The sequence below is a fragment of the Gambusia affinis genome, linkage group LG05, assembly GCF_019740435.1.
Source record: "Gambusia affinis linkage group LG05, SWU_Gaff_1.0, whole genome shotgun sequence".
NCBI classification, from domain to species: domain Eukaryota; kingdom Metazoa; phylum Chordata; class Actinopteri; order Cyprinodontiformes; family Poeciliidae; genus Gambusia; species Gambusia affinis.
In genome coordinates this window covers 28980883-29201959 of record NC_057872.1, presented here as the reverse complement: position 1 = coordinate 29201959, position 221077 = coordinate 28980883, and the positions used below count along the sequence as shown (strand labels likewise).

The following is a 221077-nucleotide window of genomic DNA, read 5'->3' as shown; positions in this document are numbered from 1 at the left end:
ATTAAAGTAATGCTTCAGTTCTTAATGACATATTTAATCATTTAAATTTAGGCTCTAACTGCAGCAACATTTTGAGAGCTAAGCAGCTTTTTTGCTATAGACATAAATCATTTTGTCATCTTTACCATATAGAGCTTGACCTGCATCTGATTTTTGTGTGTTGAATGAAAGATAGAGATGATCACATCTGATCAGAGCTAATAAAGCAGTTAACCCACATATAGAAAAAGGTCTTGTCTCCTTTCCTCTCCATCTGTAGACCCTTTCTTCCAGAGGGCGGGCCTCGCACTGTCACTCATGTCAGTCCGGCGTCCTGATTGGTCTCTCTCCTCCGAGGGGCCAGTGAGCGGTGCGATGGAGCCACATGGAGCCAGCCTGATGCATCTGTGTCCGTTAGTCTGTTCCATCCTCCGGAGGAGTCAACCCGGAGAGTGTGGAACACTTTGGCGCATCGTCAGCGTCTATATGCTGGAACTTTTTTTTTAAAACTGAGCAGAGAGAAATTGTACTCCAGAATCTATTTTTCGTCACTGTTCTTTCTATTCATGCGTCTTTCATGTCCCCAAGAAACGTTGGGAAATAGGACCAGTTTGATCCATGCGTAAAAGTCCTTGTTGGGTGATTTGTCCAGAGGACTGTCGGATTCCGTCTTGCGCTCTAGATGGAGGTTTCTTATCCTTCATGACAGTGGATCTAGGTTGTTGTTTTTTTAGCTTTTAAAAGAAATAATTTAATAAACTTAGCTGAAAAAGACTTGTGCTTTATCTAGAAAGATAATTCCCATTTTGCGCTGTTTTACAGTGGATCTATGTAAGAGAAAACGGGCACTTGTTTTCGTGGCTGCCGTGGACATTTTGCTGTCTTTTGTAAGTAAAACTGTTTTAATGGAAATATGAACAAAGGTGCAAGAGAAGCGGTTCTCCTGAACACCTTCCACCTGCTCCTGCTGCTGCTTTATGCTCCGCCGGTGAGTCTCTCCGCGCAGCGCAGACATCCAGCGCGCTACTTTGGCCACATCGCTGAGAACTCCCCGGCTGGATCGCCCGTTGATGGGGTCTCAATCCCGCTAGAAGCCGGAGTCTGCTCCGGTGCAAATCTTGACGGCAGCCTGTACGGGAATTATCCCTCTGATTTCCGGATCGTTTACGACTCTGAGCGTCGGGACAGTTTGATTCTGGTGTCCGCCAAACCGCTGGACCGAGAGTTTATAGCGATGTACGAGTTCACGGTGGAACTCCCGCCCATGTGCCAGACGAGACCGGCGGTCGTCCAGGTTGAAGTGTCCGACAGGAATGATAACATCCCCCAGTTCATCAGCGGGAATAAAACGGTGGAAGCGGATGAGCTGGCGCCGCTTGGAACCGTCTTGGCTCGCTTTGACGCAAAAGACGGCGACGCGGAGAGAAATGGACACACAACGTTTTACGCATCACCACAGTCCCGTTTGCTTCACGTGGTGCCACAAACCGGCCAGGTGAGGCTCGTGGGGTCGCTCTTGGGGGTCAAGCAGCTCAACCTGCGGCTTTACGTGAAGGACGGCGGGGACGTGGCGCTGATCGGTGACCCGGTGTTCCTTCGTGTCGACGTTCGCGGCTCCGGCAGAGCGCGGCGCAGACCCCGTTCTCTGTCCGAGGACCTGAGCTACACAGTGACCGTACCGGACCACATCAGAGTGGGTGATCTGGTGTTCACTGTGCCGGACCAGAGGTTCGACCAGCGGTGGTTCGAGGTGATATCCGAGGCCGACTCGCCCGTCCAGATCGAAAGGGACTCGGGGCGCTTGTACCTTGCGCGCAGTCTGCGGGAGCCAGCGGAGGTGGTGGTGAAGATCCAGAATCTGCGAGGTAAGACACAGACCCTTCATTCGTAGAGACGCAAAAGTAGCTTTACAGGATTCGATGTACTTAAGATCATGAACAGTACTTTTACTGTTGGGATCTAATTGTTTCAACACCCCACTTTTGTTTACAATGTAAAGTAAAAGCAATTCAATATTTTTTATTTTAAAAATTGTGTGTCCGGCTTCATTCCGCAAGGGAACATCTAGGCTGAATGAAAATAACCTTTAACCTAAATCTGCAAAACGTTTGAATAATTCTGGGCCTGCATAACAAGTAATCATTGGCCACTTTGTTAGGAACACCTGCTCAGTTCTTCTTTTTCACAAGTGAAACAACAGATTACATGTCAGCAACTCAGAGCATTTAGGTGTGGTGAAGACGACTTGCTGAAGTTCAAAGCCAGCATCAGAATGGAGGGAAAAGGAGATTTAAGCAAGTTTGCAGTTTTCAGAAACTGTTGATTTAATCATAACCATCTGTCAGGTTTACAAAAATGCTTTGTTGTTGTCAGAGATGAGAGGAAACGGACGGGCATGAGGAGTATGACCGCTCCGAAAAGCTCCACATGTCAAACAGTGAAGCAGATGGGCTAAAATTGAACAGTAACATTGGATGGCATCGAGTTAGTAGCTCTTGATTCAGACAGTGAGTAAAGGAGCATTGGAATTTAGCCAGAGGTTGTGAAGTTTCCATAAAGGAAGAGTGTAGAAACTCTTTACCAGAGTCATCCTTGTTCATATTTTAGGTTTCATGCAGCTTCAGAAAGTTTCCTTTCACAGTTCTGTGCAGATTTTTCCTATGTTGAGTAGTGAGAAGTGTTCATTCAGTCGGCGTGTGTGTGTGTGTGTAACGGCCCATGTGTTGGCTCTTCTCCAGCAGTTTGAATTGACCCCAACCGTCAACGGCTACTTTTCTGCTCTTTCATTCATTCTTCACAACACTCCACAGATCCCTGCCAAGTGTGTGTGTGAGAGAATAGAGGGAGTGTGTTAGGTTGTGTGTGCTGCCAGCAGACTGTTAAAGGACAAACAGTGTTTAGTTTGTAAGGTGTGAGTAAGCACACCTCAAAACACTTCACACACATATTTTAGTTTTCCAGTTAGGAGAGGAAAAGACACACACACACGCACACACACACACACACACACACGTCACTCCAGAAGCTTTCACTGAAGCTGAATATTCAGATGGTTAAAGGCTCCTGATAGAGGGAAGGATTTATTTTTGCTGCATATTTGACTTCTGCAATGCAGCAGGAATTAATTTGCATTGTTAACTCCACTCAATCTAAACAACAAATTAAGTTATGAAGCACTTATCTCATCTGCCAGTGTTGGAATTCAGATGGAGAGTGGGTTTGTTTGTTTGTTTTTTTTTCATTTTTCAGTAAAAACATCCTCATTATATCACATACAGTATGTATAATCTTTGACATTCAGCTCATATAACCAGGAATAAAATGTTTTTCTTATTTTCTTAAGCATATCTCCAGTTTTTTTATTTTATTTTTTTTATATTTTGTGAATATCAGATGTAATCATGAGCAGCTGATATGAGTGGCATGCTCCATAAAAATAACATATATTTCCAGTGTTCACTAGTAGTTTCCTACTAGTCTTTTTGTTTCCATTCAGTTGCATGGAATAAAATTAATTTTTTAAAATTAAAACGGTTGCATTCAGATAAATAAGGCTAGATGGGCTGATCAAAAGATCATATTAATCAGAATATTTCCAGAAAAAAACATGGTAACATTCCAACATGCAACATTTATGCTTTTTTCAGAGCATGAATAAGTACAGTTAATCATTTTAGACGTATAAAATGTAAAGTTACTGACGAGGCTCATGTTAGATTTAACCTCCTCAGTCTGAAGAGCATTTTCTCTTCAGTTTATACTGTATAATAAAAATATACCCAGCATGGAGCACAGCTTATAGTGAATATTATACTTTCTAGTGGCTCATTTTGCAACTTTAGATGTTCAGCTATAACAGGAAACCAACTAGTCTCATGTAAACTGGACAGGAACAGATTGAAAAAACTAACAACTCAATTTCAACAGAAGCACTGGAGTTTGATTTTCATATAATCAACATGAAGGAGTTGATTTAGCCAAATGTCCTCAGCTTTGATGGACTGGTATCATGAACAAACTGTTGGCTGCTGGTCTTCTAAATGACAGGGGATGTTAGTCTCACATTACTTCCTGTAATGAGAGCCCTTCATAAACTAGTGTTTGTTAATTATACTCGTAGGTTTTTGATAACAGTAATTTATTTTGCTAAAAATATACTTTCTGGATATTTGTCTTAGTTGTCTAGAAGTTTGTTTCTTGGAGATGTTAATTTATCAAAAGTTTTTTTCTACTTTGCATGTAGAGTCATTAATTTTGCACATTCTTGTTTTCATCGTCTTTACGGCCCCATTCCTCCAGTTTTGAACATTGTCTTCTGGGTCACAAAACTTATCGTTTGATCTTTTGTTTTTCACATGTAAAGGAGGAAGATTGGTGAAGTTAAGAATTTCATCCATTGTGATTCATCAACATATTTCATTTGACCATTTATGAATGAACGTTGTGGTCAGAAGTTGCATGATGAATCGATTATTTAAATAATTGTCAACTAATTTAGTCATCAGTTAATCATTAACTTAAATGACCATTTTCTGAAAGAAAATCATATTCAAAGCAGTCATTAAGCCAAAACTGTATAATAAATATATACATTTTGCATTTATGATTGCTTAATTGATAAACTAGTTAACAGATCAGCCTTATTGATGTATTGATAAGTCAAGAAGAAAGCGTCTTTTTAGCAAATGTGATTTTGTATTTTATTTGTATCTTTTAATGTATTTTTAATATTGCATAAAAAAGACTTAAGTGGTCAAATCATGAGAATAATTAATAGATTAATTGATTACTAAAATCATCTTTAGTTGCAGGTTTTGTCCTGAATCACTTAAGATTAAAGTTTACAATATAATATACATGCTTTCTAAGTCATTTGGATAAATGTGGTGATGTCTGAAGAAACATTTCAACTTTTAAATCAAACTTCTCTCCAACACCTTTAAGAAAATCTGATAGTCTGTCCATCACAATAAACAGTCAAAGTTTAGGATAATTAAAACAAATCAAGGGAAATATTTGGGAGCAGTGTTAGTCAGAGCTGCTGGCCAACATTTAGTCAGTGTGACGTGTGCTGATGGCCAGCAGCTCTGATCTGGTTGACGGGTTGAAATGCCATCCAGATGCTGCTGTGACCCCCTCACACTCAACCTAAAGTAAATGTTTAACCAAGAGCCTAAAGTCCTCACATCTGGACAGCCGTGGTGGCAGCTTGATGTTCTGATGAGGTCTGGCTAATCAGTCAATCCAAACAGCATCTTTGGTATTTATTTGTAAAAATTAGTTGTGTTTGCTCACCTGGAGCTCTCCCAGGTCTGAACACATGGACGGCAGCAGAACCAGAGCTCTGGACAGGAAGCTGTGTTTGTGTTAAAACAGAACGACAGGGCCCAGGTTGGCTGCGGTCTGTGGCCACAGAGGAAGAGAGTGGGATTTGGGCGCAGCGGGTTGTAAACTGTCCGGCTGATTGAGACGGCCTGTCTTTCGTCGGCTGTGGTGGAGATTTAGATGTGTGGGAATGAGCTCTGAGCAGCAAATGTCTGCTTTGAATTGGCTCCAGGCATTCAGTGAGAAACAGCAGGCCAAAGTTTGGACATCAGTGACTAAATTATTGTCATTTTGGTCAATAAAAACTTATTTTCATATCGGTATCTTTCTCCTTCACATTCATCTGCTCTCACACCAGTCACTTGCATTTATGCAGGCCTCTTAATTATTTAAAAATCACTGTGGACTCTGTATCTTGTGCATCGCTGCAGATGGAAGTGAGTGTACTGATGTTGAATTATTCTCGACTTTTTGGTAAATAAAAAATGATTTTTTTGTTTTTGGTGTTTAAATGAGCCTTAAATATTATTTATTACCTTAAAACATAAATATATTAATAGGGGCAAACTGTTTGTGGGTCAAATGAACAGCGTGTTTAATAACTACTTAAGGTTATTTTCAAAAGGTACTTTTATCCCAGCTAATGAGCGCATAATTTGATTTACTGAATAATTCAGTTTTGTTAGCTGTGCACTTAAAAATATGCTGTAGTTGTTAACAAATGGCTATGCAAAACTGCAACGCTGTCAAAGGAGTCTGGAGCTTTTAAAGATAGAAAAATAAAGTTTTGAATTCTGCTTTAAAAGTCAGGAACGAACGGAAACATTCTAATTCATTTAGCTGACCTCATATTGATCTCATATTGATGATTTTAAAGTGTTTGTTTTTTTTAATTATTTGGACAGAAAGCGTTTTGCCTTGTTTTGAGCTGCATTGATCACTTCTCACACAGTCTACCAGTGTATAAACCTTGATCTACTTCAGATAATAGACTGCTTACCGACAGTAATGAACTATTAGAAATGTTTGAAAAACTCCAATCTGCCACTTTCACGTCTAACTTCACTCAAATTTATTGTATTTAAGCAGACTACAGTTTTATTAAGGTCTGTCATGGAAAAATTACAATAAGGTCACATCTGCTAGTCATGTCATATGAAATGTTTATGAACTCTCACCAAAAGAACTATTTGGGTTTCATGTAGAAGGTTGGAAGTTGTTTTCTACAGCTGCATCAGAACCAGACTGTCTCGCCCCTTGTCGTTAATTCTTTATATTTGGTATAAAACTCATGTGTTGTATGAGCTGACAGAGCTTTGCGAATTTTTCATCCAGACCTGCTTCATTACTGATTGTCTTACAAGCTCTCTGTATTGTGCACAATATATGAATAAACCTGATTGAGTGATTTTACCTGAACAGTGGAAATAGTATTTTTTCCACGACATGTCAAAACTAAACTTCAAGACAAACTGAGTGAGTTTAGATGTAACTAAGTTAGTTTATTCCAAATACAAAACAATGCAGTTTTTCCTGTAATTAAGCAACTATACAAATGTAAATAATTATTCTTATGATGGCTTCTGTGACGTTTTGCGCTGTTATTTTAGATTTAATGGTTATATCGAATAATTTTCTCGTTTTGAACCCTTTATTTCTGTTTACCCGCTTCTCACTAATATATGAAACACAAAGTTAAGTTGTCTGAAGTCCGTGTTTTGTCTGCATGAATGAACAATCTTCTGGGGTGAAAATAAAAGATTCACTCATGTTAAATCACTCTCGGGAGGATGCAACCAAAGTTAAACTTTCATGAGTGTACGGTCAAGAAGTTTTCACTCTATAAACTGAAATGCTGCATGTGTCAGATACTGTTTGTTGCTGCACTCTGAGCATCTCATGGAGTGTCGTTGCTTTTTCAACAAGGCAAAATGTCTTTTAGATAAATATCTTTAAATAAAAAACTAGAAAACTAAAGGAAGAACTCTAAAAAAGGAGGATGAAGGTTTTTGCAGTGAATAAAGTATCACAATGAGTTTGTTTGTAGACAGTTAAAGAATAAGTTAGGCAGGAGCTCCTTGGGAGGTAATGATTAAAACCAAGAATGAAAGTGAGACAAATCTGATTCTTGAAAAGGACAATTCATTTTGAGCAAATTCTTGTTGTTTATATAATTTACAACTTGAAAGCAAAAATAATTTCCTTCTAAAAATTGAGCATAAAACTGACAGAAATCAAGGTTAATAAAAAATAACCTACATGAAAATCAATTCTCAAACAAATTTATTGGAAATAATTAATGATTTTAAGCTCTTAAAAGTCAATTCTTTGGTTATCTGTAAATATTTTTGAAATAGAAAAAAGCATCTTGCATGTTTTATTGGAAAGTAAAGATTAGTTTTGCAGTTTTATTTTGGAGAATAACTGATATCTTGTCTATTTGGACTGCTGACAGTCTTTGATCTTATTAATTCATTAATACATTATTCTTTCAGAGATCCATTAATGTCTTCTAACACTAATGATTTTGATGTGTTCCATCAATAAATGCTCGAATGATTGAATAAAAGTTTGATTTTAATATAATAATCTTTAGATTAAGAAGGCAATGACAGAGTCTAATAGTAACATGACACCATAATCTGCACATATCCATTATTTATAACTTTTAAAATGCACTGCAATTGTTTACCCGTCACTATTTTGTTGTTCCTTTATTGTGAATTACTATGTTGATTTTTTAAACTGTATTTTCTAAGGAAGCAAAGCTCCGCCTCATAAAGGAATTTAAATTAATTTAGATTTATTAAATAATTTAAATAACATGTTTAAAGGCAATGAAATAAAAAGACAAACAGGCCCAGACTGTTTTTTGTTGTACTAAAAGAGGACTAAAAATATTCACACAGGGAAAAACACTGTCTCATTAAAGGTAATAAATGTGTTTATTTGCATATTTAAATGAGAAACTCGTTACTGTTGACTGCAATTAATTCATCCGCCTGCACAAGGACGGGCCTTTTTTCCTCAGCTCCACTGTTTTTAACTGTTATTAATTGTTTAAGTCAAAAAGTGTTTGTGTTGAATACGCACAAACACACACATGGACACACAAGGCACATAATTACCCAGACATGGTCCTGTTCTGTCAGGTTTTCGTGCAGATCTTCGGTGCTTGGCAGCCCTGAGGTGACAAACACACTTACAGCTTTTTTTTCTGGTTTATTCTATTGTCTTTATTTCTGGATTCAGCCTGCGGCCCGAAGCAACCTGCCACAGCGCCACATGTTTGCATGCATGCGTGTGTGTGCGTGTTTGTGCTTGTGTGACACCAAACGCAGTAGTATCCTCCAGGCTGCTGTGCTTCACAGCGGTTGTGAGTCTGTCAGCCTCACACAGATTGATCATAATTGTCTGATATTTAGTTGCAGTTATTTTCATTCTGCACATCTGCGTACATACTTTTCATTTCTTTATGTGGTTAATTATAAGTTATACCGTTAAAGTGAGGACTGGCCACTCAACTTATAAAGATTAGTTCGGGTTAAATATTTTGTAAGTGTTGTGGTTTGACATGCTGTGGTTAAGGTGAGAGGGCTTGGAGCTAGGGAATGCATTAGATTAATGAATCCCCTGAAAAAAAGTGTTCATTCAAGCATATTTGTGTGCGTAGGCTGTGTTAGCGGCACAAACACTGTGTGTTTGTGTAAAGAGCTGCAGGACAAATTATTATGACCAAACAGTGAAGCTCTCAAGCGTGGCCTTTTCAAGGCAACAAAACAGCAACATGCACATAAATAATGAACATTGTTGAAGCTATTTCAGTATTTTTGAATTTCATAAATGCTACTTTGATAAGGTCAAGTGCACGCAAGTATGGACTGTATCTTGAAGCATTAAGTTGTATATGTCACATATATTTGAGCCATAATTAGATTATTTAAAACAGGGTCGAGAAATAAGCTGATCCAAAACTGTATTTAAAAGTCCTTGTAGAAACTGAAACTTAGCAAATTTGTTTTTGTTAGATCTAAGCCACCAAAAATCACTGAATTAATTTTCAGTAGAAAACAACTGGGCATTTAGTTTTCTATGTTAAATAATGAACAGGTCTTTATAAGAACCTTCCCAGAAACTTCTGAAAAACAGATAAAGAGCAAAGAAGAAGTTTTCAATATCTACACAGTTGAATAGAAGGAAGGTTATTTCACAGTAACACATCTGTTGCTGTCATCTCTGAAACCAACATTTCCCAAACTGCACCAATGTTTGAGTTGTTAAAAGTAACAAAATATCCCGAAGTAAGGCTGTAAATAAACCCACAGCCTCTTGGGGGAGCTAATCATACGATAAACGTTATTTTTTAATTTCCACTCTGCTCTCATTCTCACTCTGTAGCTTTCCATTACTCTCCCATCCAACTGTCTCTGTTTCTCCCTGTTGTCCTAATAGCTTATTGACAGCCAATCAGCTTTGTCCTCGGGCAACATTACCCACCGATCAACAACTAGGACAAGGTCACCTCATCCAAACTGCAGCAATAAACTCTCGACCAAGCAACCATAAGCAGAAGAATGCTGTAGCATTGAAATTATTTTAATGTTTGAACTGTTTTAAATCCTATTTTTACTAATTTACTAAATGTTTAGATTCTGTACTCATCAAAATGAGACAAAACCTTTAACAAATGCTCATTCAACTACAATGGCTTACATTGCAGAGTTATGCTTACTTGAGTTTGTGGTTGTACTTTGAATGAATAAATGGTCCATTTAAAGTTATTCAACTGCAGCTCTACTGGATTTAAGTCCAGATTTTACTAGACCACTCCAAAAACATTCGCAACTTCCGGGCGAGAGGCGGGGTTCACCCTGGACGGGTCGCCAGTCTGTCGCAGGACATCTAGTCCTCTCATATTTTATTCAGTGCCTCTACCACTTATGGTGCCCTTCATTTGAGTATTTTTCATATTTATTAATCATCTGACCATCTGATGGTGAGAGTTGATGAGTGCCCTCAAGTGATCACATAATTGTTTGCCAGATCATTCAGAAAATAGATCAGACCACCATCAGTTGGAGCTCCTCCAAGCATTCAGCATGCCGATCTGAGTGAATCCTCATTAGTGGAGACAGAGCACCTGCTTTGGTCATTTCTATGAGATCTGTGAAGTATTTCTGGTGAGGTTTATGGTGTCTCAATGTTCCAAGAAAATTTATGCCAGTCTGGCTTAGCTGGAGATAAAGTTGTATAGACTACCAGATGTAGTACCAGATGTGCATAAAGTCAATGTTGAAGTGTTATTATTTAAAGCTACTGAAACACAAGGCAACTGCACATAGACAAGAAATGAGTATAAATCAATTCAAAACCATCTCTTCTCTGACTATTTCTGTGTTTTCTTCTTGGGTTTTCTGATGTTTCTAATCCAGACCCTGATTGCACAAACTGAGCTACTTTTTTGTGAGACAGACTGGAAACAGACTTAGAAGGAGTCTAGCAGAAGAATTTAATAATGAATCACATGGTTATGTCTTTGTTCATTAACCCACGGAAAACCTACACCAATGCATAAAAAGAAAAGTGAATGATGAGCACAGTTTGACAACTAAAGTTCTCAAGAGAAGACACTGCCTGCCCTAACCCCATTGTTTTGATCTGTTTTGTTAGTTTAAAAAAGAGACATTTTATAGTTCACATTACATAAAAAATGTATGTCCATCTCCTCTCCTCTCGTTCATCTCTCCTGCCTCTCAGGTGAAGGATAAGATAAATAGAGGTGAAGTGAATGATCTGCAGTCAGACTTTATTTCTCCTTCAGTAACTGAATTAAACAACAAATCCATCACAAACGGCCTGTGCATGCAGTCAGCGTGCACACGTCAATGCAAGCAAAAACACACAAGCACAGGAATGAATAATGACCTCAGTTTGGTGTGTGTGTTGGTGTGTTTGCGAGAGATGCTGCGTGTCTGTTTCATGCATGTCGACCCACTCCCTTAATGCAAACTCACACACGCGCTCGGAGCCTCGGGGCTGCTACACGTCATTGTGTGTGTGTGTTTTGACGTGTCCTCGCTAATTGTCTCACATCACACTCTGTCGCTGCTCTTTTCTTCAAGCTCAGGACGGATGGGTGGTTGCACAGAAGGATGTAGCTGCTAATGAAATGTTCTTTGTTTGTCTTCAGTTTCAAAAAGATATTCAAAGATTCTTTTATAGTTTGTGTTAAAGTTTTACCTGATATGGTTCCACTCTTGGTTAAAACACAACTTTTTCTCCTTTCAGGCACCACATACTTGCTAACAGGCAGTCTTTATTAGTTCAGTCGGATATTTACACTGCACTTGATGCTATTGTTTATAGTTAAAAATATTTTGTAAGAGTTTTGAGAAATCTACAATACTTCTCTGATCACTGCCATGTAAACAGCTTGAAAAGAATGAAAACCCTGGTGAGCAGAAGTAATGACTGTTTGGACACTAATCATTGTGTCAGATCATGAAACAAGACAATGAGTGACACAGTGGATTACGGTTCAGTACTTTTAGATTTTTCTGTAGAACGTAACTCCAAACTATTGGTGAAAAATCTGCCTACTTGTGAATTTTTCATTAGAGCATAATTTGAATATCTGAAAGAAACCATAGTTTCTTTCCATAGTGCTGCTAATCCATCTGGCTGGTCATATAAAAAACTATGCAGTGAGACGTTGTTCAATATGTTCAAGTTGTTAAAATTACAATACAATTGTTGCCATTCAAATCAATTTGATGTATTTAGGTAGCACCAACAACAGCAAATGTAAAAAACACACCGGTCAAATTCATATCCAGTTATGTAGAATTAATCAGATCAGTCCAGGTCTTACTGACGCAATGTCAAAATCAGTTGGACATGAAATAGCAATTGGATAAAAGTTATCTGTCTGAAGAGGCAGAGCTGATTGCATTAAGTCATTGAGTTTGCATCAGGAACTCTAACAGAACAAGCTTGTGTTCTGCTTGTTGTTTTATTTCTATACAATAAATAGAAGGTCTAAGTTTTGTTTTACTGTTTTTTATTGTTCTGCAAGAATTACACAAACGGACCACATGGTGAAGCTTTTAGATAGGAAACACTGATAAAACCCAAGCAAATGTTCAGATATGCATTGACTATAAATTCACAATGTCCTTGTTTTGTGCAGTAAATATGAAGGTGAATTATTATTCTAATCTTGAATCACCCATTTGCCAAATTTCGAAGGGATGCTGCTGCTCTCTTCTTCTTTTTCTGAATTAATTGATGGGCATCGATATTTTTACCAAAGCACCTTTGAACAAAATTAGATTTGAGTTTGACAGACAAGAGCAAGACCAAAGAATGCTAATTTTAGAGAAAAGAAACCCGTTGTCTTCAAGGATAAAAGAGGTCGTTCCACATGTAAGTGATGAGGAAAACTTTTAAAGACCAAGATAAACTGTGGAACTCATAGGCTCTTAGAGCTGTGATTTGTCAGTTTCATCCATCAGCACTTTATGACCTTCACTGATCCCTGAAGCGTGGAGAATCACGTTAAAAACCTTGACGTCTCCTGAGCCCAGGCTTGTCCATCAATCCTCACCATGACACCACTTGTGCTCCCTTTGTCCTCCGCTTCCTGCTCTCCCCTGAGCTCTCTATCCCTCTCACCCTTGCGGTCTTCCCCAGGGGAGATCGGTTCTCCGTGGGCTCAAAAAACTTTCAGAGATGAAGGGATGCTCTTGGCTCACTCTTCATTTGCTTCCAGCCAAGGTCGCCTTGCTGATTTGAAAGTATGCTCTGCAGCTTATCAGCTCTTTGCTTGTCTCCTTAGGGGATGAGAGGAGGGGAAATGGTGATCCCCGTCCTCCCTATAAAATATAAAACTTTAGGGGTTACGTATTTTATTATTCATGGGCTGCAGCTTTCATTATGTCCTATATATGCTGTTCTATTTGCATGCACACCAAAACAGGCTGACAATTCATTACCTTACAAAAGTATTCATGCTCCTTCAACTTTTTCACCACAACTAAATGTTTTTATGTAGTTTAGTGGGTTTTAACCCAAAGGTGAAGCTCCTGCACATTTTCCTGCAATCGGAGCTATAAGTGGTTAAGGATGGGCCTAAATAGTATAAAAGTTCTTACAACTCTTTGTTAAATAGCTCAGTTTAAGTCATATTGGCTATATAATGTGATTTAAAATGAGTTTTCAAGTCTATCCTAAAATTCTCTGTTGGCTATCAGTCCAGGCTTTGACTAGGCCAATGTATTACATCAATATTCTTTGATTCAAACTGGTAGTGGACACCACTAACTAAAACATTTGTTGCGTAAACCCTAAAGCCCTGATCATAAACATTACTTCCACTAATGCTAAAGTGCTGCCTTCATTTAAAATTATATTTGCCCTTGAAACACTACAACCCTCGAGAACCAATTTAATTTTTACATCATAATTTATGTGTTTTATAATGCCTTAAATATTGTATTTATGTTTAGATCAATTTCTCTAGTGTCTGTTTTATTTTGTTCCTGATTGCTTCTTGTTTGAAACCAAATTAACTTCTACGTAAACGTTCTTTATCCACTTTAATAAAATAAGAGCATGAAGATAAATGTCTGACTACCTGAAGAATCCTTAAATGTCGATAAACAAACTTTATTGAACTGAAAGTTTATACAATATTCAAATAAATTTGTGCTTTAGAATTGACATTTTCAAATTAATAAAAGAGTAAATAAAAAATTTGCTCTTATGCTATTAGCGGATTACCAGATTAGCGGAAGAGTGTCCACCACAGATTTAGCTCTTCAATTAAATTTTATTTATATAGCACCAATTCACAACAACTGTTGTCTCGAGGCACTTTGCAGAAAAATCATTTCTATTCAATCCTACCTACAGTCATGTTGATTCAAATTATTGCATTTGTAGCTTTAGCTACGGGCTTAGGGGTCAAAGTTAAACCTTTACCCAAATCTGAAGTCTTTTGAAGCCTCTAACAGTTTTTTTTCACAATTATCTTGAATTTAGCTCTCACCTGCCAACCATGGGTGTCTTCATGTTGATGCACACTGTTAGTTTAAATCCTCACATATCATTTTGTATGCAGGCGAAGAAGTTCAAATTGACGCCTCGACTGAACACTATAATCCAAATGATTCATGCATTTCCTTCATGGCTTGTAGCAAAACTAGAAACTAGACTTTTATTGGCTTTCTTCTTGTCGTTCCATTATAAAGGTCAGGTCTGTGGAGAACATGGTAAGCGCTGTGCTGTTGACAGATTCAGACACTTTAGCTGTTATTTATGCTGCTATATAGCAATGTCTAAGCACTGATTGGTTTTGTAGGTATAGAGATCTGTTGTTTATACACTTTCTGGTGAACAAGGTGTATTTTCTTCAGATGTCTGTCCCTAATGACTGTTTTATTGAGACATTTCTCTAATACCCAGCTAAACACTTAGCTGGAGCACAGGGGACCTTTGCAAGCAGCAGTAAATCTGAGCGCCGTCACAAAGTAGAGCTAATCTGTTTGTGAGCACCCTGCAAGGAAAACATCTTAACGTCAGAAATCATATATCTGAACATAAAATCAAGAATTTGTAATTTAAAACTTAAATATTTCATTATTGATGAAAGATTAAAATAAAGCACCATAGAAGAAAATGTTTTTCTAAACAGCTCATGTGCAGAATGCAGCGGCAGCAGTTAGGGAAGTGTGCTTTAAGAAGAGGAAGGGCTTTCATTATGGCCTCATCTGTGCACACACTCACACACACATATCTTGCTTAGCTGCTACTTATCGCCTCTCGCTAAGCTTTGGGAGAGAAGATATTGGGGACATTCAACATTTTCAGGAGGCAGCTTGGTTTCCAGCACTAAAAGCATTTTTCTGCATGTCTAAGCAAGATTTGCAGTGAACTTCCTGTCACCTTCTTTTCCTGCTTCCTCCTCCCTCCACCTTCTGCGTGATACAACCTTTTTCTCATTAATGCACTGATAATGAGAAATGTTATAGAAATACACGCTTAGCCTAACAGTAAACTTTTTTCTAACATTTAAAGCACACATACAACCTTACTTCATGTTTAAGCAATTTTGAGTGAGAAGCGATATGTTTACATTTGCTTTGATTTACAGAATTACAAAGTGTTACTAAAGTTTTAATAACTCCAGGAAAATATTGATATACTACTTTTTCCAGTGCTTAACCATAGACTTGTATGAAATTAAATAATATATTGAACCTTTTCTCCTTTACATCTACATAAGACTAAAACTCTAATATTTTAGATGTTATCTTTCTGTGATGTTAACAGAAGTGAAGAACTTGAATAGTTTTTTATATTGATGTTTCAATATGTTCTCGTGCCGTGTTTGCTCTCATTCTTAAGAAATACAATTTTACCTGGTGATGCAAAACAAATTTATCAAGAACATCTGCTGTACACCTGAATATCTGTTATGATTAAAAGGTAAAAATGAATTTCTGTTTCTCGGTTTCAGCATGAATATACTTTGACAGTAAGGACGGAAATACTGTTTTATTGGCAGAAGATTCCCTTTTTGTCCAGAATATGAAAGAAAGTGAAAGAAAACCATGAAGTAAGAAAGCAAAATATGGTAATGAATATAGATGTGGTGTAATTCCTTTTATTTGAAGATCCCAAGTCAGTGGTGTAATAGAGTAATAGAATAATAAAGGGAAGGTACGTGCTATCTTTATAAACCAGAAGTTCCCAAAATCTACATTTAGTGCACAAAGCTTCATTTTGTGGTTTATTTTATTGTAATCCATGTGACTAACCACATTTCACCAGGTTTCACCAACACAACAGTTCACCACTGCTGACCTGTTGTACTTTGTATTATTGCAGTTATCATAGCTCTTTCAGCAGGTGGCCACTCTTTATGATGTACACACTTTATACTGTATATCCTCTGATCTTCCAGTCTGATCAGTCCATCTGCCGCACACGGCACAGACACCACCAGCTGTCACCCAGCAGTCCCAGGATACCTGACCCACATGCCTTCTGCAACACACATTCTGCAAATTATAATAAGACCAGAATCAGCACTTCACAGGGATATCCCACAGAAATCAGTCACCATTTACTTTGCATCACATTGGCTTTCCTTAATTAGGATTAAATAAATGCTGTGTAGAAAGAACCAGGATATTTTTTTTTATTCTGCAGAACATGATGATGGCAAAAGAAGTTGATTTTGATGACATTTTTCACTTTTTCCTCAAAATATATTGTATTGCAGGTTCCATAAAATCTAAATGTAATTTATTTAGAAAGCACTTTTAAAAACAGCAAGTGTGCCAAAGTGCTTTATGTACTAATAAATATTATATGAAATATCAGCAAAACAAAAACACAGACATTCAACAGAAATGTAAAAGAATCAAAACCAGATAAATGGTTTTGAATTCACAACTAATCAAAAGAAATGGAGAAAAGACGAGTTTTTAAAAGAGACTTAAAAACAAGAAGAAAAGACGCCGGTGTAATGAAGCAGTTAAGTACCGATTTGGTTAGAAATTAAGGCATTTTTTATTTTGAAGTTAAACAAAATTTATTGGAAAATCTGGTGCTTTTTGCACTTTTTTTGTATTTACTTTTTAGAACCTTTGTTAAAAACAAAAGGCATCTTGAATAATCATAAAATTGATAAAATTATGAACATTGAAAGTTATTAGATTTGAAGTGAATAGATTTGTTAAACTCCAGGAGTCAAATGTTTGGACAGAAGAAGATTATTAGAAACAGAAACCTTTACTATGGCAGCATTATTTTTGACATTTGTAGTAACTCCTGATATATTGAAAGGTTTTTCAGATTACACTGATGCACACAGAGGCAGAAGAACAAGTGAACCACAAGCAACTGTGACCCACTGACCTGACAAACGAGACTCTGTCAGGTGAAAACACTTTCACAGAGAAACGTAACATGACAGTCAGCCTCACCCCCTCACACACACACACACACACACACACCTAAAATCAGAGACACAACAGGAAGTCACATGGTGCAAAGTTTAAAAATCCACACAAGCGGAGCTCTTCAGAGCGCAGGTAGTAATGCATTGTGAGTCAGCTTTGTGTTTGGAGCGCTGCAGCCTCCAATGAGCTCTGACAGGATGGGCGTCACTCGCGCTCACACACCCTGAGGGTCCGCCACGTTGTCGTGTGAAAGAAGCCACCACGGCCCGCTGATTCCTGGCTGAGCTGTTTGTAGATTTTTCTACGTTTCATTTTGCGTCCATGTGCTCGTTTTGTTTCGGTTCTACTTGACTTTTCTCTTTAGTAATGTTTGATATTTACATGTATGGTAGTCCAAATAGGCACCAAAATGTGGTGTTATTGTTTAATATTTATGAACATTTTCATAGTAAAATTTTAAATCATATAATATACTATGCAGACACTTGCAGTATTACTTACTGAATCATAATTTTTTCTCCAATTTACTCTTGTTAGTCAATAGCTACACGTCTCGCAATAAATCAATTAATCACATAAAAAATTTGAAGTAGCTCAATAATTTACTCTTGATTTTTTTTTTTTTCTCTTTCTACCAAAAACTGGATGACAAAAAGTCTTCAGTCTAGTGCTTTGGTCCCAACTATTACTTTTTTTGAAGAACAATTTTGTTTACACAGACCCCATAATTCATTATTTTGTTGTTTCTGTTGTTTTGTTAATTTATTTTGGATATTTAAAATGTCTTCCAGTTCCAGTGTTGAGTGATCATCAGAATTTAAAGCTGATTGATCTTTGACAAAGTGATCATGTATTATTATGCCATTACCATTACATTAATAATATAATATTATTTATTGCAACAATTTATCAATTGCAACAATTGATAAATTGTTGCAATAACACAATTTGTTATTGTGACAGGTTTATCTTCACATACAGATCCTCTATGTCGGCAGTTTACTTTAAAACAGTTTTTTGTAAATTTTGGAACATGCTCAAAGCAATACAATATAAATCTGTGCCATCGGTTCGTATAAACATTTGAGTTTTGTAACATTTTTCTTTAGTTTAAAGTTCCTTGAGTCATTCTTGTCTGTCATGTTCTGTTAAATAATTTCTATCTCTCCTTGTGTTTCTTTTTCCCAGCTGTACACCATTTGTAAACATTCACCTGTTTTCCATCTACTAATCATCTTCCACAGTATATATCCTCCCTGAATCTTTCAGTCACTGTCAGATCGTTCTGCTGTTGACCTCTGATATGTTTACCAGTTTTCCTCCTTTTATATGTTTTTTTCTCTTTTGTTTAGTTTTATTACTAATTAAAGCACATGTTGCACTTGAACCCGCCTTCCTGCGTTTTGGTCCTCCTACACTCTGTATTTAACAGGACAGTCATGGTGTGGAAAGTAAATGAGTGCCACCAATCTCTCTAATTAAAGTAACACCTAGAGCAAGATGTTTGTTACGCAGCCAAATGCTGGTTTGTATCTGCTTGGAATAATAAACACCTTATTATTCCAAGATAATAACATTATGCAGGTGATAAATTTATCTGTAAATATTCTAAAACATTGGCCACATTTTTACCTCAAGGTTATCATGTTGGTCTCATTTCTACTTTCTCATTTCTCATCAAACTCTCCAACATTGCTGCAGTTTTCCATCCAGCCTGAAGAACTTTAAACCCGTAGCTAAATTCCTGCTGTTTAGTGTCTTTGTTGGCCAGATTTAAGCATGTTGTGTGTGAACAGCAGCTCTGGTTTCACTCTTGTATTAACTATTAATAAAATATATGAATGGAGACAGGGACAACATGCGTGAAACACAAAAGTGGAAAAGCTATGAACACACACGCTCCCCGGCGGGTCCCAATGTGCTGGAGGTGCAAGGACATTTCTATCTACACGTCTGCTGACTTATTGATGCCACTTGTCAAATATAAATGCATCGCTGTGATCCAGGGGAGACAGAGTAGAAGAAATGTTTTTAAAACCAGAAATGAAGAGGAAGTTTCTCTGTTAGCTCTCCCCTCTGGAGCATGTTGGTTTTTACGTCTGATATTTAGGGGGCTGCAGGATGAAGAGGAGGAAGAGGAGGAGGAGGTGGATTTCAAAGTGGCTTCCAGGCTAGAGAGTGTTTTACTGGAGATATGTGGCAGCCATTTTGTTGTTTTGTATGTTTTCCTTTTATTTTTGTGCTTTCAGGGCAGGAATTGTCATTTATTTGTCCAGACAAACATACACTTGTTTTATTTTAGGACAAAATGATTCATGAAAACCATTTACATTTGGAAGTTCTTTGACTGTTTTCTTATAGAAGCACAGACAGCACATTTTAAATCCTTTAGCACATTTTAAATCCTTTAGCACATTTTAAAACCTTTAGCACATTTTAAATCCTTTAGCACATTTTAAAACCTTTAGCACATTTTAAATCCTTTAGCACATTTTAAATCCTTTAGCACATTTTAAATCCTTTAGCACATTTTAAAACCTTTAGCACATTTTAAATCCTTTACATTTTAAAACCTTTAGCACATTTTAAATCCTTTAGCACATTTTAAATCCTTTAGCACATTTTGAAACCTTTAGCACATTTTAAATTCTTTAGCACATTTTAAAACCTTTAGCACATTTAAAAACCTTTAGCACATTTTAAATCCTTTAGCACATTTTAAATCCTTTAGCACATTTTAAATCCTTTAGCACATTTTGAAACCTTTAGCACATTTTAAATCCTTTAGCACATTTTAAAACCTTTAGCACATTTTAAATCCTTTAGCACATTTTAAAACCTTTAGCACATTTTAAATCCTTTACATTTTAAAACCTTTAGCACATTTTAAAAAGTTTAGAATTCATATGTTATGTATTGGACCTGCAAAATCTTGAATAATTGCTTCCTTCTATACCAAGTAGCAAACATCTCAAAAATAGATGACATACAATTCCACTTTTGTCATCAGAGTTCCTATTTATTAGACTGAATCAATGTAAGATAGCTCAACCTGAGAGGTTATAAATGGCATTGTAGCACCACTTATTCCAAATTTTATGAAATTAAATTAATGTTTTCATTTTCATTCGATATATAACCCACTATGACAAAATGGAGTACTTTTGGGAGGATTTTGTAAATTTATTACACATAGAAAAACAAAAAAAATCTAACTGCTCTGTGTGAGTTTGTCCTGCCCTTCTAAGTTTTAGACTCTAAAACAAACAGCCGGCGGTTCTGTCGTCGCTGCAGAGCTGAAAACTCAGAACCTGGTTCACTTTGCTTAATGAGACGTGAAGAAGCTGCAGACGTTCCAGTGTGTTCCTGTAGGTGTCGGGGGTCGGCTCTAACACAATCGATGCTGATGACAGACGTCAGGCTGGGGCCCTGCAGCTGCATCGCCGTCTTGTCTTCCTCTGTTTGCTGTTTTTATAGGAGGATTTTTTTTTCCCAAAGCTGAAATACCAAAGGAAAAAAAGTATCAATAAAACAATTTGAGAAACAAACTAAAGTGGAACACACAAAATGGATTATTTGTTTAAAAGTGCAATTTTCCTTTAAAGTGAGTAAAAAGCAGGTCAGTGAATTCCTGTGTGTCAGCAGCGCCGCATGTTTCACTCCAAAACGCAGCAGGGTGACGCAGCTCTGTCAACATGCCCAGCAGAGACTCCATTTCCCAGAAAACACTGCTCAGAAGTGACTTCTCGATTAAGGTGGTCGATGTCAAGAGTTGAGGATGTGATGAAAAGCAGAGGAATGTGATGAATTAGAGGGATTTTCTGGTTTGAGCATGTAGGGGCAGGTTTATGTGGAGACTTACCTGAAACTAAAAGGACACACAGACAACTTCTCAGTAAATATGCTTGAAGCTAAGAAATAAAAACAAATAAAAACTTGATGCAAAGGCAGAATGTGGTACCAAACTAGATATATAGATGTCACATATTCAGATTCTATGTTTTTGTTATAATTCTCTCTTAAAAATATCACCTACATTTTACATGTAGATGATAGATGCAGATATTGCATCTGTAGGACTTGATAGATTTATTAAGTCCCACTGCATACAAAATGTATCCTCATCCCAGTATGGTATATATTAAGAAATGCCAACCCATAGTGCTTTATATCTCGTTTTCTATAAACCAGACTTTTGCTAGTTTTTTCATCAGCTGTTCATTGGACATTCTGAAAGCTATTATCTATATTTTTCCAGTTGTAATCCTACCTGACCCTGAATGTTCAGTGTGATGTGTTGCTAAGAAGAAATATAATAGTAGAAAAGTGACAGATGTAAAAGCTTTTCACGGGCTAATCAACAGTAATGAGGAAGCAGAATTGCACACAAACCCAAAACGGAGAGTCTCTGAAAGTCTGAAAGCTAATTTATCTTAGAACAGAATGAAAGTTTAGATTTCTAAATGTTTTACACAATAAACAAACCCCAAGAAGCAGGATGTTTGGTTTGTCTGCAGTCACTGGAATAAAATTGTTTGATAATGTGAATTTGGATCAACTGCAAATTGAGCTGATGCAGATACAGAAAGTTCTCCTTTTAGTTTAATGAATACACATTTTGGGATTAAAGATTGAAGTTTAGATTTGAAAATTTTAACCGTTTGACCCCCAAAAAATAAAATGTCTGAGACATTTTTTCAGATCTATTAGAATATGTTCATAAAAAATTCCATGTATTTATTTATTTACTTATAGTGGCCAAAAAGAAACAAATTCAAAATTAAATTATTTGTATTTTTAGTTAGAGAAAGAATATGACCCTTCTGTACTTTCAACTTCAATTTTGCAAAAGGTTTGGACACCCCTGGTTTAACATTAGTCTCATTTCAGCTTTATTCCCACAGGTTTGTATTTTAATCCTTCTGAAGATGCAACACAGTGTCTGAGGAAAACATGTTCTGGTTTAAATCTTCACCCCCAAAACACACACCTGACTCAACAGAGCGCCTTGCTGAGCCCAGAACAGTCTTCATCAAGTAAAGCTGGACACACACCCTGAGGCCAGGCCTCCACAAAACCTCCTGCTGGGCACTTCCTCCTCTTCAATCCCTCCATTATCCCCCCTCTACTTCTTTCTTTCTCTGTTTATGCACCTATTCCTCCTCTTCTTTTTAACATTTAAATCACTTTTTCTTTTCTTTTATATCTCCTGCTCATTCTCATCTCCATTTTCTTGCTCCTATTAAGTCTCTGTTAATAAAACTTAATTAAATAAGTGAGAAAGTAAATTCCTTGTCTCCCCTTGGACCATTTCTCTTAATTATTAAGCCATTTTAATTTGTCTTCCTGCTCTGCTTTCTTCAGTGTTTTCTCCCATCTCGTTTTGAATTTCTCTATTCTTCCTCTCTCCCTCCCCGCTGACCCCTGTATCCTCCTGTTCCTCATCTCCTTCATCTCCTTCATCTCTGTTGTGCTGTTTCTTTTCTGCTCCCTACAACAAACACGCTCTGTTTTCAGATTCCACCACCTACTGACACCTGATTTATGTCGCAGGGTTCATGTTTTCTATCTTTTAAAGGAAGTCGGCTTGCTATGATTTGACTCTGCAAATCTCTTCAGCAAGGGTAATAAAAGGTCGTACACACACTGGTGATGTCAAGAGGTCACAGCAGTTGAGGTCAAGGGTCAATATTCAAAGAAGGGCAGGAAAGCTTTGATCAAAGGGGTTCTGAGGATGGAGATTTTTTTTCTTTTATTTACTTTTGAATATTTTATTATTTATCATCATCAAAAAAAGAGAAGCAAATAATTCAATATTACTAGATTTCTGTGCATTTCTTTGTTTTTGTATTTTAGGTGACTTTTTTTCCTTTCTTCTCTCTGTATCCTCAGTCTCCTCTTTTCTTTCTTCTCCTCTGCCCTAATTCTTCCTCTGTCTCTCTCTTTTCTGCTGTCGGACGCCTGGGGTGCATGTATCCTCAGATGTGCGAGGGCCAAAAGCTGGGTTTTGTGAGGCTACTGTGGATCTGCGTGTATGAGTGTGTGTGTGCCAGCTGGCGATGTGTTCAGAGCTGGTGGAATGTTCTGGAGGGCGTCGCAGCCTGCGACTGGGACAGATAAGGCACCAGACACACACACACACACACACACACACACACGTACACATACACATGTATATACCTCAATGAGAGGATTCTAACCCATAAGCTCACATCAGTTGTAAATGTAGAAATGCCTAAATTTCACATATAGATGAGCAATATGAGTGTTACTCTTTTAACTGGTGTATATTTGTTAACTTTTTAAAAACCAGAGCTGTAGTTTGTTCCCTAAACTAGCATTTCTTTTTAAATATTTCAAGTGTGAACCTTCTAAATTAACATGTTTTAGACTCTGAGGTCATACTTGGCTGCTTTGGTTCAAAGCCAACACAGGCTCGTCGTAAACACCAACCAGGGAACAAACTAGGATGTTTTCCTTCATTAGTGAAATTAGTGTTTAAATTTGTCTAAACATCTGAAATTGAATCTCATTTTGGAAACTCTAACACCTTCTTGCCTCTTTGAAGCAGCTTGTCGTCTCTACACCCCTCTGTATTTACATTTTACATCCTTATATAAAATATGCAGTCAGATTCTAGATCAGGACAAATAAATTACTTTTGACATGACACCACCATATTGTTCGTTTTGTTCCTTCCAAACGTAATGATTGATGAAAGTTTAATGCTCAAAAGCCAAGATTACCCCCAAAATCTAATAATCATTAACTGAATTGATCCAAACACAAGTGAGACTGCCAAGCACTTGGAATGCAGAGGTGAGTGAATTTTCCTCACTGTAAGGTAGCATGAGATTAGAAAACACTATATTTGGAACATTACTGTGAGATTTGACTGGCAGTTGGTAGAAAACTGAAAAAGGCCTGAAATAGAGCAAATTTGATAGCAGATATTTACAAATCCAACAACAAATGTTTTGAGAAGTTTTATTAAAATTAATAAATAAATTAACTCAGCTACACATTCATTTTGTAGTAATGGCAGAAATATGTTGTATTTTTGTATTTCTTAGTTATTACAAATTCCTTGTAATAACTAAGGAACTTACACAACTTAAGAGTTTGACGCAGCATTTCCAAATATTTAAATGTAGCAGCCCGGTTTTACTGGAGTTCAAATTACATACGTTAGCTTTTTTACTTAAAGAAATGTATCTCTGCATGCTGTTGAGACACAAAGGATTATGCAATAGTGTGATCCAAAATATTCTTAAAGTCTGAGTCCATGCAGATTTGTTTGCATTGTGGCACTATGAAGGTCTTCTCAAAAGTTTGTATTTTGCCTGAAGTAAACTTTTAAAACACTTCAGTTTGGAGAAATTAACTTCTCGCTTTGGACCCAGTTAGTTACCCAGGCTGGGCTTAAGATGTTTGATTTTTTTTATGGAAAAATTATTCTTAAGAGCCAATGAACAACAAGTTTTTTATTAGTACATATGGACATGGAAAGTTTAAAAATCTCATTTTGAATTTTAGGAGTCAAAATCTGCTTATGTCAGTTATCCTGTCAGAACATGTAGACTACCAGTAAGATAATGACTGCTTACAACCATGTAGAGCACCACTTGAAAAAGAGTCCAAAGTGTCTGTTTGACCTGCAGCAGCGCCCTGAGGCACGGTCAAAAAGTGAACACTCTCCAGAGCGTCTTCCCTCCCAGTATGAAGCTCTCAAACTGCTCCCCGCAAGCAGAAATGTACAAATAAGCAAATGAAAGCTGTCTACACAGACACTTCCAAATGTGTGTGTGCACACAGAGCTGATCTCCCAGTGACACACTCTCACATATCAGCTTGGATCAGTCAGCAGCCCAGTGAACAGGCTGGAAGAAGTTTGCCAAGATTGGTTCAGAGAGAAGAAAAACTGAAAGGAGCAATTAGAGAGAAAATAGTGATGCAACATTACAAACATGACAATAAACAAGTTCAGCTTTATGTTTTGCACCAAAAGGACCCAAAAGCTGAAGCTGCCACCTTATGCTGTTACAGCAAAGTCATTGCTGACGTGGCCTTCAAATTTCTGTCAACACAGTAAAACTCAATCCAATTGTTTTTATGCAATTATTCACCTGCCTCTGGAGACAAGACGTCCAAAATAACTTGTTTGCTACTGGAATTATTATTAATGGACATTTCAGTTGTGCCTGCATGCTGTACATACCTATTTTGATGGCATCTTACAGAAACAATCCAGAAAACAACATAATGTTGTACCTTTACCCATGTTAAAGTATCAGTCGTGTTGTAAAAACAGAAAATGTATGTTATGCTAACATAAAACATGGTTGATTTCTTCATGTTTTGTTTTCTTTTTACTCAGTTTCTTATGCCTTAAATACTCCAGTTTTTTGTTTGATCCAGAAGCACATATCTCTCAAAAAGTTTGGAATCCAATCTTGATTTGGTTCTCCAAATTGTCCTATTTGTAGCTGCTTCACATAAATGCATTTTGTTATTTAACAATAGGCATTGGCCAGTAATATACTATTCCAAATTACTTATAATTATTATATGCCTTTAAATCCAGTTTAATAAATACAAATTAAATGCCACACCACATAGGATTTTAGAAGTTGCAGTATCCACATTTCCTTGAAAACAACAGACACTTAAACATAACAGAATATTCTGTTGGATGGCTTTTTCTTTCTGAAGATACATCTGACTCAACATTTACAACTACAGTTTTCAACCCTTGCATCAACATTCAGGCTTTTGAAGTGTTAGGCTAATGTTAGCATGTCTTTTCTCTGTTTTGATATGACTTATTGATAGTTCATCAAATATTTTGTCATTTCCGTTAGTAATTTGCTGACAAAATTTACAAAAAAAGTTGTTTGACAACTTTGGGCAAGACGTCTTATTTGCATATCTCATTTTTAAGAAGACAGCTCACACTGCTTTACATAATCAGATGGAAAAGCAACAACATTACTTTGTAGACTACACTTTATGATGTTACAATTGTTATTGTTTGCATAGTACATTTTAGTGACAAAGCTGTTGAAAAACATATGCAAACCAATTATGAAACAGGCAATAAATATTACATTCTTTCAAATGCCATCATCAAAACAACATGTAAATATTAATCAAATATGTTGCTCAAAGTTTCAGTTTCTTGGAATCAAAGGCAACAAGGTGAACTATAAGTATTTCTGACCATTTTTCTCCTCTCTTTGTGCCTAAAGTATATCCAGAAAAATGAATATTCCTAAGCTATCTGGTGTGTGGTGGGTCATACTGCAGTTTTTCTTATTTTGGCCAGTCGGTGACCTTTCATCAGCTGCAGCCTCCAGACTAAATGTCAGGATATCTTATAATCTAATTGGCAGATCGCCATGAAATTCATTAAGTGCACATGTTTCCAAGTTTCCCTTTGATTTTAATGTCCCTATGACCTTTTTCGTCTCTTTGCCTTGAGGTCACAATTTCCACATGCGCACAAAAAATTTCTAGTCAGAGCAATTCAGCATTCAACCCAGAGTGTAGACACATCCACCAACTACACTTTAAGATTCATGGTGTTGCTTATTTTCATTTTTATACTTAAAGATCTCAAAATGCATTTTTTATTTCTACTAAGACAACCTTTTTTCTTAATTTATAGTTGCAGAATCTAATTTGTGTCACCTGCGTTTTTTGTGTTTGCAACAGAGGGAGACAGAAACAGAAAAAAAAACAGAGGAACTGACTGCCTACAAATGCAGCACCCTTTGACCTTCTGTAATTAACTAAAGTTCACAGAGCACACACTCTTTAATGTGCTTCTTTTCGCATATTCATCAGCGTGGTAAACGGAGTCAGCAGCAGTTCGCCATGGCGACACACCACCAACACCCAATTTGTCCACATAAAGCTCAAAGATCAGATGAAACAGAAAAGAAATGTAGAAAGGGAAAAAAGACGATGCAAATTTGTCACTAATAAGAAGAACAGGAAGTGTCACACTGGCTGCACTAATGACTTCCTGCTTTAGTAATTGGGGAAAACTGAGTAAAGGAAGCAGAAACCCTTAGTACAGCATGAAAGATAACATTACATTTGTTTTCATCGTCCTCATTTTTCCTCTTAATAATCCATGCCTGCATGGTCCACCTTCTGATCCTCCTCTTTGTGTTTTGCTCTCTTCTATCCTTCCCGTTACACAACTCAAAATGTTTCATATATCTTCTCATTCACATCTGTTTTGTTTATTATCTGAACCATTTTCATTCCTCTTCATCTTCAACCATCTGATCCCTCTTATTTATTTCTTCTCTATTCTTTTTTCTTTTATCTTTTCATCTCTGTCTTTACCTTTCAACACACCAGCTTCGTCTCATTCATTCATATTTCTGCATTTTTGCACATTTTTATTGTTCTTGCGTTTTCTCTTCCTTCTTTTTTTATTATTTGTTTGTTCATCATTTTTGACAGCTTTCTCTTCCATCTTGTGATCAGACATTATTGTTTTACATCCATGGTACTTGGGTTTTGTTTTTGTCCTGCTTCATCATCTGTTATTTTGTTGTATTCAGTTAGTCTGAAATAACGTCTCTATTTCTCTTTTTTCCCATTATCTCATTTTTCCCTTGCTTTCATCGTTCCTCCATCCTTTCTTCATATCTTTCAGTCTGATCCAAAAATAGCTACATATCAAATTATGACCACAAAACTTCAAAATATTGTCTTTTTATAGACCAACACAAAGCAATGTATAATCAGAAGGTAAATAATCCATGAGTTTTAAACTTTTTATGGATAAAAACACAGCTCACTGAGTATTTTGCAGAACCACTGTACCGCTGTAAATCTCTGCCAGCTTTGCTCATCTACAGAACATTTGCATTTAAACTGAGATTAAATAACAAACTGATTGATTAAATAATGATTAGTTGATTATTGGTTGCACTGCTTTGTATTTTGAGGTTTCATGCTCAAGGGGGTTGAATGTAATGTATCTATTATTTTCTTTCACGTTACAATTATGCACTACTTTGTGTTACTGTATCAGTTAAAATCACTGAAATACATTCAGCTTTGTTTAAATTCTATGAATTCTTTTGAATGGCAATATATATCATATTAATTTCTTTTTATTTCTTTTTGTCAGGTTTCATTGTCCATCTTTTATTCGAACCTTCATCACATTTTGTCCTCTGTTCTTCCTCATACTCTAACCTCTATTCTGTCATTTTCATCCCTTCATTTTTCTGTCATCTGCCATTATTCCTCTTTACTATCATCTTCCCTTCATCCCTCAACTGTCACCCTCCATGTTAACAGGATTAGCACTGTGACTTAACCATGCAGAGAAAAATAATTAGTCTTGTCAGCGATAACATTTCCACACCTCATTAGAGGGCCAAAAGTCCTGCTTCTGACTTCCTACTTTGTCTTCCTTCTTCTCCCGCCGTCCTCCTGCCACTCTCCCCATCTCGTCCGCCTCTCCTCCCCTAAATCTGGAAGGACAACTCATTATACACTCTCAGTTCCTCGGTTGGTTAGTGGTGGTGTTGTAGTTTTTAATCGGCTTCTTTTACACTTGGCACATCCCTCCAGATAAATGTAATTTTTCTGCTCAGCTGTCCAGAGTGAGACGCTAACCTCTGCTACATGTGGTGTTTGTGTTATTAATCTGTGTCTGGCTGGCTGCACCATAATTTAACTAGTGGTGGAGCTAATTGTAGGATCTGTAATGAATTAATCACATTTTAATCAAACTGTATATTATCAAAATAAGCAACACTTTCAAAAAACCTTTTTGTTGCTAGATTATTGAATTAATAGACATGTAAACTGAACAACAAAGATATTTAAGATTTTTGCTTTATTTTGGTTAATCAACCATCAGATTGGTGTGATATGCTATTATCCCTATTCAGCTTTCAAATGTTTTATGAACCCTGAACATTCATGGAGCTTCTTTAGAAAAGGATGAAAGGATGCAAAGAAAAACATTTAGCATAGTTAAATAAAAAAGGTGATCAGTCATACAAAGTGGTTATCTGTAATTTATGCACTTATTATTAAATTCAGTTTTCTCCTAAATCTTTGTAAGTGGCCACAGTATGTGTATTATAACTATCTTAGAGCAGTGAGAAGATTCCTGGTTGTTTTAGTTCACCTTTGCCCCTCTGGACTGACGGCTACACCCACATTCTCGCTTCTCAGCAGATCAAGATGCTCGTGTGAAAGCGGCGCCGCGAAACAAAACCGTGTCTTCGCCATCAGTGTGGGCAGGAGGTGCTGCATCATTTCATGTGCAAATGAAGCTCTCTAATTACAGAGTCTTCAATTAGATTCAGCACTGAAACAGATAGGAGAAAAAAAATGTATTTAATTTTCCTGGCAGGACTGGGATGAAGAGTGAGAAAAGCAGTTACAAAACACTTACTGCTCTTATTTTCTAACATTTATTTAAGTGTTTCACAAAAAATTGAGTATGTACATGCAGAAGCCCTAATTTGAACTCCGTAATAATTGCTGTCAATCAAACCCACAAACAAAAACAAAGCCTCTGCTCCTTCTGAACTCTGAGGACCTACAACGCCCCAAAAAACACCCAAAAACGCCCGCGGATCTGACGGAGGAGCGACACCTCGGCGCTTTGTGAAACAAAAGCAGCAGCAGTCTGAGTGGAAGGTTGCCTGTCAGAGCTGCTGAATGGACTCATTGTCTCGATCTTTTGCCCCGGTTGTCGGCTTAATTGGCCCCTTCAGAGACGAGGTCGGGAACTCCTTTTGCAGACGAGGGCCCCAGAGAACCGCCATGATGTTTCAAAGGGATGCGACGTTGTAAGACAGTAGAGGGACTGGGTCATGTTTACTGCACACTTATTAAATGGGTTTATGTCAAAATGAGACAGTTTTGCAAGCACACTGTCGCCATCCCAGCGTTTGTTCACTGTATGTGTTTCACTGTTATTATCTATTAAAAATCTATAAAAATTGTTTCACCAAAGTAGACAACAGATTGACTAGCTTGGTAAAACATGTAGAAGCAAACTCCAACTTTTTCAAATCGGTTCAGAAAGTGCAATGAGGATTTCTAAATGTATAATAAATCATAAATGACATCACTCAGAGCACAAAGAATAGAATTAGACTGAATAAATCTGCCCTCTTGGATTAGGCATATTGTCACTGATCTAGATTTTATTTTTTTACAATATCAGGACTGATATTGCATTAGTCTTTTTTGCTTCAAGTTGCAAAACCTTGAAAGAACAAGTATAAAGTTGCAAAATTGTTGTTCATTCTATTGTTCATATTGGACTGTTTGCTCCTGAAGAGCTTCACTGCTCTGTGTTTTGGTTATTTGTTGAGATAAAATTAATCATCCTCATTAGTTGTTTTTTTTTTTATCTAATCGTTTTATAACCAGATGAGTGCTGTAAATCCAACCAGATGCCTGGTTGGGTAATCTGGCGTTGAGGTCCTGCAAGAATCTGTGCAACGCTGCATGAAGCTGCAGACCCAGAGTGGGTTTGTTCACACGGTTTCAGGGCTCTGATGCCGGCATGCAGCAGATGGAGCCGAGCATTAGTCCACTGTCACTGAGTGTAACAGGCTGCTGGTGTTTAATCTGTTGTTAGTTCAGTCAAGCAGATAAACAAGACGGATGCTGTCTGTGTTCATGTGAGCAGGATTATACATATAGGATTACCACGAGTTCAACTGCTGCTAAAATGAGCAGCAGCTGCAAGCTGCCAGGAGGACATCATACACCTTACTAAACTATGCATATTTGTTCACAGACGTTTTATCTGAATTCCTCAGTGGCCAGAGGTTCAGTTTTCACCTGGTGTTGATTAATTCGTATTCTGTCATTTTTAAATAATTCCTATCAACTAATCCAGCTACCAAACTTTACGTAAACTGTGAAGCAGTCCCTCCAGGATGTTGCGACTGTTTTTGTGATCTATACAATGAAAATAACTGATTATGATTTTACATTACTGTAGAAATATTAAGCCACTTCCAAACTCTACATACATAAGAAAAAAGATGGGGAAAAAATATCAAGCACACAGATTGGACATACAAACATTTTATTCTTTAAAGAACGTACCTACTGTACCTCGAATTTTTGTCACCATATTAATATCAAGTGAGGCTGAGATAGAAGTGTAGTAGAAGTAAGAAATACTGCCACCTGTAGGCTGGAGTTAGCATCCCCTTCATACCAACGTTTTTGACCAATTTTGTGGAAAATTAAATAAAGTCACAATTATGCATTAGCTCAAGAAAATGCAGAGATCTGTTGATTTTGGCTGAATTTACTTGATCGTGGAATTGCAGACAATTGGAGGGACTGGTTAAGGTTAAAGCTGCATTGTTTCATAAAACTGGGTTTTAAATCTAAACCTGAAGAAATAAAATGCTGCGAAATTGAACGTTCATGGCAACAAAAGGTATAGTAGGTATTTCTTCTGTTATGGTGAAGAATGCGCTTTAATACTATATGCAAAGAAAATTGAGGCTGAAGTTTTATTTTGGTTAAAACTGTACATATTCATTCATAATTAAAATGCCAAGAAGGTGTGAGATGGTGTGACTGGGGCATTAGGACTTTAATAACAAGTCTGATATTTGTACTTTTTCTTGATTGGACATTTAATATATGACTCATTCTTTTCTATGTCCAACAATCTCCAATTTTCCAGGTGAATATATTCAAACTGACTTTGAATGTGTTGTGTTAGGATTACTCGGGATCTGAATGGGACAGTTATGTCTACACTGGATTGATTAAATTGAATGTGGACAGGATTGGATTCCCATACAATCTTCTGTCAATTGAACCTGTTTTCTGATGTGAAGTGCCACATTATAAGAAAACTGGAATGAGCCAAATATAACTTGATCCCTTCTAGTCTTGTGCTGTACTGTATTGTTGCAAAGGGTTGTCATCTTACCATTACTTCTTTCACTTTTAAACACAATCACAGCTTTAAATTCACTCGGTGTCTCAGGTTGTCAGCTCGTCTTGTTGCCCTTCTGTGCCCTTTCTCTGCTGCCATCATTGTTTCCTCCCAACCATCTTGTCCTTTAACCCGAACTGCCAGTCACCACCGAAGAGGGGGCGGAGTCTCAGAGGTGGAAATGACAGGATGACAAAAAGGGAGGTTCTCCGAGGGTTACATGGGTGATGACTCACAGCGGGCCGGACTTGTTCTGATGGAAATTGGTGTGAAAGTGCCTTTTTATTGACAGCACAGAAAGCATAATCACTACGGTTGTCATGGTCGCAGCTTGCTGAACGCTAACTTTCTTACTATTTTTACTGCATTCTAAAAAAAAAAAAAACCTAAATGTTATGTGGAAGTAAAATATATTGCATGATATAAATTCTTTTCTATTTTTATACAATGCAAGCAGAAAACAACAGGGAGTTGGAGATTTCTCGTTTATTGTAGTAATAATAATGCATTCAATGACTTTAATAGTCAACGTTAAAGTCATTAAATGCACACTAACATGAATTCAACATGTGAAAATTATCTGACTGAAATGCAAACATTTAGTGAACAAAAAGCTGTTCATTATGTTCAAGTTCTGCATTTTATACCAAGTAACGGTTTGTTTGTGAATGTGGTATTATTATTATTATTATTATTATTATTATTATTATTATTATTATTATTATTATTATTATTATTATTATTATTATTATTATTATTATTATTATCACTTTTTGATTTGATGTTGAGGGCAAAAAATTTTTTACGTCAAAAGCTTAATGCATTCACGCAAAAGGTTCTATTCTTTTCTGTATTATGTAAATATCATGCATAAGTAGATTTTAGTAGAAGTAAAACATGAAAATATGACTTTATACCTTTAAACAAAAGTCTCTTTCTTTGCAGATATTCTAATAATATTTATTATTTGTTAATTATTCAGTAATGGTTTTGTTGTTTTTCAACCTGTTTTGCTCTGAAAATTGAACCTTCAGTCTCTCTCATCCAAGTCAAACACCTTCACGTCTCTCTTGTTGATTCTCTGAACCTGTGTGCCCTCCACTGGTTGACTGACTCAGAGCAAAGGGACTTTTTGCTGACCTTTGACCTTTTTAAATCAGCTTCTTGCATGAAATACTGAATATGTGACAGCTGTCATGGAGGCACATTTGAGTATTTTTCTGTATTTCTACTATTGACTTTGGCTTCATCGTATTGAGCTACAAAAGTAAAACTGAACTTGTGCGTCTGTCAGTGTAGTTTATATTTCAGGAATATTCAAACTGCATTCAGATGGGAAAAAATTATTTAAATGTTTCAAACTCTGTTTAAACAAATAGCTGCTTAGTTTCTGTAAAACATAAACAAATTATAGCTTTATATTTCCAATTTTGGCCAGAGAAAAGGATATTGCTAGTCACATTTTTCTCCAGACTGATGGAAATTTTCACTTCGTTTGTGATTCAATGTTTCATAATTTTCCTGAAAGCCCATTTAAAGCTTTTGTGCCGACCCACTTCATTTTCTCTCCCTTAACAAAGCAGCACAGGTTTGCGTGTACATTAATTGAGTCTCCCTGACAACCCTGCATCCTGGCGCATTTCACTTTATTCTGATCATGCTTCGAGTGTTACCAGACACACGTGCACAGACACACACTTGTGAAGAAGTTTAATTAAATCCATTAAAAGCCTTGTAGGCGCAGAGTGGCCTGGATCAATCCTCACCTGAATGGCTGCTGACTAATTGTTCCGTTAACTGAGGGTTAACGGACAGATCAAAGGCTCCAGCGGTGTAATTAGCAGAGGGCAAAGAGAGAGGAGAGGGGCGAATTAATGAGAAACAAAGGATGCTGGGATCTTTCTTGCTGAAATGTTAAAATAAAAGACTGACACATGAGGGAGGATTTTTTTCCCCCTGACTATAAACCACGTTTTTCACTCCAAATTGTTTATTACATTTCCCATCATCCTTATTTTTCCATCATTTACATCTTCTAAAAAAGAGCATAATCTTGTGTGAGGTTCTTTAATTCTCTTCTGAAGTGAGGAAAGTCTGTGTGCATAAAGAATTATGGCCTCAACTATTTGTCAAAGATGCAAAACTGTTTATCTAACCACACATTTTGTTTTTCAAAAAACATCAAACCGGCTAGTGAAACATAAAATATTTTAACTTTCCTTGAGCATCATTTTACTTTATGAAGTGTAAAAGAATAAATTCCTCATCACAAAAGCAACCAGTGTTCAGGATTTAGGATGTTGGACCATTAAACTTTTTTCTTTTATTTCTTTTTTTTTAAATCTAAAGACCACAACTTCAAGTATTTAATTATGTTTCTATATATTTGTAAGGTGGAATTAAATGATGCTTGATTCTCACTATGGTAAGCAAATGAAATCTAAAAAGATGTGCATTTGTATTCAGCACATTTTACTCTAATACCCCTAAATAAAACCAATTGCAGCCAGCTGCCTTTAAAAGCAACACAATCAATAAATACTGTCTAGTTATTAAATGTTCTGAACATTGGACAACAAACAGCACCATGTAGTGTTAGTTAGGTTATGAACAATATGCCAGGCTTTCAATAATTTACAGAGCTCTATTTAATCCATCATCTGAAAATAGAAAGAGTATAATTACAAACCAAGAAATGGTCAACACTGGCTGGGCTGTGGAAATTTGCCCAAAGGCAAATGGAGGAATAAAAGTCAAGACATGAAACAATATTTAAAAACATATACAAAATATCTTATCAACTTACACTGTACAATCCATTGTAGTGGAGATGACAGTCTTATACTCAAAGGAAACAAATTTGAAAAATGAAGATGAACTTTGGGAGCCATTACAGAAGAAGCTCAGTCTCTTCTCAATTTCCATGTAGTTTTTGGGCCGATTAAAAGAAGCTGCAAAGAGGCTCATAATGTGTCTGGAGGAGCTGCAGAGATCCACAGATTTTAATTGTGCTTTCACAAATTTGGTCTTTTTGGAAGAGAGCCTAGCAGAAACATTCTCACCCACATTCAAAAGGGTGAGTGTATTCACCCTGAAATAACCCTCACCTTGGTGAAGCATGACAGCGGGAGCAGTATATTTTGTGGTGCTTTTCTTCAGCAGACACAGGGAAGCTACTCAGGGTTGGTGGAAAAATTGAAGAATTTAGCTAAATAAATGGCAATCATAGAAGAAATGATTGGAGACGTTGGACATGTATGTGGTTGTGCAAATCTGGTAGAAACCACAATTACCTGCGACTGTAATGGAAGCCAAGTTGAGCCGTAAAATGCAAAGCACAGTTTTTAGATTAGAAGACACTTCAACTGCTAAACCTGCACTTATTCTGTTGCAATAAAACCTTGACCATGAGATTAGCCGTCAGCTTAAGAGGAAACATAAAGGAAGGCCTTAGAGCAGAGAAATGAGTTGAGCCGTAAAAGGGAGAGCTGAAATGAGAAGCGACTAAAGCGGAATGGGAAGTTCTAACAATGTGAAGGAATGAAGCAAGATCCATGGAAAGGAGGCAACATCAAGATCAAGAATATAATGAAGCAGAACAAAGAAGAGAAGAAGCACAACTCTGTTTCTCCCCATGAGTCTCAATGTGTGTGTGTGTTTTATACATCACAGCCTCCAGGGCTGCAGCAACTTTTAGCCCCGATGTCCATCCGGCCTCGATTACAGCAGAGCCCAACAGGCTTGCATCACACACATAGACACACACGCGTGCACGCGCAGGATGAGGCTGCAGGCTGTGTGTGTGTTGTTTAGTGTGAGTCTGCCTGCTCTCCTCTCTGATCTGAGGAGATTTTCCAACATTGTGCATTCTACCTGACACTGTCCTCCTCCTCTCCTTCCTTATTCTACTCCTCCTCTTCTTGTTTTCCTGTCAGCTTCTCCTCCTCTCTTTTAATCTTTCATCTTTTCCTCCTTTCCACTCTCCACTTTCATCCTCTCCTCCACTTTAGATCTCTTTCTCTATAATCTTCCTTCTTTACCTCTCGTTCCTTTTTGTAGGATTTCATTTATTCTTCCTTGGTCTTGGCAATTTCCATCTCACTAGTTCTTCTTATTCTCTCTTTTTTTGCGTCATCCTGTCATCTTCCTTCAATTTCTCTCTCATTGACCTTTGGTCTTTTCATTTTCTTCTCTTTTTGTCTTTTATTATGATGTATTTTTCCAACCTTTGTTCCCTTATTTTTAAAATATCATATACCATCATTGTTATATATTTTTCTTTTCAGCTGCATTTTGGCTCGTAGCTCAGAATAGTTACATTTGTTTAAATGTCCTGAATTGACATATATCTATAAAAATGGAATAAAAAAGCCAAAGATGCAATGAAAGTTACTAAAAAGTGATGATGTTACTCCACTGTAGAAAGAAGAAAATGTTGATAAATGTAGTTGATTAAGTTTAGATTTACATGCTTATTCATCCATGTGGAGACCTTTCAAACTGGAATGCCATTTTCCTGTTTTAAAGTCTTTTTAATTGAGAAAAATTATGTTTTCAGGCAGTGCTGTTGAGGATGTGATTGGTTCAGAAAAGTGCATTTTAAAATTACTAATCTGCTTTAAAAAGCCATTAGAAAGGATATACCGTATATATTTTATTTTGTTTTGTTTTTCTGGCTCTAAACTATATTTGGACTCCAGAATGTCCAACTCCATTATCAAAATGCCATTTTGTTTCTGTCCATTTCTCATTTTATCTTCTTTCATCTTTTATATCATCTCTTCTTTCAGATCGTCTTAACTTCAGCTTCTTTTCTCCATCCTCTCTTTCAGTCCCAATCCTTGGCTTCACTCTCCTTTTCCTTTGTTGTGTACTTTTACTTTTTCTATACAATTCCTTTCTTTTTTTCTCTGCTTCCCTGTTCCTCTTAGTCCAACATGATTTTTTTCCTCATGTTATGAAAACACTTCAGTTTTTTTACTTAAGTTTAATCTGTTTGCTCCTTGCCTTTCTGTGGAGGAGAAATCTGTGATCCACATAATCTTTTAAACAGACGGAGCCATTCTTTGGAATTTCAGCTTTCCTTCTTGGAAGCAGCACCTTCAGGCTTCATTACGGACAACAGCAGCGTCTCTCTTGCGAGCTGAGCTCCATTAGACAATCCTTGGTGTGTCATCTGAGTCCTTCTGTCTCTTCCTTTGGGCTCTCTTTGTCACATCATAGCGTTATCTTTATCACTCTAACTGATCTCCCCTCTGCTTCCTTCACTTCGCATTTGTCTTCCTCTCCACCAGTTTTTTTTTCTTCTGTCTATCCCTCACTCAAACATGTTACTTTTAAGATTCTTGCCCAAATTCAGAATGTTATAATCATCTCTTTGACAACAAATTGTTTGATTAAACTGGACCAATTTCCTCCACCTGCTGTTGAAAAACAACTAATTTTGTGTATTCTGTGTGCAAATGATTTGTTCATAATTTTTTTTACATCAGAAATTAACAGAAAGTACTTCACATGAAATTGAAGAACTAACAGAAATTATTCCCATCAGCTTGAAGGAGCTGCTGTCCGCCTCTTATCCTGTTTGCTTCCTGTGTTGTTGTTTGAAATGTAACAGCCACTCCTGGTTGCACGTTGCCGTCTGACCTGCTATTCGGCTACAACTGACGAAATAAAAGATCCGCACAGACAGTTGTAGATTTTCCTCTACATCTGTCAGGAAGCGTACTCCAACATTTATGCTCAGACTCTTGAGGCTTGGTTGCTGCATGATGTTACACCACCTTGGATTCTTCTTCCTCCCATAATCTGCATGTGCACTGTTGCTACAGAATCAACTCAGATATTGCCGCTATAACAATGTTACTAAATCTCATGCAACACTGAACCTGAAGGATGCTTGAACTGATGTAACCAAAAATAATAAAATAATTCATAAATAAAGCCAAATAAAAGGACATAAGAAAGCAGGGCACTTTGATTTCCACACTAATGATACCAATATGGACAGTATTCATGTCAGGACATAATGTGAGGCAAAATTTCGACACATTTAGTAATACATTGATAATGACATAATATTGTAAGTTCACACTCTCAAACACTGAAAAATTTTAATTTTGGAAACAACACTTAACACTAGCTATCCAAAATAAAACACATAACAACCAAAAATAATCAGTGTAGCACAAATTAAAAACACACACAACCCAAACAATAAAGAAAATTTATCAAAATGTCTCTGTAAACAAATTGGCTTTCCAAAAATATTCATCATTAGTCTCTGTAAACAAATTTACAGAGACTAATGATGAATATTTCCAAAAATATTCATCATTAGAATAGAATTTGAGTAATTTTCAGTTTATCATGCAATTAACTGATTACTTGGGACAGGCTTATTTTTGGTTGATGGATGGATCTGTGAAAAAGCATTTGAGTCTATTGTAAAGTATGGTGAAGGACCTATATTGCTCTGGGCCTGTTTCTGTTGCAAAGGTTCTGGACCAATGGTTATGTGTGCAAGACTTAATTAACTCTTTGAAATGCCAGGACATACAAACTAAAATTCCCAGAGACTCTAACAGAAAGCTGAAAATAAATAACCTTTTAATGTCAGGTATCTGCAAGAAAGACTGACCACTTTACACATCTTTACCAGAGGTGCCAATATATGTGGCCAGCAGCACTGTAGAGATAAAATTAAGGCTTCTGCTGAGCTTTGTTTTCAGAGTTCAGTTGTTTTGTGTCTGTTTGAGCACCAGGGCCAGTAAGCCAGAGACAACCTACAGACACTCTCACAGACAAACTGATGTATGCCATCAGTTAAAATGAGTCAGGCGTTAACATTTCCTTGACCGTCTCTTTGATGTTAGTCATCTTCACTCTGCTGTTGAGTCCAACAGGGGGGGAGAGAGAAAGATCAAGTGAGACATAATGAGAGCACACGTTTGTCATGTGGAAATAAAACTCGTAACTCCAATTTTGGTCATTTTCAAGCCTTTCAGTTCAGTTTAAGAACAAAGACATTTCAGTGACGACTGCAGGAAACTCAGCATAAAACCCTCTGAACCAAGTCAAAGTCAGACATGTCACAATGAATTGAGCTGCCTTGAACTTCACCAACGACTGATGTTTGAGGCAAAGCCGTGCTTTATAAAAATGATAACATTTCTTCTCTAAAATGTTCAGATATTTGCATCAGCAGTAACAAATAGAGGCAGGTTGTTATTAAGACTGTGGCTGATGCATGGGTATCCATGATGTGTAGCTGCATGGGCAAACAGATTTAACAGGAAAACAGATGAGTTGTCTTCAATCTATCTGAGATTTTATCTCTTTGCTTCTCTTTTAAATTGAATCTTCTGTGTATGATGTTTAATGACTTATTCTGAATTCACTGTGTTTAAATTATACAGTTGTGGGCACACTTCTGCTACTCTGCAATGAGCCAATGGCGGAGAGAATTTTTCATTTAGCGCTTTAGCTTTTTTTGCTGACTTTAAAAACATTTACCACACTTCACTTTCTCTATGTTTTTGGGGTGAAACATTTCAATGTTAAAATTTTCTCGTCTGTTTTGTAAACTTTCAGCTGTTCAACATCAGTGTTAAAACTTTGGTTATTGAATAATAAGAATTCTTCAAGAAGCTAGTTGTGTATATTCATGCTCTTATTTTGAAGAAGATTGTTTATGCAACAGCTTCACTTCCTCTCGTCACATTCTCATTTTTTTCACATTAAACTTCAATAACCAAATGAGAGGTATACAAACAAATGAACAAATGAGCTATGCAGAAGAATACAATGGCCACATAAACAACCAGAAGTATTGATTAAACAATACATATAAAAATTCCGACATATGAATTGTTTTGAAAGCCTCCTAATGTTCTCCAACCATTCTTTTTCCTTCATAGGTTCAAACAAACAAAACAATATATATTTTGACTTACTCAACCATGAGCTTGTTCAGTATAACCTTACATAAAATATTATCTGTAATTTCTGTGGATGTTGTAAACTGTTAATCAATATTTCTGAATTTAAAGCCATTTTTAGCATGAAAAAAGCCCCATGCATACTTTTTGACCCTGACCATGTCCTCTTCTACTGATGATTTGTAAAGCAGTTGAAAATGAAAACAATTGAACATCTTTAAATGAATACTATTACTGACACAGGGTCAAAAATGTCCTCCTCTGATGGTTATGAGGGCTGTTAAATCCATTTTTTGGTTTGGCTGCTGTTGAGGTCAGCAAGCAACTGAATAGAAGATAAATAAATCAGTACATGTTTAAATGTTTGATCCAAATGTTGAGTAGCAGAATGTGTTTATGTAAACTTGAATGTCCTCCCTCGGGCTGTGCATTGACCTTTGACCCCTGCAGAAATGCAGCGGATGGAGAATCTCGGGATGAGGTGATGATGAAGATGTTGCGTGGGTTTCTGTATCAGTGGAAGTGGAGAGGGCATCGTCACAGAGATGAGATGGGAGACAGATTGAAGTTGACAGAGACTCTGATGAGAGAGAAGTGAAAGCAGAGTTCCCTTCCTCCTGGGACACACTGCGCTCCGTGTGTGTGTGTGTGTGTGTGTGTGCGTGCTGCAGGCTGCTGCACTTCGACAGATGCTCTCATTAGTCAAACAGGCGCTCTGTCCGCTCTGTGAGGCTCATTAACCAGCACACTTCGACACAATTAACCCGACCTGCACCGTTTCTCCTCATCCAACCTGGGAATAAAATTAATTAATTTAGTAACTTTTCCTACACTACAAAAACTCTTCACCAACATGTTGCAACAAATAGGTATATTTGTTTTATACTCACCTGAGTGAACTTGACCTATTGAGTCCTTTGACTGATTTCTGCTGAGGATTGTTATCAAACTGAGTCAGACTAAGCAGCATGAATCTGCTCCATGATGTTTCTCATCCCTAGTATAGAAGGCTGCCTCGTGTTTGAGGCTTTATTCTCTGAACAAACACAATGAACCTGACAACTTTCCTGTGATGATGAGACTCTGCAAAGCTGCAACCAGCCGCTGCACCGACTGTTGTTCTCTCTGTAATGAAACAAATCAAACACAACATGTTCAGTGAGCTCAAAGGCACAGCAGCGCGTTGCTTGTCTGTGTGTGACAAATGGATCTGGACCAAATTTTTTTGTTTTGTTTTGGATCTTTGACAGTAGAGAGATAAAATTATGCTGTGTGGGATGTGAAACCTGGTAACAGACTCCTTTCCACTTCCACTTGTTGGATATTTACATTTGACTAGAGTTCGTAAACATAGACCCTATGACAAAAAACAACTTATGATGCGTTTTATTCTTTAAGTCCAGTTTATTTACACACTTGGTTTAAACGACACAATAGTTTGGATATTGAATAAGAGGTAAAGAACTGATTTTGCTCTATATTTGTATAGCTGCTTTGCAATTCCTCAAGAAAACCTCACAGCTTGGGCAGGTTTTGTCGTTTTTCATTTGTCAGAAGTTTTAAACCTCATGCAATGAAACACACAGGCTTTTCTGGCTGTTTTTCTGCACCGTATTTCATGTGATTTCAACAGTCTTAAGCCTCACAACAGCTTTGCTGTGCTACAATAACATTAGCAGTGAACTCCGCTCTTGCCTGCAATGGATTTACATTGATCTGAAGACGGCATGGAGCTCAGGAGATCCACAACCTCGGTAACAAGTTTCAGCAACCCTCCTAGAAGTGAATTAGCCAAAGTAGCAGCTTTTGGGAGATTGGGCTAAAATTGTTCATTGTGTGTGTGCTTTGTGCTATGTTGCTGCGCTGCATGAGTGTGTTGCTGGATGCAGGAAAAGCTGGGTGTTTACCCACACAATAGGGCAAATCTAAGCCTTTGATCACCCGACTTCGTTGCCAAATCTGCTGGAAAATGTGTGAATGAGGATGTGTGATTCTCTTTCTTGCTTTGTGGGGACCGTTTACATATTTAGATCATAAGTAAAGGATAGTTAGGTTTGGAAATAGAGGCTTGCAATGGAATGTGTCAATTTGAGTGCTAGAATTATTGCTTAGTTATTGCTTAGCTGCAGATCAGATTGCAAAATTTGAGATCCTAAAAAGGAAACTACCTTAACTCTATTCACTTGGCCTAAATATGCTGTAATATTTCTACTAACCGGTGTTCCGGTACACAAACACTCATAATGTCTTTAAAAATTGTATATCTTTATTTTATTTTTTTACTGGATTAAGGCAAGTTTCTTCAAAGTTTTCACTAGTTAAACTCTTTGTGGTATTATCAGCAGAGGTGTAGCTTGAAGTCTTTACCATATTACCCACATGAGCATAGCATCAAACTATCCAGCTTTACGCCTTCATTGATTTTAAACAAATATGTTCAATAAAGTTGGGAGTTTGAGACATGCACACAGAGAAAGAGAGAGAGACAATATTACACACACTCACGGATCATCAAAAGTGAGGATTCGCCACACTGAGTGACAGACACTTACACACTGAATTTAAAAAGCTCACAGCGACGCACTAAAATACATGCCATTACCCAGATGCAGAGCCAGGAGCTTCACAGCTGCACTCCTTCAACTCCCTGGAGGTGGTTGGCCGTTATATTTAGGCCCCACCCACAAGCAGAGAGCCTCCACCAGCTGAGAGGAGACGGATCATTTAAAGAAGCATGAATTATAAAACTGATTCTCAAATGCTGTCACAATGCACCCATGTCCGTGCACACACCGAGGAAGAGGCCCACATGGTTATAAATTTGAGCAGACGCAACCATCACACCCCCGCATTTGTCATCCAAAGAGATCCTCCATCAATAATCAAGGAAGTGTTGCATTAAAGTTTCACTGCTTTATTTTTTAATGGTTGACAAAAGTCCTCAGATATTCATAATTTAGGTGACAGTCGCTGTTTTTCGGATTACACTGGACACTCTTAAGTGAGCATGATGATGCAGAGTGAGAGATGAGGAGCTACCACAGAAATAGTCTACAACCAGCTGGCTCCTGTCCCTAGATAGACTCTTCACTTCCCAACGCTTTTTAAATGCTCCATAATCCGAGTTACTTGATTTATTTGTTACAGTACAGGGATGGTGTAAGACCAGGCCGTTCATCAAATGGAGAAATTTAAGTACGGTAACTCACAGTAAACCCCCAAAATCTTTCTTTTTTTGCTAATGCAACTCAAATACACATTTTCCGTTTTTTGCCCAAATGTGACTTATATCCAGATTTTTCACTGTAGTGAAAAAGCCAGAGTCCAATTCTGAACTTTTCACCCTCCAAAAATCCAATCTGTGTCACTTCCATATATGGTACCAATACAGATACTTATCTGATTGTTTTCAAAGTGTCTGCAGTCTGTCTGGTCATGTTGCATTTCATCCAGCTTTTATGTCATTCATCTGAGAGATGCATCACAATTCTGCACCAAAAAAAGCCAGACAGGGTAAATCTGGATGTAAACAATGCCTGAAAATTATGTTTATGAAATTATGAAAGAAGTACGTGTCACTGAAGTGAATCACACCACAATCCCACCACTCATGTTTCTGATTATACATCAAACAGACTTTGGGGACATAAATTGTTCCCACAGAAGCCTCATTGTGATTGCATTTAATTAGTAGTATAAAAAGGGGCTGCACAGTGTCGCAGTTGGTAGAGCTGTTGCCTTGCAGCAAGAAGGTCCTGGGTTCGATTCCCGGCCGGGGTCTTTCTGCATGGAGTTTGCATGTTCTCCCTGTGCATGGTGGGTTCTCTCCAGGTTCTCCGGCTTCCTCCCACAGTCCAAAAACATGACTGTCAGGTTAATTGATTTCTCTAAATTCTCCCTAGGTGTGTGTGTGAGTGTGTGAATGGTTGTTTGTCTTGTATGTCTCTGTGTTGCCCTACGACAGGCTGGCGACCTGTCCAGGGTGTACCCTGCCTCTCGCCCGGGACGCAGCTGGAGATGGGCACCGGCAACCCTTCCGACCCCCTTAGGGACGAGGGTGAACAGAAAATGGATGGATGGATAGTAGTATAAAAAAACACATGCAAAAAAATTGGATTTCAACACAGGATCAGAATCAGGTCTCAAGATCTTCTGTGTGAACGCAGTCTACGTCCTTGAGCTGGTGTCCTGCATGTTTTATTGTGCCTCATTTAAAGTTGTTGGTCTCTGAATGTTTGAAAGGAAATGCCGTCACTTAAATGAGGCATCTTGGAGCAGGGACACCAACCTCAAGGACTTGACTTGGACGCCACTGGTCTGGAAAGATTTGACACAACTTTCAATGTCTGGTCTGGTCTAAATGTTCTGGTTTGTCTTTCTCTTGTTGAGTATTATTATGCATCCTGGATTGATCTTGTTGGGGGTCTTTTTTGTCTCACTTTCATCCCATTTAGACTGTTCTAGTTTGATCTTCAGGTGTAATCCTTATAACCTGTTGTGATTTGATTTTTTTTCCCAGTGTTTTTTTGTGTCTTTTTCTCTCTTTATGTTCTGTATTTTTTGCCATCTTTTCTCATTTTCTTGCCTGTTTTTTTTAACTCAATTTTCTCTTGCTTGATTTTATCAAGTTTGAGCTGGCAAATGTTTGATTTTCCTTTTCCTTTCAGCAGTTTTTACCCTCCCTTTCATGTTCTCTGCCTTTCTAGTCATCTTTTCATCTTCTGGTGTAACTCTTGCAGAACCAATCTCACTGTCTCTCACAAACACAGAGACACACACATCAAGTACGCCCCTCCGATTGTTGAAAGCCTTTGTTATTTTTTGACGACATGTAGCAGCACTCTACCTGTCGAAGCTACCAGATTAAAACAAACACTGATCTGGCAGTGTATCCTCTTCTACTCATCACGCTTTTTATAATATTTCTTTTTTCTAAAGAAGACATCAGGAAGACACATTTGTTGTCGTTGATTTTCCCTTCTTTTATCAGTGATTGTGTGTGTCCGTTGCCACTTTTATCTCTCCCTCGTTGTGTCTCTTCCAATGTTTTTCCTCCTCACCCACCCATCTGTTTTTCCTCCTGTATTATTGATCCTCCCAGCAACCGTGTCAATACAAATCAGGCCTGTGGATCCACTGTTTGCCTGTATTGATTGGACTCAGCGGCCATGGCGCTCCTGAGCAAAAAGCAGCTCTCCTCCACCACCACCCCTTGCCTCCTCCCAGGGCTATGCATTCTCCTCCGTGGGAAACAGAGATCCTGATTGCCAACTGGAGCAAAGCTGCGCTTAGTTTCAGCCTCGGCTCACTGGGAATTGAGTGATGGCGGCTGATGCAATGATGTCATCAGATGGTTCTGTGGACACAGCGGCCATATTTAATTTATGTCGCTTTAAAGTCTCATCTGATCCGCCTTTTGATCTCCAAACCTCTAGTTTGTGTCATTACAGCCCCTGGAATTTTTCTGCATACATATTCTAACCGCCCTGCATAATTCAGCACGTTGCAACATCATGTTTACATTAATTTTACTTGTTTTCAATTTGGCATTTGCCAGGTCAAATAGAATTTTAGGTGCAATCAAATGCAATCAAAGGAGTTTTGTCTTAGTTCTTGTTAATCTTATATTTTGTCACGTTCACACAAAGGTAGATAACTTAAGGCTATAATATTTAAAATAAATCACTTAATTCAACTCCTGTATTATTAAACGGGGCTGAAATAGCTTGAAGGTAAGTGGTTAAAATAGTTAATTATTAACTCAGCAGCAGGAATGAAATCTGGATCCAGAATATGTCTTAAGAAAATCTGAGGCAACTTTAGCTATTAGCTCTGTCATTTTAAAACTCAAAGACTTTTATTTATTCATTTATTATTTTCACATACAAAATACAAATTAAATCATGATTCTATTAAAGTCATAATTTAATTCAGCATATTCACATTCCACTCTGTGTTTAATAAACTTTGCAGGATTAAGTCAACACAGAGAAGTGCAGCCATGCATACTCAGACTGAAGGGCAACATGGAGGAGTTAATTAACTTAATAAACATGGTTTTAGACTCTGGAAGGAAGGTGGTGCAGAAACTACAATCAGAAAGAATTTGAACCCAGGACCTTCTTAACACAAGGTAATGGTACTATGAGCATCCACTTACTTTTCTTTCTTTTCTTTTTTTTTTGGTTTTTATAAAAATTTATCAAATGACTTCTTTGGGTACTGATTCAGAATGAAAACCAGTCACCAGTCACATGAAAACCAGAAAACATCTCTCAGAGTTATTTGTTTTCTTGTAATCATTTCTTAACCAATCAAAACTACTTCAACTTGCATCCATTCTGGTCTTTTTTTGTCTTTGTCGCTGTTGAAAAAATAATGATGTTGCATTCAATTCATCACAGATATCTTGCCTCTGGGCTTTTAATTTTTTCCTCCTTCGTTTCCCCTCTAACCACAGAATCCAACTCTAATTGAGTTTCTGTGTAGCTGTTCGCTCCTCCTACACGCTTTCCTGAGAGCCCAGACGTCATTTTTGTCTCAGTGAGGACTCGTTGTGGATTAGGTTAGTGGTCAGGAAGAGGACACTAACACACACTGTGAAGCAATGACATAGATTTTCTTCTGTTATGTTCTGTAATATAAATTTTACATCAGTTTTGTTTCCATATAATGCTATTTTGATTCAACTGAAATAAAAAAAAGGACCCGAGGGTATTCTTAATACTCTCACCACAGCTAGCTTAAAAATACAAATCAAGAAAAAATTAAAGTAGCTTTTTAAAACAAAGAAAATAAGCCATACAAAGAATGCAACAACCAAAAAGAAAAAATCAGCTACTGATAAATGTATATAAGAAATTATAAAATTACATTACCAATAAATTATTTTAAAAAAAAAACACTGAACACGTTAATTTTTTTAGTATATGACTAGATTAATTTAGAAAACGTGAGTGATGATGAGCTACCAGGTTAGCATCTCTGTTGCAGATTGGTTGTAGTTCACCTGTAGTCTCCACCTGCAAAGACATGCAAGGTCTTCCACTGTATTTTGTCTAAATGAGATAAAGAACAATTAAAAAACTGAGTGGGATTCTGTCTACCTTTTATCTTTGATGTCTTTAAATTAGCTTTTATGCAATTTTCGTTTGGTTTGGGCCGTAACATGCTCAAAATTAGCTTTTTGTGCCTGACATGAGGAAATGCTAAAGTCAGGATGTCGAGTTGGTTATACTCTTAACATATCAGTAGATTATAGCACAAAAATTCCTAATGGCAATAATGGAAAACTGAGAATTAAGAAAGGGAAATAGAGAAATTGTCTTTCATGAGAAAAAAAAAGTTTATGTGATTTGCTAACTTTAGTAATTATTGCACATTAGTTGGTGTTTTGTATTCTGTCCCCAACAGGGAAATTTATGGATTGATTTCTCAAATTCTTGTCATGTGTAATTCTCATCATTATCGCCCTTGTTATCTTAGCTCCAAACTATCTCTCTCTCTCTCTCCCTCTCTCTCTCTCTATCTCTGTCTCTTCTCCTTCCTTCACTGGTCTTCCTCTTTCATCCCCCTCTCTTCATCAGTAGTGAAAAATGGGGCTTAATTAACTGAGTGCCTGCAGGACTTTGGCTTTCTTCGCATGTGTGTGAGTGTGCTGAGGTAAAGTAGGCCATTCTATAAGGTGGTTAATTAGGATGCAGCAGGCCTCTGTCCGTTGGCTCCAAGGGACCAGATGGAGAGCTGGGTTCACCAACAGAGGAAGGTTTGTTCAATGGGTTTCCTTTGACTTGATTGCAGAATGACAATATGGGCTTGAGTTTCTTCTGCAGTACATATCTTCTCTTTTAGTTTGTTTTTACATATAACTGTAATTTTCATGCTTAGCATAGGTTAGACATGAGCATACTTCTTTCAACTCAATTGTTGCATATACCAACAGCTAAAAAAAAGCAGCCATTTGAACTCAATATTAGCTCATTTCAACTTTCAGAGCAATCAGAATGGAATATAACATACTCTGATGCTTTAAGCAGGCTGGAAACCTTAGAAACAATTTATACATATTTACTAAAATAAAAGCTAGAATGACTGGTTGTGTATGCAACAGGTACATAGACATAAATTACATACCACAGCACAGTGACAAAAAGTTTAAAGATAACACCAGAGATAATTCATAATAATAAAAGTAGAAACAGATAAAAGAGATTTGACTGCTGTATATTTTCTAATGATTTTTAAAACTTTTTAATTTTTAAATGTATGGACATTGATTTTTCATCTTCGTTTTGCATTGTTTTACTTGAAATATTTTTTTTCTATTTAAAAAAATTATTTGAAAAAGCAGAAATGTATTTGAAGGAAATAATAAATTGGTATAACATAAACAATCAAAGGCTGTCAGAAACTCTTCAATATGTCTGTTGAGCTCAGAATAGAAAATCTTGTTTGTTTCCAACCCTAGAAAAAAAAGACATTGTGTCACCTAAAGTAAAACATAGTTGGAGAAAGTTTTTAAGTCCACACAAAATATCACAGACACAACAACACAAAGCTGGGGTGCATTCACATTCTGAAAACATAGGTTTTGTTGTCCTGGCAACCAGTCCCACAAGGACACCAGCAGGCAGCAAGTCACTACAGAAACACATCCCAAACTGTCAATCGAACACGAAGAAGCACCAGCGGTCAAATACACATCAGTGTGAGCATTTGCACTTATTATGGGTAAAATGGATGGTGGCAGACATAGCTATAACTGGGCCTTCACTCAGACAGAAACATATTGCTTCCATGAGTGTCATGCAGCTCGCTCTGATCCTTCTCCAGAGTCAACACAGCTGTGTCTAAAGTCACCTGATGCACACACAAACAGCAGGCTCTTAAGGAGTACACTGATCTTCTGTCATTCTGTCAAGGAATGAAAACGCTAGTGGCATCAGATTTTAGCAGTTGCAGGATTTCACTTTTGTTGTTGGTGAAAGATCAAAAGCCAATTCAATAGCTAGCACTGAGAGAGTATTTCTGCTGTAGTCCACTTCCTGCTTTGGAGTGGCTTACAGTCCACTTAGCATTCACATATGCATTTGAACTGGACAGAGTTCACTATATAATTGATCTGAGACCTATGTTTGTAAGTGAACCAGGGTTTGATTGTGCATTTACACCTTTGCAAACAAGCTGAACTTTCTGGACAAATGAACCAGAGTTTGATTAAAGTGGTCTAAACAGGGCTGGTGTGAATGCACCCTTAACAATCAAGATGAAAAAAAGCATTGCAAAGCAGCTAACTAGGTCAACCTTGGTGAAATCAAACTCTCACTGGAAACAAGTCTGGCTTTGTGCCAGCAAAAGGGATCGCTCTCTGACAACGTTTGATCAGGGTACGACTGTATCAAGAGGCCTAGTCCACCCCAAAGGACTGGCTGAGCGACATGGTCGAACACCGTCACTAAGTCCACAAAACACATGTGGACTGGTTGGGCGAACTCCCATGCAGCCTCCATTATCCTGTGGATGTAGAGTCTTTTTGTTCTTTGAATCAAATATGCTGTAAAGAACTAAATCTGTTTCATTTCTGCTTTTATATTTTAGGTCCAAAAGCCACAGAGTTTTTAGGGGAATGCATTTAGTTTCTGTTCATGCGCTCTTAGGCAGCTGATTGCAGAACTCTGTATTTACTCCTGTTTTGGAAATATTTTTACAGCGAATACCCTTTTTATTTTTCTCTTTTGAAACCTTCAAAAAAACAACAACTTGAATCTCAGAGTTTTGAGGGGGTCGTCGTGCTGTTTCTGGTTTGTGCTTGCTTTTGCCTTTTATGTGTTTTAGATCTTCTTGCACTTTCCTTCTCATCTTTAATGTCTCTTGTGTGTGCTGATCACAGATGTTTTTCTCCCCCTGTTGCGCTGCATAGCAGGTTGCGACAAACAGGTTTGTTGAAAGCACTTTATATATAAACTTGTCTTTCAATTTAATAGTTCTCATCATCGGCTTTGTGACAAGCTATAGGCGTGACTGTATTTTAATTTCATCCCCTACATCTTGTTTTCCTTCCCTCCCCTAATTGAAGCGAAGCACTCACAGCAGAAGCAGTTTTCTATATTTGAAGCCGCGGTGGTTGGCTGCCACATCTCCTCTTCACGCTAAATCCATCAGCTGCCATTCAAATCAGATACTCAGAGGAGAAAGACAGAAAATAGCTCCTCTCATTGTGTCTCTGTCCCCTCGATTCTGTTGCCTCCCGCTCCAATTCTCCAACGATGGTTGTAACTGATCCTCTGTGAAAAAATGGAAATTGGAAGACAGCAGATTGGAGTTTGGCGTAAACAAAGCTCAATTCTCTCCCTTTTTTTAGCTTCGTTTTGCGGAACAAGGCGTGACACGCTTTGCATTGAGATTCAAATGAATAAGTGGTGGCTTAAGATGGACTTATCCGCACTTCACTGGGACTATTTATCCGCTTGTGTGAAGGATGTGTCATTCTCGACTCTTCCTGCGTAAAAGGCTAAAGACAAAACAGTGTTCACTGTTCAGCCCATCTGACTGTGAGGAATTATTTCTGTTCAGAGCTTTATGAAACTTTATTGATCTCTGCCAGGAAGTTAGGCCATCCCCTCAGCCGAACTGATCTGGCAGATAAGCGGAGGACAATCAGTTCACAATCAGAGCACAGAGGAAAAGCTCAAATCTGAGCCAACAGTTATACATATCAGAGTGTTTGTTTCTCCAAAAGTACTCTTTTGAGATTGAGGAGAAATTGTTCCAGATATGAAGGCTGCAGAAATATTATAACAGCAGAGGACTGACAATGAGAGACAGATCAGGGATAGCAATAAGAGGATCAAGAGGAAAAAGATGAAGGCCTAAGTACAAGTTGGACCCAAAACACAGACTACAACTCCAATAGGTTCAACAAGTTTTACTCACAGAAAAGCAAATGTGTAAGGTGAGCGGCTATTTCTTTTTGGGTTCAACTCTCAGGTCAGACTCAAACTGGAAGTCATCAGGAAATGGAAGTCCGACTCTCTTCTGTAGAGACTTTAACTTGGAGGAAAGCAGAAACTATTATTTTCTTAAAATATTTAATTGTCTCCCTGTTATCAGTCATGTTTGGTATTAGACATACATTCTGCACAACTCTGGAGGTTTTATTCCTACATTTCAGTTGTATTGAGGGTTTTATAGCACCGCGATGTGCCTCTTTTTGACTCTTTTGTTTCTTTTTATTAGGATAATAATGTTCATGTTGCTTGACCCATTTTGAGTCAAACATCCCCTGTTGGACATCTGACCTCAAAGGCAACTCTAGAATGATTAATGCTGCATAAAGAAAGGAAACGAGAGGCTGGTTCAATGACTGCAGGCTGATCAGGGGCAGTCATTTAACCTCACTGCTGTTCCTGACAATCTACTAGAACATTTGAAATTTTCCAAACATGGCAAAAAGTAAAAATGAAATTAAAACATATATCAAATAAAGGACAATAAACAAAAGTGTTGTTGTGCTTTATGGGAAAAGAACTGCCTTTGGTTTGACACGTTTGTGATTCCGTATTTTTCTCATATTTCTCATCTCTTATCTCTCTCAGGTACATTAATCACCTTTTTGCATTGCTTATTTGCAGATTTTCTTCATCAGTGGCATTACAGTAGCAGAATAACAGAGTGGTTCAAAGCCTCAAACTGTGTGGTACAGAGCTGCTTGATCAGTTAATTAACTACAGTTAATGAGTTGTGCCTTGCTGCCCTTGACTCTCTTAATTGCAAGGGAAAGGCTGCAAGTATTTCTTTTACGCTGCTTCTTCATTTCAGTTTGTTTGCTAAATAAATAGTGACACTGTGTAATATCATTTACTGTTTATCTCAGGTTGTATATATCTAATATTATTTTTAAACTCTTGAGATTAATTAGAAATTACTGCATATTAAGTTTGGTTTTATAGGGATTTACTTTGTTTTTCCACTAGTTTAATTTGTGCCAGAATCTGCAACAACTTGATTTTGGCAAAACGTTTACCTAACTTTAATTATGAAAACATTCAATGATGCTGGAATGTAAAAGCGCAAATAGATTTTATAAATGCACCACCTTCCCTATGATTAGCTGGTTTACAGAGTTTCTCCTCCTTCTGTTGTTGGGTTTTTCTGTTTATCTAAAACCAAATCTTTCTTTTCTTTACTCTTCATTGATGTACCTCCTCCTGGATTGTTTTTAAGAGACATGCTGCTGTATGAAGTGTTTCCCCCAACCCCTCTAACCTAAAAACTGTGCTGCAGTTCAGTGCCAGGGAAAATTTAATCTCACCAATGAAAGGAACTTACCCCAAAACTCAGGGGGATATGAGTTAAAGCAGAGGGATGAAAGAAATCATGGATAAAAAGCCGAGCAGAACAAATTGAATCCCATTTTGAGGCATTTCTTCATGTGTTAGACAGTCCAGAAAGTCTGAGAAAACATCTTACAGCTGGTGTGGAGAATCTGGCTAACGAGAAAGTGAAAAAACTCGCTTAAATAGCATCATTTCATATCTGAGATGAGGAAAAAGTTGGACACATTAAGCCATGCTTGAGACATCCATTCAGTGTGAAAAGTGATGCTACGCAACCCAGGTTCTGCTCCTCTGGAGCCTTGGCACGCCTGCGTGTGTTCATGAAGCTCTGGCTTCAGCTCAGCGCCTCACATCAGGGATCTCTGCAGCGTTCAAGCTGTGAAGTAAATTTTCTGTGCTGAGAGGGATAAGTGCAAGGATATGAAAGAGTGCTTCATTTAAGAGGAGCTAAACTCAGATGAGACGAATAGCTGTTAACACCTGAAGGCTAAACGGCGGTCTCCTTATTCAGCACAGATAAAAAAAAATCTATTTGACACAGCAAAATAGGTAAATGTAATTAAAGCACAAAACCAAGTGAACTTGTTTTTACGTAATTTTGTGACGCTTTCAGATTAAATTATTTATCTTCTTCAACTCTATCCTCCTGAAAAACATGTTTTATATTTGCCAGCTTGTTTTCATAACAAAATGTAATTAGATTGCGACCTTAATTTGGAGCAGAAATGCTTTCAAAAATTATTTATACACCAAGAAGATTTTCATATTTTGCTTTAGTTGTCCTGGATGATGGATGTGACAACTGGATTAAATGTTCTACTTCAACATGAATAAAGTATTCACTCTTTCATTCATTCATTTGTACGTTCTTGTATTTATTCTTGCTACTTTAATATAACATTTTGGGTTTTAAGTGATAGACTGATAGTAGTTTGACATGCTGAAATGGAAAATTGTTGTTTTTTGATTCACATTTGATTGCCACTGATCCTTGGTTGGTTATCGGACTGGCTTTAACTAGACCACACTAACACACTGACAATTGAAACCAGATATTTAAATATTCCAAATAAATAGACATATGCATATTACTGTGTGAAGTTAAATCAGACCAAGCTTCTCTTGTTTTAGGTTAGTTATAATTACCAAAATTATTCCTATCTGCTAAATGCTGTCAGAATTTTTTTTTTTTTTTGAGATTTTTTGTAACTTTCTTCAGATTTAGAAGTTTACAAACATTTGGTCAGAATCAGGGATAATTGTCTTCTAAATTATATAACTTGGGTCGAACCTTTTGGGTTTCCTTAAAAGTTTGCTTCAGAGAGTGAAAAGAAAAAAAAAATGGCCTTTTTTATTTGATGTATGTAAATATCTGGTTTGAACTGAGTTCATCAATAATGATTGGTAGTTGTCCTGACAACAGTTTGTAGATGAACTGTGGATCACTGCAGCTCCTCCAGAGTTACCATGGACTTGTAGACTTTTCTCACACTCTTTCTATTTTTAGGAAAGCTCTTAGAGATAATCTTTAAACGTCTCCATAACTTTCTCTCTGACCTGCCTGCTGTGTTTCTTGGTTTTCATGATGTTTGTTCTCTAACAAACCCAGAGGCCTTCAAACAACATCTGGATTTCACCACATGCACACATAAATTTTGCATCCTTAAACTCCAGGCAACAAGACAGATAATCAATCAGCTTCCTTCCTCTGAGTGAGAATGCTTCATTGTCGATATGAAAGGGCGTCATTCTGTAATGATGTTCAGTGGTTCCCCATCTACAGGGGATAAAATTCTTCACAAGTCATTATTCTGGTGTCAGTGACCTCTGACCTGCCCGGAGGCATGGAGGAGGCTCTGCCTGCTCCCAGATGTTTGCTTTTATTCGGTCAGATGGAGTTTTTAAAGTTTGCGCCTCGCCTGATGTCTGCTGTTGACCTGTGTTGCTGCATCTGAATGTGTTAATATTTATCATGATAATGGGACAGATTTTATTTCCCTTTCATACACGGGCCACAGCTCAGTGTGTGTGAAACAACCAACAGGAATGGAAGTGATTATTCTGGATTTTATGCTTTGACTGAAGAGCAATGATGCATACAGAAAACAAGAATGTGCGCCTCTTCCTTATTATCACCCTGTCCTCTTCTCCCAGTGCTTTTAAGTTGATTTGTCCCCTTTAATCTACAACTAGTATTTAAATCTGTGCTTTAATGCGACATTCTGTGAAATGTAGCGCTATTCTCAGATGAAGATGGCCTTCTTGTTGCCATGTGGGAGACTCTGTTATGTTTTTCATGGTTATCAGTGACTTTAAAGAACCAGAGGGACTTAAGATTTACTGTGAGCAGCATCTAGTTTTTATTTAATTAAGACTGTTTAAGTTTTTCTCCTTTATTTATTTTAGTTTTTTTACATCTATTTCTTTCTTTCTTTGATCCCCTATATATTGTTTCATATTCACTTTTTCAACGGTCGGTGTTGTTGTCTGAGGATCAGTATTGGCTGGCACCAATACGATACAGAAGAACCCTAACTCTAACTTAACTGAATTATAAATTTATTTGATAACTTGGCACTAGTAAAGCACACTTAAATACACCAATAGCTTCACCAGGTTAGTCAAACTTAAAAAACAAACAAACAAACAAACAAAAAAACACAACTTTAATTTGTTCAGTCATTGCAATTAGGAGTATAACAGCCAATGTAAAATAAATAATAAGGAAATTGAAACTGACAAAAATAATAGATTTATCTTGGTCAAACATGCAAAAATAAGCTGAAACAAACTTGATTCTAAATGTAGCTTAAAATAAATAATAAAGCAAAATGTTGCCATCCATCCATCCATTTCCTATACACCCTGAATCCCTAATGGGGTCAGGAGGGTTGCTGGTGCCCATCCCCAGCTGTTCCGGGCGAGAGGCGGGTTCACCCTGGACAGGTCGCCAGTCTGTCGCAGCAAAATTTTGCTCAAAGCAAAAATGATTGAATGACAGATACTAGATCAAAATGTTTTTTCAAAGTCAGGTTTGATACAGATATTAATGTCGGATTGATACATCTCTAGTATCTTACCCATTAATTTCTTCTTTAACTCTGATTCCCATCTCAGTGGATTGATGTGTCGAGGGGCCTCTTCCTCCTCACCTTCCTTTCGCCCCTCCCTCTCCTGCTCTCAGTGTGTTGACACACCTTCAGAGGTGATATAAAAAGACAGAAAAAGACACCGTTGTGTTGGGTTGTCATCTCCTCTCCTCCTCTCCTGTCACCTGCTCATCCTTCCTTTCTTCTCTGCTTCCTCTGAAGTGAAGTTTCTTCTCTTGTCAGGCTGTTGTCTCCCGCGCTGCTGCCGTGAAACGACACAGGAGTCAAAACAACAGCGAAGCACCGAGGCACCCCCCAAACTGAACAAATCCCCCTTCAGAACCGGGCGACGTGAAATAATAAGAATAAAGATGGAGAGCAGAACCGCAGACATGACAAGCATGTGTGTTTTTAGTGGGCAGGTGGGAGCACCTGCTGTGCTCCTTCCTGTGTTCCCACTCTCAAAAGTTTTGTTGTTTTATTTTGGAGGAGCTGCTTCTTTTTCTCCTTTTTCATCCCTTGCTCCTTGGTTCTTGTCTTCTGTGCAGCAGGGTGGAGATGAAACACAGGGAAACATGAGAAATGTTGAAGAGAAATGTCACCTTGTCCCCTTTGGCTGAGCGCTGCTCCCCTTTTAGACCACTGCCTGAGCGACTGGAGCGGGTTTAGCTAACGAGCTATGTTGTTGCAAAGCTGAGACAACAATAGCAGCACAGAAGCAGCAACCAAAATACACAAAATAGTTGTTTTTCTCAAGATATATATACATGTAACTTCTTCTATGGTATGGAAAATAATGAAGAAAAATCTGTTCAGTTGCTCAAGTTTACAGACACTAATGTTCCCATTCTATAAATAATTATCTTCTTCTTTATCCTTTCTTTCCACATTCAGGTGATGAGTGGTATTTGTGCAGGCTGACTCTGAGCATGCCCAGTCAGGCTGACCTGCAGTGGGGGATGTTTCCGTCGCCTTACCTGGGCGCCGTGGGTCCTGATGCCACATCTGGCTCCGTGGTCTACCGGCTGTCAGCCAGACAACGAGACGGCGCGCTGGGACAAGCTCAGTTCCTCCTACTAGACGGTACTGTCCCCTGATATTTTAACAGAGTTGTTTTAGCTAAGCATGTAAAATACAGTTTTGCATTGCTGTTTAAGCTAGGATCATCAAATGAACTCAAAACGTGTGAAATGTACAGAACAAAAGCAAAATATCCTATGAAGATGTTAGCTAAATCTGTTAATAGAGCGTCATCATCTACAGTGAACGTGGGCTGAAAAGCCACTTATAGAGGAAGAAGTCAAGGAAATTTGCAACTACACTCAAGGACAAAAATCTTAATTATGGATTATATATCTGTCTGTCCATCTGTCCATCCAGTGGTGGGTACCGCTAACTAAAATGTTAGCTACGCTAACTAACCCCAAAGTGCTAATCATAAACATTAGCTCCATTAACGCTATGCTAATATGGCATTTAGTGGAATCTAATGCTCAATTGAAAAATTCAACCGTTCAACTGTAGGTTTACAAAACAGCCAAGTAAATTAGTGCTTTAGAAATTACTTGGGAAAATTGTTTTCAAAGTTAGCAAAAATGCTAAAGTGGTAAGCAAAATATTATCTCTGTTTTTTACCTGTCACAGTCAAACCTTGTTTTCCCAGTCTATTTTTCTCTAAACCTGACGTGTCTTTGCTTTTATCTCCTGCCTGTATCTGTAATTAGGTCCGCTCCTGCTCTGCCAGGCACTCTGTGACAAACCTGTTTTGCTCAAAGGAGTGATTTATAAATAAAGATTGACTTGTTGGATTTCAATTACTGTCAAGAGGGAAATGGAGAAAAAAAGTGCATAAAAAGCACAGAGCTGCACTCTTAATCGCTCCCCGGGGCAAAGAAATGCGAATAATAGCAGAGACTCAGGAGAGGAAGGTAGCGAGTGGGAGAGTTAAAGGGTGGGCGTACGTGTGCCGGTGGTTGTGGATTTTTATTTTTAATTATTATTATTTTTAAATTTTATGAGAGAAGAAGAAGAGAAGAGGATGAAGAAGAAGGAGTGATATTTATAGAGCTAATTTTTAATGCTCCCATATTAAAAGCTTCCCTTTGGGATAATGTGAGCACGTGTGCACCGACGAATAATCCAATAATTTAAGTTAAAATCTGCGTTTGGCGTCATGTCAAAGAGAAAATGTGTTGTCAGTGTGTATGTGTGGCGAGGACCTAATCAGTGGCAATAATAGGATTTTACCCAATGTGAATATCAAAGATGTGTACGGTTTATTATCGAGCTTATCTTCCTACTGGCCACCAAAACAAAATAACTTTTATAACATGGTAGCTAGCTTTTATTACCAGTAGGATTTTTAAATTTACTTCACTTCTGCAGAAAGTCAAAACCGATTGCTGGCTTTAAAATAATCTATTTATGCTTTAAGTTTGCTTAGTGCTATGTTTATTAACTAATTTGCAGGTAGTAAAATTCAAGAAAGAGATTTTAGCATGTTTTACATTCAGTTAAGTTTACATGTGATCATGTAATTTTGCAGATTAGATGTGTTTGTTTTAGGTGTGTATGAGATCAAACTTTTTTCCTTAAATCACTTTCTCATCTGGTGTAATGCTAAGGAGATATGGAATAATGGAATAGCCTGAGTTTTAAAATTTGATCCACCTTCTACTTAAAAACACTAGAAAGAAACGTCAAACATGAATTTAAGCGATATGAACTTGCATCTTTATGGGTTTTTATGCAGGTTTGTCTTATCGAAAGAACAGAAAGGACACTCTCTACCTCCTGCTGTTCCTCTGTTGTTGCACTGCAGCACAAAACTCAGCAAACAACTTCAATGTTCCAGTTTTCTCAAACGATTTGAGCTTACAACACACCTTCATGTCAGGTTGGAGAGGGTTTTACGTTAGCCTAATCAAAATGGATAGCAGCTTTTGAAAATAATGAAAGAGCTGAGCCGTAGGAGGAGATCAAACAGCTTAAATATAGTTTTATCCCACTGGAGGTTGTTAATTTCGATACCTTTCATAATTAGTGACAGCCAATTGGAAGCACAGAAAGAGACAATTAAAAAATAAAACATTTTTATAACTGAGACAATTAAATCTTTGAAGAGTTTTAATGCTGATTTTCTTTCTCTTGCACACACATTGTTTTTATAGAGACTAAAATAAATCTGTCACAGAAAAAATATCCAAGAAGGAGGAGATGATTGACAGTCGAGCTGCAGCTGCTGCTGCAGAACCCTCTGGTCAACAGCTGGGGATTCTTCTCCTTTTCTTACCCTCGTCTTCGTTCTCATCTCCTTTTCCATTATTCCTCTCTTCCTCCACATCTCTCACTTCTACTGCCAGTTTTCCATCCTTCCTCTTCCTCCTTTTCTTCTTTCTTTATTCCTCATCTCTCCATCACTTATTTCCTCCTGCTTCCCGCTCTCTGTCTCATAACCCCAGAGGGACGTCAGTGAAAATGAGCCCACTCTTTCTTTTTTTTTTTCTGCGTCTTCAGAGAGCGTTAACTAGCTCATAGAACACACATAAATAAACACACAGCCAGCCTGCCTCCAGCATCAATTTGCCTCAATTGGCTTTTCATAATTGGACAGCTGGGACTCCGTCTCTTTATTTATACACAAGTGGACAAGTTGAAAGATGGTTGTTTACGTGAAAAAGAAAATCCACAAATGAATGTATTGTTTGAATAATGGCAACATTTATTACATAGTTAGAGAACTATAAAGGCAATTTATTCATTAAAATGCTTTAAACTGAAAGCATGATCAAAAAAGAATGACTCATAGTTCAAAGTACTGAAGTAAATATGAAATTTTGTAATAATAGCAAACACCAGTCCTGTGCAGATACACAATGACAATTCAAGCAAAACGGAAAATTTACTATATTTTTCAGCATATAATATTTATATGAAAAAAAATATATATATTTTTTTACTTTATTTTTTTTAGGTGGTGAGGAGTGCTTTGAAGTGGACCGTCGCTCTGGGCTGGTTAGGACCACTGGACGACCTCTGACCCCAAGCAGGGAGTACCATCTGCGGGTCCAGGCGGTGGACGGACGAGGCCATAAAGGCCCCCCCGCCACTGTTTCCATCCTTGCTGGATACCGACCGCCACAATTCACCAACTCCACCTACAGCCTGAACGTGCTGGAAAACACTCCTGTTGGCCAACCGTGAGTCCCATCAACACAAATATTATCAGTACCTCTGATATACAGCAGATGGTCAAACAAGCCTGAAAACACAAGATCTTGCATAAGTATTCAAACTATTTACATTTTCAGCATATTCTTACGCGACACCCACATCCCGTCAAATGCCTTTGATTTGACGGGATTTGTTGTAATAGATCAGCATAAAGTTGCATGTTATATACTTTTGTTAGTTTATAAATCACTGAATGACTTAGCGCCAAAGTACAATACCGACCCGAACCAGAACCAAACATGGAGAAGCAGCATTCAGCTTCTATGCGCCACAAATCTGGAACAACCTTCCAAAAAAACTGCAAAACAGCTGAAACACTGAGTTCCTTTAAATCACATCTGAAAACCCAATTACTTAAAGTTGCCTTGGATTCATAATAAATGGAACATTGGTCAAAAATATTTGAAATGTGCCTGCTTGATGATTTTGATGATGGCATTTGACAAAATGTAATATTTATTGCTTGTTTGTATTATGATGTTTGATGTAAGGCACTCTGAACTGCATTGTTGCTAAAAGGTGATATCCTAATAACTTAACTTGCTAAAGGGAAGAAAAATGAGACAAGTAAGTTTGGGGTTCATATATTTTCACACCCCTTTACTTCAACACCCCTAAATGAAATCCGGTTCAACCAACTGGCTTTGGAAGTCACCTGAGACACGGCCGTCCACAAGACAGGCAAGATCATTAACATGTCAACATGTCCATGGGAACTCTGGAGGAGCTGCAGAGATCCACAGCTCAGATGGGAGAATCTGAGCTGTGGCTGTTGACTGGACACTTAATAATCACATGCTCCACAAATTTGAGAATTATGAAAGAATGGAAAGAAGAACATTCAGTCAGAGCTACTATATTCATCTGTGGTCTAGTCAAAGTCCATGTGTAAATTCAAAGATATTCACAGGGGCTTCTCACTGATTTTGAGGTAATATGTCAAGAAATTACAAAAATTCTAGGGGCTTGTTGCACATTTTATATGTGGCAAAGAATAAATAATATAAATAAGCGAAAGTGTCTGCTATGTTATGGAGAATTATTGTTCAAAGTTTTTACTGTATTCACTACTTCAGTGGGTATATCCTGCATGCAAGCCACTGTGCACAGCGCTATACTGGCATGATATCAATAAATGCTAAATTATAGAGCCATGAAAAGGTTATTAACCCAAATTTATGTTTTACCTTCCACATCTGCAATCCCATCATTTACATTCCAATGCCATAAAAAATGAATGGATTTTGTGAGTCTGCCTGAGTGAGTTTTTTTTCTGTGCTCGTTGTTGTGCTTTGCATGTCATGTGATGCATGAAAAGATGAGCCCCGAAGAGCGAGACAAAAGAAAAGAGGAAGAGGAAGGAAGAGGTAGAAAGACAGAAGAGAGAAAATAGAAGAGAAGAACAGGATGGGAGATAGAGGGATGATGAGGAGGAGAAGGAAGGGGGAGGAATGGATGAAGAGGGCCCAGATGTATGAGTGTGGCCTGAGGCTGAGAATTTGAAAGTGTGGCAAATTCAAATATTTATTAAAAGTGAGGTCTGGATAAACATGAAGGGGAGTGTGTGAGTGTGTTGAATCCCCCAGGGCTGCTGGCGCAAAGCACATTGTATTAATATCCAAGTATCCATGCCACCCTCTGAGCGCTGTGTGGGTGTAGCTCAGTATGGGTTTTTTTGTGTCTCAGCCTTCCATTATCTATCTATTGCATGCCCTTGCGTGTGTCTGTGTGTACGTGTTTCTCTTTTAATCAAATTGATTAACCAGGTCTGAGCATGGCACCTTAGAGCTCAGAATAATCCATGAAGACTGCAGAGTTTAAGAGCAGCACCAGCGTGTCACCAAGTCTGTTTGGAGACGTACATGAAGAGCAGCTTTCCTCTTACCTGTGCTCATGTTTCCACTGTATACAAGACAAAAAAATATTAACAAACACAGCAACATTATCATTTACGAGCTCACATATGAGGTAAATCATATTCTTACAGAAGTAACATGTTTTAATGTTGGATGATCACATTGTCATTAAAATGACCTGAGTCAAAGTTTGCTAAATTAGGTTCTCAACAACATTTCTAAAGAAACTCAAAACAATATTTAATTCTCTACATTTTCTTGGGCTTTGCAGTGAGAGTACGGCAATGCAAGTTTATTTGTTTTGCACATTTCAGCAATGTGGAAGACGACAATTCAAAGTGCTGCATAAAGAAAACATTAAGCACAAAACATACAAAAAACATATAAACTTGATGCTGCTTCTCTGCGTTTGGTTCTGGTTCTGGGGTTGTAGAGTAGACTGGAATTAGAAGATCTTATTTTATTTTGTTTATCAAATTCAACATTATACATTTAACTATAAATTAGACAGGGAACATATGTTTTCATAAAGAGGGAAAAGACTGAGACTCATCTTGGTGTAATCCCAGGAACCTCCAGCAGAATCAGCCTACATATGGTTCACAGGAATAAACAAATTTTTTTCTGGTTCATCTCTAAACTTTCTGTGTGTGTTTGTGGTCAGTGTTGCTGTGGTCCAGGCCGTCTCCTTCCAGAAGAAGAGTCTGTCCTACATGTTACTGATTAACCCCGGAAACCTGTTCAGCATCAACCAGGAAAGCGGCGCTCTGAGCCTCACCAGAACGGTTGACTACGAGAGCGGTCACAACCTGCACACCCTGCAGGTCCGAGCCTCCGAAAGCGACACCGGCCTCAGCGGCGTTGCAGAGGTAAGCAACAGCGCCATCAGATTTACTGAGGTTTAGTAAGAACCATCCCAACAACTTCAACAGAGCTCATGCATTAATTATGCCATGAATACTTTGAGAAGCCAGGGACCTGTGATGAAAATATTTCCATCTGCTCATGAGAAAAAGGGCATTTTTATCTAAACTTTTATATTGTAGACAAGCTTTTTTGTCTAATAAATATCTGAGCTCAAGAGGACTTTGGATCAGAATTTTTTTAAATCTGAAGGAAAACGATTTTCATTGTCACCTCTCCCAAAACCTAATTATACGATTGTAATTTTCCTTGTGTTTTTTGAATTACACCCCTCAAATTGTTGATAGAAATAATGTATTCAACACTTTGTCATAATTGTGAAAATCTGTATCAAATGTGGCAATGAGTGGTTCCTGTAATGACTTTCAGGGAATCACGTTTTCTATTTCTGTCAGGTGGAAACGCACTGATCTGTACTTTAATCCAGGGAAAACAATTAACAAAACATTTGACTCTGGAGCTGCTTTTTTGTCTTTCTCATGATGAGCCTGTCAATATATATAACACAACACATGTAATGGTTCGTGACTATAAAAATCAAATCTTACTGGAAAGTAAATTGTCCCAGAAGTTATTCCAATAAACAATAATATCTTTGTTTTGAGACCAAAATATGCACCACCTTTGCATTTTTCTGCAAAAGCTTTTGGATGCTTTTTCAAAAGCAAACACATTCAAATGTCCGACGCATTTTTGTAAAACATCCATCACATTCCAGATAGAAACTACTTACATTCACTATCCAACATGGCAGTGACGTGCGGTGAGGTTCATAGCTGGTGAGGCACTGACGTCATCAGAATCAGATTTGCAAATAGATGCATAGATTGACAGCAGTTTACAGGTTATGTTTCACTTCTGCATCCTTACACATACAAACTGTAGCTCACAAAACACACATTTCCTTAAAAAACAAAATAAATGTTATTACTGTCTTACCTTACCTAAAAAATCACTATCTCTATTATAATCTATCGCTGCACTTGACTTGCTTCCCGAATCGTTTAGCCTAGCTCGCTGTCACTTACTCGGCAGTTGAGGAGTCTGGGATCTTGATCGCCCTGCCATGAGGCAAGAGAACTGCCTGCCTCACCTCGAACCTGTTCTCTGCCGCTTATAATCGCCATTACACTAAACACGCTACACAAACACAGTTGGTGACAAAAAGCACTGTACATTATATACATAAGCTAAATTATTGGAAATAAGTTCACATATTAAATTTGTTTAAACCATTTTATTGACGGTACAGCAACATGCTCTCCTTAGCAGCCAGCGCAGAGCCAGGGGTTGCGCAATCCAAGGTGAGGCAGAGCTCGCTGCTGCCTCACCGGCATCGCTTCCAAGCATTTGAATGGGAAAATAAGAAAATTCAGCGATTTTGAACAAATAAAAATCGAAATTGGTGAAGCTACATGAAAAATAAATATTTTTTAGTACAAACCACCGGATGAATATAACAATTTAAATTACTTTATGATTATATATTTTCTTTCTTTCCATGATGGCAGGTGAGGCACTGCCTCACCTGCCTCCCCTGACCGCACGTCACTGCACCATGGTGAGTCACTTTTCTTCAACAGATTTGTCCTTCCAGTGATTCCTCACTGTGACCTAAAGACCAATGGTGTTCACCTTGTTAAGCGATCTGGTCATTTTGAAGCTCAGGACAAAATATGAATGTTATCCAGGGACTCAGATCTCGCCATGACCTCTGTGTGTCGCGTATGCGTTCACACCTGAAGCTGAGGCTGAGCTTGTGATCAAATCACCCCAGAGGCTCGACAAAGTCAGGCGCGAACAAGGTCACAGTTTACTGGCCTGTGATAACAGTCACTGTGAAGTGTTATTCTGTGAACACAGTGTCCCGGCACACTTTGCCAAAGCGCATTCATTTCAGAAAGCAATGTTTGACAACTAAACAGTATTGCAATTAATTAGACACAAAAAAGCTATTGAGTCAATAAGTTACCAACCAATATTTTAAGTTAGGATTGAAGAATATTGTCTTGCTTTTTCTACTTTCTAATCTATATTGTAAACAGTGAATACCAAGCCAATAAACAGAGATAACACATAACAATAGCCAACTGGTTAAGGTTTGACAGAACTGTTTACATTTGACTGTCTGTGAGCTGATATGCATATTCCTCTATGAATAAAAATTCACCACCATCACAACTTATCAACGCTTAATTTAAAAAAGCATCTGAATGTGCTGACGCCCAACTGTGAAACAAGCTGCTCTCTGATGAAAACATGTTCATTTCTGAATCAGAAGCTATGATGCAACCATTAAAATTTACATCTTATTGTACATACGATACACATACTTGAATTAGAAACAGCAAATTAAGCTTTTTTTCATGAAAACTCTATTTCAACGCTGTATGCAAAAAACTAAACAACTACAAAAATTTACTTTTTAATCTTCTGGTAAGCTATGCAAATTATATGAAGCAAAGAGCTACACCTTCCCACTAATGCATATTAACATGCGGTGGACGCATGGCATTTTGTTCCATAAACTCATACTGAAATTAGTGCAAGGACGTTTGTTCAATTTGGAGTTTTTGTTCAATATTGCAGGCTGATTGAAGTTTTAAGTTTCATATTTGAAAATAGCAGCAAGGACTTTCCACTTATCACTCATTGGACTTTTGTTCACACCAAGCATCAATAAAGTTGCTCTTTATGATTTGCACTGCATAATCTTATAATTGTATGGTAAAGTCTGTCAGCTGCTCTCGTGTTTTATGATGATGGTACTTCTTTAACAATGTGTAGAGTACATTTTCCATTTAAGAGCTTTTCAAAATCCAGTTCTTACAGTTACAGGAATAAGGGTGAGATCTAATATCCTTCATTCAAGTTCCTACGGAAAACAAATATTTTGTTCCTGATGGAAAAATATTCCATTTTCCTTCTCTTTAGAAAGAAATCAAAAAACATCTCCTGCAGATAACACAAGGGCTTAATTATGCTTCAGGTAATTACTATTGACAGGTGATTACTGACTGCACCACATCACTCAGAGTGATTTGAGCTTCACATTTTAACTATGAAGTAAACAGAATAAAGCCGTTTGTTTTCTTGTCTCCTTCAATTTAGTCTTTTAAAGCAAAAATTTTCTTTTCTGGAAAAGTCTCAAATTAAATGGCTTTAAAATGAAAATAGCAAATTTTTTCCTTGTTTAGACGTATGTCTTCTATATGCTCTGTGCATATTTGCAGAGGCAGCTACACATCTAAATCCTCTCAGCCTCACCATTGCTGCCCTGCTCTCCAGACTAAACAGGTGGGGTGTTTGAGGTTCAGGACTGCAGAGGAAATCTGTGCTCAGGTGGTCATATCAGCGGCGTCACCAGATAATTCATTTTTTATGACGATAAAAAACTATTATGTTTCAGTTCCGGCATGTTGGATGGGGAAACGGGAACAAATGTGAGATAAAGACACAGAGAGGATTGAGACTCAAGGGTTTAAAGGAAGGACAGAGAGACTAATGGTCATAAATTAGTTTCTCTTTATGCATCACATATATAGCTTTACAGTGGCATCTGTATCTGCAGTCTTTCACACTAGAACATCAAACAAACACTGATATGACTATAGAAGGTAGTGAGAAAATCATATTTACCATTCAGTTACACATCCCAGATGGATTAACAGACACCTAAAGCAGAACTTTGAATTTGGGATGTTTTTGTGGTTCTGTTTGATTTAAAACAATTTTATTTCATGGCCTGATCACAACGCACACAAACCTTTCTCCATATGGATGATGGGAACCCACGATGAATGGTTCTAGCTTTACTTCTGACTGATCCTCTGGTCCACGGTGTTACTATGAAGTTCCATACATTTATAGAAAAATACTTCATAGACAGAAATAATAATATATCTGGATTATGACCAGAAACGGCTGATGTTAACCATTTTTTTAACACACTGGTGTCAAAAGGGTAGTGAAATAAATGTAATATTGGTTATTGGCCAAGGCAGTGAGATTAATATCAATATCGGCTCAAGTTTTCACCCCGGTGCAGACATTAGCTGGATTTTTCTGATTGATCTGTAGATCCATACAGAGATGAGCATCTATTTGCATAAGAAACACCAAAACTAAATGAGCTGTTTCCTCCAGGTTGTTGTCCACATAACGGATGAGAATGATTGCACACCAGAGTTTCTTCACTCCATCTACACCAGAGATAACATACCTGAGAGCGTCGCACCTGGAGCCTCACTACTGCAAGGTAACACAAACTGATGAGTCTGCTGAAGTTTTAACATCATGCATCACAATGAGACTAGTTATTTCCCTTAATCCTGTTGTTTTTTTTTCTTTTGTGTATCCACATTTATAGTTTTTTCCTCCTGATTCCTTACATCTTGTTATTCTCGGTCCTTTATTGTTTTCCTTTTGCTGTGTTCTCCTTGTTCCATATTTTTTCCTTTTTTTCTTGGGATCTTGTTTTCTTTCTTAACATTTCCTTCTGGTTATAACCTGAACTTTAGTTTTTTTTTTCCTTTTCATCCCCTCACACATCCAAATCTCTTGTTTACAGGTTCTGCTTCTCTTTTGAGTGGCTTTCTACTTCTTTCCCTCTATCTCCTTAATCCACCATCTTTTCTTTTTCCTCTCCTTTTGCTAATCTATATGCACATTCATTCCTTTTTAATTCCCTCATCTTTCTTTTTTCCACCTCATTTGTCTTCCTCCTTTTACTTCTTTCAGCTTTTTCCTTCTCCTCTCCTCAACCATTTCTTTTAGACGTTTTTCACCACATTTCCTCTTTTTATTCCCATCAGTTCTGGCTCGCGACTGTGATTCCGGGGTGAACTCCGAGATCTCCTACTTCATCCCGAGTGGCGATTTTGACATCACATCCGGGGGTGTGGTCAGCCCCGCCCGTCGCCTGGACTATGAGCGGCCCAATCACATCTACGAGTTTGTAGTTGTCGCAGTGGACGCAGGGACGCCTCCTCGAACTGGGACAGCCTCTGTTCGCGTCCGTGTGGCTAACACCAACGATGAGGTGCCAGTCTTCTCCCAAAGCATGTAAGAACCTCCGTCTGTTAGTATCTGATCAGCTTGGAGTGGATGTTACTTTACTTGATAGTAAAGAAGTCAAATGTCAGCATCTGTCTTGTTTTCACTCCTTCTGTCACCTACAGAGTCAATCTGCTAATTGAGCTTTTTTTAAAGTCAGAGTTTATTTTTATTTTTGTTTCCTCCATCTGTTGTCACTCTATCTTCACTTCTACAGTCAATCCAGGCTCTTTTCTTCTCAGTACCATGTGTTTGTGCATTTTTCCTTGCACTTCTTACTTTGTTACTTTGTGTAACATGTCATCTTAACTTTTCCAACGTCCTCCAATACAGTTAAAGCTTGTTTCCCCCTTTTTTGCAGCTATAAGACCTTCCTCAGTGAGGACGCTGGTCCCGACACGCTGGTCGCCATTGTTCACGCCAATGACCCTGATGGGGACGGCGTCTCTTACGCCATCACAGGTGGCAACGAGGACAGCAACTTCCAGTTAGACAACCAAAAAGGTGAGATACAAGCAACTTTTATCAAGTTGAACTTCTGTTGAAACAGAAGATCCAGATCAAGATTTTTGTCTGATATTGTTCTATGTCAATTAAATTTGGATTGCCAATGAAGAACGACCCAATTAGTAAAAACTGCTCCAGAAAGGATCCAGCCCTTCAGAACCAATTTAATTGTGATATTATAACTAAAGCACAGTGTATTGTGCTTTGCTGTCTGTGTTTTATTTTGTTTTCTTTTGTTTCTATGCTCCATTAGCAGTAGTGTGTGGAACTGCATAGCACATTTCAGCAGCGAGGTGGTTGGATTTTAAATGCTAAACAATGTCACACAATAACCAATTATATTCGAAACAGCAAACAAGCAACAACATTTTAGTCAAATAATTTAAATTTTGCTCCACCTCTATGGACTCTCTTACATTTTAAGCTGTTGTCCTACAGATTAACACTTTAGTTTTTATCCTTTGTTTTGATATGACCGTCGTGATTCAACTATGTCTTTCATTCCATTTTTATTTTAAGGCTATTTGAACCAAACATTTAAAAAAATTAACATTCTCACAAAAAACTCGGGCAGCATTTGAAGGACAACAAAATAGACAGATTATAAAACTCCCAGAGTGCATCACACCAAACTATCACTCCTTTCTGCTGCTGGACATGTTCCCTCTGGTAACAGACAGCAAGCAAAGCGTTGAAATAATATTCAAGTTGATTAAAAAAAGCTTACATTTGGTAAACTCAAATTTAAAATGAATGTGAGCAGTAGATTAAGAGTTTCTCTAGGCAGAAGATGTTTTTGTTCTGAAAACATTCCTCCTTTTCCAGCTCTGCCTCTAATGGGACAGTAATGAATGTCAACATGTTGTTTTTTTTAGCAAGCAGAGCGCTCTGACACACACAAACAAAGGGAACAATCACTTTTACACATGTACACGCACAACAGCAGTGTTCAGATCACTTACAATTACACACACACACACACACACACACACACACACACACCCATGCACACAGCAAAGTGGTTGTTTCCATAGTAACAAGTATTTGGGGATAAGGCGTGATAGTATTAACGAGGCCAGTGTACCCCCTGGAAGACACACTCACCACAAACGCATAAATAAGAAAACAAACACACATAAATAATCTCTGCAGCTCCCACACACACACACACACGCAAACACAGCTGTCCCTGATGTACTTCACTCATTTGAATATTTGTGCACCTATCTTTGTGAGGACCGTTTCATCCTTTTGTGACTGAAAAATAAAAATGTATGTGCCAAACTAGACACAAAGTATGTGGAATGCACACGTTGCTTTTCCATTTTGTTTTCTCCAGTGTTTCAAGAGTGACAGTGACAACGGTTGCTGAAGGCATTTTGTTTTTTGGGATGGGAATCTTTGCTGTTCATCTCAGCAATGCTTTAAGGGATGCTTTAAGAAAAATACAAACTTATCAAATGTTCTGTTGGACTCCAGTGGCAGGCAGAAGAATCCATGTTTTGGCATCTCTGCAGCATCATTCAGTGTCTTCATGGTGACATTTTAAATATTGTCAGTGTATTCTTTCCTGCAACATCTGTATCTTTCAACCATTTTTGAATTACGAGTTGTTCATATTGTTTTTCAGTGGCTCTCAACAAAGTGTAAAGAAGAAGTGTGCAATGTTTCATGCTCTACAATGAACACTAGACAATATGCTTAATATACCTAGAAAAACTGGTGATGATGGTTCACTACACCTGGTGGAGTGCAACTCAACAAATAGTCAAAAAATGGACAAAAATATCTATACACAATTATTTGAAAGGTTAAATTAAGACAATTAGAGTGATGTTAGGATTCTCTCTCTGAAGCAGTTCTTATTCTTTAGGGCATTGAGAAAGAACATCTGGAATTTGGGATCAATTTCCTTCTTCCCTGTTGATTGGAGGAAAGAGGTTTGCCCTGATTCCCACAGAGTAACCTGATCTCAATAGACTGGTTCCCAGTGTGAATCGATGGTGCACTTGACTTGTATTTGGAAGTCCTAAAACGTCTCTTTGATAAATCAGAAATAAAATAAAGTAAGATAAATAAAAAAAAAAATAAAGCGACCCCTGAAGCTGACTTCAATTGTAGTGTGATTTTCAGCTTGTTAAAACATTGAATAATAATGAGACATTAAACCCGTGTTGTGCACACACTGGTACACACTTGTACTCCATTGCAAACAACAGAGAGGAGACAGTTCTGGTTTTAATACATGTAAAGCAGAGAAATAAGATGTTTGCAAAGGACTGCTAAGAACAGTTAGCACCACAAATGTGAGTAAATCCCTTCTGTTTTGTGACATTCAACTAGAAATTGATCACTCCCTGATCTGAATTTGACGTCCAAGACAATTCATTGACATTGACACACCAGACTCTTTGTTGTTCATATAGCATAGCTGCAGAAAGGCTGTATGTGGGAGTCCACCTCTTGTTGCTCTAGCAGTGCCGATATGATGGCTGGGATCCTCCACACTTTTTATTTTTGCATTCTGGATTTCCTGCCACTTGTTTTGTTTGACAAAATGTGTTTTCCTTGAAAATTACCTCAGTTTGTTCCTCCTACTGTTTCTCTCTTTCAAGCCTGAAAAATGTTGGCATGACGTTCTTTCATTACGTCCCAGGGGCCGTTGCAAAGAGAGCCAGCCACAGCGTCATCTCTTTTTACAGTGCAGGTGTTCGAGCTGTGGGCTCTGCTTGGCCTGATGAGCAACACAGGAGGATGTTTTGGTGAATTTTCCTCTATATCGGAATGGGAAAAACATGGTCTCTTTTTCTTCAAGGTGGCAGAAATAAAACAGACGGAACAGACACACACAAAGTGGGTTTTCAAGAAAAATCTTGAACATAATCTTTCCCCGTAAATGATATACTAAGACTGTCTCCCAGATGTCCATGTCATGTCAGCAAGAGCAGCAAATCAGCAATCATTAAGGTGTCTTTTTTTGGCAAAGGTGAGACAGTCCCTTGTGTGGTTTTGGCCTTGAAATTCTCCCATGGATGATATTTTTGCCCAGGATCTCTTTCTTATTGTGGAATCATGAGAACAGACTTTAGGTAAGTGAAGTCTGCAGTTCTTAAGATGCCGTCTTGTTTTCTTCATTTGTAGATAATAGCTCATGTCGTTTACTTTGGTGTCAAATCTTTAGAAATGGTCTTGTATGGCTTTCAATGACTTCGTTTCTCATCAGATTCTTGAATATCTATAGATTTGGACACGATATGTTGGTTTTTGAGGTATTTTAGCCCACTTTGTGTTATCAGACAGGTTCTGTTTAAATGTCTTTTTTTATTCTCTTCTTAAACTCGACAGAAAATCTGTGCAGGGACCTAAACTTTAAGGTGAAGACAGTGAGGCAATTTTTTTTAACCAAAAATAAATTGTCAAAATATCAGTTAAACAAAAAAAAGCTGATTACTGTCAAACTAAAAAATAAATTTTCAATGGTTGTTGAAAAAGGTACAAATAACTTTTGCCCTTTTTCTAAGCAAATGTCTTTTGAATTGATAATCACGTTACATTATTTTAATATCTCTTGGGAGAAGATTTTAAATCAAAAACATTTGTCCCTGTTTAGCTTTTTTCTGACTCTTCTTCGTCGCTCGGTCTTGAAGAAAGTTTGCACACAAACACAAAGCTAACCCTAACCCTATTGCTAACCTACTTTTTGTTGGTCAGAGTAAATTAAATGCCAGTTAAATCTGAAGCCCTTGGTTCTGTTGTCCATTCTTTTCTGCCACTTTAAACTTTATTTCCCCTGAGGCTCTATTTGAACATAACTTTTTTTAAGGAGGGTCAAAGTTTTGGGGGTCAGTTCTTTGATGTAGCCACATGCACTGCTTCACTATTCTCATGCATCCATGCACAAAAAGAAATAAATGTGAACATTTGCACATAAATGTTGTATTAACGCTCTTTTTCACACACGCCGGCACACACCCCCCCCCACACACACACACACACACACACGCTGGCACACACTCATCTGCACTCATGCAGCAGATGGCCTTTGGCTTGCTCGGATGTTCTGCTTTGTCACTTCAAAGCGTTGTGAAGTATTTTCATGTAGATGTGATCGCGCCCTCTCTGCCTCCGTGTCTATATTCATGCTGCTACCAAAGCTGCTTGTTTGTTTGTTTGCGATGCCTCTGTTATGCTAATGCCGCAGCGATTGTTAGCGCAGAAAAATGCCGTTTGTTTTACACCTGAGTTGGAATAATGTGAGGGTTTTTCGCAGGCTGTTGCTTCAGTTGACAGTCGCTGCTGTTGTTGACCCACAGAGCAGGAAACATCACAGCGCCGCTTTTCATCTCCAGTGTTTTTTAAACTCAACACGTCCGCTGTTATTTATACTCACCAGCAGGATTTTCATTGTGGATGCTGTGGCTCAGAAACAACCGCAGTAAGTTGAGCAGTAGCTCCTGGGTGCTTTGTTATACTTTTGTTTGCAGAAACATTTTTAATTTTCTTTTTTCTACAGAGAAGTTTATGTATTGCCTTCTGGCACAAAAGGAAAAACAATCCTGTGATGCTGCTGAACAGGATTTCTAAAGTAAAAAATGTAGAAGTTGTTTTTTTTTTATGTTAAAGCATTCAATGTTCCCTATATAAGAAACCTTATTAGTATTAAAATATTTGGCTCTTTTAAAAAAAATAAAGATTCAGTTAGTATTTTTTTATTTTTGTGTCTAGGCATCATCAAGCTGCGACGGAGCCCACCCCCCCGGCTCAGGGGCCCGCAGTACGTCCTCAACATCACCGCCACAGATGACAATGCTTCCGGTGGCCCCTATCCACTCAGCAGCGCCGCACAGGTCATCGTTGGGATCAATGACATCAACAACAACAAGCCTGTGTTTGATGAGGTTCCACATTTTATCCCATATTATGGATATAAACGCATCAACAGCTTTTTCATCTTCCTGACTGCTACGTTTGTCTCTGTCAGTGTCAGAACTACAATGCAGCGGTTCTGGAGAACCAGCCGCCAGGGACGTTCGTGCTTCGCGTGGAGGCTCATGACGCAGACATGGGGGTCAACGGAGAGGTCAACTACGGCATCATGCACAGAGACGGAGTGTCGTCCGGGTTTGATATTGATCCTCACACTGGTAAGCTCTAAAGAGGGACCTAATGTTCCAAAATAAACCAAGAAGCAACCAGTTACATAAAATTGAAATATACACAATGATATAAACTGCCATTTATTTTAGTAAATGATTATTCTATCAATAATTTTGATAATTAATCAGGTAACAAATTATACATTCTGCTGATTTTCCATATAACCACAAACTTATTTTGTAAAATATTAGAAATAATTAAACTAATTTTCAAATAACAAAATAAACTTTTCTCAACTAAAATGCTATATCATCATTCTTTTAGTGAATGCTTAATCATTTGTAGCAAAGGATGCATCTGCTGCTAAAAAATGCTTTCAACATATGAAAAACTCAGCCCTTCTAGTGTATTGACATCAATACACTAGCTGTATTGGTGGTCAGCACAAGGTACTAAATAGTTTTTTTGTACTGAATTTGAACCGGATGAAACTAAAACTACCATCTGAAGGATTCTAGGTTGAACATATTTAAATTTTAAATGCAACATGTATATATTTTGTACAGTTTTGGTTTAAATACTACTCTAACTATGTTTTTAGCAAATTTCCTTTCTATTAGGTCTGTATAATCCAGTCAATATTTAATCAGTCACTACATTAGTTGACATCTTAATCCGATTAATTGTTTCAGCCCTAACAGAATGTCTTGTGTAAATTGTGTCTTATTAGGTGTGATCACCACAGCAGTGAGTTTTGACAGGGAGCGTCAGAGGGAATTCACTCTTTCTGTGACGGCCACTGATCAGGCTGAGGAGCCACTGATTGGCATCTGTCAGATCACGGTGCTGATCCTAGATCAGAACGACAACGACCCCAAGTTTGAAAACAGCCGCTACCAGTGTAAGTACTGCTGGAAGACATTCTCATTCCCAGCAGATGAACTGGAGGACACGTGTGGACTATTTGTCCATTTCCAGCTCAACACGAAGCATCACCTGGTCCAGAATATGTTTATAGGAAAAAGGGGAAGTGAAAGCCTCATGTTTGTTGTCACTGACGTCTGCTAATCTGCATCTTTGTAATCCTGGAAAGCTCTTCATACTGATGAAATATTCGCAGCGAGCCTCCGTGGATCAGTGTTTGTTTACTGTCTGTGCAAATATGTGTTTTGATAAGCGTCTCGTCAGAAGTTCTCCGCGTCCGATTACAGAGACGCGCAGAGTGGCTCATTAACTATTTAAGAGGCAGATTTAAATGTTTCTGGGACATGAATTTATTTACCGCTGGTTAGTGAGTGTTTGCATGCTCTCCTGCCAGAAAACACTTTTATTTAGTTGGCTTATTATTCATATTGTGGTCTTAATACACATGCAACACCGTGCAAAGGTTCCGGGCTTTCGGGGCGGCAATAAGCAGCTGGTGTGTATTTTCTCCTTACTTTCTAATAGCTCTAACATATTCGGCGCTTCCCTTTTCCTGCAGAGAAGTCTGTTTACTGGGAAGTGTCCTCCGGCTGCAGAAACAACTTTCAGTGATCTGTGAACATGAAAGTAATTCTAAACTTAGGATAGAAGTATATAAATCCAGCACTTACGTTAAAGTTTTGGATTTTGCAGCAAATATTAACAAATAGGAGTACCAAAAGCAGCCTCTGCCAAACTTATATTCAGTGTTTGTAGCAACTGTGACTCAGAGTGGATTTGACTAGGCTGTCCAGAACATGCACCTTCCTGTCTTTGGATCATTTTTGTGTAGTTTCAGCTGGATGCTTCAAGTTGTTATCTTGCTGAAAAATAAATGTTCTCCAAAGCAGTAGCTCTCTTACAAATGTCAACAATCTCTTTTCACTTGGACATCAAGGGAATTATTTTGTCAAAAAAGCTACATTTTGTTGATCACAATTGATTTGTGAAAGCAGTCAAAAGGGTAAAACATCCAAGAAGGTGAATACTTTCTGTAGTATTCACCTTCTTGGTGACATTTTTGGTGTTATGGGGATCTAGCGATTGCTTGGTTAGAGCACCTGCTTAGAAAACTACTATGTTTAATAACATTTCCTAAAAACAACTAAATTACAGTAGAGCCTCACAGTCCATGCTGTTTGCCACAGTGAAGGGTGAAAGACTCTGTTTTTTTAGTGGATTTCTCTTTATATGTAACAGAATATGAGAGGATTTTTCGGTTGTAATGTATTCACAGAGACTCCCAAATATGCAAAGGAAAATATTATCAACAAAATGGTTGAAAATGCAGCATTTCAGGGAGAAAATTCAGCAGTCGACCTCCTTTCCTCTCGTTGTTTTGGTTGTCTGATCAGCGCTGACATGCGCCGCAGTCAGCAGGATTTGAGGTTATATTCATAAATATAAAAATGCATGTTGACTTTGTGGAATGAGACCTAGAAATGACAAAATGAGGTGACACTCTGCTGACACATCACAATGCTGCGTTCCTATTATTATAATGTCTGCTTACAGCCACACAATGTGGTGGTAAACTTTGTTCCGTCAAATTTGATAAAATATATTCGTCATGGTTGAGTGAGAATGGGATTCTGGGTGGAGCATGATGGACTACATCTAGCATCTTTCTGGATATTAAACCAAATCTTTTTCTATTTTCAGACTTCCTAAGAGAGGACACTCCAGTTGGAACTAGTTTTTTACGGGCGGCGGCACACGACGACGATCAGGGGAGCAACGCGGCCATCACCTACTCACTGTCCAACCAGAAGCCATCTTACCTGCACATTAACCCCAACACAGGCTGGATTTATGTCAACCACCCAATCTCACAGGTCAGAAACACAGCAGGAGTCCGCAGGTTCAAACTTAGTCTAACTTCATGCTAACCTTCACTCCACTCCAACCTAGAGATTTTCCAAAAGTTCCAAATTATTAACTGCAAAGACTTCTGTTTTTGAGTTGCAAACCATTCAGCTGTAACTGAATGGTTTATGTTGCAGCTTATTTGTGTGTTAGAATGGTCCAGTCAAAGTCCAATCCGAAATACTATAATCGTAGATAGCGGGTAAAATGCTTCCAAAATCCAACCTGACTTGAGTTTCAGCTTTTTTGTGGGATGGGCAGAAATTTTAGTGCTCATGTGCAAAAATATAACGCAGATGGGCTAAATACGACTTCGTGTCACATTTTTCAGAGTGACAAACAAATCAATAACATTTTTACAGTAAGTGGTATTTATAATGATAATGAATAATATCCAGGCGTATGACTTCTTCTGGAAATAAATTCATTCTTTCCTTAAATTATGTTTTCCACCTAATGTTTAGTGAAACTTACATTTTGCCTTTGTACTTGATGACAAAATATATTGATAGTGATTTTGCACATCAACATCTTAAAATCTAAATCTTACACGTCAATATGAAAGACAATATTACTGACTTGTCAATATTTTAACAATGATCTCCGTATTTAAGCACACGTTTGGTTCTCCACAGACCAAATAAATAGTAAATTTACTTTTTTTTAATCTCTCTACCTTTTTGTTTGTCTCCTTAAAGACGTCCCGGATCAACCAGCAGATTTTGGCCTCAGACGGAGGAAACCGCAGCAGCTCTGTGGAGCTGACCGTCATCATCACCAACGTCCACAACCAGCCGCCCCACTGGGATCAGCCCGAATACTGGGTCACCGTGCCGGAAAACACTGTCCGAGATGCTAAGATAGTGGTGAGTCAGAGACCAACACACTTTCAGATTATACAGACTTAAACTGAATAAATGACTTTTCATAATCACTGGGCAAGACTTAGGGACGATTTTTTTCCAACCTGCACAGAAAAATGGCTGCATGATTATTTTTCTGCAGTTGTCAAGATTTATTTAGACATTTACTTTGTGTATTTTTCACAATTTTAATGCAAAACATTTTTACTAAATTTGAACATTTACTCCATTTGTTTTCTTTTTGAACACACTTTTGTCTCATCAGTTGAATGAAGCTTTTCATTCAAAGTTATTCTCAATGTCTTTGTTTCTGCAGGAATCCCTGAAACAGTTATCATGCAACAAGCCTTTTAGCTTTTGAAATAGAGAAATATTAGTTTGTGGAACGTAACCCGAATGTTTTTTCACCAAATTTGTGAAAACTAAACCACAACTAGGCAAAGGTTGACTTTATAATACATGTGACAACCCAACAGTTTGCATTGTTCTTGGTGATGAAAGGTTTTGTTGCAGCTGCTTAGCAATTGAAACCAATTCCATTAAACTCTCTATTAAATGCTATTGAGCTAATATGAAGGCAGAATCATTTCTAGAGGTCTGTAACTGTTGACTGCAGAAAGGTCATGAACTCTGTGCACTACTCACCATCTGCTGACCCCACTTTGTGATTTTATTTGACCCACCACTTCATGACCACAATGCTGTCATTTCTGATCACGTCCACTTTGTTATATCATCTCTAACAGTTGACTGTGGATTTCCTAGAAGGGAAGAAATTTCTCAACTGAACATCTTGTCATGGTACAATGCAGGAATTTACTGAACTGTTAGTAGAGGCGGTAAATTGTTCTTGATTTTGTACCCCTGGAGCCGTGAAACTGATTGGGTCAACTCTACTCAGTTATTTAGAGCTGTGACCCAATATTTTTGGCAATATAGTCAAGGTTTCTTTGTGAGCATTGTGATAACCAAATAAAAATTCAGATTCACATTTAGACTAGTTTCACACTTCACACGAATGCAACTCAAATAAAAAAAATTGCCCATATTTCACCCATATCCAATTTTTTCACGACTGTCTGAATGGCCCAGTTCTGATCTTTTCACCCCCAAAAAAGGAAAAATGTCTGATTTGTGCCATCTCCTTGTGGTACTTAATATGTTACATATCTGATTGATTTCAAAGCATCCGCAGCTATTTAATCCAACTTTTACTTTATTAGCATGACACATGCATCATAATTCTGCACCAGAAGAAACCACACACTGTAAACCAAGACACAAACAGTGGATGGAAAATATGAAATTATGTAAGTCTATTCCAATAAAGCAGATCACAGTCAAAGCACACCACTCCAAACATCCAAACTGACTTCTCTACAGACATTACAAAGTTCCTCAAAACACTGTTGCTACTTGTTGTGCTCTCTTTTTTTATTAGCTTTCTTTGTCTTGCTATCATGTTGTGGTAATACTGTCAGCTCCTGTTGCTGAATAAACTTTAAGATCAATCTATAAATGGCAGCATGCATTATTACTTTCATAAGCGATGCAGAGTTTGCATATTAGTTTTGATTTGCTGTGTGAATGTAGCCTTAGAGTCTTTCCAAACTGCTGTTTTCTAGTAAAAGCAGTTTGCAACCACCTGTCTCTAGTCCTGTTTTCTGTTTTTGCTTGAGTGACTTGGGCAGGACTAACAGTTATTTATTTGCTCTTTGAGATGGGTTGAAAAAGAAAATAATGGAAATTGAAAGTTTTTGCTTTTCATCCAAGACTTTTTGGCTCTTTTGGGAATATCTTTTACAACTTCTTCAAAAAGATCCCAACTATCCCGGTTGTCCCCAATTGTTGCTGATTAGGAAATTACCTCTTGTGCTGATCCGAGTTGTAAAGCGACACGTTTTGCGGGGAAACGTAAAAAAACAGGAATATTTAAGCCCAGTTGTTCTCCTGCAGCAGCGACACAGCTCTCTTTCATTTCCATCCCTTGTCATGCCTTTGCAGAGCGCCCTGAGGAGGCTGGAAACACTCTTTCTTCCTCTTCATCCTGCTCTCTCATCCGTCCCTTCCTTCTTCTCTCCGTCTCTGTGTCAGCACGTTTAGCCGAGCTCCACCAAGCACTTTTCTGCCGAGTAAACAACAAACCCGCCCCGAGTCTGTCTCACCTGACTCACAGCAACCAACACACACGCGTGCTGCTTGTAGACCTCAAGGGTTTCTCCTTTTTTTCCCTCTTTTGATCCCCCCATCCTAATTTGTTCTCTCTTCCTAAGCCTCTAGTTTTGGAGGTGGAGGAGTTTTCACCCTCCAGCTGCTCGATTTCATGGAGGGTAGTCAGTTTTCAAACAGTGTTTTTGGGCGTGTATCGGTGTGTGTTTCTCTGCTCCTTTTAGAACATTTTTCACTGAAAGTCCTGAAAAGTGCTGCTGGTGATTGGAGGTTGTTCCACCCACACACTCCATCTGTCAGAGATGATTGAGGGGAAGGAGAAAATTACACCTGCTGTCTGAGCATCACAATGGACTCCCATCACCTTCGAAAACAGACGTTTAATTATTGTGTTTAACCTGACAGAGACGGTGCGAGGGAGGCTGGAGGGAAGGAGGGAGAGAGGAGAGGGAGTCGAAGGAAACGGACTAACACATTGTTGATTTCAGTCTTTTTATAGGGTTTGTTGACAGCATGAAAAATATAAAAGAATATGAGTTTTTTCTTTCTCTTGGATGAACATAGCAGCCACAGGTTTTTATTGTGTTCTTTCTGAGGAGTGAATGTGTTTATATGGCTTTACGAATGATGGGAATGTAAGGGAGATCTGGGGATTTCTTTGCACATTTTCTGAGCATTTTATAATTAATCTTTAGGTGAATTTACTGGGACATCAACTGGAACTTTTGTTTCCTTCTTAAATGTTTTTTTGTGTTTTACAATGATGAAATTTAAATAGTTTTGATTGCTTCTCTATGGTCACTGCTGATATCTTTTCAACTTGGCATTGTGTCACAAACACCTGTATTCTCTAAACTATTAAATTACCAAATGTCCAGCTTTTATTGAGGGTTTCACAGTTCTTTTGTATTAGTTATGAGGAATTTTTATGTTAGGGTTAGTCTCAAACTGCTTTAACAAAATTGTTGTATTCATGAAAACCAGGTAACCTGGAGACGTTGTGAGAATATTAATGATTGTTTCTGTTTGAACAGTTGTTAAATTTCACCACTTATTACAATTAAAACCTCATTTTTAAGATTTCTCAACTTAGAGAAGAAACATTGGTTTATGTCCTCCAACCTTCAAAATCTTCAATGTAAAATAAAAAAGAAAGCAAAAGAAGCATCAAAAGAAGATAAATGTATAGAACTAATAAGCAACATTGATCAACTAGCTGTGTTTCCATTACAAATATGCCGAAAAAACACAATTTTGCAGTTGCTGTATGCATATTAAGTAATAAACAATATTAAAATCACACTTGAACAAGTTTGTTCATGTGATAAGTCATTAAAAAGCAGGCTCCCTATGATCTTCCAACCACTTCCTCTTGACTTCTTCGTCTTTTCCAACAGAAGACGCATCCAGTTATTGATCACATGACTTGTTGATGTGAAAAAACTGTTTGCAGTTTTGTGAAATGCACTAATAATCACTTCATCCTAGAAGTGATTTCTATCAAAATTCTTGTTTGTTTGTTTTTTCAAAATCGGTTTCCATTAAGCAGATTTATTTTCATTATTCCAATTTGTGCAATTAAATGATAAATGGAAAAGCAGCTACTATCTTCCATTTAAAAGAGAATCTAACAAGCAACCACAAAACCTGTACTCAGGTTAAGGTAGCAATATCCCTTGTGCAGGAAATCAATTTAGCTAATTAAAATGTATAATATCCCAGATCTGACAACTTACACAAATCACTCAAAGGACTGAAATATGTCCTCCTCCTCCTTCCTCCTTCATCTCCTGTGCGGTGGGTAATTGCACCAAGGAGAAACTGTTGTTTTAAATTTAGCAGCCTTAATAAGGTCTGTTAATCACATTGTTAACGAGGCAGAGGGAGAAACATGCTGCAGTGGTGGAAGGTGCTGTGTGTTAAATCTCCATATCAATAAGCTGTTGTCATCTCCCACTCGGGGTATAATAGTCTCCTCATCAGTTGACTTCCTCCTCTTGCTTTCTTCTCCATCCTGTTTGTGTATTCTCATGGAACAGAGAATACACTTTTAGCTATAGCTTAACCTTATAAATTTTCATTTTTGTAGCCCAGTGTTGCTTTCCAGTATATTTTTTTTTAAGAAGCTGACTGCTGAAAAAACTTTACTGCCCCTCAGTGGGAAAACTCAGGTGGGCCAGCGTCAAAGTGACAGGCAAGCAAAAGCATGCAGGTTTTCACCAACACAGTAAAATGATAAAAAAACAGAAAGTAAGAATTAGATTGTACAGTGACTAAAAAACAAAATTATCAAAGATAATCCCCACTCTACTTCCAGGTTTTATGATTAAAATGTAAAATGAAAAAAAAAATTAATCAAAAGTACAAATGCTGAAGTATTTTATATCTTCCATATTGTCTTGTTGCAGATCTGCTGTGTAAACTTTATTCTAAAATACAGTTGATTACCAAAACCTCAGTACAGATGTTAAACTTCATTCAAATGAAAGTTTATAAAACAGCCAAGTAAATTAGTGCTTTACAATTTATCTATAAAAATTGATGTAGGGGAAATTAGAAGTGCTACATATTTTGAAAGTTAGCAAAAAAGTTTAGTTGAAGCGCTAAGCTAAAAATTAGTTCCACTATTAGCGCATTAGCGGATTAGTGGAAGTGTGCCCACCATTGCAAAAATGTTGCTACATCATACAGACATAAAGAAATTCTTTCTGGGTTATGAAACACAACAATATGTAAAACAGAAACTACAAAAATACTTAAGCATTTCTGCTTTTAGTTCGGTGCTTTTCTTTTGTTTCTGGAAGTTAACTGGAAGTTCATAGATTATATAGTCACTTGCATATTGCATCTCCATCCAACCCATCATATAAAACTGAAGTACATGTCAAACCAGGACTTTAGGACCGAAATATTTATTTATTTTTGTGTTCTGATACACCCCTCAACAAGCAAAACACAATACTCATCTGCATGAGAGATGTAATTATAGGTGAAAATAAGAGGGCAATCTTTTGTTTGACCTTACTTACCTTGCTTCAGCATTTTGAAGTAACTAACCTTTATCAGTGAAGCTGAAACGATGAAGTGCGTTCCAGCTGCTGCCTCAGTCCCAGCACCAGCCGCACCAGCTGCCAGCGATCTCTAGCCATTTTTCCACAGGCATTAATCTGTGTGGGAGAAGATGGCAGACACTGATCAGTTTAGCTTCAGCACACTGCAGTGATGTCTAATGAGATGATTCCTCATTAACACTGATTCCATACGCTCCGCTGCCCTGGCCTGCTGCAGGGCTGAGCCACGCTGCACCAACATGTCAGGACATGACTTCTCACCTGGAAACTCAAACTTCTCACCTGGAAACTCAAACACACCTTGAACCTAAATGGTTTTTTTAAGAGTCAAACGAAAGAGGAAAACCTATTTCAGAATATGAAGAGATGCAAATAACATGTTGGGGAAAATAATCGAAGCAAATATGGCGTATAGGTCATGTTAGAAGCGCTAATTTATTATTCCACAATGAACTGACCTTTTAACCAAGAATCTTTGTGCTTTCTTACAGCATATGTTTCTCCAAATTACTAAGTCGATAACAAAGACACAGGAGTCACTGTCGCTTGGAAGGAGAGGGCTGAGAGGGTTTTGGTGTTTAAAGTTGTTGACAGCATTTCTCACTCAGGGAAGGCATGTTAACTCCAGGAAATGACAGAATTATTTGGAGTTGCTTGGAGGTCATGTTTTCTTTTTCAATTGAGCAATCCAGTTTCTTGACGCATCAATTCTTTGTGCTGAAATAGATTAAGCATGCCCTTTACCAAAGTGAAATGATTTTACATTGACTGCACGCTGGGGCACCTTCCACAAATGATCTACAGATAAACAAGGTGAAGTGTTTATAATTGGCTTTTTTTCTCTTTAATTATCCCATTAATCATATTTACATATTGTCTAACGTTGATATAAGTCATGTTACATGATGCTGAGACCTGAGTAAAAGATGTCAAATTTTAGTGCAGCAGCAGCATCCTTCATCAATTTTCTAAAGTTTTTAGGAAATTCTATTGTATAATTTGAGAAGATCTATTAAGAATGATAATAAATATTTTGAAGGCTGTTACATTAGATGGTTTCTGTGTTGATTTGCTACAAAAGACATAGATCTGGATCTCCTCTGGAGTCTCTTCCTGCCAGCCAAGAAACCCTAGAGAGGGAACCAGGAGTAGTCTCATTCAGATGCCCATGCAACCTTTATATTGTTTTAGTGGACATTTATTTATAAATTATGTTTCCAACACTCTCAGTATGTGTTTGTGCTGCTTAAGTCAAAACCCTGAACTGTAAGGTGAGTTGACGTCACTCAACTATGGAAACTGTTTACGCAGCATGGATGGGAATCTCTGAAGGACAAAATACAAACATGCACACAGACACAATAATCTGTGACTTCAGTGGCATTTCTCCCACAAAAAATAAATAAATAAAAAACAACAAAAAGTCATAATTTCTGGTTTCAAAGCCATTGTTACAAAATGGACAACCACTGTGTTTTTGAAAGATGCCTTACTCTTCTATGTCATGATTACAGCATTTAATCTGAAAACTAAACTGAATTTTAATTCTGATTTGAATTTTATAATTAGAACTGTTTCACAATTATACCAGTGAAAATCAAAATTGAGTTAGGATTTCATAATTACGACTTTATTGTGAAATTATGCTTGTGAATCTCAATTATGCCTTTGAAAGTCAAAATTATGACTTTGAATCTCCTAATTATGACTGGTATCACATAATTCTGCCTTTGAAAGTGAAAATTATGACTTTCTATCTCAAAATTAAGGCTAAAAGTCAAAATTATCACTTTGAATCTCAATTATTACTTTGAATCTCATAAGTATGATTTTATCTTAAACTTATGCCCAACAAGAAGTCATAATTATGAATTCATATCACATAATTATGACTTTGAACATCATAATTAAGACTTTCCATCTCAAAATCCGGACTGAATGTGAAAATTATTAAATTATAACTTCTTGTTGGGGTTTTATTTTTTTCTTACATGGTGGAAATGAGGGTCTACTTTCCTTTGAGACTTTTTCTCAGCCAGTAGTTGCATCAATATATCCTCAAAGCAAGATCAGTTTATCTTCAATTAAGCTCCTGTGCTTAATTGATGACCAATTTAAGACAATTTAAACTCATGGAAGTTCACACCTTTTGCTTATTACATAAAAAAATCAATAAAAAGTTAGCAATGATGCACTCAGGGTTTCTCTCACCAACCCTAACAATCCTCTTTGGCTTGATTTTCTTTATGAATTATGTTGAGGTTCACAGTAAAAAAATGGAACTTGTTTCTATTTCTGGACTTTAATATGAACTCAAAGTATATACAGAAGACCAGCTGGCTGTATAAAGACATTTCGTATTTTTCCTGAGCATTATTGAATACATTCAGTCTAACTTAAGGCCCCTCTCCTTCTCTATCCACCACTTACCAAATAATAAGCTTTAAATAGATTATTTAAACAAGAACAGTTTAAATAAATCATTAGAGAAGACCAGAGCTACCTGATCCAACCTGCACCATCAAATGTGGAACATAAAAGCAGAACCTGGTAACCTAAAAGTGAACTTTAATCCCTCTCTGTGATCACATTTTTTTTGCTCCTGGCACTTTAATAAATAAAACCTATTTTTCTATTCAGACCATCAAGGCAACGTCTCCACTTGGCGATCCCAGGGTGACCTACAATCTGGAGGAAGGCCTGGTGCCAGAGACCAACATGCCGGTGCGGTTTTACATCAAACCAAACCGGGTGGACAGCTCGGCGTCGATCCTGGTGGCCGAGAACCTCGACTACGAGATGACACGCTTCTTCACGCTGAGAGTGCGTGTGCAAAACGTCGCCGCCGTGCCTCTTGCATCCTTCTCCACTGTTTACGTCAATGTGACAGGTAAAAATGGATAGGGTGAGGCTGACATGGATGGTTTTGCAAACCAAGGATTTTCATTTGTTTTCACCTTTTATCTCAATTCAAACTCAGTTTTTGATTTAGAACTTTGTACATCTCTTTCATTTTGAGCTATTTCATTTTAAATTTAAATGAAAGTTAAAGAAGTGTGAGAGTCAACGTAGGAAACACAATTTTTTAAAAACCTAACAAATCTTTAGCCTATTATCATTTAGCCTTGCTCAGAATCTTACTTTTATAGTTCTGAAGTTGGTACTATTGACATTATTTCCCCCTGTTGGTGTAAAACAGGTATTACATCATTTTTAATAGACTCAAAACAGAGAAAACATTTTTTGGATTAGTGCTTAATTGTGTTGTTGCTGAACTGAAGACATTTTCAATCATGACAATTTATGAATGGCCCTGACACTGAGAAAATGAAAGGTGATGAGATGATTCAGTCCCAATCAACATATTTAAAAATAATTTATGCTAGAGTTTGTAAATAAATTCAACTCTTGATACTTGTAATTAATGTTATATTTTATGTCTGCGACATCCAAATTGTTAACCAAGAAGTCAGTATTTTTAACTTTTAAGACTGTTTTATAGTGCATGCATGTTATGTTATTGACCTAAGAAATTTGAGTTTTCCTCAAAACAAATATGCGTTTTTGCCCTTTACAATGACATTAACAGTAAAGGACAGACTGTTTTGGTTGGTGCAGCTCACTGTGTGGAGATGTTAGCAGGTCTATCATTAATTTCACATTGTTGCAGAAAGGTTTATGAAGCAGCAGGAAAACATTCCTCTTTAAGCTTCATCTGCACATGATTAACTAAAACTGAAATGAAATATGTTTCACACTTAATTACAAAATTGTGTCCAAACAGAGTAAGCATGTTAGCGTTAGCATACCATCTTAATAAACATCAAATAAAAACATAGTCCACAAGCACAAAAAAATTATTTATTAAAGACTTTGAAGCTGTATCTATAGAGTCAGATATATCTCAAAAACAAATAATAAAACAGTTCAATGTCTTCCAAACCACAAGCAGCTAGCATGAAAAGACGCGATGACAAAAACTAAATCTTTGATGAACTCACATAAGCATAACAGAAATGGGACAGTTAATAAAATCTATTTTGGCTGATCTTCTGTTTTTAAATCCAGAACCCCAGTTTTCTAATTTACTGCAGTTTGAACCATATAAAAGTAATTGCATATTCACTTGCATGTGAAAAGTCACAGTTTATCTGTGAAGAGCAGAAGCCATCAGTAGGAGCAGCTCAGACGTAATGAGCGACAGCCCTGGAAAACGGCGAGGACTGAGAGTAATGAGGTTCGGTGATCGTCTGTGGCAGAGAAAGAAAAGAGGAAAAACATCAACGGTGTGAGCTCCATGCTGCCTCATTTCAAAAGTGACTCATTTCTCAATCAGCATCTGTGGGCAGGTGGGTGGAGGGAAGAAAAGAGGAGAAAACACTTCCTGACTTTGACTGGCTTTGAACAAACCCACTCTGGAGGCTCTAATTGGTTTAGCGGAGCTTGAAAGTGAGCTGACAAGCTTCTTTGTGGACATTTCAGGGTGTTATGAGGATAATTCCTTGCTAATAACTCAATTTTCATTTCCAAGGAGAGACCCATTCCAACTTTCTTTTCTGATGGACTTCAGAGCAAAGACGTTTCTGTTTTCCTTGTTTCTCTGTTATTCATTTCTGGTGCTCTTTGATCGTCTTTGGTAGAGTAAAATGTTGCAAAAACCAAACAGTTGGTCTGGATTAAATCCAACTTAGCCAGTTTTATAGACACAACAGTTTTTGTTCTGCCAACAATAATATTCAGAAAAATTAGGGATAATAAATTTTTCTTTGTTTTCTATTACAGATGTCAACGACAACGTTCCTTTCTTCCTGTCATCCACCTACGAGGCCACGGTGCCTGAAGGAGCACAGATTGGCACATCGGTCGCTCAGGTCTCAGCGACAGACCTCGACTCGGGTCTGCATGGGATGGTAACAAGCCTTTACTCTGATCCCTTGGCAGAATTTTTGCATCCTCTTCTTCTTACTTCGTAACCTGTTCTCTGCGTCCTCTCTTCAGATCCACTACACGATCCTGAAGGATGAGAGCGGAGACTCTCAGTACTTCAGCATCGATTCCCGCAGCGGCGTCGTAGTAACTCGTGCTTCTTTTGACCGTGAGCAGAAAGCTTCTTACCTGATCGAGGTGCAGTCTCAGGATGGTTCAGAGTCAGCCCGACCGGGCCAGCAAGGCCAGCCAAACACAGGTACCCCCCAGAGTCATCATCTCATTCTCTTATTGCATACACCTAATTAAAAAATGCAGAGAATTTGGCATTTGAGGCATTAAAGTGATCAGTGTGACGCCATTAATGCCTTAAAAGTGCCAATCAGACATTGACATACATTTATTGACTTATTTGAACTATATTTTTAGGATACACTTTCTTTAAAAAAAAAAAATTAAGAATTGAATTGACAAGTTTAAATTTGTCGTGGATTTTCTTTAGTCAATGCTGGGCTAAAATGTTCTCATACATTCTTGCGAATATTCAGTTTTTGTCCAAATTTCAGAGACTACACATTTTTGTTTTCATCCACAAACATCTGGCTTAATTCTGTCTGGATTGTTGACCAAAAAAAAAGATCACAAAACTCTTTTTAAAGTCATCCTTTCAAAATTATATGGATGTTTGTTGTTTCTGTTTGGTTGTTTTTTGTATATAATAGTGATATAGATATATAAATATTATATATCTGTATATAAATTATATAGTATTTATATATATGTTATATAAACTACATAATTGAATTAATCTTGACTTTCTACTTACTTAACCAGTGCAGCATAAACCTTTTTTATTCTCAAGTTTAAAACATTGATTTTTGATTTCTGAAGCCCTTTTCATACATTAAGTTGCAGCTTCCAAATTCCAATTTTGTTTGTAGTTCTGGGTTTATGTGAGACATGTAGACATTTGATGCAGAAGCATCCTGAAGTTCCTAAATTCAGTGATGATTTAAGTGTACAAATACACTCTGTGTTGATCTTTCATGCAGACACCGCCTACGTCAGGATCTTTGTCACCGATGTCAACGACAACGCTCCGGCGTTTGCCCAACCGATGTACGAGGTCAGTGTGGAGGAAGACAAGGAGGTGGGCTACGTCCTCATCACTGTCACAGCCAACGACGAGGATGAAGGTCAGTCTGACTCTGGCTTTGTTTTTGGATCGCTCTCTGCTTGGTTGTGGCAAAGTGACACAAATTCTGGTTTTATTCCCATTGTTTGTTTTGTTCTATAATATAAATCTTTTTTTCTACTAATGGAGTTTTATTCCCTTCATGTTTCACCATAATCTCATCTGGTCTTCTTTTATCTGTTCATTTTGTCGTTCTCTTCCTACTTTTGTTTCTCATTTATTGCATTGTTTTGTTGTATTATCAGACTTTTAACAATACATTTCTGCCCTTTCAGGTTTATTTAAAGATGTTACTTTTTATTTTCATATCTTCTCAGAATGAAAGCTGTAGACATGTTTGCTTCCTCTTACCATCATGACCAATAGAAATGATTACTAGTCCCACTGATCCGGTCATCTTGTCCTGTAGGAGTAACACAGAACCACTTTGGTCCGGTTTTATAAAGCCTCTTTCTCTTCTTTCCCATTAAGGTCCTAAACTGATTCAGAGCAGAAAATAAACTCCTCTGTAGCTGGCGGACAGTCAGCGCTCTTGGCTGAGTTAAAAAAGACGTAAACACAGACACACAGCTGTAAAAGCAAACTGACATGTCCTTATACACCATAAGTTATGATTGTAATAAGACATTACTTGCACGTATGCTATGTTTTTGAATATATACAGTCTGAATAATGTGTTGCATTACAAGGCAGCATTAAAACACAAACATCTTAATGTAATAACTCTGTTATATTTCTACTGTACTCCAACGCAGCTTACGTAGTGAATTATTTAGCCAAATGTGTTGCCAAAAATGACACAAATGCAACTGATGAACTGGGAGGTGAAAGGGTGAAGTGTGTGTTTTAGTGTTGTGTCTGACTATAAATATTGTATGTTGATTCTGGGACTGTTGTTGTGTACAGCTGGCCTCCTTCTGGTCAGTAACAGGAAGATGCATGAGCTGTTTTTGGTGGAATTACAATTTTCTTTGCTATGTTTATGTGCATAAATCAGAACTAACTTTATCTTAATGCTTGAAATTATCTGGAAAAAAAACAGGTTCCTGTTTCTTGTGGTCTTTTCCTCCTCCTCTCCTTGCTTCCTTTCCTTGTTTTCTTCTCCATACCTCCTCTGCGCCTTTCCTCTCTCTTCTTCTCTCGCTGTCGCAGCTCGTTAGCGAGCGCTGCTGCTCCCTTGAGGTCGACAGTTTTGATGTTTGTCTCTTTGTTTGTTTGTCCCTCATTCCTCTTCCTCCTCCGCTCTAAACCAATAAGCAGCAGGAGGAAAAAGGACAAAAATATCAGAAAACAAAAGTATAGCCTCTCTTTCTCCATACCTTTGTTTCTTACTGCTGTTTGGTGTTGTTTTCAGCCTCTGAGAGTCTGAGATTTTCTTTACTAAGGCTGTCAGTGGAGTAAAGTTGGTGAGCGAGTCATAGCTTATTTTCTTTTTTAATATTCTATATTTATGTCTTTCTTATTGACTGCTAGCCACAGACACATAATCAATCCTGTCCTCAGAGTTTCATCTCATCAGTCGTCACAAATATTTGTAGTTTTTAACTAAGTTATTAGATTTAAGAGGTAAAATTGGGTTTGGCATGATTAACACTAGTCAATAGTTTGATTTTTGTTGATCTGGTTGATTTGTAAAAGAAACTAAATAGGGAAATACATCCAGGTGAGTGAATACTTTTAATTGGCATCAAGATCCTTTCAGGACTATCAGCAGACCATGGCTGTAGCTAAAATACCTTGTTTTTTATTATCACAATCCATTTAGTTATGTCTACTTCAGCTTTTATTGTAAAGTATACTTTAAAGATGTTTGAGTGATGAACAAAGCCGATACAAAATATAAAATAATTGTAATAAAATAAGTCAAATGACAGTAATTTAGAATCAAAATGCTCTAATGCTGTGAGATTTATTTGCAAAATTAGTAAAACAAATATATAAAACAAAAATGATTAGTAGGATTAAAGTACCAGGTAACAAACTAAGAAGTTTAAAAAAAAAATACAGGCAGGTCGATAAACATACATTAAAAATGAATAAATACCTGAGTTTATAAACAAACTACATCTAATGAGGCTTTAGCACAAACAATGGGAATGGAGTTGCAGTTATTTATCTTTTTTCTGTTTTTGCTCCTTATTACTCTGAATGAGACAGAAAACAGGCACAAGGGGAGGAGCGCAGCAGAGTACACATGCTGTGTTGATTAAATATGTATATACCACAGAATTTCATTTTAGTTTTACAGAGAGAAAGCATCAGTAGCATTTGGTTACACTTTTCTATGACAAAAAACAATAAACCTTAGTTAAATATTTAGTATAAAACACATCATTCAGCTACAAGTAAAAAAAAAAAGACAAAAAAAATTTACATCAACATCTAGTCCACTCAAGTAAAGTGAAATTATACATTTTTATCAATATTTTATAATTATTTCAGCTCAGGTATCCCAACAGTTGAATTAATGTTAATCTAGATCTGACATTGTCATTTCTTATTATCTCATTTCATGAATAAAGTGAGTTACATAAGTTAAAACTATATTTAAAAAATGAGCCAGTGGCATCCAGTCTAAAACTGTCAGGTGTGATTGTACCGTTATGATTTTTGGTTATATGTAAAAGAACAGCTTTAAAGACGTCCTTAAATTGCTGCACTGACACATTGTAATTATTTATTCAATTTATCATTTGGATCAGATCACTGACCTTTTGGTGATTGTAGGTTTAGTGATTGCCTGATTGTAGGTTTAACTTACAATCAGACCAGTGAATTTGTTTAATTTACCGCTGATGATGAAAAACACATTATTCCTTATAGAGAAGTGAGAGAGATTCGAAAACAAGTTAAATCCCAAACAGATACTTCTGTCTGACACTCCCATTGCTGACTCAGTGAGGATCAGATTTAAGGTTTGAGTTAATCCCAGTAGGCCCACCATTTAGCTACCAGTTAGGAAGGTTTAAGGGGACGTTCGAGCTAATTTGGCCGTTTCTGCTGATGTTGGTCTCTGTGCTCCCGTGTGGTCCAGAGCCGCAGGCCGTTTAATTCCTACATGCAGTCACTGGTGTGACAAAAACAACGACGATGCCGGATCAGGGATCGTGAGAGAATCAGATGGACTTTAATGTTTTTGCTTCATTTTAGTCCCATGTTCATGATGCAGCTGAGGTTTTCAGAAATAAATTGCAAATAGATAAGAAAAGCAAACAATGTTTAATAAAAGATTCGCTTAGCTTCAACTATTTGTCACTAAAATTAAAAGTTGGAGTCTCAACTTATTGGCTTTGTCAGAAATAATGTTACACAGTAATAGGAATTTCCACAGCGTTTTAGTCTTTTTTAGAATAATTCTTTATAAACTGAAAAATAAATACATCTAAGAGTTATTGTATAAATGTTTTTCTTGATGCATACTTTACATAAATATTTGCATGCATTTACTTACATGTGTATTAAGCAATCATTCTACATGTTGAATATTTTGATGGGAAAATATTATTTCTTTATCAGAGCTGGTCAACTCTCAAAACGATCCATTTATTGTTTATTGGTTCTTATAAAAAGGTTGTGTTGAAGTTTTCTACATGCTTCTTTTGTTTGTTTGGATGCTTGACATTTGTTCAATTATGTTTCTTGGAAAAAAAAGGAGTATGTGTGGAGAGGAAGCGGAACTACAAACAGTCTTCGCCCACTTCAAAATGGATGTTAGATAAACATTTAACCACTTGAACAATTCTTAACAGTTTATCATCAAAACCTGAACATAGATGTCAAACTTTATTCAAGTAGAGGTTTTCAAAACAGCTGGAAAAAGACATTTAGGTGGAGCTAAATGTTTTCAAAGTGCTAAAGAAAAACTAGCTCAGGTCCTCCCATCTCTCTGATCATTTTTTCCATTTTCACTCCTCTATTACAACATTAATGGGTTAGTGGAAGTGTTCCCACTACTGTGTGGGATGTAATACTTAGGCTTAAAATCCCACAAGGGCATTTGTGATTAAAATGTTATGATGTGAAAAATGTTCAATGAAGCAGATAGTTTCACAGAGCACAGCTGGTGTGTCTTAAACTACAGGAAGAAATTTGTTATCTTGTTCCTATTGTGATTAAATTCAAGGTTGCCTTACCAGTGAGCCGATTTGTTTCTTGGCTTGAGGCATTTCTCATACACACCTGCCGATTCTGATGTAAATGCCGGATGCATGTTTTCCTGAAGGTCACACAGGATGAAGAATCAAACTCCTGAAAGAGTTAAAGCTGCACACTGAGACTTGATGAGCTATAAAATGTACTGAAGGTTTTATCCTCCAGCTGTACTGTCACCTTGGCTTTTTCACTGTGTGTGTGTGTGTGTGTGTGTGTGTTGTACATTATGAGCACAGTTTGTTGTTAAAGCTGACAGGTGTTGAAGGACCAGTGACCTTTCAGCCCTGGTATAAACTGGGTACAACAAACACATTTACAGCGGAAATACACACACTGACACTTTAGATCAAACTCCTGCATTCATTTCAGCTTGATTCAGTGTTTGTTGGAATTAGCAGAGGTGAGGTGAAGGGGATGCGATGGGTGGGTGTAGATTACCCTTCTTCACCTCCCCACTCCCCATAAAGCTGATTAGATGCAGCAGCTTTCGTCGCCCGTCGTGTTTTCTGGCTTCATTTGGTCCTCCTAGTGGAAAATGTGCCGAACTAAGAGTGTCGGGTAATGAGATCAAGAGGCTTTTTATCAGTTCTGCTGAGTTCAGTCTTTCAGTTAAGTGTCGCCTCGGGGTTTAGTAAACACGAACAAGCATCTACCGCAACAGAGAGGTGGAGTGATAATAAGCAACGTGTGATTGGAAGTAACTGGTCGTGTCATGCTGACCAGAAGTCATGTCACTTTGCAAACATCTGCCTCACAAAAATCACTGTTTTTAGTTCTAATACAAAGCAATTAAAAAAAAACTAAAAACTTTAATAAATGAAAAGAAGGCCTGCTATCCAATATTACTTCATTACAGCGTCTACCTCTGCTCCAAATTAATGGTAACACATCTTTTCAGTCAGTTTAGAAATGTTACTTACACATTGCTCTCAAATGTTCATGTTTATATTATTCAGGGTCATGTGCAATGAGGGTTTTAGTCAAATAAGGTGCAAAATAAGTAATTAAAAGGAATTTTATTGTGTGTAATTCTTTGCTTGTAGGTTGGTAAAATTTTTACTGATTCCCCACCCGGATCATACTGGGTTCAGAATTTCTTTTCAGAAAAGAAAATTCAAAACTTAAAAAATGAGTAAGGTAATATTTCTGCAGTATATTTCTGTGCTCTTTTAAAAACTTCAACAATGTGTATGCACATCCTTAAAAAGTCTTAAATTAGTAAACCTTAAATTAAAGCCTTAAAATGTCTTAATTTAAAAACATCTAAGTTGGCCTTAAATACGTTAATCACGTCTTAAAATTTGCCGTTGCAGAACTATTCAATCATGTAGTCGCACGTGGGCATCTTCATAATGCTCTGCAATTTGAGGCAGACGGTTACAAGCTGCTAGTATGCCCTGGCTAGCTAGCTTCTATCATGGGTGAGTGCAATGTTAATTTTTATCACTGGTTGCCAAACCATGTGAGCCCCTAAATTTCTATTTTTTTCTGTCTTAAATTTTTTTTTTTTATCATGGCATTAAAAAGATCTTAAAACGCCTTAAATTTATGCACCTAAAATTAAGACCTTAAAATGCTGTGAACTAATTTTTTAAAAAAAAGGAAGTTGGCCTTAAATATGTTAATCACAGGTCTTAAAATTTGTCATTACAGGACTATTGAAATCTTATATGTAGTTTTTCTTTTTCTTCTGGAACTTTTCTGTCAGGCAATAGTTAGAATCACACACAGGCATCTGTATTGCATTCTGTGATTTGAGGCGAATGGTAACTAGCTGCTAATATACTCTTGTTAGCTAAGTAGCCTTTTTTGCATCTTATTATTGGTAAGTACAAATGAATCACCCGTTGGCTGGACGACGTTTGTTTTAGCACTGGTTGCCAGCCCATACAAGCCCCTATATTAATAGTTTTTTCTGTCTTAAATTTCATTCAAGCTGGCATTAAAAAGTCTTAATTTTGGCTGGAACCTGCAGACAGCCTGTTAAAGAATTTCCACCATTTGAGGTAACATTCAGTTCAGAATTTTCTTACACAGTTTTAAAGTGAAGAGTTTAGTTTGTCAGAGTGTTGACCTGCAGTCGGTGCTCAGGGACGAATTTCCCCTCCGGTCCACCTCATGAGAAGCAGAGATCTGACCTTAATCTCAATTTTGGGTCCTCTGCTAGGCTGTGAATTAAATCAACCCTGTCCCCTAGTGTGCATGCGTGTGTGCACATGTGCTGTTGTGTACGTGTGGGGAGGGCAACACCATATGGCCAGGCTGATCATTAGGGAGGCTGCCGGAGGCGAAAAACCGCTGTAGCTACTCCCCTTACACACATTTACATGCACTCCCATTTACACACGCACACCGAGCCGCTCGCTCAAATGTCACCACAGATCGCGCTTCGAGGCTGAGACGGACCGGTGCACTTAAACTTTTCCTCACAGACACAGAAAGACACGATGTCGTAATGAAGCTCTTCCATGTCTCCACAGATGGTGTTTGTCTCCTAAAGTCTCCTTGGTGCCGGTAAACAGAGAGCAAGCTGGACCCAGACAGACCTGCCTCTGGGCTATGAACATGCTTCTGTGTGGGGGCGTGGGCGTGTGTGTGTGTTTACCTCATCCGTGTGTGTGTTGGCATTTTTTTCACTTCATCAAGAGAGAAGACGAAAGGCCAATAGAGGGAATGAAAGAAGGGATGGGGAGGAGTATAAATGGGAAAAGAGGGGAAAATATGAGAAAGCTGAAAATGGAAAAGAGATAAAAGGAAAAACAAGATGTCAGGGGAGACACAGAGAATGAAAGGATGGGGAAAAAACAGGAGGAAAAGCTGAAGAAGACAAAAGATGAGCTAAGGAGGATAGAAGAAATGGTAATAATGTAAATGTTGAGTGGACAGAAAATAGTTAAGGAAAAGAAGGAAATATGCATGAATAAAAAGAGTAACAGACCCAGAGGGAAGGCTTGGAAGTTAACAAGGAAGTCAAGGTAACAAGACAAGAAACCAAGGACAAAAGGGAAGGAAGGGAGGGAGTAATACCAGAAAACGGAGGAAGAGGGAGATTTATTCATCACTCCATAATACATTCATCTTTAAAAATAGCATTATTAAAGAAAAGAATCACATTGATTTAATTTTTTTCAGATGAAAGGGTCATAGTGGGTGAAGGAGTTTTGCATCCATATTAACCTTTTTTATTTGTAACCAGCATCAATGTGGTCCACTCAGTCCAGATATTTGACGTTTTTATTTTTAAGGGTAAAATTATTGCTGACATAAAGTCTTTTAAATTTTCTATAAATTTTCAAAAGCAGGTTTTGGTGCACCCAAATCAGCTTTAATTAATTGATAAAAGTTGGCTAAATACAGCAATTATTTTTAAAGAAAGGAAGCCTATTATTGCTGAGTCTATACAATTTTTGCTTCTTTTTTTTTTTTCAAGCAATCCCAAAAATTATTTCAAGCTATTTTACAAGCGAATTTTCTTCTAATATCGGTAAAATTATCCTTAATAATGCTGGTTGGTGTAGACCTAGCATCATGTCAACAAAAGTCAGAGAAAGCGCCAGAGTCCAATGTGGGATGACTTTGAATATATCTTTGTTTTAGACAACAGGAAGTGCCTTGTAGTGGAACACGGTAAAATATATGGGACATTATGAAGAGAGGAAAAGGCCACGAACCTTAAAGTTTACTTGAAAAGCTCTATGTTATTGTGTTTACCGAAGTTTTTTAAAATTTTCCCCCATCCTTTATACTTTCCTGGAATGTATGGTCATTCATTTGCCCTAAATTAACATTTTCTAAAACCAGTTTTGTTCCTACTATGAAACTTGTATCCCAAAAGCACTGAAACTACAATTTCAATTGAGGTCCTTAGAAAACTAAGCATTTTCTAAGAATATAAACTAAGAAAAAAAAAAACTAAAGCACCAAACAAATTAAAACTGAGTAGTGGAATGGAAAATATGAAGTCAAAGCTACATAAAAATTAAATATCTAAACCTTTGTCTCAGTTTAGGAAAGATACTCCTTAAATGGTCACATAATAGGTAGTCAAAGGTAAAAATGCAATTTTTGTGATTAGGTTAAGGTTTAAATATCAAATTCATGTTAAATCTCCAGGAAAATAATTTCAGCCAAGGTAACATTCTCTGAAGTACTGCATCACAACTCGATGAGCGGATCTGATGCTGACAAGATCTGAAAGCGTGAGCATCTAATGAGCCCCACTGTGAGGAAGATGCTTGTTTTCTTCTGAGATGTGATATCTGCTGCTGCTGTCCACATGGGTCATCAGTGTGTGTGTGTGTGTGTCTGTTTCCTCTGCCAATCAAAGATAATATTCTTTTGCCAGCAATTCCTGCAATACTATTCAAAAAGTAAAGTTTCAGAAGAAGAGCTACATGCAACTCAGGTTGTGTTAAAGCAGTGATGTCCAAAGTGGGGCTGGAGGGCCATTTGCGGTCCTCTGGATGATTTTGATTTGTCCCTCCGTCCACAATCCAAGAATGTAGCGAAATTGTGATTTGTTTTTATATGACTAATTAAAACTCTTTTTATATGACTAATTAAAACTCTTCCTGAAACATATTTTTCTTCAATTAATCCCAAAAAAGGTTTTAAATATTTACTCGTCATTTAAAACAGCAATTGTGCAAGTTTATAGTGTGTTTATATTTTGGATTGACAATGACTTACAGATTCCTTTACTACTAAAATTTGACTAGTGTGCTTTATTAAAATATTATATGTTTAGTATATTATTGAATACATAAAAATAACAAAAGTCTGTCACCCATGACTGTCATCAATTTGACATTTTTGGCCATAATGGCAAAAAGTTAAAGATCGTGTTAAAGGTTATTCGTCTTTTTGTGATCATGTCAAAAATAAAATAATATTATTAACTGCCTCTTTTTCATCAACTGACATTTAAATACACAGACAATAATAAAATGCCCGGATAGAAAGTTTTTGAGAGCAGAAAGTGAAACAGCTCAAACTGACCCAGACTCTTATTTCTTCCATCCAGGCGCCAACGCTAAGCTGCGCTACCAGATCACTTCAGGAAACGCCATGGGGACCTTCGACGTGGAGCCAGAGGTGGGCACCATCTTTGTAGCTCAGCCGCTCGACTACGAGATGGAGCAGCGCTACGAGCTGCGGCTGGTCGCTTCTGATGGGAAATGGGAGAACGAGACCCTGGTGGTGGTTCAGGTGGTCAACCGCAACGACGAGGCGCCGGTGTTCAGTCAGACAGAGTATCACGCCTCTGTGATGGAGGAGCTTACGCAGCTTCCTGTGTTCATCCTGGAGGTCAGTGAATGTGAATGTTTCTTGTTTTGGGCGTGTCACATGGTCAATACTGAGTTTTATTCCAATCTACCGATTTTATGCAAAGTAGGAGTTTCATGCTGCATTTGCATTTCCCCTTCAGAAGCAGTTATGGTTAAAATGGAAAAAAATAACATCATAACACTTGCAATAAATAAGACACATTAAATAAAAGCTACATAATGTTTGAGAGAGAAATTAGAAATTGAGTTTACCAGACTATTGGGTGTGAAAACAACCTAAGACCCTAATTTACTAGATCAGAAAACAACGTATGTTACATATAATACAGTTTTGCGAGCAATCTACTCTGACCTTGTTAAGTGTACAAGTGAGGAAATGAAGGAATATTTTGATATGTTTTTATTGTCATGCTAAATCATTTAGACATAACTAGGGATCCGATGTTCAAAGTATCACCTTTTACCAGACATACATAATGTACATTATTGTTCAAATGTTAATGTTTATATGGACAATATGTGAAAATGTATCAAGTTTTATGGAGGAAAATCTAATAGCATTGGTTACGCTAAAAATTAGCCTGGAGCAAAACCTCAGCAGAGATTTGGTGTCATTCCACTAACCCATTGCACATGTATGACAGCATTTAACACAAAAACTGGTAAAAGAGACTCCAGGGTGAAATATTAGGCCAACAAAATCTTAACAGGAAGTAACCATCGTCTTCAAAGTTGCCTCTAAAATGTTCGTGTTGACCTTCCTCTCCTGTTGATCTCAGCCACCTTTCGTCACACCTATCTCCGGTAATTCACAATAATTTGCATGTGCTGCCAAGCTAAATAAGATTAAAAAGGTTGGAAGCTGGGAGGGGAGGGAAATAATCTCCGTCAGAGGCGCATGTGTCACCCAGTCCTCAACCTGGGCCTGCTTTCCCTCGCCTGCTGGAATTGATTTGATGTGCTTTTGGTTCCTCTCTGACGCTTTCAATAGTCTTTCTGCCGCACGACGGACGGGTCCTCCCTCATCGCGCCGCACTCTCAGCCCTGTGCACTAATGCAATTCAGTAGATAGCGAACAGAAAAGAAAATCCAATTTGAAATGAATATTTTTTGACTTCACCTGCCTCCTCTGTGGCGCCTGCGCTGCTCATCTTCAATATTGTGTACCTGCGTCACGTTGTCAGAGGATGCAGAGAGGCGACATGGGGGAGGAGGCTGCAGGGAGGAGGACTTCAAAGGGTTCAGTAAACAAACTCTGGTGACAAAAGAGGAGAAGAAAGGGTAAAACTGTACTTTTTTTCTTGCCTTTGTCTGTGTCTATTAACTTTTAATTGCATTGTGTGTCTCGGTGACAGATGTGAAGGCTTGACTCATTTCTGCTCCTCTCGTCGCCTCGCTCAGAGAGATAGCAGGAAGGCAGGTTAATTAAGCAAACAGGACAAAGCAGCAGAGAAATGTTTATTCCTGTGTTGTGAAGTCCCGGCGCGCGGGGCCAGCTGCTGCAATCACTTCCCCACTGCATGTCCTAGTTGCTGGGCTTGACATTTCTACATGATGGAAAAGCAATTTACCTGTTTTGATAAGAAGTACGTGATGAGGAAAGAATGGAACAAGATGAAATATTTGCTTATTAAGGAAGGTGTTATTGAATTGTGATGAATGTACTGCTGTTGTACAAATTGTAAGCATAAATAAAAGGTGTGCCTTTTTGCTACAGTTTTGATATGGAAAGCAATTAATTTTCAAGAGAAACAAACGTTGGTGTTTTGCAATTATTCAATACCCATTTGAAAGGCTATATGTCATAAAAGCAATCACTCAAAGAGCAAAATGCTTATTAGAGGTTTATTTTTAGACATAGCTGAGGTCATCCAATTATGGTGGACGTCTCATTTCTTAAAGCCAACTGTGATCAAGTAAGGAACGTTCCCACCAGCCCAGTTTAGTGCGCTTTAATCAAACTCTGCTTTGGTCATTTAGGGAGGAGTGAATGAGCATCAAACTCTGATGCGATTCAAAAAAGCAAACTCCGGTCTGCCTAAAAATCTAGCTATTGGTTCAGTTGAAGTAAACTGTGGTGCAGTTTTAATGCATATGTGAACACCAAGCGAACTGGAGACCGCTCCAAAAGCAGAAAGCGGATACAACACAGGGCATTCTGGGTAAATACAACCAAAAGAAATGTGAGAGTATAGCTCTAGCAGGAGAAACGGTTTGTGATCTTTTACCACAGACAAAATAGCAATTATCCAACTGCTAAAATCTCACACCTCGACATTTTTGTTTACATTTTGCAATGAAGGAAGTTGTGCGCATGTTTTCTTCAGTGGTTTTATTTAGTGGTTCTTGCTGCAGCGCCACCACAGGCAAAGGGGTGAACAAGTATTTCAAAGGAATTGGTTTGTTTGAAACAGTGGCGCGTTAAAGTGAGCTGCAGCAGCTAAATGTTACGGTTTTGGTCTCCAGTTAAACCGAGTCTACTGGACTATCGGCTGTGAAAACGCTCTAAGGAAACCCTCTGACCAGGTTCCATGTAATATTAAAACATTTACAGCTCCACTAGATCAAAAACTCAGAAAAATGAGATGTCTGTGGCAAACCCCCTAACAGTTTGATTTAAGTCATGTTAAATATCAAACACTGAAGAGAAGCCTCTAACAGTTTGCCTTTGCATAATGAATAAGTTGGCACTTTTCACATGAAGGGAGTGGGAAAAATTCTTTGCTCCTTTTTCACCTTTTCCCTCTTGTTTTTTTGTAGGTGTCAGCAACAGATCCCGATCAGGAAGCGGACCAGACTGCCCTCCGCTACTCCCTCCATGGCCAGGGTGCCGGTGGCGAGTTCACTATCGACGAACACACTGGAAGGATCTATGCCCAGCGCAGCTTGGACCGGGAGGAGCGCCCCGCCTGGAGATTTCTTGTCCTCGCCACAGACGAGGGTGGAATGGGGCTTACAGGATTCGCTGATGTGCTGTTAGAAGTCCGAGACATTAACGATAACTCCCCCTTCTTTCCATGCCCCGCCCTGGAGGTAGATGGATGTTTCATTGGCCAAGTGCCTGAAAACTCACCCGCCGACACCTCCATCATGGAGATGCGTGCCATGGACCTTGACGACCCAAACGAAGGCAGGAACGCCATGCTAACCTACAGCATCATCAAAAACATTCGCAATGAGATCAACCTCAACTTGTTCTCCATAAATGCCACTACTGGGACTATCTACACAGTTCTCCGCTCACTGGACCGGGAGACAGAAGACAAATATCTGGTTGTGGTGGAGGCCCGGGATGGCGGTGGTTTGTCTGGGACGGGAACAGCCACTATTATGGTTTCAGACATAAATGATCACCCACCTATTTTTACTCAGAGGGCTTACTCCACTCAGGTGAGTCAAACTCTCCAAAGACATCTGTCATTCTCTTCTAATAATTTACATTACAAGGTTTGTGCAGGTCCTTAAAAACATCTAAATGAATTTCAAGCATTTTCAAGCTTTGGAAAGGTCCTGATTTCTGTATAAAGTTGGTTGATATTTAAACAGTTTTGAATAAAAGGTAATCTAACGTTTGATTAAAATCCTTAATTTGGAGAGCATTATTTACAGTTGAAACAAGACATTTTAATACTCAGACAATTTTTTTCTCACTGTCTGAAGTCAAATTAGACTAAACTTAAGTCAGAACAATTACATAAAATATTTATATTTGCTAATCTGTTTGGATTGGTTCAGTGTAAAGATTATTCCTAATGACTCAATGACAATTGGTCTGTGTAATTTAAATAAAGGTTGGCTTATATGTTATATATTTAACAACATTATTGAAATTGGGGGATTTTTTTGTGTTTTGTTCTCATACCAGTCAGGTGCTTAAGGTGGCTGAATGAGAGAAATTTACAAACTTAAAATTTTGTTTACCTTGTCCCTGATGTAGAATGTAGAATATATTACAGGACATTAGTAACAACATCTGATAAAGGATATCACCTTATATTGAATTGAAATTGTTTTTTAGTTCATTTGTATTGTTGTATCCAATGTGTGATGCTGGAAAGGTTTGAAAATGCTTGGAAAATTACTTGAATTTCACTGTGGAAAAAGTTTGCAAACCCTGACATTAGTTGTCATAAAAAATGTCTTTTTGTGTCTTCCAGATGAATGAGGATCTGGAGGTGAACAGTGAGGTCCTCGTGGTTTCTGCCACTGATGGAGACGAGGGTGAGAATGCTGTTGTCACCTTCAGCATCGTTGGCGGAGACGAGGAAAGGAAGTTCTTTGTTGAGACGGACAAAGTAAACCGACGTGGCGTGATAAAGCTGAAGAAGAAGGTTGACTTTGAGAAACTCCATGAGCGGACCTTTAATCTCACGCTGAAGGCTGAAGATGCTGACTTTTTCAGCCTGGCCTACTGTCTCGTCCAAGTGGAAGACTCCAACGACCACGCTCCAGTTTTTTTCCCACAGTTCTACGAGTCGGCTGCCATGTCTGAAGACGTCCCAGTGGGAACGATTGTCGCTCAGGTTACAGCATCTGATTTGGACTCTGGCCTAAACGGACGCTTCTCCTACAGTATTTCGAAGGAGTCCGACCCTTACGGTCAGTTCCTGGTGGATCAGTCTGGTTGGGTGGTAGTCGCTCATTCTCTGGACAGAGAAAAAATCTCCCAGCACAGGATCATGGTTCTTGCAACAGATGCTGGTATCCCACCGCTCACTGGGACCGCTATCGTTATGGTAACTGTTCTCGACATTAACGACAATGGGCCAGAGTTTGAGGCTGCCTATAAGCCTGTTGTTTGGGAGAACACTGCTGCTCCGCAGGCGGTGCGAATGAATGAAACGTCCATGCTTCTTCACGCCGTCGACCGAGACACGTCCACCAACGGTGGTCCATTCTCCATCCGACTCCTGCTTCTAACCTCTGATGCCACAAACTTTAACCTGACAGACTTTCGGAATGGCAGCGCAGCCATCACTGCTCTTCGCAGCTTTGATCGCGAGCGTCAAAAGGAGTACCGCCTTCCCATTCTCATGATTGACAGCGGTTCTCCTCCAGTGAGCTCAACCAACACCTTGACCGTTGTCATCGGTGATAGAAATGACCATCCACACTTACCTGGACACACCCATATTGTTGTCTACAGTTTTGAAGGTAAGTCCTGTTTTTTTTGGTATCTGATTTGTTGTAAATTTCCCATTTGCAGGTTCTTATACGTCCATTTGGCTTTACACTACTTCTAAAAACAGCTCAAGTTCTTAAAACAACACGCAGTCATATTCTGAAGTAGGTTAATGTTTTTCAGAGCCGTTTCAAATTCCTTTAGAATATAATGTCACAAATCAGCAGGCACTGCTCCTCTCATAGCAATGCCAGCCAACCCCTAGCAACCACAGCAAAGTCCAGCCCGTCACCTAGCAACCCAAGTGTTGAGATGGGGGGCGTGGCCAGCAGCAGCTTTTGTGGTTTTAAAGTGACAAGAGGCCATAAAACAGCTCATTCTGAAAGGAGCTCAAAGCAGAACTGCCCAGGGAATAAACTCATTAATTAGGAAAGAGTTTGTGCAAGAAACATAATGAACAAGGAAGCATAATAGGTCACCTTTAAGATAAGTTTGCTTAAGTGCTTCACACTGTTGTAGATTTTATTAGTACAAGCCTTGGGTTTAAATAACAGGGACCTTTCAGTGTGGAGTTTGGGTGTTCTCTCTGACTTCCCCACTTTCATTCCACCATTAGGAACTTAATTGAAGATTGCAAATTGGTGTGAATATTTATGTGAATGGTTGGTTGTCCTGTGTCTTTCTGTGTTGGCATTTTGTGCGGGCTGCATTCTTGTCCACCACTAAAAATGCAAAATCTTGCAAAGGTATCTTTGTGTTTCCTTCCTTAGTCCTTCAAATTAAACTCTTTTCAAGGTCTTGTATTGACTCAGTGTGTATTTTTTTATGCTTTTTAGCAGATAATTCATTAACATTCAGTGAAGACTTTCTAATAATTTTTTAATAATAAGTTTTATAGTGCTTAATCCCTTTAAGAGTTCAACATGTAACAACAACACCCCTGTTTATTGATCATTTTATTGTTTACATCATTCAAGTCGATGTTCTGAGGCTGTGTGTGTTTTAAGAGCATGTAGCTGGGATCAAAAGGGCTTGTTGTAGTCCTGATCAACACTGATCTGAGCAATATGCATAACTTGTCTGTCAGAAATTTCCCTTATATTTGGCAGAGCTCTGTGTTGTAATCCTCATGTGGGCTGTATGCCTTCCACAAAATGTCATTAACTGCATCTGATTCTGCTGGATGACACATTTTCCAAATCAGACGAACACTGGAGGATCATAAAGTGGCTCTGCTCTGTTTGCACCTGTAGCCTGTAATGCCTCTGCTGCTGCTGTCTTTGCTTTGCATCCTTAAATCTCATGTTTTAAGTAACTCTGTGATTACCTCCTGTGGTGGATCAGGTGTAATATCTGCTGGTCGAATTCAACCTTCTGTTCCATATCAAAAGCTATTCGATGGCTGCGATGCATGAAGAACACATGTAGATACCAAATTTAAAATACGATCTGATAGGAGCTAATCTGGAAAGACGTTTAGATTTTCCAAAATGTATTCTGTTTTTTTATGGCACAATGGAGGGATGAATGCAGTTGTGGGCACATTTCTGCTAATGATGCTGTAGCTATTTTGCTAACTTTGGAAACTTTTAGTTCACTCCCCTACATTCTAGAGTGCTAATTTACTTGGTTGTTTTGTAAACTTGAGTTAAATTAACTGAAGTTTTGGTTATTGAAATATTAAGTAGATGTTTATGTTCATGTTTGTCTTTTGTGAAGACTAACATTTTCAATTTGACAAAATCAGGAAAAGAGTAATCTATACATAACTGTAAAAATGATCATGACTGTTCAATTCTGTTCCAAAGAATCTCTTTCTGATTCAACCAGATGAAAGAAACAAGAAAGAAAAGAAAGAAAAAATTTATTCCTGTTGAAGACACTATACTTAGTTGTTTAGCATTAGCTTCTAAATAATAATGTTAGTCTAACACCTTATTGACAGCATTGCTACTATTTATAATTAGTGACTTTGGGTTACGTGCAACTAGCTTTTAAATTGGATGGCTGTTTTATCACATTAAACGCATCTCAGTGGGAATGTACCAACCAAAGTTAATAGACAAATTGAAATTAGATTATTTTATATAATATAATCATAAACAGCATAAAGATATTACTATCTGCAGAGTCAGAAAATGCATATATATCACAAAAGGGAAACAATACAAATACAGCAAAAATGTTGCTGTTAGAAAGGGGTCACCGTCTAACAATGCAACCACATAGTGATGCATTCATTCTTAGACACACCAACAAAATAAGAGTCGTTTTGGAATCAAGGATTTATTTTTTGACATTCTGTGTCACATGTTGTCCTTAATGCATTATTTTGTACCTGACAAACTCCTCAAGAAAAAGGAGAACATTTGTCCCTCACAAATCAGAACTGCCATAATCATTTCAAAACCTTCGGAGCCCTTTTTGCTCACGTTGCAAGAACTGTGCATGACACGGTCGACTTCTCGCAGCCTCCCACTGCAGCCCCATCACTTATTTAGCATTTTGTACCATCTGTCAGCCTGCTGTAATTTACTGGAAAACTAAGGTTCTCCGTAGTGTATTTTGATGAATTTCCTCTCTGGGGCTTTTCCACATGAACAGACATTAACCTCCTAATAGGAATCCACCCTGAACCTCGAAAACATGTCGTGAAGCAAACAATTAACTCCAGCTTAACTCCCAGCTTTGATAGGGACATGAACAGGAAGTGAGTTTAAAAGGCAACTTATTTCATGGATAAAGTGATTACATTACTGCTCCTGGGAGAAAACAGAGTGAAAGTTATTCTAATGAGACTAATGTTCCTGATACGCTATTTAACCATGACCGTGTGTGACAATAAGATGTCACCTGTGCCTGTACCTTCTGGTGAAGCTTCCAGCCTTTACTCCTAATATTTGGGCTGCACCACAGGGATGCATAATCCATTTTTAAACTTTTTCTTCTTGCTTTACTTTCTGCATCCTCACAGGGATTCTCCCAACAACAGCTCTTGGACAAATTCAGTCCCCTGACCTCGATGACTGGAGTGAGAAGGTGTACCGCTTCGATGGCAAACCAACCAGGTAATTTGATCGCATTTGAAGAAACACTGAAAAAAACTGCAGAAAGAGGATTTTTGTGAAAGTTTTCCAATAGTTTCTGCTGGTTAGTATGGAAGAGTTGAGGAACATTAGGAAGAACAAAATGTAGAAGTGATGAAAATGTCAAGAAACAGCTGAAAAGTCATCAGTGAATAGCTTTGATTCCTGGTGAGTAAATGTTCACTAGTGGTTCAAAGGTTTTGAATGCATCAAGGCATATTAAATGTTAAAACTGACATGAATCAGCAGGATTACAGTAAAGGAAAGTTTATTTATAAAGCATTTTCACATACAAAAGTCACAGCGCTGTACAAGATAAATCACATTTAAGTTATACACAGTATAAAACCAAGCATTAGCAATGCTCAGTAGTAATAATCAGTAATAAAAATGGATACAAGTTAAGCTCAAACTTAGGATCTGTCTCTTTTGCACTAATTTTAACATTACCAGCTGATCGACAGGCACATCCATGTTCTCAGCTGATACACAGAATCACCATGAATGTCAAGTGGAAATGTACTGCCATATTCAGTTACAGATGTTCAAAACGTCTTAAATGAGGTACATTTTTAATGCAATAAGATAATCTCAGACTGAAAAACATGTTTATTTCAGTCTGGAACCATTTCCCACTTTCATTTCCATCTTTCTGACAGTCCTTTGTGGCAAAATAAACATTTAACTTTTATTTGTCTCTGCAGAAGGAGAAAATTTTAGACATGTAGCTTTTTTGTTGTGGACATTTCTTGACTAATCTGCCTTAGTTTAATGATAAGTTAATTTGTTTTTTATTTGTCGGAGTTGATTAGAAAAGTGCAGCTATGTGTCATTTCATATTACGTAATTTCTGGACTATAGAGCGCACCTGATTATCAGCCGCACCCCCTACATTTTTTAAAGGAAACACATTTTTGTACATACATAAGCCGCACTGGTGCATAAGCCGCATGTGCCTACATTGAAACATGAGATATTTACAAAGAAAGATGGTACACAGAAGGTGTTTTTAAAGTTTTACTAATATGCCGTAGCTTTTCTTTCTGAACAGCAGCAATATACCAAAACAACACTAACAGGGCTGGTTTAAATAACATACGGTTAAAAGTCACGGAGAGCCGTCATCCTCTTCCTCCTGTGCACTGAAACCATGGAAGTCTTCTTCCTCAGTGTCGGATTGAAATAGCGTCAGATATTCTTTATCGGCCAGCTCAATTGCTTTTAACTTGAAAGCTGCATCATATGCATTTCTTCTTGCATTCTCCATGACGAGGGAGCTAATTTTATTCATGCACAAAGCACGATGTTACATTAGTCTTCCTCTACAAATATATTCCAGCTGTCTCACGCTTACCTTTTCTGCTCCAGCGCCCCTACTGGCCGTTAGAAAAAATTCATAAATAAGCCGCATCGTTGTATAAGCCGCAGGGTCGAAAGCCTGAGACAAAAATAGTCCGGAAATTACGGTAGATGCTATAGAAACGAGAAGTCATTTTTGATATTGAACAGTATCCCAACATTTATTAAATTAAAAAAGCAAAACATAATTTTATTTTAATTTTATTAAAAAAAAAAAAATTTAATATTATTTTTTAATTACATTTGTATTAAATTTTTTTTTGAAAAGCTTGAGTTTCGATTTATTTATGGGAATATTGAGGCCTGCCAGTTATATGTACACAAATTATAGCATGGAGTTTTTAAAATGTTTTATGCCTGACATTAGCTACTGCAATAAAATCTGAAACTATTTTGACATTTTATTGCTGGTTGGGCAAAAAGTGAAGCAAAGAAATTAGACACCAATACAGGTAAGTAAAATAAACAAGTATAACAGATAAAAAGTTATAGGTACAGAAGGAATGAAGGAAGGAAGAAAGAAAAAAAGGAAGGAAAGAAGGAAGGAAGAAAAAAGGAAGACTAAATCTACACATGTAATAGATTCAGTTTTGTGTCATCTAAAAACAACAGGTGCAAAAAGACTAAAATGCTAATTCCATCACTTAGAGCGTCTTTAGTTCAAGCATGCAGCCTGTTGGATGTGTTGGATAAAAGAAGTCAGAGGATGGAAGATGTAAAGCAGTTTTATCATGGGAGGAACTCACATGAAACAGATTCTTGGGTAAAGTTTCCCTTCTTATGTGACACAAAGCAGGAAGAGCAAAAAGAAAAGGAAAATAAAAAGTGCACAACGAGTGACAGTTTTGAAATACAGAGGGTGAGAGAGTACAAAGGTGCAACAGAAAAAAGAGAAACAAAATTGGGCCGTATAATACAGGCAGTTTGAAGGAGGAAACAAAGAGTGGAAGAGACTGAAAAGGGAGGAGAGAGATAGAAAAAAAGAGATCTGACTTGTCAGGAACAGTGCTATTAATACTTCATAACCAGCGGTATTGAAAATTCCCAGTGAAGCACAGCGAGGGCGAGCTCATTTTGTTTGATGAGGCGCGGCTTCACGCGGACGCATTGAAAGGAGAGTCTGATTGCATTCCCCGCCACCTTTTCTTCTAACAAGATACCTACAAGGGGGGACGACAGGAGACGGCCGAGAACAAAGAAACCGCTGGGGACAGCATTACCATAGTTACTCGTGAATCACATCCCATCATCTGCGCATCCAGCAGATAGCAATTTGTTTCACGGAATGGATTAGGTTTAGGTTGATGGTTATTTACATATAGAAAAGATAAAACTCGGAGCAAAATAAGAAGCTCAAAGAGTTCAAATGAAGACGCATCACTTGGATATTATTAATGTCACCTTACTCAATAGAACCAGCAGCCTAGATGTAAGAAATGAGGATATCAGCTTCAAATCTCTGCAAACAAAACTTTTGTAGAAGCAAATAAGCTTTATGTGTTTCACAAACATTTAGATTCAGCCATTTTTAGCATGAATGTGGGGCTATTAATCATTTATTTGTGCAGCTGCGTTTCATCACACAGCTTCAATAATTTTTTAAAAACAATAAAAAGTAGTGAGTACAACTAACTAACTAACTAATGCCTAATGATAACATTAATTTTTTCCTGCTGTAGGTTATTCGGTCTGAATCAGAGCTCAGGTCAGCTCAGCATCAGGGAGGGAACTCCTCCAGGCACGTACCGCCTGCAGGTACGTGTGTCCGACAGCACATGGCCTGATGTCCTCTCCACCGCTCAGGTGGACGTCACAGAGCTGCACCAGGAGGCCCTGCAGCAAGCTGGCTCCGTTCGCCTCAACAGTGAGTTCCCACAACATGATGTGTTAAAAAGAGAGCTATTTTACCACTAAAGGCTGTTAAGAGATACACATTTTTATAATCCCAAACTTCAGTTTGTTATTTTCCTAAGAATAGTTATCCAACTTTTAGACCTTTAAGGTTACCGAAAAGCGAAAAGCAAAAAAAAAAAAAAAAGAAAAGCTGCTAATGTAAAATAAGGCGCCTCTCTTCTGTGTTGTCATTTTTGTTCCCAAAGAACATTTAAAATACAAGCAGGAACATCTGCTCTTCTTCCAGATCTTACAGTGGAGGGTTTTTTCCAGAGTAGCAGTGGAAGTCAGGGGAGTCGGTTTTCCCGTTTGGGGCGAATGTTGGCTGAAATCCTGCAGACGTTGCCAGAGAACGTCCAGATATTCTCTGTAGGCAAAGCCGACCAGCTGAGCTACACAGCGCTGGATGTCTGGTTTGCTGCACACGGCTCACCGTACTACAAGGCGGAGAAGCTTCATGGATACGTGGCGGCAAACAAAGCCAAGGTAAGACTCAAAAATCACTTAAAAACTACGTCTATAAATATCCTTGTATGAGACAGTTTTTCAGAAATATAAACATAAATCATTATTTTAGATAACTCAGATTGAGGTAAACAAAAACCCTTAACAAAGCCACTTTATGTGTTTTGTAATAGATTCCAATGTTTCACAGAATCACATGCAAATAACATGGAAATGAATATTTACTATGCATTAAAAGCTGAGGAGCTGCATCTGACGTTTACTACCACCACAAGCAGCTCATCATGCCAGATAGTGAACCATGCAAAAAAAACATACAGAACATGTGTGCACAAGGACAAATGCAAATGTCTTACTCTGGGCTGCCTCACTGCTCATGTTTTCTTAATGGAGCCATTAAAAGGTCATAAAATAGCAAGAGAAAAAAAAAGTTTATATCTTTAACAAAAATAGTTGAAAGACAGGGACAATGAATTATATTGTGTTTTGTTTGGATTCAAAGTGGAAGAGTTTTTTATTTTTACTGTACTACAAACAGATTTATCTAGAGCAGGGGTCCCCAAAGTGGGTCCTGGAGGGCCGGCATCCTGCATGTTTCAGTTCTCTCCCTGGTTTAACGCACCTGGATCAAATGATGTATGTTAGAAGGCCTGAGAAGAACATTGACCTGCTGAAAAGTATGTCAATGTTCTCTCCCTGGTGTTATTACCACCAGGGAGAGAACTAAAACATGCAGGATGCCGGCCCTCCAGGACCCACCTCGGGGCCCCCTGGTCTAGAAGTATGTTAGCAAGAAATTATCTGATGAGACTTATTTTTTGGAAAGAGTAATAGCAGAACAGAATACTACATTGCAATAAAATTTCAAATTTTGAGATTATAAATTTAAAAACTTAAAATACGCATAAATGCAACTAGTTAGTTAGTTAACTTTATCGGCTGCATACAGACAAATAATGATGTTAGAAAGGAAAAAGTCTGAAATGTTTCACATGATTTCACTCCAATGAAGGATGTTTTCCTACTGGTTATAGGAATGATGGGAATATGAAAAGTTTGAGCAAACTAACTCTTCTGATATTTCATACTGACGGTTTTATTTATTCAGGGTTCTTAGGACTTAAAAATTCAATTGTTGTTTCCAAATATGTTGTTTTTTCTTGCATAAATTCAACATTATATTAAATTAGCAAATCCAAAGTCATTACTATAACAGTAACTATTTCAATGGGAGCTATTTTGGTTCTTCTGACCTAAATAAACTGATGCAGCCTGGTTCAAAAGAGTATTCAACAACAAAACAAGGTCACCAAAACAATAAAAAAAAAACAAGTAAAAATCAGTTCAAAGCACACATAATAATAATAAAAAACAAGCTAAGCATCAAATACCAAAGAAGAAAGTGTGTGTTTAATTATCATAGGCTGGAAAGAAAATTATTTTGTCTAATTTAGAATAGCTAAAGACACAGAATATGAAGTTAAAAGATTATGTAGACAGTTTGGAGCCATAAGTTGAAGCTCTGCATGAGGAACATCAAGCTCTTTGAATAAAAGTTTCAGATGGATCTTTAAAAACCTCAAAAAACATAAATAAATGCAGAGAAACCCCGAGGGACTCTGATTAGTGGGGGAAAACGCTCTTTGAGACAAAATAAGAGGAAAAGAGTCCAAATGACAAGCAGAGAAAATGAGTGAATTTGGCAACAGAGAGAGGAAATGACAACAAAACAAGAAATGACAAGGAAAGCACCAAAGTGCATAAATAATATTACGGGAAATGAATCAAATTCACAAACTGTTGATCCAGTTAGACTGGAGATCAAAGTCAGATGCTCTTATTCTTTGAAACTCTCTAATTTATGTTCAAACAAAATTCATGTCACTGTGTCTTGTTATTCTAGTGTTGCACTAAAATCCAATTTGTCTTCATTTCAGATTTATTCTTTATTTGAATGTTGTTTACATAAAAGGCCACTTTGTGAATGTTCAGTTAAATTTTGGGATGTATTTAAAGTGTCTGGCAAAGTGTTCACACCTTGGAGCTTTTTCTACATTCTGTGTTTTTAAGTGGATGAAATCTGTATGTCACTTTATTTTTTGACAATCTGGCATTATTGTTTTAGGTTCACCTTTATGTGCTACTTTATGTTGCCACAGAACTTAAAATCCCAGTAAAATAGCTACTGTGTTTGTGATGTGAATAAATTTAGGAAACGTCAAAGGAAATGAATGCTTTTGCAAACCACTGTGATAATTTAAATATTTATTCCTACATTTTGTCAAATTTCTGTCCCACTGAGAGCAAATAAGGTTACAAAAATCAAATAAGAATATATATATTTTATTTGTTTTCATCCGTACCTCTCCGTCCTGCGCAGCTGGAGGCCATGTTGGGCGTGTCCATCAGCCAGGTGGGCGTGGATGACTGTCCGTACACAGACTGCAGTCAGTATGGAGGCTGCAGCAGCGAGGTTTCATTCAGCCAGGTCCCTGTGGCTCTGAGCTCCGGTAACGTCTCTCTGGTGTCGCTGTCGGCCTCGACGACCGCGCGCTGTGGCTGCCGAGGGCGAGAGGCGACCCACCTGACGTGCTCTGCCTATCCCATCAACCCCTGTCTCAACGGAGGCACCTGCCAGGATGGCCCTCTGGGATACCGGTATAAGATTTAAGACAAAAATACACCTTTTATAAATTTATTGTCTGAGATTTTATGAAAACTGAAATTTATTCCATTTGACAATGAATCATACAGAAGTGATTAGAGTCACTGAAACAAACAAACAAACAAATAAAATAAAAAAAATTCTGACTTTTTCTTTAATCTCAGAATTCTGACTTTAAATTATGAGATTATTAAAACTGGCCCTAATCCTCTTTCATAAACCCACCACATTATAGCAGGAAAATTAAATGTTGCATCTCCGGCACATTGGCATCGTTTATTTTCTCTGTAGTTCTCCTGATTTTAAGCATGTCTGTCCTTGGCAGCTAACTGGCGTCTCAAACTGTTATCGTCACGGTTTGAAGCTAGTAGAAATTTCCCGTTTGTTAACTGAAGAACTCAGGCGAAATCTGTCAAACATGTTAAAAGATTTAAGGAGCGAACCAGCGGTTTCCATCTGCAGGAATGACACTCTGAGGCTCTGTGTTTCAGCAGCTTGGACTGCAGCTGACTTTGAATTGTCACATAACTTTACTAGTTTAGATTAGAGCTGAAATATTGCAGCTGCTGAATCCTGACAGCTGGTTTCTCTTTCAAAGGTTTATTACTCTGGAAAATAAACTTTCAAGTTCATTTTAGTTAAAACCAAGAAAACTCCTTTTTGAGAATTTAAAGATTTCTTTTCTTGTTTATGTTTTCATCTGTTTTTCTTTTTCTCTTTAATATGACAAGCCACAAAAGAAAACTAGCCTGGGGGCCTCAGAAGTTTCAATTTTTTTAAACTTTCTTTTTTAGCTTCACTTTTAATTTTATGTTTGTTTGTTTGGAGCATTTAAAACAAGAACGAACACCAATGAAAAATTACTGAAATTTACAAAGAAGTTTAATAGAAGACAGGAAATGTTACTTTTGTTACCATAATTTTATGCTTTAAAGGCAAACATTCTTACAAAGTAGTGAAACAGTCCTCAATTAATTTCTTAGTTTCACTTTTAATTTTTTTTGTTTGGTGTATTTAAAGTGAGAACAAACACTGACAAAATTCTACTGAAATTTACCAAAGAACTTCAATTTAGATTGAAAATGGCACTTTTGTTATTATAAATTTATGCTTTAAAGGTAAATGAATTTATAAAGTGCTGAAACAGTCCACATTAATTGCTTTTATGTATCTAATATTTGTTAAACTTTGCCCTGGAGAATATCATTTATTTTCTAAATTCAAGAAAATCTTGAAAACCTTTTATGTGGCCCTCTAGACTCATAAAGTAAACCTTCACCTTTTATCACTCAGATTAAAGCAATTTTAATCACATCAATGTGAAAAGATGTTCACTGTTATTTAATTTTGGAGAAGTACTTATGGAATGGAGACACATTTATTAATTAATGTTAAAACCGTTTTTATAGAATACATTGATTATTTTCTTGCTGCTTCCCTTCAGATGCAAATGTCCCCCCATGTTTGACGGGCCGGAGTGCCAGCAGATTAAACACAGCTTCGGAGGTCAGGGTTACGCCTGGTTTCCTCCCATCAAGCCTTGCTTCCAGAGCCACATATCCCTGGAGTTCCTCTCCGAGTCTGCCAACGGGCTGCTGCTCTACAACGGGCCGCTTGGCCTCGTCCAGCCTGGGGAGCCGGAGGACTTCATCTCCGTCGGTGAGTTTAATGTGTTTATGTCACTAAAACAATCTGGACTTAAAAAGAAAGGAGACACTTAAACTGAAGAGATTAGCCCTTAATGTCACAATATACATGTGAACTTTGTAGCTGACAGCCATTTTGGTAGGCAGTTGCTGTGGAGTTGCTATGACAACAATAAACAAGCCACAAGCTTGGACCAACCTCTAATCTCGTTCCCATCTAACTTATAAACAACATAAGTAGATTACAACTATCACTCTATTACAATTTTTGAGTACTCTACCCATCTTTGCATAAAATGAAGATAAATATCAGTGATATTTACTGTAAAACTTACTGCTCAATTAGCAAAATTAGCTTTGTCAATGTAGCTATTACCTGATCTAAGACTGATATGAAGCCTACATGTAGAAAAAAAAAAAACATATTTTGACTTTCTACATGTACTTACTTTGCCAGTCACAAGAACCTTGTTATTCACATGAAAGGTTTGTGCATCCTTTACAAATCCATTTAACCCTTCGAGAATTACGATGTCATTGCATAGAGGATAGCCTGCATTTAAAATACGTCTGAAAAAAAAAAACGTGTGATTTTCCATATGATCATTTCATGTTTTACCCATGGACTCGGAAAATGGCTTTCGTTGCATTCTTTTGGTCATGATTGATCATATTCCTGGTTTTATTTGTCTCTACTGTCCAACAAAAAAAGATTTCAGGTCATGAAGCTCTCTTTGTGTTCACTTGGTAGTTAACTAACCGTAGTGTGAGTCCACATCGTCTGACATATTTTCTTTCTCTGTCTCATCCGGTTTGATCCTGATGGCAGCCATTTTCTTTTTGTTAGTGGGTCCACTGTGCATCCCGCAGTTGCCTACTAATATGGCACAGATCACCTCTGAAGTGATCCATATGTACCATCACATAGTTTCCATTAGATTTGTGGAAACTATGTATTGACACTAATGATGTTGCTTAAAATGAAGTTCATTGAGTGATTGAAGCACAGATGAGGACAGAAGAAAATAAGTAATTATGACCACTGATATTGTCATTGTAATATTTAGTAAAATTATGGCTGTTGCTAAAATCTAGCAGCAGCCCTTAAGTCCCCTGTACTTTTAATACCATATTCTAACAGGATTATTTCTAAATACTTTAACTTCAGCAGACATATTTTCTTGTACTTTTTTTTGTTGGTGTTATTTTTAAATTATGTGATGGTTTCTAGTGATTTAGAGCTAGAAACCTTAAAGCTTAGCAAGCCAATAAAAGGTGAGGAAGAGCATTAATGCTGATATTTCCTCTGACTCTGATGCTTCTTGGAGTTTCTAGGTATTCTCTCTCCAACTCCCCTGCTTGCTGCTTTGAGACTTCAATTTGAAATGTGACACTCGTTTGATTAAAGTCAAAACATTATTTTAACTTCTAAGCTCTCTAAGACACAGTGTGATGTAACGCTCCCAGTGGGGAAGCTTCATCAGTGCGTCCTTTTCAGCGAACACAAAGCGTTCATCAATCTGCTGTTGTAGAACAGGATCTCAGCGGAGGAAACGCTTCATAAACTCTAATGTCAGCTCCCGGCGGTTCTTATGTGGTGTTAATGGATTAGCCCGCCGATGGCCTTTCAAGCGCTCCTTGCATAATCTTGTGGCATTAACGTTGTGTAATTATTGAACCCGGGTTGTTGCCGAGCGGAACTGGGGAAATAAAAATCAAAGATGACGGCAGCATTGATGTTTCTGAGCCATTTTTCACTTAGATGTTCAATATTACGACTGATCCGGTCACAAACTCACACACACGCGCCCACGCTTTGGCATGAATACACACATCTTATTGGGACAGAAGGTGATTAACTGAGGGGATTTCTGCTGCTGTGGATGCGATTCAGCAGCTTACACAGCAATAGTCATGATGGCATGCATCAACTTTTCAGACCCAACAAACAAAGTCATCCTCCATCTTTTGTGCTTTATTTGATGTGACGGTAAATTAATACAAACTCACTGTGCAGCATGCTTTTATTCATATCTATTATATTTAGTGATGCATCAGTGAGAATTTTCTGTCCGGTTTTTGATCTCTGGTTTTGTAAAGTTTGGATATATTTCTCTTTAAAAACTATGAGACAGTATAAGAGCAGCAACTAAAATGTATTTTTCTAACCTTCCTGCTGTGAACACTCATAGTTATTTGTCTGAGAGAGAATATATTACCTTCAACAACGTATCAGGGCCAGGCTAAGAAAAACATTTTTTAAATTTGGACAATAATGTAATAATATTATGAGAATAAGGTCACAGTAATAGGGGAATAAAGTTATAAACAGCTAACTGTTCTAACAGAATCATGTTGTAATAACACAGCAATAACATGATAATAATGCAAAAATAAAGTTAACATTACCAGAATTGACATAATAATGCAAAACTAGTTATAATATTACCAGAATAAGGTTGTAATATTAGAAGAATAAAGTAGTAATTTTATGAGAATATAATAAAAAATAATAAAATATAAAAGGAGCAATGTCTGTGCTTCCTCTACCTGTTTCAGTATTCAACTCTATGGATTCTGAGATTTTTTAAGGTTATTCTTGTGATGTTCGAACACAAAATAAAAGTTTGCCATCAGAATCCATTTTTTTCTCCACTTCATCCAGAGTTAAGGAACGGAGTTCCAGTTCTGAGCATAAACCACGGATCAGGAACGCTGACCCTTCAGCTCCCACCCAAAGCTACGATCAACGACCGGCGCTGGCATCGCCTGGACATAATCAGCGATGGGAAGGTAAGACGGAAAAACAGATGGATGGTGACAAAAAACAATACTATGAGTCTACGGATGAATTTATATATTTTACTGGGTAATGATTAGATAACTGAAAAAATACTCCTATGTTGAACGAACATTGACAGTTTAGCATGAGCTAATTATTTAGCTCAGAAATGAATATTTAGTTAGCAAGCTAAATATTTAGTTTGTAAACAAAATATTTATTTTGAAACTTTGACATTTACAAATAAGTCACATGGTGAAAATATGACTTTAAAAATATAATACCTTTTTAAAAATCTCTTTAAAAATGTTGTCTCAGTTGCTAATAATCATTCAGTAAATCAACAGTATTTGATGAGTAGCACCAGGCTTCTAATCAAACACCTGTCAGTGACTGTTTATGTCCCTTTCCCTCTCCGTTCAGCTTGTCCAGCTGATCCTGGACCAGTGTGGTGGTGTTCCTGTGAATGAGATGGAAGGTGTTGGAGGGGAGACCCGAGAGATCGATGAGTCCGACTGCAGAGCTGCAGGAGAAACGCCCGGGACCCAGCGGTATGAAATAACCTGGTGACGGTGGAAAGAAATCTGCACCATCTGCAGAATAGTGGAGATTCTGCAGAACTATTACGCAGTTAATAACTGCGTAATTAACTATTTTGCATAGTTAATTATACAAAATTTTCATTTTGAAAGTTTTTGGACTTTCATTTGGGTCTCTACTGCTTCTGAAAACAGACCAAGAGCTTTAAAAAAACACCCTATCAGTTTTTGGTAATAAGATGTCTGGAAAACGAGCCATTTCAAAAACCTCCAAAATGTAACTTTACAAATCAACAACCACTGAACCTCACTTAGCAAGCCCAGTGAAACTCAGCCTGTTACACAGCAATACAAATAGAGCTCCAGCATGTTTGGCCAGCTGGATTTACCTCTGTGTCATGGCTGCTGGAAAAGATAAGTGTTTTGTTGTTGACTCATCATCCAAAATCTACTTGCTGCATTTTTGTTGTTTGCGCAGAAGGCTCCACATCTGCTTTTCAAAAGTGTAATTCTGCATCTGTTTTCACGTGTGAGTGTAAATGTTGAGTTGGGGAGTGTGAAGACACTAAAACAGCTCATTCAGAGAGCAAACTAAAGCAAATTAAAATCTCATTATCTAAGAATGATTTTGTGCAGAAACATTGAACAGGTCAGGTTTGGTAAAAATAAAGTCTTTACCAAAGACTTTTTTTTTTTGCTTCTTTTGTTGATATATTTCTCTAATGTGTGCTTCCTGTCAGGTATTTAAATGTCTACCAGCCTCTTCAGTTGGGAGGAGTGAAGGAAATGTCTCCCTACCGCCGTTACCGAAGTTTTACTGGATGCATCCGAAACCTGGTGGTGGACAGCCAGGTAACACAGCTCTGCATGTTTCAGTGTGTACTTTAAATATTCATGTGGTGAGCCAAAAAATATCTGTTTATGCTGGAGCAGTTTAAATTTGAATAACCTCAGGTTATATTTAACGGTCAAAAACTAATGAATAGGATTACCCATCATTCTCCTCCAAATGGAAATGAGTAAATAAAAGAAGTGAAGGAAACACAATGTGTGTGTGTTTTCATCCTAAGAATCATTAGCTTTTCCTGGATGTGTTTCTTACCTTGAAATGCAGCTGCAGTGTGTATGTTCCTGCATCTATCTGTTTGTGCATGCATGAATTCACTCCCACCAGCTCCTGTGTGTTTGTGCTCGCGCGCCGTGGGGTTGGTGGTCAGACAGATGGTGGTCTGAGCTCGGCTCATCAGCCAAGGCCAATATAACAACATCACAGTCCAAAAGGTAATATGAATGAATAGAGGCTCTCGCTTCCCTGCAAGCTGCTGCAGTTCCTCTGCTGCTGAAGGAAAAACCTCAACAAGCTCCCACAGATCCCAGAATTTTCCCCAGGAAAGAGTTCAGTCAGCTTTAAAATGAGGAATGTGGAAGTTCAAGAAGTTAGCATCAAGATGTTAGCATCAGCGCTGTTATTTTTCCCACAATCCCCTGTGTTTGGAGGCTGTATCTAAAATTTGTTAAGAGGTTAAGATAAAATGTTGCCTGTTATTACACTTTTTTCTGAATGTGAAGGACGGCAGAAAAGTGTCATGATGACAAATTGTGAATTTCTTTATTCAAATTACACAAAACGTAACATCAGCATGTGGGCTTGCAATTAGCTCTCACATTAAAATAGATTTCAGATTTCAGATTTATTCATATCCCAAATTGGGCAATTGATGTTGCAGCAAGTGTAAAAAATAAAAGACAAAGTGTCAAAGATTAAAAAAATTTAAAACAACAAAACATACCAATCGGACATGAAATACAAATCAACACATAATGGGAAGAATGCAGCAGAGTATTTCATTATAGATCGACAGTTGCTACAAACACTAAATCAGGTGTAAGTGCCCCTACCTGGTCCTGCATTAAAAAGAGATTTTGCTGTAGGAACTAAGGAGAGTTTGTACCTCAGTGACTTATCAACTTGAAACTTTGCAAGCCTCTTTAGATAAAATCATCTTTGCTGGCCCTTTTTTGTAGGTTGAGTCCTGTAGAGTCCTGTGCTGCTTCAGCATTTCTTTCTGCAGAAGTTTTGGAAGTTATTTGCCAAGGAATGTTACATCTATCTTAACTAATTTACTATGAGCTACTCAAAGATGAAGAGGGACATTTGAATTCAAGTTGAACTTAAGTGACAAAAACAACCATTTGAGATTTTGCTTCCAGCATTGGCTTTTCATAATTACTGCTTTTGCATTTAAAGCTCTAAAGCCATAAGGTAGAAACAGAAAATTCATTGTTGTAGTTTTAGGACATTAGGACATTATATGGATTTAACTGCCAAAGACTAAATTATTTTGGGCAGTGTATTAAATTCTTACATTTATTATTCGTTAAGATGAAGGTTTTCTAAATGTACCAAGATGAAAAACTAAATCTAAATTGATTCATGATGTTCGCCTCCTCCAGTCCAGAGGACGCCCCCAACCAGCAAAATGAGCTGTCTTTAATTAAAGGTCACGCATGATGAATGTCCTTTAATATTCTCATAAACATGATTCAAATCAGCACTGTTCCTACATTAATTACAATTTTATTAGATATGAGAGTTGATAAAATCGGTCCACGGCCCATCTGTGCTTTCAGAACCCATCACTCCATTTCAAATGATTAGTTAATGAACCTCAATTGAAATTCAATTTTTACAAAAATTGAGCACATTTTAACCTTTTAAAATAGTCTAAATCCGGAAAAATGTATCCTTCATTTGATTTAGGATTGAGAACTATTTGAACTGTCTGAACTTACAGGGTACATTAATTCAACTTGAATGGATATTCTTATGCACAGCTCAGTTGGGTAAGTTTTAGGTTAGTAATCTAAAATTGCAGAGTTGTAAATGTGGCTGTTTTTATGAGCTAGCATGTCTTTGCTAAAACACATCTACATTTAGACACCTAAAAAATCTGACGTAAATTCTAGATGTCCAACAAACGTTTACTTTTCTACCAACTATTTAAATCTACACATTTATGAACCATTTATGCCAATTTTAGGTGTATTTTGAACAAGTAAAAGTGTTTTTCTCTGGCACAAAGATGTAAAGGTTCCTCAGAACATTATGACGGGGATGTTGTGACATCCTTACTTCTAGAAACGGGAAACCTTTTGAATTTTAGAAACTTCACATCCCTGCCTCGCCTTCTTTTCCTAAGATCTTGTGGCAATACAAAGCTGCTTTCTAAACCCCCAAAAAGAGAGAAATAGTGAACTAAAAAACACGCCTGTCATTGCTGTGTAATCAAAGCCGATTTCCCAGATTTCTTTAGAGGAATTCAGCTCACATTTATGTGTTAACACAGACTGACACACCACAAAATGCTGCCGCAGTGCGCCTGCCAACTGAAACAATGGGCTTGTGTGAAAATTTAGTGCATGTCGAATTAAGTCTTATTGCTTTCTAAACTCAGGGGATCAAAACAGCGGAATTAAAAGAAATCCAATCTAATGTTGGCCGTGAATACAGCCTGGAACTCTTCAGACGTCACGTTTTAGCTTTCAGTGCGCTGCCTTTGATGAAACGTTACAGAGCAAAGAGGGAATGTCAGCTTTCTGGTTTCGTCTCAGGTGTACGACCTGGCGAGTCCAGGTGAGAGCGTCAACAGTGTGCCAGGCTGCAAGCTAACAGACGGCGTGTGTGTGACGGCGGCCGGCCCTTCGTGTGGCGTTCACGCCTCCTGCCTCGCCGACTGGGGCTCCTTCAGCTGCGAGTGTCGTCCGGGATACAACGGACACAAGTGTGAGAGAGGTGAGAGACCCTTGGTTGTAAAAACTCTAAAGCGTAGGTTTAACTCAGGGTTATAACACTTCTGGGTTTTCCATTAGAGTTCAGTTTTCTTTGATTGTGACTTTTTGTCTTGTTCAGTTAGCTTTAGTTTGTTTTTGTTTTTTGTTTTTTGTTTTTTGGGGGTTTTTTTGTGGGCTCTAGTGTCCCTTATATGACAGTAGGCTGACAGAAAAGGGGGGAAGACATGCGGCAAATGTCATCAGGTCTGGGAATCGAACCTGCGACGGCCGCGTCGAGGACTCAAGGCCTCCACACGTGGGTCGCACCATCCCCTGCACCACCGCAGCACACCCAGCTTCAGTTTGTTTTTATAGTGTTGGCTATAGTTTTAGTAGTTAAATAATTAGTTTTTATTAGTATTTATTAGTTTGGTTAATTTTAGGTGTAAAATTTCAAAAATGGTTACCGTCATTTGCCGTCATTTGACATAAACTGCTTGTAGGAGGGAAAAAGATCCATTTCACAGCAGTTCGAAAGGCTGATAAATACATTCAGAAACACAAAAACAAAGGATATTATATGTATAATTTTAATATGTTTTAGATGTATGAATATATGATGTAATTCCAGTTAGCTGTAGTTTTTATTTATTTCAGTTAACAAAAATGTTTTCTCAGTTCCAGTTTTGGTGATTTCATTAGTGTTAGTTAGCTGTAGTAACCTCGCCCTCCGTTCACTGTTCAGCTGTCCAGGAGTTCTCCTTCGACTCGGACAGCATGGTCCGTTTTCAGCTCAGAGGGGGGGGCAGCTCCCGACGCACCAACATCCAGATGCTCCTCCGAACCAGAGCCACCTCGGGGACCCTGCTCTCCGTGGCATCCCGGGACTCCAACGAGTACATCATTCTGGAGGTCAGCCTGACTTTCAGCTTCTGTATTTACCTACTTTACTGCTAAATGACCTGTCCATGCCAACATAAACAACAGCTACTAGTTACTGAAACCCCCTTCTGGGTTTTAGTGTCATTAATACCTTTCATAGTAGACACATCAATCACGGATTGGCCCTTTATCCTACAACAGGTCTTGTTTCCCAGGTGATTTGAAATCAGATTGTTGCAGAATATTTAACTGAGGTAATTTGATGATAAATTATTGAATAAATAGACATATGAGGTCAACAACAAAGATATTCGTTGTTTTAATCTGTTATTTAGATTATTTAACCGTCAGATTGGTGCAAAGTGCTCTTATACCGATTCAACCTTTAGATGTTTCAGAAAAAAATCTATTTTGCTTTTTAGTTTTAAAGTTTTACTGATTAGCTATCTTCTTTTAGCACAACTTGATCACAACAATAGTCTTTTGCAGCGTCCCAGCAGATGATTTTTTTTAACCAAACATTAACGCCCATCGATAACATAACAATGCGTTTTATAGTAGGATAGTATAGTATTGTATTTTGCGGATGTCACTATGCGTCAAATTTACTGACATACCAGAAACACACCAGCACAAAGATTCTGCTCTAAGCTTTTGTATTTTTGTGTTGTTTTTTCAGTAGTTCTTGGTACAGCGCCACCACAGGCCAGTGGTTGAACATGTTCTAAAGAGTTTGGTTTAGGAGACTTCGTGTTATCCTGTGGCTAAATGAGAATTGTACAGGATATTAAAGAACTAGAGTAGCACCAACCATTTTGTAAAAGATTTCTCAATTTAACACACTAAATAATTATAAATAAATTAAGGACTAGTTCTTATCAATTATTCAGTATGCAATTGATATGAAACATTCTTACTATATATATATATATATATATATATATATATATTTTTTTTTTTTTTTACAGGTCTTTAATAGACTTTTCCTCCTCTAACTTTTCAACTTTTCAGATCAGTGACGGTCACATCTCAGTGCGTGCCAACCTGGGAGACGGCGCTCACTCTCTCCAGCTCCCCGGTCACAGAGTGGACGTCGGACTGTGGGTCCTGGTCAGCCTCGGTCGCCACGACAACAGGTTTACCCTGCGACTGGAGCAAGGAGGGGGGTCCCGGGAGGTTCAGGCGCAGCTGGGGAGCCGCAGGGAGATTGTGGTTCATCCGGCCAGCTTGATGGTTGGCAACAGACCGAACGCTGGAGACAAGGCTGACTTCCAGGGTGAGATCTTGCTCTCATCAGTATTCATCTGTCAAAAGGATTTTATTTAACCTAATTCTGAAAAAATCAATGCAAGTTAAATAATTAGCTTTACATGTTATTGGGACTCTTTGGTTTTGGTATTTCCTTTACAGAGTGTAGGCATAAAAATAGATTTTTTTGCAAGCATTTAATAATTCTGTGCTTTGCCAAAGTTTTCAGGTATTGTGAATTCACAAATTCACAATATGTGAATCTTTTCACATATTGTTGCATTACAACTTGTCACTTATGAGTCCAAAGAATCAGGATGAATCTCTGAGCTGCAAATAGTTTTTAGCTGAAATATGTTGTAAGTTTTGGACTCTGAATGCAAATGCATGCCACTCTTCAACTTTTTCTTTTCAAAAAATGCTGTAAACATATAAAACCTCCTGTCTAATTAAAATTTATGCTTGACTCCATGGTGGTCCATCACATAAAATCTTAAGGAAACAGATGATAAACAGTAGGAATACTTTTGTAGGTCACAGTAACTGCAACACTTGTTAAAGGACAAGAAAAACACCAATTTATACTTTACTAATATTCAGATCTTACTAAGCATATTGAACAAGTGAGAAATGGTTTTATTTTGGTTTAGGAAGCAGCAGAACTACATTCTGATAACAGTTTGACTTTCAAACAGTAAGTTTTCTTGATAGACCTTCATGATTTTACATGATGTACTGTTTACACCTTGTTCAACAGCTTGTTCATTCCTGGTAAAGTCGTCAAAACTTTGGTCTGATACCTCAGATAAACTGTGAGTTTGTCTTTTCAATCAGATGTTGGTGTTTTTCCGTGCAGGCTGCCTGCGGGACGTCCGTTTTAACGGCCACATCCTCCCTCTGGACGGCCAGAGCCGGGACCTGGTGACGCTGCTGGAGAGGCGGGGGGTCACCTCGGGTTGCTCCAGCGACGCATGCAGAAGCCAGCCCTGCCGCAGCCCGCTGCGCTGCATCGACCTGTGGAGAAAACACCAGTGCAAGTAAATAATGCATGAACGCAAACCCACACAGAACAAAGTGAACTGAGTTAAACGTATTCTGGTTTGATGAAGCTTTTTAGGGTATTTGTACCAGTTGGTGCTCATCCAGTCATCTCTGCTGGACTCCGACCCGTTGCAGGTGTCCGGGCCCTCAGGTGACCGTCACCGATGAGTCCGGTCTGCAGCGCTGCGTACCGTCACCCTGCGGCCCGTCCTCCTGCCGTAATGGCGGCACATGCCATCCCCTGTCAGCTGACAGCTACCAGTGCCGCTGTCAGGAGGGATTTAGGGGTCAACACTGTGAGCTGGGGCAGGTCAAAGGTCAGAAGATGGCTGCTCTGAGCCCCAGCTCCATCCTCGCCATCAGCATGTGCCTGCTTGTCTTTATTGGTAAGAACAAGTGATTGTTAACGTGAATTTTTTGTGTTGTTTTATGTAATCTGAGGATACTTTCTGCCAATATCACACTCAGTGTTTAACTTTTACAAAAATATGTTTTTTTCCATAATTGTAAAAACTTTCACCGTGTTGCGACAGTTTGACATGAGACAGAAAATTTGAAATATTGATGTGAAACAATTCACTGTTACAGGAAACTGTTTATCAGGTGTCATGGGTGGCTATGCTAACTAGCCTTAGCATTTGTGGCAGGCTATGTTGCATACACACGAGTGATTGATAGCACTAAGACCCTCCTCCTGGCTCTGATTGGTTGTTTTTGACCAGGAGCGGTGTATTTTTGCAGACAATAGTAGCACTGGGAGGAGATGAAGGAGCTTGAGCTTTTCACAGATTATCTGTCTCATATTATTTTGTCAGGATGGAGTGACAATTTCAACAAATATGGAAAAAATATTTTTTATAAATAATTTTTTTATAAAGGTTGCATATAGCAGTGATAAAACAAATGTCTGGTTTGTTTGGTTAAACTGTAATGCTTTAAGGTTTGAATATGTTTCATTTTGACAAGATGCTCTATTAATTTCTTCTACCTGTGTGTGCGTGTGCATGTGTGTGTGTGTTTAGTGGTGTTGGTGGCGGTGACCGTTTGGAATCAGAAAGGCAGCCGAAACAAGTTCAGGAAGCGAGGAGTTTACCACATCCCTGCTGAACACCAGAGCTGGGAAGACATCCGAGAAAACATCCTGAACTACAACGAGGAAGGAGGAGGAGAGCAGGACCAGGTACCCAGTCACACACACACACACACACCCCCACACACATACAAAACGCTAGACATGTTCAACTTTCTGCTTTTAAAGTTTATACTCGCCTGCTCACATTCAGAACATTTCAACAGAGAACAAGTTGATCCAGGAATCAGAGTTTTGTTGATTTGCCATCCAGAAATCAGTTGCTGAATTCTTGATGGTTGTGCATGAGGCTCTACTAATGCTTTCCAAAGATATATGGTATAATTGTGTATCACTTTGCAGCCTTTTCCACTTATGAATGTAAACACTGAGTTGGAGGGCGTGACGAACAGCAGCTTATTTGGATTTAAAGTGACAGAGGCCCTGAAGCAGCTCAATCTGAAAGAAGCTCAGAAGTGAGCAAACCTTGTTATCAAAGAATGATTTTGTGCAGCGTACGTGTTTTGTATAACATAGACCCATAGACCTAACCTGTTCAAGGACGCAGAGTAAAATATTGGTTGCTGAAGTTGATCCAGAAACAAGCTCATGTCTTCAACAGAGCCCTGACTATAATGAGATCTTTAATTCATGGACTACATGTTTTTGGTTTCTTCCCTTCAGAATGCATATGACATCACGGAGCTGAAGCGTCCTCTGTGCTCCAGCTTGTCCCAGTCGTCCTCCTGCACCACCGCCCCGCTCATCAAGTCCTCCCCTGGCTCCCAGGAGGAGGTGCATCCGTCCGGCTCCTCCTGCAGCTCCGGCGCCCCCTACCTCAGCATCCCGCACCACCACCACCATCACCACCACCACCATCAGCACGCAGCCGGCGCCGGCTACAGCAGCGACGCCACCTATGCCAACTATTCCTCGCACCCGGGCAGGGACACAGAGATGGGTGACACGGGCAGCTGCGTCGACGCTCCACCCACGGCGCGCTCGCATGTGGACTTCAAAAGCTACGTGGAGCGAATCATCTGGGAGGCGGACAACGACAGCGGTGCGTTTCCAGCCGACGCCTACCACGTCTGGTGCGTGGAGGGCTCCGGGTCCTCAGCAGGAAGCCTCAGCTCTCTAGGGTCGGCCGTTTCCTGCAGAAGAATGGCTGCCAGGGACAAAAAGGAGGAGGAGGAGGAGGATGAAGGGGGTTTTGTGTGTGACAGGCTGTCACTGTGGGGGCCAAAGTTTCAGGCTCTGAGTGAGATGTACGACCGGCCACAGCTGGGCCTCACGTACAGGGACGCCATAGCCTACATACAGAGGAGCCACAGCCATGACCCGCTGCCTCAGCACCACTAGGGGGAGCCACTCAACCACAACCACACAGTCCGACTTACAGGGTCTGGAAATGCTGCATTCACACAACCTCCGAAAACAAACAAGACATTTTCAGGTTATACTGACTATTATGGTCCTGTCAGGGATATTTACTCAGGGCAATATGGCTTCAAAGTAAAATCATTTTTTTCATACAATATTTTCAGTTTAAATTTTTTTCTCACTTTATTTCTAAGAAAAAACAATAATAATTTAAAAAGTGGCTTTTATTTCAATCATCTCTTCTGAGTTGTACTACAGAGTATTAGGACCAGCTTAAGATGATTTTTTTTGTTGAATTATGAGACTATAGTTGTAATATTGGCAGAAAAAAACTATTTTAGTAGACATAACATCTTACATTTGCAAAAAAAAAAAAAAAAAGTAGATTATTTTATTTTAGATGAATTGTTTTTATTAAGTGAAACCGATACAAAAATATAATTTCACAAGATGATTAACATTCCTTATGACTTTATTCTTGTAATAAACTCATTAAAAAAATTGCGGCCTGGCCCTAATATTCTGTGTTGACCTGAGTTCAAAGTTCAGATAGACAGATGCTGTAAAACACTCTTGTCAGGCAAAATGGCTGCTGTGGCGCACTGACATCAATATGAACTATGAAAAATTAAGAAGTGTTGAAAAAAACCACAAAAAAAAACATCACAAGTTTCCAAAAATAAAAGCTTCATAATTTGATTAATCCTCCAGTTGTAAATGATGGTATTTTAAGTCCCCAAATCTTTCAAATTTAAGTCCAAACATAAACAAGAAATCTTTGTTTATTTCTGCGTCTCAGTTGGGTCATTTTAGGAAAAGGAGGAATAAAACCAAAGAAACTCTAGTTTATGAGTAATCAAACAGATAGAACAGGGCTCATAAAAGATTATAAATACCAAATATTAATTCTGTCTATAAATAACAGACTTTGCTTTAATTTGTTCATGTTGGAGGGATTTTTTAGTGCTATTTTTGTATTTTAGTTGAGTTTGAATGTTTTATCAGGACTCATCTGATGTTCATGTGATAATAACTAATAACTTAGTTTCATTCCCACAGTTCTTAGGTTTGTCCTGCTGGATGTTTTCTTCTCTTTTTCTTGTCAGAAACTTTTCCATTTCCTGCTAACTAGCTAGGCTCAACATTTGTTTTATTTTATAATAATGATTGGGAAAAAAAGTAATCAAATTATAATTACATTTTATTATAATTTTTGCTTTTTCCTTTCAGCTTTCAGAAGCCCCCATAGCGCCCCCTGGTGGCCACACTGTGAAAAACACTGAAGTTCTAAGCTGCTCTATGCAGCAGGTTTTAACAGCAGATTTAGCTACAGAACATCTAATCCAAATTAAATGGGATGTTGTGTGAATGCAGCAGCTCCTCTCCCATTTGTTCACCAGTGTTGGGAGAAATTCAAAGACTTTCAAGGTTGGAGGTTCATTGTGCCGCGCTCCTTTTTTCAGAGAAGTTGTGCTTCAGAAGTTTGAGGAAGAAAAAAAAAGCACAGAAAACTTGTTACTGGTTCATTCACCAGCTTTACACAGAAACATTCTTCCTCTTCCATTAAAATATCTTCTTTGTGATGTAGTTATTCAATTTGTAAGAGGCTTCTGGGTTGCTGTGCTTTGCTGTTTGCGAATTGGGACTCGGGGTCAGAGAGTGTTTTCTCCGAAGCAACACCACCATCAAATGACGTGAGAAACTTTCAGTGGCTGGAGGTCAGAGTGGAAGAATTACACTGCTACACTTGAAATCTCAGAAAACATTAAGGCCTTGAAAATGACTTAAGTTGTTCTTTCACAGCATTTTATTTGCAAATTTTTGGATCGGAAAGTTTTTCCTTTGAAATTTATATTCAAAATGTCAAACATACTAAAAGTCTTTCCAAGGATCTTTGCAGTTTTTTGTAAATAAACATAGACAAACTTAGATTTTTAAAGTTCCAGGTTTAAAAGACGTGTAAACACTCAAAAATAAGCTTTCAATTTCTCTTTTCTACCTTCTTATTGCACTAAAAAAGGATTCAGTCTTCAGACAGGACAAAACAATCAATTTAAAACAGAACTTTTGTAATGGAGGGTAAAACATTTTCTCCACCTTGTAAAATCAGCTTTACTGGTACATTTTTAAATAAGATTATTTTTCTACTCCCTTAAAGAAGTTCATTGATCCTCTTTGATGGTTGTCGGTTGTGCTCTGTTGACTTGCTGGTTACTCCACTTTTTCCATCCTACAACTCACCTTTTTACATACAAGTTTGATCTTCAAGCAGCTTTGAAATTTTTATTCATTGAAACAAAATCGTAGCAAACCTAGTTTTACATTTATTTGCAGTTGAAGATGAATTTATTAGTCTGCTTAAATTGTTGACAAACCTCCGTTTTGGTTTTAGCACATTCATCATCCAGACACTAGGTGGTGCTAAAGAGAGAAGAGAAGAAAGAATCTACTGAGATAAATGTGTTTAAATGCGAAAAATTAGAAAAACGTGAAAAACAGATACAATTCTGAAAATAAATGAAAACATTTGGAAATTATTACCCTTCCACACAAACTTTAACAGTTTTAGATTTTATATCCAATCTAAAGAGAAATTAGATTGGACATAAAAGCCAATCTTGTGACCTTCAAAAATACTCCAATTTTAGGATCAAATTTACCTTTTAAAATTTACTTTTCAGTCCAAGTTGTTGGCTTTTCTGGTAAATATATGTGAAAACATTTGTTTTATAGCAGAAAAAGTGATATTATGAATCACAGATATGTGATTCATAATTGGATTTAATTGGATTATTCATACTTCTAAAAATGTTATTAAAATTAAGCTTTTTAGTTTATATATGGAACCCTTAAAATTTTAATTTATGACTTCCTGTTTCCAGGAGGTATAAATATGATGTGACACCAGAGCTCATTTATTTTTAACTCTAGCTCTTTAAAATGGGAAAGACAAGCAAACATATGTTGATGTTGATAAGCCAAACTATTTTTTTCAAATTTTGCAACTTCCAGTATTTGATGAATTTATTCACAATCCCTTTATTTATGGCTCCAACGAACATAATGACCACATATAGGGATAGTTTTTATTATTTTTAGCATCGTTGTCTTGTATATTGAAATTGGTTCAGTTCTAAAGAACGCTTGAGTATTCTCATATTGTGATCTTACACTTTAAAAGTCCACATTTGTTGCCCTTTCTTTTTGTTTTGCTCTCATCAAAGTTTGCAGACACAATCAAGCAAATCCAGTTAGATAAAGGACTGAAAACAGCCAGCCTGCTCTCTGCCGCCCTAATCTCCAATCAACCCTACAGAGTTTATTTAGTGATCACTTGACAGTCTTTTCGCAGCTCAGCGCCTGTAAATTCAGCTGTTATCTGGACTGTGGTCGTTTGTTTCACCTGCATTAAAGCAGACAGTAAATTTGTCGTCCTGAAGGTGAGATAAAGAGAAATAGAAATAGAAGAAGTCTGCACATGACTTTTTAAAGTGTCTCTGCTATCAGAACAGAAATGGGTGATTAGTTTAACCAGAATGCATTATCTACCACCTGGTTTTCATTATGCTGCCTGATGAATGTAGATCTTCGTTGAGATGAGGACAATCAGAGTAAAAAGGTTTATTTTAAACTCAACTCAAATGTCTGCTGCAACAGCTCTCCATTATTGTTCTATTAAATCTAGTTTTGGATCCAGATGTCGGTTTGTTTTTTGTTTTGTTGGTTTTTGTGCAGCTTCCAGTATGAATTAGTTAAAGTTCCTTCCTTCAGATGGTGAAACAGGTTTTGCGTTTCTCTTCTGGTGCCTAAAAAATGAATAGAAAAAAATAGAATAAAAGTAAATTAAGCCCTGAAAGAACTGTGCTCAAAACTATGCATCCAAACGGAGTAACACAGGTGTGTGTGCGCGTGTGTGTTTTTATGAACTGTCGATGTGAAGCAGGTGTTGAGTGAGTTTTGGCCTCTTCGGTGTTCAGCATCTGTTGTAAATGCAGAGCTTTTCGAGGCGGAGGTGTGAACATGTTGCAGCATTCCTGTAGGTTCAAACCGAGCAGAGATGCACCGTGTAATATGATGTACAAATAAACATTTTATAGCTGCCTATCATGGATTATTCCTTTTGTATGTGACTTTTAATAAAAAATAAATAAAAAGCCTTTTCCCCATAGAGTTTGTGTGTAGCTGATTATTTCTGTCTGCTTTGATGATTATGGTTTTCTATGGATGATTTAAAATGGTAGAATTGTTTTATTGGGACATTTTTTTTTTAATTCAAGGGAGAAAAAAAACAAACAAACAAAATATGCATTTCTGTAAAGCTTTTAACAGTCATGTCCAAAACCTATACATTTAAACTTATGGTAGAACAAAAGAATTCATCAACATTGAAAATGCTTAATTAGTTTGTGATTTCTATTTAAGTTCTAATATTTTTTAAAATCAAATTAGCACATTATATAATATGAAAAAGGCTCCGGACTGTTGCTTTATTAGAACACATTTTTCCAATAGTTCATTTATCTTTCTCTGTTTTGAAACTGCCTCCATTTTGACACCCAAAGAATCATTCAGGCATTTTACTTCCTTCTCTAAAAAACAAAGACCAAAAGCACTTTAAACATTTATTTAAAACCATACAAAAAAGAAATTACAATTTTCTCTGTTTAAATTGCTTTATGTACAAAAACATTCTTTAACATTCATACACAGTTCACATGGTTTGTGTTCACTGCGGAGGTTTAGTCACAGGTTTGATGGATTTCCACTTTTTGGCTCACTCAGTTTTAAATTAAGTTCATGTACAGAATTTTTCTCCCCCGTTCCAGTTATATAAAAAAGGCACTAAAAGACATCCTTATGTACAACATTTAATGCTGAACCTCAAATGAACAGATGTTATGGAGAAAAAGTCATAAATACCTTTTTGCCTTTGGCACTGAGTGACCAGACTAAGTTTAATCAATAAAAGATTTCACATATGAACATTTTTCCTTTACTTACGAAGGCTTATTAATAAATACAAGCACTTAAAATGAAAAAAAAAAAAAAAAAAAAAAAAGATTTACACAAATGTCAAGTTTTCCAGGAACGTAACAAAAGGTTGCAACCAGATTGCAACAAATATACAAAATGTTTTTAAAAAATTTGCCACAAGCACGTCAGGTGCATTAAACACCTAAATAGGTAAAAAATAATAATTCTGGTCGTTATGAAATGCTTCTGGCATCAAAAATCAAGCGGTTTGTTCTAAAGGTGACAATCCTCCATACAGGACAGATTTACTTTCAGACCTAAAATAAAAAAAAAAAAAAAAAAAAAAAGACATACAGGCAGCACATGTCTAATTGTACCTGTTTAAAATGGAATGACTGTCATATGCAAGAACAAAAGCAGGTTTTTCTCATGTCCTGAGAATCAAATGAAGCACCATCAGAAAGCCTCAAAGCTTCAAGTTTAAGATCAGCACCAGTGAAACTCCCAGGTGACGGCTCACATGGAGGAAAGACCAGTTGGGTGGAAACTGTTGTAGCAAAATGATCACAGATTAAATCAATCTGTAATCAGACTGATGATTTAGTCCAGTGTTTCCCAACCCTGGTCCTCAAGGCACACCGTCCTACATGTTATAGAAGTTTCCCTGCTTTAATGTGCCTGATTCAGCTGATTGCAGTTCAACAAACACCTGATAATCAGTCATCGATTTAAATCAGCTGGACTGAAGTGTGCCTTGAGGACCAGGGTCGGGAAACACTGATTTAATCAATCTGGTGATTGATTAAACTGATCAATCTGAAACTGATTAAGAAACAGATCAGTTTCTTGGCTGCCAGAAGTCAGAGCTTAGTGTTAAAACAACCAAACATAAAAACCTTTGTTCTCCACGTCACGCGTCGCTACAACGACTCAACTGTGGCGTTAAGTTGTCCTGAAGAGAGGTAGTGGGTTCTGCTGATGGGGTCCAGCTCAGGGATTGGTCGACTTTTCTGTGCTGCTGGGCGGGGTCAGAATCTTCCCCATGGCAACAGGCGACAGCTGACAGTCGGGGCTGTCGATTTGACGCTCCTGAACATTTCTCTGCACAAAGATGGAGGAAAAATAAATAAAAAACATGTTGATTGGTTATGAAAAAACTATTTATACAAACAGCACCTATATTTAAAAAAAATAATAATAATCCCCACTTAGACATTTTATTGTTTGATTTACTTATCAAGTAATCAAAATTATAATTCTGCTTTGACAATGAAAAAAGTCAAAATGAGAACTGATTTCTACAAGATATTTAATGTAAATTAGACTGCATCAATTTAATACATGAACACAAAGCACTGTTTAATTGGGTTCATCTCCCTAAAGGAGTGAATATCCAAGTTTTTAGAATTCACCTTTTCTTTTTACATTAATGATTTTGTCAAAAAAAAAATGAAGCAAGTTTTAAATGCTTAATTGCTATATTCTTTTACTTATTGTAATAAACAGTTCTAGTGGTCAAAAAGCATTGAAATGGCCCTTACTGAATGGAGAATCACAACATCAGTTGTTTGTGATATTTATTAGAGAAATCAATTTACAATATATGTAAAGAGTTTGATTCTATAAACAGAATAGCATTTTCCATTTTATAAAGGACTTGAGAAAAGTCAGTTTTATACTTCAGGAAGGTGTTGAATACTAATGCTTCAACAGTCTAAACTATTGGCAGTTTTCTGCAGTTTCTCATTCTGAATATCATCAAGCAGGTGAGATTATCATTACAGATTGATGAACAGATGCGTTTCCTCACCAGCAGGTCCAGATAGGCCACATGTGTCTGGATGTTGTGTCTGTCGTCGGTTTTGACTTTGGGGAAGGTTTTCAGCTGCGGTTTGGCTTCAGAACGCAGCGTGTCCATGAAGGGACTCATCCACTGATAACAGGGAAACACGCTCTCCCAGGTCAGGCCTGCCAAACAGAGGCAGAAACTCACTGGTTATGACCTGGAATATTCATACACCGCCTGCAAAATATGCAGAGGCAGAGTGGAAACCCACCTGAGACTTTATGAACAACGTCAAACGTAGAGAAGTGACAGAAAGCAGCAGCAGCAAGAATGCTGTAGCTGTAGTCCAACGAACTGATGTCCATCATGCACAAATCTAACAGCTGAAGGAGATGAAGGCAGAGGTCACACTCTGAACATTTAAAACATTTAAAGAGTTTGTGAGGAAGCAAAGATACCTGTGTTATCTGGATGTAAGTCTCCTGAGAAAACTGCGGCTCCAGGAAGTTCTCTCCATCCTTCTGGGCTTCCACCTGAACGTACAGCTTGAGCCAGGAGATGGGAGTCTCTGGACACAAGTTCCAGTCCAACGCCTGCAGGAAGATCATCATGTTGGAACAGAAGAACAACCTCTCCATTCAGAACGAGGACAGAAACCGCTGCTGTACCTTTAATATGCGAAGCTCTGTGCGCTGGATGTCCCACATGTTACACGCTCCATCTGTGACGTACGCAAACTCGTAGATTTTAGGAGGATAAATTTCCTAAGAGAGAAAAACATTTTAGTGAAAAACAATTCTGCTAGGATATTAACACCAGAAACAGCAGGAAGTGAAGACTAACTTCTGTCTTGGAGGCGATGAAGAGGGCTGTGATTCCAATGAGCTGCAGGTGATCTTTGTCTACGTTCTCCTCAGTCAGCATGAAGCGGTCAAAGTAGTCCTGGGCCAGGTATGCTGTCTGTCTGTGGAGGTTATACACCTCACTCACCTGCACAAAGGCAACAACATAAAAATCCTACAGATTCACCAAGAATGTGATGACATAAACCACTGCTCTGCTAGGTACTCACCTCCAGCAGCCAGTCCAACAAGATCGCCCTCATCTTGGGCTGCAGTTTGGGATGCCGCTGCAAGTAGCTCTTATCATGAACGTACTTCAGCTCCTTGTTGAGCATTTTAATCCAAACGTCATCTGAACTCGCCCAGCTGGGATGAAAAGGAAAGAAAAAGAAACCAAACTTTTCAGTCATTTGCAAACCAAAGATATTCAACTGGTTCATATCATCTGACGACACTAAGAGCTAAACCATTCACACAACCATCATGTGACCCCGTTTACCTCAGAGCTTATACTGGCATTTAAATTGTGCATCAACAACCATTTCAGTGAGAAGTGTTGAACTACAATGGCCTCATTGATGTGCAAAACCCAAGCATACCTGAGGCAAGGGATGGGGGAGGCCTTGATGAAAAGGTTCTTGAACTGGTACTGCTTGAAGCTTGATGGGTCTGAGGGTTCCAGCTCCTTATGGGGAGTTTCAATGAGAATGCACGGACTGGGGCCATCCTCCGACCAACACGTCTGGAAAAGCAGGAACAGCAAACTTTAAATTCACACCCACATGGGACATGCCAGTGGAAATCAAAATAGATCCATCCATCCATTTTCTGGTCACCCTCGTCCCTTAGAGGGGTCGGGAGGGTTGCTGGTGCCTCTCCAGCTAGAGGCGAGAGGCGGTGGTCACCCTGGACAGGTTGCCAGTCTGTCGCAGGGCAACACAGAGACATACAGGACACAACCATTCACACACACACACACACACACCTAGGGAGAATTTAGAGAGACCAATTAACCTGACAGTTATGTTTTTGGACTGTGGGAGGAAGCTAGAGAACCCGGAGAGAACCCACCATGCACAGGGAGAACATGCAAACTCCATGCAGAAAGATCCCCGGTCCGGGAATCGAACCCAGGACCTTCTTGCTGCAAGGCAACAGCTCTACCAACTGTGCATATATATATATATATACAAAGTTTATAAAATATATATAGTTTTTTTGTTTTTTTTTTTTGGTGACACTTTGGTCATATATATATATATATATATATATATATAACACTATATATATTTTATAAACTTTGTAATAATTAAATCATAATTTAAGAACATATTTTGTTTAAATAAATGTTTAGAGATTTTGATTTAAAAAAACAATAAATCCTCATGTGAATTCTGGAGATGTTACCTGTAAGATTAAATCCGTTACAAACCCCAAACTAAGTATAATTTGGTTTTTAGTTAACTGAAATAGTGACCTCTTCTGGTAAAGAGGCGGTACTGCATCATCACAGCCTCTCCCAAGTTCAAAATTTATTCCCTTCAACTAAGTTCTATTATAACAAAATCAATCTAAAAAATAACAAAGAACAAAATAAAGTTCTTTATTATAATCTACAACTTTGTAAAAATGGACATGGAGGGAAAAAAGTGCAGTTTACTGGGAGGGTTCTACTAAATGAAGATAAAGTAGTAAAACGCATCCTGGGCAGAGCTCTTATCAGCTATAAACACACAATCATCTGGAGTTGACATGCGGCAAACTGACCTGTATTTCATAGTTCTGTTTCTTGGCTGCAGGTTGAAGCTTCTTCTTTGGCTGAGGTGGAAAGCAAAGAAATTAAACTATGTTCAAGTAAGCTAACTATTTACTAGCCAGATACAAACAAATCCAAGACAAACCTCAGACTTTCTTTTCTTTAGTGGTTCTCGGACTGCGGGTTCAGCTGCATTTGAATTCCTGGTTTGAAGCGTGAGGCGACCACTGAGATGAAAATTGCCATTTTAGGTCTCTCTTACTGATATACAATTAATAAAAATAATTTAAATCTGAAGACAATCTATTCTATTCAGATTTTCCTTTTTTGCTTAAAGTTTGAAATTAAGGAAATGTGAACTTGTAGATGCTTACCTGCGTCTAGACATGGTGCTGATTTATTCTTATGGCTCTCCTGAAAATAAAAACAAGTTAAGATTTGTGAAGAATTGTAAAAATATTTACAGAAACTACAGGAGAATAGGACAATGTACATAAAATTAGGATCATATTAGGAAGAAATCCTAACAGCAAAGTAAGCATTGAAACATCTTGCTTATATACTGAAACTTTACAATCTTTCTCAGATGATTAGTCGAAAAATTTAAGGGGTCAATTTGCTCTTCATAAAGCATTTCTGGTCTCCAAGCATCATGTAGATGTTATGACACAAATGATTAGATTTGATAAAAAAAATAAATAAAAAAAATCTACTCATGATTATAGCTACACTTTGATGAATAAATGAGGATCATATCATTCCCTCCAATGCCTTTCATAGTTCTTAGAAAAACAGGAGTGGGTCAAAACTAAAAGGTCAGACCTCAAAGAAAAACAGGAAATCTGCTTCAGCCGGTAAAAGCCTGATCAGTGCAACTCTGTGAATCACTCTGATAAGGTTGCTAAAGGCTTAAATTGTATAAAAATAAAAAAGCTAAAAATTATTAAAATTATGTTATAGAAAGCTTGGAAACTGTTGGTTGAGCAGGAGAAGGTTTCTTTAGAAGATGCAGGATTTAAAACTCCTAATTTGGATAGTTGAGTCTGAACTTTGTGTGCAATCTGTAGCTAATTTAGGAACAGTAGGGCTAGCTTGTGATTAACAATACACCCAGTAACCAACTTAACAATCCATCGTTAGTCTACCAACACAGGCTGAAGAAGCATATGGAGCTACAATGCAGATCTCTGGCTCATTGAAAACGCGCTAAAGTAAATAAAAAGTGATGAAAAGAGACAAACTAGCCGGCCAGGTTCTGTGAGCTATCATCGTAATGCCTGAAAGAAGGGGGGCTGACAACTCCCTCGTTTCAGACAAAAAAGCTCAAAAATACAACATTTCAATTCCAGTTTATTGGCTTTAATGATGACGTACATGTCTCTAAACAAGTTCACTAAAGTTTTAGTCGACAAAACATTAAAATTATTGGGTTTTAGAGAGGTTTGAAACTCAAAGACGCGCCAATTTCTACAACGGAGAAGCGGGAGGATTTGAGCCCTGCCTCTTCGAAACTACCCCCAAATCTGCGAGGGAAAACTGCGAAAGAAGACCGCTAAAGATGGCTGTTATTAACCTTAGACAATTACCAACTGACAGAGAAGGGGTACGAGAACCACATATCTGAATACGATGAGTTTTATAACCAATGCAACGTCAATAAAGTCGGGTAAACTGCAACCAATGCGAGGCTAATCGGAGGAGGGCAGCTACTGTACTTAGCAAACTAACAGCTAACTAGGTCAACAATAACCGACTAACCCTCCAAAGTACAGAAAAACAATAAATCATCAGCTTCAAGCTGAAACACAAGGAAACTATTTTTTTACTTAAGATAACCGTTGAAAGGCCAGATGACACTGAAAACCTGCTTTTAAACACCCTACCCAAAATACTGTTCAACGCTCTGAACTTGCTGTACTTTCAGGACAAAAATGTTATAGAGCAGATATAACACGATTTATGAAGTTCGTGTAATGCAGCAAAGCTGTTGTTAAAATTATAGTAGGAAGTTCCTCTCTTGGCCTATTGGAAAGTCACTCAACCCAGAACTTTGCAATAATAATGCAATTTTCCTGCTAATCTGCCAACTAAAAGTGCCAACAATGACTTAACATTACTGAGCGTGTTCTAAAATCATGTAGATATATCAGTAGACCTGCTCAGACGTTCAGAGATCTTACCTCCTCAGCGAAGAATGAATGAATGCATCAGCTGTGGCGCCGGCGCCAATCCTTATATCCGCATCTGCCTGTCGGCGCCAGTGCGCATGCCCGTTCCCGGTTAACACAAACGCGCTAAATGTTCAAATCTGAACTGTGATTTTTTGCAAATGGACAGTAACGAGTGGGTAAAATCGGTTGCTCTGGCTTTATTTTGATGTATAACGACTAAAAACGACCCCAGAATGAAGCTTAGCGCCCGTTTCGTCGTGTTTTTTCCGTGCCTTCGTTGGTTTCTAACGGTCATCGAACCGAAGCAACGTTTTTAAGAGGTAAACCGAACTTTCCGTTTATCGCGGTTGCATTTTAACGACGCAGAAATCCTTTATGAAGCGATACACATAGGAATGTGTTAGCTTTTTTTGAATTTGACGAAGTTATATTAGATTTTTAAAGCGATTAGGAACTGCTTCCGCTCACAGGTCCCGCCTGTGGGAGGAAGCAATGTGACGTCAAGCCAATGAGAGGGCGAGTAGTGACAACCGCGTGCACTCTGTGCAGAATGTAAACAAAGTGAGCACGTGGGGCTGTTGTCAAACAGAGAAGCTGTGTGTCTACTACCTCAGTATATTTTATCTCAAGTAAAACTATCTGTCCAAGGAATTACTCAAGTAAGAGTGAAAAAGTATTGTAAATTTTTTTTAAAAGAACTGTGTAACTGATCAAAAGTATCAATCGCTTAATCATCAGACGGACCAAAATATAGTTATGTGTAAATTTTGGTATTTTAAATACCTGAATGAAGATGATTTATATAAATGACATAATTACAAAATAACAAAATTTGACAAAAGAAACATTTCCTTTAATAATAATAATAAAAACCCTTATAAAACAAAACTACAGGTGTGTATCTGTGTCTGGTGATTTTTTGTTTAAAACAAACTTGTTTTTCATTCAGTGAAGTTAGTTACAGTGCGTAGATGCATCCATCCATTAATTTTCTTCCGCTTATCCAGGGTCGGGTCGCTTAGAGTATCCAGAAATTTTATCAAAGTAAGAGTAGCAATACTTCATAATAAAATGACTCAATCAAAAGTAAAATGTACATTGTAGTAAAAATACTCCTACAAGTATATCTTCCAAAAGATTACTCACGCAAATGTTAATAGTTATTACCCAACTCTGTTTGTATATATGTCAGCACCTGATATTTAAGCAGTCCTCCTTATCCTGATGTTCACATTTTGGCATTATGAGGCCTAGACCAGTGTTTCCCAACCCTGGTCCTCAAGGCACACTGTCCTACATGTTTTAGAGGTTTCCCTGCTTTAATGTGCCTGATTCAACTGATTGCAGTTCAACAAAAGCCTGTTAATCAGTCATCAATTGAAATCAGCTGCACTGAAGCAAGGAAATACCTAAAACATGCAGGGCAGTGTGCCTTGAGGACCAGGGTTGGGAAACACTGGCCTAGACAACACCTAACAACAGTACACCAAACATTTCAAATTCAATTCTGTTAATAAAATTTGTCCCAAAGGGAAATTAAATGTTGTCATAACTCATCTCATCCAAGTATCTTCAAAGTGTCGTTGTGAGTGGTGATTCTGTGGGCAGGAAGGATCTCCGGCAGAAGTCTGGCAATGAAGCTAGTATGTATGACAGTCTCATACATGTTACTGGAGTAAAAAAGGATCACACACGAACAAACATTTGTTTATGAAAACATTTATTGTCGGCTAATGAGAGATCACATGTATTAACTATTACAGTTCAAAAACAGATGACCCCACTTTTTATCAGCTTTTTTTTTTGTTTGTTTCTGACATCAGAACAGAGTGAATTGATTTGTTATACATCCAAAATACGAAGAAAGATGACAGTTATATCGATAAATAAAACATTAGCTCCTAAAATTTCTACAATTTTTTTTTCTTTTTGGCAAAGTGCTGTATTATTCCAGTAAACTAAGTAAAAACAAACATATCTAACACTCGGTGAAAAATGAAAATGCCACAAGATATTTTTCACACTTAAAATAAAAGGAGAGAGAAAAAATGATTTGCTACATGACAGTCTGTCAAAGTTGTACTCAGGCTGGGCGGATGGTGGCAGCGAGAGCTGGAGCCTCTTCAAAGGGATGCATAGTTTGTTTCTGATGTCTGTTTTTATCCATTATGTCCAACCAGAACATTAACAAAAGAAAAAAAAAGGAGTTCAAGTTCTTCATCGATGCATTGTCATTACAACATTTCAACCTGGAAGGCACGTGATCCACAAATTTCAAGGCATTGAACAAAAAATACTAGAAATCCCTGTTAGTTGGTAATAAAAGATGAGTTGAGCTCAAAGATTTTAACACGGAAAAACATTTCAGGCTTCTGCCAGCAGGTGGAGCCTTAAACGTCGACTCCAAACCCTTCTTTCTTTAAACATTGTCTTTTTCAAAAATATCGCAGTAACACAAAATAATACCCAAAGTGAACACAAAAGTTGAAAAGTCGAGATTTAGATAGCGTAGATCTAAAAGACAAGCTTACAGAGGCTAAAGGCAAAGTCCACCATTGTAATATGTACAGCAAACATTGAGACACTCAACAAACATATCTACAGTCCTATCAAAAACAATCAGAGATCCTTCACCACACTGCAAAAAGTATTCTGAGTTTGTTCAGATTAAAATCTTAAAAAAAAAACAACATACTCTATCTGAACAAGTCGATGGCAAAAAATGTTTTAAGTACATTTTTAAAATTGTTACATAAAAGGCATTGATCTGCATCAAGATTGTTCCAGAAAAAAAAAATTAAAAATGGTGTGTAAAACTTATAAGATGCAAAGTTCAAATGCATTGTCAATTTAGTTGAATAAGAACAAAATGCATTTTTATAAAACTTTAAACATGGAGATTCTGACATGTTGAGAGAAAAAAAAAGAACATTAACTTACAGTTTTTGGCCGTAAGAGCCTTCCATATGTTTTGTTTGTATAATAACCGTTTCTTTCTGCAGTGCGGGAGCTCATTCTGGTTTCAGCTTTGCTTACAGCAACACATTAAAACATAAAACTGTCTGCTAATTCATCCAAAAGCATTTAATAAACATTTCAATAATGCAAAAACAAAACATAAGTATTAAACAGTAGTGAAAGATTACAGATTGCCGCTACTTTCTTTTGGTTTAAATATCAGCTGAACAAAATGTAACTATTATAGCATAGAAATTAGAACAGTTGAACAAACTTTAAGTACATTTCTAAAACCAAGTCAGGTACACTTAAGCAAAAAAATAAAAAATATTAACAGCTCTGAAAAGACAGTTTGTCCGTGTCTTGATAGATTCCCAAAAGTGGGCGATGGTTTGTTTTCACAAACCCGGGACTGAAAGAAGCTTTAGAGATACTAATCTATCAGGCAATTATTTCTCACACCCAATTCAGAGGCGGGAAAAAGTCCGAGCGCTTTAAAAGAATCATCATCCGTCAAGTAAATCTGCATTTTCCTAAAGTGTAAAAGGTGATTGGTTGTGACCCTGAGAAGTGGACTGCAGATTTATATCAGAACAAACAAGAAGAAAAACAAGTCCTTTTCCATTAACTTTTCAATTTTTTTCCAACATCGTGATACTAACAACATTACAACCATGCAACAAACAGCACACTCATTACCAAACATACCAAAGCAAGAATCCATCGATGCGTACAACTTCATACTGATATGTAATTAGCTTTTTTTTCTAATTTGGAAGTATATATATATATATTTATTTTTTTTTTACATATGTTTTTTTTTTTTTTTTTTTTACAGGTCTATTTATCTCAAAGCTACCATTAAACAAGGCATTTAGTGATATCAAACCCAGTCATTTTAACTACTTGTATTTATTTTTTCTTCCAAAAAAATATGGTGAAAAGAGTTGAACTGAAAGTCAGAAGCAGGTTCGGTTGACACAGCAGGAAGTCCTGAACTGAGTGAAAATAGTCCAGGTGTGTGCTAAAGATTTCAAAAAGGCAGTAAATATAAGAGACAAATTCCCCTACAAAAGCTCTTTAAGTCAATTAAATTACTTGCACTGGAACAAGAGTGTGTTTGTAACGAGGAAATGAGAACACAAAGAAAACCTGAGATCAAGTATAAATGTTGATCATGTCTAAGAAAAAAAAAAGAAAAGAAAGAGGCGACAGTCCAGGTGTGTGCTTGAGGATAATTTTGTTAAAACTCTCTGTTCTGTTTCTCTATTTTCAGTTACAACAGTCTACAGTTTCAATGGTTGATGTGTAATGTAACATCCTAATGTCTGGATTTACTTTAGGTTTGTTTAACGAGAAGTAAACAGTAAAAGTCCTGTAGAATCCTTTTTTAAAATCCAGCAAGAAAAGAAATAATGTTAAAGCCTTTGTAGAGAAGACCTTAAACTGGAGATGCACTGAGAAATCAGCGGTGGACCAAAATCCACACATTTCTAGCTTGACTAAACCTAGACTGGCAAGAAACTCAAAAATCCAATAATTTTTCCAATCAGTAAGCTGCCTGATGATAACACTCTTCAGACTGGATGTTGTTATTGAGTAGAAAAACTGAGTGAGTTACTGATGTAAGAAGCCATTTAAAAAGAAAGGCGATTTTCAGCAACATGGTTGAGTCATGTTGAAAAGCATAAATGCAAATCGACAAATACATGTGGTGCATTCAGGGCGTAAGAGAGAGCAAGACTTGAAGAAGATACCATGCAAGTCATGTTTAACATGCTAACTGATAATTCCTGCATGTCAGCTTTGAAAATTATTGAAATCTCTGAGTTCCATTCTTCAGGGAATACAAACGGATATAGAGGTTTTAGCTAACATTGCTCATCGATATTACAAAATGTCAAAAACAGTTTTAAATGTAAACATTAGTGGAGGGCACACTTCCCCTGATCCGCTAATAGCCAAGCTAGTATTTTGTTCACTAACTTTGAAAAGCGCTTAGCCCATTTAACTTCTCTGAAAAAGAATAAAAATCTGGATTAATCTAAAGCGTTAATTTACTTTTAGCTTTGTAAACTTTCAGTTGAATGAAGCTTACCAAAATAAAAGAAATGAGTCAAAGACAAGATGTGACAGGCTGATGCAATGAATCAATGATGGTTAGCTGAAGGGATTCAATTAAAGCTCTCCAGATCACCTAATATTAATTAACATAAATTATTGTTGTTTTTGAAGAGTAATTGGTATCAACAGTTTGACACTTTACAAAACCCAGAAATCGGCCACAAAATTCAAATTAATGCATCTCTACACACCAAAAGCTACTTATAAGGTAAATGTTTATCCATCCATCCATTTTCTGTTCACCCTTGTCCCTAATGGGGTCGGGAGGGTTGCTGGTTCCTCTCCAGCTACGTTCCGGGCGAGAGGCGGGGTCACCCTGGACAGGTCACCAGTCTGTTGCAGGGCAAGGTAAATGACTCAGTAATTTAGCATTGCACTGCACAAAAATATCAAATATGAGCTCGAATTTTTTTAACATTTCAAAAATTAAATGCTTCCTGCCTTCTTGTAAAAGAATAGCTGAAGTAAACAAGAACATGTTGCTGATTATAATAGAGTGGATGAGAAGAGTGGAAATGCCCCTTTTGTACCCAAACTGTTTGAAGCCTCATCCTAACAGTACTGCAATGATTAAACTGAAGCACAGTCCTGCTGGACTGTACATATTCAAGTGATTTAGGATCTGCAATGTCTCCTGCTGCCTTGACAAAGACACCTGTAAGTTTGCAGGCAACCAAACTATCGCCTTGTGAGTCCCTGAAATAACACCACTGGACCATCCTGCCACGCTGTGAACCTGCCTCTGAATAAAGTGACCTACAGCATTGTTTCTACACATTAAGTTGCCCATACAGAACAAAACAAAAGAACGTGAGAAGGAAAAGGAGTCATTTTGACACCTCTTTCTCTCTGTGATTGGATATAAAGTAGTCATAAATGGTAAAGGGGTACATAATGAGCTTTTTCTGCATCCCTTTCTCTTCTTTTTAGAAAGAATACACAAAGAGAAGGGTGAGAATGAAAGGAGGGAAAGTGTTTAGAGTAAAAAAAGCCAGCTATGTTAAAGGATCAACCGGGACTGATGATGTAACTGGCTGCTTGCTGGTGTTTGTTTCTGAATTATAACAATGAAAAAGAAGTGTGAGTTTGTGAGAGATTGGCCGGTGTTGACATTTCCATCCTGACTAATCGTGATGCTGCTGGACTCCATCAGAAGTTGAGGTGCCTCTGGGTGGGCTGGTGCAGGTGGAAGTGGAGGGTGCCGGGCTTCGCCGGGCGCAGCAGGTTGAGGCGTCGCAGGGCCTTGCGGGACAGCAGCTGGGTGCGTTGGTTGACGTTACCCGGCCGCTGCTGCAGGAGTCCGGGTTTGGTGGTGAGCGCTGCAGCGTAGCAGGTAGAGTGAAGGGTGGAGCGGCGCTGCACCACCTCTGGTCTGTAGGAGGCAGAAATGACAATAACATAGAACAGATGAGAACAGTTCATCATTTTCTTAATCTTAGCTAAAATATAAATCATTACCTGAATGATTTCTACCCTATAAAAATATATTTCTAAATGTTATAATTTGACAAAACTTTGGAAGTCCTTATCTATTATTTTTTTATTGTTTAAAATAAAGAAAATTATTATTTTATAGCCTAAAATACAATAACAGCACTCCTTTAGTGATCGCTTGATCATTTGTAGCAAAGGATGAATCTGCACCTAAATAATACTTCTAATCTCAACAAGCTCAGACATTTCTGCTGGACTTAATATCAATATCTAGGGCTGATCTGCTGATTGATATCTGCTGATACTCACAGGATAGTGAGTATCAGTGACTGGCATTGGTCAGAAAATCCAGAAAAAAATAAAAAATAAAAAATTCATTATGACCGAGTCAAGACAAACTTCTGTTAAATCAGAGTTCATTAAAAAACATTCATACCTATGTCGAGGTCCTTCAAGTGTGGGTCTTGCCTTCTCTTTTCCACCTGCAGGCGTTTGGTTTGCAGATGCATTTCCAGACAGGAAGTCCATTTCCCGGTCGAGCGTGTGGTGTGGCATTGGGTCTCGGGCGAGTCGCGGCGGGCTGTGGTGGGCGTAGACTGACATGCTGGGGTGTTCGATCAGCAGGTTCTCCAGCGGGCTGGTCTCCAGGAGAACCGGCTGACCGCCATGGCCGGTGAAGCAGGGGGGAGGAGTCACGAACCAGCTCTCCTCCAGAGAACAGGCGTTCAGATGCAGGAACCCGCCTTCCTCCTCCTCCTCCTCATCCCCATCTTCATCGTCCTCTGCGCCGCCGTCGGCCGTGGAGTTGAGAGAGGTGCAGGAGGGGAAGCGGATAGCGGGGCTGGCCATCGGAGAAGGGATCATCACCAGGTCTTCCTCCTCCTCCTCCTCCTCCTCCTCATGAGGGATGATGGTGGAGTCAGAGAGGCCGTCACCACAAGCTTCAGCTGCAGAGGAGATGTAATTATTTCACACATAAGTTCAGTAAAATCAGAAGAAAGAAAATCATTTATGCTCATGTTTTTTTTTTTATTTCTAATGAAAATATCTGCTTTAATAATAAAAATGATAATAATAATAACACCTAAATGTGGTTTTGTAATGGCATTTGAAGCACAATTTTCATTAATAATGTGTTCTGTCATATTTGTCCAAAGAGCTCTTTGGCATGTTTTACATCAGGGGAGTCCATGCAGCTCAGGGACTATTTGTGATCCTTGGTTTGATTTTGTTTGGTCCCCAACTGCAATTCAAGAATGATACAAATTGGACCGATCCTGGACCGATCCAGCACCGGTGGTTGATGCTGATGGAAACCTTTTATTAGAAATCAGGGTAAAATTATAATTTCTTTCTTTTTTTTTTACAATAAAAAATGTTAAGTACAGCACAAACTATTTATATTTTTAAAACTAAGCTTTTATAATAAATAGCACCAGGTTTATCGGGAGACTTTTATGAAAAGCAAACTTTGCGGAACTAAATCAGCTTTTATTTCATTTATTAAACTTGGCTAAATTCAAGCATTTTGAAAGAAAGTGACCAAAGATCCTGTTCTTATACTGAGAATAAATTTGTCCAATTGAGCCCAAAAAAGAAGAAGAAAAACTAGATGGCTTTCTTTTAATTCAGCAAAAGTGAAAAATCCTTATTAAGTTTCAGATCTACAGCGAATAAATAATTTCGGACTATTTTACTTGCGTTTAAGTTTTTTCTTAATTATTATTTCTTGGCCCAAAAGTACTTTTGACTCTGTGATTTGACGCTACACCAGCCCTCCAGCAGGTGGCGCTGCATGCCATCTATGCACCAGCTGAACCATCTCCACATGTAAACAATCATTTTGAGAGTCACAGTCAGGCCAGCAGACCAACATCTCCTCCCTGCAACAGAAACCACAACCTGCACATGTTTCTGTTTGAGAGCAAACACAACTAAGACCTGCTAAACCCGTCTGAGAGTCTGGGAGCAGGCTTCATATCTGCTCCAAACCGCCTCATCCACGTTTCCTCCACAAAGTGCTGCCAAAATAACACACTGAGCATTCTTGTGCTCTTAAATCACCCGCAAACGCACCGACATCCTGCACCATAATGTGTCTAGCTGTGCAAAAGCCGAAGCTTGCGGAAAGCTACAGATCAAGGGGGGATCAGCATTGTTTTCACCCCACTTCAGCTTTTAATGATTGACCCAGAATCAGGAAGTTCTGAGGTGAAAACATGATCTAATGCAAGCAGGCTGGATGTTAAAAATAACTGTGTTGATGAAGCAGATGTCCCAGTTTGGGTCTGGTTCTGTTTATGGAGAGACTATTTTCACCAGCACTCACTAAAGATTGTAAATAACAAAACATAATTTGGTATTTATCCGACACCTGGGTACATACCAAACAAGCATGCACCATTATAGGAATGGCTCAAGATTAAGACATCTCTATTGTGACCTTTGGGCTGTTATTGTGCATCTCAATGCAAAACGCTTGTGAGTGTCTGCAGCTCATTTCCACATGTGACGCGAACGCCACTCGTAAGAGTTCACAGAGTCACTCTTGTTTACCCACAACAGAACACAGAAGTTGCAGAGTGCTGACTCAAAGTCTGAGAGCTGATGCACAGATATCACAACAGCTCAACAGTTTGACATTCTCCTTCTGAATCCATCTTCTCTACTGAATCCATCTGCAGAGGCTTTATGTGTGCTGGGTTAACGAGGCTCAGCTGGGAGAACAAATGAACCCGTTGGCCCATCCAATCCTCCTCCACAAACAAAAAGATGCTCAGAGTCTGCAGGTTTTTATGGGGCAAAGCATTAACTTCACTGGAACACATTGTGAAACTCTGAGTCTCTGAATTGTGCACTGTTGCATGACTGGAAACAAAAGCTTTAATGCTGCATTTTCAGACATCTACAATTAGTACTTTCATGCTTAGCTAGTCCTGTGCTGTTTTTAAACAACTTCTGTCATACACAGAGCCATCCAAAAGTATTCCTTGTCATATAGTGTACTTTAGTGGTGGTGTGTGTGATAGGACAACACAAAGTAGAAGGGAAATGATGGATGGTTTTCTAGATTTCTTACAAACAGATAAACAAATATCTATGACCAGCAAATTTCAAATCTTGCCATAGATTCTCAGTTGCATTTAGGCCTGGACTTTGACTAGATCTTTCTAGCACACTTTTTGCTTCTGGAGGTTCCAGTTTTATGCGGCCTCAAACAGCCACACCATCTACAATAACTCTTTATTTAAACACGTTACAGCAACATTTAATTTCCCTTTCAGATCGATAAAATATTTTTGAATTGAACTGAACTGAATGTGTGTTTAGGGTAGGACGATGTTCAGTTATAGTTTTAGTTCTTTTTATAATTGGGTGATTTCTGAAGGCAACTGGTCACACTGGATTTTCTTAGGGGTATCACAGTGAAAGTGGCTAAATGCCAATGCATGTCACACCTTGCAGATTTGATGTGTTAAAAATGTTGAAAATCACTCAAGATTTCATTTCATTTTTATAATTATTCATTACTTTATGTTGGTTTAGCAAATAGGTCTGAAACCTGCAGCTCTGGAGCCACAAATGGCTCTTTAGCTGAAAAATGAATCAAGAAGAAGAATCAAGTCATGTTTTAAAATATAGCAGCTTATTTATGAAAATGGTTTGACTTTCCACAACAGAACGACATACATTTATTTTTAGATCTATTTAGATCAAAGCTATGCATCCACACGCTTTATGCTCTTTATAAAAGTAACTTTTCAGCAAGATATAGGAGTTTGTTTTAAGTAAATGATTTCTTAATGTTGACAAAAAATGACGAGTTCCACTGTTATATTAGCAGTACTAGTACATTTATAAATCAATATTAAGGAATTATTTACTGAAAACTAGCCGCTATATCTTGCTGTTCCAGAACATAAAACTCAAATAAAAGAACACAACCTAAAGTTTTTTCTTTTTTTAATGTTACAAAATGCAAAAAAGTTAAACTAATTTACTTATGAAACTAATTTAGTTATGAAAAGTCCTGAAAAACTTTAACCTTAAACCTACAAAACTGTGGAAGGGAGCCAGAAACCAAACTTGCTCACCTTCATTAGACAACCAGGATCTATTTTTACCTCCTTTAGTTCCTTGGATGCTTTTGTTTGGCCCGTTTACAGGTTGACTTCTCCATTAACCACCTGATGCCAGATATCCTCCATCACCCACCCCCCCGGCCTGCCTCAAATATTCACACGGCTGCAGAATCGGAGCCTGGTCAAGTCGTGGGTGGACGGAGAGCTGAGGTAGAACCTACTCAGATCCATTTGGGAGTCACGGCAGAGCGTCGCGTTGCCGTATAAAGCACGGGTGACTTTGTGAACTTCTCTCTGCCTGACTTGTCTGTTTTGACTGGGATCTGTTTTGGTCTCAGACTGCTCTGGAAACTTGGCTGGACTTCTCCTTGCCTTTACAAAATGCTGAAGTTAAACAGTATATTTATCTCCAGCCTGCAGCTCCGTGTCAGATCGTCTTTCTGCACATTAAAAAGGACTGTTCCACACAACCCCTCGGTTTTTATTTTGCTGATTTTGACCTACACTCATCAAGGGCATAAATTTAGTTGAATGAGCCTTTTATTGATGCATGTTTTGCATGGTAGGATATGGACTGCTGCTTTTCTATTTTCTGCAAATCACTCAAGGGACAATAGAGGCTCAAATACATACATACACCTCATGGAAGATAGACTCTGCTTTACCATTGGTTTTCAAATACCTTCAGGAGAAAATATTTTGTCAGATGAGGGAAGAATTGACTTATTTGGCAAAAATAACAGGAAGTAAGCACTATTTTATTTTACTTCCAGTAGATAAGGTACTAAAGCAGTCAACTTCTAATTGAAGCCAACTATACCCTATTCAAATGGGTATAAAACTAAAATCTGACACCATTCCATTTTTATTGTAATTTTTTGTGAAGAGGGAAGTTGCGCTCATTGTCTTCTTCAGAGGTTTTTGAGTCGTTTCCTTCAATGGCACCTCCACAGGTAAGGGAGTGAACAGGTTTTCAAAGTATTTGGATCGTTTTACACAGTGCAGTGTGAAAACAAACCATGTCAATTAAAAATGCAATGAATATTACAATTTTGTTTCCTCATTGACCCGAGTCTACCAGACTATCAGGTGTGAAAACACCCAAAAAAGCCTCACCCACCAATTTCAATTTTAGCTGACGCAGTTTTATTTTGCCTGAAAGGTTGCTAAATATAGCAACTTAAGTTGCTAAGTTGGCTACGGTGGGGTGACTATTAACCGTGATTTGGTGGTCTGTCAGGCAGCCGTCTCTCATGGCAGAGAAAAGAGTTCAGTGGCTGATTTCAAGACCTTTGTGGAGGTAGATAATATTGGTTGCTCATGTAAGTATTGGCTAAAATAAAATTAAGGATATCGGGACAAATTTACCAGTGCACCTCTACTTTAGACTCAACTTTTGAGCTCAAAACCATCATTAAAAGTTGAGAATTGGTTATCTTGTCAGTTACAAGTGAATGCAAACCTCTGACCTGTCCTACCAAATGTTTTTAACTGTGCGTGGGGTTTACCCAGGTAGTTCACTAAGATCCAGTCTTCTTCATCCTCCTCCCCTGCCTGTTTGTCGTCTCCCGACTGGCTGCCTCGACTCGGCTCGTTCCCATCGTCTCCAAACAGACTGCTGGCGAACCTGTGGAACATGCCGGGACGTCCTGAAGGCCGAAGGAGGAGCACAGGGAGGAGGCGCGCGGCTCTGGGCGACGGCGGGGGCTTGGGGCGGTCCTTTTGGTCATCAGCTGCAGGGGGCACACAGCGAGTCGAAGGCTCCAGAAAGGTGCTAAAGTGCATCAATAGGGTGTGGTCAGGGATCACCTGAGGGCCAGCAGGGACATGCTGGACATCGCTCAACATCGAGTGCAAAACTAAAGAAAGAGCCCTGAGAAAAGACAAAATCAGTTGTTTTAGTGACTGTTATTTGGATGTGTGTGTGTGTTTTTTTATGCCAAAAGTTACAACAGAAACCTAAATCTGCTGCAGAATCATGAACAGGAACAAAGATGGAGGAGGTTACTTGAAAAGAATTAAAGATTTTTGTTCACACATAAAATATGGGTCAGGTTGGGCTTATGAAAGCAAAGACTCTATGCAGCTTGCCAAGTGATTATTAAGTTACCCGTGACCCTATCAAGCTCAGCACATACTCCATATACTGTAAACACTCAGTACTGCAGGGCCTCTAAAATACACTGAGCCGGTCAGCAATTTCCCTGTCATAAAACGTTCTGCTGATGAGTTTTATTCTTCTGTCACTAGAAATAAGATACAGATCTGCAAAGAATTCATATTCCATAACTAACTGGCAGCTGTGTTTACTTTTTGTTTGTCTAAAACAAATGCTGGGTTCATCTGTCCAGATTCATCCTTTGATTGCGCTTAACTATGCGAGGACGAAGCTAAAAACAGCCACATGAAGACGTTATTAACTGGCTGGTTAATATTTAGCAGCAGATGGACGGCTTTATCAGTCCGTAAAGCGCATCAACTTATATGTGCTGTCAGGGCAGATGGATGCGAGCAGCAGCTGGGATATATCTGATGGAAGCAAACAGAGGAGCTCCTCTGTCTGCGTCTTTTATAGTGGCTGGGACATAAAGAGCTGCAGTGTCCTCAGAGGACACGCAGACACAGCTGGCTGGCAGCCTGAGCTCTGGACTTCACATTAGGAAAGTAGACAAAATGAAAAGTGATCAGTGTAGCTGTGTCCCGCTGCAGCTGCTGGGGTAAAGACACCCGCTGGCAAAGTGTTGGAGGGTTTAGTAGAACAATGCTGCACCTGGCCTTTTAACCCATGCCTTTGTCTCAGTTTGCAGTTTTAGTTGAAAAAATATCTTTCAAATTTCTCGATAAGAAATAAAAAGGTGTAAAAATACAATGAACAGAGTTGCATTTCTCATCTTTTCTGTCTCTAAAGCCAAAAAGGGTAACATCACTGCAAAAAAATAAAAATAATTAAAACATTTATTTATTGGTGTGGTTGATGAATCGATAAGTTTACATCAACATCAGCACTGTAAATAACTAAATAAATTAAATTGTTAACAGAGAAACTCATGAATGTTGACAGCAGTGATTCCTGTGCAAGCACCTTCGCTTAAATCACACACTTCTTCTGAAAAATAACCTAGCTTTATATTACATAACTTATCAAAAACATAAAAAACTAGACAAAATAAGCATTTGATTATTCTTGGTTTTGTGTTTTACAAAGATTTTTAGAAATATACAATTTAATACTTGAGGTTTTCACATGTATAGCACACATTCTATAAACCACAGTCTCTGAACTGTAGAGGAATACTTTTGTTCAGGTGTGACCAGATATTCCCACAGTCTAAACAGCAATTACCGCCATTAACATTCTTTTACCTTGGCAAGGATTTATAAATTCTAGTATGTTATCACCAGATGTAGTCAGGAATATAATTTATGTCATACATGTGTTGCTGCCTGTGATGTCTGACTGTCAGATTTATTTTTTATTATCAACTGAAAACAATATTTTTAAAAGATGTTGAAGTTGACAAGTAGGTACCCTATCAGCTACCAATCAAAACTCTGTTGTAATTAAAAATGTAAACATTTCATTTACATTTGAAATATGTATTTTTAGCTAATAAAATGAATGTAAGTAATAAAACCTATTGAAAGTAGTTGTAAACTAGCACTCCAATATACGAGGTGTAAATGAATGCATCATCAGATTATCTTAATAGTTTACAAGCAGGGCATATCTATTTAGAGAACTGACGGTGAAACGGAGCTGTATAATGCGAATAAGAACTTAGAACACCAAATGTTCGATTTTTCTTCCTGCAATTGAAAGCGTGCCGTCGTTATGTAGATCGGCTGTGGTGCGTTCAATAATCCCCTAAGTGCTCGTTTTTCCCAGAGATCTCCATAGCATTGATCAAACAAAACAAAAAATCGAACGTGGGCCGCAACAGCGAACAAACAAAGGTTTTAAAGCTGTCGCCATCCTTAACAGCAGGCTGATAATCCTCTTCTGCACCTGTTTCACTCCTACACTCATCCTCCCTGAAAGCAGTTACTTTTAATGTTAAATTCACTAACATGAATAGCGCTTAACGGACTGGAAACATCATACAAGGATAGCTCCCCCTCCATTTTCTTTTGACTGATTAATTTTCCTAAACTGTTCTACTATCCCATATTCTGGTTGACTTTCTTGCATCTGACTTTATTAATTCATACTATACAGATGGAGGCTATATAGGGTGTTCAAATCTGTCTGTCTGGGATTAGGAATGAACCGCAATGGATGCCCCATAATCAGGGATATAGTGGGGATAAAACACAGATTAAGCATGTTTTAGTTACAAACAGGGATTTATAACCTCTGGAGCGCTGCAACACAGTCAAACTGAAAATAAAATATTACTGTTCGTCTTTTTTCTATTGTTAGGATTACATTCTGTACGAAAATTTTTTATTGTTAAAATAAAAAAAGATTACCAGTAGGTAGATTATTTTGGCAAAATAAGGGCATATAGCAATTAAAACGTATGTATCTGTTAAATAAGCTCATAAAAAATGAAGATGAACAACATTTTATACGTGATATGTTTTTGTGTGCTGCAAAACTAATCGGCTTCCAGCTCCTGCTAATGTGATTTGTCGACCAGTCTGCAGGGGAAAAATAAACTGGCCGAGAGGTATTGAGGAGCTGCAGCAGCAGCAGCCTCTGTTGGACGCTTATTCACGGTTAAGCAAGAGGAAGAGGAGGAGATTGTAATTCTACACTCACAGGGCTGAACCGCCTGGTAAAAACTTTTCATCTTCTGTATTATGTAAAAAAATATTTTTCAGAACAACACAGCACCCAAACTTGTATATATCGGATTAAAAAACATTAAAACAGCATTTTGTTTGAGCATAAAAGGAGAAAGACCACGCTTCAGATGTTGATCAGAACTGTGATCGCTTTGCAATAAAATCATAAATACGTGCGTTAACAAGTCAGTTATAATTACTTAACTGATAAAACAAGACGTCTATCTACTGAAATGCACATGAACATATGATTAACACGAGACTAAAAAAGCAAGAGAGTCGTTAATGTTCACCAGGAGGAAAACAAAGAACCCACCTGCGGCGGAGGGAGGAGGAGATGTAAACGACGGTTGCAAAAACAAATAAAACAAAAATCCTTACAACGGAGGTAGATTCGTTACTTTTCGGAAAATAGAAAAACTTGAGCTTTCTTCGCGGAAGAAATAAGATATAAAACTGTTTAATTTACGGGCTGTACATGGAGAGTCACAGTGAGGTTGATCGTCTTTTCTCTTTTCAGCCCTGTTTCCTCGTCGGGTCCCTGTACTGCGACTTCTTTTGTTGTTGTTGTGGAGCTCTAACAGCTGATCGTCGTGACGTCACCTGGGGGACAGCCCACAGTAGAGGCAGTGCCAGAAGCTGCTCATCCAATCAGAGCGCCGTACGAGCACTGTCACTAACCCACGTGACTCTGCTCCCTCCTTCTTGGAAAAATGGGGAAAAAGGACATGACTGGGCAAAGCGCTCAGCTGAACGGAGCAGAAATGTTGGTTTCCCTCCCGAAAACAGGCAAATGTTACATAAACAGACCTGCATCCGGTTTAAGCTGCAGAGTTTCCTGTTTTATTAGCATCCACCCAACATATGCAACTCTTATTACTGCAGTATCATAAGACAGCATAAAAGAAGTGTACACCCTAATATATCCACGTAGTTTTAGTTATTTACAGTTTAAAGAATGGACTTCAGCCAAATAAAGCTGGCTTGGCGCCGCAATTGTTTGGAACATTAATTCAATTATTCTAAGAACAAAGTGAAAAACTGCTATAACATGCATATGCTTGAGAATTTTTGACGATTTATTGTATTTGTTACATCTTCACTTAATTGGGCTCTTTATTATTTTTAGCTAAACTCATTAAGGGCAAATATGTATGAAGGCGTTTTAGGGGTTTTGCAGATGAAAAATAAATACATGAAATTGGAGGAATAAATTATTGCCAAAAAATTCATATTTTCTGGAAAAAAATTTGGCAATTTTCTTTCTTGAAAAGTTTTGATTAATTTGAAAATTTAAAAAAATTCAAGCACATTTTTGTTTTGTGGAAATGTGCTTATTTCTTCCCTATCTATAGGGAACCCTATTTTATGAGATTCTCAAATGATTTCCAGACCAAAGGGGAAACAATGCCTTCCCAATGGGAGATGTGAGGAAAACCTCTACCCTGATGTGCTGTGAAAACCTCAAAGACTTATTAGACAACATTACTGAAAAAATAACTACATGGAGATCTATAAACACAGCAGACATGCCAGGAAAAAAGTTTTGGAGATCCCAGACTTTGGAGATCTGAATGAGCTTTACAAACCATCTTGACCTATGTGTACTTTTGACTTGATTATTTTAGGCCATGTGACAAAAAGTTTGGACACCTCTACTTTAAACTGAGGCATTCACCTTCCAGCAGGACGACGACCCTGAACATGCAGCCAGAGCTACAACCTAATGGCTTAGATCGAAGAACGTAGATGTATTAGAAGGACCCAGTCAAAGTCAAGACCTACATCCAAAATGAGAATCTGTGAGAAAACCTGAAAACAATATTTTCACAGATGTTCTTTTTCCAATCTGGCTTGAGATTTTATAAAGAAGAATAGGCAGAAATTTCAGTCTCTAGATGTCAAAAGCTGCTAAAGACAAAATTAAAAAATATTTTTGAGCTGATATATCACTTTACCTAACAAAAAGCTTAACAGCTTTCTCCTCTTTTTTTTTTTTTGTAATGCCTGTATTTCACATTTTTTAGGATTAGGATTGCACAACTCTAGGGTTGTTATGCATCTCTCCATTCAACTTTATGGGTCATAATGTTACAGATTGGGATGCAGGTGTTCTGTTGTACAGCAGCGATGTGAATGTTTCCAGCTACCAAAACAGAAACTTCTGTAAAAACATCCATGTTTAAAAATTATCACACGCTGCTGAGGCAGGACGGAGAAAAAGCTATTTATCCCATATTTTTCCATTGCTAAATAAGGAACACCTGTCCTCTCATAGCACCAAAACACTGATAAGATGTGCCCCGCTGCTAATTTCCTCTGGTGTTTTTTTGTTTTCCAGTGTTGTTACATCATCACTCTAAAGATATTTCTCAATGTTGTGTAAAACACCTATAAGTAATAAACTAAACATTTGAAATTAAAGAATTTTGAATGCCCTATAAGGACACGAAGAAGCATAAGTCTCCTACACACTCCTGTCATCATACACTGGACCTTGTGCTGACATATGGCATTGGGTGTGAAAAAAAAACAACAATACTTCATTAAAAACATATCTTGTCTTAAAAGGAACCAAAGTGCATTGTTGTAAAGCAATGAACTTTATTCCAGATTCTTTTGTTCCTTCCTAAGTCTGTAGTCCTTCGATAATAATACAGCTTGAAATTCTGCTTTATCAATGTTTGTTGAGTTCTCTGAAATCCTATATACCCCTCCAGCAGGTTCTAGTACATTTTGTCCCTGTGAGTCATAACAGTTATTGTTAAGATGGTATTAAACACCCAACCTACTCAACTCTTTGACTCATCTGTACACACTGTTCAGCTACCTGAACATGACCAACTAATCTGTCTGTAAAAATAGTTCCCAAGGATTGAAATTGTATGTCACTTTTCTTTAAAGTCCAGGTAACTTCTTCAGGTTTCAGAGATAACAAACTTAAGAGGTTCCCTTAAACAGAAGATACAATATTAAAGGCAGAAATGTCAAAGATTGGGAAATGATTTATGCACTTTTATGATCTGTTTGTTCCCTGGTACGTGTTTCTTTTCTATTATGATCTAATGAAACAAGCAAAGTCTGACCATGTGTGGAAACCTTTGCTCCTCATCGAAACAAAGTTCCCATGAACAAAAACAAGATTATTGCCTGTGTTTGCCACCTCTCCAGCTAACGTAAAAGAAAGTTTGCTGGACTTTTTCTAAAATATAACTAACTTCCTTAGAGTTTAAGGGATAACACAGTAGAGAGATAATCTTAAGCAAAAGATACAACCTTAAAAATGAAAATGTCAGGGATTGGGCAATGATTCATGTACTTTTACGATCTGTTTGTTCTCTACTAAGTATTTCTTTTCAATTATTACCTAATGAAATAAGCAACGTCTGACCATGTGAGAAAAACCCTTGCTCCTGATTGACACAACAAACGTCCCATGAAGAAAAACATTAAATTCTTGGTTTCCTATAAGGTTTGGATCAATGCAGCTCCAGGAAATGTAAATAAATCATTGTTCTGAGAAGAAACAACTATCTGTGTCATGAGAAATAAAACCTACACAAAAGAACTTAAATTCATCCGTCATAACAACACAGAGTTGCGCACCTTCTGCTTCGCCTTATGTAACATGGCTAATGTTTAAAATCTGGGTTGCGCAACACTGTGTTCACCATGGGTAGATAGAGAGATCAACAACTCTTCACTGATGAGTCACGGGGGTATGCCGGGAAAATGTTTGTCTAATTGTGGTCATGTAAAAGTAACATTTGCACCAGAGAATGTTTATTTGGTGCTCAAACTTTACTGGCATGCCTAAGTAAATTGATACCAACACTTCTCAAACTAAGGTTTTCAGACTAATTTTGTATTTAAGGAGGTCAACAGCCCTGGTGAAAGGAAGATGTCCTTCCATTACAATACCACCATGTTTGAAAATCAGCCTAATGTTGTTCTGAATGTAATGTAATGCAGAACGTTCAAAAATGTCCACTTTTGTTCCATCAGTCAGCAGAACTTTTTCCTAAAGGTTTTATCAAGGTTTGCAAATGTGAGATGGATCTTTGTGTTGATTTGACCTTGGGATTTCTCTCATGGATACTATTTTTGGCTAAACTTATTGTTGTTTAATGACCTCTGACCTTAACTGATGAACAATAATTCTGCAGTGCTTCTGAAAACTCAGTTTTGTCATGGAGACTTACCCAGTTTCACTACAGCTCTGATGTGGACAATAAAGATTATTAAACTGGTACCAGTGGAGTGACGTTTTGAACTGCTTTTGATAATGAAGGTACTTAGAAAGAACTTTGTTTGTTGAGGTGGTTCTCGTCATAAAAGTTTTAGGGTTAATTTCTTTAAAAGTTAAAAGGGTAATTGCTTTTTAATTGGTGTGCAGCCCTCAATTGCCCCCATCTGTGACTAAATGGATCATAAAATGTACATTCTGTTTGAATTTGTTCACTTCATATAAATAGATTATGTTTGTTATCAGAGTAGCTGGATAAACATAAAGTTCCCCATTGTTTTGGAAAATAAGACAACTCCAGGAGTCGAGTGTTTTGAGTGTTTGATAGCAGACGGATTTTGGGTGGAGTGTCACTTGAAGTCACGATAAGAGTTGACACACAGGCCCAGAAGTGCAAGAGCACACCCAGAAAAAATGTGCAGTGAGAGAGGCGGAGGGTTTGATGAGCTGATATCTGAAACAGACGGTGCAAAAGCTGGACCTTTGGGAAAATAAAAAACTTCCAACTTTTCATCAGATCTATTTTTACTCCAGTATGAAGAGGAAAATCCTTTCACCTTAGCTTGGAAAGTCTGCAGGGAGAGCAGAAAACGTCATCTCTTCCTTGAGTTGCATCAGCTGAGCTGAGCAGACAGAGAGGGCAGGGCGATCCAGCGACGCCATTGGCTGTCGCTCTGTCAGTCATTTTTCTCTGCTAGCTCTCTGCTGGCTGAACTGTTTTCCTGTGGCTCATAAAGGAAGTTAATAATAGAAGGTTATAAAACACAAGCTGTTTCCGCTAATTCGATTCAGGAGAAGGCAAAGCTGAAAGTGAGGAAAAAATTATTAACTGCCTGCAATCAAATTGGAAAAAAGTTAGACAAGAAAAGTTTCAGGTTGAAATAAAGAAGCAGCAGCTCTGCAAAAAAAGTTCAAACGATAGGAAACACTCATTCAGGATGCTTTTTTTGGCCGAGACAAACCAAACATTTCCATTGGAGTAACCACTGAGAAAGAGGGAAAACAACATTAACTTCAATCAAAAGAAAAATGATGGACGACATACAAGTAGGAAAATAAAATCTTCAGCTAGAATTAGAGGGAAAGATCTGGAATAAAGTGTATTTATTTAATTAGATCCACATTCCCCCGCTCCCAGTTTCTTTTGACCCGGTATGCCGTCAGTTTTTTAGAATGAAACAGTGCTTCCTTTGCTGAAATTAGTTATTTGAAGCAAATTGTGTTTCTGCATTAGACAAGAGGCAAAGCAAGCAAAGCACATCTTGATAGAATCGTCTAGTCAAAGTCCAGACCTAAATCTAACAGAATTTCTTTCCACACACCTTCTCATCTAATCTGACTGATCTTGGGTTATCACCTGCTGATGCTGAAGTCGTACCTAAATATACATATACAATCACACAATGAGTCTTGCTTCACTGACTTATTGAAAAGCAATATTCAGAGAATGTTTTTCTTAATAAAAAAAGAAGATAAAAAAAGAACAACATAAAAATCATTCTGGTTGTGGAATAGTTTGAGTTCAGAGTGGAAATCCACATATAAAGATGATTAAGGACAACAAATATGTAATTTTAATGAGAGAAAGAGGACATTTAAAATATAATAACAGATTTAATAACTGATAACGTTTAGGAAAATGAGTGGGATCAAGTATACATTTCTTCCTATGTTCTCCAACTTTGCAACCTAAATCCACAGTTGGAGCCAGATGGACGTTTTATTTTTTAGCTCTATTTGTTTTAATATTGTTTTTCCCATTTTTTTAATCTAAGAAATGCTTTGATTTGCTTGGCCTTTCATAACAAAGTTAATAGTTATAATTCCCCTTATTATTAACAAAAGCAAATAAATTAAACTTCGAGTACAAATGATCTTGCATGTGATACATTTTATAAGTTGATATAAGTAAGTAGTTTGATATAAACAAGGTTCGGCTTGAATTTTGCCAGAGGTGCCAAAGCCACCATGCAGTTAAGACAGCAAAGCACGGTGTTGGCAGTGTGATATACATAGCCACACGTGAAAAATTACTAGCAACAGAACAAAGTTGTCTCCCTGTCTGCAAAACTAAGATGCACCATAAAGCTGCCCTGCGAGCGTTTAAAGAGGCAGAGCAAATAAATTCCTCTAAAGGCAGAGAAGACTTTAAAAGCCACCAAACATCTTTTGAGGAATATGTCCAAGATTTATTTAATCATGTCAGCTGATGTATAAGCAAATATAATGCAAAAAACAAGGTAATATAAGCTGAAATAGGGAAATCTAAAAAAAAAAAAACTCCCACAGAAGTTGTTTTCTGAAAATAATGCCTTGTTTTTATAAATAAATAGAGATGTGATGAAGAAAAGGTGGAACGAGACAACATTCTTCAGCTCCTCCTGCATAGTTGAGCTGCAGGACGACCGGTTCAGACAGATTAATACTTTATGGTTGATGTTTGCATGCAGGAAGTGGGGCAGACAACAGGGGAGAATACCTGCAGTACTGGTTCTTTATGCATGCATTTATAAGTTTTAAACTTTGTCAGAGGGAAGAGACTGAAACCCAACTGTTCAATTTTTTTTTTTATCTTAAAGATCTGTGACCAAAAACCAGCTAAACTGGAACATAAAAATTAAGACAGGTTAACTTTAAAGATCTTTACATTCATTATCTTTGCAAAATTAGGTCAAATGTAACATTTTTAGTTCTTAGTATAAAAATAAAAAAATCAGACTTTTACACAAATATCTAGTGTTGCGTGTGCAGTCCATAGTCAAGGTCAGAGGTTAAATAAATGCTCCAGAGCAATGGCACTAGGCAGAAATAGCTCTAAAGCTCCAGTCGCCTGCAGGTGAAAGTTCAGCGAACAATCAAATGTTTGCATAGTGGAGAACCGCCATGGTAACATGATGGTGTTGGAGGGTGTAAGATTGCTCCAGATGAAGCAGTCTGGAAGCTGAAGACGACAACACAATGACCTCAGACATGTTTTATTAAAAATTAAAATTAATGGGGGGTTTCTGGTGACACCATGACCTCAACCTGACCAGTACATTTTTAACTCATGTTGCTCAGCAGTCTGCAGAATTATTTAACATATAACAATTAACAAAGACATAACCTGAAGATAAATACGTATGAATCATCTCAGTTTGTTTTCTTCACTGGTTGCTTTGGTTCAGTGTAAAATAATTTAACAGGCAGAAATTTAAACATGAAAGATTACTGGTTCAAAATTAGATGATAAAGAATCATTATCGTTGTTTCCTTCTTTAATACTTTATTATTTTCACATTTGTTATGTTTTTTACAGTTTTTTTATGACATTGGGACATTTTTTTAATAGTTCCTTTATAAATAAATTAGATTTAAAATTTTATCTGATGTTTAAAGCATGAAACCAGTGCAGGTAACACCATCTTCCTAAGAGCCAGAACTTACGGTTTTGTTTCATTCAGTGCAGAAACGTAATAAAAAAAATGTTTGTTAATTTTTGATTATCTCTCCAGGAAGCAAACACGATTATTGAAACTGATTTCCTTGCATCAATAGGAAATCTGTAAAAATCATCTTAGATTTGCTATACTTTGTTTCTTACTACCAGCAAAGAAATGAACCCAGAAATCTCGCCTACAAACATTCAACATGTCAAGTCACTTTCATATTATTTATATTAACTTTCGTAAACACTAGGACACTTTGGTTTTATACAAGGAGCAGTCCAGTACAGTTTTATTGCGGTTGCATCATTTAAAAGTATGAACGACCATGCAAAAACAAAGAAGAAAAAACTGGATTGCACCAAAAACAAATCTGAATTGAGGATCAAGATCTGCTGTTTGAACATTGCCTGTGTTGTAGGATAGTATCAGTGGTGGACCTCTGTTTTAGAGTTTCAAATTAGGTGTGAGCAACATAGTGACAATAGACTGTCCTTGGTAAACTTTCACAATCTACTGTTATCAAAGTATCTGTTCCTTATTTTGCTCTTTGGCTTCATAAACTAGCTTCCATCTAGCAAGAACAGACTTCACCTGAGAGTTCAAACTGAGCAAATATTTGAGAGGAAAACCGAATACTTTACTTGTTTGATGAACATAATAATAACTTACGGCTATACTTTGAACATGGTTTGATTTGTACATTATTGTCTTTTAGATAAAAGTTTTTCTGATCAAACAGGAAAAAGTTCCAACTTATAAAACATTTTTGTGCATTGAATATATAATAATTTCCAATCTATACAAAGGGCCCAAAGTTTGGGAAAAACCTTTTTGTTTCCTGGAAGTATAAAATACTGAAAATTCAAACATTTTAAGTTCATTCATATGTTACTTTAGGAACATAAAAATAATCTGCAATTACTGTAAAAAAATTGCCACTGTAAAAATAAACAAAGCAAAAACCATGGCAGGTATTTTAAGAAAGTTTGTAAGACACTTTAAAGACCTTGAAACAATTTTTAAGGCATGTAAACATTTGACTGCCAGTGAAAATACAGGGCTTAACAGTATCTATATTTTACTGTTAGTACATCCTGTTCTGGGTTAGACTCTATTAAGGAAGTAATTTACTGCTTGTGTGATGAAAGCTGAGAAAGAGGACGAGACGTTAGCATCCGTCTGTACAGGTTAGACCTCATGCTCTCAGTTTTAAAGAGAGTTAACGTTATCGGTCCTGGAGCTGAAAGATTACAGACAAAACAAAAATCAAGCTTTCGTCAGTTTCTATTCATTTTCAGGTTGAAACACCTCAACTTGAAACAGAAATCCTGAGCAAACTTCTGAAAAGCTGCCAAAAGACTTTAGGAATGTTGTGAAACTGCTGGGCTTTGTCGTGTTTCACATCAGCATTTCCGTATTAGTGGCAGAACGTGAAGTGAGTGTTTGTGCAATAACAGTGCTCTCACTGCTCATCCTCGATCGTCCAGGCAGCTACGACCTCCCTGAGTGTGACGGAGACCAGATGTCTTCCTGGGAATCAGAGTCCTGGAAGTCCAGGCTGCCCTTCCCAGTTTCTACGGCGCATGAAGGGGCTCCATTGATGTCCTGTAGCGGGACGTAGGAGTAATCCTGGCGCTCAGGGAAGCGCGAAGTCACTGATCTGCGGCACACCTGGTGACATGAGATGATCAGGCTGACCAATAAGAGGACGAGGGTGATGATCAGCCATGATCGCCTGGGAAAAAAGGAGAAATTATATCAATTTTATGACACTGCACTCAATAAATTAACTTAACCTGAAAAAGAGGAAGGATGTTTTAAAAACCCAGGCACTGAAATGTTGAAAAGGCACCAAAAAAAAAACAACCCTTATTTTGTACTGAAATCATTTCTGAACAGGTTTTCACCAGATTGCATTTGGGTCACATGACACAAATGGACAGGAAGCTGCAGCAGCCAGCACATTCACTGTAAACGATCTAAAAACACTTTACTCAATTGTTTATTGAATTCCATGATTTGGTCTGTTTTCCACAGGATGTAAATAATTTCACAATTTAAATCCAGACTTTTATTAGGTCATTTTCTAAATTATTTTTATTTTGACCTTATTCTTCCTTCTGCTTTATTCCCCTGTTTTCAGAGGAAAAAGCAGCAAAACAGTCCAAACATCATACCACTTCCAATGTGTTAGACTTTCAGTGTGATTTTCTTTTCTCATTTGTCAAAATATCTTCATCTTCATCTTTTCACCGGATTTGTGACTAGAGTAGACAGCAGGATGAAGACTTTATAACTGTACCTAAGTTTTCTCTGATGTTTTTTTTTCCACAGAAATGCTTTAGTTTAAAATTAACTTACAATTTTCTAGTGACACTGGAAAAATTTTTTTTTTATAACCACTGAGACTTGTTTGAACACATTTCTTTACTTTTATTTCTTATCTGTAACTTTACAAAAGACCAATGTTACATTTAAGTGGAAACACTAAAGTTCTTTTTTCTTTGAGAGGACATTATGTTTCTATTATGTTCAAATGACAGCAGAGAAGAAAGGTCAGAGGTTTGACCTTTAAAACCTTACTCTGTTAGATGAGGCTGCTCTCTGTGAGATTCTTCTTCTTTTCTCCAGGATGTGAGCATCTGCTTGGCCAGGCAGTGTCCAGCTGTAGAGAAAAAATAAAAGCTAATGCCAGCAAATCCTGTGGGCTTCAAACTCAAAATCTGTTTAAACAATTAATCGAAAACTGTATTTTTTCCTTCCAACTTCAGAGCATATTGTCTTTCTATTCTGTTTTTTTTCCAGGATAATGTCCAACCCTGTGATGTCCTTTATCTCCTATGTAACAGTCATACTATCTTTGTAGTAAGAGATGAGACCTCACGATGCCACTGACCTATATAACAACAGAGACAGAACATGACTCAGGTAGCAGCTTCTGTTTCATTCAGGGGTGTATGCTTCAAAAATTAAATGTTAGCTTCGGTTTTAAATAACATGCATATCAAAATAAACTACATAAAAGTCTGGAGGTATTAAAAAAAAAAATCAGTTTAGCTGATTTTTGCTAATTTCTTTTCTGTTATTCATCCTGATTTTTCTAAACAGGTAAATTTGCACTCCAGCAGCAGATGATGAAGTGCAGATGGTGGTGTTTACATTCAGAAAACCACAAAGTCCCATGCACAAAATAAAGATGGGTACGTACCTCTGTGTAAGGTGTAATTGGTGTCTACTGGTAATGTGGTGTTACAGCTTCCTGTCTGCGGGTCACATGGGCACAAGTCGTCACATCGACACTCCTGAGCGCAAGAAGCACCGAAGAAACCCAAAGGACACGCTGAGAGAAACAGACACAGACAGGTTTTTAAGATGAATGACACAAAAAGTTGTATAAAAATGGTAAAATCAGGCAGTTTTATGATAAAATATGGCATTTACATTTTTTCTACTCAAAAGAAAATCTTGAATCATAATCTACTTCATTTGCCAAGTTTGTGACATAAACAAGGAAGATGCCTTAGGTTCATTTTGCTCTCAATGAAAGCATTTTAAATATGAATACATAGGATAATAAAAACAACTGCTCTAACATCAATATAACCAAATTATAGAATTACTTTCTGCCACTTTACAGACACAATATGGACAGATGAATAAATTAAACAAAAATAGTTTTAAAATATGGGGAATTTTGCTAAAACGTATCCTTTAACAAACAAATATTGCAGCAGCAATATTTGCTTTACATTTACTGGTGACAACTGAGTGAAAACAGTTCACTGTATAAGCTTACAGTTCAGTTTCCACTCACAGACTTTAATGGCCAAATTGTTAATTTGGCCATTAAAGTCTTGATGGAGCACAAAAGACTTGAGTTGTTCGGCCAGAAAGCCTGAAAGTCGGGTTAAAACCTGAGTCTGATTGTTGTATTTTTCCACCTATAACTAAACCATGTTTGCAAAATGGCAAAATAATGTTTATAGAAAATGCATTTCAAAATAATAGCAGCCAAATATTTTCAGGAGCCTTCTCCTTGGTCCATGATGTAAAACAACAACATGTTTCCTTGACATACCGTGGTGGATAGCCGCTGCCATCTGTATCTGTGTGACCCCTTTTTCTCAGAACCAGATTTAACTTTTTTTAGCTATTTAAACTACAGCAGCCTTTTCTTTTAGATTGGAAACACAGGTCAGCTTTAAGTCCAGAGGGTATTAAAAAAAGAAAAAAGAAAAACCAGCAGAAGTTCATGAATCTGTCATGGAGGCAGTGCTTATCCTTCTTTGGACAACTTGTGGTGATTCCCACTAGAGAGCGGAAACAACTTTGACCCCGTGGTTCAACTTTAACAATTTGGCCATTACATTTTTTATGCATGTCATTTTTTATCCGTTTACTAAAAAAGGTTGAATCTCTGTAATATTATAACAGGTTAAAAGCCAAAATCTATTCGCTTCTTTTGTTGAATGACTGACCAACCACTACTGCCTGGATAAAGTATTTAATATGAGTTTATCTTAACTACATACGAAAAGAAACATAGTTATACCTCTTTCACAAGTGTCACCATGGAAACCAGGAGGGCAGACACAGCGACCGTTGACAGGATCACAGGAGCCGTTGTTAAAACAAGAGCAGGTTTTGGTGCAGCCGTCGCCATAGAAACCTGGGAGGCACGCTTAAAAAAAAAAAAAAAAAAAAAAGAAAGAAAAAAAGCTAAATACATGTAAAGAAAAAGAGTTTTACTTTATTTTTTTTAGCATTTCTACTTATCCTGATACTTTCTAAATACATTTATTTCCCAGAAAGCAGAGCCGGATACTCACCAGGTCATATAGTTGCAGAATGGATATGGTAAACAAAACGTTAAAGGACAAGACAACAAAACAAAACAGCTGAAAATCCCTTTGCTTCTCTTTTAGACTATTTATGTTTATGAACATCTGACATGAATCAGACAATATGGGCAAAAGTTCTTACATAAGCAGTATAGTCCAAACAAGAACTCCGAGATAAAACTAATAAGTAAAATAAACCATGAAAGATTGTTTTCACACTTTACAAATGCAAATTTACTTCTCACATAAATTCTCCACTTAACTGCCCTCACAAAATTTTATTGTCCCAAGTCAGTATTGTATAACTATAATAATGCCAAAGTGTGATGTTATTGTTGTGAAAGGAAAATAAAATCTTAACTTAATGTGCTGAATTTGTCTGCAAGTTCTAAGTTCGGCTGATAAAACTGCCGTCGTCTTTTTCACTGTAGGACAGTTTCACATTTGACTTGTTTAAACTCTCATTTTAATTCCTGGCCATGAACAATACAATAAAAAAAAACTGAAAAATGGCTGCTGAGCAGGAAACGTATCTTTCAAGACAACATATAAAAGTTGCTGTAAACAAGTCAGGAGGAGTTTATGTTTATCTTTCAGAAATTATGTGGGCAAAGGGCGTGTTGTCACTGAGGGACAAGCTTACATCTTGATTTAAGATTATTATTATTTAAGATTATCTTATTTATGAGACACTGACTTATATCTCATAATTATCTGCAAACTCGTGTCTACTGAAAAAGTCTGCATTGACTGTCTGTTCTTTGAAAGTTTTGCTTCTACAATAAAATTTAGGTTTAGAGTAGTTGAGACTGATATGCTTGTACAGTAGGGTTTATGGTTCCATCCTAAAATATTATTATTCCTTGAACTTTTTTCACTTTTTGTCAATTGTATTTTATTTCTATCTCAAGAACAGTCGTTCATAAGTCCAGAGTAACCGGTTTTCAAACAATTTGAGAAGTGTGGTATAAATTTAACTAAAGCTCAGTCAGAATGGATGGAAACTGTCTGAGGGATGTTATTTTCAAGTTCTGTCACAAATTTCCAACTGGATTTAGGTTTGAACTTTGACTAGGCCATTCTAAGCCATAGATCTGCCTTGTTGTAACCCATCCCCTGTAGCTCTGGCTGCATGTTTAGCATTGCTGTCCTGCTGGAAGGTGAACCACCACACCTGTGTCAAGTTTTTAAAAGTCTATCAGGTTTTCCTCCAGGATTCTCCTGCAGTAGAGTGCTGTCACATCAGTTCTGTTTCGTCCACTTGAATCGAACTCCCGTTCATTTAATTAGAAAGTTTACTTAGTTTAAGGAACTGTGAATATGGACAAAAAGTGAACTTGGTTCTGCCTACAAACTTGGTTCGATTGAGGTGAACTTTGGTGCAGATTGAATCCATATGTGAACGCCAAGCAAACCAGAGACTGGTCAAAAGCAGGAAGAAGACTACAGTGCAGGGAATTCTGGGTAAATACAACCAAACAAAATTAGAGAGTCTAGTACCAGTGGGAGAAATGGCTTTTAGTCTTTTGTCAAAGATATAGAGAAATCCTACAATCACTAAAACCTGATGTCACTCCATTTGTATTAACATTTTGTGAACAGGAAAGTTGTGCTCATGTCTTATTCAAAGGGTTTCACGTTGTGTCCTTCAGTGGCTCTAGGGGGTGAACAGGTTTTTCAATTAGTATGGCATGTTGGACACAGACCAGTGTGAGAGCGAACAGGAGCAGCTAAAAATGTTAAAAATGTTGCAATTCTGGTTCTCAAGAGTGAAAAAACTTTCCCTCCACTCAAACCAGCTTTCCTTGCCCCTTCTGAAGAAAATCCATCCCGCAGCATGATGCTAACAACACCAATATTTCACTGAGGGCTTTTTAGTTTTCCACCATGCAGCATTTTGTATTAGGTCAAAAGGTTTAGGTCAGAGTAACTCGAGGTTTTCTAACCAACCTATTACCCCTTAACTGAACAGTTGCATTTATATTGAGGAAAAACTACAAATTAGGCAACTTCTGGTTTCAACAGATTGCATTTAAGCATATTAGGTTAAATGAGACTGAGTGAAAAAGTACATCAGAATTTTTTTTGGAAAAATCGCTTGATTGTTATGTTTCAAATATATTGCATTTCACAATAATGGCCCACACTGTGTTTGTGTTTCACATTAAATCCCAGTGAAATACACTGACGTTTGTGGCTTTATGTAAAAAAAAAAAATTACAAAGGGTGTGAATTATTTTACAAGCAGAGTGGATATGTGCTAATAAATGATTTTTCTTTACCTTCACTGCAGTTTGTCCCTCTCCATCCAGCATCACAGATACAACCACCTGCAACACACAGACATACAGGTCAGGAGAAACAGCAGAAACATAAAATGTTCCTTAAACAGAAAGTTTAGCAGCAGCATTAAAGGTAGAAGTCCACTCACTGGCTGTGCAGAAACCGTGGGGTCCGCAGGCGGGGGGCTGACACACCAGGGTGTCACAGGCTGCACCCTGCCAGCCCTTCTCACACTGGCAGCGTCCATTAACGCATTCACCGTGTTCGCTGCAGTTTGTCGGCTGGCATAGATATGGATGAACACACAGAACAGTGGAAACTTTTCTGCTGCAGCGCCACCTGCTGTCGGGAGTGCTGGCAAGGATTAAAAATTAATAATCAGAACAGGAAGAAATATCAAAAATATTCATGTGGGGGATTAGTGGCTCACCAGTGATCAGAGGGGTAGCTGGCCAGAGAGCCATTAACCACGTAGGTAGAAGACCCACCTCCGTCCAAATTAATGGCATTGATCACTCCGTTATTCTTCAGGAACTCTGCTACCTGCCAGAGATCCATCCTGTTTGGACAGAAAATACACTTAAAAAACTGGAAACAAATAAAAGGCAATAAAATATTTTTATTTTTAATTAGGGCAAAATTATCACAGACAAGGTAAAATATATAGTTTCTGCATTTTCCTGTAAGAATCACATCTACTCAGTGACCTTTACTCTAAAGTAGGGCTGAAATTAGTTAAATTATGTTTTATTATGTAGTGCACCGTGTTCCGGCTGGATCATTATTTGTGGTGGGCAGCGCTCTTACTTCCGCCTATGAGTTGTTGTGACGTGCTAGCAGCATGGTGGCGAATTGTGCGGCGTTTTAGGAGACAAACAAGGACTGTTGAATTTAGTGGTGCAATGGTTAGACTACGACAGCTTTTGTGGTGTCTGAATCGCGTCGTAGCGGTTCTGGAACGAACGGCAGAAGAAAGAGAGAGAGCAAGAGAGAGCAAGAGAGAAAAAATGGTATTGAATTGTGCGGCGTTTTGGATTATTATCAGAGGAATTATCCAATTCCTCAGATCATCGTAAAAACATTCTATAGAGTACTCGATTACTAAAATATTATTTTACAAGAGCCCTACTCTAAAGCTGACTTTGCTGCACCCAAATCTGTTTTTAATGTATTTATTAAACTTGGCTAAATACAGCAAGTTTTTTCCAGAGAAAGACTGACCTAAATGCTAATTTCATTACTCAGAAATGACATTATTTTCTTCTATTTTTTCAAATTTATACCTAGAAAATTTTTATTTAATGAGGCAAACTTGCAAGACTCTTCTTAATTTGTATGTATAATTATCTACATGTCCCTTTCCAACAAAACATTTATCTGTGTGGTTAATGAAAATATTGCATGCTTAGCCTATATTTTAGATGGTAGAACTTCTTTAAGGTAAAAGTTTATCATTTATCTCCACATTCACTCAGATTTTATATTGTGAAAATGTGATCAAATTCTTCTGTTTATGTTTTGTATGGTTAAGGGAACCACGCGGTACGATTTGGTATTATTTTAAGTCACATTGTATTCTGGTGAGATAACAGAACTCAGTGGTGACAAAACTGTTTGCTTCAGCTGTTTTATTGCTTCTTACTTGATACTCACTGATTTATAGAGACAGGAAACACACTAGAATTTATTTTTAAATCATCACTTAATTTAATTTTCAGACATTAGTGTAAATTTGCAATAATGCAGCTTATACTTTATTAATTGGAAGTAATATTGTGTAAAAATAAAGTAAATGAACCACAGGACTCTGCAGGTGCACACTTCTTTATACCACCTACATAAAAAATATCAACTTAGGTGAACAATAACAATCAACATATATTTTTATTGCCGGCAGAAGTCAGAAGGTCAGTCTGTTTGGTCCAACCTGACTTTAGCACGTTTTATTGATCATCTGGGGGCTGATATTGACAAGAAAAACACAGAAGTCAGAGGTTTAAACATGTCAGAGTGTTGTGCTATTGTTAGCTAAATCATTGACAGCAGAACATTAATCTTCAGACAGTCAGCAGGGATGTGGAGGTTCACAAGGTGAAGGGAAGTCAAATCCATATTACTGATTGGTGGAATTACCAGAAAAAAGGGTTGAAGACAAACGGGCTTTGCTGAGTTAGTTCATCTCATTAATGAAGTCTCTAAATATTTTCTTTAAAGTCTCCTGGTTCTGTTGATGTCAGTGAGATTCACCGTCATTAATGAATAATCTCATTATTTATTGCTGCCTTTAACTACCATCTACACCATATGAATTATCCTTCTCCTATTTTGATTGCGACTCTCACATATAATGACTTCATGTTGGAGATATTCAGCTTCCTAGTAAAATACCTCATTAAACCAACAGCCTGTTTTATTATAATGATCCCAAGTGTTTTTGTTTGTTTTGACTCAGGACAAAGTCGACTTTTACCACATAGCAACAAGCTTTGCTACTGCAAACAAACAGGTTCACATGGAATCGCCAGGACTTAAAGTAATTATCTCAAAATTTATTTGGCTTTTCAGCCGAGTCTACTGCAATCTTTATGCCTTTTTTCAAAAACCATAAAAAATAAAATTGAATTATGTTTCTTCCTTGCTATAAAGCAAAAATGTTTGTAATAGTCTGCATTTACATAATCAGACTAAGTCGATTTTTCAATGAAGGTTTTGCAGATTAGTTTGTAGGAGTGAGGGCAAGTATGGCCATCTTGTAAGGGATGCTGAATGCTGTCCTTGGGGAGCATGAACACAGTTATTGTGTGGAATATTACAAACACCATCTTCCATTTAATCAATATTTCAACTACTGTTTAAGTATAACTATATGTTCAGAGAACACCAATCAATCGTAAACGTCTTTCAGCTCATTTTTTCTTACCCTCTTTTTGTTGTTTGACCATCAATTTGAAAGAGGATCAGTCTTCCTGCTTTGTCGTGGCCCACGGCGGTTCTGGCCGACACCACATCCACAAAATACTTCAAAGGCCCTGACATAAAGAAGAAAAACATTCACTGATTTTATTAAAATACCTTTTCGCAAAACTAACCAAATGAAACAGCAAATGCTTTTCCTGCACTCTTCATGTTTAAAGGGAGAAAAAACACAGACAACATCACAGTCATATTCAATAAACTTGAATATATTCTGAAGAGGCTCACGTGTCAGACTAAAAGTACCTTTTGTGTTATACTTACAGTTTCCATTATGAAAACTGCAACACATTTCTCAGTTTCTCCAAGAGTTCACAATTGTTTTTTTGAATTTTACAATTAAAGAGAAAGAAATCACAAAAGATTTTACATCAAAAATACCTGCAAATAATTTTGAGATTTTTACCCTCAATAAATCCCTTCCAAAATCTACAAAGATGAGAAAAAAATAACTTTCAGGCAGATTTGGGCACAAATATTTCTCTCCTTTAAAATAAATAGTTAAATATTTATTATTTGCCACATTGATAACTCACCATAATTTAACCTCAAGTTAGGAATGAGGAAGTGATGCAATAGAAGAAATAATGCCACCTGCAGGTGGGAATTAGCTTTACTTAAACACAATGTTTTTGACAATTTTTGTGAAAATTTTGCTGTAAACCCATAATTATGCATTAGGATCAGTTGATTTTGCATCAATTTCCATGTTCTCGGAATTGGGAAAAACAGGAGGGACTAAATTGGTAAGAACCTCACGGCCCCAGTCTCTGGAGGTGGGACAGTTGCTGTATGTTTCTGTATGTTCCAGGTATAAGAGAGGACACAGAGGTCAATGTGCTCCTATAGGTCTCTAGGTTAACAATAGTGAAGAAAAAACTACTCTGTAAAAATAAAACTTCTCCAACCAGCAGTGTGGCTGCAACTCAACTCATTCTGCAACTTCATCTTGCAGTGCAACATGATTATAAAGTGCAGAGGGTCTGTTTGGTCTGTGCAGGAAGTGGACATTTTAAAAATAAAGATTTAACTAAAACATCTGCATTCAATGTCTTTACTTAAGATGGATGCATTATTTGCCATCGATCACATGATAATGCTAAGATTCCACTGATGAAAGCACAGAAACATTAGTTTCATGCCTTAATGAGCTCCAAAACGTGCCTGCTGTTCAGAAGGCTGATGGCTGGAACACAGGCCCTCCTGTCTCTGCTAACCAAACATGACAGTGTTGTGTTTTTGTGGCGCCAAAGTGTTTATTTCAGGTCACAGATTAGTTTGTGTGTTATGCAAACATTGGGAGGCGGAGAAACTGAGATACTTCTGTGTTTATTTACTGCAGGACTGGAGCTCGTCCAGTTGCTTAGGGTGAGCTGAGGTCAGGGAATCTGATTCTGGACACGGATGGAGGATATTCTCCAAAAACTGACTAGTGTGATCAGGGGTGGAAATTAAATTTTTTTTTTTTTTTACCAGCCACTCATACATTTCATCATCTACTGATTTTTTCCTTTTGATTACAAACCCCACCTGTACAAGCAAATGATATGAAATATACGATTTATTCCTAACTCTATGAAAACTGATTTACTGACAATAAGTTTACCATACACGTATATACATATATAGACTAATTTAACGTAGCAAAGCATGGACACCTTAACAGAGGTGTAAAGCAATAAGTTCACTTGAAGTAATTCAAAATTTTAACTACACACCCCTAAAATTCTTGCAATCATTACCTATGTTGAACGTTTCCACATTTAGGCTACAACTCCCCCAGACAGTATTAAGTTGTGTCTAGTGATTTTTTAAACATTTTTAAATGGTTTCAATAACTGTTTTCAAACTATTCTATTTGTTTTACCGTATTTATTACGTTTTCTATTAAAATTCACAATTCTTATTTTTACTAAAAACATCTCAGAACATGTTCATTATTAATTCCACTACCGTCATTATTCCTGTTTCCCTAGTGTTTTTCAGTTTGCCTGCTAGCTTAGCGCTAGCAGGCCCTCCTGCCTCTTCGTGAGCTCGGACTCCGGTTAGCTGAAATGACCCTATTTATAAACTTAGAGATGAGGGGCGGGCTGAGGGATTTCATTGGATAAGCCCAATGTCCGTCAATAAAATCAACCAATAGGCTGTCGCCGTCGACAGAAATTATATTTCATGTACTTTTTTGTTAAATTATGACAGCCTAGTCATGTGCATTAGCCTGTAATGTATCCGAGACGGTCAGTCCTCCCGTGAACAAAAGTTCAAACTGAAAGGATTTTAAAAATTTGTTTTTTCCTCTTCAAATTGTCAATCCGCCACAGTGGCGGGCACGTTGGTCTAATTCACACGCCACTTCATTCTTTTACCCGCATTTGACCACTCAGTGGCGGGTGCTAATTTCCACCCCTGAGTGTGATCAAGAATCGCATTCCCGAATTTAGATAGAGAAAATCCGGATGGTTTTCAGTAAAGCCTTTATTCCATCAGTTAAGCTTCAATTAGCTTTGGTTTAAACTGTGTCAAATTTTAAAAGTTGATGTCTGAACCCAGGGCCGGATTTAGGAGGATGGGGGCCCCTGGGCTAGAGTCTATATATATATATATATATATATATATATATATATATATATATATATCAGATATATATACTGATATATATCTACTGATATATATCAGTAGATATATATATCTACTGATATATATATATATATATATATATATATGTATGTCTATATATATATATATATACATACATATATGTATATATTTATATACATATATATATATATATCTATATATATATATATATATATATATATCTATATATATATATATATATATATATATATATATATATATATATATATATATATATATATATATATATATATATATATATATATATATGTGTTTGTTTTGTTTTAGAGGATGAACAGAAAATGACCGAACAGTAAGTTTTGACAACTTACAACTTTAATAAGCCAGTTGTCACAAACCACAAACAACTCTGAACTCTTTTCTAGAAAGACTAAACCACATGTTGGGGTTGAAACTAGAATATGATGCTTGCATCACAAAATAAAATCACTGAATAGTTATTGTTGCCTGGACTTCAACACAAACTATAAAACAGATTGAGTGCAAGAAAGTGCAATGCTCAAATATACTTTTACAAAGCAAAGCGAGTAAAACAATATTTATACAAATATCCCCAGCATTTACAAGTCCATATAAGTACAAGTGGAATATATCAAAACTCAAACTTTTTCATTGGTTTTAAAGTTCTTGGTAAATAGTGGAGGAAATAAATGTCAAAAAAGTGCTTCTCTGCCAGTCAGACAGAACATGGATATAAACAATATCTTCTGGAAAAAAGAGATCAGGCATACTGTAGTTTTCAGAAAATATCCTGACCCAGGTAAGTCCAAAGTGCTGCCCTCTGAAGGATTTTTTAAAGTTTAGGCATTTGCGTTCAGTTGCGTGCTTCCAGTCACTGAAACCAGTTTCAAAGTTTGACTGAGTATTAGCATTTCTGAAAATGCGGCATGCAAAACAAAATGCAGCTCCGGTGGATGGAGAGTAGAGCAGCCACGGTCTTTCGACGTACTCACCATTTAACATCTTGCGTTTAAAGTGAGATTTGGAGAAGTGACGCTTTTGATGCTTGTACACCCGTTCTGATGCTTGAAAGCCAACATTCATATTTTGACAGCTCTCCGGTCCTCGCTCAGCCCAGTAAGCTCGCACGGACTCGTCAATTTCCCCCCAATGCGCCGGATCGGTACTGTACGGATCCACAGTCGTCTTTCCATCTGCGGAAGAAGATCCCGCTTCCACCAACTCTGACTCCACAGACGCCAGTCCAGCCACCGACTCAGTCACGGTTATAGGTTCTGGCGGGATCTTAGTGCCGGTGTTAGCATAGCTAAGGGTTTGAGGAGCGGGGATAATGATGTTTCTGCTCCATCTCCGCTAACAGGTTTAAAAAAGCCTGTCAATTTAGGCATTTTGTTTGTCGCCTCTTTGGCGCGATGCTCTTTTTCTTTTCTCTTCCTTCTTTTCTGCGCTCCGCTGTCATATTTCCTGTTGTCCGCCATTGTAAAATAATATTCCCTTGACGCTCCTCCTCCCCAATGCGTAAGATGCGTCAAAAGTGGTCCAATAACAAGCAAGCATTCAAGATGGACGTTTGCCAGAACAAATTGGAACATTTTTCATCGGTGCTGTCAAAATCATGGTAGTCATTGATTAAATTCTGACACTATCCATTCACAAAAATATAAAACATCCTTCGGGGCCCCCGAAATGCCGGGGCCCCGGGCTGCAGCCCCGGTAAGCCCCTGCTAAAATCCGGCCCAGTCTGAACCAAAATCATTGAGCAGTTTATGGAAGATCCAGAGCCTACCTGTCTCCTGGGTCTCACTGCACTCCGCCTGCAGACTCTCATTGATGTATATCTCGCCATTCCTCAGCAGCCAAATGACTCCACTGACCAACTGAACAAAGGGGTTGGACTGATCTAAAACGTCTTCCTGTGACAGATACCTGCACATCACAAGACAAGATATACGTATATAAAGGCCTCTTTTCACCGTTTAGCACCCGCCAGAACAGAAAACATCAACATTAGTGTCATTTTCACTCAGTTTAAATGGTTAAATGTTTCTAACAGATTTACCTGAAAAGGCCAATTTAAGTAAATGTCAGTTAATATCCCATCTGCGGAGTAAACACAATGCAAATGGTCCAGATTTGTAGATGAAGCTGTATTTTATATTCTTAATTAAATAACATTTCAGTTTGGGTTCTTATAGCACATAAGCCCAAGTGCTCACTCGATTATTTGTTTAACACAAGTAAACGTTGAATCATGTAGAAATTCCTGGAATTGGTGACCTCAGTAATCAAACAAAAAAGTTAAATAAACCTCCTGATGGTTTACAGATTACCTCTGAGAGCATGATAGTGTTTTTTCTTCAGTTATGCATTTTTGCTCCATCCTACTGCAGTAGTCACCAGATTTTATTTTAAAATCTGCTGTAGCCATACGGAGAAACAAGTGTGTTTTTTTGGAAAGCGCCAAGCTGCCATGCTGAAGTTAGCAAAATAAACAACAGGTGCCACGCTGAGTCATCAGACATGAACTTGTCACCGGAGGATTGTTGTTGAGCATCTGCTGAAGTGGACCCGAGGTTAAACTGTGGGCTACATGAACACGCTAACAGGAAACCACTCAGCAGAAGTTGTGATGTACTTTACATAACCAAATGAGGAGAGATCATTCTGTACATGGGAAGTCAGGTGGAGACAAACAGAGTGGTTCAGAGGAATCTAGTGTTTATGGGCTTAAATATGTAAAAAATATATAATGTGCAATTTCTTCCAGAAGGTTTGGTAACCTTGCTAGCAGCGGATTCCCATTTCAAAACCTCAAATAATACCTGAACTTTGACCCCAAATCACAGAAGATTAGAAAAGAAATTCGAATCACCTCTTACATCCATCATAATCAGCAAGGATCATATCAGAGTGGCTATCGATGAAAGACTTATGAATCATTCAGTCAAATGTTAATTTAAAGAAATGAACTAAAGGCTCAGACTGAAAGTTCAAACTGGAGACAATAAATCTTTTAATTTCACTAACTGAGTACGGGACAGCCATCAGAAACACAACAGCACAAAAAACAAAAGTGAATCATTTTGGTTAGTTAAAGCTTTAGTTTATGCACTATGTGTGCACAATAATAAAACCAGAGTTTTAATACTTTCAGCTCGCCTTTATTGATCATAAATCAATCCTGAAATAAACTTCAAGGTTTTATCTGTTTTGCTTCAGGTCAATGCCTTAAAAAACATCAACTTCTTGTTTTCTTACCCAAACACCAGGGTGCCATCTCTCCTTATTCCAAACTGGGCATTTTGCACCCCGCCGCTGTTCTTCACCAGCCTGCCGCTGCTCGCCACGTTCCCTATGCACTCCCCTGACTGTGTGTTGAAGAATCCACCATTTTGGGCGTAAAGGCACCCTGCAGCTTTAGCGGTGTCCACCACAGACACCCGGCGCTTTATGTTGCAGCCACCCGGCCCTCCTGGTTCCACCACAGACACTGTCTTCAGGGGGTTGTGGACCACAGTCATGTGACCTGGACACAGAAATCCAGCAAAATAAGTCAAATAGGTTTAGGTTTTGATTTTTTATTTTTTTTTTAATTATGCCACTCTTAGTTACCAAGAACCCATCTGGTGCCGTTCTCCACATCCGTTACAAACACGTTAGACTCTGCAACCGGCTGCCTGCTTTGGCTGTGGGAAGGCCAGCTCTCATGGGTGGTGTTTCCATAAACGACGGCCTGACAGTCCCGGACGTGGCGGTGAGAGTGGGTGGGGCCGTGACCCTGTGCGTAAGGTTGGAGGAGGTCATCGTCCAGAGAGTGTCTGTAAAGTGCATGGTTTATTTAGAAGAGAGCCAAAGAGAGAAACGCCAACATATCTGCAAATCCCAGAGTTCAACAGGATTTATTTCCCATGTAAAATATATCAGAGAAGAGGCTAACTCCTCCAGTTTTAAACAATAATAAAAAATGTTTAATCTACTTATGAATTCTATGTTTTCAGAAATGAATCTCGGGTGTAAAACGGTTGCTACAGAAATCTGCTTCGTCACATCAAGGAATGTGTTTTCACAAAAAACTGTTTTGTTTCTCAGTATTATTTTATATTTGTAATTGGTGTTCAGGTATTAATCTTCCAATTTTTCAATAACACATAATTTTCAAGTGATATTTTGAAATTTTCTGTGAACTTTAAACATTTTTTAACTCAAAAACACGACAGGCCACTGGATGAACGACTGTCCTACCACCCAGCCACCAGGTTAGCAAGTTTTCTGGGGGAAACCTTGCTATTGTTGCATTTTTTTTTTTGTTCCTGATGCAAGTCCCCCAAAATTATTATTATTTTTTTTCAATTGACGTCCACTTCTTTTTTACGTATTGCTTTCATTTATATTCCATATATTTATACAATCCCTTTGCTTCTAGCCTAAAATATTCATTCTGTCTCTGTTTTGGAGTAATAACTATTTGAGGGATTTTGTCTGTTAATAGGGTTTCTGAATTTTTAGAAGTTTAATTTCATACTTTTAAGACCTTATTAGGATCAATTTGTGATAAATTTAAGATCTGCAAGAACAAATTAAATGTTATTTTATTTTATTGACAATATTTCTTTTTAATTACTTGACAACATTTATTTTAATCAAGAGCTTCAGCCTATTACATTATTTTCAAATAAAAATTTTATTTTTGAACTATGGCATGTTCTACTTCTTTACTTTCTTTTTTTTTTTTTGCTAAATAATCACATTTCAAGTTCAAACAAGATAACGTAACAAAAAAAACCATTTTATTCTAATTGAACTCTGACCAGCTTCCACACAGCATCATGCTGCTACTGTTTCACAGTAAGGATGTTGCGTTCGGGCTTTTTGTCTCATCTGACCAGAGCATCGTGTTTCACATGCTAGCTGTCTTTCACGTGGCTTTTGGCAAACCAAAAAGGCCATTTTTGCAGCATGCACTACTGATAGTGTCAAAAGATTCTCAGATGTTTGAAGTTGTGCTTTACCCTTTCCATTTTCAGACGAGGGATTGAACTGTACCCCTTAAGAGTTTGGAATATTTTTTTTAAATCTAGCCCTTAATGAAAATGTTATATTTCCGACATTCTTGTTTGTTTGTTTTTTTTTTTTTTGCTTACTTTTTATAATGATGTTTATTAACTACTCCCCTTTAACAGGCCCTACGGAAGATACATAACTACTAAATTAATACAAATTTATATCGGCTGGCTTACCCGAATGGGCAATTCGTTGTATTGGATTTCTCACTACATTCCCCAGTTATCGTTCTGCAACCCATTTTCCCCTACTTCTCAGTTATGTAACTAATTTGAATATGACATAAAATTAAATTAAAATAGAGTAAACAAATGTACTACTGATACTTTTTCTAAGCTTGTGTAAATTTATGATTTGAATCGTGTTAGATCTGGTCTAACAGCACCACCTTGTGGTTAAAACATGCAGCTAGGAAAAGATTTCGACAGAAACTATCAGCTTCCTTAAAAAGTGACGTCCCGCCTTGTGACTTGAAGTTGGGTCGTACAAGTATTATCTGTACTTTTATGTAAATAAACCTCAGTAAAACCAAACATTGCGCTTGTGTTATACAGCTTTTAACAGGCTTTTCACATTTGTCACGTTAAACTAAAAGCCTTGCTGTGTATGAGCTTAATGATTTACTGTGAATTCAAATAAGAGTTAAAAACGAGAAACTGTTATCAAACAACTGTTGAGCAAAGCTCGGGTTAGTTTTCCTTTTTTGTGTGTGTGGTGATGTTTACACCAACATACAATGTTAATTTAGAAATATTTTTGCCAAAAATATTTAACGTAAGCATACGTCACTTTAATAAGGTCAAAGTAGACGTAGTTCTGTCAACGGACAGTGCTAACGACAGCTAACAGGCTCTAAAACACACCAGCGGTCTTACCGAGTGTTTCTGGACTCGGACGCCCGGATGCAGAGCCACAACAGCAGCCACGAATAACAGTATTTCACCCACTCTGTTGCCATATGGCGGAAAACTACCCTGTCAAACTAGGAGCTCCTGTTGAAGTCCACATCATCTTGGTGGTAAAATACAACGTAAAGACAAAAATAGTGGGGCACACTTCCGATAACTGTGCAAAAATAAAAGCCAAACTAAAGGGTTGGCAAATTCCGTCTTCTTGTAAAACTAAATCGCTAAACATGCAATTTTATATGCTGATTATTGCCCTATTTGAGTTTAACATTAAAAATATAAAATAACACTTCAACATATCTCAATAAAAGAGAGAGAATTAAAATTATATCAATCTAAAAATGTATTGTGGTTTTATTATCATCTAATTTCCGGCCATGTGTCAGCAAACTTTATTCAAGTCTTTGGTTTTTATTATTTAGTTGCAAAGTTGTGCATATATCACAAAAGTATGTAATTATAACCCCTATCCGTGATATATTTTTTTAACAGTATGACCAAAATGTAGCATATTTTCTGTAAGAACATTTCAAATTTCAAATTCATTTCTGCCGGATAATCATCGGAACGTTTTAATGTAACACAGGAGAGGACCTGCTCCATTCACGTAAATTGGAAAAAAAAGTTTCATCCTGTCGGGTTAGATTTTTTTTAAAAAAAGGAAAAGAGTATCACTTGACGTTACACATTAATTTACTAAATCAATTCAAATTCTCAAAAATTCATCATTTTTGATTATAAAATACATCGAGACAAACACAAAATTAAATTAGAAGTTCGAACGTCATATTTCCAAGATATAGGGAACGCAACACTAGGTGAAGGGGAACATGGCAGTCGGCGTCAGTATTCAGCATAGATTATTTAGCAGAAAAACATCGCTAATTTACTGTATTCCCAGAAAGATAGCACTGAACGGGGTTTGCATTCAAAGAGTGGGTGAAAGACAAAATGTGAGAGCGTCAACAAACGCAGCAGGGGAGAATCAGCACAGTGAGAAATACTGCCTGAACCTGGTCAGGTGGGTCAGTTCTGCTAACAGGAATGAAGAATGTTGTTACTAAACACATGCATCAACTGAGTTTTACAGCAGTAAACACTGCTGCGGAGCTTATTTGTTTTAGATGTTGCAATTATTTTTAAAAGGATGACAAGAAAAAATTTGTCCGAATATAGTGAGCTTGATTATAGCATTCTTCATTTAGATTTCTGTTAAATAACAAAACAACGCGCTAATTATGTGCTTATTGAAGTATTTAGATGTTTTTATCTTCACTTTGAAATTGTTTGCATTTGCTCTTGTAATCGGCTTACACTCTGCGACAGGCTGGCGACCTGTCCAGGGTGTATCCCGCCTCTCGCCCGGAACGTTAGTTGGGGATAGGCACCAGCACCCCTCCCGACCCAACTAGAGATAAAGGTGTACATAAAATGGATGGATGGATGGATCGGCTTACGCTAATTGACCCAGTGTCCAGTTAAGCTAACAGTCATTCATTTGAACTGTAGGGCGATTCTGGAGTACCCAGAGAGAACCCACGCAGGCCAGGGACAACATGCAGAAAACCTCCCTACATTTTGTTCATGTTTATTTTCTTGCTGCAAGGCAACATTGCTACCAACTGCACCTCTGTGCATATAGAATCATTCATTAAAATAATAATTATTAATATTAATAATAATTAATACATGTCCTCATTTTGTCATCGTGCAACCAATTTATGTACTTTAAAACCATGTAGTTTGTCATTGTGATGTATATATTTGTAAGTAGTGAAACTTTCTAGGACTGTATGTAATAAGTTATTTCAAATCTAATAAAGGATTTTATTGCTAATTTAGTCTTTTAACTGTGTCTTAATTTCTATTTTTGCACTTTTATAAGATTTTATTTTTATAAATTAAAAGTTTTTCTTGCTTGTGTTGTTCGTTTTCTTCCATTTCTTTCATGTACCTTGTTACAGTTAAAACTGAATTTGCTTCACACTGACTTTAAAGTTCCTCCTGAGTCTTAAATATCTTTTTGCTCCTCCTCAGGTCCAGAGACTATGAGGGCTTCTTGTCGTGTCTCCTCCTCCCAGAGGAGGCGCGGCGCTCCTCTCTGGCTCTGAGAGCCTTTAATGTGGAGCTGGCACAGGCAGGTATTCCTCCATAGAGCTGAATGGGAGGTTGTTTTTCATATTGAGGTCAAAACCAATTGTCAAACTAATGCTAGGTGTATGGAAAAGTAAATGTGTCTGATACGAGCAGTTTGTTTAAACTAAAGTGTTCAGCGTTGGACTCCCTGTTTATCCGTCTTCACTAGGTGAAGGACTCCGTTTCCCAGAAGACCATTGGTCTGATGCGAATGCAGTTCTGGAAGACGGCCATAGAGGAGATCTACAGAGATGACCCTCCTAACCAGCCAGTCAGTACTGAGCTGTGGAAGGTAAATTCATTACAAAGAATTTCGAATTGACACATTTTCAAGCATTTAGGGGTCAATAATCTTTATATTTATTTTTCTTTGTAGGCAGTGAAGACACATGGTCTTACAAAAAGATGGCTGATGAGGATTGTTACAGAGAGGGTAAGAAAGAAAGTTAAAAGAATAGCATTCAGCATGTCCAGTGGGGATCATTGTGCTAGTTCAGATAGCATTGAATAATTACTGTCAGTACAGTGAATACAATTGTTTAACTGGGATCAATATATTCATCTGGGACTTGGATACTTTGACGCCAAAGGATCAAGAACTCTGAGTGAAAATGCTTCCAAGTTCTGAGACCGCAGTTTTATTTTAGATAGAAAAAAGTGAGTGTACCTAAGGTTACAGATCTTTTTGAAGACTTTTGTTCATGTTTCTTTTTGTGAACACATTTCATATTTTAATGGTTGTTTTCTATGGTTTTGCATTATATGTAGTTGCAAAGCGTTTTACTCTGATTTATTTTTATTTTTGTCATTCCAGACAGTTGTTATGATGCGAATCTGTGGCTGCTAATTAGCATTTTAAAGCTCAAGCAACCTCTAGGATTTTGACTACAACTCCAAATCCCAGAGGCTTAAATGGTTAAATGAAATGTAAAATGTAAATGCAGAATGTGCCAATTTTTTATCCAAATATTCAATAAATTGTCAGAGTTATAAATTACTAAAATAATCGTTACTTGCAGCCCTAGATAATAATTGATCATTCTCACTAATAAATGATGTTTCTGTTTCTTGATGTTAAAAGTGGAACTCATTGAGTCTCTCTGTTTGACCAGGAAAAGGATCTGGATGACAGAGCCTACAAGAACCTACAGGAGCTTGAGAAGTATTCAGAGAACACACAATCTTCACTATTATACCTGCTGCTGGAGTGTTTAGGTACGTTTTAATGACAAATGGTGCTGAAGGTTAGACATGTTGCTGCATTTTTAACATCAACTTTCCTTAGTGCTGCTTTCTCATTCTGCATTTTTTTTCTTATACAAGTCTCAAAGGTGCTAAAAATAAAAAATATATGTATATATTTTCTATCAGACAGCAGCATTGGTCTCTTTTTTGACCTTTTCCCCTTTGGCAGAATCATGGCATCTCTTAACTCACCAGATTTGTTGGCTGTCTTCCTGTTTTCTCATTAGTGAATACAGGAGTGACATCAGGGTGAAGCAGTTTCTCATTCCAGCTACCACTCATGTCTACTCTAGGTTTAAAAATAGCAGTAACTCCATTAGTAAGGTCATAATCATCCCACTGTCGGTCTAAGGATGCACAGGACAAACCTAAGACGTTGTCACTGCAAACAGCTTCTGTTTATTTAAACACTTGCAAACTTTGCAAGATTTCTCAGACAGTAGGATTTTCTTGCTGAGATTTTTTTCTGTTTGCAGGAGTGAAAAATGTCCATGCAGATCATGCAGCAAGTCACATAGGCAAAGCTCAGGGAATCGCCACGTGTCTCAGAGCGACTCCTTACAACAGCAGCCGAAGGAAAGTCTACCTGCCCATGGATATATGCATGCTGGTGAGTTGCTTCTATCCAGCCTTATAAAAACAATATCCGAGGCTGCTGCAGTTCAGATATTGATCCCAAATTTGTTGCTATGTTTATTTTGTATTTTTAGACTTTTCAGACAAAAGAAATCTGTATTGGCAAAAATCTGAATTGCGCTCATCTCTTGAAGGAGTTTCAACTCATTTAAAGAGAGAAACTCCATGTAAAAATTCCCATCATTGTTTTGTAACTTCTATGCTTCACTGCTCCAAAACACCTGAATCAAGTGTCTGAATTTCCTCATCAGCAGTTATTTGGTTCTTCAGATTCCTGGTAATGATTGATGCATCTAAAAGTTGGGCACCCTAGATATAAATAATCTGTGAGGCAAAGGCCCCTCATGCCCCTACTTTGACAGAATCAGGTGAGGAAAGGGAGAAATTAAGGGGAGGAAATGTTACTCTGCAGCCATTTGGCAAACATGAGAGCACTGGATTGAAATTATTGTGGAAAGTAATGCCACAAACATTTTCCAACCTTGTCTGGGCTTTCTGCCCGGCGTGAAGACCAACTGCTGCTGCTGCTGGAAGGGCCGACGGGGGGAACCAGGGCTGTTGTTTGAAGCATGCAAGCTCTGCCCTTAAAAAATCCTCTGATGCAAAGATGACGCTTCTGACCCCAGGCTTTCTACCCGCATTCCTTACCGCTTCCAGAAGAGGGAGCTGGAGGTGTGTTTAATCACCCTGCAACCCCCAACCAGTACTGTACACCGTAACGTAAAACGAGAACAAATGTAATATTTCTTCATTCAAAGATCTGAGTAATATGTCCAAGATGCAGAAGGCAGATAACAGATGGAATATTTCTCTAGTAACACTTGACTGATTAAACATAACAGAAAAAAACAGAGAGACAGACGAGTTGAGAGGGGAATAAGAAAAAATCAGTAGCATGACGAGCCACACTAAATTAAAATATGTCCCTATCAGGCTGCTTACATCAAGAATCTTTTCGTTTTTCCATTAATTTAGCTCTGCCACGTAAAACTGACACCTAAGACATTTAATGGCGTCATTATTTGATAGAGTTTTACTTGGAACATTGCTGTAAATGAATAGCATGTTTTAATATATGTAATCTTTATTTCTAACCTGTTTTTATGCTTTTAGAAAAGCTGAACTAAAAAACCCAAACACTTGTAGCATTTTTATCTGCAGATAAAAGTTCTCAGACAGTGTTTGTGTAATTAGGTCATTAAAAATACTTTATTGTAAGCTGAGACGGTCAAACTATTAGATTAGTGTGTGTTGGACTTCCAGGTTGGCCTACACACCACCTCAATTAAAGATCCACAGAAAACACTTTAGATAAATAATTTAATGGAGAGAAAATTTTGGCTTCCACTGAAAATTTATGTGTCCCATATTCCATGCAGATCATAGATACTCAGCTTGTTTATATGTATAAAACTCATTTTGTAAAAAACACTACAGCAAATATTTTAACTCGCCGTTTCCATCTTAAGTCACTTCACAATCCCACCATTCTTGGTTCTGACTCCACATCCAAACAGATTTTCTTATAGTAGTTGCAGTTAATGCTCATCTTTGGGCCGTTGCTATTAGTTGTGCTTTATTTTTATTAGCTTCCTCCATCTTGTTATGGTTTTGTGATAACGCTGTCAGCTTGCTTTGCTGAATAAACTTTAAAAGTGATCCATAAATGGCTCCAACCATTAAACAGTGCTATCCTGTGTGATTTCTTCGTTCGTCTTCATGCGGATCGGTTTGGGATTGTAAAGCGTTTGCAAGCTAATCTGATTGTGGTCGTACTTAATTATTTAGAAAACTTGAGATATTGCTGTAGAATCTCACCCTGCTTTAAACTTCACCAAAACTCTCTCCCTGGTATTTATAGACATTTAGAGGTTTAGAGGTTCTTTTAATAATTTAAAGGCCTCTATCTGTATGACTGTTACCATAATATCATGCATTTACATATTATGGAGTGTAAACTCAAAAGCTTTTGGTTTAAGAGTGTAAACTAACATTTCCTGAGTTATACTTCAGCCCTTTTAAACTCAGATTCCTGGTCTGGGGGAAGAAGCAGCTTGGGCCAATTTGCTGCTTGGTTTGTCCCTTTCTGACCTGTCTGCTGGGAGCTGCAGGTGTGAAATGAGGCACATCAAGTCTCCATAAAAATTTAGCTCTCAGTCGGGGCAACGTTGGCCGTATGCCTTCATCCCATTTCATACCTCAGACAATACTGGAGCTGAAAACTCGCTCTCTGGTAAAAACCGATGTATGACATCTCTGGTTTAAGAGCTCTGTCTTTTTTTTATTGAAGATTTTCCTGAAAATGTAATTCTACTTGCTCAGATGAATCTAAGCTTTCACTGCAAGTTGTGTCGGCATTTATTTGTCACTTTATCTACGGTACTAACTTTTTTGACAATGCACCTTCAATCCACCTTCACTATATTTCTGTTGCTCTGTTTACGTCTGTTGAATTCAAAAGAAGCAAAAGTGGGATTCAAGCATGAGCTTGCGCTGGAGCTATTTTATTTAAAGGTAGATCAAATATAATTGTGCATTTATTGAGGTTTAATATTTGTCAGAACCACCAGATGGTTCAAAGCGAGGACAATGGTGCTTTCTAATAGCTTTGCAGTCCCCGAAATTATTTCTTTCCTTTATTGCTGGTCTGAAATGTTGGTCTTTTATCCTTTCATTTAATATTTTTCTTCTTTTCAGTATCCTTTATTTCCTGCATAAATTTTTCTCATCATCTCTCAGTAATCTGGAGCTGAGTCACCTCCTCAGCAAATGTACTGCATGCAAGCGGAATGGGAGGAATTGTTCTATGAACATAAATCGGTCAGATGTTTTGATCCTTTGCTGGATTCAAACAGGAAGTCAAATCTCTTCACTAAGGTGCTGAGAAATGACAAAAATCTGTATCATCAAACACAATAATGTATTGTCAGTAAATATATTTCTAATGAGCATATCAACATGGAATTGACAACAATCAAGTCCATTACTTCCTAAGTTATGTTACGTTAGATGAAGCGAAAAGACTCATTGAATAAGCACTGAAAATGTTTAGTAAAATGTATTTTAATACTTTGTGAAAAAGTCCTTTTCATTGATGACAACTTCAAGGCACCCTCCAGAAATCTATCTCAGCTGGTTTCTTGGCTTTCTGGCTTTCTGCTTCATTTTTTTCTTTTTTTTCCCGCTGCACCCTTCCACCTCAGCAAATAATTTATGGACTTAGCCATCCTGATTTCTTTGCATGTGTATTATTTAGGATGTAATGTTGATGGCCCCATTAAAAATGGATTCACTGAGATAAAATGTTGATGTGCTGAATACTTATCTTCTCCACTGCAGGAATTGTCGCTCTTAATTTCTTCTCAGCATCTTATGTAAAATGAAAATATCTGTATTCAATAATGGTTCAAACTTGCACTTAGTTATCTTATCAAACTTTATTTTCTTATTCTTTCTTAAAACACAATGTTTGATCGTCTCTGAATTCTCGAGGATGAAATGTTGAAATACTTAATCTGTCCATTTGAAGTTATGAATTCAGAGAAATTTCTTTTGGATTTAATGTGTCCAATTGGAAGGAAACTAGTAGATTTTAATTTCTTTCAACAATTAAAAGTACAAATCTATATTGTATTTTATGTAAATATTGAATCTAAATCATAAATCTGAAGCTGATAGCTGATCCAAATACTTTCTTTCTTTCCTCTGCAGCACTCGCATAGAAATTTTCCAGCTTGCTAATATATTTTGAAACATCTTCAAGCACTTTTTTTGAAATATTCGTTCATATTTTTTGTCTTGTCATCAGTCAGTGATGTACTTTGATGTAAGGTGCATTTTCAGACAGACACACTTTTATATGTCATCTTTCTGTATAAAGATTCCTCCTACTTTGACGAGACTCTCCGGATGTTTTTTATGCGCTGCTTCTCTGAGTTTTATCTGCAGATTTTTGAAGATTTTGGCTCATCGAGCTGAGTAGATAAAACTGGGAGGTGTTATCACTGCAGGTGTACTGAGGGTCACCAAACGGTTCCTGTTCTTCTGGCTGCATCATAAAACTGAAAGGACTTTTGATTTATGTCCAAACTTCAAAATATTTGACGGGTTCTTAGAAAATTATGAGTTGTTTTTTTTTCTTAAAAAATATTTAGTGAAAACAAAACACTTGATCTGTTAGATTTAAGATTTAAACTCATATAGTTTCCATAAAGTTTTGAAAGTTTAGTTTACATGTTTCCCCTATGTCTTCCAGATAAAACTTTATTCTTCAACATTCCTACCCATCCTACTTCCATTTCATACCATAAATAAACATTTTCTCACCTTTTGTCTTGATTATTCTAATATGCCGTATTTTGAATGTTTTATATTTTACCACTTTAGTTTTTTATACATTAGAAATAAAACAGGATTTTTTTTTACATTATTTGAACCAGGTGAAGCTAAAACTTCTACTTCAGGAGTTCTGGGTCAAACATATTTACAGATAAACAATTTTTTTCTGTCTTTGCAAAATCTGTATTTTTCATAAAGTTTTGGCTTAATTCCTTCTCTGATTGTGTTCCTCTTTCACAAATTAGCCTTTTTTTGAGTTTGTATGCTCCAGTAAATGATTAATCGATTTCTAAATTAGTTGACTACTATTCCATGTTTGTTATTTCATGTTTGTTAAATATTGTTTTGTTTTTTAAGCACGGAGCGTCTCAGGAGGATTTCATCCGTGGCAGCCGGGAGAAGAACGTTCGAGACGTTGTGTTCGACATCGCTAGCCAGGCTCACGTGCACCTTGAACATGTATGTAACATGAAAATAATGTTTAATTGTTTTATTTACACAAATCAAATTTACTGTTCTACTATCAAAAAACAAAACGATTTCTACAGTGGATGGATGCACTTCTAAGAAAAATAGAGCTAAAAAATATTAATGGGTACTTTAAGTAAAAAAAAAAAAAAAAAAACTTAAAAACTCCAATAACTATATTTTTACAAAACTTTTTATTTAATAATTTCAGCCAAAGTTATCAAGAGTTGTTGTGGAAAGTCCAATAAACCAGGACTAGAGCTTTGTACTATGTCAGTTTCAAAGACACTCGCTCATTAAAAGCCACTTTAGAAACTGTTAGCAAGGAGGGCTGTCTGACCTGTAGAGGAAAAACCTTCAACAATTAAGGAGATGTTACTGTGAAAGTTCTGGTTCTGGTTCTGGTTTTATACACATCTTTGTTTATTCACCCAAAATTTCTTTAAAATACCAAGTAATAGCCAGGAACGGTTGGTTTGACACTTGATTTCACAGTGACACCAACAAGAATCAGAAATTATGTCTGCATGTTTTAGTAATAGCATCATGCTGGGTAATTCAAGAATTACTCAGCAGAAATCTGAACATGAAGTGTATTAACGTCAAATCGAAAGAGGTTTCTTTTCATTAATTATTTAATCTAAATAATTAATTAAATTTATTTAGAATAACCTAAACAATTCATACCATCATATGTTTACTCCTACTTCGAATGGAGGGGAAAGGAAGGACAACTATCATACACACTTGGCAAAAGAGTGAATCTACACAGAAAGTTCGGCACAGATGGACGGTCACAGAAGATGAGTGGTCCGAAATGCCAGTGGAAATGTGCAATTAGCCTCTTCTCTGGTGACATTTTATGTTGGATTGGTTTAAATGCTGCAGAAACTCAAGAAGGATTTTCCTTGGGAGGATCTAAATTATTTTCAACAAGGAAAATCTTCATTTATTTCACCAATAATATCACCACTGATTGGATGTGAATCCTTTGTTAAAGCTGTTCTTTCAGCTCGTTCACATCCACTGCACTTTAGTTTCTCTCCACACCTTTTACGCCACTTGAACAGCAGGCATAAGTTTGGTATTTTTAAAATGAACATCACTGGTGACTCACGCTCTGGCATGCTGTGGGTTGCAGCTTGCATCTGCAACGCTGTGGATGACTCAAAATGTCTTGCAAATATCTTCTGTTTACTTTTATGTTTCTCCTAGGAGTTTGCAGCTAATTGGTTTGGAGATGTACTAGTCTCCACTTGCATGCCTTATTGATTTTTGTCCTATGGAGACTTTTTCATTATGCAACTGTTCAAACACTAAGTAGTTTAATTTTGTTTGCTCGTTGATTGCACCTATTAGGAAATTCTGCTAGAAGCTAAATCACATTAAATTTCACTCAGAGAGAGCATTTGGAAAGTAGGAATCAAAGTGCTGTTTTTCATCGGCTTACTGTTTCAATGTTTTGTTTTTTTAAAGTTATAATCAGATTTCTGTTTTAAGCAAACTTCCCAGGAATTTAAGTAAAGTAACATTTCATTAGTGCATAAAAACCAGATGAACCATACTGATGTAAAGTTCTTTGGATGTCTTACCATTTCATCTAGTCACAGTATCTTGAGTCTGGCTTTTATCCCTCATTTTCAGGCCAGTTTGTGGCATAATTCTAAACGTTGTTTAATTCTATTCTGTTTATTATAAATCCATGAAAAGACTATTGAATTAAAGGAATTGCCAGCACTGTTTACACCAATTGTCAGCAACATTTACATCTTTACACATTTGTCAGTTGTAGCAGCAATGCACTGATTTACTCCAGCAGGCCTGTTTGTTGAACCAGTCTGCAAACCTTTCCTTGGAACAGCTTGACAAACACTGTTAGGACCCACAAATCCTTTGTTGAGTTGAGAATGTGCCGGAACATGTTTGAGCCCCAAAAGGCCAAACCTGTAGCTGACAGAGCTCAGGGGATTCGTTGCTAACTTCACAAATTCAGACTTCAGTCTACACACCCACAGGTTCTTCCTTCCCTGGGAATACCAAGTAATTTCCGTTGAAAGAAAGAGCCTGCACAGGTTGTTTCACAGTTGATATTGACTGGTGTAAAAAGAAAAACAGATCGCAAGAGAAAAAGGCGGATTTAAAAATCAACCCATATCATGTCTGTTAGAAATAATTCAGTGTGAAAGAAAGGCAGTTAAGGACAAACAAGATGAAATATATATTAAAATCTTTTGTCTTAAAAAGGTAATATTCTCCTTTTATTAACTGTTTTTATTATATTCATGTAAGCAATAAAACATGGTAAAACTTACAAAAATGAGACGTTTGTACTAAAAAGAACGTGTTTTAATTAATTAGCTAATTGACTTAATTAGGGCTGAGCTGGCAGAGTAGAAACCTAATTCCTGCAGCCCATGTGGAGCTGATGATGAGATTTTTCTTTTGCTTTTTTACTTCTGTTTGCGTATTTTGCAGACTGTTTGATTTCTCACTGTTGGGAAAATCCCTAAGTGCTTAATAACAATCCAGCTTGGTGACTTCTATCCAGAACAATGATTTGCTTGGCCTGACTCTATCTTGTCAATATTTAATCAAACTAGGTCAGTTATATATAAATTAGTTTTACTTCCTGCTATGACAAATGTGATTACTGCAAAATCTACCAAAACAATGAGACGGTTGCAAGAAAGCTGTAAAAAGAAATTTTTCAGGGTTGGCCAAAAATGAAGTAGGAGACTCGGCAAACATGTGGAAGTGTTTTGCTCAGATGAAAAAAAAAAAAAAAGAACTTCCTGGCTTACTTGCACCTGAACGGATCATCCTCACAGGAAACCATGGAAGCAGGCAAAATATAGATGAATCCTGGAAGAAAATCCATCCGTCCATTTTCTTCCACTTTTTCCGTGGTTGGGTCGCGGGGGTAGCAGCTTCAGAAGGGAGGCCCAGACTTCCCTCTCCCCGGCCACTTCTTTCAGCTCCTCTGGAGGAATCCCAAGGTGTTTCCAGGCCCTGGAACTGGAAGAAAATAAGTTGCATAATTCTCCTTCTTCTTCCTGTGGTTTGGCTAATATGAGATGACCACTAAAAATGCCCATTTTAGGCAGTGGTGGGCACTGCTATATAAAAAGTTAGCAGTTGCTGGAAGCTAAAGTGCTAATGTGCTAATTTCAGCCATACTGACTTGCCACTTGATGAAAAAAGTGTTTTAAAAAGAGAATTTTAGGAAAGGAGGCAGAAGTTTGTCCTAACAAACTTCAAAATAATATTATAACTATAAATTTCAGCAGTGATGTTCATCTGAAAGTTTACACAGCAGCCAAGTAAATTATCTTGATAGAATTTAACTGAAAAAAAGTATTTAGGGGAAACTAAATGCGCTAAACATTTTAGCTCCAGTATTAGTGAAAGTTTGCCCACCACTGATTTTATGTTTACTTTATCATTCTCACTCTGTCTTTCTTTATGCAACTTTTTTTACCAACACATCACTAACAGTGATGAGGTATGCTGTGTGTCAAGCTGACAGTTATTTGGTTATGAAGTTTTTGGCATTTAAGTACTATTATGTTTGTCATGCTGTTGTATTTTTGTACATTCAACAAAAGTATTTAAGCTAAATGATGTTTTTATTTACTGTGTCTTAGAAAGACAATTTAGCTGTTGTTTGACAAACTGCCTGTTGCAGGCAGACAAAACACTGGTTTATTCATGCTGTTTCCATTTGTGTGTCTAAGTGATCCAAAGGTCGCCGTTGAGTGCCTGAGCAAAAACAGAATCCTCTTGAAATAATCGGGTGCAAAACTAGATGGAAAACACTTTCAAAAGAGCCCTATAGATATTATTAGAAAGTCTGACTCAGTCTGTGTTATTACTCAAGTATCATAGCTGCACGTATGTAGCAAATTCATATCGTCTTTTATTAGAGATGTTAAGAATGTTTAATGCTGGTGGCAGCAAATACAAAGTCAGTATTTTAATAGAAGTTGCAGCTTAGATTTCTGTGATTTTCCAATCTTTTTGAAACCTACTTACACAGAAAAAACATTATTTATTTTTGTTCATTTCAGTTTGTTCTGCTTGTTTCTTCTTCAGGCCCGATCGTTTAGCCACAATGTTCCAGCAGCAGCAACCCCGGCCTTCCTTCCCACTGTAAGTTATAATATTCATCTGCTTTTCATCAAGATCTCATTTACATTTTAAAATCACTTTTTTCTCATATCACTGATGTTTGCTTCAGTAATAACCCTGAAGGTCAGCCGTCGTGTGCTGACTGCAGATCTTGTTTGTGCACCCAACCAGATTTCTTAAGGCATCGAGAAGAATCCAATTTAATCAGGTTTTTTTTTCTTTTGACTGTGGAGCTGAAACCAAAAATATTTGTATACTGCATAAAAATATGTTTTCCTGCTGTCTGAAAAAAAGCAGACTAAACTTTTTCAAAAAATAAAAAAGTTAAAAAAATAATCTCTAATTGCTAATATTCTGGGCAAAAAGGGAGGTAAATGTTTTAAAGATTATTACTTTTAGATTAAGAAGGTTACATACACTAGGAGTCAATCAGTGCCTTCAAAAAGACTTTCTAACCCTCGGCATCAATCTGATAAGTAAAACGGGGTTGATATTAACAACCAATGTTTATTTTAATCTTGTTCCTGTTTGTGTTTCATGCTTTTACATGGAATCATAAAAGTAAGGGCATGTGTAATTTTTATATCTGCAATATGTCGGAGAGGTTTCATTTAATGAGTGAAGAGTTCACTTCAACCAAACCGAGATTTACGTTTTCCCTAAACAAATCGGACTTTCAAGGCAAACGAATCAGAGTTTGATTAAATCAGACCAAACAGGGCTGGTGGGAATTTGTCCTAAATGTAACTCTAACTATGAATGAACTCAAACTCAGAGGCTGCTTTCTGCTGGTGGAGAAAACATTTCTATGGAGTCCATAATGATGATCCATCACCGACCTGCTGTAACTACAGGACAGAGCTGAAAAATGGACTCTCCCTCCTGATTGACTTTGCAGTGGACCTTCTCCAAGCAGCAAAAAGGCCCCTTCATGCGTGTGTGGGAGTGTTGCTGTCTATTTGTGTTCATGACAGCAATCCACATGAAAACCAGGCGCAGTCTGCATTGCTTTCTTCTCGTCCTGAAAATTAGATTCAGATGAACTGCAGGTTTGGGTCATTGTGGCAGAATGAACAAAAAAAAAGAGGAGCACCAGTGAAGGCTAGTGGACATGAATCACACCGACTCATTTCAAAAACATGAAGAATGACAGCAATAAACCTGAGAGTACATATCGAAGGTTTAAGAAAAACAATTTAAAAAGATATTACGATCTGCAGAGTCTTTTTGATTTTAACACTTCTTTAAAGAACTCAGCAGATTATTTTCAAATAAAATATTCTTATATTTTATTTGCTTCATTACAGGCTTTTCTGTAATGAAGCAGAAAAGCCTCCTCAAACAGTGTGTAGGTGGAATCTTGCTTCCATGTGCCCAAATAGAAAAAAACCTTTTGAAAACACATTCCCAGCCTCTGAATTACCACCAAATTGTTCAGAGAGACACGGGGGACAGAGGAGCAGAGAACTCAGAGAGCTTTGCAGGCAGAATAAAGAATGTCCATAACTTGATTCTGCACCGCTCGCTCTTTGCTAAATGACAGCTGTTCATAACGTTGGCGAAAATGACGAAGGGGAGAAAAGCAGCAAGCTTTATCCTGTGGTTCTTGGGTTAAAGAAAAGAGATGATAAAATTTCAGCTTTGAATTAAGTTCCTATTTTCTGCCATAGGTTTGACATGTTTTTGTTTTTCCTTTTTAACATTTGAAGTCCATACACTCAGATTTCAAATAAAATGTGACGCCCCTTCCGGATGTTAACTAATCTCATGTTGTTACAGAAAAATGCCTGTGGTCCATTTTCTTCTGTCTTTTATCATTTAAATACCCTCGTTTCTGAGCAGGAAGTGAACAGAAAAGACATTCTACGGCCTCTGGGAAAAACGTTTCACTGAAAAATGGTTTTTATTTTCCTCCTTTATTCATTCCTTTCATCATTTTAAGACCCCCAAACCCTGATGCAGAAAAAAACTGTTTAGAAATACGCTGCAATCACAGTTTGTCTGCAGGGGTCACCTTAACGAGTGGCTCTTTTCTGGTTTCTTCCTCCTATGCTTTTGCGTGATGATGTATGCCGTGACTGCTCAGTTGGCCTTTGATGGAAATCCGTCTACGGTTCATCCGTCTTCACACAGAGACTCTTGGTTTCATTCTTGGTAAATCCTGGGTGTTTTATTTCCTTTTTTCAGTGGTGCTCTTCTTGAGCAATAACCCAGAGTTTTAATTCTTTTAGAGCTTTTATGATCTTCAGTTTAAAGAAATCCATGACTAGTTGAACCTGTTGGCCTAAATATGTTGTAATTTTTCTATTAACCCCCCAAAATTGTGGTTTGTGATATGTAAAAACTCATTTAAAAAAATTTTTATATCTTTATTTTATCTTTTGCCTACAGAGGCCGACATTTTTTCAATGCATGCTGGGCCAATGAGCTAACAGGACATCTAAACAAATAGGAAGATGAGTGAATGTTTAAAGAGATAGTGAAGCATATTTAAGTCTTTGTAACAAACCCATTCTAATATATTTAAAGGTCTTGGTCCCAATGCTAGTCATAAACTTTTTGAATAAGAAATTGTAGCTTTTTACAGCATCTATTTTGGTTAGCATTTCCAATTAGCAGCAGCACTAATACCATCTGTTTTTGGCCAAATCTCTCCTATTCAGCCATTCAGTCCTCATTTTTTCATTTTTGCACATAAATTTCTGTTCTGGCTAGTCTGAACTATGGCTGCACCCAGCCTACGTCATCTACCCAGGATGCATTGCAGTGTAAGCAACATGGCGATATAAATGTAATAATATTTTATTTGAATTTGTAGAAACTAGACAGCCAACAGTATTTTTATTGCTTTGTTTTTGCTTTGAAAGTAAAGTTTTCCAAATTATATGTATTTTTCAAACTCATCTTGGAGAAAGTTTTTTAAATCAAAATAAGAGTCTCAAATATAGAGACTTGGTGCTTTTGAAGCTCTACAGTGATTGGTGGCCCACTGACTGACCGCTGTTTGTAGATCAGGTTTGCAAATGAAATCAAGTTTTTTATACATGAAAAAATTTTGTAGATCAGGCCCGAAGAGTCTAAAAAGTGCAGAAAGTTTCAGAAACTCTCATCTTTGAGGATGTGAGGCATGAATTCAGGACACAAACTGAAGCAGCTTGTGCTTGTTTTGCTCTGTGCTCCAGGTCGTGTTGGAGGACTATCTGCAGAGAGTCAGGAAAGCTGATTTTGATGTTTTCCACAAGAGCCTGATGAACAGAAACCCTCTGCTGCCCTTCCAGCTGTACCTCCGTTCCTGGAAGAAGACCTACTGATTCCAGCTTCCGACTCTCCCAGTTCAACCAGTTTGACTCTAAGTGCGGGACTGGCACTTTATGTACTGAGATTCTGCTCTCAGAAAGCTAAACAGCACATTAATAAAGACACACAGACTTTGTAAAATATGAGCACTGGCACTGACATCCTCAGGCTCAGAGAAACTACAAACCCCAGCTGCTGGTTTTCGCTCCCATCAGTTTTGTATCTGGAGTTTTTTTTCCCTAGAAAACAGATGGAGGAAAGATACAGAGCTCTAACAGAGACACTGGGCGTTGGAGAGCAAATGCTGCAGTAATTAAATGCTTTTTATTCTCAGCTGTCCTCTTTGCGACCTGATTGTCCATCATCTCCATTGATTTAAAATTTTAAGATTTGATTGGATTTATATTCCTGGAAAATTGGTGCCACTTACAGCTTATCTTGTTAACTATTGATCCAAAGAAATCCAACAATATGATACTGTTATTTCTTGTTATTACTTTTCACATGTCAAAGAAATTATTGACTTGCGTAGCAACCTGGTAAAAAATTTGCAGTTTTTTTAAAACAGCCATTTGATATTTTTCAAGCTGTCAAGCGTTTCATCTCAGTCTTATTATGTGCCTTAAAATTAATAATTTCTTCCAGTTCTCAACAAATTATGAGAAAAAGTTACTAAAGTTGTTGATTGTAAAGTTTTAAAATTTGGGTTGTTTTTGATCCTCTGATAAAGATTGTTTATCTGTTGTTGCAGTACTCAAAACATAAAAAATAAGAGCCTCTTTTTCTTTTGGGAAAACTAGAAAACATCTGTTTCCCTACATCCATAACAGACTGCAGCTTTTACACGAGACGCTGCTCCTAATCTAATCATACTCCTCAGTCTTAAAACTTGTTAGTTTTCACCATCATGCAGAGTTTTTCTTACCGTAAAACAATCCCTAGCATATTTAAGAGAATCTCTGCAAATCCTTTCAGGCTGTAATTGCAAAAGACAAAGTAACCCAAATGCTCTGATGCCATTTTCCTCCCAGATTTTGAAGATCCTCCACAAAGGAGCGAAACTCAATCAAAAGAACAGAATCTCAGGATAATAAGGTAAATTATGTGAGTGCAGGCACCATCAAATACAAACCATTTTATCTATGAACAATACAAATTACGGCAGTGGAGAGCAGTCTGAGGTGACCTACTGCACAAACACACTCAGACTTGACTCTGTGTCGCTGTTACAGTCAGTCTCACTTCAGGGGTTCTGCAGCTGCTGTCAACCCAGAGGTGCTGTGGATAGAATTTAAAAAAGCTAGTTTCTTAGTTTTAACCTGACAAAACCATTTCTTGAAAAACATTTCTGTCTGTATGAATAATAATCAGCAGTATATTTGAATAAATTATTGATTAAAGCTCTGATTTATTATTGTTTTTGAAGCCTTGTTTTTAATCTGTTTCAGTTTACAGATTTGCATTTGCTTCTTCTGCCCTTAATATCACAACATATACCGTTACATTGAGTATCATAACATTCCTATGTATTTTATGGCGATGTCTGATAGACCAACACAAAGTTATATACAATCATAAAGTGGAAAAAAAAAGTTGTTTTGAAAAAAACTTGTTTTTTAAAAAACTCTGCAATTAAACATCTTAAAAGTGGGGCATATATAAGTATTCCTCCACTTTTACTCCGATACCCTTAAAGAAAAGTTACCTGTGTGATTCAGGTGCGCTGATGCAGTTGTAGGACTCCAGCCCTTGAGGATTGCAGTTTCAAAGGTTGAGAGCAAAACATTTTGTCCCAGTCAAATAACAGATCCAGTCCGTCCACTTTAAAGTCTGTGGTAAAATTGAAAGTTGATGTTTAATTAAATTTCTTCATCTAATCTGACTTAGTTTGAGTTGTCTTGGGAAGCTGGAGAGATGTGCTAATAAATATTAGTCAGCTAACTAGCTAGCTAAGTAAATCTCAGTTTATTTAGCTAACTAGAGTTAGCGATCTAATATTTATCTTCATACTAAACATTTAGCTTGGTAACTAAGCCTTTTATTTATAAATGCAACTTCTATAAATGAATGAAGAACATAGTGAAAATATGATTTAGAAAAATTAACCTCAATTTATTTCTTTAATGATCGACTGTCATTTGGTAAACAATAACACTTTTAATGCAAAGTTGCATTAAAACTTGTATTAAAAGTCCATTAAAACGGTCAACTTTGTATTAAAAGTGTCATTATTTACCAAATGACGCTTCATGACAAGTCAGACATTCACAAAGACTCCATCTTTATGACAGATGTTATGTTTATGACAGTGTCATGTCAGTCTTATGCACATCCTGTCAATTAAGTGTCACAGTTTTTGACTGTAACGTTACAAACAACATCCCACAGTGACAGACGTTTTATGGAGTTTTATATATTTGTATGAGATTTTCACTGAACAGTCATTGATATGCTGGAGAAGAAAAGTCAAAAATCACCTACAAGAGACCCAAGAAGAGCGGTGCAACCCATCATCCTCCATAGCCATCAGAACCTCATTCTGCCTGAAGTATCCAGAAGTATGAGATAGTTGGTGCTTAGGAGCAGAACCAAAGTAGGAAAGATGTAACCACTGATGGGTAGCTGTTAGCAAGATGAGATAGTTGGACCATTTCAGATTGAAGAAGGACTTCAGATACTCTTCTACGCCTACTGTCAGGTTTTAAAGGACGTTTTCATCAAGCAGTGGTGCAGAAATGGAAGGTAGCATAAAAGAAGATTCAATTTTCAATGCAGGACCATTTACTGAAATGCTCTGCACTGATTAAAAGCTCTTTACTTAGTTGACTCAAACCTTTGGATAGCTGATTCTAAAATCGACATTCATGAATGAAAGATACAAAAGGAAGGGTGGTTGTTTTGCATGTTGCACGTTGTTGATGTATTCGTGTTTATTTGTTGTGTTATGTCAGCTTCTATCACCTCTGGTCTGGTTAATCTCCCTGTTATTTTGAATTTCACTCTGTAATGACAGTGTACGTGTCTCAGAGGTAACCAGGTTCTAGAATAAGTCTGGATGCTCAGTTATTGACGTCATTCTTGCATTATGTGACAACTCATTTGAGTATAAATGCAAGCCTGCTGTTAAGCTAAGTAAGCCAATTTTATTCCTGTAAAAATTGTTTTGCTCTTTGTGCTTGAGCCTTGCATAATTCAGGCAGCATAAATTATGGTCTAAAATGCACCTTGAAGCATCCATTGAACTGCTGAGTCCCACTGAAAATTGCAGCGATCTTGATTCTAATTTTAATATTTAAACAGTTTGACTAATGGCTGACTGCCTGGACTTTGACTCTAATGTTTCCAGGAATGAGCAGAATAAAGGAAATATCATCAAATAAACAGTGATTTTAAATCAAAATGTAAGCTTTTTTGTTTTCTTTTGCAAAGATTGGTTTATACACACAATTCTGCACAAGTCATTATATGCCTGAGAATCTGCCAAATTAAAATTTAGCCTTATTATGGACAAATATGCATATATAATCTCCAGTAAGCAATCTCATATGAGACCTGCGGTTAACTGTAATCTGATTCAAACATCCATCTAGTTCTAATTTACAATCTAAACAAATTAGATGTTAAAAAATGAGCTTTTCCACACAAGAACTAATCAGTTTAGAACCACGCAGCCACAGCAAGAGAGCAACTTTTTTCCCATGCATGCTTTTCCCCTGTCATGTTATTTTATTCCTCTAAAGTCCAGTAAAAGTACCAGTAATTTAGATCTGTTTTCATTGTCCAGTGGTTGGGATCTGTTTTTTTGAATATCCATCCTCCTTTCTATTTATCATTATCTTAAATTATAAAAATAGAAATAAAATGCTGCTTCTTTAAAAATGACAAATTTTCCAAAGTGGATATTTGTTTAAAAAGTAGTCTTTGTTAAAAAAGTCATGTGATATTTGCAGCTCTAATATCAGAATATGTTTTTTTTTTTTGCAGCTCTGTATAAACGTTTGGGGGTAAAAAGAGGGAATTATTATTTGGAAGACAGATAATAATATCCTGCCTTTTTAAAAGGATGTGCCTACATGTTAGTTGTGAGCAAACAATTGCTGTAAAAATGAAAATGGTACAACGTCCCCACACAATCCCCTGGGGAATGGTGTGTGTGGAAAGCCGTTGATAAACCTCTGAAAGCTCAAAACAAACAATTAAATGCATTATTTAAGAAGGTTCTAGAAATGAACATTGAAAACATTCTTTCACTTTAAAGCGGTCTCTGTTTTTACTGATGAATGCCCTACCTGAACACTCGAAAACAATAGAAATATTGGTTTCCCAAAGTTTATTGACTCAGTTTTATGCCAGTTTTGTATTAAAGCTTCAAAGCGTTAAAGAGACATCAGACCAAGTAGATTGATAAACTGTAAGATGCCCCAGAACTGGAGGTCATTCAGACTTGTCATACTTCCTCATTCATAAAATCAATACACATTCCCTTCAGCTTCATGTGACCATTGATTGCCTCTGGGCTATGAATGCTTTTTTAGGATAGGAAGCTGTGAAATTTTGATTATTTAGCAAACAAGAGGCAGAGTTATTACATTTTTATACAGCTGGCATTTTGCAGAGAATTAAATTGTTACTTCTCCCTTTACTTGATTTGGTTGTTAAAAGTGTCTCACACTGAGACAAATTGGACATTTGTGAGTTACTGACATTATGTTCTTTATTTTCAACAGAACAGCGGGATGTTTACAGCTTCACTAACTGCTCTGAAATTCACCGAAGTCCTGAAATAATCAATATTTTATTTCAAAGATGTGAATAAGGTAACAGTGATAGTCAGAAGTTAAGATAGATGTTTTCATGATAGGGTGATTATACATGGTATAAGTACAACTTTAATTGTACTTATAGCATAGTGTTTTAGTGCTTTCACTAAATCATTCTTGATAAAAAAAAAAGACAAAAAGGGCAAAACACACACAAAAAAACCAGGTTGCAACCCAAGGTGCAGCTGAAAGCAGGAGGTGATGCACCGTGAATTATCTTCCTGTGTGAAATAAGAACTGAGAGAGGTATTTCTACAGAAAAAATAAAAAATAAACACAAAAGCATTCACTTAAGTGCTATTAATTGAATAAGTAGTTCAAATATCTAAGTACACTTGAAATAGGACAAAACTCACAAGTAACTTTTCAGCAAAAAAAGAAGAAGCTTGTCTTAAGTAAATTATTCCTTAATATTGATGAAAAAGTACTAGTCCATTGGTAGATTATTTCATTTACAGCAGGGGTAAAATGTCTTGTTATAAATGAAGAAATCTGCTAGTGGAACTAATACTTTTTCATATCAATATGAGTAAATATTGACTTAAAACAAAGTCCTGTATGTTGCTGAAAAGTTACTTGTAAGTTAATTTAGTCTTTTTTCAAGTGTACTAAGGTATTTGCACTGGAAACTAAACTAAAAATACTTTTGTGTTTTTGCAGTGCACTTCTTCAGAGTATGAAGGGAAAAACCTGGCTGTGTTCAATGGGAATCCAAATGCAATGAATTATGTGTAGATTTTAAATCTCCATAATTTGTTCACTCAGAAGTTCATTTCATTCTGTTTTGGTGAGCCCGGGGTCATGCACCCCTCTCTTTATTCTGACATGGCAGGTGCCTGGTTAGGCTTTAATTAAGCTCCATCCCCTGTGCCTTAAGCTGTCACTGTCGGCGCCGAGACCTGTAATTACCAGCTGCGACCCAGGGTGCCGCGCTGTTTACACCAGCAGACCCAACAGCTTTATGCTGCTAAGATACGTGAAGGTATTAATTAGACCCTATCTGACCTGTCCCGAGTAATTAAAGTCAGTGGAAGAGACGTTCATTCACCTTCACTTCTGCAAAGTCACTGAAGCGCTACCCTGACATCAAAGCTGGGTTTTGGAATGATTTGGCATTTGATGGCTAAAGACCTTCAGGGTAAACTAAATATCGAACTGCTTGACTAATTTACAAAACTTTTTCTGAACACCACATTATAAAATCAAAGTGGATTCATAAATTTGAGAACAGATGTGGGTAGATTAATTATTCTGGGCATTTATAAGCAAGTCTTAAAGCATATTGCAGCAGAAAGTCAATAGGAATCATTTAAATTAGTTTTTTTCTGACAAATCTAAAGTAAATCTAATTCACCATGGGGCACTAGCCCAACCAACAGAATCAAAATAAACAAATTTCCTGGTGAAACATGATGTCTCATGAAGTTTCCCTCATAATTCTACATTTCAAACCGATAAATTAAATGAGAAGAGTTGTCCCAAGAGGACTGGTTGGGATCACCTAAGCAAAAATATTAAGGTTGGGATGTCAAATGCTTTCTAAATGCTGTAATAAACAGTGAAGTAGCCAATCAGTGTAGTTTAGCTACAAATATAAACCTCTAACCATGTTTTATGATGTAGTACCAACACTCTTTACAACGTCAACAGAGAGCCTTATTTATCAGGTAACAGGCAATAGAAAACAAATCTGGGGGCAGAATTAACAGATAACCAGATTTTTTTTCTGCCTGGAAGGAAAGTGATGTCATCCATGACCAAAAACAGCAATAACAGCAGATGTTCACTGAAGATTTTTAAATCACATTGTTTAAATGTATTTTTTGTTTTGTTTTCAAAACGATTACAATAGTTTAAGGGTATATCTTTTTATTTTTTTTATTTTTCAAAACAATGCAAAAGGGGGCAACTATAAACTGGCAATTACAAATCAGTTAAATTCAAAAATACTTTATCCCAAAGTGAAAATCTCTGGGATTTGGGGTCATAGTTCAGGTATTATTTGAGCTTTTAAGATATTATTCAGCTGCTCCCAAAAAACCCCCACATTGTTGCCATAGTAACACATCATAGCAACTGTCCCAAAATGAAAAGGTAAGAATAGAAATCCTTCTATGTGAACAGCATTCAAAACCAGAAGGAATATTTTTCCAGACATGCAACAATTCAAACAATGAAAAGAATAACTCACATCTACAAGAACAAATAAGAACCACTAGAGTTACCACTTGGTGACCAATTTAACATGCTAATTATCTACAAAGGTTTACCAACTTTTGGAAAAAAAATACATACAAAAAAACCCAACTTTGTTAAAACTGAAGTAAGTGACAAATCACTACTGCAGAATTACAGGCCGATCTCCAACCTCCCATTCATCAGCAAAGTTATTGAAAAAGTTGTGTGTAAACAGTTAAATAGCTTCCTAACGATAACCAACCGCTTTGACTCCTTCCAATCTGGTTTCCGGTCTCACCACAGCACAGAAACTGCCCTCGTAAAAGTGTTCAATGACATCCATATAAATACGGACTGTGGGAGAACCACAGTGCTGGTTCTGTTGGACCTCAGTGCAGCTTTTGACACTGTTGACCATGACATATTACTGAATCGACTGGAGAGTTGGGTCGGACTCTCCGGTCCAGTGCTTAACTGGTTTGAATCTTACATAAAGAACAGGGATTTCTTTGTTTCAATTGGAAACTTCTCATCAAAGAGGTCAAAGGTCACATGTGGGGTACCCCAAGGTTCAATCCTAGGACCCTCTTATTCAATATCTATATGCTCCCACTAGCTCAGGTTATAACAGGAAATAATATTAGCTACCATAACTATGCAGATGATACACAGCTCTACATTACGATGTCACCAGGAGACTCAGAACCCATCCAATCACTGAACAGATGCTTAGAACAGATAAATGTGTGGATGTGCCAAAACTTTCTCCAGCTGAACAAAACAAAACTGAAGTTATTATTTTGGACCTAAAGAGGAACGATCTAGAGTCAGTGCACAGCTTCAGTTATTACAACTGAAAACCAGCGATCAGGCCAGAAACCTGGGAGTAGTGATGGACTCTGACCTGAACCTTCAGAGCCACGTAAAGACAGTCACAAAGACGGCCTTCTATCACCTGAAGAACATTTCCAGGATTAAAGGACTAATGTCTCAGCCAGATCTAGAGAAACTCATCCATGCGTTTATCTTCAGTCGTATTGATTATTGTAACGGCGTCTTCACAGGTCTGTCCAACAAATCAATAAAACAGCTGCAGCTGATCCAGAATGCAGCTGCTCTTTATCTCACTAAAACCAGGAAGATAGAGCACATAACACCATTATTAAAGTCCTCCACTGGCTCCCTGTAGCTCAAAGAATAGACTTTAAAATACTGTTGTTAGTTTATAAATCACTGAATGGTTTAGCACCACAATACATTAAAGATCTGCTGCTGTTGTATCAACCTTCCAGAACTCTCAGGTCTTCTGGTTCTGGTCTGCTCTGCATCCCCAGAACCAGAACCAAACGAGGAGAAGCGGCATTTAGCATCTATGCACCAAAAATCTGGAACAAACTTCCAGAAAACTGTAAAACAGCTGAAACACTGACTTCCTTTAAATCTCAACTAAAAACCCACCTGTTTAGAGTTGTATTCGAAACGTAATCAATTGCAAATTTATTGATGTTGTGTTTTTATTGTTGATTCTATGTTGCATTGTATTTTGTGTTTGATTTGATGTAAAGCACTTTGAAATGCCTTGCTGCTGAAATGTGCTATACAAATAAAGTTTGATTGGTTTGATTAAGTGAGAGTGAACTTTCACAAGACACTCTGATAGTTAATCCACTTTGATCCCAATTAGTGCTTAAATAAAAAATCTACATCATAGCAAGCAATATATAATCATCTTTTCAGCTTCCACACAGGGAGTTTTCTGCGGTGAAGATAACATAAGGTCAAAATGAAAAAGCTGTGCAGACGCTGACTCCTGCACATTAAATCCTTAGCTGGCATTCAGATGATGCTCATTTTGAAATGAGGCCACAATATAAAATATACAATGAATATGAGTGGGGTGATATTCTTCAAATGCAACAGGCACATACAGCATCGTTGGTGTGAAGCCAGCCTAAGACTCTAGTTGCTATGAGGACAGTGTATCAGAGGGGATTAGCGCTTTCTGTAGCTTAACTCAACCTGACAGTTTTTCTGCCCAAAGACAAAGTTTGTGGAACTGATTTTCCAATCTGCAGACTCAGAGAGAACGCTTCTCTTCACAGCAAGCCAAAAAAAAAAAAACAGAAACAAAAAAAACATCACTGGGAGCATTAAGAAAAGCAATTTTCTAAAGTCTGCTTCAATTAATTTGCTAAACAAAAATAGTCCTCACATGTACCATGGGAGATTTTACCGCAGGAAAGAGTTTTGGTTCTTTTATAAAAGATAGGTACATTTTCTTTTGGTGTCACTGCACCTGAAAAAGGCAAATGAGCTTAAATGATGGAGAAGAAAAATAATGGGAAGAGGGAATGAATTAACCAATGAATGACTGGGATTTTGGCCTAAACAAATCAAATGCTATATTTCCAGATGGGTTGGGAAAAACAGAAAACATGACATCTATAGAAAATAATTAAATTCACAATGGCTAAACTAAAACTTTTTACTGGGATGTTTCATCATTTAAATGCTTAAGTAAAGCATTATTAATAAAATTTATTTTGCTAAATTTATTTATTTAACAAAATGAATAAATAGATAAATCAAAAATTAAGTGAAAGCAAATTTTTGTCATTAAATTTGGCATTAGTCCCTTCATGATCCTGCCCACACAAGTGTGTATATATAATTGATGAAAAATTGATAATGTGAACTAAATAAATATATGAAAGGTAAAGTAAATGCATAAATATTCAAACTCTTCAGGTCAGTATTTATTAGATGCACCTTACAGATGTTACATCTGGATGCTGCAATTGTTTCTCCTTTCTTTGCTATAGAGCATCCAGCTCTGCCAGGCAGCTTAGGATCAGATGTAAGCAGTCCATTTCAAGATCACAAATTCTCAGGAGGGCTGAAATGTGGGCTTTAATTAGGCCACTCCAAGCCCTTACTGTATTCTTTTGGTTGTTACTTTGCAGGAAAATAAAACTCTTTCTAAATTGTAGTACTCTGACAGACTGAGTCAGATTAGCCTTCAGGGTTGATTATATCTTTCTGTTTCCAGGGCTGGCTGCTACATAGCATTGTCAGCATGATGCTGCCACTACCATGCTTCACACTGGTGATGATTCACTTGTGGTTAATGTACATTGTTTGGGGTTTGCTAAACACAATATAGAGGAGAGCCTCATTTTTGCCTTATCAGATCAAAAGGTCTTCTTGGAGTCTCCCACACAAATTTTTGTAGGTTTTGTTTTGGGTTTTTCACCCTGCTGATTTGTTGGTTGATCTTAAAACCTGAATCCAGGTTTACATAAATATCTGTAATCTGCTGTTTCAGATCACTGAGGTTCGGAAGAGGAGTGTGTGATTTACTATTAGCACTGAATAACATTACACATGTTTTCTTTTCACTAAAACTCAGAAAGTTCATGGACATCCATGGTTTGATGTCATGAAAGAGCTTCAGGAGAGGTTGAATGGTTTGACTTTATTGGGGGATAAATCACACAGTCTGACCCAATTTGTGAAGTTGCCCAGCTCTGCAGGTGTAGAAAACTTCCAGTTAAGTATATTGGAAATCTTTTTGCAGTGATTTCCTGACTCATATTTTTCAATAATAATTTCTCTGTTTTGAATGGAGCATTATGTTGCATTCATGTCATAATTGTAGCAGGAATCCTGGACTTCACAGACGCAGGTGTTTATTTGCTAAAATCACACATCAGCTGCTCTCAGGTGATCTCCATTTCACCAACGGTGACACTGTTGCCATCAATTAGTTGGATCTCTGTTGAATTAGGTCATTTTTTCTTACATGAACAGATGTTGTATAAGTCTGTTTTCCCGATGGCATTAAGGAGTATTTTTCATCTGTATTTTTCTTGTAAAAAATGTAAAATTATATCACAAAAGCAATGAAAGGACACGACATTGAATACATTGTAAAAAAAAAAATTGTAAACAAAATTACAAAATATAAGATGAAAGAAATAAAGCAAAAGTAAATACTTCAACAAGTTATCTTTGCTTGACAGCATTAAGCATCTACTTTCTTATGTTTTTCTGTTTCAGGTAATTTCTGATGTTAGTGGTTCAACCCTTTGACAATTTATGGACAATATATTTTATCCACAGAGGCAATTTTGGCAATTGGAAATTTTGTTCTTTCCTATTATACATGGTTGTACCTGAAACTGTTCCTTACCCATGAGCTTGAAACATTAGATACAATTTTATTTTTCTTCATGTGTCATTTTTGGAGATAAATTAGAAAAAAATCCAAAGTTTACATGTAATTTAAATTGATTGCACATTTTCTGAAAAACACCGTATTTATTTTTCTTCTGTTTCTGGTTAGGATTAGTGGATTCTCAGAAATGATACCAAGGTATGTCTCCTGATTGAACCTAGAGGTGTTATTAAATGAGCCTTATAATGACATTGTCTCACTGTAAACCATGGACATAAAGTAGAAAAAATTGTTTGCATCATTCTTGTCAAAGTGGATATAAAAAGGTCTTTTTTGTCAGCACGACTTGATGCATAAGCTGTGAATATACGCACAGGATACAAAATTATCAAAAGAAAAACTTATCTAATGAAACGAAGGGACAAAATGGTGAATAAAAATATATACATTAATCTCTATTTTTCTCTTGTGTATTTAGTTACAGAGTTTCAAATAGAAGCAAACTATAGTAAAATGAAAATGCAAATGAGAAAATTTAGAGTGCAGAGTAATTAGTGTTTTGGGATATTTTGGAGTTAATTGGCATAATTATGCAGAGCTAAATATAATTAATTTAATTGACAGTTTGAAAGCTTTGTTTCTAATAATTGGTTTATAAGGCTTTTATTTAGTAGAGACTCATTTTGCAATACATTGAAAGCATTCTCAAAAATGACTTCATTTTAATGAAAGGCAATAAAAATACAGAATTATTAAAAGTTCTTTTACTTATACAAACGTTATTCAAAAATACATACAAAATACATAACAAGGAATAGTTTACTGATTAGATTAGAGATCCTCTGAGAGACACTGAGTCAATTAGAAATAATTCAACAACATGGTTGACAAGTTTGAAAGATGCTGTTCAAATACATTTTAAAAAATTATTCTGATAGATCTATAGAATTTCTGTACAGAAAAAACAAACTGTCATATTATATCAAAGAAAAAAATTAAAGCATTAAATGGATTAAAAATTGAGAGGGATTTGTGTTATTATTAACTAAAGGATGGCTATAATGTCATGTAAAACAGAGTAGTCATGTGATGAAGCACTGTAAAAATGTTTTCTTCAGCAGCTGTCATCGTTTTGTGTCACCATGTTTTAAAATAAGGTGTTACTTGTGTCTGAACATGAGGACATGGAGGGGAAACTTAAAGGTTTACTGTTATGAATGTATATCACCTTTGATGTGATTCCATTTAGAATAGTGCAGGTCTATTGGGAATAAAGGTGTGGAATTCACAGTGTTCTGCTGCATCATTTTGTGACTTTTGTTGCAGCATCTCTATCTTGTTTTACTTTTTTTTATTTATATTTAGTGAAGTGACAATGAACCCGTTCAGGACGCTGAACAAAAAGCAATAGTGAAAATACTTTTGTCAGACAATAATGTAAAATAATAACTTTTCTGTCTTGAGTACAGATCTGCAAAATGTGAAAGATTTTTATTAAATTAATAAGTGTGATAAATGAAAACTAAAAAAACATAGCTGTAAAACAGAAGTCCCCTTTAAACACATTCATTGAAATTTTACTTTTAGCATTGGAAGGTTATTATAAGAAAAAGTAACAGTGTCTCCAGGTTAACATTTTTTTTTTAATTAACTCTGAGACTCAAGGTCTAGGGAACTAAAAGTACTTGCAGTCACTTCCTCATTAAACATGACCCTGATGTGTTTTGTGCTCGATGTATAGAGCATTTCTGCCGTTAGCAAATGTCAGCACTAACACCGGAAATGGCTGAAAAGAGCCGAACATTTGAGGAGCCAGGTCCCTCGTTTGCCTTCATCCCAGTCATGAGTGGGATGAAGGCAAACATCCCACGGGATGCTGAACACCTTCAGCATCTCCTGTTGCTCCTCTGCAGATCCAGGATGTTGTGGTTGATGACAATGACAGCATGCATTAGTAAACATTAAAGACCCATTGGTCACTAATGACTGACACGGCTGCACAAAGGAGCCCGTGTTCGGCCCTAACGAAAGCTTTTACAATGCATACGTGGGAAGCAAACGGATTCTGAAATGACAAACAGCTCAAGGTTGTGGAGGTGTACAAAAGATCGTTCTGAGAATTTGCTCAATGGGTTTTAATAGAAAAGCTGCATATGTTGATCATAAAGCAGTTTTTTCCCCTTGACTTTAAGTCAGACACCTACAAACTTATCATGGCAGGTAAATATCAGGGAAGTTAAATTTTAACCGTTCACTGAGTGGATTAGATCATTTTCTAAAGGTTTTTGAATATTATTTGTTTCTGTTCTCCCAGCTCAGAACCACAGCAAATCTTCCATTTTTGTTTGTACCGCTGTTTTGTTATTTGATTTTAAACAAATGTAATATTTTAGAGTCATTAAGCCCTAAACATCTGAAAAAAAATAAAATAAAAATAAATCACAGTCAGTCTCTGTACTGTTTTCTGAGGAGTTAGTTGTGGTTAGATGTAGATTTATTCAGCTAAGAAGTGTTTTGGTTTTCACTTTTAATGTTTTCAGTTTGTTTAGTTAAATCCCAATGTTCCAGCTGCTTCCTTTCACTGCTGCTATGTTTTGTGCAAAAACCATGTACCCAATATAATCATTCGGATGATTTTCAATAGAAAAGTCATTTTCAATAAATTAGAATATATGTCCCAAGAAGGCTCATTTGTCAGATTAAATGTATCTTTTGAAATTAACAACCCTTAAGCAGATATTAGACATATTTTTCATTAAGCCCACATTTTTGTTTTTAAAAAAATAGTTTTCTTAATGGTTGGATGTAAAATTGTAATTTAAAATCTCATGTTTCATGTTTTCATTAGGTATAACAGAAAGTCGTCACGATTAAAAGAAATAAACTGGTTTAAAGGTCAGTCTCTGTCTATTTAATGTATATAATCTGTTTCTCTTGGCGATGGAGTTACTGAAACAAGGACATTTTCAGTAGTATTGCAGGTTAATGAATGGGTCTGTAAATGCTGGTCAGAACTGGAGCTGAAATTTACGACTCTTGCTAATTTTTCTTTCTAATAACGGTGGTCAATAAAATTGACATAAACAGAAATATTATCCAACTCCACCAATGTTGCACTATTGTAAATTTCTTTATGTCACTGTTAGTGAAGAAGGAATGTAAATCTCTTAAAACAGCCGCAAAATATTTTTTCTTTTAAGTGTATTTATTGCCGTAATTGTTTTTGTTGTATCTGTATCATTTGCTTTGAAAAATAAAACTTTTAAGAAACAAAGCCATCATTCATCTCACTTCAACACAACAAATGATGAATTTAGAAATACTCGGTTTATTTTTAGTTTGTTTGCCACATCCTTCACTGTAAAAAGTAATAAGTTCACTTTACTTAAAAAAAGTTAGGAAACCGATTGCCTCAAAATCTTCAAGTAAAGTAGCTAATTCATTTTAAGGTGTTAATGCTAAAAATAACTATGTTTAGACCACTTAGATAAAGGCAGTAAACCTGAGTGCCATTAACTCAAAATCATTAATTGGGTTAACTGTAAAATATTCATTCAGACAACTCATGCAATGGCAGTAAACTTGAGTGCCGTTAACTCAAAATCATTAGTAAAGTTGACTATAAAATGTCAATTATGACTACTTGAAATTGTGAGTTATGTCAATTAAGCAGTACTCATAAAAATAAGTTATACTTACATGTTTAAGAGTTCACATTACTTGCAAAATATCAGGAAACCAATTGCCTTGATATGTTCAAGTAAGATGAACCAAAAGTGTTAAGTTATTGGAACGAAGAGCCAACAGACAACAGTTTGAATGGAAAAAAATGTTTAATAATTAAACAAGTTTACCTTAAATACAAGGTTCTCAAGTGTGGTTACATACACACCTGGAAACAAAGTTTTCCATAGACTTTTTTTAGGGGAAAAAAATGACACGACTTTTTTTCTAGGGTAGCCTTCAATCTAATATTGAATCCTTCAAATGGCCCTCAGTCTTTAAAACTTTGAGAATTCCTGCTTAAATGTCTTAGTTGACTGGTGTGAAACAAAAACTCAATTCTCAATACTAGAGCCCAACATTTATCATAACATTGATAAAGTAAATAATGAAGTAGTGAAGTGAAGTAATGTTTCTCCTCATTAACATAAAACCATTTAGTAGTCTGCAAGTCCAATGATGCTCTCTCCAACAAAAAAAGAATCAAACAAGAAATAAAAATCACTTTTCCAATAAGGGTAAAGGTATCAACGTTGATCCATAATGTCACATCACATTCACTCATTGCATCAGAAGATTTTTGAGTGATTGTATTTTTGGTTTTAGGGATTTATGTCCAAGTGACAGAAGCACCGGTTGGATGAAGTCAAAGGTGTACTTCAGTTGTTGAGGGTGCTCCAAATTCAGAGTATAAATAAGTCCAAAGAGCAAACACATGGCATGTGGAAGATTCCCAAGATCATTCATGACAAGACTTCCTTCCAAAATGATGGCAGTACTTGAAGACTGGAGGTGCAGTGAGTCAGTGAAGGCCAGCCTGTCCTCAGGAATGATGGTCAGGATCCCAATGGGGGTGTGAGACACGTCTGGGTCTTCGCAGTCCTAACAACAATAGAAGCAACACCACAATTACATATCAACGTAACACTTCTTTAGGGTGACCAGATTCCTCTTTACCCGGACATGTCCTACTTTTCAGACCTAAAAAAATGTCCAGGGGGAATTTAAAAATCGTCAGGGATTTTGGTCAACTGCCTCAAAACACATTACATAGCTTACAGTGCATTGTGATTACATTGCCACTCCGTTCCACTACTCCATTCCAGGTTTCTTTGTATGGAAAAGAAATCGGTAGCACATGTACACACGATTTCTTGTGCTACCGCTGGTTCTACCCCCCACACCCCCCGTCTCCCCCATCTCCACCCCCCGTTGGCGCATGTGTGTCCGCCGATTCTACCCCCCCGCCAACAAAAAAAGAAGTGTCCTCCTTTTCAGAAACCCAAATCTGGTGACCCTACACTTCTTCATCACGGCTGCTTCTCCTACAGTTTACAGCTGTCCCACCTATGGCAGTCTACTCATCATAAGCCTTCTATAACAGTACAGCGGCTTTTTTAACCCGTCAACATCTTTATCCTTATCCCTTTTCCTTTTTTTGTTTTGCGCCCCGGACAGCTTTTTTGCTCTGCCGCTCCATCTTGTTGCCACTACATAAACATGATATTTTCGACTAACGTTAGTCCCAGGCATCGCTAAATCATTACACATAAAGTTAACCTCAAAACCTGGACTTATGGATGAATTATACGGCCGAGATAACGAATATAAGTTTGCTAAAAAACAGTGGGACTTACCGTGACAAAACTTAGCTGCAGCAACCGCCGTATTGTTGACAGTTTGGCGTTTCTTTCAAACACGTCGTCACTCGTCAGTGTCCAATGCGCATGTGCGTTCAACGAGAGCTGCCGAATGATGCCGAGTTTTTTGCTGGTTATGCAGATGCGTTTTGTTCACTCATAACTCCAAGTTCGGGTTACTTGCTGCTGATGAGTTTGATTACTTGCCTCAGTAGAAAGTTGTCTTTGCTAAGTTTAAGTTAGTATAGTCAACAGACTAAGCTGGAATGAGTTCAGGTCACTTTTCTTTTTGAGTACACTTTACTTTTACATTTTACAGTGTTCTTATATAAATGTTTTCAAATTGTTTCTGTTCTGCTAGTATCCCATGAGAGCCAAAAGGCTGAAGATTACAAACTAGAACATTATGAATGAACTTGTGGTAAACTTATTTCAAATTCAGATGAGTTTTTTTAAAGTTCTGGATCAAATACAAATCTCTTTTAAATTCCTTTATTGTTTATCTGATTATAATCTTCAAAACTTGTCAGATTGTTACTCTGCTTTTGTCCATTGTTTAGAGGAAACATCATGACAATAACTTTAGCATCCACTTTATTTAGCAAGATGTGTAAAAAGAAATGACTAAAAATAATGTATGTTGAACTGATGGAGATTAGGACAGTTTCAGCTTATCCACAAACAAAATGTAGTAAAAGAAACATCTGAAAAATATGTCTCCTCAATAATTTTTTTAATTAATTACCAACAACTAAATCTTGATATGTAATTCCAAAGAAAAACAAAACAATGCCAGTTTCAGTAATTTTTCTTGGCTCTCTCACGTCCCTTCCTCGTTGAATTCAGGTTCAAAACATACTACTCATTAAATGCAATAAATTAAAGCTGCTAAGTGGCTTTTTTTCCTCACTATGTCATGTTCTGGATAAGTAGTTTACTGAGAGCACAGACTTTAATTGGACGACATCAAACAGTCGCCTCGTCTCCAAGATGAGATTTTAGGCAGAGACCCTGTGAAACTCTTGTCAACATAATTGGTGAGATGAAGTACTGCTGATGCACTTTGACACTAATATTTTCATTCTTTCTGAACACTTCCCTGTTGAAGTTTCATTGAAACAAATAAACCAGGATTATTCAAAGCGAGTCGGACATACTGGGGAAAATTAGTTGTATTATGTTTTTTTTATTCAGCAGTGACAGCAAGTTAAGTTGTGAGAGCGATGGAGAAAACGCTCATCAACGCAGGTTTCAGGACATTTGGGTCAGTCGGAGTTCTCCATGTGTTGATGTCAGGATAATCAGCAGTGGCATCTCCTAATTAGATTAGCTTCAATGCTGCTGCAGGTATTTGTTGTTTAAATAAAAATAATGACAGATCCTCACTATTAGATTAAAAGGTCAACACAGGCGGTGATTCACTGACACTCTGCAACATGCAAAGTGTTTTTAGTGCAACCCCTCCCAAAAATGATCATAAGTTAAATCAGTTTTACTTTATTCTAAGTTATTCATTTATTTATCATCGGTAAATGCATCTGTGATTGTTTCAGTTTAAATATTCACAGGATTTATGGGCTCTCATATCACAGGGTTGAAACAAGATGCCTCACTTTGCTTCGGTGTTTAACCACTGAAAACACACCTAAAGCTGGAAAAAGCCAAAGATAATTGTCTTAATCAAGGAAGCAGCTAATATATATATATATATATATATATATATATATATATATATATATATATATATATATATTTTATGACAACTTTCATTGTAGAAATTCATTTTCTTCCCTGAAGCTGTTTTATGAGTGCCATCAAAAGTAATAATTCATCTGTTTTTGGTTTCATTTCTCACTTGAATAAAACACATGTAATGCAACTATAGAAGAAAAATGAAAAACAAAACAAAAACAGGATATCACTGGGGATTTATTAAAGAACAAACGGAGACATAAATAAAATACTGGACATGTTAAATGTGAGACTATGACATGTAAATAAGTTTGTTTGATTGGTTGCCATGAAAACAGATCTTTCCTTTCATCTTGTCACTTTGAAACCTCGACTCATTTATCTCCGTTTTGTCACCTGGTGCATGAAGCCCTCAGAGAGGCTCTACATCGTGACTCAACTCCTGCAGCTGGAGCTTTAAATGAAGCAAACAGGCTCCGCAACACAAATTAATTAAATCAAAGCCAATGAAAGCTTTTGAAAATTACATCCAGAACATCCTGCATGTGTCTGTTTTGTATGTGGAGTTTCAACTGGGAGCTAAATGAGCATGGCTACACTTTGTGCCGATGGATGTGACAAAAACAAGTGAGAGAGGACAATTGATGTGGTCATGAGCAAACTATGGTCTATTTTAGTGTGTCTGTTTGTAGTTTAGAACCTTCTTGTCATTATGAGGTCTTAATGAAATGTCTTTGACATGTTTTGGTAAAAATACTATTTCACATCTACAGCTATTTTCCCTGACCTGCCTTTAAATATTACTTCAAGCCTATATTTTAGAGCCTCATATTAAACACATTAGGCCTCCATCTTTCCTCCTGCAACCTGCAACAGATGGACAGACGGTGCTACTGCTACAGTTTCCAAACATCTCTCACCCTGATGGAGTAAAGTGAGAGTTAGATGAGAATCTTTTCTGACTTTCAGATCAGTGCAGTGGCTGATCTTAGCTCTCTCTCTCTCTCATCTGCAACTTAATTAAAGTGTTTTCTTTTACAAGTCCACCCACAAACTGTCAGGCAGGGTTATTGTCTCTCATCCAAGTTTCACACTCAACATCAGCAAGCAACAAGTCTGTGAGCTCGGTCCAACACTCTATCAACCACACACAAACCCGTCACATTAACTCAGTTGTTAAATTTGCACATGATATGTGAGTCTGTTTTATCATTTGAAATAGTTTGGCTCCTGGGAAGAATTTGTCAAGCTTGCACAGTAGTGCTCAGAATACCTTTTAATTCAAAAAGCTGCCAAAACGAAACTATTAATTCTTCTCAATGAAAAAAAAAATTTCCTGGAAGTTTATGAGTGGAGATTTATAAATGAACTGTTTGAAAATAGTCCACATCTTAAAATGCCAGTGAGAGCACATCACTGACAGCCTCACCTGGTCTGACAAACACCATGCTGCTGTCACAGAGACCCAGCAGCATTTCAGGTTCTCAGTTCTTTCACAAAGGAAGGATTAAACAATTGATTTCAGTACAATTCAAAAATACTACTAAAGTATCTGATCCACAAGTTTTAATTTGCTGTTCACTTTAAACATAGGCTGGTATGAGATTAGTTTTAAAACCCTGGCATCAAAATACTAGTTTGATGGAATTATGATGTTATATTACAAAGATTTAAAACTAAGTATGCAACAAGATTTAACCCTGCTTTTATTTAAAATAGTTTCCTCATCATTTTAATCTGATGTCAAAACGTTTAAACAGCCGAAAGCGACTTTTTCGTAGGAATTGGACTGTGCCAAACACTTTTCATAATTCATTTGCTGCCTTTTTAATGCGGTGACCTCAAGAAAAATGACTGATGAAAATTCAAAATTTAACATTTTTGATAAGACGTTTTTGCGCTAAAATGAGGTGGAGTTTTAGCTGTATTGAAATGATTTCAATATTTATGTATTTTGCAAATTTGAAATGACACTTTTTTTCACCTCACACGATTCATAAGCAGATGTTCTTACTGGCAGAGAAGATGAAGACAATGATGATGGTGTGGTATGTTTTTTAATGATTTATTTAACACTTTAATTGAGAAACGATGTTCTTTCGAGGTTAGCAGAACATTGACAAATTTTTGCACACATTTTGTAATGGAAACACAACCATTGTGCTCTTATTGTTATCTTTAAATTTAATGGTCAAAAGAACTCTAATTTAACAATTTGTACTTTTTATGCAATTATTAGAAGCCCAATGTTCACCAACTTTCAAAATTCATCTGTAATTGTTTTTTTTTAAGAAAGCAAAAGAGACAAATATTTTAGTTGGAGTTAGTTTCAATTTTATTATTTTGATTTTTTGGATCAATATAGATATATATTGATATAAATATATATCAATATGTAGAAAACAGTAGCAAGTTCAGTTCACTTCAATCTCAACTGATTAAAATAAGAACAATCAGAACATCCAAATAGATCAATATAAATATTAAAGGAAAAACTATTAAAGCCCAGATAATTTTATATTTTCATGTGGAGAAATATTTCTGTGTCATTAAAATAAAATTAAAAAAACATCAGGAATGTTTTTCTTTATGAATCCTGAAACACAGAGAACTACATTTAAACCAGAAACATAAAGAGAAGAACAGCAGAGCAAAGACATCAGAACAATGAACCCTGATCAAAAATCAGAGAAAAACTATTTGGGTTCACAGATCTCTGCAGAGGTTCCAGGGTAATAAAGCCAAACTCCAGCCAGCAGCGGCTGAGTGAATGTGGTCTGGACTCTGTGGAGGAGAGTCATGGTTTCAGAGACGCTGTAGAAGGACAGAATACCTGCTCTGTGATTCAGGTACACTCCGACTCTGGAGGAACCAGAACCTGAGATGGAGGTCCAGATGTTGTTGTGACCAAAACTAAAATTGTTTTGGGAACACTCTAATGCCCAAGATTTGTCATTACATCCAAATTTACATTCATTCCCATATCCTACTCTGCTGATGTTCTTGTATGCGACTGCTACATAAACTTGTATCCCGCTCCACTCCACCTCCCAGTAACATCGTCCAGTCAGACTCTCTCTACTCAGAACCTGACACCAAAATGTAAATCTGTCTGGGTGACTAGAATAAGATTGATCCTGATCCATCACCATAACCTTCTTGTTTCCCTTTGATAGTAAGAGCCATGTGTGTGCTGTGTTTGGATCCAGTGTGATTTCACATGAATATCTTAAGAATCCAGCTCTGCTCTTTGGTTCTGGTTCTGGTTCTGACAGTAGAACATCCACCTCAGTGACCATCAGTGAGATGTTTGTCCATGAGTCTCTCAGGACGTCCTGTAGTTTCTCTCTGAGCTCTGACACAGCTGCTGTCACGTCCTCAAAGTGTCTCAGAGGACGGATGTTGATGCTGGATGAGTGTGTCGACTCACTGAGTGCTGGCAGTGAGGGGTAGTGGAGGAGAAACTGGTTGTGATCCTCTGTGTGTGAGAGCTGCTCCAGCTCAGCTTCTTTCCTCTTCAGCTCAGTGATCTCCTGCTCCAGCTTCTCCTGAACATCTTTGACTCGACTCACTTCAGTTTCCTGCTGGGATCTGATCTGCTGCTTCACCTCAGAGCTTCTTTTCTGGAGGAGACGGATCAGCTCAGTGAAGATCTTCTCACTGTCCTCCACTGTTTTATCAGCAGAGTGATTGATGGCCTCCACCTCCTGTTGAAGCAGCTTCACATTTTTCTCCTGGTCCTGGATCATCTGCTGGATTTTTCCTCGTCTCTCCTCCAGCTCTCTCTGCCTCTCAGTCCTTTCTGCTGCAGCTGAGACTGTGTCATGGCCTTTATGTTCATCCATGGTGCAGAGATAACAGATACACTTCTGATCAGTGCGGCAGTAGATCTCCAACAACTTATCATGCTTGGAGCAGATGTTCTCCTGGAGGTTCTTGGACGGCTCCACCAGCTTGTGTTTGTTAAATGGAGCCACATCACGATGAGGTTGAAGGTGTTTCTCACAGAAAGAGGCCAGACAGAATAAACAGGACTTGATGGCTTTCAGTTTTCTTCCAGTGCAGGAATCACAGGCCACATCTTCAGGTCCAGCATAGTGGAGATCAGCAGGAGCAGCTTGGAGTCCAGTCTTCTTCAGCTGCTCCACCAAAGCTGCTAACATGGTGTTTTTCTGCAGGTCAGGCCTCTGTGTGAAGGTTTTCCTGCACTGAGGACAGTGGTAGTTTTTCTTTTTCTCACCTTCATCCCAGAAGTTTGTAATACAGTTCATACAGTAGCTGTGTCCACAGGGAATAGTCACTGGATCCTTCAGTAGATCCAGACAGATGGAACAGGAGAAGGTTTCTCGGTCCAGCTGCTCCATTTCTCCTCTCAGTCACACTGACTGTGTTACTTTCATTTCCTGAGAAGAGAAACAAGCTTGAGCTCTGATCCACCAATCACATGTCAGGACAGAGAAGCTACAGCCAATGAGCTTCGTCCTTCAGCAGCTTCTGGTTCCACCCAGATTCAGTCTTTGAGACCAGGAAGAGGAAGACTCTGAAAGTAATAAAACTGAAAGTTTTCTTTACAACAGTTTTTTGTTCAAAACAACTGACTGAGTCACCAAAACTCTACTTGTGACATCGGGTGTGTTTGGTTTCACAGGGAAATCTGTTGATTGTTTTCCAACTGCTCTATTATGTCTGCAGGATATGGAGAAATCAATGTTTGCATCATGTTCTTATGATTTTACTTTACTGTTACTGATAATGCATCATTTTTCAGTTCCTGATAGAATCATGCTCTGGCTTTTCTTGGGTTTCTTGAACATTTAAAAGTAATACATTAGGCTTGTTCATGATAATAATACTGGGAATTTTAATTTAGTGATTTAAGTTTTTTTCATGAACTTGAAAGTAAAATAAAGAAAATGTATTAATTCACTTGAAGCAAAGTTAATAAACCTATAAAATACAGTTTGGCAGTCTGATTTTTATTGATATGGAAAGAGTCACTATTGTGAAACAATAGTATATATATATATATATATATATATATATATATATATATATATATATATATATATATATATATATATATATATATATATATATATATATATATATATATATATATATATATATATATATATATATATATATATATATATATATATATATATATATATATATATATATATATACATATATATATATATATTTATATATATATATATTGTAATAATTTATGGAAAGCCTTGTGATTTTATTTTTGTGTAAACATCAAAAGAGTGGAAGAGTATGCTTCTCACTACTGGTATTTTTTAAAAATATCCATCACCACTAACACATTTTACAAAAAAGTGAAGGCAAAATATTTTTCATTTTTGGTTTAAGCATTTAAACATGAGTCATTGACAAATAACTTATTTAATATTTAAAACTATTTTACATTTGTACGTTTAATCAGTGCCCTCTATGTGTTTTGAAGACTCTGTCATCTGAACCGTGTTTCTCCTGAAGCTCCTATGTTACATAAAAGTGCTTCTGATATTTCTGAAAGACATTTCTACTCTAACCCAAAAGCCTATTTCAGTTCTGAACATTCATTAAAAAATTTATGTTAGTTTTGAGCCTAATAATACAAAACAATTATAAGTTGTGTTATTATGTCTGTTATGGTCACTAGTAGGGCTGGTAAGGTCAGTAAGGGGATTGTTAAGCCTCCCACGGTCTTAGCGCATGCACTCCGGAGGATCCCAGCAAATGTCATGGTCCGACAGAGGGGAAGGTTTGGTATCCCATCAGACCGTCAGTTCCCAAAACCACACCAAACCAAATAAATTAAAGAAACTTGTTAAAGCACACGTGCGACCAGGGCAGCCCCATCAAATCGCACACAGAGTATCTCTTAAGATTGCCAGAAGATTAGGGTCACTATAGAGCTGTTAAAGTCATTATTTCAGTTATTCAGTCAGCAGGTCTGCTAAAGTCTCTACTGTATCTGTTAAGGTCAGTAATATGACTTTTATGGTGATTACTATGTCTACTTAGAACGACTACAGTGTGTTTAAGGTCACTACTAGTACTATGAATGTTACTAATTTTTCTGCTAAGATGACTATTTAAGGTCTCTGTCTATTAAAATTTGCTCAGAAGCGTACTTTCTTGACATGTTCCTTCCAAACAGCATGTTTATCTTCAGATCTGGGGGCCTGGTTTTCTAAAACATGTTTTCATCTTAATGTTTTCACCCTGACTAGAAAACACTGCAGATGTGCAGCATCTTACAGCTAAGTGTAATTCAGCCAACTCATCAGGTCAGATTGTTGCGCCCGATGTCCCAGTATTCATGAGGTGTGTCAGAGGTGAGTCTGTGTTCAGATCTGAAGAGAAGAAGGAAGCTGTGGCCAGAGAGGTGTGGCTGTGTTATCCAGTTTTTACAGCCTACAGTAACAGGAGCTGAGCTGTAAATCTAACCTTTGTCTCCTCTTTTACAATCAAGAGTTAAATATTTACTTTGTTTATTTACTGAAAATCTTGTTTCCAATTGACAGCTTGACTTGTGATAGCCAAATTTCAAAAATTTCTCAAGTTGTTTTATTGAAGAAGGCAGAAAAGATAG

General features: G+C 37.4%; 6 protein-coding genes and 2 long non-coding RNA genes across 10 annotated transcripts; 2 read left to right on the top strand and 6 right to left on the bottom strand.

The window, feature by feature from the left end:
- Nucleotides 1-511: 511 nt before the first annotated feature.
- On the top strand, nucleotides 512-127368 carry si:dkey-22o22.2 (neural-cadherin). The gene is made up of 34 exons (XM_044115781.1): nucleotides 512-1844; nucleotides 56497-56685; nucleotides 59576-59801; nucleotides 62356-62560; nucleotides 66762-66873; nucleotides 67430-67679; nucleotides 68032-68174; nucleotides 72903-73075; nucleotides 73159-73321; nucleotides 74005-74175; nucleotides 75900-76072; nucleotides 76802-76969; nucleotides 84847-85096; nucleotides 86989-87116; nucleotides 87205-87391; nucleotides 88185-88328; nucleotides 97503-97786; nucleotides 100528-101157; nucleotides 101925-102921; nucleotides 105864-105957; nucleotides 109014-109198; nucleotides 109475-109713; nucleotides 112073-112350; nucleotides 113802-114016; nucleotides 116669-116796; nucleotides 117209-117336; nucleotides 118065-118176; nucleotides 120937-121117; nucleotides 121841-122007; nucleotides 122989-123253; nucleotides 124082-124262; nucleotides 124402-124652; nucleotides 125289-125446; nucleotides 126020-127368. Exons 1-34 carry the CDS (start codon nucleotides 893-895, stop codon nucleotides 126695-126697), a joined length of 8805 nt encoding a protein of 2934 aa, XP_043971716.1. The 5' UTR covers nucleotides 512-892; the 3' UTR covers nucleotides 126698-127368.
- On the bottom strand, nucleotides 40127-42786 carry LOC122830473. The gene is made up of 3 exons (XR_006370539.1): nucleotides 42731-42786; nucleotides 41069-41303; nucleotides 40127-40971 (listed from the first exon to the last, which is right to left on the bottom strand). It is a non-coding gene; the product is annotated as an uncharacterized LOC122830473 (long non-coding RNA).
- Nucleotides 55658-57319, bottom strand: LOC122830474. The gene is made up of 3 exons (XR_006370540.1): nucleotides 57238-57319; nucleotides 56580-56695; nucleotides 55658-55710 (listed from the first exon to the last, which is right to left on the bottom strand). It is a non-coding gene; the product is annotated as an uncharacterized LOC122830474 (long non-coding RNA).
- A 3862-nt stretch (nucleotides 127369-131230) lies between the features above and the next one.
- Nucleotides 131231-138725, bottom strand: ccne2 (cyclin E2). Of its 2 annotated transcripts, XR_006370538.1 has the most exons (13): nucleotides 138257-138725; nucleotides 136451-136490; nucleotides 136222-136303; nucleotides 136088-136138; nucleotides 134920-135062; nucleotides 134551-134686; nucleotides 134322-134468; nucleotides 134147-134242; nucleotides 133937-134071; nucleotides 133750-133861; nucleotides 133503-133660; nucleotides 132589-132793; nucleotides 131233-132239 (listed from the first exon to the last, which is right to left on the bottom strand). XR_006370538.1 is itself a non-coding variant. In XM_044115782.1 (12 exons), the coding sequence occupies exons 2-12, from the start codon at nucleotides 136462-136464 to the stop codon at nucleotides 132683-132685; spliced, it is 1185 nt and encodes a 394-aa protein (XP_043971717.1). In that variant the 5' UTR covers nucleotides 136465-136490; nucleotides 138257-138725; the 3' UTR covers nucleotides 131231-132682. The 2 variants fall into 2 exon arrangements, 1 of the variants encoding a protein (XP_043971717.1); XM_044115782.1 differs by having other exon boundaries at nucleotides 131231-132793.
- A 2602-nt stretch (nucleotides 138726-141327) lies between these two features.
- tp53inp1 (tumor protein p53 inducible nuclear protein 1) lies at nucleotides 141328-154240 on the bottom strand. The gene is made up of 4 exons (XM_044115780.1): nucleotides 153950-154240; nucleotides 150354-150718; nucleotides 145200-145710; nucleotides 141328-144701 (listed from the first exon to the last, which is right to left on the bottom strand). Exons 2-4 carry the CDS (start codon nucleotides 150691-150693, stop codon nucleotides 144479-144481), a joined length of 1074 nt encoding a protein of 357 aa, XP_043971715.1. The 5' UTR covers nucleotides 150694-150718; nucleotides 153950-154240; the 3' UTR covers nucleotides 141328-144478.
- A 7338-nt stretch (nucleotides 154241-161578) lies between these two features.
- On the bottom strand, nucleotides 161579-180141 carry nagpa (N-acetylglucosamine-1-phosphodiester alpha-N-acetylglucosaminidase). Its single transcript, XM_044118102.1, has 12 exons — nucleotides 179960-180141; nucleotides 177636-177841; nucleotides 177282-177549; nucleotides 175810-175949; nucleotides 171352-171460; nucleotides 168862-168990; nucleotides 168580-168785; nucleotides 168431-168478; nucleotides 165860-165988; nucleotides 164516-164647; nucleotides 163891-163972; nucleotides 161579-163042 (listed from the first exon to the last, which is right to left on the bottom strand). The coding sequence occupies exons 1-12, from the start codon at nucleotides 180040-180042 to the stop codon at nucleotides 162799-162801; spliced, it is 1776 nt and encodes a 591-aa protein (XP_043974037.1). The 5' UTR covers nucleotides 180043-180141; the 3' UTR covers nucleotides 161579-162798.
- A 642-nt stretch (nucleotides 180142-180783) lies between these two features.
- On the top strand, nucleotides 180784-197640 carry ndufaf6 (NADH:ubiquinone oxidoreductase complex assembly factor 6). 2 transcript variants are annotated; one of them, XM_044118101.1, is made up of 9 exons: nucleotides 180784-181013; nucleotides 182030-182129; nucleotides 182298-182420; nucleotides 182505-182561; nucleotides 183241-183343; nucleotides 183850-183983; nucleotides 188705-188806; nucleotides 192908-192964; nucleotides 195030-195116. In XM_044118101.1, the coding sequence occupies exons 1-9, from the start codon at nucleotides 180823-180825 to the stop codon at nucleotides 195099-195101; spliced, it is 939 nt and encodes a 312-aa protein (XP_043974036.1). In that variant the 5' UTR covers nucleotides 180784-180822; the 3' UTR covers nucleotides 195102-195116. The 2 variants fall into 2 exon arrangements, with proteins under 2 accessions (XP_043974036.1, XP_043974034.1); XM_044118099.1 differs by lacking the exon at nucleotides 195030-195116 and adding an exon at nucleotides 196126-197640 and having other exon boundaries at nucleotides 180785-181013.
- Nucleotides 197641-216517: 18877 nt separating this feature from the next.
- Nucleotides 216518-218868, bottom strand: LOC122831714 (tripartite motif-containing protein 16-like). Its single transcript, XM_044118098.1, has one exon. It carries the CDS (start codon nucleotides 218832-218834, stop codon nucleotides 217167-217169), a length of 1668 nt encoding a protein of 555 aa, XP_043974033.1. The 5' UTR covers nucleotides 218835-218868; the 3' UTR covers nucleotides 216518-217166.
- Nucleotides 218869-221077: the final 2209 nt, after the last annotated feature.

What these genes read in the sequence shown, in the direction of transcription:
- si:dkey-22o22.2 (XM_044115781.1), top strand. Translation starts at nt 893, where the DNA reads ATGAACAAAGGTGCAAGAGAAGCGGTTCTCCTGAACACCTTCCACCTG. An exon ending in TCCGAGATGCTAAGATAGTG is followed by an intron (nt 76,970 to 84,846) that starts GTGAGTCAGAGA and finishes TTTTCTATTCAG; the next exon opens with ACCATCAAGGCAACGTCTCC. An exon ending in TGGCGGCAAACAAAGCCAAG is followed by an intron (nt 109,714 to 112,072) that starts GTAAGACTCAAA and finishes CGTCCTGCGCAG; the next exon opens with CTGGAGGCCATGTTGGGCGT.
- ccne2 (XM_044115782.1), bottom strand. An exon ending in TCATCGCCTCCAAGACAGAA is followed by an intron (nt 134,243 to 134,321) that starts GTTAGTCTTCAC and finishes TTTCTCTCTTAG; the next exon opens with GAAATTTATCCTCCTAAAAT. An exon ending in CTTACATCCAGATAACACAG is followed by an intron (nt 133,862 to 133,936) that starts GTATCTTTGCTT and finishes CATCTCCTTCAG; the next exon opens with CTGTTAGATTTGTGCATGAT.
- tp53inp1 (XM_044115780.1), bottom strand. Translation starts at nt 150,693, where the DNA reads ATGTTGAGCGATGTCCAGCATGTCCCTGCTGGCCCTCAGGTGATCCCT. An exon ending in GATCTTAGTGAACTACCTGG is followed by an intron (nt 145,711 to 150,353) that starts GTAAACCCCACG and finishes TCTCCTCTGCAG; the next exon opens with CTGAAGCTTGTGGTGACGGC. An exon ending in CTTGAAGGACCTCGACATAG is followed by an intron (nt 144,702 to 145,199) that starts GTATGAATGTTT and finishes TGCCTCCTACAG; the next exon opens with ACCAGAGGTGGTGCAGCGCC.
- nagpa (XM_044118102.1), bottom strand. Translation starts at nt 180,042, where the DNA reads ATGGCAACAGAGTGGGTGAAATACTGTTATTCGTGGCTGCTGTTGTGG. An exon ending in TCCGAGTCCAGAAACACTCG is followed by an intron (nt 177,842 to 179,959) that starts GTAAGACCGCTG and finishes TGCACTTTACAG; the next exon opens with ACACTCTCTGGACGATGACC. An exon ending in AGGGACAAACTGCAGTGAAG is followed by an intron (nt 165,989 to 168,430) that starts GTAAAGAAAAAT and finishes TTTTTTTTTAAG; the next exon opens with CGTGCCTCCCAGGTTTCTAT.
- ndufaf6 (XM_044118099.1), top strand. Translation starts at nt 180,823, where the DNA reads ATGGCAGTCGGCGTCAGTATTCAGCATAGATTATTTAGCAGAAAAACA. An exon ending in TCAGTACTGAGCTGTGGAAG is followed by an intron (nt 182,421 to 182,504) that starts GTAAATTCATTA and finishes TTTTCTTTGTAG; the next exon opens with GCAGTGAAGACACATGGTCT. An exon ending in CTCACGTGCACCTTGAACAT is followed by an intron (nt 188,807 to 192,907) that starts GTATGTAACATG and finishes TTTCTTCTTCAG; the next exon opens with GCCCGATCGTTTAGCCACAA.
- LOC122831714 (XM_044118098.1), bottom strand. Translation starts at nt 218,834, where the DNA reads ATGGAGCAGCTGGACCGAGAAACCTTCTCCTGTTCCATCTGTCTGGAT.